Source organism: Conger conger, chromosome 5 (assembly GCF_963514075.1).
Source record: "Conger conger chromosome 5, fConCon1.1, whole genome shotgun sequence".
Classification (NCBI taxonomy): Eukaryota; Metazoa; Chordata; class Actinopteri; order Anguilliformes; family Congridae; genus Conger; species Conger conger.
This window is the reverse complement of record NC_083764.1, coordinates 41,106,081-41,372,396: the sequence shown is the minus strand read 5'-3', so window position 1 is coordinate 41,372,396 and position 266,316 is coordinate 41,106,081. Positions and strand designations below refer to the sequence as shown.

At 40.8% G+C, this 266,316-nt stretch overlaps 4 protein-coding genes and 1 long non-coding RNA gene across 25 annotated transcripts; 3 read left to right on the top strand and 2 right to left on the bottom strand.

Annotated features, from left to right (window-relative positions):
* The first annotated feature begins 14,299 nt into the window (after positions 1 to 14,299).
* Positions 14,300 to 19,919, top strand: LOC133129662 (C-type natriuretic peptide 4-like). Its single transcript, XM_061243898.1, has 3 exons — positions 14,300 to 14,500; positions 16,524 to 16,812; positions 19,077 to 19,919. Exons 1-2 carry the CDS (start codon positions 14,408 to 14,410, stop codon positions 16,791 to 16,793), a joined length of 363 nt encoding a protein of 120 aa, XP_061099882.1. The 5' UTR covers positions 14,300 to 14,407; the 3' UTR covers positions 16,794 to 16,812; positions 19,077 to 19,919.
* An 11,170-nt stretch (positions 19,920 to 31,089) lies between these two features.
* On the bottom strand, positions 31,090 to 32,331 carry LOC133129739 (UDP-GlcNAc:betaGal beta-1,3-N-acetylglucosaminyltransferase 7-like). The gene has a single exon (XM_061244010.1). The coding sequence runs from the start codon at positions 32,305 to 32,307 to the stop codon at positions 31,090 to 31,092; it is 1,218 nt and encodes a 405-aa protein (XP_061099994.1). The 5' UTR covers positions 32,308 to 32,331.
* Positions 32,332 to 104,768: 72,437 nt separating this feature from the next.
* LOC133129250 (prothymosin alpha-A-like) lies at positions 104,769 to 108,523 on the top strand. The gene is made up of 5 exons (XM_061243209.1): positions 104,769 to 104,925; positions 107,341 to 107,406; positions 107,605 to 107,680; positions 107,785 to 107,858; positions 107,945 to 108,523. The coding sequence occupies exons 1-5, from the start codon at positions 104,881 to 104,883 to the stop codon at positions 107,987 to 107,989; spliced, it is 306 nt and encodes a 101-aa protein (XP_061099193.1). The 5' UTR covers positions 104,769 to 104,880; the 3' UTR covers positions 107,990 to 108,523.
* An 11,723-nt stretch (positions 108,524 to 120,246) lies between these two features.
* Positions 120,247 to 264,947, top strand: dlg1b (discs large MAGUK scaffold protein 1b). Of its 21 annotated transcripts, none has more exons than XM_061242014.1 (27): positions 120,247 to 121,000; positions 121,508 to 121,639; positions 135,922 to 136,085; positions 140,549 to 140,617; positions 177,672 to 177,836; positions 186,263 to 186,370; positions 217,536 to 217,634; positions 218,140 to 218,193; positions 230,272 to 230,322; positions 231,716 to 231,840; positions 232,410 to 232,579; positions 233,425 to 233,561; positions 234,251 to 234,395; positions 238,590 to 238,716; positions 242,480 to 242,636; positions 243,916 to 244,018; positions 248,771 to 248,885; positions 252,184 to 252,360; positions 253,745 to 253,811; positions 257,220 to 257,253; positions 258,690 to 258,731; positions 260,235 to 260,285; positions 260,572 to 260,673; positions 261,175 to 261,347; positions 261,718 to 261,827; positions 262,219 to 262,310; positions 263,210 to 264,947. In XM_061242014.1, exons 1-27 carry the CDS (start codon positions 120,982 to 120,984, stop codon positions 263,314 to 263,316), a joined length of 2,895 nt encoding a protein of 964 aa, XP_061097998.1. In that variant the 5' UTR covers positions 120,247 to 120,981; the 3' UTR covers positions 263,317 to 264,947. The 21 variants fall into 21 exon arrangements, 20 of the variants coding, with proteins under 20 accessions (XP_061097998.1, XP_061097997.1, XP_061097999.1 ...); XM_061242013.1 differs by lacking the exon at positions 257,220 to 257,253 and adding an exon at positions 256,785 to 256,881; XM_061242015.1 differs by lacking the exons at positions 140,549 to 140,617; positions 257,220 to 257,253 and adding an exon at positions 256,785 to 256,881.
* On the bottom strand, positions 158,171 to 169,983 carry LOC133128471 (uncharacterized). Its single transcript, XR_009708755.1, has 3 exons — positions 169,913 to 169,983; positions 162,343 to 162,429; positions 158,171 to 159,606 (listed from the first exon to the last, which is right to left on the bottom strand). It is a non-coding gene; the product is annotated as an uncharacterized LOC133128471 (long non-coding RNA).
* Positions 264,948 to 266,316: the final 1,369 nt, after the last annotated feature.

Below are 266,316 nucleotides of genomic sequence, written 5' to 3'. Positions count from 1 at the left end.
ACAACAAAGATAAGGACCAGGGCCTATTTGAATTTTTTATTTATTTTTTTTTTTTTAACAAACAAATAAAAAAACAAACAACAAAGCAAAAGTGACCAAACTTAACTATCCAAACACTGCTTACCTAGCCAACTAAAAATACCGATACACAAAAAAGTAAATCACAGAAAGACAACAATTAAGGTTCACAGGGAGGTAGGGAGGGACGGGGAGAGGTGCTGCTTGAAAAGGTGCGTCTTTAGTTTGCGCTTGAAGGTGGGGAGAGATTCTACAGTTCTGACCTCAACCTGGAGTTCATTCCACCACCGTGGAGCCAAAACAGACAGTAGTCGTGAGCGTGAGGTGGAGGTTCGGGAAGGGGCTGAACGAAGAGGTCTGGCAGGGGTGTAGGGTCTGATGATTTTTTGGAGGTAAGCTGGGGAAGACCCCTTAACTGCTTGGAAGGCTAGCACCAGTGTTTTGAATTTGATGCGAGCCATGACAGGCAGCCAGTGGAGGGAAGTAAGCAGGGGGGTGACGTGTGAGTATTTGGGAAGGTTGAAGACCAGACGAGCTGCTGCATTCTGGATAAGTTGGAGGGGTCTGATGGCGGACACTGGGAGGCCAGCCAAGAGGGAATTGCAGTAGTCCAGGCGGGACAGAACCATCGCTTGGACCAGGAGCTGGGTCAAGTAGGGGGTGAGAAAGGGGCGGATTCTCCGTATGTTGTCTAGGAAGAACCTGCATGACCGGGTCACCGCCGCAATGTTCTCGGAGAGGGACAGTCTGCACTGGGTGATGGCGTGAGTGTGGTATCCCCGAGGGAAATGGAGAGATCCAGATGGGGAGAGGTATTAGCAGGGATGAGTATCATTTCAGTCTTACCTGGGTTGAGCTTTAGATGGTGGTTGTCCATCCAGCTCTGGATGTCACTCAGGCAAGCAGAGATACGGGCTGAAACCTGTGTATCAGATGGTGGGAACGAGATGAAGAGTTGGGTATCGTCCGCATAGCAGTGGTAGGATAGCCCATGTGCAGTGATCACAGGGCCAAGGGAACGAGTGTAAAGAGAAAAAAGAAGCGGGCCTAGGACTGAGCCCTGGGGAACTCCTGTGGCAAGGGGCCGAGGTGTCGATACCGTACCAGCCCAGGCAACCTGGAAAGAGCTATCAGAGAGGTAGGACTCAATCCAGTCCAGGGCTGTGCCACAGATGCCTGTTGCTGACAGGGCGGACAGGAGGATGGAGTGATCCACAGTGTCGAAGGCAGCAGTGAGATCTAGAAGAATGAGGACAGAGGAGAGGGAGGCTGCTTGTGTGACATGGAGTGATTCACTGATGGAGAGGAGCGCGGTCTCTGTCGAGTGGCCCGATCTGAAGCCAGACTGATCGGGGTCTAGCAGGTTGTTGTTAGAAAAGAAAGAAGAAAGTTGAGTAGAAGCGGCTCGTTCTATGGTTTTAGAAAGAAAAGGAAGAAGAGATACCGGGCGGTAGTTCTGGATGATGGAGGGATCCAGAGTAGGCTTTTTTTCAGCGGAGTGATGTGGGCCCTCTTGGAGGATGCTGGAAAACAGGCAGAAGACAGGGAGCAGTTGACAAGGCAGGTGACAAACTATTCTACCTTTAAGAAATTGCTATTACGTGTTTTAAAGGAGCACTGTCACTCTTTTTTGACTTGAGCTTACTTGGATTAAATGCTTGAATTATGTGTGTAGGCATTTCTAAAATCATCGTCAGTGTAGCTGTTTCCTAGATATGGGGCAAAACTAATAAAAAAAAAACGAATTGACTCTCCAGCCTGTGTTTCCCAGAAGGTTACGAGTGCTCAAACTCCACCATTGAATGCAGAGACTGGTTTATATTCGCCCACCCATCCAGAGACTGCTTTTCGTACCCTAAGTTATGTTCATTGTCATTTGAAGGACAACAGAGTTTTGCGCCCAAAGTTTATTAATGCTAGTACATACAGCACAATATGTATTGGGAATCTAATTTGCAACATTAGTTCTGACCTGATACAAGTAACTTTATATTCACTGCCTTCATACCCTTGTCTGTAGAATAGGAATCAACAGCAAACTGCTTCGTATATATATATACAATATTCAATATAAAACCAATGTTCTTCATCATACAGTGCAGCTCTGCTGATTCCAAGTTGATATTTTATCGGCGGTAGCCAGCATATGAATTTAGACCGGTGATCATACTGATAGCCTAGCAACATTTGCTGACGTAACAGCCTATTGCCTTGATTCAAAGATCAGAGTCTTCTATCATCTTCTGTACAAGCATACAAATGTCACAGAACCTAATTTTGCTAGCCTGAGCGATATGACGGACAGCTCTGACTTCACTGAGTTAGAGGATGCTGGGGGAACAAATCCATTACAACAGCTAGGCTATATTGGGGGCGACAAGGCTCAGGCAGTAAGAGCAGTCATCTGGCAGTTGGAGGGTTGCCGGTTCGATCCCCTGCCTGGGCTGTGTCGAAGTGTCCCTGAGCAAGACACCTAACCGCTAAATGCTCCTGACCAGCAGGTTGGTGCCTTGTATGGCAGCCAATTGCTGTTGGTGTGTGAGTGTGTGTATGAATCGGTGAATGAGAAGCATCAATTGTACAGTGCTTTGGATAAAGGTGCTATATAAATGCCAACCATTTCCCATTTATATTGCCAAGCTTTAGTCTTCCCCAACTCTGACAATTCACTGCTTACACTAACAGCAAGGTCAATTCCTTTGTTTTTGGTCTACACTGAAGACAATTAAGTTTGAGGTGAAAAGATGTACATGAGATAACAGATCCGAATTTCAGCTTTTACTTCCTGGTATTTTTTTATCTAACCCTGTGTCTACTTGTGTTTGATAGACACAGCTTTAGATAAGAATTTGTTAGTTCCACTTCCAGTCACATATTTGCAATATATTGATATTTTAATTGTTGAAGGCCCATTGTTGTTTTTCTTAGCTCACTTGTATTCTAAGTTTGTATTGCAAATTATTCGATACAGCCATATTTATAGAACCAAATCTGGTTATGAAGCTATGACTGTTTCCTGACTAACAATTCAGTTTATTTCGTAATCCATTAATCCATTTGAGAAAACTATGTTTTTGCTGGGACAATACCTAAAATAATGCCTCTTGAACTCCTACTTATTGTTGCGTAATGCATTGCTAGGTCATTTCAGTACCAAACGAATGTAAAACATGCCATGCTTCTTGTACGGGGTTACCTGCTCTAATGTGTCATATTCAGGAGAATATTGTTGCATTCGCAGAGCAGAATGAATATGTGCGTAATTACAAGATTTGGACTTTCAATAGATGTTAACCTGTAATTATCCTGGCTAATCTAACTTTGAAATAAAGTTCCATTTTAAATATAATGCAGATTTGTTAGAAAGAGTTAGGTTGAGTAATACTTTTTGGAGCGCTTTTTGAACACTTTGGGCATGCTTTATAAAAGCATACTCTCATATGTGTATCAGGCACGTAGAACACCAGACCCAGATGCGAGACCCAGGCGCAGCTTTTCAAGAGTCTTTATTCAAAATAAAAGCAGGTCAGACAGGCGGGGTTCAGTAGACAGCAAACAGGGATAGCTGGGAATAAGCAATTCGTAAATAATAGTCCAGGTAATGGGTAAAATCTCCAGCAAACAGGTATCCAAATTGCAGATAGTCCTGCATGGTCACAGGCGAAGGGTCGAAAACAAACAGGCAAATCAGACACAGTCGGAATCCAGAGGCAGAAGTCAAAAAACAAAAACTACGGATCAATACTATACAGGAGGAATGCGCTAAAGACAGAAGTCGAAAACAAAACAGGTTGTACCGGGAATCAGTCAGGAATGAACACTGGCAGGTATAGATCTAACACATAAGAATTTAGCAACGAAACATACAAACAGAGGGGTTTAAGACAGGTAACAAGAGGGAATGGCAATCAGGTGTGGGAAACAATCAGGAAGTGAAAATGCAGGTGAAACAAATAACAATGAATGAACTAACTGACAGGGTGACTACGGTGTGCACAGAGGGTACCAAAACACAGAAGTGCAAAGCACATAGACAGTGAAAATACGGAACCTGACATACATGTAAATAAAACACATGTGAAGGTTAATTTTATTTACATTTTGTATTAAAAAAAAAAAGAAAAATAATAATAATTTTCTGATCATTCATGTATCTGGGCAAAAAGATATGCAGATGTTTTTTGTATTTGGAGAGATTTTGTCACGTTTCATGTTTGTCATGTCATGTTTTATGTTTAGTTATTGTCTTGGTTATTGTAGGTGCCAGGTATAGTTTGTTATTTGTGTTATTGTCCGTTATTTATTGTTGGTCACATATGGGGATTTGGGTCACGTGGGTTTGGTGGTTATGTCAGCAGTAGTAGGGGATTTCAGCTGTTCACCTGGCGGGATTTGTAAAAGCATGAATGAATGGAGAGGGGGTGAGCCAGGGGGAAGTCTTACTTTTTGCTGACCGCTTTTAACACCGCTGTACTCGAGTCGCTGTTCTGTGATGCCGTTTTCAATGTTTGTTTTACGTCCAATAAATCAACAAAATGCAGTACGTCACAGCAGTGAGTCATTGACAGCCAGCGCGTCCGGCAGGTGTACGTTTCCCCACCTTAGCCTCTCGGCGACTAAGTTTTGTTTTTGATAGTCGCCTATAGTTATGTTATTGTCATGTCATGTATTATGTTAGTCTAGTATCACCACGTTTTTAGGTTTTAGGTTATGTTTCATGTTTAGTTATTCTTACGATTGAATTGTTAGTATTGCCATGTCATGTTATATAGTTTATTGTCATTGTTTTGCAAACTTGTTGTGTCACAATTTATGTTCCATGTTATGTTGTACTGTTCATTGATTTATCATACACTTTTTCGTGTCTTTCTGCAAACCTTGCATTCCTGCTTTCTCTCTCTCTCTCTTTCTGTCACTCACACCCTAATTGTTTCAATTTCCCTTGTCTATTTACTAAATCTACTAATGCTAGATCAGGATTGGGTAATACTAACATACTAACTAGCCAGCCTGAGTGAGGCACTCCAGGACGAGTTGGCGTGTCTTGAACCCATCACTCAGTTCGACCCACCATCCGTTTGGACAACCGTGCCAGACAACGCCGGACTGAGAGACAGGTCCTACCCGGCCAGTCGTACCCCAGGCGAGGGTCAAGTCCCCGACCAGAGGAGAAGCAAGCCGATGGACTCAAACCCATGGACCTTTCCCGTGCCGGTATGAAGATCTCAACTGAGGAACGGACACGTCGGAGAGCAACCGGTTCCTGCTTCTATTGTGGGAAGCTGGAACACACCCAAGTTCGGTGCACCCTCCGGTCCAAGAGATCTGCCTCATCTGTTGAGGTAAGAGTGCTCAACAGATATGAAGGGTCTGCCAGGAACGACCATCGCCCCACGCTTACTGCCATGTTGATGCTTCCCGACAGAGCTATCCAGGTTAACACATTGGTGGATTCCGGAGCTGACGCGAACCTCATAGACGAAGTGATGGTCATGGAACTGAACATTCCCACCCTCCCACTACCCCACCCTGAGAATGCTCAGTCGTTGGACAGAAAGACGTTCTGCCGCATGACCCACATCGCCGAACCCCATTCAGCTGATCATTTCTGGGAACCACCATGAGATGATTCAGTTCCGTGTCATCCGGTCCCCTAATGACCAGCTCATTTTGGGATTACCCTGGCTCCAGAGACACAACCCCACCATTGACTGGAGTTCATGCCAGATTCAAGCCTGGAGTCGTGAGTGTCACCAATTCTGCCTGCGATCCTCTCCTGCACCAGCTGAGGGTGTACCCAACCCAAGTCCCCAAGCCCTCTCTGGAGAAGGTGCCCACCCCTTACCACGACCTAGGCACAGTCTTCTCCAAGACACAAGCACAGACACTTCCTCCTCATCGACCTTACGACTGCGCCATCAAGCTGCTACCCAGATCCACACTCCCCTCAAGCCGTCTCTACAACGTCTCCAGACCTGAAAGGGAGGCCATGGAGAAATACATCCGGGACTGCCTAGCCAATGGACTGATTCGCCCATCCTCCTCACCCGTGGGCGTTGGATTCTTCTTTGTACAGAAGAAGGATGGTTCATTGCGTCCCTGCATCGACTTCAGGGAGCTTAACAACATCACTGTCAAGAACAAATACCCTCTGCCATTGATGGACTCCGCTTTTCATCCTCTACACGATGCTACTATCTTCACCAAGTTAGACCTACGCAACGCCTACCACCTGGTCCGTATTCGAGAGGGTGACGAGTGGAAGACCGGCTTCAATACCTCTCTCGGACACTTTGAGTACCTTTGAGTACACGCCTCTACGTCCCCTCAGCTGCTCGGACACAGGTGCTTCAATGAGCCAATTCGTCTCCCCTGTCCTGCCATCCCGGCTTTACCCGCACATTGGCGGTGCTTAAGTAAAAGTTCTGGTGGAGTACCATGATCCCCGACACCAGACACTTCATCAAGGCATGCACCACCTGCGCCAGAAGCTAGGCCTCCCACCAAGCCCCTGCTGGTCTGCTCCAACCTCTGCCCATGCCCAGCCGACCCTGGAGACACATTGGGCTGGACTTCGTTACCGGACTTCCCCCTTCCGAAGGTAACACCACCATCCTCACCGTGGTGGATCGATTTAGTAAGGCAGCCCACTTCATCCCCCTACCTGGATTACCCACCTCCCAAGAGACTGCGGACGTTCTAATAAAGGAAGTGTTCCGCATCCATGGAATTCCCTCAGACATTGTATCTGACCAGGGTCCACAATTCATTTCACAAGTGTGGAAAGCTTTCTGTCTGGCCCTCGGTGCCACAGCCAGCCTCTCATCTGGCTACCACCCTCAATCCAATGGGCAAACCGAGAGGGCCAACCAGGATTTGGGAGCCGAGCTACGTTGTGTCTCTGCCAAGAATCCGGCCTCATGGAGCAAGATTCTCACATGGGTTGAGTATGCGCACAACACCCTGCCCTGCGCTGCCACTGGAAAGTCTCCCTTCGAGATCTCTCTAGGCTACCAACCTCCATTGTTTCCCGACCAAGAAGCTGAGATCGCTGTTCCCTCCCTCGCCACCCACATGAAACGATGTGCCAAGATTTGGAGGGACACCAAGGCCATGCTCTTACGCACGGCAGACCGTCATCGGCGCTTCGCTGATCGCCACCGCACACCAGCCCCAGCCTACAAACCAGGTGACTCCATCTGGCTGTCCACTAAGGACATTCCCCTCTAAGCCACCTCTCACAAACTGCAACCCCATTTCATTGGCCCCTTTAAGATCCACAGCATTTTTAACCCATCCTCTGTTAAACTGTCACTCCCTGTTTCACTTAAGATTCACCCCACATTCCACGTTTCATGTATTAAGCCTGTATCCTCTCACCCCCTATGTCCCCCCGATCCCCCACCCCCTCCCCCCCGCATCATTGATAACCACCCTGCATTCACTGTGAAAAAACTTTTGAACATTCGTAAGAGGGGCCGTGATGTGCAATATCTGATTGACTGGGAGGGCTATAGCCCTGAGGAGCGTTCCTGGGTAGCTCCCAGTCTCATCCTAGATAAGACTTTGATCACAGACTTCCATCGTGACCACCCTGACGAACTCATAGGACCGCCAGGAGTCGGTCGTTAAGGGGGGGGGGGGGGGGTCCTGTCACGTTTCATGTTTGTCATGTCATGTTTTATGTTTAGTTATTGTCTTGGTTATGTTATTGTCATGTCACGTATTATGTTATTCTAGTCTCGCCATGTTTTTATGTTTTATTTCTTGTTATGTTTCATCAGAACCAGAATCTCTTTATTCGCCATGTAGTTTTACGTACAAGGAATTTGCTGTGGTTTGTGGGTGCATGCAAACAACATAAAGAATGATACCAAAAAAATTGGAACATAGATATATAATAAGGTGGAATGTGATCTAGGTAAAAATAAGTAAATATATACAATACAACATAATGCTGAAGCGGGGTATATGAAGTATTGTTAAAGTGCAAAATATAAAATATATAAAATATAAAATATAAAGTTTATGAAGTTTATGGGGGAGGGATAAAAGTCTGTGACAATGGGGACCCTAGGGCCTTGTTGATGAGGCCAGCTGCCGATGGGTAGAAGCTGTTTCTGTGGCTAGAGGTTTTGGTCCTGATGGACCGCAGCCTCCTGCCAGAGGGGAGTGTTTCCAATAGTCTGTGTCCGGGGTGAGAGGGGTCGGCCACAATCCTTCCTGCACGCCTCAGGGTTCTGGAGGTGTACAGGTCCTGAAGAGATGGCAGATTGCAGCCAATCACCTTCTCTGCAGAGCGGATGATACGCTGCAGTCTGCCCTTGTCCTTGGCAGTGGCAGCAGCATACCAGATGGTGATGGAGGAGGTGAGGATGGACTCAATAATGGCGGTGTAGAAGTGCACCATCATTGTCTTTGGCAGGTTGAACTTCTTCAATTGCCGCAGGAAGAACATCCTCTGCTGGGCTTTTTTGATGAGGGAGCAGATGTTCAGCTCCCACTCAAGGTCCTGGGAGATGATGGTTCCCAGAAAGCGGCAGGACTCCACAATGTTGACAGGGGAGTCTCTCAAGGTGATGGGGTCAGGTGGGGGTGGGTTCTTTCTGAAATCTACAACTATCTCCACTGTCTTCACAGCGTTGAACTTCAAGTTGTTCTGACTGCACCAGGTCACCAGATGGTCTCCCATCTGTAGGCGGACTCATCCCCACCAGAGATGAGTCCAATCAGGGTGGTGTCATCCGCAAACTTCAGGAGCTTGACAGATTGGTGACTGGAAGTGCAGCTGTTGGTGTACAGGGAGAAGAGCAGAGGGGAAAGAATGCAGCCTTGGGGGGAACCGGTGCTGATGGTCCGGGAGTTAGAGACATGTTTTCCCAGCTTCACATGCTGCCTCCTGTCAGACAGGAAGTCTGTGATCCACCTGCAGGTTGAATCAGGCACGTTCAGCTGGGAGAGCTTGTCTTGTAGCATAGTTGGCATTATTGTATTGAAGGCAGAGCTGAAATCCACAAACAGGATCCTGGCGTAGGTTCCTGCGGAGTCCTGGTGCTGTAGGATGAAGTGTAGAGCCATGTTTACGGCATCATCTACAGACCTGTTGGCTCTGTAGGCAAACTGCAGGGGGTCCAGGAGGGGGTCTGTGATGGATTTGAGGTGGGACAGCACAAGGCGCTCAAAAGACTTCATCACCACAGAGGTCAGGGCGACGGGTCTGTAATCATTCAGTCCTGTGATCCTTGGCTTTTTGGGGACAGGGATGATGGTGGAGGCCTTGAAGCAATCTAGTACATGGCAAGTCTCCAGTGAGGTGTTAAAAATGTCTGTGAACACCGGAGATAGCTGATCAGCACAGTGCTTCAGGGTGGATGGAGAGACAGAGTCTGGCCCGACTGCTTTGCGGGGGTTCTGCCTCTTGAAGATCCTATTGACATCTCTTTCCAGTAAGGACAGAGGTGTCTCTGAGGTGAGTAGCTGTGAAGTGGCCCAGGCTCCTGCTGTGATAGAGGAGGTGGGGGAGGAGGGGGGCTGGAGCTGGTGGCTTTTGTCCTGGGGGATGGTGTCAGGACTGTCCCATTGACCTTCAAAGCGACAGTAGAATTCAGGTCGTTGGCCAGGCGTGAATTGTTCATGGAGTGGGGGGTTTTTGTTTTGTAATTAGTGATCTGTCTGAACCCTTTCCCAGTCATTGGCTGAGAACTGGTGTTGCAGCTTCTCTGAGTACAGTCGTTTAGCGTCTCGCACCTCCTTGCTAAACTTGTACTTGGCCACTTTAAACATGACTCTGTCCCCATTCCTAAACGCATCTTCCTTCTCTGAGTTTTGCTGTGAACCAAGGTTTGTCATTGTTGTAACTCACCCTGGTGCGTGATGGTACACAGCTGTCCTCACAGAAGCTGATGTAGGAAGTCACCGCCTCTGTGTACTCATCCAGATTGTTGGTAGCAGTCCTGAAAACATCCCAGTCAGTGCAGTCCAAACATGCCTGAAGATCCTTCACAGCTTCACTGGTCCACTTCTTTGATATCCTCACAACAGGTTTAGAGAGCTTTAATTTCTGCCTGTATGCAGGAATCAGGTGGACCATGACATGGTCAGAGTGTCCCAGTGCAGCTCGGGGGACGGCATGATACGCACTGCTAGCTGTGGTGTAACAGTGATCCAAAATGTTCTTCTCTCTGGTCGGACATTTAATAAACTGTCTGTATTTGGGGAGTTCATGGCTGAGGTTTCCTTTGTTAAAGTCGCCGAGGACAATAACTAAAGAGTCCGGGTTTTTCCGCTCCACACACAGTATCTGGTCGGCGAGCATGCGCTGTGCCTCCTGCATGTTAGCATGCAGTGGAATGTAAACACCAACTAGTATGAATGAAACAAACTCACGGGGGGAGTAGAAGGGTTTGCAGTTTATGAGAAAAGATTCCAGATCAGAAGAACAGTGTTGTTGGATGTCGTTACACCAACCACTGTTAATGTAAAAGCACAAACCTCCGCCTTTCGTTTTGCCGGAGAGTTCTGTGTCGCGATCCGCTCTGAAGAGTTGGAAGCCTGGCAGCTGCAGCGCAGAATCCGGAATCGATCCACACAACCACGTCTCCGTGAAGCACAAAACAGAAGATGAAGAAAAGTCCACGTCCACGACCTGTCCACGTCGGAGGAGACGTATGAGCACACCAGCGCGTTGAAGCGAAGAGGCGACTCCGCCTCAAATGTCGTGTCTAGGAAACGACAGCGTCTTCCTCTCCTCCGGCGTCTCACCGTATGTACAAAGGTGAGCGCACCTTTGACCACAATGTTCAATAGTTCCACAGATGTGGCAATGAATGTGGGAAATAAATCCGTAGGGGTTGTAGCCCTGATGTTCATGAGCTCTTCTCTGGTGTATGAGCTCCCCGAATTGTCGCAAAACACTGAACTGACAAACAAAACAAGACAATGAAACGTGCACCGACACACCGAGGCGACCGTCCAATGGCGCCATCCAGCCATTGTCTTGTCATGTTATGTTTCATGTTCAGTTCTTGTTACCATTTATTTCTTAGTCTTGCCATGTCATTTTAAATAGTTTATTGTCATAATTTCGCAAACTTATGTCATGATTTATGTTTGTTTCATGTTATGTGGTTCTGTTCATTGTTTAGCATACACTTTTTCGTGTCTTTCTGCAAACCTTGCATTCCTGCTTTCTCTCTCTCTCTTTCTGTCACTCACACCCTAATTGTTTCAATTTCCCTTGTCTTCTTACTAATCTACTAACTTTAGATCAGGATTGGGTAATACTAACATTCTAACCATGTGCTCAAGTTACCTTACGTTTCTTGTGCATGTCATTTACTAATTTACTAACGCTAGGGCAGGATAGGTTTATTACTAACGATGACTAATTACCTTGTTAACTTGTCAATCCTCCACACCTGATTTCCATTCTCATGCTGCTCTCAAGCTAATTGTCTGCACCTGTCGACGCCTACATATAAGCTCAGTTCCATGTCTTGTCTTTGATAAATTGTTGCCCCCTGTTCATCAGTGCACTTTTGAGTGGTTTTGGCAAGCCATTGTCTATCTGTTACGATCCAAGCCTGTTTATTGACCAAAGATTATTGACTTCTGTTTTGTTGACTGCCCGTACCACGACTTTGCCTGCTGTCTTTGTGCTTTTGCCCCATGGAGCAGACTTCGGTCTTGACTCTTGCGCCGTCAAGAGCCTGAGCCTGCCTACCATCCGCCCGTACTTCTGCCCCGCTGACAGCTTTCCTGGCTACTGGACTTTTTTGCATGGTGTACCGATTACGAGACTGCCTTCTCCCTCGGTACTGTACTTTGGTTTTGGCTGGATTTAACGTGTTTGAACATTACCTGTTTTTTTACTATGTTCACTGGACATTCCCTGAATAAAGCCCTGATGGGACTTTATTACACCTCTGTTTCTCTGAGTCGTGCATTTTGGGTCCAACCCCCCACGCACCCGTCTCAGGCGGCATCCAATTGGAGCATAAAATTCTATCCCTAGCCATCAACAAATAATGTATACCTTTTTTGTATGGAAAACCTATTAATATGTGCCCGAAGAGAACATTACTGTACTTTCAGGGTACATTTGGGAAATTTCCTTGATGAACAAGAAAAGTACCTCCACTGTCACTTTGTCTGAGAGTACATGACCAACACTCCTGGTTTTTTATAACTTCTGAAAGTGATGGTACATCGCAACCAAATATACGGAGCTTCAGAGCAACATTTCAACAAGAACCATAAAAATGAAAAGGCTGCAGCGCCATGAGTGGTAGGGATGGATTTCTCCAGAGCTGAGCTGCCAAATGTAGAGATATACACAGATCTGCAGTAGGAAACCATTTCTCTTCTGTTTCTCAGTGTGTGTCAGTAATGATGCCATCCTATCAGTTCCACGGGTCTGGTACCTGACACACCGCAACAGCAGACAAATAGCTACAAGCCTCATCTTCTTTTCAACTGGCAGGCAATTAACGGCCCTCATGGGAAACTAATTGCATAGTAGAAGCAAGCTGTGGAGGATCAGTAGTTGTTGGCCTTTGTTAACCCAGCTGTTGCGTACTGGAAATGCCAAGAGAGTCTGCATAATAAAGTCTGTTCTGGTGATTAAGCACAGAGTCATCCATGTCAATGAAAAACTTCTGCTGTTCAAATTCTCTTTCTCTCAGATAAATCATGCATACAGGATAGATGATTTGAAATTCTTGGGACACGGGTGTCCTGAAAAGGAATTGTTTTTCCATTTTAAGATTTCCTGTAGCATCTAAAAGTGTGAAAACAATAGATGCTACACATCCATTAAAAAGTCAGCTGAAAAATTGATTGCACCACACCACAATTGTCATGTTTTTTTATTCACTCATGGACATAATTTATATTGTCAATAAATTATTAACTAATATGTAATGGTTTTTCCAGATATTAGGATATACAGTGAATGAATCAAATAACCTACTGCTTAATACTGCCACTATGCGTTTCAAAAGGTTATTGTTGAGAAAGTTGGCCCAGACAATTAATCTTTCCTTGACAATTTTTATGAATGTACAAGCAAAAGCCTTTAGAGATTAAATAAAATATCGGAGCATTTTTTCATGCATTGCTGATTCATGTTTTTGTACATGAAAAATATTGACAACCTATAGGTCATTTACATCAAGTACTTTGGATGATTTTGTTTGGTTAGACTTCAAACCACTACTGAAATTGTCTTCAGTATTACAAAATTTATGTATTTATTTCTTTCTTTCAGAGAAACAGAAATACTCATTAACTAGTCGACAGAGATTTACTACACAGCAGGCAACATTTTGAGGCAATGAAAATAGGCAATTTTGCCCATAAATATGACGGATAACATTTTTCCACCATACTTTGATTTATATCTCAATCACTATGTCATCCTCACGGATGCTTACTTATCTCCATCCTTTGCCGGCAATATTGCCCATCCACATTATTGCCAGTGTATTATGGACATTTCCCCCCAATTTTATATTTGGCCTTTCTATTTGTGTTTTGCCTTTAATACCCAAAAAGTTGTGGGCAGGGGTAGTCTAAAGATAATGTTCTTTGTACATTCTGTGTTCGGTGAGAAACGAATGATTCTCGAAGTTTAATTATACGATGCTTAAGATTTGGGCAAAGCACATCAAACAACTTAATGTAAACGGGCTGTTTTCACAAGTTGGTGATTCTGCCCTTCAATTTTTAATACAATATAGCCATGATATTAACGTAAACAGCAATGAATCGTGAATAACGTGAGTTAATATAGCCTGACAAAACAACGTATGTATCCTACGTCAGGATAATTCGTCCATTGCGATCAATCATCGCAAATCGATTGATACCATAATTAGCGAACAATAAACATATTTGAAACTAAGATACCGTGCACAATAACTATTCCGTTTTTCTTGTTTGATTTATGTCGTTTTCTGCATAACAATTTCAGTGGTGGCTGTATTTCAAACATACATTTTGTATTTTTGTTATATAATTTATTGTAAAATAGTTTCCAGCAGGAAAATGATCCTAGTCAATTCAATCAAATAATTGTTAAATGAACGTAACGTTGTTCATGGAAATGTTTCGTCATAACTGGCAAATGTATAGGCTACATTTCATATGCAAATATGACAAGTTCGTAATGCAGGTAGCAGAGATTAAGGGGAAAACACGCACGAAGATGGCTATGACATCACCAGTGGTGATGTTATATAAAGCGTGTGCGGTGTATTACGGACAGAATAGCAGAATTTGAACATCTTGGGAGTCAGCGAACTGGAAGATATCAAACTGACTTCGAGCAATAAGCGATCATAAGACGTAGCCTAACTTTACGCACAGGGAAACAACTTCAGCATCCAAAATGAATGTCTCGCAATTGATGGTCTGTGGACTATTAATGGCCCTGTTTTCATTCAGCACAGAAGAAAAGTCATTAATCCCTGCGCAAGAAAAGGTGAGGTTTACATATTACAAAAGTGTATTTCTGTTTTCGTGGAATACAACGTGTTTGCATTAATTGAACGGGTAGGCAAAAACATGTGCTACATTTTGTGAATATAACATGATTTTATGCAGCAGCACTTCAAACGATTGTATATTATTGTTACCATTATTTTTACTACATACTGAAGTAAAGGGGGTAGGCAAGTGTTTGGATAACGAAGTGATACAACAGGTGAAATGGCCTATTTACGCTATAGGGGAGACCGGGGCACAAACCAACATGCAGCATGTTGAAACATGGGGATTTCGCATAGTTGCATTTGCGCTAGAATGAAACCCTCTTCTCGTGTGTGAGTGACAGGGCAATTTGAACCAAATTTGTTTTAGCACCCTGAAAGTAATGTTTTTTCACCAACGTGTTTTTTAATTAACTAGTGATGTGTGGACTCCACATACTCCAAATATGCGTTATTTAAATCACCATATTGTGGGCTATAAGGCAGTATAGTTTTTGGCACATTTAACAAGCAAACAGAAAATGTGAGCCATGCAGGAGTTTGAACGCTGTGTTCCAACATGCCCCCACCTATTATAAATGCATCAGCCACAATGTATGGCCATTTCTTCCCATGCATTCATTACATATTAATGTTGCCATATCTACAGGACAATTATCAGATGAAAACGGAAAACGACAAGAAATGCTCGATTCACATACCTTTGAACTGTATTAAAACAAAGCATTTTCCAGTCAGTTTTTCGACTTTTCGGACGCTGTTTAACTTCCCTCGTGGCCGGCGCATTGTTGGCACAATTTCACTCCCGCTACTTTCGACTGAACTGTAATCGCCAAGAATGTCCTAGAACTGTACCGATGATCTGTAGTCATAGCAAATACACGTATCTTTTTTCTGTATGAAAAATATTTGCTCTAATATGTGTATATATTTTTTAATTAGGCGAAAACCTAAAAGTGTTTGGTTGTTCCCCGGTCTACCCTACAGTTAACTTGGTAGATTCGATTGTTGTAAAATAACTTTTGCTTGGTAAATAGTAGGCATGCACAGTATATAACAGGCTTACATTATATGTATGTAATTCCCGGCATCCTGGCTGCCTACTAGCCTACTTCTCGCCTCACGCTCCGACCACATAAGCAGAAATGTTTGTAAGTAGAGAGCAAAGTGTCAAATCACGAGAGCGAATATTGCCAATGAATTTTCTGAATATGTAGGCCTATTTGAAAACTCTAAGCAGCACGTATATCGATCAATTATTTCAAGAGAAGATATTCGCTGGCCATTTCATTATGGTGCTGAACAAAACGCCCTGGATCGTGGGACCTCGCGCGTTGCTGTGCGCAATATTGGGAGCAACTCACTCTCTACCAGACCTCGACCAGAAACGACCAGACAGTCCCACGAGTAGGCTACCTTCAGATTTCATGCTCTCGTGTTCTTCATTTTACGTTTTTTGAAGAACCAATGGTGAAATGCTCGTGCACTGCTGACGACACAAACACCTGTTGTTTGTTGGAAGCCCGTTATGCAATCCTATGGGATTTCACCGTTTTTCACCGGCAAAAACATATTATTGAAAGGCCATCCAATACAATAACATGATTTATCCGGTTTCTTTTCTCCAGGTTTTCATAAAAAAATGTTTTTATAGTGCGCGCTATGGCTTTCATTAATTGCGTCTGAACAAGTTGCCTAGTTAGAAAATACAATCTCATTAAATAGCGTTTTTTGGCTTGTCTATAATTCTTAATCATGTGCGTCAGAACGCTAGATTGGCTTGGGTTTTTCTATGGAATCACCTAGTCCCCTTTGAAACATTTTTTTCCAAGTGTAGGCCTACATTGTTGTTCGTGATAAGTTCACAGTGAATGGCTCCAGCGAAAGAGTCTACTTTCCCTCGTGCAATGCCCGTATTGTGAATCCTGGCACGCGATTGGAGTGGAGAGAACGTGTACGCGTATTCTGACAAGTGATCTCTGGTCTTAACGCTATTTCGTCGTTTATCCGTTACAGGCCCTTAGAAATATGCTAGGAGAAGAGCTTTCCGAATACCTGGCCTCTGGGGAGCGAGAGAGGAGTCTAGAGAGCGCGAGATCGCGTCTGTTGCGGGACCTGCAGGTGAACACTCGAGCCAGGGGCATGTGGTCCCGCATCATGAACGACCAGCCTGCTTCTCGGAAACAGAAGACGGGAGTCAAGAAAGGAGCGTCCACACCAGTCCGCGGTGGCTGCTTCGGACACAAACTGGACAGGATTAGCACCCTAAGTGGGATGGGCTGTTAGGAACACACCAGCACAACAGGTATGAGTCGACTAGTGAGCAACGAGCTACCTGTTAACAGTAAATACCCACTGTGTAATATATTCAGGGCTGAAATAGTAACAAAAGCTAAGATAACCTTGCCACAGATGCCACTTTTTCTTTTCTTTTTCCAGAAACCAATGGTTCAATTCCCATGCTAGATTAATGCAGACGGAGTTGGTGCTTAGGTCTGTGGCATTCCATCAATGATAACTATCCCTGTATTAGCACAATGACCCTGAACAGAACTACCCTCCTCAATATCATGTCTGCAGGGAGAATAAACCAAGTCAGTGCCCAAGATTGTCCTCTCCTCTCTCGCTTCCTCAAAACCCATCTCCTTCTTGGATTGATTTCACTATTTAGTGACCACATACAAGTTCAACAATAAGCAATTCCAGTTTTGGACAATAGCATTTTGTCTGTCTCTGATCTAAAGCATTGAGCTAAAATTTAAATTTTCAACCTGATCAAGTCTGTGCAGATTATTTTCTACAGTTCGGAATAGATTGGTGATAGCAGTACTTCAACTTTTAGCCCACCCATGTGACTCATACATCCATAGGCCCATCCATAGTCATTGAAGTGCAAGACATCATTGTGATAGCTCATCCCAGAAATGATTAGCCAAAACTGTTATTTTGTCATTCCCATCACTGATTTGTTTGTGATGGTAATAACCGGATGCGGTAGAAATGACTAGGCTTTTATCTCACCAATTTCACCCCTATTTAAAACTTGCAAATGCAGAAAAATCATTTATATTGATGCAGAGCATGGTGCTCTATATTCAAGAACTTAAGCTCCGTTGGCCAATGAGAGATGACCCCTATCCTGAACCCCATCCAGTGAAACTCATGCCAGTGTTTTATTAATTCTCTTTGAATGCTGCACCTGACACTACGTTTGTTTTTCAGTGAATGTTAAAAAATGCAGTTAATGCAGTTAACATGGTTGCAAATAAAATGTTTCCATAAGTCATTAGCACATATAGTCATTTCCAGCAGACACTGTCATTACCAACACACAATTTAATTTCTGCCACAGACCAGACTGGTGTTTCAATGGGCTTCATTTTTTAAAAGTTTGCATGGCCAATTGTTCCTGTTATTGCAGAATCACCCATAAACAGGTTATTCCTCAATCCTCCCTGATTCCTCAATCCACTGACCTAATCCTAAAGTAAGGGGAAGGGGAACCGGAGGCTGGAACAAAACAGAGACTAAGCATAACAGCAGGTACTAAGCAGACAAACTAGCAAAGAACAGAACAAACAGGCAGGTTAAAATACACTGACAAATGAACTAAACCATGAACAGGTATGAGTGCTGGGGAGATGATGAGACACAGGTGAAAAGAATGAATGAACGAATGACAGAACTACGGACAGAGAATTGGGACATAAGGCACAGAAACTTAGCTTTAGTGATCAGTTGGTGATTCAGCATACACCCCACCTGTCCATTTCTCAATTAATCCATTTAATTCTAACCTCTTTCTGAAGGAATTATTTGCTGTTTAACACACATAAGGAAATTAATGCACAACAACTATCTGTGAATTTACCTGACTGAATAACAAAGTCCTTATGTTAATATGGGGTGCTTATTCTTTGTAACACACATATAAATGTGTCACACGAAATGTCCTTAATTAAGAGGGAAATTTATCCCTTATTAGACATCAAATACATTCCAAGCATCAGACAGTTGCTGTCACACCTGGCTTTGCACCCCCACTCAACAATTCTGTAACCAAGCTATTAATAATATAACTAACTATGTGGACCCCATTTATCAACACGCTAAAACATAACAAATTTGCTTGCTTGCTAACACCATGAAGGCCACGCCCACAACACGCACAGTCTATCTATAGTATGTCTATTACTCTCCTAACACCTCAACAAGCAATGTCGAAAAACGAGTTTGCAGCTTTGCCAGAGCCAACCTATAGGATTGGATTTCAGCTGTCCACAAAGTGTATTCCAGTCAAGCAGTGTACTCCAGTCAATTGAAGACTGGAACCAGCTCAGAGTGGATGGTGATTTGGGCCTACAACTGTACTTTCAAAAGCATAAAATGGACCGCAAAATCCAAAAACATACCAAAAAAATAGATATTATATTTATTGCCTAAAATAAAATGAAAAAAAAGGAACATGGATGCAATAACAGCAGTGAAATGTATATTTATACACTGTACTCTGTATCTTTAGTAACTGTATTAACTTTGAAATTCTGAGCTTTTCGTTTTCTGTTACAGATCATATGAAGATGAAAGGACAACTTTGCTTTTATTGGTCTACATCTGAAGAAGAATGGCATCTTTATTCAAGAAACATGTTTTTAGGAAAATCATCATCAGCATTATGGAGGCCTAAAGCAGAGACAAACACATACATAAAGTGAAACCATTACAAGCCAGACGGCAGAGTGTAGGAACTACAGCGACAAAGCTGGATTGTCTCTGCTGTACATTAATAACACCTGCATATGTGTGCTGTATTTATGTTATAAAAACTATTTATATGTTTATAAAGGATATATTTATAAATATTACTTTAATTTATGTAACATTTTGAAAAGGATGCAACCTGCAAGTCAATTATGTTTGTGTCTTTTTATCTTAGATGGCTGTAAATGTTTGAAAAATATTCAAAAGAGAGAAAAAGAAACATATGTATGATTGAGTCTCTAAGTAGGATAGATATATTGATTGGATTTCAGTCTATCCTCAGAGTAATTTGACTTCATTTATTATGACCCATTATGTCTTATGTCTACTGGAGCCATACTGGCTCTCCAGCACACTATCCTTATATTTCATCATAATATACATTAACAATCAACTTTGTGTTTAGATTGAATCCCAAACATAGTTACACTAACATATATAACATTTTGCTTGAAATGTATGCTTATTCCTTTGCTATACTGTTGGATGTGAATTTGTGCAATTTCTGCTTGACATACTTGTAAACAGGACAGTATGAGTTTTTGCCAGTCACTTTGAGAAGTGTTGAGGCATGAATAAACATACATGAACAAATAATATTAATAGTTATAACTACGGTAAAAATTAAAGAAATTGATTTTGGTCATTTAATGCTGACTTGTGTCTGTTTTGCTGTGGGTAGATGCTCTACAAGAAGCATTATCCTGAACCAAAAACTTTTTTGAGAAATACATTATACAAAGCATCCTTGTATAAACATATAAACATAATTTCTGGATACTCTTATGCTCTTAAAGATTTGTCATCTTATGTAGGACCTATCAGTTCCTGAAGAAATTAGTACCTTTGCTCTTCCAGTTAAATGGGGATGTACAATGTAGATTCTTACATAAAGCTGAAACTTCTTTTGACTACTCAACATTATTTAATGTAAGATACACTCACTTTATTAGGAACACATGTACACCTACTTATTCATGCAATTATCTAATCAGCCAATTGTGTGGCAGCAGTGCAATGCATACAGTAATGCAGACATGGGTCAGGAGCTTCAGTTAATATTCACATCAACCATCTGAAAGGGGAAAATTGATATAAGTGACCATGGAATGATTGTTGATGCCAGACAGGATGGTGTGAGTATCTCAGAAACTGCTCATCTCCTGGGATTCTCATGCTCTAGAGTTTGCAGAGAATGGTGCAAAAAACTAAAAACATCCAGTGAGCAGTAGTTCTACAGGCAGAAATGCCTTGTTAATGAGAGCTGACTATACAATACAAAAAAGTGGTTGCACTTAGCCCTGCCTGTCACCCTTTTTGTCAGATACCCAACCCCAATATACAAGTCACATTCCATCATTTCACATGCTATTTATTATTCAAAAGCAGGCTGGCTCCTTATTTATAAGCTTACTGAATAATAATATTTTGATAATGTATTTAGATGCTAACCAATATAAAATGGGGTCAGCTCACTAAAAATGCCCTCTATTGTGGAGTCAATAGTGTTTTCACTGTCTTCCTCAGGAGTAATCACTTAGACGAGAGATTTCTCTAAAGGAAGTCTTCTATTTAGACGTAGGTACCGCAAGATATTTTTTCTGTTGTAAAACATCAACATTTCTTGGCATAAAATCTCAAGAACTCAAGAAAATCTCACATTACGCAAGTGAAAAAATGCTGTGTAGTTTTGAAAAACCTAAAAAACCATGCACCGTTGGAAACGTAATGTCATTAGCTAAAATACTAGTCAGTGTAGCTCGTGAGCTCACAGTGTTCCAGAGCACCTATAGAAAATCGTAAAATAATGGCATTCCTATGTATTTTGTAGAAGTATACAACAGTGAAACAGACAATAATGATAATTCCTCCGGAGAGATCCCACAATGAACATTCTATAAATGTTTCTCCAAGACCATGACCTTTTAAGAATTGGAAAATATTATGCATTTGGTTCGCTGTCGCGAAAAGAACACTGACATTATGGTATTTCTTGTAGTACATGGATTTCCAATGTGTAGAGAAGGAGAGGTCCCCACACACTTGTTTTGCCACCCACATGTTACAAAATAAGGCACTGTTGTTGCTAAAGCAAACATGGGTTACATAGATGGAACCATGAGTTTTAACATTTTCAAATGGTATATCCTGTTACCATAGTGAAAGAAAATTGCACAGTGAAAAAAGGTAAAAAAATAAAAAAATAAATAAAAAAACCCCTAAAGGGGTTCTAAGGGGAGACTTAAAGGTTTAAGCATATCCCGGGGTCTTTTGACCAGATTTGGCCATAAATTGTGCCAATGCCAAAACCCACAACAACATTGAAATGTATAAACTTGAAATTATCCTGAAAATGTCTGTACCTTTACACCCAAACTATTTATTGTAGCTGTTCAGCTGTATTGCAGGCATGAGATATAAGCTCATGATATTCTCCATCTGTCAACACGAGAGATATCTGAAGAACATAAATGTCTAGCCTATGAACTGGGCAGTGTAAACAGTGCTAATCAGTTTGGTTGTTTAAATATGGACAAAATGCCAACAAAAACGTCATCTTCATGCGCTAGTTTGTATTGACATCATATGAACCTGATATTGCACAACAATTAAAAGGAAGCTCTTGAAACAAAGGCATTCATGTTGACAACTGAGTCGAGACATTACAATATTGTGTTAAAGCAACAGAAAAAAAAAGCTAAACGTGAATAGCTACACGACACCATAGCTACACTATTCACATTTAGAAACGTGTTTGAGACAGTGGCGGGCAGAAATCTCAAAGTGAGTGGACTGATTAAAGGCTTATTCTTTCTATACCGCATATTCTATCGTAAATAAATTATGTACCCCTTTTCCCTATGTGACCAATTTATACAAGTCCATAGCCTCTAATAAAAGTAACTGCACAATTAATTTAAAAATTGTCATAGATTTGCTTTTGCGCAATTCATAATTCTTATGGATGCTCATGGAGAATCACGCAAATGATCCAGAAATGTCATACAGCGTTTCACACTGTAGCGACATTACTTTTGTTGACGCTTGTTACAGGCGCATATAATAGAGAAAATAACTTACTTGATTGCTACGCGATGGCACTAGCTACAAGAACTAGCTTTGCTGTTGTTAAATATTACAATATTAACTAATTATAGACATAACTATAATAAGAATAAAAAACATGTGTGAGCTATTCACATTCAAATCTTCGCTATAGCACCGTTGGAAGACTTCGCGAAAAGAGCGATACACCATCCATGCGTTTTTGGGGACCAGACAGATTTCCTTGCACGTGAGGACGATTCTACGCCATTACCCAGAGCCAACCTGTCAAAGCTTGTCAAGTAGTAGTACAATACTATTGATACTACAGTACAGTAGTACTAGTAGTACAATACTATTTATGGGACCAAACAAAAGTTGTGCTTCATTGTCGCATTCAGAAATTTTGTTTTTTTTTAGCCCCCAAATGATAATTCACTGAGTAGAGTAGTAAAGCGCGTTCTCGTCCGCACACTTTTACGGATATTTGTGATTCATATATAAAAGGTGTGTATTTGTGATTTACAAAATTATTTTAATCCGTATGCACATTTAATGAATCATGTGTATGCACTTTTTAGTAACTGGTCGGACGGTAGAATGTAGATGAAATCCACGCCAATAATTTGCGTGGCCCCCGGAACAGCGAGGTGAGTATTACTGAACAATACTGTCCTCTGGTGGATACTTTATTTTCAGGTCTCACAATTTTGTATTTTCAAGTGCACCTATCTGTACCCATAATTTGCTGCAGGAACAATCCATCAAGTGCATAGGTTGCAGCAAGCGTGAAATACAAACCATATTATTACTTGTTATGCTTTTAACTGACTTTTTGTTGCGACACAAATGATGGGAATATGGTCCAAGGAAAAATAATAGTATGGGTCTCACAGTACTCTTTCTGCTGTACAACTTTTCCTGGCTCTGATCACTTAATTGGCATTAGTGCCTTGTTAAAAGTCTGAGCACTGTAGTCAGAAATGTTTGAAAATAATATCATCACATAATTTGTCCGATATCCATGATGAAGAGAACACTGAAAAGTTTCCGTCATTACAACAATGTAATGTCAAATGTCTGAAAGAAATACAATTTATGGTCTGATAATTACAAGCAATAGAACAAGTGATAGGGAGAGATTTAACATGTTTCTTTCCTCTTTGAGGCCTATTTAGACTAGAAACCCATGTGCAACTTAATTCTAGAACTGCACCTCTGAAATTTAAATAAATTCAGGCTGCTTAAAGAGTGCATGAGTGATTGGAACCTAGAAACACACATTGGGTGGAGTTTGAGATTGTGTCTCATGTTAGAAGATAATCACTTCAGCATATTTTTTTCCATGCACATTTAACAAAAAAGGTGGAATGTTCTGTAGCTAAAAGCTGGTTCAATAAATTGTTTTTCATTTCAGGGAATTGCTCTAATCAGTGATATATCAGAACTGATCACCGATACTACTGCCTCCACAATATTGCAGACACTGTCCAAGAAAAAAGAATGAACAGAAAAGCTCCAATTGTAGAAAAACTTGCCTGAGAGACTTTGTAGCATAGGGGTGGTTACAACAGCATCATATATTCATGTTTACAAACCAGTCCATGAAGTGAAATTGTTCCAGCTTCCCACTGAAGGTTCTGGTAATCTTGGTGGCAAAGTTACTCATATATTCCACAAGATGGCAGATTTGGCAACGTTACTGGTTATTGGTAATTGTGATGTTGGGCAGGGATTCAGAGGGCTCTGTTATTGTGAAATGATGGTTTTTTGAAAAAAAATCTATTTCTTAATAAATAGTTGCTTGCTCTAAATGCTGGCTTTTGTTGCACTTAATTAATATATTAAAGCAGTTAATTAGACAGTTAACTCACTTCACCTGCTTCCTTGGGTCTGAACTGATTGCGGATATTAAAGTGAAAACAAAACCAGCAGATCCTGTGCCTCTCCAGGACCAGGAGTGAGAACCACTGGTCTGGGCATATACTGTATATGAGCATTCAGAACAGTAACTGCTTGCGTAATTTCCACCCCAACATCAAAACATCAACCATTAAGTTATCCTGGCATTGTTAAATTGGCATTTTAATTTTTGTGTCATTGGCTTCACATAGGAGCATAGGATGTTCTGTAGTCTTTTACGATATCTTAAAATTCTGAGAGCAAATTGTGTAAGTATGGAAACTGCGATGTGCGAAGGAAGGTCCAAATGAATTTTAATGTTAAAATGAACCCTTGCCAAAATGGTGGGTAAAGCTACCTGAGTTCATTGCAAAGCCTTTTGTGTGTGTATAGCAACAACAACCAGAGTTGGGCACCACTGGTATAGCTAATTAACTGCTTTATTGACTGTAGCAAAATTATTGTTCTCCGCAAAAGTTCCTATCACATTACCTGTATGTCATACTGTTTTTTGTTTGTTTGTTTGTTAGACTTTACATTTGGATTTATTTTCCTAATCCCAATCTGAAACTGGTTTGAGTGGTACCTGGATACTGTTGACCTGGCAGTCGCAGTGAAGTAGTAGAGGTCTGTATTGCAATATCAATGTGTGCTGCAGTGTTAGCGTGTCGTCTTCTGCACTGGGTCCTGAACATAGTGCGCATTGCTCAAACAGCTTAGCTGGAGACACTCTTTAAGGGCAGGGTGTGTTCCACTGGACCCTGAATGGAGCTATTTATGGATCAAATCTCCCTTTGCTGGTCATGCTGTCCACGTGCTGTTTTTCCCTTCACTGCAATACACACATCCAATGCATGTATTCTCGTTTGGTTTTAAATGACACTGTTCAAAATAGAAACAACATTGCTGCTCATTCAGCTTTTTTTTACACATTGTAGAGTCAGCCATATCAAGAGGTATAAAATACCTTTGTGCTTTTAGTTGTAACCAACTCTCTCATGAGCAATTATGATGAACCACAGCTAACAGCTACTGCCAAAATCACAGTAGTTTTTACATATAGGAGCTTTCATTCTTTGTGTGATTTCATGTTTCTGATATCTAATTGTAATCTAATGCAGAAAAACAGAGGTGAGAAAGGAAGCCGTCTATAGCACCTGTAATTGGATGGTTCTAAGTCACACTCTTCAGCTCTTTGAAAAGACCAGTGTTCAATGTGTAAGAGTCATTTTCTTAATTGATTCTTAATTGATAATGTGTGTTAACATCAATCATGTGATTAAAAATAATCTTTTATTTTAATCTTTATTACATTAGACCATGTATCCTGAATTAAGTGCTTAGGAAATATGCTCTAAGAATCTTCCTCTGTCTCGCTCTCTAACAGACAGACAGCCTGTGAGATTAATGTCTGCTTTCCACATTCCAGTCTTACAAGGAGTTTGTCTGGAGACAAAATAATAATAATCCTAGGTTGTCAGCATCATGTCTTCCTTGTTTTTGTCTCCGCCCTTGTGGAAAAGTGTGTATAAGAGTCTTATTATGTCTGATTCAAATTAGAGGACTTCTGTTATTTCTTTGCATATAAAGTTAAACTCAAGTATATTGTTGTTTTACTGTGGATCTGTTTCATCAGACGATGCTCACCTGTGATATGTAAAAAGGGCAATTTCCCTGACAAATGAAATGTTCCATTCTTTTGCGTCAGAGACAGGCTCCACGTGGCCAATAGATTTGCATATTATCAACATCTGACAAATTCAGTCGCAATCTTGCTCAGGTTTTAAACCAACATATTGTTGCCCCTGGTCAAACGTTTATAGAGAATGGTTCGAAGAAAGAAAGAAGAAAAAAAAAGACAGAGTGAGTGGCAGTTCTGTGGTTGGAAATGCCTTGTTAATGAGAGGTCAGAGAAGAATGGCCAGACTGGTTCAGGCTGACAGGAAGGCAAAAGTAACTAATAACCACACGTTACAACAGTGGTATACAGAAGATATCTGAACACACGACACATTGATCTTTGATGACGATGGGCTACAGCAGCAGAAGACCAATAAGTCTAATAAATAAGTGCAACATTTGCACATTTGGTCATGTGATGTCTTTTTCTGTATTTTTATTGTGTGAACTTGCAGTTGTGCAAAAAGAAACATACAGTATGAGAAGTATCCCAGTATGAAATGTGTCTGGCATGGTTGAAAAGACTGAGTGATGTAACAGCCAAAGGTACTGTTAGGTGGACCAGTTGAAAAAAGCAAAATATAAATATCCCTGTGGAGCCAAATGATTCCTAGAAGAAAATTGAAACATGAGGCAAATGTAGCTAACCCTGTGTACCTGCAGTGAGTGATTTGGTTGAGCAACAGCATGAGCGACTGGGCAACTGGGCAACTGAGCAACGAAAATGCCTCTGACCAGGTGCCTGCATCACCCATCAGATTTCTGCACTTCCTATTTTTCCAACCAATTTCACCCTACTTTGTGAATAATTGTTCTGCTCGGCTTCACTCATTACAATGGAGAAGCAGCTAAAAATGTAAGAATAGGCAGCAGACTGGCAAATATGTAGCTTGCTCTACCAAAAAAACTCCAAACCACATTGAGTTTTAATGAAAGAGATAGAGAGATCTAGGTAGCTAGAGACCAAGAGAGAGATAAGTTATTACTAGCTACAGTAGTGAGACACAATTTTAAAAAATTAAAAATGGATATAATCATCATGACATAACTATAGAAATTTGAAAAAAAAATACTACACTCTATATAATACTCTTTAATACACTGTATCCCATTATTTCTCTATTTAAAAATGTAGATGCACAAGATCACTATGGTAAGCTCTTAGCACGGGTAAGACAGCCTAGCACACTTGAATGACCCATCAACCAAGTCGCTTACTGTGAGAACACAAGGTAAGGGTCATCCTGGAGGGTTCAGAGAGAACGAAAGAGGAACAAGATACAGTAGGTAGAGTAACCTTGCTGGATAGTGTGGAATTCCCTTGAGGACAGTACTGTGTGTTGATGGTTGTAATGGCATCCAGGAGAAAGGCTTTTTAAGGGCAGACAATAGGATAAGGCACCCTCGGGGAACTCCAATGTAAAGAATGCCTTAAAGATCCAGGGCCTTATAAGGCCATTGAGAAAGCGATAAGAAGGATAACTTTAGAATATGTACAGATGGAAAGGACACTGTGTTCTGTTCTGAGTGGCGAGGGAATGGAGAAAGTGTGATGAACAACTGTGATAGGTTACAGTAAGGGAATGAGAACAGTAAAATCTTTGCATCTGATTTTGCAAAGTAGTACAACAGGATTCAATATCCCATGGGAAATTGTCAATTTTTTAAACCAAGTACCTGTATTGGTAAAATTAAACATACAGTGCAGCCAATAAGTATTTGAACAGTGTTGCACCTGTTTCAACGACTTCTGTTCTTTTGGCTCTGCACTCCAGCACATTAGATTTCAAAAGAGGGGATGAATCAGTTGTACTCATTCGCTTCCTTGGTGCAGGTATAAGAAAGCTTTCAGTATCTAGTCTTGATTCTAGGCTTTTGAAAGAGACATAGGCCAAAAATAGGTTGAACAAAATAAACAGTTTGAATTATTATTAAGAAGAAAGAGAGCACTGGTTACGTCAGTAATTGCAGGGAAGGAAGACCTCTACATCTACAGAGGCTACACTGCTAGAAGAGCCAAAAAGTGCCTGGAGAGTTCTGGAAAAAGGTCTTGTGAACAGAAGAGACCAAGATTGACTTGTATTAGAGTGATGACTAAATAACATCTGTAAATGTGGTGATGGGGGTGTTATAGTTGTATAGGCATGTATGACTGCCACCACAGATGCTGGCTCACTTGCCTTCATTGATAATGTAACTGCTGATACCAGTAGCAGAGTAAATTCTGAAGTGTACAGAAGCATCTTGCTTCAAACAAATACCTACAAACCCATTGGATGGTGCTTCATCCCACAGCAATGATCCCAAACATACACCAGTGTTCTCTTTCTTCTTAATCATGTTTCAAACAGTTTGTTTCAGTAAGCCTATTGTTGGGCCTATGTCTCAGCCTTTTTTTTTTATGCCTCTCACTGTATTTTTTCTCAGCCTCAGAATGGCTTCCTTGACTCACAAGTGCAATAGCAGACTCCAAAGCTTTCTTATACTTTTACATTACATTACATTACATTACATGGCATTTAGCAGACGCTCTTATCCAGAGCGACGTACAACGAAGTGCAAATCAAACACAAGTATAAGTGTGACGAGGACCTGAGAGGACAGTACAGTTCCGAGTCCTAGTGTAAACATACAGATAATCAGAACCCTTGAAGAGTACAATCAACTTCCAAACTAGCATACCACAGTTGGCAGCTAGAATACCCTGAGTAGAACAATACAACAGCCAATAAAAAACAACAATATCTATACAAGTAACAATATCTATACAATCTATACATAAGTGCCATTACAGTCTAAGGCTAATCATGGTGGTGAGTTAGGGAGGGAAAGGTGTAGCCTGAAGAGTCTTCAGTCTGCGCTTGAAGGTCTGAGACTCTGCTGTTCTGATATCCACCGGGAGGTCATTCCACCACCGTGGGACCAGGACTGACAGCAGTCGTGAGCGTGAAGTGCAGGTGTGGCGAGGGGGAGGTGCCAGATGGCACAAAGTGGCAGAACGGAGGGGTCTTGTTTGTGTATAGGTCTTGATAAAGGATTGAATATACCTGCACTAAGGAAGCCACTGAACACACTTAACAAATCAGAAAGACCTCAAATCAAACGTGACAGTTTTACCTCATATTCGCTGTTTCATTTCTAATCAAAAGTGCTGTACAGAGCCAAAAGAACTGTCCAAATACTTACAGACTGCACTGTATGTATAAATAGACCGGTCAAAATGTAAAGACAAAGACAGCCTAAAGCCAAATGTCGAAGCACATAATTTCTCTTCAATGAAAGTATGAAATTCCTCTGGAATACTTTCAAGTGAATAATCTCAGATTAAATGTAATTCAGTAAAGTACATTTACAACAATATAAGGTACTATACTGAATGAACGTAACGGGCATGATTCCAAGGAACTGCTTTGGCATGGATCCCACCTTTGGCAAACTCAGTGGCTTGGATTACCCAGTGGCGATAGGACAGAGTGACTGAAACCCTTCCCCATGCTACTGTTAGTGGGGAGGGGGGAGAGAGGGGTGAAATATCAGTGAGGCATGGGTGGTTTCCTGAAAGAGCAATCTTCCACCAGCCTTCTGTGTTCCTAAATTTTATTTGACTTCCCTTCTGGAATTATGTACAGTGAATATCATGTTACTGTATAGCTGCTCATTTACAAATGATTTGAATAGGAAATGGAGTGTGATATTTTATTTTGTTTGTTTGTGTAGTCTATTAGAATTCACGGAGTGATAAAACATTGGGTTGACATTGAAATAATTCCCCATAATGTAATTAAAACTCCAAATATACAGCATTAAATATACAGTGGGATTCAGAATTATTTGTGAAAAGAACAATGGAGGATCCATTCCTCCATGCACAACTTTCCAGAATCATTGATATCCTTGAGATATCCCCCTCTTCATCCACTTACACCACTATCCACATCTACACAATTTCATTTGTATCAATGCAAAAACAAGCATCAGAAGGATAAAAACAATACACATTAATTGTAATTGTTTATTTAAACAGATATTTCATTATCCCATTTTACATATGTTTTACAATTATTTACATCTATGTATAGTCCCCCACCGCTTTTGATTAGTTTTAACATCTTTATTCATAATTATTCTACATAGAAATCCTACCCAGTCTCATGGCATATATTTACCTCTGAACACTTATTTGCAGAAGCCCAATTACGTTCTCACATGTTCACTTTACTGCAGTTTCAAAATGCAAAGCCACCACATGACGGTAGTCTACCAAACATGTTGCTCTAGAGGATTTAAAAAATGCTCATAGTGTTACATTCCTCAAAATCTGAGCCTCTTTATTGCACCTAGTAGATATTTCATTTTAAAACTGCAGCAAAATGTAACTGTGAGAAAGTAATCATGGATCTGCGAATAATGCTCAGGCATCCAGACTTTTCCATGACACTGGGCTGAAAAAACTGGGCTTTATTGATGAAAACCAAGGAACCTGTACATGTACCAGCAGAAAATTACTTCTACGTTCACAGTTACATATTTAAATTAGTAGATGTAAACCTTCTCCCTTGTGTAATAAATAATGACTATTTCTGTACATTTTAAGCAATTCCAAAATAAATATACCCATCAAATCCTGATTAGAAATCAGGATTTTCTTATTGCACTGTGGCTAATGTGTTTACTTTCTTGACCCTAAACATAAATGTAAGATAGAAAGCACATGCACACAAGCAAAATTTATGACCCTCTAACAAAACTGAGGTAGCTAGAAACTAATCATCACAGTCCATTGTTCACTAGTCAATTCTATGCATTATTTGCTATACATTTATATAGTATACCTTCATAACCCAATGTATCCATACATAAACCTGCAATTTCCTGGGCAGATGTTTGTGTTGCCCCCTCCAAATAACATTAACTTCAATGACTTACCACAGTCATAAAAACAGGAATTCAAAACTCAGTGATATTGACTTTTTTGGAATCCTAAATAAGTTCAATCGCAAGCCTTCATAGCCACTGGTGAAGGCATTGCCTCTTTTGAAACATATAGCACAATAAGTACACACAGTATTCCTTCCAAAGCAAAGGAAAACTTGTTTTTGAGTTGGCTTAAAATAACAGCTTTCCTTTTTTTTTTTGCCATGCACAGTGTAGTTCACAGAAGCTGTGCATGAGCTCCCTGGCTCAGTGTCTGAAGCTATAGAAGTATTGCCTTCTGTGAGCAGATGAGGTCACTGTTGACTAGCCGCCACATGTTGAGGAGATCAGCAGGGAGAAGCTTGTGCACCACAATCATGCTCTTGAAGAAGCATGGCTCTCTGTTCAGCCTGCTGCTCTTGCTCTTTACCAGCCCAAAGGTCTTGAAGGCATTGTGCTTGATAGGGGAGATCCGGAGCACCTCCAGACACATGCCCAGAAAGACATCGTCGATGGGAAACAGGTCCAAGGTTTCAGAGGCTCTATTGAGTTTCCTGGCCAGGGTGCCATCCATCAGGAACCCACCACCCCCCGCATATGGTGGGTAGTGTGTCTTATTGTACAACGCCTGGGGAATATAGTACTTGTTCTCCTTCCTTCGGATAGGCTTGGCTTTGAAAAGTACATCTCCCACTAACAGGTTATCTGCAGAAGTCCCCTCCAGGTATTCAAATATGTTGTGGATGCTAACAAACACATCATCATCCCCCTTGAAGATGTAGGACACCCTACCACAGTATGTGGCAAACCACTTGAGGAAGTGGGTCTCCTTGAGGGTGAGATTGAAGAAGCTGTCCAAGAAGTCCCATTGCAGGATGTCTCCATAGATGTAGTCCTCATACTCCAGCAGCTTCTGGTGATGGGCTTTCTCCAGCTCATTCGATGACTTTCCCAGGAGAAACAGGGTCTTTACCCTCTTCCCATCTACCTCCTGCTCCCTCCCCCAGGTCTTTCGGATTATATCCCTGCGGTCGTGCTGGGTTATGGTGGACTTGATAACTATAAGCAGATAGGTCTCCCCACTGCACTTCTCTGGGTGGTTGATGATCATGGGGAAATACCGACAGTGCCTGTAGAGAAGAAACTGCTTAAAATTGGCCTCCAGACCAACAAACCAACCCATGTTGTTGAAGTTGGGGTTGGCAGTGCAGTTAGTGGAGGCGACATCCCAGGTCCTGGATCCTCCATACTCTGTCTCTCCCTGCTTCTCTGTGATGGCCTCTATACTTGTGTTCCAGACATTTCTGCTCTCCTGGAAGTGGTCCTTTTTCAGGAGGGCTCTTTTGGAGATGGTGGGCTCTTTCTCTGCTTCCCTCTCCAGCTGAAACGGCACTCCTGTGTTGATATTGCCCCTCTGGACAACAGTCAGAGTCACCACAGCCAGGAAGAACATCATACTCACTCTCTTATACATCCTCCATCTGTCTCTGGCTGTCATCCTATAAAAAATAACACATCACCATTGGAGATTGAAGGTAGGAGGGCAAATGAATAATCCGTAAAAAAGTGACATATAATTTTTTCAATATTCAGAATGTTTTCGACCATATACCATAACTTGCTTCTCCGATAATCTGTAATTTAATAAATTAATAAGGACCATACTCTGTAAGAGTATGAACATTTTGATGAACATTTTACTGCGTGCTGGTTACATACTGGAGTAAATAAATGGATACTCTTGTATGTGTACAACAAGCTGCTCATCAAAATGGACCTACAGTAGGCTGATTCATTAGGGGCCGGCCCTCACAACTCTGCTTTCACATAGTTACATTTTCACGTCGAATTAAAATATCATTCTTAACCTTTTGAAGAGTAGTTTTTTTATGTTAAATAATTCAGTGTTCTAGAACTCCATTGCTTTATATTCCCAGTAGTGATTGTTACATTAACATCAGAATGTTTAGTTAATAACATTTTAACGAGCGTAAATAAATCAAAACGGTAATTTATGGGCACGTTATTATTGTAAGAATCCTTCTATATAAAGCTAATAACTACTCACATCCAAGCTTTAAGCACTCCAGCGATCTAAACAAAGAAACAACGAATTAAATCAAGAATAACTTAAGATAAATAAAGAATAAAGGAATACGTTCAGATTAAGTTTGGAAATAATGTAAATGTTGGAGGGAACTTTCAGAATACAAATGACAGATAAATCTCTATCATAGCCTTCAGCAAATTGCGTTTCTATATCTATGCAGAACATCATATAACAAACAAACAAACAAACAAAAATAGCTTTAAGCTTTTTTCTTGTTTTAGCTTTTTAGCTAAAACATAGGCTGAAAGCGAATACTTACATTTTAATCGCTGCAAGTAGGCTACAGGATCTGTCCTTTGGCAGTGGTTGCCTTGCGAAGTGCTACCAATCTCAAAGACTCCGCATTGTCTGCTCGAAATTGACATCTCATTATAGCTCCTCCCTGATCTATGCTTCGCCCGTTTACAGCCCAGCTCAACTCTTGCTGCTCGGCATAAACCAACATTCATAACCAGACATGTCCTATAATGAATATAACGAACAAATGAGAAGTTTAGAGTTGTTATTTCTTCACGATTTCGCGGGCACAACTTGTAACATGCTGCTGCAATAATAATAACATTATTATTATTATTATTATTATTAATTATTATTATTATTAATAATAATAATAATAATAATAAAAGAAGAAGAAGAAGAAGAAGAAGAAGAAGAAGAAGAAGAATGGTCATAATAATGTTATTATTATTCTTATTATTATTATTATTAATATTCATTTCAAAGGTAATTTGTAGGCAGGCATATGGCATGATATTCTTAATCCTAAAATTACAGATCAGTACTGAATGATGAGGGTGAACATGGTGATAGATCAGTACTGAATGATGAGGGTGAACATGCTGATAGATCAGTACTGAATGATGAGGGTGAACATGCTGATAGATCAGTACTGAATGATGAAGGTGAACATGCTGATAGATCAGTGGTGAATGATGAGTGTAAACATGGTGAAAGATCAGTACTGAATGATGAGGGTGAACATGCTGATAGATCAGTGGTGAATGATAAGTGTAAACATGGTGAAAGATCAGTACTGAATGATGAGTGTTGTAAGGGTAATTTTCTTAATTGATTCTTAATTGACAATGTGTGTTAACATAAAGACAATCACATTATTACAAATAACCTTTTTGTGATAATCCTTATTACTATTAGACCACTTTCTGAATTAAGTGCTTACTATGAGTCTTCCTCTGTCTCTCTCCAGCAGACAGACAGCCTTTGACCTTAATGTCTCTGCCTCTCAGCTAGCACATTCTGGTCTTACAGCAAGGTCAACAAGGGGTATTCAGAAGACAAAATACTGATAAATGTTCGTGGCCAGCTTCATGTCTTTTTGTTTTGGTAAAGCCCCCCCTTCAGGAAAAGTGTGTATAAGAGTCTTACTGTGTCTGATTAAAATCAGAAAGCCGGTAAGCTTTCTCACTTTCTGTCATTTCTTTGCAAATAAATACGAAAGTTAAAGAGAAGATTAGCTATTGTTGTGTACTGGATCTGTTTCATCAGCCGATGCTCACCTGTGAAATGTTAAAAAGGGCATTTTTCCCTAACAGTGTGAACATGCTGATAGAGCAGTACTGAATGATGAGGGTGAACATGCTGAGGATTACTTCACGATGACCCCTCATATCCTGTGGTAGCTCTAGCGTATACAGTAATATCTTCAATAAAAGCCATTGATATTTTCATGTCAGGTCTACAGATATACATTAACATTTAGGAAAAAAATATGTACTTTTAAATATATAATCTAATTAGCACATACAGTGCAGTCTGTAAGTATTTGGACAGCAACTCATTTTTAGCTGTTTTTTGTTTTGTTCATTTGCAATTAAATATTGAATAGAATTACTTTATTTCGGTTTGTGTAAATTTGTCCAATTACTTTTGGCCCCCTAAAATTGATGGGACTGTGTATACAAATGGCTATAATTCCTCAATGGTTCACCCAATATGGATAGAAAAACCCTCAAATTAAAGCTGTAAGTCTGCACTTTAATCACATAGTGATTGTTTTATTTGAACTGCTTGCTTGCTGGAGTGAAAACAACAAAAGATATGTCACTGTCCAAATACTTGCAGATTGCACGGTATTGAGCAAGTGCCAGGTCGACTAATATAACGTCATATTAAAATATTCTCTCGAATTTTTGCTTTTCCAGTAAATGTATATGCTTTTGTAAATTACATGCATAATTGTGACCCAGTGTAAATATATTGCTTACATTGGGTTCCACAATTTGTCACCTATTTGCGCAATCGAAGTGTGCGTGTTTTGCAGTGCTTGGCCATACAGTGCAGCTCTTTATCTGGCCAGTACAGAGAACACAGGTCCAGTCATTGCACCCTCTGTGTGGAGTCCAAGGGGTGAGCACCACACAGCCTCCCATTCCCCACACCAGGCCAGGGGGCGCAGAACTTGAGCTCCACATGTTTGCCTACATTTACCAGCCTTTGCGCCATCATTTTATTTTCTCTCTGGATCCAGACCTGGTTCTCTTTGTGCCCGACTACCTGTAGGCAGAGAGAGCTCTGTGTACTTGTCACCAGGAAGAGAGCTGAATAGAGCATTACATTATTACATGGCATTTAGCAGATGCTGTTATCCAGAGCGACGTACAACAAAGTGCAAATCAAACACAAGTATAAGTGCGAAGAGGACCTGAGAGGACAGTACAGTTCCGAGTCCTAGTGTAAACATACAGATAATCAGAACCCTTGAATACTACAATCAACTTCCAAACTAGCATACCACAGTTGGCAGCTAGAATACCCTGAGTACAACAATACAACAGCCAATATCTATACAAGTAACAATATCTATACAATCTATACATAAGTGCCATTACAGGCTAATCATGGTGGTGAGTTAGGGAGGGAAAGGTGTAGCCTGTTTTTCTGACACCTGCTGTGGGTTACTTGAGTTCAAGTTACAGGTTTTTAAAGTTAGTGGTTATAAAATGGATAAAAAATGGGCTCAGCAACCTATTAAGCATAACCAGATGTGACTCTACCTTGGACCTATTACATTGCAATACATTAATTTATTTAGCATACATTCATATCCAGAGCAAAAAAAACTACATTTGGAAGAAGATGCTTGAATCAACCAAAATTATCTGCCAGAACATTTTAGAAGAAAATGAAGAAAAAATATATAGTTATAAAAATGATCCTAGAGTCTTAGAATGAATTTAAAACATTTTCATTCACTCAACTTTGTCTTTGAGAAGTAATGGAAAAAGTAATATTCCCACTCTTGAGGTTAGTGGGAATACATTTCACTTTACAATATCAAAAACAGTTTATTAAGCAGGATATTCCTAAAATAAAGATGTCTTGATTGTTTTTCTTTCAGAGCGGCGAACATCAAAAGTCTGCTGTTCTAGTGAAAAAGTTATTTCATGGAACAATTTATTTTGTCTACGTAATTTAGCTGAAACATATTTTCTGAAAGCTAGCTGAATAATCTTACGCGCACGATTCTAGGCCAATTTATCTAAAAATAAAATAAATAAGATCTATTGTTTATTTTCAAGATTTTTTGGCTTGTGAAGATTTCATTTTTCGCAATGGAAGCCAGTCACAGAGCAAGTGGTAGAATTACAGTTCTGCAAACAAGCATTCTTCAATACAATAATCACTTTTTCAAAACTCTTCATACAACACTCTGCAACATGCAGCTTTCATGCCCAAAATGCACCACAACTACCAAAACACCACGAATATGTCTAAAAATAAAATCTTTCAACAAAACATCAGCACTAGTTTTCTTCCAACAAGAATAACTTGTCAATCATAACAAATTACAAATTACAGTAGATGTATTATTCCCTGTCAGTCTTTGAAGTAACTCTTTTTCTTTTGTTTTTGTAATTACTTTGTTCTTTCATTCCAAAGCACAATGGCACATCTTTACTGTCTGGAATGTACCACAGTATATGTCATAGAAATGCTGGAGTGAAGGTTTTATTGTCACACAGTCATTACAAATTAAAACTAGCAACCAAAATTCCAATACTCTAACTCTAATACAATAAAATGGTTGTAGTTTACAGTGAACAAGATTCTTGAACTCATAGGCACAGTAATGCTGGTTTTTATCTGTCACGGCAGGAGGAACAGAGGAACCAATAGCAGATACTGGGGTGTTGAAAAATGGCAGGTTTAATAGCAGGAGGATAAGGAGCAGACAGAGCGTAATCAAAAACAGGCAGAATTTAAAAACCGGGAGGTTGATCCAAACAAGGCAGAGGTACAGATATCCACAAAACAAGAGAAGAGTCCAGATAAGCAGGCAGGGGTCAAAAACGAGAATCCAAAAAACAAAAACTTACAGGACAGAATGCCACTAGGGCAAGGGCTCGGGAACAAGGAGGCCAGAACTGGGGGAAGGAATTCAGGGCTCGGGACTCAAAAACAGGACAAGGCGAACTAGCAAGGTACAACTGAAAAGGACAGGTATAAATACACAGAGGAATGAGACCAACTAGGCGGGGCATGGGAGTGAGGGCGGTCTAACAAATAAACATCAGGTGAGACACGTGAAAGGGTAATAATACAATAACGAGGGGGAAACGAAAATGCGGACTGGATTCACAAACACACATATGTAATACAAATGGCTCCGGACTAGGGAGTAGACAATTGCACAGAATTAAGAAACATAGTGATAGGGGAGAGCAGGTGTGAACATTTTGCTGAATCGAGGCAAGCAATTTAGGGATAGAACAAGGAGGTGGAGTTATAGAGCAGTATTGAAGTAGAGGTCGAGTTAGTCTGATTGAATTAAATTAAACCAAAACTAGTTAAGGTTAGTTTCTTAGTTAGATGAACATATCAGTGTGTTACTATAATTAACACTGTAAAAATTCTATGTTAGTTGGGATTAGTATATTACTGCTATCTACAAACATGAAATGGAGAGAAAGCAGGAAGTAAGAAAAGCGAGATAGAAGGAATCGTGGGAAACCTGAAAAATTCCGAAACCACCCGAATAGTGTAGCACGCAGACAGGGGAGTGACTTGGGATTCAGACACAGACATCACAGGGGAAGACGAGTGCAAAGACTAATGCTAGTGTGGAGCTTTGTCAATGGCAGCCAGTTTATGAATTGAGCGATCCATAGGGACCAAGATTGTGTCAGAAACAGGTTTCTTGCTGACAATTTAAAGCATTTTTGAATGTTTTGGACTATATGGACTTGGTCATGACATAGTGTTATGCTCCCTTGCATTGGAGTCTTTGCGTGTCTGTGGCTGGCTCCGACGGGTGCTGCTGGGTTCACCTGGCCAAAGTATAAAGGCAGAAGCCTTTGCAATGGAGAGTAGATTCGATTATGTCACAGCCATGCCATTCTGCCTGTTGTTTTTTCCCTTGTTCCTTTCCCTTCCCCTGGCGCCATCCCGTCCTGTCCCGTTCCATTTCTCTCTCTCTCTCTCTCTCTCTCTCTCTCTCTCTCTCCTCTCTCTCCCTCCATGTTTTCTCTCTGTTTTGGCGTTTTCTGTTTCTTGTCTTGTGTCTTTTGTCCCACTTCATTGTCGCGGTCTATTTCCTTAGCGTTTGACATTTTTTGTCCCATTTCACGTTCTTTTAGTCTGTTCTGCCTTTCATTCCTTTCACCTGTTCTGTATTTAGTGTCTCTGCCTCCCACTCCTTATATGTATTTCCTTCCTGTCATTCTCATGTCTCTGAACTGCTTCTCGTTGTCTGTTGTTCATTTTGTATTTAAGCCCACCTGTTTGCTCCTTTTGTTTTTCTGTGCTTTGGTTTTTCGGATTCTGTGGTTTTGATCTTTGCCTGGTTTTGGACGCTCTGCTTGCTCTGTATGTACCCGTCTGCCTGGATTATGACCATTGCCTGCTTCTGGATTACATTTTGGATCGTCCCTCTGTTAAGAGCCTGCGTTCTGCATGTCATTCCTGCAAATTTCAAGAGCAAAGTCCTCTGACTGTCTGAGAGGTCATTTGGGGCAGGAGAAAACACTTTGGGGCAGGAGAAAACACTCCAGACATGGCTCAGTCAGTAAGAGCAGTCGTCTGGCAGTCGAGTTGCCGGTTCGATCCCCCGCCGGGCTGTGTCGAAGTGTCCCTGAGCAAGACACCTAACCCCCCAAATGCTCCTGACGTGCTGGTCGGCACCTTGCATGGCAGCCAATCACCGTTGGTGTGTGTATGTGTGTATGAATGGGTGAATGAGAAGCATCAATTGTACAGCGCTTTGGATAAAGGCGCTATATAAATTCCAACCATTTACCAATTGTATAATGCTCCGATTTTATTGGCCAGGTATAGGGGAAGACATTCCTTGGTGGTGTATGAAAAAAATAGATCATACAGCCATTCCAAAATCACCTTTGCATCCATTACCCTTAATAGAGGTCCCCTTTGAAAGCATTGGCATGGACCTCATTGGACCATTAGAGTGGAGCACAAAAGGATATCGCCTAGTATTAGTCCATGTAGACTAAACTCTGTATACAACTGTTCAGTTGAATTAGTTTTTGGGAAAAAAACAAAAACATTTGGGCAAGTTTAAATTAATTGGCTCATCGCTTCATGCTTCGTTACCTCAATTAAATATACACTCTTGTAAATAATAAAAAACGGCCATCTTTTTTTCTCATAATTTATTGAAAATTGGAGTTACAGTGAGTTGTTACAGTGGGACAAAGTTTCAAATAACAGCATATGTCAGTTGACCATTATAATTTAGAAAACTTGGTGATGATGACATGGGTTTTTTTTCCGGCTGTTGCAAAAAAGTAGTCCCAAAACGTCAATGCAAATGATGTCACTCCGTGATGGCGTATATGGGGGCGTGATCATGCAACCACAGTCAGCACCAGTAAGATTTGGGCCGTTCTGCCGCCAATGCCTCTACAAAATACACTCAGTGAGCACTTTATTAGGTATTTATTAGACTTCATTTTTAGACTTTTTGGTCTTCTGCTGCTGTAGCCTGTGTAGCAGGCCCTTCTCCTATCACGTCTCTCATTAACAACTCATTTCTGCCTGCACATCTTCTGCTCACTGGATGATTTTTGTTTTTCGCACCATTCTCTGCAAACTCTAGAGACTGTTGCGTGTGAAAATCCCAGGAGATCCGCAGTTTCTGAGACACTCAAACCACACTGTCCACGGTCAAAGCCACTTAGATCACATTTCTTCCCCATTTTGACATTTGGTCTGAAGAACAGCTGAACCTTTTATGCATTTACTTGCTACCACATGATTGGCTGATTAAATATTTGCATTAACAAGCTGGTGTACAGGTCTACTGAATAAAGTTATCTCTGAGTGTATGTGCAATGCTGAAAATGCAAAAGGCACAAGTCTACTCATAAGAAAAGATATTCATAATAGTGTTTTCATTGTGCAAATTAGTGTCCAATTGGTTCTCAGTAGGTTTTATTCATATATTTACATTACATTACATTAATGGCATTTGGCAGACGCTCTTATCCAGAGTGACGTACAACAAAGTGCATACCCATAACCAGGGATAAGTGCTCTGAAAGACCCCAGAGGGAAGTACAATTTCAACTGCTACCTTACAACAAAGATAAGGACCAGGGCCAATTTGTATTTTACTTTATTTTTTAAACAAACAAACAAACAAACAAACAAACAAACAAACAAAAATGCAAAAGTATGACCAAACCCCTTAATTAGCCAAACACTGCTTACCTAGCCAAACTAAAAATACTGATACACAAAAAAGTAAATCACAGAAAGACAACAATTAAGGTTCACAGGGAGGTAGGGAGGGACGGGGAGAGGTGCTGACCTCAACGGGGAGTTTGTTCCACCACCATGGAGCCAGAACAGACAGTAGTTGTGAGCGTGAGGTGGAAGTTCGGAGAGGGGGAGGTGCCAAGCGGCCTGTGGAGGCTGAACGAAGAGGTAGGGTTTGATGATTTTTTGTAGGTAAGCTGGGGAAGACCCCTTAACTGCTTGGAAAGCTAGCACCAATGTTTTGAATTTGATGCGAGCCATGACAGGCAGCCAGTGGAGGGAAGTCAGCAGGGGTGTGATGTGAGTATTTGGGAAGGTTGAAGACCAGACAAGCAGCTGCATTCTGGATAAGCTGGAGGGGTCTGATGGCGGACGCTGGGAGGCCAGCCAAGAGGGAATTGCAGAAGTCCAGGCGGGACAGAACCATCGCTTGGACCAGGAGCTGGGTCGAGTAGGGGGTGAGAAAGGGGCGGATTCTCCGTATGCTGTATATGAAGAACCTGCATGACCGGGTCACCGCTGCAATGTTCTCGGAGAGAGACAGTCTGCTGTCCATCACCACGCCGAGGTTCCTTGCACTGGGTGATGGTGTAAGTTTGGTATCCCCTAGGGAAATGGAGAGATCCAGATGGGGAGAGGTAATGGCAGGGATGAATATCATTTCAGTCTTACCTGGGTTGAGCTTTAGATGGTGGTTGTCCATCCAGCTCTGGATGTCACTCAGACAAGCAGAGATACAGGCTGAAACCAGTGTATCAGATGGTGGGAATGAGATGAACCACCGACCTATGATGCATGTGTGTATATTTTTGACATAAAAACATGATTTTGACAAAGGAGGTAATATGGTTTTGACAGAAATGTTACATTTTGCCAGAGATTTGTGGTGTATTTCCAGCATGTTTAATGGTATTGTGGTTTTTGTTTAGAGATTTGAGAACATGAGGTATGTATAACTGAAAAAGAAAACTCATCTGTTTTGAGAGTGTAGCCCCAATTTCAGCACTCCATCACGTTTGGGACAAATGTATCTCTTGATTGCCTTTAAATTGTCTGTTATTAGCATTTGTCTACCTAAGGACCAGAGTTGTGCCAATGAAAGTCAAAACTATACACTTTCTATCTGTACATTTCCCAGAAAGTCTATAGATTCCCAGCAGCCCCCATTCAGTAACTGTGGGGTTGTGCTTTGTTTGAACCTATGGAAATATAACATAACACAATGAAGGCTATTATGAGTTCATTGCTAACCACAGTACGCCTACTATATACGCTTCTGTTACTTTCCTGCTCTACATGCAAAACTAGTATAATTATTACAGTCCAGGAACTGAGCAGAGCAGAGCAAGCAACATGCATAGCATATGAGAGCATAGCATATCAAACAACACACTGGAGACATACCAGCAATCAAAATCTGAGAATAAAATTCTTCATTGTCAATATCTCTAGTTATAATGTCACCTGCTTTTTATTCTTTGGTGAAATTTCAATGTGGCACAGAAGAAAAAGACTGAATGAATTTCAGCAAAGTTGCCTACAGGCTTGACAGTAAAAGGTGCAGAGTACACTACTGAATGATGACTTTTATTTACATTCTATTTCTATTTATTTCATATGTAATGTTAATGTGCACACACACACCACCTTTGGTGTTGCAGTAAAGTGATGAAATGGAAAAATCTCTGTGACATTTCATATACAGGTGCATCTAAAAAAAATTACAATATTGTGTATTTCTTTCCATAATTTAATTCAAAAAGTGAAACTTTCATGTATTCTAGATTCATTACACATGATGTGAAATTTAAAGCCTATTCTTTCGTTTTAAACTTGATGATTACAGCTTACAGCTGATGAAAATCAAAAATCCAGTATCTCAAAATATTGAAGACCAATCAAAAAAAGGATTTATAATACAGAAATGTTGACCTTCTGAAAAGTATGTTCATTTATGCACTCAATACTTGGTTGGGGCTCCTTTTGCACAAATTACTGCATCAATGTGTCGTGGCACTGCTGAGGTGTTATGGAAGCCCAGGTTGCTTTGATAGCGACCTTCAGCTCGTCTGTATTCTTGGGTCTGGAATCTCTCATCTTCCCCTTGATGATTCTCTATGGGGTTCAGGTCAGGCGAGTAGACTGGCCAATCAAGCACAGTAATACCATGGTCAGCAAACCAGTTACTAGTAGTTCTGGCACTGTGGGCAGGTGCCAAGTCCTGCTGGGACTCAAGCAACTAGGATTCTGTGCCTCTGCACTCTTCCTCCAGACTAATTAATCTCATTCATTTCATCTGAAAAGAGGACTTTGGACCACTGAGCAATGGTCCAGTTCTTTTTGTCCTTAGCCCAGGTTCTTGAATCGGCCTTGTTTGACAATCCTCTTCCCCATGATTGCCCGACCAAGTATTGAGTGCATAAATTAACAAACTTTTCAGAAGGACGACATTTCTGTATTTTAAATCCTTTTTTTGATTGGTCTCATGTAATATTCTAATATTTTGAGATATTAGATTTTGTAAGCTGTAATCATCAAGATGAAAACAAAAAAAGGCTTGAAATATTTCACTTTATGTGTCATGAATCTAGAATATATGAAAGTTCACTTTTTGAATTAAATTACAGAAAAAATGAACTTTTCCAGGATATTCCAATTTTTGAGATGCACCGGTAATGTGAAATTACATTAACCAAAAACATGCCCTACATCACTTTTGTAACTACTAAAAAGATGAATGGTGATGATAATGTTTTTCTGGCCTAATCCTCTTTGCTTTTTTTGGCATCTGGAGACTGAGCAGTGAGTCTGTTGCCACCCAACAGCTGAAAGATGAAACCAGCTTTCATGAAACACACAGCTGCCTCTGCTTGAATGAAGGAGAATGCCATGGAGTGTGGGTGCGGCACAGCACACGACATCACTGCTCTGACACGCATGTCAGTTTTATGTGCAGGCAAACACAATGGCAGCTCTGTGAACTTTAACCACGCATTGAAGCCATTGTTCTTTCTATTAATGAGGGAACAAAAACCAACTTTGAAAAATACACTATGCTGCAGCAGACAAGTGGCTACTATGAGTTCTGGTGAAAGAAAAAGATTGTTTTAGCTAAACAATCACCAACGTCTTTACACTTATTTACAGTATCTATTGATGATTTTGATTGATATCACTTCCTTTAGTACTGATTCCAGGACAAAAGTTTTGATGTTTTATCAGTCTTTTTTTCAATTGTTTACACACATTTTCTGAAACCATACCTCATCTTTTCAGAACTACACAAGAAACACAGTATCATTATCCATGCTGGGCAAACTCCACAAATCTCTGCCTAAATGAAAGCTCTTCTCAAAATAATATTTTTCTGTCAAAATGATACACACATGCATCATATGAATAAACTTTACCAATTGGACACTGATTTGCTCAATGAAAAACACTATTATGAGTATATTTACTTATCAGTAGGCTTATACCAATAACAAAATATTTGTTATTTTTCTAAACTAATGTAAACATTTCAGCACATGCTGTTGATATTCAATGTGTCCTCTATAGACGAGAGTAATACAAATACTGTATACAGTAGACTAAAGTATAAATATCAAAATGAACTGCCTCTGATGTGGATGTCGTTCTGTCTGGGCACAGATCCACATGACAGGCAGCGTTTTCCCTGGCCAAGCAGTGGATATCTCTCGGCATGATGTATAACTCTGGAGCGCATCTATAGGAATATCACCCCGTGCCTCCTCCATTGCCTGTTGAAGGGGCATCTGTGTGGATTCCAGTCGTAAACTTTCCATCACCATGCAGAGAAAAGTTATTTAATTAGATTCAGAAATGGTGAATATTGTGGGAGACAAATGTTGGAAAAGGAATCAGTTGTGGACCAGAGCAGCCCGGTGGAAACTAATGTTGTCCAAGATGATAACATACTTGGTTTGTGCTGGTGGAATCATGATGTTGTGGAGGGTGTTGGTGTTATAAATGGTAAAAGAGTCGAGCTTCATTTAAGCATTTTTCAAGTCTCTGTGATCTTCATCTCTAGAGTTTGAAGTAGAACACTAAAAAATGGGTGAGGGTTGCCAGATCTTGAAGGTTGCGCAAAGTAGTAGTGCTTTCCACATGAATACAAGGAATTACATTCATGAGAATTGTGCCAAAAATAAAGAACTGTGTGTAAAGTTTTGAAAAAGAGAATTCTGATCTGTGTGGAAAGTAGATAATTGGCTTGTAATTTTGCAGAAATGGTACAGGGGTTTGGTACATGAGGGTAAGGTTTTGGGCATTGTCAAAACAGTATCTGTCTTAGTGCGTAAACATTTGAAAAAAACTGTACTGTAATTTCAAACCTAGAATAGCTGTTTTTATGGTAAAACAAATTTGTAGACATATACATAAATATATATGATATTTGATACTTTTTTATGAAACATTCTAACTGCTCAAAAGTGTAGAGTAAGAATATAAAAAAACTGACTTCATTGTCCCAATAATTAAAAATGGGTACTGTTTGTATATGTGACTTTCTTTGTAGGATATTGGTTTCATCCTTATTACTGTGAAGCCAGTCTTTTGTTCAGTGATATTAATCAGACAGCGCCAATATAATAAAACCTGACTGACTGTCTACTTGTAAATGCATTACCGGAAACCTTATCCTGGACAGCAATTTTTTTTGTTCCAGTTCCCCACAGTATCTGCTCAGTTGCACATGCCTGTCAAGTATCTGTGTCAGACGTTTTCAAGGAAATCTTTTAATCCGGGAAAAGGAGGCCAACATATACAGTATGTCACGTTTGCCCTTCTGCTTTAAAAAGCTTTTAGGCAGAGGAAATGTGTGGTCCCAGCCAAGAAGACTGCGCTGTTGTTTACACTCCATGAGTCACACAAAATAAGACCGGATACAGTAGAGCTGCAAATACATTAATTATATTACCTGGTATATTCAGCTTTTCCACTGAAAATTCCTGGAACATTATTATTATGATACATAAACCATTTTAGTGATATAATTTCAGGTGATTTCTCTAATTTCAGTATACTAACCCCAGTGTAAGGTACCAGTATATCACAAATGACACTGATTGATCACTTCAGTGCTACCCCACTTTTAACTGTATGGCAATCTAGTGTCCTGTCCATCATCCAATGGCATATTTTCCTGGATGCAAAAAACGGATTTTTCATCACCTGAGTGTCAAACCTCTGTTACTTCCTGTAACTCATCCGCAGGTCTTATCAGGGTCATGCAATGGAGATGTTTTGCAGGGCTGGGGTGGGGGGGATAATGCTTTGCATTGTGGTTGGACAGGCTCCTTTCAGTCCCAGCATTGAACACTTCTGTAATGTGACTCCCCCGGCAATGAACAAGGTTGGCATGGTGTTGGAGAACTCCTACCCCTCCTCCATCTCTTACTCTTACTCTGTCTCTCACTGTAGCATTAGCATCCATTGTTCACCAATACAGGAGAGCATATGTATCTGTGGCCCTTTTATTCATGTGCAAGTTGTGATTGAATAGTAGTGAATAGTAGTGCTTTCCATGTGTATACAATACATTTATGAGAATTGTGCCAAAAGTAGAGAATTGTGTGTAAAGTTTTGCAAAAAAGTGTGATTTAGAATTGTGATCTGAGTGGAAACAGAGAATGTACTTATATTTTTGCAGCAATGGTAAAGGGGTTTGATACATGAATGTAAGGTTTTGGTAATTGTGTTGGAAGTCCCTGTGTTATAGTGAAAACATTTGAAAAAACTGTAACAGTGAAAGGTGAAAAAAAATGGTGAAAACTTGACAATGCGCTGCATGCTCAGTCCTTCACAGTGCCTGTCTCCTCTGAAGGTCATGCCACTCTGTGAAGCAGATGCAGTCTGGCACACAGCAGAGAGGGGCATCACAAAAATGACACCGTTGCCACCTCCTCATCTTCCCCCTGCTAATGAACAAACCTAGTGACAGTAACAAATTCAAAATCCAAAAGCATAACATACCTTGGTACACACACCAAAATATGTAATCATGCACCTCGGTACATCAATCAAACACCACTTTTGTTCTGTTTTGTTCTTTTGTTGCGTGCCCTGGGATTACATTCCTCTGCCATATACACTCACTGAGCATATTAGGAACAGCTGTACACCTACTTATTCATGTGATTATCTAATCAGTCAATCATGTGGCAGCAGTGCAATGCATAAAATTATGCAGATACATGTCACTACAGGTTAATGTTCACCTCAACCATCAAAGGGGGAAAAATGTGATCTCAGTGATTTCGATCATGGCATTGATGGTGCCAGACGGGCTGGTTTGAGTATTTCTGTAACTGGGATCTTCATGCACAACAGTCTCCAGACTCACTCAGAATGGTGCAAAAAACAAAAAACATCCAGTGAGCGGCATCTTCTAATGGCTACTTCCAGCATGATAACATGACAAATTATATAAATTATTTAAACAATTGAATGACAACAGTTACAACCAGTATGAATGTGCAGCTGATAAATCTGCAGAAATTGCATGATGCAGGCATGTCAACATGAAACAGAATCTCAAAGGAATGTTTTCAACATCTTGTGGAATCCATGCCACAAAGAATTGAAGCCGTTTTGAGAGCAAAGGGAGGCCCTACCAAATGTTCCTAATAAAGTGCTCAGTGAGTGTATAATCAGTCCACGGGAAATGATATATTAGTAGCACATAATCAGCTACATAGCTGGTAGCTAGTTGACCAATTCAGACCATCTCTCAGCTCACCATGGTTTAGCTAGTTCACCAGTTCAGAGTCAAACCAGACCAGCTAATGCGATGTAAGAAAATACATAACATCAACATCAATCAGAAGCTCTAAATGTTAGCTAAACATTCAAGCTAACATATAGTAGCTCAGGTCAGGGAACAAAAGTCACATTTCATAGGTAGAAGAACTGTACTGTAGCTACATATTCTCAGTTTAGTTAGAAAAGGTTATCACTTGTTGATAAATGTGGCAAAGGCAAAGCAGAGCTAGCTATAATTCAAATAGTGCAAAAAATAACATTAACACTTTATTGCTGAGTTTGCGGCATTGTAAAAATGGAGGCTTGTCCAGCTTAAAAGTGCTTCTCTTCTCAATTCTCTTTTCTGATTCACTCTACAATTCAATTTGTTAGGCAAGGATATGCCTTCACCATGCCGGGACATTTTCAAACATCTATATTTTGTTGCTATAGAAGATGAGAAACAGCAATTACAACCGTATGTCCTTTTGTTTCCAGCCAAGAATGCGCAAAGCTCACACAACAAAAATTAACTCATGTTTACGCTAGCTTCTAAAAAGCTGTACGGAAGCTGAAATGGGACACATAATATAGTAGTCCCAAAAATATCTTAACGGGTGGTAGAGATTTCTCATACAGAGCCCCAAGGGAGTCAGAAACAGTCTTGATTAAATCAAGATAAAAACACACCTTTACAATCAGGCTTATGATCAGTTATAGCTTAGTGGGGTGGTCCTGGAGATGAGATGTGCTAGATGAGGCTAGTGGTTACTTAAAAATCTACTTGTGACCGGTGGCATTGAGTCAGCCTTAACAGTGCCAGTGGGGTTAGCTACAACATTGGTCACCAGGTAGGTATGTGTGGTACACACGTTCTAATCTTCTAATCTTTAAAATGTATTCTAATCGAATACATTTTAGGGCCTAACATCCTTCTTTGCTTCTCTTTCCTGCCACTCTTTCCCAACCCCCCGGAGCTCTTGGATCACTCAAATCAACCCCCTGGACCCCACTCTAAGGTCGTGGACTGCGACAGCCCTGCTCCTCCCTGGTCCAGCTCATACTTCAACACAACCTGGAGCAGCAAACTCATCCCCCTACACTCTGAAGGAGTGAAGGATGAGCATGCCCCTATAACTGGGTTCCTCTTCAATTCTCTTCTCTTGAAGTGTCTTTGTGACAATCTTCTGTGAAATGTGCCAGTGGCGGTCATATAGGCGGTGCAGCAGGTGTGGCGGCACCAGGCCCCTGGATTGGGAGAGCCCATGTCTCTCCGTGTCTTATACCAGTACGTCCATTTTTTTAATAGTCTTTACATTTTAACCACTCACAATAACACGACTACATATTCTTTAACAGTGGTGTGTGTTTATATATCCTTAAATAAGCAAACTCGGTCATGGTTATTACACTTTCTTTGTACAATCAGGCTATATGCGTTATATATGACGCACAATGCGTTATATATCATTGTACGTCGCTCTGGATAAGAGCGTCTGCTAAATGCCTTGTAATGTAATGTAATATGCGCGTGTCAATTTTACAGAAAAAAAGGCGATAATGTATAAACTATTCAATTAAATAACTTGTGGCGGGCTAATTCATTTGGTGTTGGTGTTATTTTCTGACATTCCAAGAGTGCTGCCGGGAAATATGTTCGCTGTTTTCCAATATGAACTGTCTTGATCATATGTTGATCATATGTGTAAAATATTGAGTGCCATTTAGTTGCCTAGTGTGAAAATGCCCTTGAAGTACAAAAGAGGGTTGCAGAAATTAAATGAAAAGTTAAAGTTTTCAACTAGGGCGTAGCCATGCTATATCCAGGTAAACCCTGAGCTGTAGTGGGGTGAACCTTGTCCATCTACTGTATATGTCAAAACGTCTCTCAACCTATATTTCCACCCCCCAGATGTCTAGATTCCAGTTTTGCTCAACGCAGTAATGTTAATATGAGTTAACTTAACTCTTACATTGCTCAATCTTGTAATTATTAATTAACATTAGTCAAAGGCTGTAAATGTACTTCATTCGCATTGCATTCAAATTAGCCAAGGAGTCAACCAAATAGGTCTGTTTAGTTTTAGCAACTGGAGGACTTGCGTCTATAATAAGAATACGCACCTGCAATAAATAGAAATATATTGTGAAGTTTTTAAATGATAATGACAAGTTGAAAGATAAAACAAAAGCTAACAAAGTAACTGATTTTCATATATTAATTCATATTTCATTGTAAAAAAATGCATTCAGTTTGGGCACTGCATGTGCATGTTTGTGTCTGTGTGGGTATTTGATACCTATAGATGTGTGACACTTTAGCCTCATGGTATAGTGAAACGTTTAAGGCCTCTGCAGTTGAATTGGGCTAGTATCATGTTGCATCACGCAGAGCTCTGGGGAGATGTCCTGACCTACTGGTCTTGATTCTGGATGGAACTGGACACTGTGGGAGTATCTATACAGCATAAGGTCTGCTGCTTCTCTGTTTTTATTATTTTTGCCTATAGTTTGGCCCTCAAGCTTCCATCCTGGAAATGGGAGTATGTTTTGATAGGGAAATCAGCACAGCTGTGACTTTGCTTAGTAGTTAAAGAGTATAGGTAGGCAGTAGACACACTTATCCACAGTGTACTGCATATGGGCGTCTGTGTTTCCATAATTGTCCTGTCCACAAATGGTTGGTAAAAATGGACAATAGCATGATAGTGACCCATGATCAAAATCTGTAGCCGACTGGTCCACTGTGAAACCACATTGTAGCCCGTGTTACTGTGAGTCAGCAGCTTGTGCATTCAGTTTACAGATGGATCTTCTTCTTCTTCTTTCGTGTAACATCAGAGGTCCAACTCGATGTCGTGCAGCCATGCCCTTGTCTCTGGTCCTACGTCAAAGAGGCTGGCTTCCGAGGGTGGTCTGTATAGGGGGCAGGTGGTAATTATGTGTTCGGCAGTCTGCTCAGGCTCGCCGCACTCGCAAGCAGCGCTGTCTGCCAGGCCCCACTTCTTCATAGATGATTTAATGCGACCGACCCCAGTTCGTAGACGGTTCAATAAGGTCCATTGCCGGCGTGGTAGGTCATCTCCTCCTATGGCACCACCTCCCGGGTCCCAGATGTAGCGGTGGATGCGGGTGGGCCCGGCCATCTCCCACTCCTGCTTCCAAGCTGCCACCAGCCATGCATTTCTGGACAGGTCCTGAGGGACAGAGTGAAGCATCTCTTGTGCCGCCTTGTTGTGGGGGTGGCGGGACTTGAGTCTACTTGGAGGCGCTGCTGTCTTTGTGGTGCTATGCAGGATGTGCCAGTCGTGTTTCTGTGCCTTTCTTGCCAGTGCGAGGGTGGCAGCCTCCCGCCGGAGACCGGCCGGAGCGATTCCCGCAAGGACTGGCAAGAGGAAGAAGGTAGGTTTCAGGCATCCAGTTTTGATCCACCTTTCTCGCATGCGGGCTCCTGCTCCAAGCTGGGGCGCAGTATTCCGCTGCAGAAAAGACCAGGGCCTGGGTAGATATACGTAGCGTCTTAGCGGAGGCTCCCCAGGTCGTGCTGGCGAGGCGACGGATCAGCGAGACCCTTGAAGTTACCTTGGCCTTAACTTCTTCAAGATGTTGTTTGAAGGACAGTGTCCGATCCAGACGCACGCCGAGGTACTTCGGGGCTTGCTGAAACTCCAGGCGTTTGTTGTCGATGCGCACCTCCAGTTCCCTCTTAGCTTCCCTGTTGCTGAGATGGTATGCTGCTGTTACTGTCTTACCGATGCTGAGCTGTAGACGCCACCTCCGAAGGTAGGCTACCAGGGTACCCATGTCTTGGTTAAGGCCATCCTCCATCGCCTTCCATGTTGGTCGTCTTAGCATGATGGCAAGGTTGTCTGCGTAGCCATACTTTCTAGATGCTATATCCGGTAGATCATGGATGTAAATGTTAAACATCGGCGAGAGAACCGACCCCTGCGGAACACCATTCCTCAGTCTTCTGAGCCTGCTGCGCTGGCCATCGCTGGTCTGTAGGACGAAGCTGCGGTTTCTCCATGATGAACTTCACCATATGCCGATCCGGGATTGTCCTCAATAGCTTCAGGTGTAATCCACGGTGCCAGACGGTGTCGTATGCGGCAGTCAGATCCAGGTATACTACCCCAGCTTTCTCAGTGTCCTGGAAGCTGTCTTCGATGTCTTGTGAAAGTAGTGTTACCTGGACCACTGTTGACCTACCACGGTGGAAACCGGCTTGTTTCCGTGGGAGCTGTGGCTCCACCACTGGGTCGATGCGGCTATGGATCATTCTCTCCAAGATCTTAAATGGGACACAGAGTAGCGAGATGGGTCTATAGGCCTTGGGGTCTTCTGCAGGTTTATTCGGCTTCGGCAGGGCTATGACGGAGGCACGACGCCAGGTCTTTGGGAGCTTGCACCTCCGGTAGCATGACGAGAGGAATGCACAGAGCCAGCCAGATGTTGTTGTGCTCTGGTGGGTGATGAACTCTGGGTGGATATTGTCACGGCCCGGAGATTTGCCCGGCTTGAGCTTACTTGTGGCCTCACTGAGTTCGTCCGCTGTAAAATCTCCTGAGAGGTTGGTATCGGCACTGGCCGCCCTAGACAGGGAAGACACCTCACGCGATGTCAGGCGGGCAAAGTCTTTGTCTGCATCAGATGGATAGTTCTCTCCTATGAAAACTCCCCAGGCCCAGGAAACAAGACTGACTTGGGAGCCACTTAGTGTGCATCACTGACATGTTGGCTCTTTTAGCATGTGCCAGGATAGCAGGGTAACTGTAGAAGAACATTCCATTGAATATAGGGGAGGACTGTCTCCTACTTAGTCGAATCAACTGTACGTCGCTCTGGTCAAGAGCATCTGCCAAAATGACATTAATGCAACTGTCTCAAACAAGAATTAAATTCACCATTGATATCAGTTGGCAATATAATCATCCAATCTGATTATATGTAGTTGTGTCTGTCTCTGTGGGGTGAGTTCAACTCCAGTTCTGGGTCAACTCCACCCCTAATGCTTACTCATGGCAGTATCCATACAGTATAATGTAATGTGCATTGCCTCACAGGGCTCCCACACATGGTCAGCACAAGCACTGGGGCGATTATGGGGCATAATTACCAATAGCATTACCGAGAAAAGCAGGGTTTCAAATCAGTAGCAACTTTTTCTGCATATTTATGTGGTCTCTTCCAAATTGATCATAGTTCACACTGGGAATTTCAAAAGTTCTGTCCCTATTCCAGGTCTCAATAGCCAGGACACTAGCAATTGCCCATCAGCTAGCAATGTTGAGTATTGCGTTTATGCAACATTTTACATTACATTGAAATCATGTAGCGCATGCTTTTATCCAGAGCGACGTACAATAAAATAGGCAAATCAGATTCAGGGACAAGTGCATTGAAGACCCTAGAGGAAGGTACAGTTCCAAGTCCTAGAGTGATCACATGGATAAAACCCTTGAGAAATACATAAACTTTCCAAATAGCATACCACGGTTGGCAGCTAGAATACCCCAATGTATAGGGTCTGGATCCCTGGAATGCGAGCAGGGAATGTCAGCCTGGAATGTTTTAAATTTGATGCGAGCCATAACAGGCAGCCAGTGGAGGTCAGTGAGCAGGGGGTGACGTGACAGTGTCTGGGGACGTTGAATACCAGACGAGCCGTGACGTTCTGGATCAATTGTATCGGTTTGATGGCGGATTGCAGTCATCTAGGACCATTGCTTGAACAAGGAGCTGAGTTGAGTAGGTGGTGAAGAAGGGACACCACCTACACCCTGCATGCCCGGGTCACCGCCGCGATGTTCTCAGAGAGGGACAGCCTGTTCTCCATCACCAACAGGTTCCTTGCATTGAGGGATGAGGTCACTGTGCTGTTTCCTTGTGAAAGCAGCTATTTCCTAGTGAAAAAATCAGAAAAGGAAGAGATTAGAGCAGGGATGAAGATTAGCTCCATTTTATCTGGTTGAGCTTTAGGTGGTGGTTGTCCATCCAGCTCTGGATGTCCCTCAGGCAGCTGGAGATGAGTAGAGACCTGTGTGTCAGATAGTGGAAAGGAGAGAATGAGTTGGGTGGCATCAGCATAACAGCGGTATGACATACCATGAACAGAGATAACAGGGCCATGGGATCTAGCGTAGATGGAGAAGAGGAGGGGCCTTGGGGAACTCCTGTAACAAGGGGACAAGGGGTTGATGTCTGAGATCACCCAGTCACAAATGACTGTCAAATTGCTGTAGGGCAGAGGTGCAACACAATTACAGTACTACACTTTCTTATCATGGAGGAACCTGCTCAGGCAAACATCCAAGAGCAAGAGAAAGAGGAGTAGGGATGCCTGGTGGTATGGTTAGGAGAAGACCACAAAACAGAGAAAGAGGCAGAAGAGGACAAATGCACATGGTTGTCTCTGATGAAATCAACCATGTTACATATACTTCAGTTTAAATTAAATGCATTTTTGAATACATTCACGACCAACCTCAGGCCAGTCTTTACCCCGTGTTCCAGTGAACAACCCCTGGCTGACGTCTCCACACCAGAAACCATGCAGGTCAATTGCACCAGCTTATCCACAGTGGAGAGACAGAAACAGTTGGTCGAGCAGCTGTGCTTGCACTGAAATACAACTGTGCAACATAAGGGCAAAAAACAATTATTTATCACATTGACCACAAAGAACTGTTATTACCATTTATTTTTCAGATGCAGTAAATGATAATTTGCTTGTCGAAGCACAGGGATGAACCAGGAATTTGACAGAGGAATAGAGAATAGATCTCATGATAAATAAGTACCTCTGATCACTTTTCGCAGAGCAACGATTATGTTCTCACAGGTACACTTCAAAATGAAATGTCCACTGTCCAATGTCTAATGTCTAACTGAGGAGAGAGGCATGTTTGCTCAGGAGACGGGGCTGAGAATCCACTGGTTTAGCGTAGTGGAATTGTCCGTTTGCACTACCAGTTGAAAAAACACATTTATACAATAACATCAGAGTACTTGTCATTAACACAATGAACTATACTAAATCTAAACTAATGGGTTTGGGTTAAAGGCAATCTTCATTTCTTTTTTTTCCATCATTAATCTTAGGTTATGTGGTTAAATTCACACAGTGACCAAATTATGCTAGTCTACCTAATATGCAAATATGAGCCGTTCCGGAGGATTTCAAAATACCTAGTGGACATTTTGTTTTAAAACCGCAGCAAAGTGTACCTGTGAGAATGTAATCCTCCTCCTGCAAAAAATTGCTTAGAGGTACATATAAGCCATTAGACTGGCCTGGATTTCAGTGTACATAGAGGACATGAGTGAAGCTGTTAAGGATCTTTTATTCAGTAGAAAAGCTGGCACTTATTGGTCAACACAAAAGCAGGTGTACAGCAACAATGCCCAAACTCTGCCGCATTTCTCCTTTAATGTGCTCTGCAGTTTCAGAGAGTCAAACGGGGAACAATGTGCCATGAAAACATGAGCCAAAGGAAAACAGAATGGGGACAAGTGATCCATGCATGGCCACTGACTTATTGTTTGCAATGAGGGCAGCCCATCTTACCTGGATGTGGCATTGTGTTGTCCTTCGCTGAGTATCTGACGTGCTAACACGCATGAGTAAGCTTATGCAAGCAGTGATAGTAAGTCAAGTGGTAAAAATGCAGTGCACATGTGAACTCAAAAACCTTTGTTTTTAAAGGAAGACACCAACATTTTGGGAAATATACCTTTTTTTCCCCCCCAACTTACCCAGACTGAGAAGAGATGTTCAATTTAATTTTCATTTTTGTGCATTCACTGGCTCAGTGTCGATAATAGCATTACATGTTAGATTAGTATAAAGATTTGAAACCTATAGGACCTCCTTCAAAAATACATCTCCAAAACGGTCACGGACTAACGCCGCGACGAGACTAACACTGTTACAGACATGCAACACAAACACCGCAACACAACACGCTTTACATTTTAAACTGAGTGGGAGTAAACAATGCACAGCGGGTGCTTTTAAAAATGTTTTACCGCATAAAGCAAAAGGTTTACCTGGGTCTGTTCAATCCTGGTCTCACAACCAAATGGGAAGTGAAGGGAACCAGGTGATATTTATGAAGGGTGATTAGCGGGAACTACCACCTGTTTAATTTAGACAAGGGGGGAATTTGAATAGTGCATGAATGATTGTTTTAATTTCTGCTTAGTACCCCCTTGTTATTCTTGTGTGTTTGCTGTTTGCTATTCTTGTTATGGCCATGTGTGTTATGTTCTGTTTGATCATTTTTTGTTTTATTTTGTTAATTGATTATATTAATTTTTTGTGCATGGAAGGTGCCAGGTGGGAGGGGCTATGCCCATTTATAGCTCCAGGAGAGAGCTGAGCTCTCTTTTTTTGGTTTGAGACATGAAGTGGGTGTGCTGTGTAATGGGTCTACTTTTTGAGGCATAGCCAAAGTACACACCATTTTCATTACCATTTTCTTTTGTTTGTTGTAAAATCTTCCTTCTTAGTTTATTATTATTATTATTATTATTATTATTATTATTTTGGTCATCACTGTAAATAAAATACACCTTCAGCACCTCATCATCGCAGTCCCTCGTCCTTCGTGTCTTCCACCCTCGGTGCACCCTAACAGGTCTTATTTACAGAAGGTATCAAGAGTATTTTAAACGAGAGACATTTTTGGAGAAGGTGCTTGGATCATTGTGCTCAACCAGCGGAAGACAGTAGAGGATAGATATGTGTTCAGCGGTTATAGTTCCAACCGTCTAACATCATCAAAAACAACTCGTTCCCCCCCCCTCCCCCCCCCAGCATTTCCAATACACGATACCCTGTGTAAATAAGCTTTGGAGTTGCTGTAAAGTGTATTTCCTCACTTTGAAAGAGGTACGATACTGACTCTTGTCAGCCACCAGAAAACTGAACCCAAGAGCGAGACCAAAGATGTTAATGTTAGAGACTTTATTAACTTCACAACAGATCAAATAGGTAAGGTTGATTTCCAGCAAACGGTGGTATCAGAGATCAGGCAGAAAACGGGCAAACGGGTACAACCAGGATAATCCAGAGAGTAGTCGATAAAACAGGCAAAGGGTCAAAAACACACAGGCAGTCCAAGCGGAAACAGAATCCAAAATCAAAATCCGAGTAGCCAAAGGGGGTCCAAATACAGTGGGTCAAAGCGGAACAAGAGGACAATCCAAAACACGAGAGTTGAAAACAAAACGGGTCGTACCAGGAAGCTGACAGAAAATAATGCTTGAAAGTTTGGTCAGGACATATAACAATCTAGCAACGAACAACAGAAACAAAGGGGTTTAAATACACAAACACTCACAAAACGAGAAACAGGTGGCATCAATGACAGGAGACAGGAAGGAAGTACATAAAAGGAGTGGAGAGGTGGAGACAAAATGAGACACAGGCAAAACAAATCAATGAATGAAAACAAACAGGTAACAGACCACGGGGAGCAGATCCAGTTTTGTGAAGTATTGGCACTTCTGAAGTTAGGAGAAAGCGGAGGAGATGAGTGGGATAGGGTAACGATTCTTTATGGTGATATCGTTCAACTTTGGGTAGTCGATGCAGGGTCTGAGTGACTTGTCTTTTTTCTCCAGGAAGAAGAATCCTGCCCCGGCTGGAGAACCTGAGGGACCGATCAGCCCGGCAGCCAGGGATTCCCCAATGTACTTCTTAATGGCGAAAGTCTCTGGGACGGAGAGGGAGAAGAGCCAACCTCTCAGTGGAGTGGTGCCAGGGTGCAGTTAATGGCACAGTCGTCTGACGGGTGTGGAGGCAGGGAGCAGGCTTGGGACTTGCTAAATACTCATCCGATGTTGTGGTAGATGGGCGGGACTGAGGACAGGTCAGGAGGAGTTTCTGGGATGACAGGACAGGATTCAGGCTGGCTGGAGGTGGACAGGAGACAGGATTGGTGGCAGTTGGGGCTCCAGCCCGTGATGGTACACCGGACCCAGTCAACCTAGGGGTTGTGTTGGAGTAGCCAGAGTCAGCCCTACACCACCAGGACCAGGGGAGACTCCATGACGTAGAATGTGAGCTCCTTCTGGTGGTTGCCTGAGATCTGTAGCCGAATTGGAGAGATGACAGTATCAACTGCAGCCAGGGGAGTGCCAGTGATGGCCTTAGTACGGAGGATCTAGGAGAGGGTGGAGGTTGGGATTCCCAGGCAACGGACCAGAGTGGGGCAGATCAGACTGGCATCGGCTCAGGAGTCGATCAGAACTCGCACTTGGTGGCAAGCCCCCTCCCAGGAGATGTATGCCATTATAGTAGACCTTGAGGTTGAGGGGGAAGTGTTCATTGTGGCGCCCGTCAGGAACCCCTCCTTCACTGACGCCAGGGTCCGGAACTCGATGGAATAGTTCGGCACCGAACGGGATCCCTCCAAAGCAGGGGTCGGGCTCGCTGGATCCATTCTGGCCAGATTGTTCTATCAGGCACAGGAATTTCTTTGTAATAAAAGTCTTTATTTTCTGGTCGCAGGTTAAACAGGCGAGGGTCAAAAGCTAGCAAACAGATCAGACAGTTCGTAATTGAAAGTGCAGTCAATAGTTTGGAATTCCAGCAAACGGATGTATCAGAGGTAATCAAGGTCACAGGTGGAGGGTCGAAAACAAACAGGCTAATCAGACAAAGACAAAATGGTTCAAAAGTGGGATAAACAAAACTCAGTGTTCAGGGGCGAAATACAGTCAGGTCCATAAATATTGAGACATCGACACAATTCTCATCTTTTTGGCTCTATACACCACCACAACGGATTTGAAATGAAATGTGCTTTAACTGCAGACTTTCAGCTTTAATTTGAGGGCATTTACATCCAAAAGTAATGGGACAAACTAACAATCATAAATCAAACTTTAATTTTAAACTTTAACTTTAATACTTGCTTGCAAATCCTTTGCAGTCAATTACAGCCTGAAGTCTGGAACGCATAGACATTACATTACATTACATTACACTATTGGCATTTGGCAGACGCTCTTATCCAGAGCGACGTACAGTTGATTAGACTAAGCAGGAGACAATCCTCCCCTGGAGCAATGCAGGATTAAGGTCCTTGCTCAAGGGCCCAACGGCTGTGTGGATCTTATTGTGGCTGCACCGGGATTAGAACCACCAACCTTGCGTGTCCCAGTCATTTACCTTAACCACTACGCTACAGGCCGCCCTTAGACATCACCAGACGCTGGGTTTCATCCCTGGTGATGCTCTGCCAGGCCTCTACTGCAACTGTCTTCAGTTCCTGCTTGTTCTTGGGGCATTTCCCCTTCAGTTTTGTCTTCAGCAAGTGAAATGCATGTTCAATCGGATTCAGGTCAGATGATTGACTTGGCCATTGCATAACATTCCACTTCTTTGCCTTAAAAAACTCTTTGGTTGCTTTCGCAGTATGCTTCGGGTCATTGTCCATCTGCACTGTGAAGCGCCATCCAATGAGTTCTGAAGCATTTGGCTGAATATGAGCAGATAATATTGCCCGAAACACTTCAGAATTCATCCTGCTGCTTTTGTCAGCAGTCACATCATCAATATATACGAGGGAACCAGTTCCATTGGCAGCCATACATGCCCACGCCATGACACTACCACCACCATGCTTCACTTATATCTTAGCAGCTGAGCAGCCAATTGTCCCATTAGTTTTGGTCCCTTAAAAAGTGGGAGGCACATATAGAAACTGTTGTAATTCCTACACCGTTCACCTGATTTGGATGTAAATACCCTCAAATTAAAGCTGAAAGTCTGCAGTTAAAGCATATCCTGTTCGTTTAATTTCAAATCCATTGTGGTGGTGTATAGAGCCAAAAAGAGGAGAATTGTGTCGATGTCCCAATATTTATGGACCTGACTGTAGGTCATAACAGGTATTAATCCGGAAACGCTGGAAGGAATGGTACAAATGCACATAAAACACGAATCCTAACAGCAGCAACTCACAATATAGTACAGGGGACTGTTTACCCTGTACTACATTGTACAGGGTAAACACCACTTCTGGGTTACGTCACGTCCACTTCCAGGTAACGTCACACCCACTTTTGAGTACAAGTAACGGATATGGACACAAGTAATTGAATTGGTTTAACAGATACAGAAATTAATATGAGTAATGCACTACTCGCTCACCCCTAGCTAAGAGTTATAGGCATTTACATTTATTTGCTTCTTATAGGGCCATTATTGGCCGAGAGGTGCCAGAATTGGCATGTGTCCACAGAATCATAGACTACTTATGAGGGCGGAGTTTGTGTTCCGAATTCATGCTTGGACTCCTCATAATAATAATAATAATACACAATGCATAGCTTTTCTCACACTCAAAGTACTTTAAAGTGAACTCTTGCAAAGCAAAATATAAAAATAACAACAGATAAAATGATTAAAAAGAATCTGTACAATTTGTAAAACACTCCTATACCAGCCAGTGTAAATCTCTGGTTGTCACTTGTGCCAATTGAAAGAATACACTAAAACCAAACAGGATATTTTGAAAACACACAAAGTGAACTATCCCTTTAAGCAACTACAGTTTGTGAATGTCTGTTCATGATGCATTACTGAAAAAAAGAGACAAATGTGTTCATATTTATATCATACAAAAAACTGTGACGTAATAAAAATGGAGATGCCAGATTGTTAGAAAGAGAGAGAAGCAGCTTAGATTCTTTATTTGCAAAGCAGGGCAATAAAATAACACCCTCACCCACGCCATGCACCCTGACCTGGCCACAGACTCAAGACAATAAATGGCATGTTCTAACAATCCTTGATACCATCTCTCTACATCAAATGTCATGTTCCAAGAAAATAACAAAAATACACAATTGAGAATTGGCATAAATAAACACATTGGGCCTCATTTTCATAATTTATTCGTAAGGCTGTATGTAAATATATGTGTGATCGAAACAAACTAACTAGCCTACACGTGATCCAATTTTTAAAAATCATTAGATGACTATGTGCTACAGCTACTTTGTAACTTGTCTTTGTGAACATCCATCCATCCATCCATTATCTTAACCCGCTTATCCTGAACAGGGTGGGCTGGAGCCTATCCCAGCATATATTGGGCGAAAGGCAGGAATACACCCTGGACAGGTCGCCAGTCCATCGCAGGGCACGCACACCATTCACTCACACACTCATACCTATGGGCAATTTAGACTCTCCAATGAGCCTGACCTGCATGTCTTTGGACTGTGGGAGGAAACCAGAGCACCCGGAGGAAACCCACGCAGACACGGGGAGAACATGCAAACTCCGCACAGAGGCGCCCTGTCCGACCGGGGTTCGAACCCAGGACCTCCTTGCTGTGAGGCGGCAGTGCTAAAGGTACAATAGGTAGTTTCGGACTCCTAACGGTCAAGAGAGGAATTTCAGCAACAAACACCCTCAAACCACAACATTGACTTTCCACATTCAGTGTCCTCATTCAGTGTACTGAAGTGCATTAAGAGAAATACCTAGACATTCACAATCAAGAGGGATTACCGTAGATTGTATGTGCTGATGGTTGAAATTGGGCCAGCACAAGGCAATGGAGGTTGTGCTAAAAATACTGAACCCAGGTCCTTTCTGGTATCACTACTCTCCCACATCTTAAAACACCTGCAGACAATTCAACTCAGCTGGATGCAGGGGCTAACCAATTGGCTTTGTCAGGCCTGTTTAATACACATGACTACATGATTAACTGCTTGGGATTAAAGTATTGTAACAATATCAACTATGGGAGAAGAACATGTAAACACAAGTAAAATTGATTTATTAAAGTGATCCCATGGGTTATCCACCCATCTTAACCCACTTGTCTTTTAAAAGTTTTGTCAGTAATCCGATTACTGATTAATACCTGATATGCAACACTTGTTTACAAGAAAACAAAGTCAACAAACAATTTTCAATGTCTATATCCTAGTTTTTGTTATGATAAAATTATTCTATGTATTCTATTATTTTGCTTTTTACCTTTTTCCCCAAATGGGGTTTTGAATGAAAATGGTTATTGATATAGATTTTTGTCTTACAAATAAATTTTGAGGAACCGTTTCTCGAGAGAATAATTACTCTTCATAAAACTTCCATTTCAATAATTTTATTATGGTGGTGAGGTTTCCTGATTATCTCTGTGCCCAGCTTTGAAAAACAGCCTCACAACTCCTGAAATAAATTGACAAAGACCACAAATACAAAACATTTGTTTTGTTCTGTGCCTCATCCACTGGATGGCAGCAAATACAAACCTTAGAGACTGTCGAATGACCGTATTACTCTGCCTTTTAGACATACGTACAGGATGTGCTGGTTTTCACACTGAGCACTGATTAAGGAAAACAGTTGATTACACACTTAACTTGGGCCATTCCAACAAGTTGATTTTCTTTCTCTGAAACCAATTGCGAGTTTCCTTTGTTGTATGCTTTGGATCATTGTCCTGCTGGAAGGTCCACCCACGTCTCATCCTCAGCATCCTGGTGGATGCCAGCAGGTTCATCTCAAGAATCTCTCTGTACATGGCTCCATTCATTGTTCCTTCAATGATATGAAGTCTGCCAGTACCACAAGAAGAGAAACAGCCCCACACCATGATACTTCCACCTCCAAACTTCACTGTTGGTCTAGTGTTATTCGGGTGATGTGCAGTGCCATTTCCCCTCCAAACATGGTGTGTTGTGTGACAGCCAAAAAGTTCAATTTTGGTCTCATCTGACCAGAGTACATACTCCCAGTAGTTCACTGGCTTGTCCAAATGTTGTTTGGCAAACTTTAAACGAGCTTCAACATGTTTTTTTTCAGTATTGGAGTCTTGCGGGCTGAGCGTGCACAGAGGCCATGGCGGTGGAGTGCATTGCCTATTGTCCTTTCTGTCATAGTTGTACCTGCTGCCTCCAAGTCTTTCTGGAGCTCTTTCCTCATGGTCCTTGGCTCTTTGGCTACTCTTCTAAGTATCCTTCTGACTCCCTGATCAGAAATCTTGCGAGGAGCTCCTGTGCGTGGCCGGTTGATGGTGGAGTGATGTTGCTTCCACTTACAGATAATGCCCCCAATGGTGTTTACTGGAAGATTCAGAAGTTGTGAAATACGTCTGTAGCCAATTCCATTTTCATGTTTTGCAACAATCTGGTTGCGACGGTCTCAAGAGAGCTCTTTACTTTTACCCATCATTAGATGTTTCTTGTGTGGCACTTTGGTAACAAAAAAAAACATTTACTGGACAAAATGTTGATGTGTTCAATACTTATTTCCCCCATTGTATGTGCATCCGGCGAAGCTGGGGTGGTTGCTAGGTCTAAATAACCTCACGCTCATCAGCATTCTGGTGGGTGGAGTTAATGGTATGACTGTGAATGCATACCGAATGAATGAGGATCAATGGTTCCCTGCTTCCCCCAGCACCTTCAAATACAGTATGACTGCAACCGTTATAGTTTAAGAGCAGCATTTTAGCCCTGCCCCTGGTACTACTTTTGTATGTTGTGTGTTTACAGAACTTTTTTATCACACAAAAACAAAATGTTATTTTTACAATCAGAAATTATCGGAAAAGACCCAAGTATTAAACCAGGGGTGCCAATAATTGTGAAACCTGTTTCTCACACACCTCCGGTCAAAAGTTAGGAATTCACCTTGAAGTTTTCTGACTTAAATTTTATTTTTTCTGTTTGTAATCAAGAAAATTCACACATGGTCAAAGTGCAGGCTCAAATATTTTTTTAAAGGGTATTTTTATTCAGCTTGGGTTCACCATGCAGTAATTGGAGCACTTCTTAAATGCAGTCCTTAATTTAAGTGTTTTAAACAAATTTACATAATGTCAAATGAAAGAGTCATGCTTTGTATTTGGTTACATATCATTTGCATGCAATGAATTCCTGATGTCTGTGACCTATGAATATCTTTAGAGCCTGGATGTTTTATTTTCATGTTGTTCTATAAGCGACAAACGCATTTTGATTTATTTCTTTTGGGACTAGATTCAGCTGTAAATTACACTGATACAGTATGGAACACCTTTTTTGGCTAAATGGGTCCAAGGTATTAAATCAGCATCAAATCATCAGATATGCAGTAGATACAAAAATAATAATTTCTCCTGACCAATTTTCCTGTTGAACTCAATGTAAAAAATATTCTGGAGAGATTAACCTTGATGTATGTACTGTATATCTAGTGGCTGGTTTGGTACCTTGGACCCTTGATGACTTGACTAAAGTCACTTAGCCAAAAAATGTGTTCTATACTGTATCAGTTGAAAAGAAAAGAGTTTTAGTATCACCTATAGGAAAACCTGAACATAAGATGACATCAGGAAGTCATGGCATGCAAAGGATATTCAGCCAAATACAAAGCATGAGTCTTTATGTTACATTATGTTAATAATCTCAAACACTGCAATGGAGGATTACATATAAAACTGTAATTACTACATGGTGAAACCAAAATTTATAAAAAATATATTTAATAAATTACTTCAGAGCTTTACTTTAAATTAAAGCTCTGCGTTTTGACCACATGTGAATTGTTTGATTACGAATAGAGAAAATAAAATATTAAATCAGAAAAGGGCAAGGTGATTCCTAACTTTTGACCAGGGGTGTATGTGAAACAGGTTTCACAATTATTGGCACCCCTGGCTTAATACTTGAGTGAAACAAAAATGTATAAAAATACCTTTTAAAGTATTTTATTTAATGTATTTTGTGTGAATTGTTTGATTATGAACAGAGAAAATAAAATATTAAATCAGAAAAGGGCAAGGTGATTCCAAACTTTTGACTGAGGGTGTACATTTCTTATTTGAAAAGTAACTATTATCTTTTAGTTTATTATACATTTTGGCTGGATTTAAATGGTTCAAAAGGGGAAGTTTGGTGCAGTTGTAAATATAGAGGCTCTCTGACATGCTCCTTTCATGCCCCCTACCGCAGTGCATAAACAAGACAAGATTATAACTCAGCCAGTGTGTTGCCATGGAAACACTGATCTCATGCTGTGACAGGCACTCTGGGTTGGTTTCCATGGTGATGACATCAAACCTGAGCTGCAGTTGCCATGGCACCACACCTACTGGCTTAGCAGGTATTTCTGAATAGTTCTTAGAGCAAATTCTAGGATTCCCGTCCTCTCCTTAATGTGAGTATTTTCAGTAAAATATGTATTGATGGCAATTTGCACTGTTTAATTTAGGCTTTCAACAATGTGGAAACCAGAGCTTCCTTGCAACTGTCTGCTAGCAGGAAGCTGAAGATGGGGCATGAGCATTAGCCTAAAGTCATAAATCAGTCACAAATGCAACTTCAGGTAAAAAACAGTAAATTGAGAAAGGGATGGTCATTTTGTGTGTGCATGTATGCATGAATGTGTGTGTGAGAGAGAGGGGTGGGTTCTTATACATTTATGCATGTGTCTGTCTGTCCATGCATATTTGTGTATGCAAGCATTTGTATGCATATGTCTGTTGTGTGTGTATGTGTGTGGAGATAGAGAGTTTGAGCATGCATGTGTCTGCTTGTCTCTGTCAGAAAGAGGAAATAAATAATTCACTTTGACCCTCCAAGGACAGCAGAATGATGATGAGCAATGCAGTGTGTGTGTGTGTGTGTGTGTGTGTGTGTGTTTAAGCTAGAGAGGGCGCTGTAGGGTGAGCTCCTCTGCCTTGCAGTTTATCATATAGGTCTAATAAATGAATTGCATCCACATAATATATTTCTGTGACAGATAGAAGGCAGGATCTCCCAACAGTAAAAATAATGTCCCTTTTAAATATCATGCATACTACCATGGTTTTAAAAAAATCTAATTTTGTATTTCTGGTGCAGATGTTATAACAATGAGATAGACACACATACAGTAAGACAAAAAGGTTTTTTTGTTAAACATAAAGAAAAACGTGAGCTGTAACTGATGCTCTACAGAAGGGTTGTGCTTCCCTCTAATCACACGCTCCCACTCCCATCTGCTGCCTTGTGCGTGCACCATCTACACATGTACACATTTAGGAACACTTCCTTCATAGAAAATTGATATTTGAAAGGCATTCTAATCTTCTTTTGTGTTACTTATTCTAGTAACTGGAGATATTCAACCACTGATTTGCATTATTGCTGGTCTTACAAATTTGCAGGGGCCGATTAATGAACTTGCTTTTTTTGGCATAGTCATTAAAATGTTAAATGAGATTTGAGAATTGTTGGCTAGTTAGGCTATTGTCTTTATTCAGTATATTCTGCATACGCTAGTTGTGGTCAGGTCATTGGATTCAGATCCAGCCCTCTCTGTGTTAAAAAGCCTTGTTTTGGTGTCAATAAACAGTGATCATCTTCACAATAAAAAAAATCTATGAGGCATTCCAGCATCACCTTGATATTGAAACACCTCTTTTCTTTTCAATCCCTTCAGCGGCACATACTGTAAATTTTTAAAAAGAGATTTTATATTTTAAAGTGAAAAATATGGAATATTTGGTCAACATCTTTTGCCAAGAATGCAGCAAATATCTTTAATGTCATGTCAGAAATGTTCAACAGACAAACAAATATTGTTTTATAACTATTGGTTAGGCAGTTTATGAAAATGTTTATCCATTTAAAGGATAAATCATCAAGTACTGTGGTTTGTTTTGAATAAGATATACACAAAAGCACTTTTCCTCCAAAGTTGCATCATGGCATTTGGAACACAGTTTATCCAACCATCCATTTTTTAACCTCCAGGTCAGGGTTGCGGTGACAACAGGGCAAGCAGAGCAGCCCAGACATCCCTCACCCCAGCGACTTCCAACTCATCCCGGGGGATCTAAAGGCAATCCCAGGCCAAATATAATGAGAGATATAATCCTTCCAATGTGTCCTGGGTCTGCCCCTGGGTCTCCTCTCAGGTGGACATGCCTAGAACACCTCCAACGAGAGGCACCCAAGGGGCATCATTATCAGAGACCTGAACCACCATTGCTGAATATGTGGAGGAACAGCTGCTCTACGTTGAGGTCCCCCCAAATATCTGATCTCCTCAACTTATCAAGGAGATTTAGCCCTGCCACCCTGCGGAGGAATCCCATTTTGCTAATTTATATTCATGATCTCACTCTTTGGTTCCCTACCCATTGCTCATAAGATGAGGGTAGGGATGAAAATCAACCGGTCAATGAAGTGCTTTGTCATTTGGCTCAACTCCTTCATCGTCACCAACATCCGGTACAGCACCTATATTTCTGCGACAGCAGCACCTACAGTACATGGCGGTCTCTCTATCCCTTTTTCCCTCACTCATGAATAAGACCCCAAGATACTTGAACTGCTCCACCTGGGGCAGTTGCTGCCCCCTCACTTGAAGGGCACAAGCCATCTTTTTTCGGGTGAGAACCATGGCCACAGACTTGGAGGTCCTGATCCTCATCCCAGCCACATCACACTCTACTGCAAACCATTCTAGTGTGTGTCAAAGGTCACAGTATGATGAGACCAAAAGGATGACATCATCTGCAGACAGCAGACATGCCACCCCTATGTCCCCAAACTAAACAAACTCCATACCTCGGCTATGCCTTGAAATCCTGTCCATTAATACCAGGATACCTCAATGAACAGTTTAAAGATGGGAACCACCACCCTGTTCTGCCACTGCAAAAGTACTGTCAGATTCCTCAAAGGATCCACCTACTGACAACATCCTCAGTTGAGGAGTTTCCCCATCCTTTCTGAGAACTGTCCCGCTTTCCCCCCTTTTTTTCCATAACCACTTTGGGGCCTACCGAAAGTCCTTCTCCAAGGCCTCTCCAAACTCCTCCCATGCCTCAGCTTTTGCTTCTGCAACCATAGCAGCTACAGCCTTTTTCGCCTGCCGGTACTTGGTGCCTGAATCAGGAGTCCACCATGCTCAGTTCATGCTTAAGTTCAGTTCAGAGAGGAGGTTCCTTCCAATCACACCCCTCCCAGTCAGTATGAACATTGAAGTCCCCCAGTCATACCACAGAGTCAGTATGTGGGGCCTTTTCCAGTACCCCTCCCACTTTTTCATTACATTACATTAATGGCATTTGGCAGACGTTCTTATCCAGAGCAATGTACAAGTGCAAAGTGCATACCCATAACCAGGGATAAGTGCGCTGAAAGTCCCTAGAGGGGGAGGCGCCAAGCAGCCTGTAGTGGCCAAACAAAGACGTCTGGCAGGGGTGTAGGGTCTGATGATTTTTTGGAGGTAAGCTGGGGCTGATCCCTCAACTGCTTGGAAGGCTAGTACCAACATTTTGAATTTGATGCGAGCCATGACAGGCAGCCAGTGGAGGGAAGTACATTTTACATTTACATTTTAGTCATTTGGCAGACGCTTTTAATCCAAAGCGACTTACAAGTGCATAGGTTCTACCATAAGTCAAAGCATCACATCCAGAAACTAGCAAAATACACATGAAATGCTGTTCTAAACATAGTTGGTTTTTTTTGAGGGGGGGGGGGTTAGACAAGGATAGGGATATCAGATAGGAGGGGCAGGGGAAATCAGGAGGGAGGACTAAGGTAGAGTTTGAAAAGGTGGGTTTTGAGTCTGCGTCGAAATAGGGGGAGGGATTCTGCTGTTCTGACAGTGGTAGGCAAGTCATTCCACCACTGAGGAACCAGAACGGAAAACAGGCGTGAACGTGCAGCTCGACCGCCAGGTGCACGTAGAGAGGGAACCATAAGGCGACCAGAGCTGGCAGACCGGAGTGGTCTAGCTGGGGAGTAGGGAGTGATCAGGGATTGTATGTAAGGTGGGGCAGTCCCCTTAGCAGCCTGAAATGCCAACACTAGGGCCTTGAAACGGATGCGTGCGGCAATAGGAAGCCAGTGGAGGCCAATGAGAAGCGGGGTGACATGAGCCGACCTGGGCTGACTGGTGATCAGGCGGGCTGCAGCATTCTGGACCAGTTGGAGGGGCTTGATGGCACACGCTGGGAGACCGGCTAGGAGGGAGTTGCAGTAATCCAGGCGGGAAATGACGAGCGCCTGGACTAAGAGCTGGGTGGCTTTCTCAGTCAGGAGATGACAGATACAACGTATATTATACAGAAAGAACCTGCAGGTTCTGGCAGTGGAGGATACTTGTGGAGCCAGGGTGAGGCAGTTATCAAGAGTCACCCCAAGATTCTTTGCCGTACGGGAGGAGGAAACTACAAAGTCCTCAACAGTCAATGAGAGGTCGATTGACGGAGAGGACTTAGCAGGGATGTAGAGAAGTTCAGTTTAGATTTTTTTTGTGTTGGACAAGATGGCATCACACAGAGATATAGCTGAAAAAGACAAAACACATGTCTGAAGATAAAATGTACAACTTCTCATCTGACTCTGAGGTATGAGACAATGTACTACAATGCATGGTGTGAAAACCTTAGTTGCAGACTTGAAAATGATGTTGAACTCTCTGACACCTTCCCAATTGAGAAATAAGATCATGTACTTTGAGAACTTGTGGTGTTCTGGCAGAATAATGAGTCAAAGGTGGTGTTGGTTTAAGGACACTACAGGTGCATCTCAAAAAATGTGAATATCATGGAATAGTTCGTTTTTTCCAGTTTTATTCAAAAAGTGAAGGTTTCATATATTCTAGATTCATTACACATAAAGTTAAACAGGAACAGGGAAAACGGAGGTTAGGTACACAAGGCACAGTACAAGACGATTTTGCCTAGAACAAAGAAACAGGGAGGCTTATATACTAACACTAATAATGAGAGAACGAGAAATAGGTGACGATTACAGGAAGAGGTGGACTTTGGAGTTTGAGTTATTCTAATGAGTACCTGAAGCCATTCTGTGTTTAATGAAGACTCATCTTTGCTAAATATTGATCTATCCACAGTGTAGGAGACAACACCGCCAATAAGATTAATATTTTCTTTGTCTCTTCTCTTTGCTAGCTAGTTGTTGGAACACTGAAGCTAATGTCAGAGTAGTAACATGTATTTCTGTCAACAAAATGGCGGTAGTTGACTACTTCTGGGTTTTACGAATCTATACACAATAATATGTCACTGTCCAATGAATTATGGTGTTCACTGTATGTTTGAGGAGACTGATACAACTTGAGATGATATGCATGTTTTTATATTTCATTTACATACAGTAGTTTCATTCACAACAGCAGATATAGTACATTTTTACTAGGGCTGGGCAAAAAAATCGATACACCGATACATCGCGATTATAATTTTCCCGATTGTGAATCGATTCGGCAAATCCTAATATCGATACCTTGTTTTGGCATATTTTGCAGCCAAAAATAGCACATTAGTTAGGACTCCGCTCCTCTAGATGGCGCCAGAGTCATCTGACATGCGGCAGTCACGCAGCCTCTGGGACTGTGTCAGTGGCTGCGTGACTGCCTCTGAGGCACACGCTGTCTGGTAGCAGCAGAATGCCGTTTGTTATCAGTCCAGCGCCTTCAACACTCAAAGCCGATGTTTGGGCTCATTTCGGGTTTAAAAAAAAAGAGGGGCAAGAAGAGCTTGATAAAAGCAACGTTGTTTGCAAGCTTTGCCATTCGGTATTGAAATACAGTGGTAACACCACAAATCTGCGCAGTCACCTCGCGAGACACCACGCGGATGTTCCACAGGCTAACGTTAGCGTTAAACAAAAACATCTCGCGCCGAACCAGTTAACAATGGATTCAGCCTTCGTCTGCAAGCTGCCTTCTTCCTCGGCGCGCTCAAAAAAAATTACTGAGTCGGTGGCAGTTTTCATCTGTAAGGACATACGCCCCTACAGTGTTGTGGAGAACGATGGTTTCAGGCACATGCTCCACACACTGGAGCCGCGCTACATCATCCCAACCCGCAAACACATCACCGAAATCGCGGTCCCGAAGCTGTATGAAGAGGTGAAGGAATCGGTAACATCTATTGGGTCTGCTGTGAGAGTGGCCCTTACATGTGATGGCTGGACATCTAGAGCTACAGACTCGTATGTAACCATCACATGCCATCACATCTCTGACGAGTGCGAATTAATGTCCCATGTCCTACAGACAAGGGCCATGTACTCCAGCCATACGGGAACCAACCTAGCTCAATTACTGGTGGCAGCAGCAAATGAATGAATGGAGAAGGATCCAGCAATTGTCTCTGATAATGCTGCGAACATGCTCCTTGCTGTGGAGTTGATGGGGATGTTGCATGTTGGCTGTTTTGCACACACATTGAATTTGGCTTCACAGGCTGCTTTGAAGCTCCCTACTGTTTCTCGCCTATTTGCCAGAGTGAGACGCATCTCTTCTTTCTTTCACCGAAGCACTACAGCAAGCCATGTGCTCAAGAAAAAGCAGGAGCTACTGGGCCTCCCATGCCACAAGTTAATCACTGATGTAGTGACCAGGTGGAACAGTGGATTGGATATGTTAGAGAGATTCTTAGAGCAGCAGCCAGCGATCTCAGCCACTCTCCTCACTCCTGAAGTCAGAAAGCGTGAGAAGGATCTTTGCACGTTGACTGAAGCAGACATCACCTCAGCGGAGCAGATTGTGCAGGCTCTGAAACATATGAAAGCAGCTACACTGGTCATGTCAGAGGAGAGCAGCCCAACCCACTCCATTGTAGCGCCTCTCCAAGCACGCCTCCTACATGAGATGCAACAGGTCCCTGGCGATGCAGCAATGGTGAAAGACATCAAATCTGCTATACACAGTGACCTGAAGACAAGGTATGTAAGCCTCTTCCTCTTGTGTGGATTGTAGGGTCCAGCAATATTGTTTAGTTCAATATCAATATATTGAAATATTGCTGAACCCTAGTGGAATGTTTTTTTGTTGTATTATGTACAACCTATTTTCTGGCTGTTGTCAAACTTCATTAATCTAATCCAAGATAATTCAATTTAAGGTACACTGGGGCAGGACTAAGGGAGAAACTCTACATGACCTCCGCTCTCGACCCTCGTTTCAAGGCTCTACCTTTCCTGACAGAGGATGAGTGCCAGGAGACCTACACCAGAGTCATAACTGAAGCTGCCCTCAGGGGTGAAGATCAAATGGGGGAATCTGATGTAAGTTATTATTAGAATATAAATAAGGTGTGTGAATGAATGTGCATTGTGCAATTAATCATTTCATGTAGCCTATTCTGAGTCTGATTGCTTTTATGTGTAACATTGATTAGATTACTTTTACATTGATAAGATATTAATGATAAGAATTTAGCATTATGATATGTGATGTATTGTCTTTTTTCAGCAGGCACAGAGAGAGAGCAGAAATGACGATAAAGAAATGGGCAAAGAGGCAGTTGTGGTGGCACCAGCGCAGCAGGAGGAGAGTAGCGCTGAGGACGACATTCCTGCCTCCCCATCAAAAAGATCAAGGCACTCCTGTGCACTGGCAGATCTCCTTGGAGGGGCATATGGTCCACCAGTACCTGGAACAGAACCCAAAACAGCACTTGATTTGGCAGAATAGGAGATGGCAAGGTACAAGGAGGAAGCACCAGTGCCCCTCTCGGCAAACCCACTGAAATGGTGGAGGGAGAATGAGAGAGAATATCCTCTTTTGTCATACCAAGCAAAGCGACACCTCTGTATCCCAGGTACAAGTGTTTCTGCTGAGAGAGTTTTCTCAACTGCCGGTGACATTGTCACTGCGCAGAGAAGTGCTCTTAAACCAGAGCATGTTGACCAGCTCCTCTTCTTAAAATCCAGAAGAAGTAAGCGTGGAGGAGCTCTGTTAAGCAAAGTTGCCATTTTGAATGTATGTTGTAACCCTCTATATTCATTATTTAATGTTGTTATTATCATTTTTATGAGAGTTGACATTTCATTTCATTTCTAATAAAGAGAAATTGGAATATTAAAGTGCATTCTGTATTTATTTTTATTTGACTCAATTTGTACCCTAAAGTACATCAGTAATGCACATTGTCATATCAGAATAATCAGATGATACACTGTTTGTATACATTTTCATCATATAATATAGCAATATATCGATATCGAATCGCCCCATACAAGTATCGAATCGTATCGGTATCGAATCGTATCGAATCGTATCGTATCGTGACCCATTGTATCGATATGGAATCGTATCGTGAGATCCTTGCCGATACCCAGCCCTAATTTTTACCATATCTGCTGTTGGAATGGGAGTGACAGTCCCACTCAGATACACACAGACAGCTTTCACAAGTTTTTCAGCAAGCAGTTGAAAGAATGTGCCCGCACCATAAGGCACACATCTCCTGTGTGTACATACAAATAAATATGCTACTCTGACTACTCTGCATGTCTTGACTCTTCTATTCGAGCCTACATTGTATAGAAAACCTGCTGCTATCGAAAGGGGTATTGTGAACATTTATTAAGTTCCAGCTAATTATGTAAGAGGAACTGAATAGAATGTAAGTCTTAATATGACCACATGGATTATAACCATCATCCAACTAACCCTGGGCCCAATCCAGATGGATAACTACAATGAGTGCGCTGCAATACATTAATTAAATGCCTGTCCAATGTATTATGAACAAATGGAAGAATTTAATTTCAAGGCATGTTTTTTATCATATGAGAATGATTTGCCTAGAATCTAAACTTCAAGCATATTTGTAATTCCTTGCAGATAATGAACAAAGCAGACACTCACTGGATGAAGCATATTTCCATGTTGGGCTTTGTTGGAAAGCAGAATCATTTTGTTGGAGAAGTGAACGTAATCATGAATAATTACTCTGAAATGCAAGTACCATTGAGAACAAAAGTAAAAGCTTTTGTTTAAACTGCCAGAATTTTCAGCTGACATAGAGGGTAATGTTAAAATGATATATTGGGTGTACAATAAGCAATCCAATAAATAAAGTATGTATGAGGTTCTTTTCACCAACCAATGCAAATTTCAGAAGTAATTTCATTCAGATTCAAATACTTTTCAATGACCAAAGAGAAAAACTTAATGGACACACCAGAGTAATGAAGGGAAATGTGGGACTTTTTCTCTGCTTCAAATCAACTTCTGTGCTTCATTTTCAATGTGCTTGTGAACTGACTGGCTTAGATCATGGGCAAACTGTGCAGCTCTATAAGGTGAGGAAGTGTGCAGGAAGCCAGAATGTTCCTTTGGACCCAGTTAAAATGCGCATTTGCACAAATGTATGCACACACACGAAGCGTCAAGCCTGTTTTCTTCAAAAACAAGCCCAACCAACTAAGCAATCAAAGATTAATCCCAAGCATGTATTTGAATGTGTAAAACACACACCAGGTTAATGGTTAAATAGTTCCATAGCTGATTTATAAATGTTTGGTATATTCTTTTTCTTAAAATACCCACCAAAGGTTTTAAAGTAGTTTTATACACTATATTTTCAAAATGAGGGAGCTTCCTAACTTCTAGCTTCTAGCTCTTATAAGGAACATGTAATGGGTTGGAATTTCCTTAAAGATATTTGATCGATTTTCAGGTCACGCAAAGAACAAAGATATAGGAAGTGAATAGGAAGTGAAAAATAAGCAATTGGAAACAGCCCACTGCGCTCATTACAATCGTTTATTTTTCACTTCTGATATCCTTCTTCTTTACCTGACCCGGAAATCAATTGAGGGCCGCTATCTTTATGGACTCCATTAAATGTTCCCTCTAGAACTGACGTTTGAAGGAGCAAGGACATTCCACTCACCTTCCTCGATTTCCCCATCTTCCCCGTTTCTCAATACTTTTTCTAGCCTCTCTTGATGAGTGGAGCTAGGAGTAGGACAAAGCAGTTAGGTTCAGCCATTGGAAAGAGCCCTCTGCCTCATTTGCTCCACCTACGCTCTCTTCCCATGCAGCAGTCAATTTGATAATGATAAGCTGTTGGGTATGATCTGACCACTACATACTCAGGGAACTTTGTTTTAACCAAGGTCTACAATTAGTCTCAAGTCATTCACATTTCAGCGTTTATCACTTTGGCATCCCCCCACTCTCTTCCTCCCTTCTGAAGGCTATCTTCAGAAGGCTTCCTTCCCCTCCTTTAATGTTCTCCAGTATTGCTGCTTTTGATTGTAGTAATTAGTGGTGGGGCCTCCGATGTACCCTTTCTCCCAAAAACTTTCATGCACTGAGACAACAAAAAAGCCTGTGCTTCTAGATTCATCCTCTCTGATCTCCCACCATGTGTGCCGTCTACATAGGCACACCGTTCGGGCCTCATGTGCTTCCTTACCCATGACCTGGGCCTACCTCCTCCATTTGTGTCACCAAACCCCACAGCTTGAGCTTGCATCTCCTCCATTGCTACCACCCTCATTGCCCTTTTGTGCTGGTCAGCTGTTGTTCTGCTTTCGGACCCATAACTGGCCAAATCCAGTTTGGCCAGTTTGTAATGAAGTCCTGTACATAGTATATTTGACCAGAATAAATGGACATCAGCTAATTCTGTGCCTACTCATATAGGTTGCTCAGAGGCCATTACAGCTCACACCTGAAATCACAGCACTCACTGATGTCAGTGCCAGTCAGACAAATACCAAAGTTTTTTTGGATTCAAATACATTTCTGTGCTTGATTGATCTTGCCTGGTACAATTGATGACCAAGATGACCAGAAGGCAGACTTTTTGAGAGTATTGCATAGGTTCCAATACACAAGCTCAGTCAGGCAAAGAAAATAATTAGAATCCAAAACAATTACACATTTGACATACGTCTGGTGGCAGTGCAACCCTGCATGTACACAAATTAGCCTTTCTACTGCAGTCAATGGATATTACACAGTAACAACAGATAGTTTAATCTTCACTCCCCTCCATGTTAATATATCAAGGTTATAAGTTCCCTGCCCCCTCTATCACTCTAACCAACTCTATCAAAACAGGGTTGCTAACTTTGGTCAACTGGCTACAGTGGGCTCCAGAATTCTGTCCAGAACACCCTTGATAAAAAATTAAGTAGCAAGACTATATTTGGCGAACAACACAGATACTAATCTATACATTATGTTCAAACACATAGGAAAACTATATACTTTTACTTCAATACATTTACTCTCATGTTTCAATGTTTTCATGTGTCCAAAATTAAAGCCAAAATTAAAGCCAAAATTATCGGCACCCCTAGTTCAATACTTTGAGCAAAACCACTGGGAAAGATGACAGCCATCAGTATTTTCCTGGATTTTTGGATTTTTGACCATTCCTCCTTGAATAACTTTTCAGAATAATTTATATCCCTGGATTTGCACTTATAAACCCCCCTCTTCAGTTCAGAGCATGGATTTTTGATGGGATTTAAGTCTGGCCATTGCAGAACATAGATATTGTTTTTACAACCATTTCTGTGTGGATTTTGATGTATATTTGGAATCATTGTCCTGCTGGACAATCTACTTACGACTTCCTAGCAGAGACATTAACATTAATCAGAGAGATAAAGTAACTTGTATTGCCAATTTCACTTTGTTTGAATTTATTTACAGTATTTTTTGCGGGTGGCAATTTGGCTCAGAAACAATAGATGACTTCAATAAAATCATTGAAATATGAGACTAAATGTATTGAAATAAAATACATATAGCTTTCCCATGTTTCCCACTCCAGCCAGCTGACCAAAGTTGGCATCCCTGCATATAAAGTGTGTACATTAACTTGAAAATGAAAGTGCAAAGGGAATGTCTGTTTTTTACAAGCATGTAATGAAAATGGAAAGTAATTGCCGATTTGTATTTTCATTTTCATTTTGATGCGGTTATGCTTCCATTACTAGCTAGCTAATGTTTGAGGATGTTCGCAGTCCTCAAACACTCAAAAGCAACATTTTCTGCTGATCCGTCTTCTCTAGAGATTCTATTTTGATTTCCTTTGATAGCTCACTTCTCTGCTGTAGCCATCTTCCTCACCACCAAAACGAGCTAATTACATAATCTGCATCATCACATTATTAAAAATAGACACTTGACATTGGACATCAGCATGTTTCCCAACAATCTTTGAATATCAGAAAAAAGGGCAATAGAACCACACAGCCGAAAGATCTATCGCACTGGGGCAGTGCCCTCTCAATATAGGCTGAAATATTACATTTTTTGTGCAGTATTTGAAAGTCGGGAAATAAAGGTGATTACAGTTTGCCTTTAATATATCTGTAATTTGAAGAAGGGGAACCACTGCACATGACTTGAACTCACTTGAACTCACTTCTGTGGTCTCACTGCTGGGCCCATTGTTCTGGAACCAGTATGGACCCAGCGACCCTGACCCTGGAGGCTTTAAGACTGCAAGGACACCTCCAGAGCACTACAACCCCACTACTGCTCCTCGTTCCGGTCCCAGTGTTTGCTCATCTTTGAACTCCAGCCAGTTACCTTCCCCACCGAATGTTCCAGGGTGGCATACGTCATCACTCACCTGTCTGGCTGAGCCTGTGAGAGGGGAACTGCCTTCTGGGACTGTTGTTCCCGATTCCTACAACTTCGCCCTCTTCTCCTCAGCTATGAAGAGTGTGTTCGACCGAGCAATCTCTGGACCTGTCACCTCACATCAACTGAACATGTATCCGCCTGGGTTCACCCTTCATCTCTAACTATTGTATTGATTTCTGGACCCTGGCAGCATGGACAGGTTGGGGGTGACACTTCCAGAATGGGCTATCAGAACAGATCCTCAACCAGCTGACCACCTTCAGGCTGCCAACCTCCCTCGATGCCCTCATTGACTTGGCCATCCCAGTGGACACTCGCCTGAGGGAACGGCAAGCTACCAGTCGTGCCCAGGAATCTGACCACCTCCAGCCTCCCCAAGTCCCTCGTTACAATTGTCCACCCTCCAGATTCCCTCCTGAACCGGAATCCGAGCCCCTGCAGGTGGGGTGAACCTGATTCTTGCTACAAGAGGCGGATGCTGGAGCGCCTCTGTCTGTACTGTGGTGGACCTGGTCACTGCATCAATACCTGTCCAGTAAAAGACAACACCCATCAGTGAAGGAGGGGGTCCTGACAGGCACTACCATCGATCAATCCCCCTCAACCTCAAGATCCACACTACTAGCCTACATCTCTTGGGAGGGGACTTGCCACCAAGTGTGAGTTCTGATAGACTCCAAAGCCGATGCCTACCTGATCTGCCCTGCTCGTTGGCTCGGAATCCCCACCTCCACACTCTCTCAAGCCTTCCACACCAATGCGCTCACTGGCACCCCCTTGGCCGCAGTCGACACCCTCACCTCTCCTGGTTGGCTGCAGATCTCCGGTAACCACCAGGAGGAGATTGCCTTCTACATTATGAAGTCTCCCATGGTTCCTTTGGTTTTGGGCAGACCCTGGTTCCTCCAGCACAATCCCCAAGTGGACTGGGTCCACGGAACCATCACAGGCTGGAGCCCCAACTGTCATCAATCCTGTCTCCTGTCTGCCTCCAATCAGTCTGATTCCTGTCCTGCTGTTCCTGAAACCCCTCCTGACCTGTCCTCCATCCTGCCTGTCTACCACAACGTTGGAACAGGCATTCAGTAAAACCCGGGCCTGCTCTCTGCCCCCTCATTGATGACTGTGCCATTGAACTGCATCCCGGCACCACTCCCTCTAGAGGTTGTCTCTTTTCCCTGTAGATTGGTGACTCCCTGGATGCCGGTCTGATCCATCCCTCCTCTTCTCCAGCCGGAGCTGGGTTCTTCTTCGTTGAGAAGAAAGACAGATCCCTACACCCCTGCATTGATTATCAGGGGCTCAACGGTGAATAATCAATACCCCATCCCACTCATCTCCTCTACCTTCTCCTCCCGGCATGAGTGCCTGTACTTCACCAAGCTCAATCTCCGCAATGCTTACCACCTGGTCCGCAAGGAGATGAGTGGAAGACAGCCTTCAATACCCCTAGTGGCCACTATGAGTACCTTGTCATGCCTTTCAGACTCACTAATGCCTCCCCTGTCTTCCAGAACTTGATCAACGACATCCTTCGGGACATGAGGAACGACATCTAGGTTTGTTTTTGTATACCTTAACAACATGCTCATCTTCGCTGCCACCCTGGAGGAACATGTCACTCACGTCCACCAAGTACTCCGCCACCTCCTGGAGAACTGATAAAGAAATGTGAGTTCCACCAATCCTCCATCCATGTCATCTCCCGGGGCAAATTGAAATGGACCTGCAAAAGACCTCCCCGGTAGCAAATTGGCCCCCACCCACCAACTTTAGGGAGCTTCAATGCTTCTTAGGCTTCACCAATTTCTACTGTAGAAAATAGAAATAGAACTGTAGTTCTATTACTACTCCCCTGTCTGCCCTGACCTCCAGCAAAGTCACCTTTTGCTGGACCCCTTCCGCCAACGCCGCCTTTCTGGAACTCAAGAGGCGATTCTCCTCTGCTCCTGTCCTGACCATGCCCAACCCTGAGAAACAGTTCACCCTCAAGGTGGACTCCTCCGACACTGGGGTCGGAACCGTGTTGTCGCAAAGATCCCTTGACAATAAGGTCCATCCCTGTGCCTTCTTCTCTCGTCACCTCTTACCCACAGAGAGGAATTACTGCATTGGTGTAACTAGCAGTTTAGTTGGCTTTCAAAGAATGGCGCCATCTGCTGGAGGGGGCTGCCATTCCTTTTGTCATACCCTGGTCGTCGCCACGCAGTTCGACATCATTGGCAAGGTGGAGGCCCTCCTGGTGGCCATCTGTTAAGCCTGATATGGCCAACTTCGTCACCGCCTGTCCTGAGTGCTCCCGGGAACTCCAGCCTCTGTCTGTTCTCCGTGTCCCTTGGTCCCACGTGGTACTGGGCTTCATTACCTGTCGCTAAGGGAATGTCTGTTGTCCTGACTGTGGTAGACTGGTTCTCCAAGTTTGTGCACTTCGTCACCCTGCCCAAGCTCCCATCCTCGAAAGAAACTGCTGAACTTCTGTTCTCACTTCTGTGGTCTCGCTACTTGTTCTATTATTCTAGAACCTGACACAAAATGTGTTTTGTGGTCAATACGACTGATTTTGAAAGAGCAGGTCACACATGTACCCTATCTTCATAATTTAAGCCAAAGACTTCACATACTCCTTTAGAAGAAGAATGGTTCAATTTACAATGATTACATGTTTAAAATGGTTGAATCTGTGTACTGCGAAGCATTGTCATAGCAGTATAATCGCATGGTGAGAAATTCTGTACAATATTTGGTGTTGTGTATAATGTCATGTTCCTTCATTTAAATAACATATCAACTTTCAGCCTAAAAAGAGGGATGCATGACTGACATATATTTTATTAGTATTTCTATGAGTAAAACATTTGGAATATAGTATATTTTAAAAAACAGTCAGGGACATAAAAAACATGTTGACAAACACCATTAACAGACTCCAGAGGTAATCAAAAGCCTAAAAGTCTACTGAAAGCTTTTATTATACCTGCGCTTGGGAAGCGAATGAGTCCACCTGACCAATCAGAAACAGCTGAGAATCCAGCTAAAGAGAGTCCCCTAAAATAGGGAGACTATGTATAAAGGGGGATGTAATTCCTACACAGATTACCTGATATGGATGTAAATACCCTCATTCAAATCTACAGTGCAAAAATAAATTGGTCCAAATACTTACAGAATGCACTGTATGTTTTCAATTAAAAAGTTTTGGTTTCCAGGCTAAGGGCACTGATAACAAATAAACCTGCAACAATAATTTAAATGAAACTAAACACATCTGTTGTGACTTTCAGGAGGTCCTGCAAAATAATTCAATACTAAAGCAGAGATAAATTGCAATTATGTCATTCATAATTCATTAATTATGGCTCAAATATACTTTTGCCTGTCTCCACATTTTAAAGTTTAATGAGGATATGATCTATGTAAAGAATATCTCACTGAATGAAAACAGCTTGCAATTATGTAAAGATTTGTGTTCTGCTGTGTTTATTGTTATTCTTTATTATTATTATTTTATTATACTCTAAATGAAAGGTACTTTGAAAGGTTTGTCATTTCTCATTATTATATTTTAATAGAACACTGTTTAAGATAACTAATAATATTGTTGTTGTTAAATATTGTTTAATTTGTCATTTCCAATTTCATTTGTAATGCAGCAGCTCATCTGGTCTTCAACCTTGCCAAATACTTACATGTCACCCCACTGCTTACTTCCCTCCACTGCCTGTCATGGCTCGCATCAAATTCAAAACATTGGTGCTAGCCTTCCAAGCAGTTAAGGGGTCTTCCCCAGCTTACCTACAAAAAATCATCAAACCCTACACCCCTGCCAGACCTCTTCGGTCAGCCTCCACAGGCTGCTTGGCACCTCCCCCTCTCCGAACTTCCACCTCACACTCACGACTACTGTCTGGTCTGGCTCCACGGTGGCGGAATGAACTCCCCGTTGAGGTCAGAACTGTAGAATCTCTCCCGACATTCAAGCGCAAACTGAAGACGTACCTCTTCAAGCAGCACCTCTCCCCGTCCCTCCCTACCTCCCTGTGAACCTTAATTGTTGTCTTTCTGTGATTTACTTTGTGTATCGGTATTTTTAGTTGGCTAGGTAAGCAGTGTTTGGCTAGTTAAGTTTGGTCACTTTTGCTTTGTTGTTTGTTTGTTTATTTGTTTGTTTAAAAAAAAAAAAAAAATTAGCATATTATATTCAAATATGCCCTGGTCCTTATCGTTGTTGTACAGGTAGAAGTTGAAATTGTACTTCGCTCTAGGGTCTTTCAGCGCACTTATCCCTGGTTATGGGTATGGACTTTGTTGTACGTCGCTCTGGATAAGAGCATCTGCCAAATGCCATTAATGTAATGTAATGTAATGTAATTTGTGCATCCAATATATTCCAAATCGAACGAGATCATGCAATGAACACAAACTGATCTGCATACATTTATTCAGTCCAGATCACTGTAAAAACACTCCATTCAATTAAAGTAAATGTGTATACAAACATGTATGAGAACATGCTTCTCAGACATTGCAAAAAGCAAGCTTCTCAGACATTGCACTGTAAAAATGTGAGGAAACAAAGCCATTGATGATTGGACAAATGCTCTGCAACTGTAGCAGTATTAAAATGAATCTGGAAAGAGTATGTTTCATTGGGTAGGCAATTCCATCCTTCATGCTGGCATTCCTTCATGCAGAGATTTCACATTGTTGTAAGTTGCTCTCTGTATTATCAAGTCAGTGCCCAAGTCCAGGTAAATACTGATCATCTCTCTGTAAAAATCTAGGTGTCAGATTCAGTGTAGACTGAGGTATAGCTTTTTTACTTCATAGCTGTATAGCCTGCCAATCATGTTACAGGAATCCTTACAGGTCTGCAAGGTGCAATGTCCCACAGTCCAAAGGGAGCAGACCCATTTTCCTTTGGTGAAATGTCACATGGAAAAAGTGTTCATGAATGCAGTAGGATTTCCACTTTTCAAGTTATTGAGACATTGTTCTCAGATAGAATTTTCAATCTGGCTATTTTCTGCCTCACAGACAGTCTTGGTAGGTCGAACCATGTTTCCATGGTCAAGTATAATGACACTGATTATCCAATTTTATGGATGCATTCATCACTTTTATCGGGACAAACTGAGGCCACTACTAGTATTCAAGAACTGTACAATCTACTAATGTGAGCCAGCCCCAGTGTCCTGGCTGAGATGAAAGTGATTGGATTGGGAAGCAGACAGCGGTGCAAGGCCAGGTAATATAAACCCTACTCATCATCTATCATTGCAGGTAATGCAAGGCCTCTGAACTGTGAGCTACTGTGAGATGCAAGAACGTTTGTCTACCTTATGAACAGGTTGCAGGACTGTGACAAGACAGGGTGGCAGGTCTCTTCTGGATGTGATGGATGTTAAATATTTCTGGTGCCATTCTGGTCATGTGATGATTAAAGAGAAAATGTATGCACCCCATGCACAGCTGCTAGCCTTTCAGACCTCACTATTTGCCCAGGTTGTCACGTTTCATGTTTGTCATATCATGTTTTATGTTTAGTTATTGTCTTGGTTATGTTATTGTCATGTCATGTATTATGTTAGTCTAGTATCACCACGTTTTTATGTGTCATGTTATGTTATGTTTCATGTTTAGTTGTTGTTATGATTTAATTGTTAGTCTTGCCATGTCATGATATTTAGTTTATTGTCATATTTCGCAAACTTGTTATGTCACAATTTATGTTTCATGTTACGTTGTACTTGCCATTGATGAGCATACACTTTTTCATGTCTTTCTGCAAGTCTTGCATTCCTGCTTTCTCTCTCTCCCTTTCTGTCACTCACGCCCTAATTGTTTCAATTTCCCTTGTCTACTTACCAATCTACTAATGCTAGATCAGGATTGGGTAATGCTAACATTGTAATCATGTGTTCATGTTACCTTACGTTTCTTGTGCATGTCATTTACTAATTTACTAATGCTAGGGCAGGATAGGTTTATTACTAACGATTACTAATTACCTCGTTAACTGGTCAATCCTCCACACCTGATTTCCATTCTCTTGCTGCTCTCAAGCTAATTGTCTACACCTGTCTACACCAGCATATAAAGCTCAGTTTCATGTCATGTCTTTGCGAAATTGTTTGCCTCCTGTTCGTCAGTGCGTCTTTTGAGCATTTTTGTCATTTGTCGCAAACATTGAAATGGGGTACTACATATAAAACATGCTATAATTACTATATGGTGAAACCAAAATGTATAAAAAATACCATTTAATAAAAGTTCTGAGTCTGCGCTTTGACCACTTATGAATTGTTTGATTACAAACAGAGAAAATTAAATATTAAATCAGAAAAAGACAAGGTAAGCTCAAACTTTGGAATGGTAGTGTAATATATTTGAAAATCGACCTATCCTTCCAAAAGCACCCTTTTCACCTGTGGTACCTCCCCTTGTGGCCAAGCAGTATTTTGCATCTTGCAGCGTAACCTCTGTATTTTTGTTCAAGAAGGATTTTTCTATTATGGATAGAACTCCTCCCTTCCTTGTCCCTTTGTGATTAATAATCTCACCAGTGCTTTCTTTGTATTGATTATGTTTCTCAGTCTCATAATGGCTTTTTTCACTTTCATTGGCACAACTTTGGTTCTCATGTTGATGAACAGCAATAATAGTTTCCAAAGATGATCGAAAAACTAGAGAAAAGACTAGGTGCTGAGAGCTATTATGATGCCCTGAAATGGGGGGACTATGTACAGTCAGGTCCATAAATATTGGGACATCGATACAATTCTCGTCTTTTTGGCTCAATACACCACCACAATGGATTTGAAATTAAACAAACAAGATATGCTTTAACTGCAGACTTTCAACTTTAATTTGAGGGTATTTACAAATCAGGTGAACGGTGTAGGAATTACAACAGTTTCTATATGTGCCTCCCACTTTTTAAGGGACCAAAAGTAATGGGACAATTGGCTGCTCAGCTGTTCCATGGCCAGGTGTGTGTTATTCCCTCATTATCTCATTCACAAGGAGCAGATAAAAGGTCTAGACATCATTTCAAGTGTGCTATTTGCATTTGGAATCTGTTGCTGTCAACTCTCAATATCAGATCCAAAGAGCTGTCACTATCAGTGAAGCAAGCCATCATTAGGCTGAAAAATCTAAAGAGATAGCAAAAACATTAGGTATGGCCAAATCAACTGTTTGGAACATTCTTAAAAAGAAAGAACGCACCGGTGAGCTCAGCAACACCAAAAGACCTGGAAGACCACGGAAAACAACTGTGGTGGATGACAGAAGAACTCTTTCCCTGGTGAAGAAAAACCCCTTCATCAGTGAAGCATGGTGGTGGTCATGGCGTGGGCATGTATGGCTGCCAATGGAACTGGTTCCCTTGTATTTATTGATGATGTGACTGCTGACAAAAGTAGCCGGATGAATTCTCAAGTGTTTCGGGCAATATTATCTGCTCATATTCAGCCAAATGCTTCAGAACTCATTGGATGGCACTTCACAGTGCAGATGGACAATGACCCGAAGCATACTGCGAAAGCAACCAAAGGCAAAGAAGTGGAATGTTATGCAATGGCCAAGTCAATCACCTGACCTGAATCCGATTGAACATGCATTTCACTTGCTGAAGACGAAACTGAAGGGGAAATGCCCCAAGAACAAGCAGGAACTGAAGAAAGTTGCAGTAGAGGCCTGGCAGAGCATCACCAGGGATGAAACCCAGCGTCTGGTGATGTCTATGCGTTCCAGACTTCAGGCTGTAATTGACTGCAAAGGATTTGCAAGCAAGTATTAAAAAGTGAAAGTTTGATTTATGATTGTTAGTTTGTCCCATTACTTTTGGTCCCTTAAAAAGTGGGAGGCACATATACAAACTGTTGTAATTCCTACAACGTTCACCTGATTTGGATATAAATACCCTCAAATTAAAGCTGAAAGTCTGCAGTTAAAGCACATATTGTTCATTTCATTTCAAATCCATTGTGGTGGTGTATAGAGTCAAAAAGATGAGAATTCTGTCGATGTCCCAATATTCATGGACCTGACTGTATAAACATTGCTGTAATTTCTACATGGTGAAAACAAAATGTATACAAATACCCTTTTAAAAAAATCAGAGAATGTGCACTTTATGTTAATTATGTGATTCCAAATCAAATTTAATCTAAGTGACTTTGACCGTGGAATAGTTAGTGACAGACAGGGTGGTTTGAGTATCTCAGAAATTGCTGATCTCCTGGGATTTCCATGTGCTATTACAAAATGCTGAAAATACACATTTGAGTCATTTCTATTATCCAGGAGGAACAAATATTTTGTGGCTGGTCAGTCAGTGAGAAATCACTGATGTGATGTTTTCTTGGATTATATATCCTTTCCTAGTATGACATTTGTCTGTCTTGCCTAAAATATTTCCTTTTTTCTCTTGGCGTCTGTAAAATTCTATGAATAACTATTTAATTCTTAGCATCCAGGACAGGCCTGGGTGCATACTGGTTGTGCCACTAGAGGGTGTCAGAGTGTTGAGTATGTGAGCTGCAGAACAGTATGGCAGAACACTCTCCAGCATTGCATGCACATTGACCCAGATCCAGTGGAAAAACAGTTTAATTACTTTCAAAAAATGTTTAAGACATAATACAAGTGTTGGATGACAAAAACTTGCAATGAAAACATTTTCAAATATACACTCACAAGCACTTTATTAGGAACATTTTTACTTTATTACACCTACTTATTCATGTGATTATCTAATCAGCCAATTGTCAGCAGTGCAATGCATACAATCATGTAAATACTAGTCAGGAGATTCAGTTCACATCAACCATCAGAATGGGGGGAAAATGTGATCTCAGTGACTTTAACCATGGAATTGTTGGTGGCAGACAGGGTGGTTTGAGTATCTCAGAAACTACTAATCTCCTGGGATTTTCACGCACACTAGTCTCAAAAGTTTGTAAAGAATGGTGCAAAAAACAAAACAAAAAAAATCCAGTGAGCAGCAGTTCTGCAGACAGAAACGCCTTGTTAATGAGAGACGTCAGAGGAGAATGGCCAAACTGGTCAAAGCTGATAGGAAGGTGATAGTAACGCAAATAACCGCACATTACAACAGTGATATGCAGAAGAGCATCTCTGAACGCATCATAACTCTAAGTGGATAGGTTACAGCACTAGAAGTCTGATAAATAAGTCAAATAAATACCTAATAAAGTGCTCACTGAGTGTGTGTGTGTGTGTATATATATATATATATATATATATATATATATATATATATTATTATTATTATTATTGCTATTATTTTAATTGAATGTCCATTATGTTAAGAGGAATACTGTAACTGAAATACCAAAAATGCTCAATTTAACAAAATGTCGCTTGTTAATAAAATATCATTTTTATTTGAAAAAAGAGCTTGCTCGTATGTGTACTAAATCTGCATTATGAAACACCTTTTGAAAGGACTAGGACTGATACAACAGTGGCATTGCTGTTCTAGTTGGTGTTGGTTGGTGTAACACCATTGAGAAAACTAGCCCATTTAGCTCGGTCTCGCATTTAAAGAGTGTTTTCATTCAGGGTGTAGGCCACTGATTTGTTACCTCGCCTTTTACTTATTTACTTTACCAGGAAAGGGGCCCAGTTTAGAAACTCTTGTGTCACTGTTTCTCTCAACCTGGTGAAAAACAAGGTAAGGCCGTGATGTACAATCAATTCCATTTAGATGGGACTCAAGGTGAAGGAGTTCCTTGTTTCCTACCTGTGTATGATACATGGCCTCCAGATACTATGCCCCAGTTCACCTAAGGCCACCACATTTAAAACCCCACGAGGCTTGACTCCATAGGTAAACTGACCCACTTCAATACAAAAGTTGTTTCATTCACTCTGTTTCATCAACCCCTAGTTCTAGGAACAGGCTTAGCAATCCACTAGAAGGACTGTCCACGAAGACTGGACTGTTCATGTAGAAGACTATAAATAAATACCACCTCTACATGTATAGAAATGCCTTCAGTTCTGACATGCTGCTTCTCAAACATCATCAGCAGCTCCAGGAGGAATTCTCAAGCTTCATATACCAGTGTTAAATCATTCTTAATACCATGAAGTAATAGTTAACAGTTATTAGCCTTACCTAAGGGCACCCCACACCAGTATAGAACAACACTGTTGTGTTTCCATTTTTTTCTTTTATCAGTAGACTCACAAAGTAAATTATGTTGTTAATTCATGTCAGCAGTATTTACTTATAGTCATGCTCACATTTTTGATAATGAACTGTCAACATTGTACAGCCTGTCAAAGAATATCAAGTTACTGGACATAGTTGGTGGATGGTGAGTCTAATCATAAAACCCATTACGTATCAACAGGGGTAGCTTCTGTACAGCTGAAAGGAAGTGGTGGAAACCCAGGGACCCATCAGACCTCTCAATGTACCTCTCAACTGCCATGACTTCACAGTTTTCTTCAATGAGAAGATCGCAGACATCCGCAGCTGTCCGCAACCACCAACCCCTCTCTGTGCCGGCCCCTTCTTTCTCCACATTCTCTCCCCTTACAGACTCCAATGTTTCCCAACTCCTACCCTCCCACCTACTCTCTTCTCTCCTCCAGGCAATCACATTGACATCCGCCGATTTGTCATATCCCTTGTGAACTCTTCCCTGTCTTCTGGCTGTTTCCCATCATCCTTCAAGAGGGCTCACATCATTCTGCTGCTGAAAAAGCCTACTCTAGACGACTATTATCCAGAACTACCGTCCGGTATCTCTTCTTTCTTTTTAATCCAAAACAATTGAATGAGCTAATTCTGTTTTTCTTTTTTTTCCCTGTTTTCTCCCAATTCAGTAGCTAATTGTGCCCGTGTGTAAGCCGCAGATACACCGCCGACACCCCATCCCATGGCGGCCCGGATGGATCAGGTGACCCTGAGAACGACACACTTTCCCCAAGCTGCATTGTCCCACCAGCAACTGTGACTCCAAGGCGCCCAGGGTACTGTTGTAAGCGGAAATCTCAATTATCCTCCCCCCACCCTCAGAGTGGTGAGAAAATTATGCCGCTCCATGTTAGCCGGCCAAACTCAGCTTTGGCAGGTGAACGAAACAACTCTCTTCTTTCTTGTCCCAGAACAACCTGCCATACCCCCACCAGTCTGGTGTCAGACCTGGCCACTCGCCCAAATCTGCACTGCTGCATGAGCAGCCTCCCTGAACTGGAATGAATCCTACCTCTCTAGTCACACCTTCCAGGTTGCCTATGCTGGTACAGTATTGGCACCTCATCCCATCACCACAGGAGTTCCCCAGGGCTCTGTCCTTGGCCTGCCTCTTTTTCCTTTACACTAAAGCCCTGTTATTACTGCTCATGGTTTGTCATACCACTGCTCTGCTGATGACACCTAATTTTTTTTCTCCTCACCATCTGACACACAGATTTCAGCCCATATCTCTGCTTGCCTGAGTGACATCCATGGCTGGTTGGACAACCACCATGAAAAGCTCGACCCAGCCGAGACTGAAATGATCTTCATTCCTGCTCAAACCTTTCCCCTTCTTGATTTCTCCATTTCCCTAGGGAACACCTCAGTGACGCCAACACCCTGTGCAAGGAACCTTGGTGTGGTGATGGACAACACTGTCCCCCTCCAAGAACATTGTGGCGGTGACCAGGGCATACAGATTCTTCCTATACAACATCTGGAGAATCCGCCCCTTTCTCACCCCCTACGTGACCAAGTGATGGTTTTGTCCGGCCTGGACTACTGCAACTACTGCCTTTCCAGCATCTGCCATCAGACCCCTCCAACTCATCCAGAATATAGCAGCTTGTCTGGTCTTCAACCTTCCCAGACTGTAATGTTTCTGAGTTTGTTCTGTTTGTTTTCCTGTTTATTCAATTCTTGTTATTTATACATATCATGCATATCTGGTAATTGTTTCGATTGCAGTTATTGCATTTGTGATCCCCTGTGATGTCTGTTTCTGAGTCACTCCCTGTCAGCATGCTTCACTATTCGGGTGGTTTTGGTAGTTTCCGGGGTTTCAATATTTCTTCCAGCCTCGCATTCCTTACTTTCGGCTTCTCTCTATAGTTAAATATTGTAAAGCACTATTCTTACTAACTACTACTAATTTAGATATTGTACAGTACTAATCCGATGAATACACTTACTGTCCGTCTAACTAACAAACTAACAGTCTAACAAAATTAACCGTGGGTAGTTTAGATTTAATCACTTAACAAATTCACCAACGTAATCTCCTAGTTTTCCACACTGTTCTATAACTCCTCCTTCCTATGCTATCCCTGATTACTTTTAGTTTCAGCGAAGTGTTTGCACCTGTCTCTTACTATCACTACGTCTCCAACTCTATGCAAACATCCACTCCATAAACCGGAGCCGTATGTCTTATATGTGTCTATGTGCATCCAGTCCGCGTTTTCGTATCATTACCCAATTATGTTTCCCACCTGTTGTCTATTTGTTTAGCCCACCTTTCTCCCGAGCCCCGCCTAGATTGTCACCTTCCCTCATGTATTTAAACCTTAGTCTCCGCAGTGTTGTTTGTCAGAACGTTGATCGTATTCAGTGCTGAGAGCCAAGTACGCCTGTTTATTGACCCCTTTGATTTGATTTCTGAGCTTGCCTTGCCCTCCTGTTTTGGTTGCCCATCTGTTTATTTGGTTTTTATTATTTTGCTACGTCTTCGACTTGGATTTTTGCCTCAGCCCTTTTTGTACCTCTATTTTTCTGACCTCCTGGATTTCAACCTTTGCTTGTTTTTTCGACCATTCTTTTTCTTTTTGATTTGGGTACTGTCAAGTTGTGTTGTTTTTTCTGTGCTTTCCCCTAACTTGAAAGGGCTTGACTGGGCTTGACCAGAGTTACACTGGGACTTTACTCTTTACTCCAATGAACAGACAGAAAATTTCTTTCTCCTTTTATTTTGGATTTGAGTCACTTTCATTGATTGAAGTAGCAGTAACAGTAGCTGCAGCAGTAGCAGCAGCAGTAGGTAAAAAACCTTTGGAATGGTGGCAAACACAAGATGGGCAGTTATGAAAGAATACATATACACTATTGTACAAACATTGTATAAAAGTAAAGAATAGATTTTTTAAGTATGTACTGCCCCTTTAAGCACTTGGCTTCTTCACCATAAGAATGAATTGGATGTCAAACATTTAAATGAAATCCATCAAACAATTTGAATCAAACAATCAATTGCCTTAAACTGACTTGGATATTTCAAACAAATAATTGCACCAAACAATAAATAAGGAAGTCCATTCTCACCGTCAGTCACTCTGGTCTTTGCACAGTTGATTTAGCACCACTGTTCTTTGCAGGTCTTTCCTTCACCAGTGTGTTTGTTGAACTAATTTCTCTCTGTGGAACTGCAGACCAAAATGGGTGCTGAGTGTTTCAGGTGAGGGGCTGGGTGATTAGTGAATTTCCTTCAGCTGTTTAGGCAATTGACTTTGCTAATATATTTTTCTCCACTGGGGGGAGCGAACCCATGTTGAGATGGCTGAGCTCCTCTCTAGAGGCATTCTTCTTTTTCCTTTTTTATCTATTTATTCATTTATTTTTGTGCAGGATTTGTTCTGTGGAGTTTGCCAAGACAGGTACTGTCTGTTGATCTCTTGACTCTGAACTTGGACTGAATAAACTACATTTTTGGATTATCCGTTGGTCTGCTTTTGGGTCCTCAGTACCATACATAACACAGACAGTCCCACATTACCCCCTGCTCACTTCTTTCCGCTGTCATGGCTTGCATCAAATTCAAAACATTAGTGCTAGCTTTCCAAGTAGTTAATGGGTCTGCCCCAGCTTACCTCCAAAAGATCATCAGACCTCTTCGTTCAGCCACTGCAGGATGCCTGGCGCCTCCCCCAATTCACAATTCCACCTCCCTACTGTATGTTCTGGCTCCATAGTGGTGGAACGACCTCCTCTTAGAGGTCAGAAAAGCAGAGACTCTGACCACCTTCAAGACAGACTGAAGACACACCTCTTCAAGCTGCACCTCTCTCCACCCCTCCCTACCTCCATGTAGTCTTTAATTGATTGGTAGTTGACATTTTTCAGTTCTCTCAATAGTGTGTCATTACTTGTGTAATAAAGATGTCCGCTAGGATGGTGTTTTCGCTACGTTAGTTCTATCGCATTGTGCTGTAAAAGAAATGGTTTTATTAAAAATTGTTTTGATTTGACCAATAGCAATGCTGATATATATTATCCAGTCACAGGTAATGTGTCCCTGATCTAAATTCCTGGAAGAGTAGCATGATGCTGTCCCTTGTTCAGATCTTGCCATGACTCTGCCCATTTGATTTCGGTTGTTAGGCTCAGTGTTAAGCTTTCCTTTGTTGTTCCAGTTTGCTCAAGACAAACAGGGGTGCGGTGGGCCTCAGATGAGAGATGGGCCATTTCAATGGAAACTGTGTGGGACTGGTAAAAATGGATTCCTCTGTAGCATCACCTCCTGTCTTTATGCTTCTCCTTCTGGATATTTCACAGATATTGGGCCAAGCTTTGAAGTGAGACCCCACCTGTGCGTTTCTTCAGCTACAGAATTAGTGGGCTGCAGTAATAAGAAGTGCAATTTGACAATCAGAAAAGACAACCTTATTTGCCTCAATTATCATTACTGATATGACTGAATTACTGAATATTGTACAACCATAGGAACTTTTGTGTCAGGTTAATTAATGGTTGAGCTTTGGTGCTTATTCCTTATGATCATGGACTGTATTAAGAGATTCTGGTTAATTTGAACAGCTCAAACACCATCAAAATCAGTTTGTTTTGTTCTACCTGTGAACTTACCTGCCCCTAATAAAACTAAGACAAAAACCCATGCCACCACTGTTTGATCTCAACCCCACTGGTATAAAGGTGAATATACACTCAGTAAGCACTTTATTAGGTGTTTAGACTTTTAAATATATAACTAGAAAAAATTCCAGGGAAATTTTAAGTGTGCCGCTGCTGGTGCCCATCCCTCACACAAACACAGATGTAACCCACAATTTGGTCCTCACAAAAATGGAGAACCTCATCTATACACTTGTGTGTGTGTGTGTGTGTACTTGCCCTTATGATAAGTTCATAGGCCACACACACACACACACACACACACACACACACTGATCTAAAACAAAATTTGGTCCTCACAAAAATAGACATCCTCATGTTCTGGGCAGTTGCTAGGGTGTTCTGGGCGGTTGCTAAGGTGTTCTGGGCGGTTGCTAGGGTGTTCTGGGTGGTGGCTAGGGTGGTCTGGGCAGTATAAGGGTACAATTCCCAAGGTGGTGTTGTCTGGCTAAGTATGGGTTGCTCAACCACACCCACCCTCCTGTTACAGTTAGCACAACCATTAAGACATGGACATAGAAATAAAACAGTTAAAAACCTCGGTATTTTCATATAATGTGGACAGGATGGAGTCAGTCAGCTAGCTAGTTAGTTAGTCAGTCAGCTAACTAGCTAGTTAGTTAGCCAGTCAGCTAACTAGTTAGCCAGTCAGCTAGTTAGTTAGTTAGTTAGTCAGTCAGCTAACTAGTTAGCCAGTCAGCTAGCTAGTTAGTTAGTCAGCCAGTTAGCTAACTAGTTAGTTAGCCAGTCAGCTAACTAGTTAGTTAGTCAGTCAGCTAACTAGCTAGTTAGTTAGTTAGCCAGTCAGCTAATTAGTTAGCCAGTCAGCTAGTTAGTTAGTTAGTTAGTCAGTCAGCTAACTAGTTAGCCAGTCAGCTAGCTAGCTAGTTAGTCTGTCAGTAAGTCAGCTAACTAGCTAGTTAGTTAGTTAGCCAGTCAGCTAGCTAGTTAGCCAGTCAGCTAGTTAGCCAGTCAGCTAGCTAGTTAGTTAGTCAGTTAGTAACAGTCACTTAATCAGTTAGTCAGACCGTCAGTTAGTTAGTTAAGCTAGCAAGCGCCGAAGCTAATGTTAACTAGCGCGACGAAGCTAACGCAAGCTAGCGCCGAAGCTAACGCAAGCTAGCGCAACGAAGCTAACGAAAGCTAGCACCGAAGCTAACGTCAAACAAATCGCTGTATCTTGAAAACTATAACTCACATTTTAAGTGAACCGAGACTTCAGTGGCGAGATCGATCTATGAGATGTGTCGGTAGGATTTAGAATGCAGGAGTTGTGGCAGTTTAAAAATCGCCATATTTTATTTATTTTACTCTGCAGTTTACCACTCAGATAACATGGGAAGCTAGCCAAGGCTAGCGCTAGCTTCGGCTACTTCCGGTTCTATTCCGGTCACAGGCTGTGAATGCTGTGGTTAAAATGAGTGATACTACATGTATTGTGCTTATTTGTGTCAGTTTTAGACTTCATATTTATGTTGTGGTGGGGGGGGGGGTTGAGTGAGCTGAGTGTGCAACCAGGGGCTCATGCATGTTCTGTGTGTGTGAGAGTCTCTGTCTGTTAGAGATCTAGGAACTCACTTTTTTTTCTGACATGCTCGGGTTTAAACGCTTCTCTTTCCAAAACTATACGTCATATCTCTTTGAATGTGAGTGACAGGGTGAAAATATGAACAGTTTGATATATAATATGTCAAGGTACTGTGAAAATTGAAGGAGTAACGGCAGTTTGTACAACTCTGTGTAAATGTTTAACTGCTTACGGCTTGAATGCTAGTGGTGAAGCTAACTGGCGCTGGTGCCGAACAAATCCATGTATCTTCAAAAGTATGAGTCAGATCTAATTTATTTTTGTATTTTGAGCGACCCAAGACTTCAATGGGTCGGTGACAGTTTATAACCTACTTTACGCGGCAGTTGACGCTTCAGATAACATTGGAGTCAATGAGAGCTGGATCCGGCACTCTCTGCACTTTTGGGCGATTTATTAAAAAACCGTGAGTCCTATCTCAATGGAAGTGACATTGAATGAGAGAGGACAAGTTTCTCTACATTTTGATGTATAAATTGTTGTTGTAGAGTAGAAGCTGTGGGAGTAAGATGAGAATGTCTTGAATATTTTTGATAAAATTTAGAAGGGCTGAATGCTAGAGTGGGTGATGTCACCGCACTCTAAAGCCACGCAATACACACCCATAATAAAATCTGAAAATCTCAAAAATTTCATAAAACATAAACTGTGATTTTGTAAAAACCGTAGAAGATATCAAAAAGTGTCTTTAGACCAACACAGTTCAAAGTCTTGTGACCCGTTTAAACCTTTAATCACGTTTCTGCGGCAAAGTATGACGAAGTGGTGTGGCTCCAAAGAGGGGTGGGTTTGATCAATTTGTGAGAAAAGTCTTTCCCATCGATTCCCATCTATTCCGGTCGTTTTGATATATATCTTGCCTGGGATTTCTCAAAGCTGTGGGAGGAGTAGCATGCCGAACTTTTGAAGGAAGAAAATTTAATAAATAAAATTATGAAGTATGGCTGAGAATATTAAGGTGTGTGCTTTTGCACTACAAAGCTCTGCTTTGTATTGCAATGCGCAGCACACAATTATTGTTCTTCTGCTGCTGTAGCCTATCCAGGTTTGAAGCGTTGTGGGTTCAGAGATGCTCTTCTGCATACCACTGTTGTAATGTGTGGTTATTTGCATTACTGTCAACTTCCTGCAAACTTTGACCAGTCTGGCCCTTCTCCTTTGACCTCTCTCATTAACAACATGTTTTTCAGAACTGCTTCTCACTGGGGTTTTTTTTGCACCATTCTCTGCAAACTCCGAGACTGTTATGCATGAAAATCACAGGAGATCAGCAGTTCCTGAGATACTCAAACCACCCTGTCTGGCACCAAGAATCATTTCACAGTCACTTAGATCAAATTTCTTCCCCATTTTGACATTTGGTCTGAAAAACAGCTGAACCTCTTGACCACGTCTGCATGCCTTTATGTGTTGAGTTGCTGCCCATGTTTGGCTATTAAATATCTGCATTAACAAGCTGGTGTACAGGTCTACATGTGCAGACTGAGTGTATTATGTTCATAGTGCTGATCACAGTCAGGTCAGGACTGCAGTTAGCAGAGTTGAATTTTGCCAATAAACTTTGCACTACTCTAAGATTATGAATTATTTCAGAGGTTTGAATCTTAAACAATCTGCCCAGTGATGAGCACATGTTGTTTGACGTATATATGATACATCTTGATGGAGCATTAGGGCTGATCAGTTTCATTTCCTGTCTTTTGAGGCTTTCAGCAAATGTAAACATTTCACTAAAAACATTGTTTTTTGTGATTAATTTCCTTCGTTTTTACACCTGGAGGTTAAATTCATACGTGATAGGTCATTAAAAATATGCATTAAAAGTAAAACCCTTGGCTGAGAACTTGGCTTAAAGAATCTATTCGGCCCACTAACTTACTGTGTCAGTTATAATATATATCAGCGATAATTGTGCAGTCTACAATGCATTTCTGTCTGTCATCAACACAGTATTGTTCTCTCATGTGTAATGAGAAATATCCCGTATCAGCCAGTCAGCTAGCTAGCTAGCAAGGTATAACTACTTTAAAAAGCCTATCTATAGGCTAGCTAGCTAGTTAACTAGCTGACATTAACACTGTCACTGCCATTTTATCTTGTAACTAGTGTTCGCTGGCTAACCTAGTGAACACACTTTTTGGTGTTTATGACTAGCCTAGTAAACTAACATAGCTGGCAATTTAGCTGTAGTTTTCTGTTTATGTAGGCCGACCTAGCTGGTCTCTTTTTGGCCGCCCTTGCTTTACTTATTTCAAGTGACTTATTGTGGGGAAAAAAAATTCTTAACACAGAAATGGCGCAATGTACCAATACCAAAATCAGTAGTTGGCGAGCCCGTTTCCATTGTTGTAGACCTGTGAAATGGTATTGAGATTGGTTTTGAAACAGGTGAAATATTGAGTTTCAGAATTTGCTATTTTTAATGGAAGTGCCAAAAAGAAATAGAGCCATTCTCACTATAATATGTTTAAGTGTTTATTGTTCATTTTGAAAATATTGCACTCGGAAAACAAAATTTACATCACACCATCAACCCAATTATCAAATGTAGCATTCTCTAAAAAATGAGTCGAGTGTAAATACAGGCCTCTCTATTAATGTTGCTGGGCTGTGGCACGTGAGAGGGTGACACATAAGCAGAGTATGTATAAATGTCAAGTTCCATCATTGTATATCAGAGCACTGGAATGAGCTTCCTAAAGCAGTCAGAAAACTGCGTGACTGACACATTTGCCATCTTTGAACGTAGACTGAAGCTCCACTTCTTCAGACCGTACCTCAGCTCCTCCATACTCAACAGCATTTGTATCTAGCCCTAACAGCTGATCAGGTGTAACTTCCTTTTTTGTTTATTCGTTTTCAGAGCCTTTGTTTCTTTTATGATTGAATTCATGATTTAATGCTCATTGGAGTAGTTTTGTTCTTGTTTGTATGACTTTCAGTAAGCTAGCTGACATGGTGTCAATCAAGTCTGCACTGGCTGCATATCTTGGGACTGTACTGTCTCCCACAAGGAAATTTCTGTACTTCTTTCCCTGATCCCTTGCACTTGTGTTTGCATTCTTAGTCGCCCTAGATAACAGTGCCTGCTAAGTGCCATGACTCCCCTATACTAATTCCCTTGACAGAGGCTGGGGGCTGAAGGTCTCCAATGAAAAATGTTGCATTAACAATGCCATTCTGGAACATTCCCTCCCAACGTATTTGTGTTATGAAAGAGCTGGAGAGTATACAGTGCAGTTTGGAAGGACAGTTTTTTTGCGTCTTACATCCATATTGGGTGAACAGTATAGGAATTGTATACATATCCCTCCCAATTTTAGGACCAAAAGTAATTGGACAATTAGCTGCTCAAATATTTATTGGACAAGTATGTGAAGTTTCATCATTAGTTCATAAATAAGAGCGAGCAATAGGTCCACAGACAGAGTCAATACTGGCAGTCGATTTGATTTAAAAATACAAACAACAAACTAAATAGGCTATAATAATGGGTTTCTGATGGCCAGTAAGTGCCATTTATAGAAGTGGTTACACAATGATTCTCTCTGTGCATTTACTTTCTTTTAAAATGTATTTTAAAGGTAGGCTACATATTCTAGTGAGATTAGGTGCAGCTACGCTACCCAAGGCTACAATCTGAGGAAGTCGGTGATACAAAACAGGATTTTAAACAAAATAAAATCGTTTTTGAAGTTATATTTCTGTTTTTTTTTATTCATGCTTCTTTCCGTGCTGCTCGGCTTATGTGGAACCGTATCTTATGTTGTCTCATGTGATATTTAAAAAATCAAATGGGTGATTGATGGACAAAACATTAACCATTAAACCATCAAAATGTAAGTTTCCAAATCCAATCGCGCAGACTGGAAAGTTCAGAATTGTGTATTTGTAGTTATATTTTAGGGTGGGTGCAGTTCCACAGGTGTCTCTCATTAACTCTGTGGGGTCGGTGGTGTGTGAGCGGGGGGAGGGGTTGGTGCTTTGTGGGGTCAGGAGATTGATAGAGGAAGGGCCTCTTCTGGGTTACCTTGTGCAAGGCACAAGCAGCATTTATGGGAACCTCAGGAAAGGTTCAATGTATCATATCGAGAAATATGATACATTGATGAAATAGATCTTAATCCATAAAGGGCAGAGCAACACAGTGAGTAGTTTTACAGTACTCTATCCCTATTTCATTTTGTATTTCCAGCTAACTGCCCCCTCCTCCATGTTAGACCCAGTGATGCATGCTATTCTCTGTGAAGAAACACCAAAGCAGATTTTATCCAAGCAAATTTGTTGTTGAAATGTTCACCTCATGGTACAATAAATAGCCTTCCATTATTCGTTTTTTGGAGCATCAAGCCAGTGTGTAAGTCTTTTTCTTTTTGTCCTTGTGAGCATGAGCGTGTGAGCATTGTCTTTTTGTGATTACATTTTTCACATTTCTGTAAGGAATACTGTAAGGTACTGTCATGCTCCGTGTCTGTTCTGTTTTGGCACTTTCCGTTTTCGTGTCTCATGTCATGTTTTTTGTCTACTCTCGTTTTCCGTAGTTTTCATTCATTCATTAATTCCACCTCTGTCTCATTACCTGTTCCCCGCACTTGCACCTGTTTATCATTTCAGTTCATTTACCCGTATGCTTTCGCCAGTTCTTTGCCAGATTGTTATGTGTTTCGACTATTCTCTCCAGCGTTTGTTTTGACTGCCTCGACCCGTTTTGTGTACCCCTACTTTCTTTCCTGGATTTTGATTCTGTCCTTGTTTTGATTTGCTGTTGTAAAATTCTGACTGGACTTTTGGATTATGATTTCTGGATTTCCTTGTGTACCTTTGCCTTATCGGGTTGCCTTTTAGTGTTTGAACTATTGCCTGTGACATCAACCCTGCTTTCAGAGAACCCAGCCAGTGAGGATACACATTCAAAATAAATGCTTTCAAAATAAAACTTTCACAAAACAATTTAATGTAATGTAAATGTTCATTTCAAGCTATGGAAAACAGTGGGTATGGATGGCTAAACCATTACTGGAAAGTGTACATTTCCATAGAAGTTAACAAAGCAAAGAAGAATGGGTGCAGGAAGGGCTAATGAAGCCAAAATCAATGAAGTGAATAAAAGTGCAATAAATGCAAAACTGACTTCTTCTACAGTGAGTTTAGTGGGAAGACAAAACAATATTAGCTTTTTTCAAAGTTTTTTCAATCTGTGAGAATATGAATAGACGAATGCCTAGTGCACAGATATGTGTAATTACTAATTACACACACAAAAACAGGCATTCTCTAAAATATAATAGAATCTATTTAATTTTCCTTGTGCCTCAATTATATGCTTGAGTCAGTAAACTGCCAGTGGATACATTTATTATAAATTATGGACTGTTAAAGCTAAAACTAAATAATTAAGTTTCCAATAAAATGTATTCCAACTGGCAACTAGTCTATTCTCTTTCTAGATAAAGTGTGCCTACATTGCATAAACATGTATATTAGGTGAAAATGTTAGTCTTATAAGTTCCTTTTAATGCCAGCAATTAATGACAATTGAAAATACACAATGTATTCACTTTTCTGTGTAATGAGCATATATATAGCATAAAATTCCAACGCAACTAATTTACTTATATTGGCATTGTCAAATGATTAGTCATAGAACATTCAACAAGCCGACAAGGCATCCAGAGAGAGGGAAATGTTATATGCACATTGTCCCACTAGAGGGAGGACATATGTTATTTTGATGGTGAGGGAGTACAGAAGCAAATCAGCTTTAATGGAGATATAGGAGTATGTCTGCAGACATTTTTGTCTGTCCCTTATTTACAAGCACAAAAAGGTAAATAAAATGTAGCATCATGCATTACCAAAGGTCCCTATTTGGTATGACTATGAGCAGACTACTGCTGTGCACTGCTGGTGTTTTACAAGTCAAGCAATCAAAGAGCTTGAAGTGAGATACATCCACTAAAGATTCAATTCCTAAACCTATGGTTATAACTTGTATGCCTTTAGGTGATATTTTGGTGGGTATACATGTGATTATGTTATACATTTTCAATGTATATTTGTAATGTTATTTTACTTTAATCCTAATTGCATGCGCCAAACCATTAACAATTTGTGTCATAAGAGACATGTGACAGCACACTTCAAGTGATGTTGCATTTTCTGTAGGATCACACTCCAGTGGATTACAGTAGATTACAGTGCATTACAGATTGCAACAGAAAAAAATAGGTGTTGTTTTCTGAAATTTAACATTCTTCTGTAAAAAATTTTTTTTTTAAAGAATAGTAAGGAATGGGTTTGTCTTTTCTATTTGGTCAGATTTGGTATGCATTATAACACAATGCATTATAATACTGCATTAGATCATGTGCAGTAAAGCCTAGCTATCCACCACAGATTCAGTGGGTCTGGATTTGGAATTTCTGCATGACAATATAAATATAAAATACAATGCCGTTTTTAAATAGTTCACAGTAAATAAAAAACTAAATGAGTTGTGCTTTGGCAAAAATTGGCTAGGTCATGGGGAGAAAATATCAAGCTTTGTTCTTGGGTTCAAGTTTGGATTGGAAGCAGTTCTCAAAATAGGAAATACAATTAAATTAAATAAGACAAACTTTAAAACTGTACCACCTTTACAGTTGTGCAAAACCAACCAATTATGGACCTTATAGGCACTTCAATACAACTGATTTTTGTTTTGTTTGTGCATGGAACATATTTTATGGAAACTTTATTAGCAGTGAAGGTGAAGATCCCTGCTGATACTGGGAAATTATTTCAGCACTGTTAAAGTAAAGTAAAGTGCAGGCAAATCCCAAAGAGGGATTTTAACCTGCAGTTCTGGAGAGATGCAGTGTAGGTCTTTCTGGTTTCCTATCCATCAGCAGATAACTTGAGCCTTGGAAACAAGGAGTGTGGACCATTTAGTTGATCACTTCAATCACAGTGCTGAAACATTCTAAAAAACCAGCAAACACTGCTGCCCTTCAGGACATGACTGTTTCTCAACATGATAAGCTTTTTGAGGGTTGTCAGATCAAGCACAATTGGCACCAGAGATAATGTTCAGCTTAGGCCTTCATTTCCATTTCCCGTGCGCAATACAAGAATATTTAAATACATTACAGAATTTATAATCACAAAGCAGGGTCAAGACACAGTGCACTGCTGAATAAGGTGATTAGCTAGGTTTGCGTCTACTTAGTTGAAAGTATTTGTTTTAAATGTGAAATACTTAACCTTCTATAACCAACAATGAGTCATGAACTCTCTAATTTCTTAGTATCACTTAGTCAGCTGCATAACCAACCAGACATTGGTTGGGATATTCTATTACTTTATCATACACTCAGTGGCCACTTTATTAGGTATTTAAAATATTTTACTTCTGCTGCTGTAGCCCATTCACTTCAAGGTTTGATGTGTTGTGTCTTCAGAGATGCTCTTCTGCATACCACTGTTGTAATGTGTGGTAATCTTGTCAGCTTGAACCAGTTTGGTCATTCCCCTCTAACTGGTTAACTAAGCTGTTTAGTTTACCATTTGGCTACTCACCATTTTATTGTTTGTATCGGAACCAGGCAGGCTTATATGGTAGTGTTCAGACCATCATGCTCAGTCTATAGAAAATAGCCCTCAGTTGAAGGAAAACATCCCTCGATCTATGGAAAAAGTCCCTTGGTCTATGGAAAATGTCCTTTGATGTACTTTGTTAGCTGTAGCATGCTAAATGTTGAAAATAACAAAATTCACTGAATTTAACCAGCCGGTGACTACAACAGTAGCCGTGTTGGCAAGCTACCTGGCTAATGTTAGCCACGTTAACATTATTGTAGCAGTGGCTATTGTGTGCACGTTCAATAGTATACAGTGGTGTGAAAGTGTTTGCCCCCTTCCTGATTTATTATTTATTTATTTTTTTTTGCATGTTTGTCACACTTCAATGTTTCAGATCAAACTAATTTAAATATTAGTCAAAGACAACACAAGTAAACACAAAATGTAGTTTTTAAATGAAGGTTTTTATTATTAAGGGAGAAAAAAGAAAATCCAAACCTACATGGCCCTGTGTGAAAAAGTGATTGCCCCCTAAACCTAATAACTGGTTGGGCCACCCTTAGCAGCAACAACTGCAATCAAGCGTTTGCGATAACTTGCAATGAGTCTCTTACAGCGCTGTGGAGGAATTTTGGCCCACTCATCTTTGCAGAATTGTTGCAATTCAGCCACATTGGAGGGTTTGAGCATGAACCGCCTTTTTAAGGTCATGCCACAGCATCTCAATAGGATTCAGGTCAGGACTTTGACTAGGACACTCCAAAGTCTTCATTTTGTTTTTCTTCAGCCATTCAGAGGTGGACTTGCTGGTGTGTTTTGGATCATTGTCCTGCTGCAGAACCCAAGTTCGTTTCAGCTTGAGGTCACGAACAGATGGCCGGACATTCTCCTTCAGGATTTTTTGGAAGACAGCAGAATTCATGGTTCCATTATCATTATCTTCCAGGTCCTGAAGCAGCAAAACAGCCCCAGACCATCACACTACCACCACCATATTTTACTGTTGGTATGATGTTCTTTTTCTGAAATGCGGTGTTACTTTTACGCCAGATGTAATGGGACACACACCTTCCAAAAAGTTCAACTTTTGTCTCGTCAGACCAGAGTATTTTCCTAAAAGTCTTGGGGATCATCAAGATGTTTTCTGGCAAAATTGAGACGAGCCTTAATGTTCTTTTTGCTCAGCAGTGGTTTTCGTCTTGGAACTCTGCCATGCAGGCCATTTTTGCCCAGTCTCTTTCTTATGGTGGAGTCATGAACACTGACCTTAACTGAGGCAAGTGAGGCCTGCAGTTCTTTGGATGTTGTTGTGGGGTCTTTTGTGACCTCTTGGATGAGTCGTCGCTGCGCTCTTGGGGTAATTTTGGCCGGCCGGCCACTCCTGGGAAGGTTCACCACTGTTCCATGTTTTCACCATTTGTGGATAATGGCTCTCACTGTGGTTCACTGGAGTCCCAAAGCTTTAGAAATGGCTTTATAACCTTTTCCAGACTGATAGATCTCAATTACTTTCTTTCTCATTTGTTCCTGAATTTCTTTAGATATCAGCATGATGTCTAGCTTTTGAGGATCATTTTGCCTACTTCACTTTGTCAGACAGGTCCTGTTTAAGTGATTTCTTGATTGAGAACAGGTATGGCAGTAATCAGGCCTGGGTGTGGCTAGAGAAATTGAACTCAGGTTTGATAAACCACAGTTAAGTTATGTTTTAACAGGGGGGGGCAATCACTTTTTCACACAGGGCCATGTAGATTTGGATTTTTTTTTCTCCCTTAATAATAAAAACCATCATTTAAAAACTGCATTTTGTGTTTACTTGTGTTGTCTTTGACTAATATTTAAATTTGTTTGATGATCTGAAACATTTAAGTGTGACAATCATGCAAAAAAAAAAAAAAAAGAAATCAGGAAGGGGGCAAACACTTTTTCACACCACTGTATTTCCTATTGGTATTTCTTTTTCTATTGCCATTTCGTGGCTAGTTAGCGACCCACCCTTATCTTCGTGGGCACCGCCATTTACAATTCAGAGACATTCCCTCAAGCGTGACCTGGAACCGGAAGTAACCAACAATTTAAAGTAATGATACATTCAGTAAACATGGATAATCCTGAGATAGGTATGCTTTTGTTGAATATGCTACATTAATGTTGCACTTTTTGGTAGCACAAAATTCAGCTTTTTTTGGGTTGAGTTGAGACATTTGAGCACCCTGTTGAAAAAAAAAAAGCTAGTAGCTGTTTCAAAACATAGCTTGAGCTGGTCATACCATGTCAAGCTGGGAGCTGGTTTGAACTGGTCAATCAGTTAAACCACGTTGAGCTGGAAGCTGGTCTGAACTTTTCATCCAGCAAAACCACGTTGACTCCACGTGAATATTTATAGGTTTACATGTAAGAAAATAATATTCTCATGAATCAAGCAATTTCCCAGCAACCATATTTCCCAGCAAAATATTGCATTATTTGCAGCCAGTTCAGCTGTAGACAAGAAGTTAATGGTGCTATTTTGTATATCTTTCATAGAGTCAGTCCTGAACTCTTCATTGGTTTCGTGGTACAGAAATTAGAATGTGCAAAACTAAAATAGACTGTGATATCGCCATTGCTAGATAAAGCGAGCAGGCTAGTCAACCAAGAAGTGTCCGACTTTTTGACCCCTCCCCCGAATGCAATCGGCTACTCTCGCCAGTTTTCGAGCCGGGAGGAAAGTCATCTAAACAAGTCTAATGTCTTCCAATCTCAAACCAAATGACTGGTCTTGACTTGATTAGCTAGTTGTATGTTAGAGTCTACTTGGTAACTTAGGGCAAGTCACAGCATCGTTCTCCTCGAGACTGTATCTGAAACTCCCTTACAGTAACATTAATTTCAAATCCTCTAAGAACGCAATTTCAATTTTTTTTACGAACGATTTATATTGTGACGTGCTTCAGAGTCCAAATCACTTATAGTGAATGTATACGTCAGAGAGTTTTAGAGTGGGTAATACGACATAAAAAATAACGTTATGCGTTTTTCCTTTTTTGTGGAGCCGACCTTCAGTCACCCTAGCCACCAATCTCAGATTTATTACTGAGGCTAAAGTTACTATCCACTTGGGACTCCAGCAATTGGTGCGGTGAAGTCACTTTTCATTCTGAATAAATGTTGCTATTCCATTGAATAAGCACAATAGTCCTTACTTCACTTTGTGTGAGTAGGGCCAAGAGAACTAGATCTAGCTAACATAGCTATGATTAAAGAGAAAATGTCTTATTTTGCCATCTCTACTCACATTTGGAAACAGTTAACGTTAGTTACCTAGCTCCGTGAGCGAACTCAACGAAACCAGGCGTTCTTTGAATCCATTCAAAAGCGAGACGAATAGGCTGTGCGTACTATAAATGTAGAAAAAAAACATTCGTGTGCAAATGTAAGTGGTCCATAAATTGACATTAGCTCGTGGAACGCCATTCGAATTCTGACCAGCTAATTTCAAGTTAACGTATGTAACGTTACAGCTATCATCATAGTGCCTTTAAGCTACCCAAGTAACGTAGCTATTGCCAGGTTAGCTAGCTATATGTTGTTATATGCGTTTCACAAAAGCTAAGAGCTATTGAATGTGGGTGATTTATCTGATGTTGTCGTGCCATGTTCAGAAAAATACGTCCCTTTTTGTCTCGAATAAAGAAAGCACCAGTTCGTGTATGGGTGAGGTCGGAAGATGGGGGCTGCCAATCCGCCATAGCATTACGGACAACAACGGAGGTTAACAGAGGGGTGTGTCATCTTGGTTCAGAAATACAAGCCATTGTTCACTCCAACGAATCGCAAACACATATTTCTGGAATCATCGGCCAACCATGTAGTACTGACCGTCCCTTGTCTCCGCCCATAACTGTATATTAGAAGCTCTCACCGCCTAAATTTGTCGCTGGCAGTGAAAAGACTGTGTTTATGATACAGCAACAATCAGACTGATCTAAATAAATATACCTGCATAAAATACCAACCATAAAACAGAATATGGCAGACGCAAAAGTTGATGCCGGTTCTGAGATTTCAGCCAAGGTAAGGCATTTGCATGTTGGGTTGTGTTAACTATTGTAATAGTTATTTTAAGAAATGTGGTTTTACAGACCTGTGAAGAATATTATTTATCTTGTGTTCAATTATTAAATCGCTCGTTCTCATCATCTTAGTCGATCGGCTCTAGTAAATGATATGTAAAGCGTGGGTTTGGGTTTGCCTTTGCTCTAATGAATGTAGGTTATTTCCGACCTTAGCCTTATTGTTAAGAGAGTAACAGTCTGCGCGGGTTCTTTGTTAATATCGGTTCCTCTTTGAACACCTGCGGCGTAAGCCGGAGCTGTGATTGCATTATCATAACGTACGTGTTTATGGTGTTCTAATCCTGCACATAGCCTACTATTTGTAATGTATAGAAAGCATCAATTCACCGTTGCATTTTTTTTTTTCTTCAAAAAGTCGGAACATTCATTTGTAGTTGTTGGGAAACGCTAGCTATCAGTTATCATCAACGATACTTTCAGTTTCCTCTTTGAGGATAGAATTACGGCTCGCATTGATCCTTTTAAGAAGTTTGCATCTTGAATGTTTATAAATCTGATGTTGACTAGCAGCTGGAGGAGTTAAAGTAATTTGTAAGGGAAATTGCAAAGGCAGTAGCCTAATTTTATATTTCGTATCGTACTGTTTTTTTGGGGGTTTTTTTATGTATGGATTGGCCTACTTTTGAGGTTAAATGTAGAGGTTATGACTTTTCTGTACATCATAATTTTATTTTTTAGGGTTTGTTGAATTTGTTCTGCTGATTCGTGCATGTTAGCTACCACATCGTCTTGTACTGCCCGGTAACCTGTCCGTGACCTCTAACGTTACCGCACTGATTTAGTGTTGGTCACCGTCGGAACCTGTCTGTGTTCGTCTGCAGTGGTTAACGTTAGCGGGCTAAATCGTTGAATGAAGCTCGACTCCGGTCATTTGCGTTAGAAGCTAGGTTCGGAAGAACCTTTCCAGAAGCTCAGTCCGCCTTTTATTCTCGTTCTCCCCCTGATTCCAAACGGAATCCAAGTGGTCCGCAATGGATGCTTTTGCTTTAATTTAATTGATTGTGTTTTTACACTGTGGTAATCGGGATTCTGCTCTGGCGAAATTGCGGCGTAGCGTTGATTTCTGCACTTTTGAGGCATCTTATTAGCCGAGGTGTTAACCGCGAATAGACGAGTGTGTTTCCGAAACAAGATTTACAACTAACGGTAGCTTAATTGAATAGGCTACTTAAATTCGCACTTGACCGTCATTGTCCTTATCAGTCGTTGGTGCCTTGTACATCCGTAGCCTACTTTTATCAAGGACACCGACGGTAGGCTAGCCAAACCTCACCCGCTCATCGAACGTTATGTTCTAGCTGCAAGTGCTTTAATAGTGCTTTAAAGTTACGATCGGATCGTAAGTGGATAGCGCCAGTTTACGTAGTTCGATTTAAATGGAACACCAGTCGTCGATTTCCTTTGTCTGAGTAGATGGTTGGTTTGTGCATACAGGGGCTATTCATAGAATGTAACTGCTAACTTGGCTATTCCGTTGAATAGTCGAACTAGTAATCAGTAAATAATCAGGATATGAACGTTACGATAATGCTGTGTGAGGAGGTACTGGCGTGGTGTCCCCGGTAAACTGCTTAAAGGCTAACTATTACGTTAACTAATATAAACGATTTACCTCAGTCATAATACATAATGCATACCCTACTTGGTCTTCTTAAATGAAGTTGAATTTTGTAAAGATGATTATATGTATCATTGCTAGCTTGCTGATGAAATGGCACTTGTCCATTCAGCGCTACCTTCAAAGTATTGGGTACCACGTAAATAGCCAGGTGAGATTGGAGAACATCAATTGTCCTTTTGAGTTAATGGTGTCTGCAACGCTGTAATTTTCGTCATTCCAAGATTTATAAATGGATCGATTTCGCGGGAAATTATTCACCCTTGTCCCCTTCAACGGTAGGAAATTTACCCAGCCTCTTTCTCGTTTTCATTTGTAGGTATTTGTCGTGTTTAAATATTGTGGCAGTGCATTCTGGGAGTTGGTGTTGCCTGGCATATCGACAAGGCATCTTACGCCATTGAACTACAATACGCGCCACGTCTCCACAACATCAAAGTATCACATTACAACACTTCGGACGATTCAAATGTGGGGGAATCAGGCAGGAACTGCAGCCAATGGCATGCTCAACTAAAACCTTACGTTTGAAGCAATGCATTTTCATATCGGGCGGTTTGTAGGCCTATATTTACTTGGATTTACTGAAAGAAGCTGAAACAAACTTCCCCTAGCCAAATTACATTCTTGTAGTGGCAAGTCTTAGAATTCTAAACAAATTGTACGTGAATTTTGAAGGTTGTCCTTAATGCTGATAGAATCTGCCTTTTTAGTAATTTACAATTTCCTGTTTAGGACCTCAAAAAGAAGCTTTCAGAGGAGACCAAGAATGGAAAGGATGCTCCTGCTAATGGAAAAGCAGTAAGTACACGATCTGATGCTCGAATAAAATTGGCAATATTGACAATAAACAATGTTATTTGCCTTATTTTATTTAAAAAAATGTCCCCCCCTCTCAGCAATTGGAGGAATTCTTTCATTCTGAATACTTGGGCAGAAAAGGGTCAGTCAAATTTTGTTCCCTAGACCTGTATCCAAAGTTTTCCTTGTTACCCATAGGAGAATGAAGAGAACGGGGAGCCAGAAATAGAAGATGAAGATGATGAAGTTGACGAGGACGACGATGATGGAGAAGGTTGGTGGGGGTCTGCAGTCCTGGGCCGTGTTACCACTCTTGCATCACATTTTAAACAAACTTCACACCTCGCAGAACTCTTGAGCACAGTTTTCACTTTGTAGATGATGATGACGATGAAGACGAAACTGAGGGTGGCACCAAAAGAGCTGCTGAGGATGATGACGACGATGATGAGGTACAGTCATAACCGTTGCTTTAGAGAGCACGCTGCAAATTGTTCAGCAGTGAAACATAATCTTGATGTTTGTTCTCCTTTTTTAGGATGACATTGAAACGAAGAAACAAAAAACCAACAATGACAATTAAGACATTTTCATCTTGGCGTTCCTTTTAAACCTTTCCCCTGCCAGAATCCTCTCAGCAGTGGAGGGATGCTTGGTCATCATCCAGTACAGTTCAACACTGTGCTCACACACACCCAACTGCACATTTTTAAAGACTCAAACAAGATTTCAAGGCTATACCCTCTCAACAAAATACTGTAAAAGGAGTTTATAGGAGGAATTTGTTCGTATTTTTATTTACATTTTATATTTTTGTACATATTGTTTGGAGGTCAACTGTTTTTGACTGATCTCTGTTGACCAAATGGTGCTTTGGAGTTGATGCTTCTCTATAAAATGGATTTACTTGTTTGACCATGTCACATTATCTCTACAGAAACCTTGTATAAAATGTGTATGTACTTACACTAGTTGTACCATATGTAGTTGGTTTGTATGGGATGGCAAGGCCAAAGAAAAGGGTTTGCTTTTTGTCTACAAAATTGTTTATTGTGGCCTGTTTATATGTGAAGTTTGTTGTCCAACAATAAACTGGAATTTTATTTTGTGACTTACATTTTCTTGCATCATGTTAAAATGTATGAACAAGTTTTAATAAAACAAACTCTAGTAGAAATTGGAAGAGGCCTTTTTCGGTAGCTCTTGTCCACATTAGGATAGTGGTAGATGTAACTATAGGCTATTTACTACTTTAGTATGGAACACATCTGTTGGCTAAATGCCTTTAAGTCATCCAAGGTATCAAATGAGCCTGTTGCTGCCAGATAGGCACTCTACGAAAATACTGAATATTTCAACAGAAACTTTTGTCAGGCGAAACCATTCTTTTTGTATCATATTCATAAGGATATGCAACAAAATACAAAACATGACTACTTTCATTTACATAACACTGCTGTGTCCTGAAAATGATGGTGCCCTGAAATGGGGGACTGTCTGAACACTGCTGTAATTTCTTCATAGTGAAACCAAAATGGATAAAAATGCCATTTAGTAAAATCTGACTGCACTTTAGCCACATTTGAATTTTTTTATATATATATTTTTTATTACAAAGCTAAAATTGTGGAGTACAGAGGCAAATAAATGATGTGTCTTTGTCCCAAACATTATGGAGGGCACTATATGCAGCAGAAGATTTTCCAGCACAATTTTCACCAAAGAACCCATTTAACCTTTTACATTGATGGTGGAAATGACATATTTGTGTGTTTGTATGACGATGGAGTTTATGTAGCCGTTATGTAGCCGTTAGCCACTAACTTTTGAAGCTCAGAACTAAGCTACAGTGCACATAAGTTGCCTAGCAATGAAGAGCTATCTCAAAGCTAATGGTACTGGTGTGTGGGAATTTGTGCTATCTACAGCAGTGATACACAGATGGTTGAGTAACAAGTAGCAGCATTGCAAGGATGAATGTGTAAGTCCTCTAATCGTATACTAAACTCTGGCATATACTAAACTGGATTAAACCAAGGGCCAATTTTTTAGACCGAGACAAAATAACATTTTGAATAGAGATTCTACAAACCCAAATTTAGTCTGTGTCTGGGAAACTGGCCCCAATAGTTATAACTCTTGGTTAAATTCAACTTGGCCATGACCTGAGCTATAGGACACATTGGTTTAGTTAATAATCTTGATGTAATACTCAAGATGGTTCCCAAATTTATATATGGGAGGGATTGAGAAATGTTTTCCGTTACTTCCAATAACTCCATTTTATTTACTTAATGTAATAAACTGAGTTCCTCTAAATAGTTGTCCAAGGATTTCAGAATGAAGTGCAAAATGGAAGATAAATGGAACAGCTGAAGTCAAGGTAAGGTTTGGAAGACCAGATAGAATGGCCTGAGACCTGGTGAGAAATGCTCAGAAGAACCCACACATCACTGCAATACAGCTGCAATAAAAGAGTGGTGACATACTGCAAAGAGGAGTAGCAGACACAAGTCTAACTGTTCACAGGACAACAATACAACATAAGTTAAATGATAAAGACCTACATGGCAGAGTTGCCAGAAAGAATTACCTCAACACAAAATAGAGTCTCTGAAGTATGCCTTGCCAACTGTGAAGCATGAAGGTGGATCCATTATGCTGTAGGTTGTGTGGCAGCTGAGGGCACAGGAAATTTTGTGCTGGTGGAAGGAAGAAAGGGACGGGTGAAGGTTTTGCAATGGCCACCACAGCCCCCAGACTTGAATATTATTGAAAATCGGTGGAGAGAGATCTCAAACAAGAAATGTGTCATATTTAACATTGTATCATTTAGAGGTCAGGTTCGCTTCTGTTCACTTAAATATTAATTGCAAAAGGCTTTTTGACCAGGGGTGCCCAGATTTTTGCACACTACTGTATACCAAGCATTTATAAAAAATTATATTAACTCAAATTTGATGCATGAGTTGTGAATAGCTGTATGAAAATATACTTCAAATTAAATGATTCCCTTAGAAGAGAATGCTTGATGAAATGCTAAATACTGGTTTCACATTTTATAATGTTTTTATCCACATGTTGTCTATCCTGCTATTTTACCTCACTACCCTATCTCCAGGTGTCCCATGGGAATGTGGGCCAGCATGAGCATGCTTCGGAATGCCTATGTGATATCCACCAGCATGTGCCGTACACATATCAAACACAAAGTACTGAATACAATCATACTTTCTAGACATATTCATCATAGACAGCTCCTCTCCACACCAATGCTCATTGTTTTGCCTGTGTGGAACAGACCTGGGTCATACAAATTGAGGTTTCTACTACAAGTGAAGAAAATATAATCTGCAGGAAGTTCAGTTAAAACACTCAAGTATTTCAAATAATGATGTAGTCTCATATGGAATGCTTTGAACCCTTTGCACTAACATTAAAAGATTGGTCCTGAAATAATATGCTGTGTCATGAATCTAGACTGATCATTAAACCAATCCATACACAGCATGCAAATAAACAATGTAGATGTGTGTAGATTGAATCACTTCCTGTGTTGCTGTTTCTTTTGCAATGGGACTTCAAAGTGGATGATGTATTCCACAATGCAACTCTATCACATCCCGGCTGCATTTAGTCAGAAGGCAACAGGTATTTCTCCTTGAGGTATATTAGTAAGATTTATGCATTTTCAATGGTTGAATGTACAATTATATTGGTTACTCTCAAGATTGGTTTCTCTCAAGCCGTGGTGGCGCAACAGGCTAAGATGCAGCGGACTTGCAGTTGCAGTTCATTGAAGTTGTGGATCGGCGCCTACAACAGCACCCCAGGCGCCTCGGAATCACGATCACGTGCATGAGACGAGATGGCTTGAAGAAGGCGTGTTGTTCCCTTCAGGCCGCTGAGGGACGGGGTGTGGACACACTATCCCCAGCTAACACTAATTGGATTAAAGAGGTTAATTGGCTCCCAAATTGGGAGAAAAATAGGCAAGTAAAAATAGTAAATATAAAAATAAAAAAGAAAGATGCTAGATTTAGCCAAGCGCAAAAAACATAGTCTTGGCTTATTCATTCTTGGCTTGGTCATTTTAACACCTACCATGTACGATAATTTTATTGAGTGAGTGATGGGAGTGGTTTCTTCCAGGATGACAAAATGTCCCATACACAGGGCATGAGGGGTTACTGACTGGTTCGATGAGTATGAAAACTATGTGAATCATATGCAGTGGCCTTAGCAGCCACCAGATCTCAACACTTTACTAAGACATTATATGTTGGTTTTTCCTTTAATTTGCTGCCTGTCTATATGTTATCATAGGTTACATTACATTATTGGCATTTGGCAGAAGCTCTTATCCAGAGCGACGTACAATTGATTAGACTAAGCAGGAGACAATCCTCCCCTGGAGCAATGCAGGGTTAAGGGCCTTGCTCAAGGGCCCAACGGCTGTGCGGATCTTATTGTGGCTACACCGGGATTAGACCGTCAGCCTTGCATGTTCCAGTCATTTACCTTAACTACAGGCTGCCCTGTCCAGGTTCCAGGTATCTAGAAATACTAGACTTTGCTTTATTGTATTTCACATTTTTGGCCACAGGAGGGCAGAATTGGCATGCAAGTCAGGGACTATTTGTGTCAGCTCAGACTCTTGTGGGAGTTTACTTTTACTGCTGTTAATACATTATTGTCAGAGAGAGAGACAAGAGCCGACATGGCCTTAACTGACCCAGTGGCTCAGATACTTTACTAAGGAGGGACAGTAGAGAGGGAATACTGCGCAACACTTTTGGTCATTCCAGGTTTTCCTGCTGGACGATTTAATGAAGCCACCACCACACTGTTGACTAGCCCACTGGAGCCATTTTATTTTTGCAGGAAAGGGAATTGTGCACACTGTATATTGAAAACCTAAGTCAGCATTTTTGTTGGTGATTAAATTCTGCATCTGGTTATGCAGGAAGATATCAGCCAGGCCTTGTTGGTACAGAGTAGGAATCAAAATTATTCACCTTTGACCCTGTATCATGAGCCCTGCTCCAGCCCCTACACTTGAGGCATCAGCAACTGTACGCACACACAGACACATACAGACCATTAGATTCTGTTAACTGCACATATATGTAACTATAAAGATATATACAATCAGGTAAAGCCAATCTTATGCTGATAATGATCTACCTCATGCTAATAATGGCCTGTTTTTTTTACTTTATTCCTTTACCTTTACCTTTACCTTTATTCAGTGATTATATTTATTGGGTATTTTAGGAATACAGAAATAACAAATGTCATTGTTTACCACTTTTTTCTAATACATATGTGTGTCTAATACATTTTATGTTATAATGAACAGGAAAATCACAAAGCTAGGATAGGAAGAATAATAGAACTTACAATGCTGTACGTATGAGCAAGACAAATATGTGGTTCCAAATATGTCGGGTTAGACCACCCTGGTGGGTTGTCTGAGGAGTTGCAAAGGATTGTGGGGGTAACTTTTCATGTATAATTGATATGTACACCAGTTAAAGAAAAATTCAACCAAACACAAAATACTATTTACAGACAATACTCCAGCACATCCTCACAATTTGAGGGTATGTACAGTATGCCCATATTGGAAGATAGCCCTTTTTATGTCATATGTACACTCACCGAGCACTTTATTAGGAACATGTTTTACTTTATTACACCTACTTATTCATGTGATTATCTAATCAGCTAATTGTGTGGCAGCAGTGCAAGGCACACAATCATGTAGATACGAGTCAGGAGCTTCAGTTACTGTTCACATCAACCATCAGAATGGGGAAAAAATGTGATCTAAGTGACTTTGACCGTGGAATGATAGTTGGTGGCAGGGTGGTTTGAGTATCTCAGAAACTGCTGATCTCCTGGGATTTTCACGCTCACTAGTCTTTAGAGTTTGCAAAGAATGATGTTTTTTTTAATTTTTTATCCATTGAGCAGTTCTGCAGACAGAAACGCCAGTGTCAGACTGGTCAAAGCTGACAGGAAGGTGACAGTAATGCAAATAACCACACATTACAACAGTGGTATGCAGCATCTCTGAACACACAACACATCATAAATCCAAGTGGATAGGCTACAGCAGTAGAAGACCAATAAGTAAAAAAAAATAAGTGTAATAAATACCTAATCAAGTGCTCACTGAGTGTATATTAGATTTACTATACATATTAGACATATACAGTGCAGTCCGTAAATATTTGGACAGTGTTACAATTTATCTACTTTTGGCTCTGTACTCCATTGGACATTGAATTTGAAATGAAACAATGCATATGAGGTTAAAGTGCAGACTTATTGGGTGATCTGTGTAGGAATTACATCCATTTTTTATATAGCTCCCCCAGTTTAGGTGACTAAATGGACTTGTACTTCTCAGCTGTTTCTGATTAGTCAGGTGTATTCAACTGCTTCCTTAATGCAGGTATAAGAAAGCTTTCAGTATCTAGCCTTGATTCTAGGCTTTGGATTGCCTTTGAAGTGCATTATTGACAGTTGTTAACATAAGGACCAGAGTTGTGCCAATGACAGTCAAAGCAGCCTTTATGAGGCTGAGGAACAAGACACTATTCTGACATGTACAGAATCATCTTATCTGCTCACATTATATCAAATGCCTCCAATTGGGCGGTGCTTTATCCCAAGCAAGACAATGATCCAAAACATGCACCAGTGCTCTTTTTCTTCTTTATGATGTTTCTTTTCGATAATCCTATTGTTTGGCCTATGTCTCTTACTGTTTTTTTCTCTTGTTTCTCAGCCTCATGGCTTCCTTGACAACACTGGACCACATGTTGACAAATGCCACTAATAGACTCCAACGGAAATGAACAGCTAGAATTGAGACAAGATACGGAAAGCTTTCTTATACCTGTAATAAGGAAGCGATTGAATGTCAGAATAACTTGCTGGGCCCCCACCAGTCCGGCTTCAGACCTGGCCACTCGACGGAGACTGCCCTCCTCTCTGTCAATGAGTCCCTTCAGGCTGCACGAGCAACCTCTCTCTCCTCTGTCCTGATCCTTCTTGATCTCTCTGCGGCGTTCGACACGGTCAACCACTCCATCCTCTAGGCCTCCCTGGCATCTACAGGGATCTGTGGCACAGCCTTAGAGTGGATCAAATCTTATCTCTCTGGCCGGTCCTCCCAGGTGTCCTGTGTTACAGGAGTCCCCCAGGGCTCAGTCCTCGCACCCCTCCTCTTCTCTACACAAGATCCCTTGGCCCTGTTATCTCTGCTCATGGCATCTCCTATCATTGTTATGCCAATGACACCCAACTCTTTCTCTCATTCCCCCCATCAGACACACAGGTCTCTACCCGTATCTCCGCCTGCCTGAGAGACATCCAGAGCTGGATGGGCAACCACCATCTAAAGCTCAACCCAGGTAAAACGGAGGTCATCTTCATCCCTGCTTTAACCTCTCCCTTCTCCGATTTCTCCATCTCACTAGGGGATACCACAGTCACCTTATCCCCTAGTGCAAGAAACCTTGGAGTGGCGATGGACAACAGGCTATCCTTCTCTGAGAACATCGCTACGGTGACCCGGGCGTGCAGGTTCTTCCTGTACAACATCCGGAGAATCCGACCCTTTCTCACCACCTACTCCACTCAGCTCCTTGTTCAACCAATGGTCCTGTCTCGCCTGGACTATTGCAATTCTCTGCTGGCTGGCCTTCCAGCATCTGCCATCAGACCCCTACAACTCATCCAGAATGCTGCAGCCCGTCTGGTATTCAATGTTCCCAGACATTCACATGTCACCCCCCTGCTCCGCAACCTCCACTGGCTGCCTGTTACGGCTCGCATCAAATTTAAAACTTTGGTGCTCGCATACCAGGCAGTTAAACGATCAGCCCCTGTATATATTCAATCCCTTATCAAGACTAATACACCAACAAGACCCCTCCGTTCTGCCACTTCGTGCCGTCTGGCGCCTCCTCCTCGCCACACCTGCACCTCACGCTCACGCCTGCTGTCTGTCCTGGTCCCATGGTGGTGGAATGACCCCCCGGTGGATGTCAGAACGGTAGAGTCTCTGACCTCCTTCAAGCACAGACTGAAGACTCATCTCTTCAGGCTACACCTTTCCCTCCCCAATTCACCACCATGATTAGCCTTAGACTGTAATGGCACTTATGTATAGATTGTATAGATATTGTTACTTGTATAGGTATTGTTATTTTTTGTATTCTAGCTGCAATTGTGGTATGCTAGTCTGAAAGTTGATTGTACTCTTAAAGGGTTCTGATTTATCTCGGAACTATACTGTCCTCTCAGGTCCTCTTTGCACTTGTTCTTGTGTTTAATTTGCACTTTGTTGTACGTCGCTCTGGATAAGAGCGTCTGCTAAATGCCATGTAATGTAATGTAATGTAAAAATGAATGCACCTAACTAATCAGAAACCGCTGAGAAGCCAACTGTCCAATTACATTTGGTCCAAAAAAATGGGGGGATTATGTATAAAAAGATGTCATTCCTACATGGATCACCCAATATGGATGAAAATATCCTCCAATGAAAGCATATTTGTTCATTTAAAATCCAATGTGCTGGAGTAAAGAGCCAAAAGAGCCAAAAGAACAGAAATTGTACCACTGACCATATATTTTGACTTCACTGCAAATGTGCTATTCTTCTCTGATGCAATGTTGTTTTAACTGACAGCAATCTAACATATAAGCACATTTATGTGTTTAGAGCATTTGTGAGCGGTGGAACTTCTCAAATCAGGAATGTTGGGTCGCAGTTCTGTCTACACAGCTGAATCAATGTCTAATAAAAGGGTACGACAAGCAATGAAAGAGAGATTGTGTTAATTATATTATATTTGATTAACCTGCATGCTGCCACTCAGCAGTTGGCATACCGAGCATTGCTGCTGCAATATCTTTCCTGTCATCATGGCTTCCCCGACAAAAGCGAGAGTTTGAAATGCCCTTCAGAAACCCTTACATTGGATCACATCTCTTTGGCACTGTTATGCGAGACAGGTTTAGTACACTCAGTGATTTATCTGAAAATCCAAGCTGTCCTGGGCAGGCCAGAAAAAATTGCAGTGAATGGTCCAGCCCAAGGTATTTCACAAAGATGCATTTCAGGCAGGCATATGAAGAAGACAGACAGTAAAGACAGTAAAGCTGGTGATCAATCTTAATGCGACCATGTTACCATGGAATGCTTTATTTCTCCAACAGTATCAGTTAGATTCGAAATGCGAAATGTGGATTTGTTATATATTTGGTGTTAGGCTGTGCTGCAAGCAGCCAATGAGTCTTACAGGAAAGCAGGCGGGAGTTTGTTCCAGATGGCTAAGTTAGCACAATCAGGATCGGAGCTCAAACTTTAAATCTACTTCTAGCTTGCAGAAGGAACACCTTAGGCAGTTAGAATGTCCTTAAAGATGGCGGACCTCGGTCAATTTCCATGTCAGGAGCAAGGAAAGGAAAAGAGTGGCCAAAAATAAGCAATTGGAATGAGCCCAGAGGTCTTTGCTTAACCATATTTAGTTTTTAAGGAGTACCCAATCATGCATTTTAATGTCTTATTTGAACCCTGCCTCTCTGAGGCGGGTTACTACTTTTTGTCAAAGCCAAAATATTTCAACAATAAATTAACCCTTTTAGTGTCAGGGCTGGGGAGTCCACAAATTACAAGAAATAAGGTAATGTCAGTATCATTTTCAAGGCAGGGTCCAGCGAACCAAATGCATAATAGCTTATAATTCTAAAAACACGCTAACTCTGAGAAATGTAGATATGCCGTTGTCATTGATGTCGAATGTCATTGATTATTTACTTAGAATTTCTCTGGAGGAATTATCATTGTTGTCCGTTTCACTGTTGCATACTTCTACAAAAGTACTTGTACATGGAAATGCTTTTATCCATGTTTTGTATATGCGCCCTGGAATACCGTGAGTTCACGTACAAACTTCTCTGACCAGTAACCGTAATGCACTTGCTGGGCGGCCTGTAGCGTAGTGGCTAAGGTAAATGACTGGGACACGCAAGGTCGGTGGTTCTAATCCCGGTGTAGCCACAATAAGATCCGCACAGCCATTGGGCCCTTGAGCAAGGCCCTTAACCCTGCATTGCACCAGGGGAGGATTGTCTCCTGCTTAGTCTAATCAACAGTACGTCGCTCTGGATAAGAGCGTCTGCCAAATGCCAATAATGTAATGTAATGTAAACTTGCTAAGTATAGGCATTCTCCCCATCCGTGCGCAATAAACTACAGTATAACTTCTGTCTGGAAAATAACTGACTATGTGCATGTTATTGAAGGAATGACTGAAAAGCATTTTTGCTAATGACATGATGTTTCCAGTGGTATATAGTTCGTTAGGTTTGCATAAGACAACATGGCATTTTTTTCCCCGCGTAACGGAACTGTAGCATTTTCAAGATGCACATGGAGACTGTTGCACTTTGGCTTCCAAGGAATCTCTAGCCTGAGTGAATTTTTCAGAGGAAGACCATGAAAACACCTTTGATTCCACAATAGAGGGCATTTTCATTGATGTGAACCTATTTTATATAGGGCTAGCATCTAAATACATTCTCAAAATAGTTTATTATTATTCAGTAAGCTTATAAATAAGGAGGCTGCTTTTGAATAAAAAATAGAAGGAAATTGTGGAATGTGTTTGACTTGTTGATGGGGTATTTGACAAAAACGTCAATCAATGGACCTCAATGAATATATTAGTATACAATATGTTATTATTGTCATTATTGTACTTATTTGTTATGATCTTCTTGACCTTTTGCCATTTGAGGAGAGCTGCAAGGAGAGAGAGGTTGCGACAGAGATAGGGGGAGAGTGTCAGGCAGGGGGAAGTACAAACACTTTCTTGGGGAAATACAAACACTTTCTTTCAGGATAAAAAGTGTTACATAGTTTAGAAAGAAAAATGCAATATTTTACACCTCATAAGACCCATAATATCATTTAGTTTCCACGTGTCCTTTTGGAGTCTCCAAATGTCCTTTTTGGAAAACGTCCTAGACACTGCTTAGAAAAAACTATGAAGAATGCTCATTTTTGGTAATATTATAGTATCCATTCAAAACAGGAAATCTTTTTAGTGAGACTAAAAGCTTCCTCTTTCACTGTGTTTAGGCTTCTGTAACTCAGAAAGGTTCAAGAATAGTAACCATTGTAAGCTCAAGTTGCATTTTACATCGGCATAATCACAAGTATGAGTAAATAATTTTTTTGGGAAATTAAAATCAGAGGTTGAAAGGCTGTAAGTGTTAATGTATTGCCCAACAGTTCTTACTGTTTATGTAAATTGGGGTCCTGTTTGAACTGAAGACATTACAGTATCAACTAAATTTTTTTGACATATGTGGGCCTATTATACCTTTTGAAGAACATAAATTTTAATTTTGATTGGAAACTTTCTACCTTACCATAGATACTTGTTGAATATCTAACACTTTTTGGTTATTTCCTGGCCAGGCCCAATTTTGGCATTGTAAAATAAAAAATAAAAATGATATCCAAAATATCTACTAGTTTTAGAATTTTGGAAGTCAAAGATCAAGTGGTGCTGACGTAGTAAGCCATCAAATATTGAATTACCAATTAATTCCTAAATTACCTAAATTACCAAGCCACACAATTTAGCATTTTTGAATGACCAGAACTAGTTCATAATCTGAAAAAAGACAGAATTATGTCAGTACACATTTTCAGGTTTTCCCTACTTTATTGCCAAAGATATGACACTTCAAAATATAAAGAACCAAATCCATGAGGCTAATGTTTTGACTGTTCTCTATTAAATATATAAAAAACTATTCCACAAAGTTTGAGCAAAATTGGAGTGGTCACCCCCTACACTTCTGGTTGGTTTTTCACTGAATGACATTAGAGATGACACTTCTCAATGGTTTTCCAGTGTGTTTAAAATAGGAATAATAACAGTTATCAAAGAAAATACCCAATGTCAAATGAATACTGAACAGTTTGGGGAAATTCCAAATGTTTACTGCATTGTTATCATAAATTATTAACTGTACGCTACTAGACATGATGATGAACTAAGTCCTGAGTCCTGAGTGTTGCATTACTAGTGCACCTGCATTGCATCAGTAAAAATAGCCAGCTTTGTACATGGATTATGCAAATATTATAAAGAGGTGTAATCCTAGGAAAAAAAGAATGTTTTCCACATAGACATACTAATATGAGGGCTACAGCTGTGTGTAACAGTTTGATTTTTCATCAGAATACTGTAATCAGGTGAGATTAAAAGTAATTCAAATAATCTTTCCATTCATTGCCCACCATGCAGACGCTAATCTAGCAAAACACTATGATTACACCACTGAAAATCTCTTTTATCCCTTGAGATTACTAGATCACTGTTGTTGCTGTTGTTTAACCAAATGTGGGAAAATGGTATGCTTTGCTAGTTATCATTTCACAATATTTAGGGCAAACTTCGCAGACACAGATTAAGCCTAGTCCAAGACTAAACTAAATTTTGAATGGAAAGTCTCCATACCATACAATTATCCCAGGACCTAAAGCTTAATCTGTGTCTACACACATTGAGATATGCATCCCGTAACATTACGTGCACAAAAGGTTTCCAGCGGTTTACCAACATTGGGAAAGGAACAGTTCAGTACTCCATCATGGTTTACTTCAAGAACTCACAAATCTCACCTTTCTCTTCATTCCTTGATTAAAAGGTAGCTCAGGACGATATCCTACTCCTGATTGGACAACACAGAGCAGAGACCGTGGTCATGTGACTTTGTTTCCAGCGCCAGGACGCCATTTTGGTGGAAAGTTTGGAATTTCTAATACACGGGAAAAGGAGGGGGCGAGTGCATGAGAAGTTTGACTCAAGGAAAAATCAGTCGTAAAGGGGAATTGCGAGGGAAAACTTGGCGGAAGTAACGGAATGCACAAATGCACAGATTTAATTTTGGATTATTAACCCCAAACAGGATTTGCTATTTTGGTGGTCTTACATTTACACCACTAGAGTTAACGGCAGTTTCCAGACCTATGCGTTGGCATATGTTGGCTTCTAGGCATGTAGTACTCAGCCCTGATTCTTGCTGGTTGAGCAGATAGTTTGCAACAGTTTCGTATGGAATTTGAGGTCTCCGAACACTAACTGCGTATCTCCTTTGATTGCAAAATCGAATATCGCATGTGTCTGGTCTAGCGGTGTGTCCTGTTCGCCGCTGTCACGTCTATGCAGTGCTGATACTAGCTAGCTGGCTGTTTGTGGAAGGAGTGGTGGTATGTAGTTGTAGGGGCGAGGTGGACGCCGGGATTCAGGTCAGTGTTTTCTTCACATCAAAGTAACGGACGTGATCTGTTGTCAAGAGAAAGCAATATCCGACCCGCATACAGAAGGTAACAGAAACTTCCCTTAAGGACGTCTGAAAACCGAGGGGAGTTTGAGATTTAACACTACCAATTCAGCTAATAAGGTAGTGATAAACAACAAACAACTGTTTGCTTACTTGTCAGCTAGCTACACCTGGAGAGCTAGCCTAAACATGCCAGTAAGGAAGAAAGGTGAGTGCCGCGTACACACTTATTAGTCGAAATGGGTTATTGGTTTAACGCATGTTAGCTAGTTTGCACGAAGGCTAACGTGAGGTTACAGTGGATCAGTCGTTGCCATCTAAGTTAATACCCTGTCCAGCTTGTTCAGTGCCAGTGGTTGTTGCAACTAAATTATCTCTCTAGCAAGCTAGCTATATTTAATAGGATATTCTCAGATCGGACTAGTTCGCTGATCAATAAATTGGTGACGGGACATCTTGTTAACGCCAGTTAACAAATGTAGCTATGTTTAAAAAATAAAGTAATTTACAGATGACTACACACATGCATATCTGAATAATGAAGTACAGGTAACTGTCTGGCTAGGGAATGGTAGACAGCGGAGCGAATTACTATACTATATCGCATGGCTACCCCCCCCCCCACACACACAGAGTTAAAAAAATACTTTACTATTACTTTGTTGTGACCGAATGTTACGAGTTGGCTTATGATGACGTACTTAATGTCTCTTAGATGCTCAGCGGGCACTGATTATCCTGGAGGAATATCGAACGAAACTCGGTCAAACGGAGGACGGACAACTCAGACATTCGATTGAGAGGGTCATCGACATCTTCCAGAGCAACCTCTTCCAGTCACTAATAGGTAACTTATATTCTTGGCAGTGCGACCTTTCCCATTTCTTATTACGGTTCCATTGGTTGGCTTATGAACACTTGTAAACAACTGACAAGTGCTTTGGTTAAAGAGCCATCACTTCCAGTGCTGAATTGTCCAGGTCATACTTTTTGGTGATTAGGCTTATATGCAGTTCACGTGTCCAGGTTAACATCAGTGGGCTTTAACTTTATGGCAATTTGAACTAGAAGATATATTTGATGCATCATTTTGTGTGCAGTATTACTATTGCTCAGTATTATCTTATAAATCACACACAGTTTTATAACTTTATAATTAAGCAGTTTTTCTTTCTACTTCCCCTCCTACCTGTGGTGGATTACACACTTGCTCAACTGGCTTTTGAACTTGTACCCAGATAATGCTTTTGGCTATTTACACATTGTTCAAATAATGTTAAAGTCTCTGAGAAATTCTCTTTGCCCCCAGTGAAGCGGTGCTTGTATCTTTGTGGTGTATCTTTGTAGACCATGAACAATCAAATGGTCAGTTGACTTTGTCATTGAGAACTAGGTTGGCTAATTAATTCTGACCTAGTTTTCACCTGATGGTTTGTTCTTGCCTCTCACATGTTAGCTCATTCACTGTTGGTGAGGAAGGTAATGAGCTAAAGGAGCTGTAATAGAGATGATAAAAGTAAACCTATGAGTCCTGAATGAAGATTTGCCTGTCTTTCAGTCAGCAATAAAAGAGGCAAGCTGATGCTCAGGAGGTGTGCCCACAGGGAGTTTTAAAATACTCTGTGGGCCTCTTTGTGGCTTTGTTTCCCTTTTTGGTATTTGGAGACCAACGCTACATTTGTCAGTGCTTCTGCCAGACTTTCTAGACATGTTCAGGGGAAGCATTCGTCTGTAGTGCAGTCATCTGGTCCACGGTCTGGATTTGTATCCTAACGGCGTGTTGGTGTCCTGCAGATTGATGCATTAGTTGTGCCGTGCCATGTCTCTAGGATTTCTCTGGGAAATACCAAGTTTCTAGTAGCTGAGGAGTGTCCACCCCGTAAGGCATTAGCCAACCTGACATGCTAGACATGGGAAAAGGAGCAGCAGGAATGTGGAACATCTCGTTTTTGGTTTTCATATCACTTAGTTGCTTTAGTTCTGTAGTTTCCTGAACCACAGCTGTGCTTAATTCTATAAACCTCAACCTCTAAAAAATGTTTCATCCAGTGGTATGTTTCAAACCAACAAGTTCATTTTTTTCAATCAGTATGTATGTTATTGGTTTTTGATGGTGGCACTTGTTCAAACTCGCTGCCAACTTGCCTTTTAGAAAGAAAAACAAGATGTCTAATCCAGTAATTGTCTTGTATTATGTACTTGAATCTTTACCTCGTAAAATGTCAGTGTTTTTTTTCCTATGTGTGTTGAGTCTAGTGCACACTACACAACTTTCTAAAATTGGCAGTGGTGACATGTAATGACATGTAATACTGCAGAATTGTAGGAGCCAGTGACACCACACAAGTTGTAAATAATGGAACCTCCACTCCCAATTCCCCTTTGGATAGAACAGCATAAATGGAGAAACATTCCTGCTTAGAATATAATCATTTTCCGGGTGTCCTTCAGTTTACTTGTCTCTTCAGGTGAGGTGCTTGCAGTGTGCTTCAAAAATTTTCAAAAGAATGTGGGACAACCTGTTGAATGCTCCCCCCCCCACTTCATAGTGTCATAATCATTTATGTTTTTCCTTTTTCTTACTTGTCAACAACATTTATTTGTGCAATGTCATTAATATATGTGTAGTTAGAATACAAAAATGACTACAAAAAAGTTTTAGATCAGATTAAAAAAAAAGCATTGCAAACACTGGAGGGCAACTGTGAAGTACCTACCTGGGGCTAAGTGTCCTCTATAATGTTATATTACAGTAGGAATGGCACCACCCAGAGTGTTTGGTTTAGGCAATATCAGTGGCCAAAGAATGCTGCGTTTTTGGAAAGCAAAACATTAAAAAATCTGCCCTTTTCAGTCATTCACTTGCGTTCTGTTAAAAGCAGCTTTTTTGCGATGATGGCAGAATACAGTGATGAAAGAGGGCTCTGGATACACTGATTACCACTTTTCTCGGATCAAAAGGCATCAACGACAAGATTTGTATCAATCTAATATTTTTAAATTGCTGAATCATTCCTATTATTTATTTCAATGATAAATAAATTGAATTGGTTTTAATTTGTTGTTAATTGCCACCAATCAGGTGGGTGCAAATCACCCCATTCAAGATAATACCACCTTTTGAATGATTACACCATGTGTATGGTGAAATGAGTATAATTATTTACAATTTCTGCCTTTGGAGTCGATTTTTTCAACCTGATTTTGGACGATATTACAGGACTGAACCATTTTTCTCAGTGCATAATCATTCATAATGAAACTTTTTGTTTGGAGACAATTGTTTTCTTGTTATAAGCTGACTATTGGGTACTGGTGATAAAAAAAAAAAATGGCTCCAAACAATCTTCAGACATGTCTTATTTAGAATTTGAAATAAGTATAATGATAATTATAACAAATTAGAAATTTCAGCCATCTTGAATAAAGTATACCTCATGATAATTGAAGTCTGTACCTCTGAAATGATCTGGAAGACCATAGATGTGTTTTTGGTGGAACTGGAACATAACCTTAACATACCCGGGTTTCTTTGCGTAACCTGGCTTCACAAAAATGCAATCGGGCTTTCCCGGTATCAGAAAGGTGGTTATCAAACCGTATTTGGTTGCTAAGCAATGGTATTGCAAACGTCAGCTAGCAATAATGTATCCCCACTCCACTATCGAAGCAACGGTACAAAGGTTAGCTAACGTTAGTAGGAATGTATCCCAACTGCACTAACCTCAGCTAAGCAACGCTATTGCAATAATGTATCCCTACTGCATTAACGTCAGCTAGCTTGCTAGTTTACGTTACACCAGACGACACTGACACACACAACTCATTTGTTTTTGTAGTAGGCATTTATAGGGACACTGCCAGATAACGTGCACTTATTGAAATAACTTGTTATGAGTCATAATTTGCTTCACCGGGGTTTGGTGGTCTTGCTGGCATTTCGATCTGAGGATGTTGCCTAAGTTGTATTTTTTTAGTTCCTTTTCAACTCAAAGAACACTTTGAACTCACTCATTTTATTTGACTTTGGTAGGCTACTTGCGTCGAGATGATGATAACAATATTAAGTTGTGCTCATTTTGATTACAAAGTAGATAACGGTGATCTACAGATGCACAATAATTTTAAAAGATGTGTGAACTTTACATTTAGCTGTGCATATATCGTGGATATTGGCATGGCTGGAATGCAAACTGTCCAATAGAGACAATGGACCAGACCTATCCGTTGTGTAAAACTGTGCTTTTAGCAGTGAGAGGTGGTCCGTATTTTGTTTACCCAGTAGAGACATTTTTTTCATCCGATGTTTATCCATGTATTTTAATACGGTTGCAATGCAGAGGTATTTGCCTCAGAGGGTAAGCCGGGGCAGCGTAAAGCGGCAAGTCATGATATTCACATGGTATAGCCTACACCTGACCTGCTGGAAACATTGCATTACATTACAGTTATTTAGTTGACCCTTTTATCCGAAGTGACTTAATTAGACTAAGCAGGGGACAGTCCCCCCTGGAGCAATGTGAGGTTAAGGGCCTTGCTCAGGGGCCCAACAGCTGCATGGATATTATCTTGGCTACACCGGGGCTTGAACCACCAACCTTCCTGGTCTGAGTCATGTACCTTGGCCGCTAGGTTACAGGCTGAATGAATATTACATACATATAGTGGCTTCAGAAAATATTCAGACCCCTTCACTTTTTGGGGGGTGCGGCTAGGGTTAAGTCATCATGGGTCCAAGGTATGAAATGAGCCTCAAACCATCATGCTGCTGCCAGATATGCAGTAGATACTACAAGAATTGTTTCTCCTGATGAATGTTCCTGTTGAAGTCAGTGGAAAAAATAAATTGAAAAGAATCCATGACTAAGGCCCTTCTTGCCTGGTTACTCAGTTTGGCCAAACGCCAACTCTACAAAGAGTCCTGGGGGTTCCAAACCTCTTCCATTTCACAATTATGGAGGTCACTGTGCTCCTGGGAATACTCAAAGGTTTAGAAATGGTTTTATACCCTTGCCCTGATCTATGCCTCGCTAAACCTTTATCGCTGAGGTGTGCAGAGAGTTTGTTTGACTTTATGACTTGGTTTTTGGCCTGACATGCAGTGTGAATTGTGGGATATTATATACATGGGTGTGTGCCTTTCTACACTCTGTCCAATCAATTCAATTTGCCACAGGTGGATGGGGTCTGAATACTTTATGAAGCCACTGTAAATGGAGATCTGAGTCTGAGGTTTATTGATTTTCTCTGATGTTTGTGGAAGTGCTTGTGAATTCAGCGGAGGCCCAGCATCTCCACTATACCTGGCAGGAACCAGGAGGTTGACTATAAATATAGTTCAGTTTGTAAAATTAATTACTTTCAATACACGTATGAGACAGGAAAGCTTGGTAATCGGAAAGAAGATAGACATGTAATAAGTAGAATGGGGGAAAAAATATAACACGAGTAAAGATAAGAGCAAAACATAAGAAAAGACAAATGTGAATGGGCCAAATATATTCAAATAAACTTTTTAGTCAGAAATGGATGAAGGTGCTCAAAAAACCCCCCAAAAAAACAATCGCTTCTAAAATGCTCACGAGCCATTGTAGTCCAGCAATACCCCTAATACCCCAGGACCAGCTGTGGTAATGCCGGAAAGTCTTCAGAAATGTTTGCTGATATATAAATTATCCTGAAATATATTAGCCAATTGAATGCTTTCACTAAAACCTGTAAAAATATCCAAGGACCCTCCAAACTGAACTATTCCTTTAAAATGAATCTTTTTTTTATTTTTGTGAACAGCTCACTTCTTTGATTTTATGGGCGATACATCAGCCAGCACCATCGCAAGGGTGCAATAATTCTCAGCACTTCCAAAATATTGTATTGAGACCTTATGTTTTATGCGGATGCCTGTGGTGCGGCTCCATAGCTTCCGTGCCTCTCTGCTCCTTTTGCTTTAAACAAACTCATTTTGAAATTTGGGAAAATATTAAGCTTTTCAGACTTTTCTGTGTGGAGAAATCTATTTTTCAGCTCTCTTAACCAGGGTTTTTGGTACCTCCATTGTTATGTTGATAGTACATTAATTTGTATTGCTGCCTTTAGTCCACAGTCTGAGATTTGAATCCAATCACTGCATAGTCACTGCAAATGTTTCAAGTTTTTAACTGTACTGTTCAGATACTGTCCATAGCAGCATTTCTTCCTGTTTGTGCAGTTTGCTTGTGTGTGTAACACATACAGTGGGCTACAGAATTATTGGCACCCTTGATAAATAGGCATGAAAAATGCTTTAAACTAAAAAACTTAATAGTTATTGACATAAGCTTTATTTTCCAACATATGTAAAGCAGTGTGCTTTATTAATGATTCAATGGTATCAACCAAAATCTAATATTTTTCAAATACAAAATGTATGTATGGCACCCCTGGTTAAATACTTTGTGCAAACATCCCTGGGTCTTCACAGCTGTGAGTCTTCTCCTATAATTTGTGATAAGGTTAGAGTACACAATTTGAGAAATTTTTGACCATTCCTTGATGCAGAACTTTTCAGAATCATGGATATCCTTGGGATACGCGCTCTTCAGTTCAGACCACAGGTTTTTCATTTGCTTTAAGTCTGGAGTCTGAGATGACCATTGCAGAACATGGTTGCTCTTTTTATTTAACCATTTCTGTGTAGATTTTGATGTATATTTGAAGTCATCTACATACGACCTAGTCTTGTTGAATTAATTGTGCCGTTGTTCTTAACTAGTGGCACTGGCAGCAAAACATCTCCAAAACATCAATGCCCCACCGCCATATTTAACAGTAGGTATCAGGTACTTTTCTTTGTACACATTCCATTTTCGCACCAAGCATGTCAGTGGTATGTATGGCCAAAAAATTCTAATTTGGTCTCATCTGACTATAGCACTCTCTTCCAGTCATAATTCCAATTTATCCACAAGATGCTCGGTTTTGTTTATTGTGCTTAGTAAGGGCTGTCTTTGTGCCACTCTTCTAAAGAGTTTGTTCTTATGGAGGTGCCATTTTATGTTTTTGTTTTAGACTTGTTGATCCCTGACACAACCAATCTCTGCAATTCTTAGACTGTGACCCTTGGGTTACTTATGGCCTCCCTCACTGTCCCTGGTGATATTATACACTTGTGTCCTCTTCCTGGCAAATTTGCAACCATACCATATGTTTTACACCTTTTTATTATTGCCCACTTTATAGTGTTAAGTGGTATGTTTAACTGTTTATGTATTTTCAGTTTTCGTCATTAATAGCATGTCTTTTATGATGTGGTTAGAATTATTCCTTGGTTACTCACAGTCAGTATCAGCTCTGTATTGGCTGTCCTTTAGCCTAGTTTTTTTGGTCAATAGTCTATAGTTACTCTGTAATTGACACAAATGCTTTCTTTTGGATATTTCATGCATTGATGTGCCCCATGATCCCGGATTGAATCCTGACTGTGCCAGTGCTGTCTGTGGCCAGTAGCCCCTCAGGGCCACACATAATTGGCAGCAGCCTTGCTCAGGGTTAGGGAGGGTTCGCTCGGCCAGGACCCATGTTTCATTGCTCTCCAGCAACTCCTGCCAGTCGGACGCCTGCAGTTTGCTTGCTAACGCTGCATGTAAAGTGTCCTCCTCCTGTCTGTGCAACCGTGACCTGCAGGCCCTGGTGTGAAAAGAAGCAGCTGGAGACTCTGTGTGATCTGGAGGTGTGCATGCTTGTCTTCATTCTCCTGCATCAGCCGTTGGGATTGCAGCATGAGCACTGACACAAGGACAATTGGGCATTGATGATATATTTTGTTTTTAAGAATTCATGACCAGTAGCCTTCAAGATATCTGAGATTATGTAAAAGTGCAATTGGCCAGTTCAGAGCTACTGAATAGCAAGTAAAAAATGGTTATTTGCTGAATAGCAGGTAAAAAAATATCCTCAAGCAGACTTTCTAGAGACCTGAAATGCATGATCTCAACAAACCTCCAGTAATATAATAAAGTAGTGCTCCTGAAGTGCTTATGTCTCCCTATTATATAGTTACTGTGCAATGAGGTAACCTTTCTCTCTGCTCATTGGCTGAGCTTATTGAAGTTGGTCTGATAATTTGGCCTTGCTTGACTTCAGACTGATGCATGCATTACACTGCTGAATTAAACCCTTCTGCATGCCCTATATGCCAGCAACATTGGTTGCAGGTTGTCATCGATAGGCCACTGATTACACAAATGTTTCGTGTTTGTAATCAAGTTTATAAGTTAGAATCATGCCAGTGAGGTCAGATTTTTAAAAATCGCACGAGTCGGAACTATGAAAGGGAAAGCATTATGGGAGGCTGAGTTTTAACCTATCTCGGCGATCTAAAAACGCAGAACATGCATTTTTATGAACTGAAATCCACTGTATTCACTATATAGCTATGTATTTAAACAATGAAACACATACTCTGACTTCGACATTGTGTAGTTTGCTTATATTTAGCTTTCACAGCTATATAATATGGGGCAGTATACCGATAGTATTGTTTTTGATACATCCGTTTTACGTCCCTATTGGCAATTTATAGTCTTTTGTGCAACCATAATTTATATTTATTATTAATGTTGTTGTTTTTTTTTGGCCATCCCAAGGTTTTTCCTGAACTGACACCCCTGTTGTCCTGTAGCATATCTAATGTGTTTATACAGAATTTTATTGTTCTGGCTGTGGTCTAGCCAACTGAAGTATGCACAGCCAATTACCGGGGTTCTAAAAGTATTTTTTTATTTTTTTTTATCGATTAAATTTTGCCAGTTAACCGAAACATGAAAATACTGAAAATGCCCATTCCTAGTAGTTTCAGTGTGAATGGTCAAGAAACCCATCTGTGTGCCTCGGTCACTGTTGCTTTAGGAAAAATGCTTCCCCAGGCTCTGCTCTTTGCTCTACTTCTTTCTTAATATCAGCTCAGCTATATATAGGAAATCTTGGATGGTGCAACGTGAAAATATCTCTCAACTGCTATTGGGGTCCGGTGGTCTCAACTGTGCCTCTTTAATATGGAAAGAACATGTGTAACCATAAAGCACAGGTCCTGACAAGTGTCTGGTGCCTGAAATGGTATATTATTAAGATTGACGTGATGTTATCTATTTGACAATAGTTGCACTCTCGGTGTGATATGAGGGAGCATCAGATATGCAAGGGTCAGATAAAGCATTGGTCATAAACAATGCATGAGTGAATATGTGGATTCTGCCACAATATGAAATATTTTTTATACAAAATGATTCCAAAAGCTGTTGAATACACAAATGTGATTAGTACATTTGAAAAATCCCAAGAATTTTCAAAATGGGAATATTCTATGGGAATTCTGTTTTTTTAAAATATTTTTATCTCTATGACTTTAATTAAATGAGATATAGAGTGACCCTTCAAAACTGTTCACTGATTAGCCAAGTTTGATTGAAAATGCACAAAACCCTGTTGTAATAAGTTCAGTAAAATGTCAAGAAATACCATTCAGTCGACTATTACTATTTATACATTTAGTTGAAGTCCAATTAGTGTGAAACACTGTTGGAAAATGTCCTGCAACATTTGTTTTATACCTTGGGCGACAATGACATTGTCGGCTGACAATAGAACATTCATGAATGTTGTGTGATTTCATTTGAGAGACTATAAACTGGCCTTCAGACTTTCCAGTAATTGGCAAGCCAGTTACAGTCGCCTCCAAAAGTTTTGGGCAGCAAGGCCAATACCTTTGTTTTTGCAATACACCAAATACATTTGGGGTTGAGATAAAAAGAAGAACACAAGGCATTTCAGATTTGTTTCCTGGTATTTACACCCAGACGTGTTAAACTACTTAGAACACAGCACATTTGGTATCAGACCACCCAATTGTTATGTGAGAAAATGGATTGGAACAGAGATTATTTAAGAAAATGAAAGTAAATGACACTTAATATTTTATTTCCCTTGTCTTCAGGTTGGTTTATCTGTTCTAACACAAATACAGTCTTCACAGGCAAAATCCAAGGTTAAAACCAAGAGTAGACATTCAGAACTATTTATTGTTTAACCAATAACCAATGGCCGACAAGAAACACCTGTCAGGCACATGTTCCAATACTTTTGCTAACCTTAAAATTGCGAGGTCTGGTACAAAATCTGTCATACATGTACATCTTTTGATGTACATTGTCTTCAATGTATAGCAAAAACAAAGGAATTGACCTGTTCCAATAAGTTCTTAGGGGACTATGTAATTATTCTGAAGACTTGCAGGAAATTGGCTATATGAACTGCTTGAAAAAATATATATATATATATTAAAAAAAAAAAAAATTCTTCATTGCTTACACGTAACAGATTTGCCCATGTCACTGAGTGACTTGACTTTGCTCGTGAAACATTTTTAAAGATCCAAAAATTAGGGTTCAAGGTTCACCCTATATTTGAAAGGTGGTCCTGATCCAAATTGAGAATACGGTGTGCTTGTGTTTGCAGGATTAAAAAAGGGAAGTCCAAAAGCTGCCTAGGCAAAATTCCTGTGGAAAATTTCAATAGAAAATGTTGAAATTTACTGGTAGCTTCCCTGCCTTTGCAAGCCCAGTACTAAGATTACTTTTCATTGTGGCAGCGACAGCATAACGGCAGCAGTTCTGTTTGGGAAAGGGGAAGACACAAGTTTGTTTTTAAGGGAGTGTAGTCATTCAAGCATTCTGGTATTGTGTTTTAAAAACACAATTGAAACACGTAAAACATTCACAATAGTTTGAAGTCTATAGTAACAGCTATTCTACAAACAGTGATACATTGTGCCTTTCGATCTTATAATTATCGATCTTAAAAATTTCGATCTTGTAATTATATGAAACGTTAAACATGCGTGTGCACACACCACACACACACACACACACACACACACACACACACACACACACACACACACACACACAAATCAACTTGATGGATCTGCAGTGACAGTCTGCCCCCTTAACAAGGATGCACCTCCTGGGGACTTAGGGGCCCCCTGGTGTAAATGACAGGTTTTTTTTAGGTTCGAGTCTGGTTTATGAGAGACTCCACATGAAGCTAGTGACAGCAGACTTATCTGTGCTGTTGATTGCATGCAGAATAGGTGCCCCTTTGGTTCACATCAGTTAATTTAGCCAATTAGAGGGCACTGCTGAGACAAAAGAGGAAGTAGCTTTCTTTTTGACATCAAAATGGATTATTGGGATCCTTGACTTCCTGGTGACCAGTAAAGTTACATTTACAATTTTGAAATCAGGATAAACCCAGTCAAATAAGACATACAATTACCATTTAACAATACGTTTACATATAGTGGCTCCTGTCAGGCTTTGAGAAAGTCCTTGGCTATCACTGGCAAGTTTTTATTTTTGTGTGTGTGTTTATAAAAAAAGATATTTTTGCCATGTATAGGAAAGCAATACGAGAAGCTGTCGTAATGTAGAGTCATACTTACTTAAGCCCTGTTTACAACATAGCCTCCTGTTTGCTTCAGTCATGACCTCATCTGATACTGGGCAGATTTTCTCTGAAGACGAGATTACAAATCTAAAGCTGCTTCACTCTGTTATTGCATTCTCTAGCACACACCAGCTCCATTTCAAGCATATCTAAAAATGTTCTGGATGAAGAAAGGGAAAAGCATTATTAATATATGTGACTGACTGTGTGTGGGAGTTATTCTGGGATGGAATAGTTTGGATTTGTAGATATACTCTGAAACAACTGGCTAAAGAAATTATATGATCAACTGATTACTTTAGATGTAGTTGTTTTGTGGACTTCCTGCTGCTTCCTGCTCAACTGCAGACTGAAACTACAGTCTCCCACAGCCCTGTTACTTCTCTGTCTGTTCTTTCCCGCACTAAAATCATGCATTGAAATGTGGGAAAATGACGCAGTGCTATGTAAAGTTGAACTTTGATGGGGTCATTATGATTTAAGTGCCTTCATACTTTTAGGATAGGACCATACGTTTGTGCCATGATGGTGTACAGCAATTGAGCTGTCCAAACCTGCTGCAGAGAAACTCTTTGCTGGCCTGAAGGGAAGTGATGTAACTTGATATGCTTTTTTCAACAATACCTTTCAATGTTTTTTCTGCTATTGATAACTTGTCATACCTGGAACTGCTTATTTGCCATTTTTATACTCTTTCTCATACAGTTGGACCTGCGAACAAATTGGGAGTGGTGGTAGTTGCTGGATTTTATTTGAAATGTTTGTAACTTTGAAAGTAGTGCCTATATATCTTCTTTTATTTCTGAGTTTCACTTTATTGGTTGGAATCATTACTCTCATTGCGGTATCTTATAAATAAATAGTAATCTATAATAAACCTGTGGTAATCAGAATCTCATCAGGCCATTCCGTGGTGTCTGATGAATGTCATTGACTTGCTGGTTTTGGCTCTTTTTCAGCTGTCCCTTTTACCTGAATTTCTGTGCACTTTCCCAATGTGTTCTTATGCAGTTGTGCCTAGACATGCCACAATATTTTAGATCAATTATTTCTATCATTGGATTTATAGCTCTTATCCCCTCAACAGCTTTCTTGACCTCCTTCATATGTAGATGTTTTCAAAAGAAGAGCACAAATTATTTAACCACAATTTGGTCCTAACTTGGCAAACTTGTTCACATTAATTGTTGCTGCTCCAAATGCCTGCAATTCATACTGAATTAGGGAAATCCGGCTTTCTAAAACCCTGCTTTCCTGGGCAACTCTGGGCTTTTGGCAATGGCAGTCTGTATTTGATCTGGGCCACATCAGTGCACTGAAATTTGTAGTGCCTTTACTGGATATACCAACTGGGAACCTTCACGCCCAGACGTTTTTATACAATTAAATGTGTTCCTAACTAAGAAGGAACACAGTTCCTCCTAAATGTCAGCTTAATGCACATCCACTGGTCGTACTTCATTTGGTTGCATGAAGACATTCACTGGACTCATGGCGCAAAGTGTATGGTCCCGGTCTGAATTTAGATTGAATTTAGAATGGTAGCCTGTTTTATCAGGTACCATATTAGGGGATGAGAGTACGGCAGGCAGTTCCTGCCCCATAGAGAAACTGGAGCTGAGGGAATCTCCCCGCCCTGTCTGTATTATAAAAATATTTACTCTGATTACAGTCATGCCTCCATGTGGTCCAAGTCTTATTTTAAGTTCTGCAACCCAACCCATGTCATACAAGGAATAATTCATTTCTACTTCTGTAGGCAGTATCAAAGCATAGCGAAACCGCTGTGTAGAAGAATTGATGTCCATTTGAATATATCCTCTTTCTTATATAGTAATGTTCTGTTCATTAATTTCCTCTACCCTGAACGTTAACACATTCATTTGTTATTGTCTATATCGGAAGATAATTTATTTTGATCGCTACACTGCATCAGTGGAAACATGTTGGTCAGAAAGCATGTAGGCAGAGCTTTCTAAGGGGAAAGGATATCTGCTATGAAGATAATTGCTATTTTAGTATTTTAATAAATAATTATAATTATAATAATGTCGGCAAGCGGATTTAATTTTATAGGCTAATGCTGTTAGCTGTCGTTAGCCATGGGCTTCTTGCCATTTAAAAGTGCAAATAAACCCTCTGTGTGGTAAGCCTTCTGATATTTAGCAAATAGCTATGATTTTAATATACCTCTACATTTTGTGCTCATAGAAAGACCTCTAACTGACCGCTTTATTTGTCACACTCTAGTAAGTTAAGCTTTCTCACCATGTGTAAATGAAAACGGAAATCGTTCCGTGGGGTTGTTTCTTTATATTATTAGCCTGTGTGGCAAGAATTCCTTTTGTTTAGAATGGCAGAACTTTAGCCTATTTGTATCTTACATCCCAATATTTCATTCTGCTTCTGTTAGCTACAAGCTAACATAATGTGCATACCACTGTGTCCGTGACCACTGCGTCCTTTCTCTTCCGAAACATGCTTTTCAATTGCTTATCTATAAGTAACATTGCAGCCTTGTCTTCATTCATTTTTTTTACATTACATTACATTACATATTATTTAGCCAACACTTTTGTCCAAAGGGCCTTGCTCAAGGGCCCAACGGCTGTGCGGTACTTATTGTGAGCCTGAGACTTGTGGATAAGCAACAAAGCTATTTCCGGGGGGGGTTATGCTTATTTGCAGTCAGGTGGTATGCCGTCATTACAGGATGCAGAGGCATTTACCTGCTGATCATTCTGCAAGTTTCATTTTCTGAATGTTTATTTTTGAGTGTGACGATCCTTTTATATCAGCAAAGTTTCATATATAGCACCGCGTTGCCTGTTTGGTCAAGTGTGAACATCTGATACTTGAGTGATTGTAACCTGATGAACTTCTCCAAGCTAAAAATGACCTTCAAAGACCCCTGGACCTCCCATAGCAATGGTACTTACACAAGATGGTACAGGGGCGACATTAGCTCAGGAAGTAAGAGTGTTTGTCTGACTGTCTCATGGTTGCGGGTTCCCCCGCCCTGCACATGTCAAAGTGTCCCTGAGCAAGACGCCAAACCCCAAATTGCTGCCAACAAGCTGATTGGTACCTTGCATGGCAGCCTTTCCCTGTTGGCATGTGAGTGTGTGTGAATGAGAGGCATTAATTGTAAACCACTTCGGATAAAAGCACTATATAAATGCAGTCAATTTACCACAACACATTTCTGGTCTTTATAGACATTGTTCAGTATCTCTAGTTAAACAATGTGTACATTAAAGCAGATGTTTGTGTCTGAAATGTATCCTTAAAGAAATTAATAAAATGTGTTGTTACTCTGTAAACCTTTCAAAAGTGCTATACAAATAAAATTGAATTGAATATAAGATATGTATATAAAACAAAACTCTCCCTATATCTTTAGTATGCCTTCTTTAACCATACATTTGTATGTAATATTGTATATGTAATATTGTATTTGTAACGCAAATGTAATTGGGGTGACATTGCTGCTCTGTCCCGTTGCATTTTCAGAAGTTTGCCTGTTTAAAATACCAGCAGGACCCAAGTCTGCTGCACGTACAGCAGTGACTGTTCTGGCCAGTAAGGTAAATATAAACATGCTTCTCCGTCTACAGTCATTGAGTAACTTCCCAATCTCTTCTCTAGATATCCAGGAATTTTACGAAGTGACCTTATTGGACAGTGGGAAATGTGCAGAGTCTCCAGAGCTGCCCGAACCCTTGCCCCCAGTCAACTTGTGGGATCTGTCCAGCCTCCCGACCACAACTGTGACTTCGCAAACCCTGCCCAGCCTTAGTACCAGTGTAGAGGTAAGAAGGCGTCGGTTTGTTGTAGTGGATAACTGCTTCTCGGCAGTGTGTCTGCTTTTCTTATTTTAACCCTATTTTCTCCTAATATGGAACGGCCACTTTGCCAACGCTGGAATCTTCTCTGTCAGTTTGGGAGAGCGCAATAAAGGGGGCGCTGTTTTCGGACACATGGCCACTGCTTCTTCTTACTGTTGGTTTGCGCGTTAAGATTGGTACAAGGACAATTAATTTGCAGCTTGTGCAGGCCGACATCGGCCAGAGGGGGGCGTTGCTGTGCAATGAGGCATGGTCCCCGCTACTCAGATTCGTCCCTCCCCACAAAGAGCCATGTCCCATCATAGGCTGATCTTCAGGTTTGCCAGCCACATCCCACTCTGACGGAACCCTTTTTTTAATGATGCTGTCTAAGAATAACGGAGGCGTCACCAGCTGTTGTTCTAGTAAAGAGAAGCACATTGCTTTATATACATAGCCCCTTTGGAAGGACATTACCTATCAATTTTGGAAATGTTCCACACTATATTTGTGTACCAGAAATATGTCATGGTATGGTGGTGAGATACATGTTTTTGTCCGGCATGTCTGTTTATATTCAGGCAACAATTATTGCGCTTTCACTGTCACCAATCTGTTTAACGGTGCATGATCAAGCCTAGACTATGCCAGTGCCTACTCTGGCATGGAAGTCGTATGAGGCAATGTGTAATTGGCCCAGCTTTGTACATGTTAGGGCGTTGTTATTTGGTAGAGTATTTTTGGCCGTATTTTTTAACACATACTGACTAGGATTGAGTCTGTTTATTGAATCTGTCCTGTTTTTTTTAAGCATGGCTACCTTAGTTTGCTCCACTTACTAGTGTAAACCAAAGTTTGTTTAACAGAATGCTTTTGTCAGAGACTAAATATAAGGGAGAAAAAAAAAGCAGGAGCCCTTATCAATTTTATGCCTGCATTGAAAAGGCTGTGAAATGCATAATGCCTCATACACAATTGATGGATACCTGTTTCGTTAGCTCCACTGGAAGTCATTCCAGTAAATGTAGGACCTCTGTAATGGAATGAAATCTCAACGCCCACTGGGGGATGATGGCTCGGTTAACAACGAGAAAATCCAAACGTTGTGTTGGTAACGGACCAGTCACAATCCATTTTCACAGGATTTAGTAAAACCATTAAAGAAGATGAAAATATGCCTGGTTTGCTCTGTGGGCTTGCTTTCCACGAAAGGATCAACTACATTGGAAACATGCTTAACAAACATATTGAATGATGTGCCTTTTTCTTGAAAATGATATTGATGATTCAAATATGACATTTATTTTAGATGAAAATGTTCTCCCTTCATGTTTATTATTGATAATAATCTGTCGGCAGCATCATTCCTGCCATACTTCATAAGTATTTACTAACCTTGCGAGAGGGCAGGTTAGAGAGTACAAGTCACAGGCTAGCTTGCTTTAAATCAGACCAATGTCTTTAGTTTTAGAACATGCTAGAGCTTACTATCGACAAGCGAGCGCTTGCTTGCTACCCCAACTTCCTGGTTGTTGCTTGCTCGAAATTCTTAAAACTGCATTTTTACTAAGTTTGCCATTTGTAGCCAAGCTGCATCATGCAAACTTTGGTTGTGATGGCAAGGAGTCACAATTGAAACGCTAAACGTAATAAGTAATAATTTACATCTCGTCAAAGCTATATTTCAAGATACATGGCACTGCTACGTACAGTTTTTCAGTGGGATTGCGTCTAGAAATTCAAACGTTCATTTGACTAATTAATTGTGTACGAGGCATTATGGTTTGCAAATTAGTCAAGTTACACTATAGACTGGAATGGCATGACTGACTTCTGTTGTTATTTTTCTTTAATGTCCACACTTGCATGTTGTACTTGCATCAGCATAATGTACAGTTTACTGCTTTTCATAGTTTTGTTTGCATATTTTATGTAGATGCAATGTTCCTAGACTCATGCCAATCAGGTGCCTGGAATTTGCCTGTGCCAGCTGTAGCAGTTGGTCAGTCCAGTGCAGCAACCATGCAACCATTCAAATGATGTTTTTGTTGGATTGTGCTGCTAGATGAAGCGCATTGCAGCAGTGAATTTGGACAGTCCAGATTCAAGAGGAAATTGGGGGGCAGGGGTAAATATATTTTGAAATACAGAAATCAGTCTAGTAAAAGAAAAAGGAGCTCTGTTATAATTTGTTTGCTCCTGGTTTAACGCGTTATGCCTTTTTGGTTAAGAATGCCATTTAGAGAATAATTTGCCACATAATTTCCAATTATAAACAGAGGAATTATTTCCCCCCCTGAATGCTATTTACTCGCTTGGGATCGTAAGACTATTACATAATTTCTGCCTGTGTATTCCATTGAGAAAACGTCATTCTATCTTCCCCAAGGTAATCTGTGTGTAAGTGCTCACCATTGCAGAGTTGGAACAGATTAACAGCGTGATTTGTTGTAGCATTGCACAGGATTAATTCTTTGTCGACAGCCAGACCCATTTGTGAGAAGCATGGCGCTCATGGCCACGCAGGAACATGGCAGCAAGGCCACACTTGCGCTTTCACTTCTAGAACGGAAATGAATTATTTGATGAAACATGATAAAACCCGGTTACGTTTCCCTCATCTCTCCCTCATTCTTAAACCAAAACTGCTGACTTGAATTGTCGCCAGCTTATAGAACGCATTTATGAAATGCAGTTCTGCTGTAAATGGAAAAATTGAATTATTCTGCCGACTTGTTGGGAGATTTAAGCATATTGCTGACAGAATGTAATTTCACTGCAATACTGCTTATTTCAACGGTGTATCAGAAACAGTGGCTGCAATGGCTCGAGGAAAATTCGGCCTTTCTGAAAACATGCTCTTCATTTTATCAGTAGGGTGAACAGCAGTAATATCAAAGTTATTGACAAACATTGATATTACTGGAGCTTATGATTTTTCTTATTTGTTCCACCCTTAGGCTTCCAATGAACCGTGCACAATGTGGACGAGTGATTAACCATCTCATTTAATTAGTAGTGGAAGACTTTTGGAGATAGATTTTTTTTTCATGGCTTTTATGGCTCTCCTTATCTGGTTATCATAAAGAATAACATAATGTACCACACTTTACTGGCTTTGTCATTCCCCAAAGCAGTCTGGAAATCAAACTACTGGGTCTTCCAAGCTCATTATTAAAAGCTTGCTTCTATCTATAGATAGAAGTGTCGCACACCACCCTCATTGCTGCACGGAAAATATGTTTTTCTTGTTTCTGGGGAAATCTACAGATACTGAGAATGGCTGCAACATCACTGTGAGATGGCACTGATTGGTACAATCATGAAATGTAAGGGAGTAATGTAAAACAGACTGTGCCGTACGTTCTTGGAATTACATAGCACACTTTTATTTTTGGCAAAAAAATTGGTTAATATTTCATTTTCCTCTCAGTGGATAAGTACATTTACTGATTCATGTGTGACTGTCCTGAAAACATTTTGGTGCCTGTGCTCCTTTTATACAACCTGTGTTTTTCAGCCGATTATTCAAGCTGATATCATGAAATCACTTATTTTATTATTCTTTATTTCAGTGGACTGGCCATCTCAGTCTTTGGTCATTTTTAGGTGAAGAGCGACTGGTGACAGGTTCACAAGTGAGAGGGGGAACTATTTAGATGAGAATAAACTCTATTCGACTCTATATCGCAGGGTCACACCCTCCCACTGTAGGTTTATGGCGCCCTGTGTCACCTCTTCCCTGTGCTCTAGTGGAGGGATGCAAAGCACTCTTGGACTTTCCCCTTATTTGCTTTCTTCACAAGTGCACACATACCCATTCATTTGAAAGTACACCTGTCTGCAGTAAAGTACCAGTGCTTTCCCAGGGGTCGTTTGAATGCCGCACTATATTCCATCTCTGAGCAACTCTCACTCTTGGGAACTGGCGCTGTTGTTGTCTGTTTGCCCCCCACCACCCTTTTTTGGACCTCGATTAATCTGCTGAAGAATGTTCTGAATAAAGGCCAGAAGTACATTTACGCTGGGGAACCATGCATGAGATTTTAACACGGCACTCGTTAGTAGGAGAAGGATTCTTAGTTCTGTGTCAGCTCTCTCGCAATCATGTCATTGAGTGCGTCAAGTAAGTGATTCGTTCAATATGTTCATGTTTGAAAATCCCTGTTTTGCCTCTTTTAACCATTAAATTCACCTTTGAAGTGTTTTTGGTTGATGAAGTCCGTATTCATAATTGTTCAGTTTTAACCCTGCAATGCAGTATTCACCATCATCCCACAGAGCTGGGGATATTTTTACCAGTTAATGATAGAATCATGATTATGAATTTCATATGGAATTGTTTGTGAATGAGCAGGGGTGAATGATGAGTGTGGGTATGGAATGTGCTAATCCCTCAGAATTGAATGTCTGTTTTTCTTCCCTCTTTTATTACACTGCCTCTTCAGGAGTCTCCCCTACTAAACGAAATACTACATGTGCTAGGAAAGCAATCATTATCTACCTTGGACGGGCAAGTAAGTACTGCGCTAAGTAAGTCAGCTGGGCATCTTCCATTGTCGCATGCCTTGGTGATGTCATCTTCCTCCGCGTCATTGGTGTGCCATTGCGGGTTCCACCTCCGGGCCCGCCCCCTCGGTTGGACTCCGTCAAAGCTGGATCACGTGTCACGAATGGGTCCATTCATCTGCAGATGCTAGTTTCTGCTCAGGGTTGCACATCTCCCGTCTAGCTGGTCAGCACTCACTTCAAATATTGTTCACATGAGGATGGTACGGTCATGGGGCAAACCAATTTATGTGCAGGCCGCTAAAATATTCATGCACTCTTACGGACTGCACTACCCAGTAGCCCCCTGATTGTCCAAGTAGTTCCTTAGGAGCGGAAGCCAGCAAACATGTAGACTGCAGTTGTGCTTCTCTGACGGGGTGGTGGATGTTATTGGAGGCTTGAGCTTTTTAAAGGGTTGGTGGTGGTTGATGTTGTGGAGCAGTTGTGCATGTAGGCCTTGTCCCAAAAGTCCCTTTAGGACTTTGGCTAAAACAAGTCCTTTGTGTAGCTGTTATTGCAGTGTTCACCTACAGTATAGAGCACTTGCAGTGGCCTGCAAACACGCCAGGCTGCCAAGCTCTCAAGACCTCATGCACCACTGCTTCGGCTCTTGATAAGTTACTCATCTGAGACAGTAGGTTTCTCCTGGTTTTCAGGGACATGTTGTAACCGACTGAACTGGCAGGATTCCGATTTTGAGGATTCTCTGCACGCATAGCTTGAACTACCTGAATCCTAGGAAAAACAAAAACATCCTTTTTTTTTTTTTTTTTTTTGGTTCTGCTGGTCTGAAAATGCTGACACAGAATGTCTTGTAGCATTTGTTTACATTTCTTCTGCAAGATACACAGGCGGCAGGGGCAGAAGGATTCCCTTTGAAGTGGAATGTTAGTCACAGAACCTTGGACACATAAAATATTTATCGGTGTAGTTTGTGCCACACTCTGTGGGTCACGTGATGTTTGCACTGGCTGCTCCATCTCCCGTCTCTTACTGTCTGCTGCTATGCAGTCTTGACATGCTGAGATGATGGGGAGGGAGGGCCCATGTAAGGTGCTTTACAACGGTTTCAATCACATGTTCCTACCCCTACCTTGAGCTGTTAAATTAAGTATTATAATGTCTATGGAAAGATGATGTACACTATTGTGCAATACATGCTTTTACCCCCTTTTCTCTCCCAAATCTGGAATGTCCGATCGTACTTGTGCTGCAGTGCTTATTGCAACCTCTTTTGTGGATTCTTTGCTTTCTCTGAAAGTATTCAATTCGATTCGATTCAGTTTTATTGGTTTAGCGCTTTTTACAGAGACACTCTCACAGATGCTTTATGGTGAAAAACCGGAAACCTGAACCCCCCCCCACCCCCCACCCCCCCATGTCCCATTGGAAAGAAAAACGGTGAGGAAAAACTCTCCAATGGAAAGAAAATATCAGGTGGAAAAGAACAACAAACCTGAGCATTTGCATGCAGTGACAGGGCAACCGCTCAGCTAAAGAGGCATTGACTAAAGGGGTGAGTTTTGGACCAACGCTTAAAGGCAGTGAATGCTCTGCTCTGCCTTGATGAGACATAATCATGACCGTCCTCCCTCCCTGGGAAAGGTTAGAGCCAGTTATGCATGTGCTGCTACCACCCAGTCAGTCTTGATACGGTCTGGATCTGTTACCAGATGGTGGAGCTCATCCACACTCTTGAACATTGCCTTAACAGGACAAGCCATCCAGTAGTCCCACGACCTACAATCTTAAGCCACAATGCGTTAGGACTATGAAAATAGAGGCCAAGTCTATATACATTTAGGGCGTGGTTAGATTTTCTAGTTTTTCTTTCAGTTTCTAGTTTTCACAGCTGATAATTCAAATGCAAAATAAGTCGCAAAGTAAGTTGCCGCCGCCTTGCGCTGAGTCCAAGATGGGGTCTATTGGTACACAAATTGCTATGTAGGCCAAGAAAAATAATGTCCCATATTCATATCCCAGAACTTCAACTAGTTGATGTTTGTAGACTGACCGGTGAAGTATGTGGACCCTTATTTTAAGGGGTAAAAAAATAAATGAAAGAACCTATACAGTTTCAGCATCCTTAATTGATCAGGTGCTTGGACAGGATACTGAGTATAGACTATGCATAATGGAAAGGATGAATCTGCGCTGCTATGATCATGGCACTTGCTTATCAAAGTGAAGTCATGGGGGCTCAGCACAAACTGCGGGGTGTCCATGCTCACCCTCTGACTCTCCAGCAGCTGTAACAAGACTGCATCACAGCGGGTACAAAATGGAGGCTCGCAGAACATCTGTTCCACGTCTGAAATGTACAGCAGCACGACACAAGTGCCTTTTCTCCTCCGTAATTACCATACTGCTTTCCAAATGAATGCTTAAATGTAATGCTGTACATTTTATTTTAATCTGGATAGAAGCTAATAATGCTAATTAAGAAAGATCAGGCGCAGAAAAGAAACTACAATTTATTTGTGAGCTCCACCTGTATATACCTCAGAGCTTTATTCTGAGGGGTCCACGAAGAATAAACATCTAGCACAGGGCGCTGCTTGTTGTGCAATAGCTGGCAATGGCATCTGTGTCATATTAATGACTGTTTCCCTAGGGCATTGAAGCAAATCAAATAACCGCCCTATCACACCCACATATTTAGCAAGCTCACTAATAAGTCTTGCTGTGAAATATGATGTTTAGGCCATTAGATCAGCCTTTGTGAGATATTTTTTGGGGAAGTGCCATATCAGATTTCATATTGTATACTCCGCTGCATACGTTTGCATTAAAATTGTTGCCTTGTATCACATCTAAGCTGTTATTTTTAAACTAAAAAGAAGTCTATCTCCAAACATAATGCAAAAGACTAGTTTTTGCTTACACTTGTTTTTGAAGTTGAGCAAGCACTGTATTCAGTGTTAGTTATTCTAGTATGCTTGTATTGACAAACTATGATTCACTCATGCACAACTAATATGTTAGTGATTCACAGATTGCATGGCTTTTAATTAAGCTGTTTCAAGACTTCTTAAAAATGTGGTTATTTGCCATCATTTTTTGAATCAGGTATGCTCTCTTGAGTTCCATTTTCATAAAAACTCATCATTTTGGTGCTGAAATGTACTCTGAATTCTTTTTTCTTTCTGTGAATAGCTCAATGCCTATTAGCTTTTCCTTGTTTGCTCGGTCCACTGTCTCCTCTGTAAATTGGTGTTAAAGGCAACATTCACCTTATTGCTGTACATGCTCTGGAAATATTGTTACATTTCTAAACTTCATAAAGGGAACAGTGCCAACTTTTGAGTGTAGTCATAAATTATATATGGGGAGTGTTTGAATCGTAAATGAAGCCATTTTTAAACCAGTTTTCATATCCTTTTTTCCATTTGGCTGTCAGCACTGTTTGTTGCTAATCACTGTATGGTGAGTGGAGAGGCATCCTATGGCTGTTTCACAGGGCTCTTTTCCCTATGTGTTTTGAATTAGCAATACTGCAACATTTCAGTATGATTATGCTTTAAGATCAAAACAGAATGTTGAGTGAATTAATTTTATTGTATTCCTCACAACAGCCAATTTGCATACATTAGAAGAATCTGAGAATGTGAAAAAAGAGTCAATCCAGGAAGTTACACCGGTGTTAATGGGAAAGTGGTAATGAACACGGGGTAACTGCGGGTCCCATTGCTTGAAATGAACACCGTTTTGGACATTTGACAATTTTCCACCTCGTGATATAGTTACAACACAGCATGAACTCGTACTCTTGGCTGTGCTATTCAATAGCACACACTGGTGTTACTACAATATTGTAATATTTACCAGAAAGAAGTGCCTTTTCATTCTGTGTATGTAAAATGGCATTTCTGTTTCTATGTTTTAATTAGAAAGTGATCAAGTTAACTGGACTTTGATGTTTTTTCTTTTTCTTTTCTTTACTTGGAGTGTGAAAGGTGCTGTCTGAATGGCTGAATGTGGCTTGTTACACAGGGTTATTGCATCTTGGAAGTAAATCTTAATTTGTGTGCATTGATATGTCTTCAGAAAACTCCTCTAATTAATGGCACTGAATTAACCATTATTGTTCATTAGTAGAATTGTTTTAATTTGAAATGTTTATTCCAAATAGTTTTGCAAATATAGTTTGAAATGCCTGCCAAATGCTGACCTCTGAGAAAACAGTTGTATGTCTATCTACAGAGTTTTAGGAGGGATACTACAAGGAAAAGGAAAAACCTATGGAAACAATAGCCTGCCAGCCCTATTGGATCATGTGTTCCAACCACTTTGATGCAGCTTATCAACAGGAAATTATATTTTTTGGGGTTTTCTATGCTTTGGATCTTCATAGTGAAGTAATGCCATGGTATTATTCATTATCCAAGTAAGAGAAGTCGCAATGAAGGGTATTGTCAAAGAATACTGGTAAAAACATTAGGCTTCCAGCTATAAAAACCTCCATTCCATTATTCAGGCTGCTTTCTCATGCATGCAGTTTTACAGGTCCCTGAACTTCTTGATTTTTGTTTCATATGAAAGTAGTTAATTATGCAGATCTATTCCTTAATGAAGTCAGGGATCATTGAACACCTGTATGACCTATTCGACTTAAACTATTTCTCTTCTCTGGCATTTTACGGGACCATAGGTTCCATGAAAGGAATTGAGAATAAATTTGCTTGAGGGTTTGCTTTACCATGTGGAGGCAATCTAATAGGTTATCTTTGCATTGTAGTAAAAATTACTCAATGTTGGCAAATTCATGTTTCTCCATAGACCATAAAAACATATGGTCTGAAGTATCACCCAAAGATTAAGTGTGGCTTATGAACTACTGCTATTATTAAAGTTAACATATATTTTGTTATAAGATGGTCACTGTAAGGCTCGTCAACATTTAAAGTTCAAGAAAAGTAGAATTAATAAATGTATTATTAAATTTTTGTTCTCAAAAAATGAACATTTGGATTTTGGTGTTCAAAAAATGTGACCATTTGACATGGAAATGCTATTTATTCTCTTTGTGGGGGAATCGTATAGCTCACAGCAGGCCACCCTACAGACTACGCCACATGTCTCATGCTGCTTAATATTTTTATTGAGGCACTTTCAGTATCTATGCTTGCCATGTTACATTAGAAATTATGGTGGTTGCCAGGAGGAATTAATACACATACCAAAATGCACAATCCAATACTTTTATCTGACGATTCAAATTTCCAATATAAATAAATTACATGTTTTTTGTAAATTATTCTGTTATGTGAAATTATTGGTGTCATTTTAAAAATAGGGAGAAAGCTACCTATTTAATAAAACTGAGCTGTTGGTGGAGAACTGAATTCAAAGGAAAAGTATCATCTGGTGACGTTGTAAACAATGTACTTAAAATACCCATATAACATTTTGCAGCACTGAGCTTTCAGGGTGAAACAAAAAATCAGAATTCGAATTCTTTGATTCCTTAGAATTTAACTATTCAAAATTTTTATTCTGACTTTAAGCAAAACCAACCAATTATATTTAATATTCCATTATTTTGCTATGCCTTTCTTCCTTCTCCAACTCGCATGAACTTCAGCTTTCGGTTTTCAAATACTGTCAAATCCAAGAAATTAAAAGTGTGCACAAATATAAATAGGTAGCCTAATTGTTAAATGAAATGCATGTAGAAAATACCTAATTTGTCTACTTTGTTCCTATAATGTTGAAAATGATGGCGTTAACATGCGTGTAGCAATTTAGACGTTTACATTTTTTCTCTTTTTCTGCTTGGAAGCATACATTGAACTAAGTGCCGCACAGACTCAACGGAGTTCTCCCGAGTGTCGTTCATGTCAAATACCTAGACCAATACGGGTTTGGTATGTTTCTCAGGCCTCCGATATCGAAAATGCCGCCAATTTCAGAGGGGAAATGTAGGTTGCGTTGCAGGGGAATTGCAAACATTGAACAGCGCAATAGTTTAAGCTTGCAACTGCACAGATGCAAACTGACATTATTTTGAGTAGCCTACTCTCAAAGGTGAATGAGACAAATTGCTTTTCTTGATCCAGAATTTTCGCGACTGATAGTAAACCAAAGTGAAAACAGATTTTCTGCAGCTAGCCAGTGCCTAGAGGGTTAATGAATCCGCATAAACACAGCTGCACGTGTCACTGAACATCAGAACTGGCATGGTTCTGAGCGACTGGATCTGAGCGTGTAACCGCCCAAGCTGCGTGTTACAATCATAGGGAAATCTGTAATTCACGAGATATCCCTGCCATTCTTACAATAGTTCCCACAAACGGAGAAAGTATAAGATGTGGACTTTTTCACCTTTCGAGTTTATTGCAGAAGGACCATCACTAAATCGCGGACTGTCAGATACTGGTTCAGCACATTTTTGTTGGGCAGCTTTGCTTTTCTAAGCATATGGGAAACCTATAAAATGAGATGCTGAGAATCACAGGGTGTTGCCTTGCTCGAAAAGATGGACTGTCTGTGCATTGTTAGTACAAAGGTAAGCCTATTACACTCCCAAACAAATTATGAACCCTGGTCGGTGTAAAACGGGAAGGTTTTTTTTATTTATTTATTTTTATATGCTGGCTCAGCAGTAACTGTTATTTTATTGTAATTATGGGCAAATTTGTTTACATGTTACTGTGTTTTTGTCGTATTTATTCCAAAGTAAAAAATTGTAAAAATAGATATATTCTAAGTATTGAGTAATTTGTCGGAAGATGCAAAACGTCATAACATGCGTTTGTTATAATTTAAACGAGAGAACCATTTTAAACAGAATGGCTCTATTCCACTTTCTGTGCTTTTTTTTGTTAGTCTCCTGGAGTAGTAATCCATGGTAACATGCTAAAAATTGGTATTTCTGCTCTGGTTTATTCGTGGACTTGCTGATAATGGCTAATATGCTAATTAAAATTCTACATTGCAGACAGTTGCCAGTAGTTTGAAATGTATGGTGGCCAAGTAAAAGCAAGTGGCGGAAGTCACTAAAGGCGGGCCATGCAGTGAGGGCAGGCAGTTACAGAGAACACCCCCCAATTCTGCCCCTGTGTTTTGAGACTGGTTTATTGGATAATAGGAATACCCTCTCAATTGGTTGACGGAGGGCCCCCTGAATACTACAACCATTCCCTGTCTGAAAAAGCATAGAAATTTCAGTTATACTTCAGGATTCTCTCACATCTTCTCAGTATGAGGTGGAAGATGAGATGATATTTAAATGTGGATTTTTTTTTTCTTGAGTAAATTGTTGTTCATATGAACTGTACTGTATGTGTACCTAGTGTTGCGATCTGGTGATATCCATTTTCTGTGTGACTGGGGAGGACCGTTTCATCTGATTCACCCAAAAATATGTTTGTAGACATGTTCTGTGCATTATATTGTATGGACTTATATAACACATGCTGCTTATACTGTGGCACTCAATGGCACTCTCTTTAAATCACACTTATCACACTTATCCCTATAATAGTTTGCAATACAAGTGTGTTGTTTTGCCTAAATGAAGGATTGGTTTGTGGAGAAATGCTACATTGTGTCTTGCATTGGAGACAACTTCAGAGGCTGTCTGAAGTGTGCAGTAACTTTATTTGATGTTCCAGAGTTTGGAATTGCTACAATACAAAGATGATGCATCCTGAAAACAAATCAAATGCATTAGCCTATCGTAAAAAATTAAACAATAGAGCGTGACTTCATTCAAATCATCCAGTTTGGTGCAGGTCATATTTTAAATAAATGCAGGCTGTATTTTAAAGCTCTCTTTTTAAGTGTTTTCCGAAACATTCAAATGGTGTAAAACGCACAACTGCAAATGTTATGGGTCACCATTCTTAACACCTGCACTTTTTCAGATGTGTACACCAGTCTGGCTTTTACCATTTGTTTATTTTTATCTGTGCCCTGACCTGGTGGATTGGCTATATGTACTGTATCGTTTCAGGTAACAGCAGTTTGAGTACTTCTGCGGCATTTGTGACATTTTTGCCTCATGGTGCACTACAAGAAAACACAATTTTGCAGCCCTTTCCATAGAGTAGTCCTCTTTGGTAGTTGTGGGCTGCTGTCAGTGAAGAGCCTTGGGCTGCCTTCATGTCAAGGCTTACTGAGCGCTTCACGCTCGCTTGAGTAATCCCTAATGAAAATATACCTTGGTGCAGCCAGTCATTGAAAAAGACATTTATAATCCTGTTACCGTACAGATGGCTTAAATATAATTTAGTTGAGCGCAAATTTCAACGATAGGGAAGCACGGTCCCTGACGGTGTCGGTTTGTGAATTAGCTTTGCGTAACAGTCTTGTAGATTCAACATTTTAATGTGGTGGAAGAAATTGAGAGGTGAGATGCTTCTGGGTATTCCGGTTTCATCTACTTTTTATGGTGAAATTTTGAGAGCACTAATTTGTAACACTAATTTATTGCCCAAATGTAATTTCAATTTTATATACGAGTACCACATCTTCCTGGTAATTGAAATGTTAAAATAAATTTGCCCAACTTGAGAAAATGTATGCTTTAATTTTCCACTATTAATCACACAATATTTATATTCATATTCAATCTGATATTCAAATCTGTTTAAAACAAATCACACAAAGCAATTTGTCCCAGGTTTGGTAACACCCCCTTAATTTACTTTGTTGAGGCTAAGCAGTAGCCTACTGCAGTAGGGTTGTATGACCCCATGGGGGTGGGGTTTGAAGTGCTTGTAATAATAAGGTTCATAAGCAAATATTCCTGTAGACTGGATACCACATTTCGTTTTTCTTGTATTACATGAATACAATGAATGCAATGTGCAAAAAAAAAAAAAAAACACTGCGCGAGAACATTCAGATAACGGTAGTCGTAGAATTTCAAATGTGCACATATTTAACTTGGCTGTTCACGTTTAAGCGCAGACTTAAGAAGAAATGGATTATGGGTGTTTTGTGGAAATGCGTTCGTATATGAAGCTCAGCATGCGTCATAGCCGCATCCATGGTTGATGCTTTCTCTTCATTTTTTTATTTGTGGTGATGAGGTGTCTGGGCTCCTGCATATTATAGTACTGCCATATCTGCTGCAGCATGCTTATTCTGACTGATAAATACATTTGCACTGACTGGGTGCTATGATTGTAATTAGCACTATGTATTTTTGCATATATGGATTATGCTGCTGTTGGAGGTATTACATTAGTACCCATATCTGAGCATGTTATTTAAAGCATTGCGTATCCTTCCCAGCTTGCTCATATGACAAAAATGGCTTTGTGTGAGTATGTGTATCCTGTGTTCGCCTGTCATGCATGCGGAGGACATGATCACAGCTGATGTAGGTTCATTCTCCAGCTTTAGTGTGAATTGTTCAAGCTTTGCAAGATTATCATTGCATTTTATTTATACTTGGCAACGTAGCCAACTCGATGTACTCATTTTCATTTTTCAATACATATTTTCAGATTTCTTGCAAATGATTTGTGCTACAGGTAGCCACTTGAACTAACTGGAAGCACAGTAGGCCCTGTATATGTGTGTTTCTGTTAGCACAGTAGGCCCTGTATATGTGTGTTTCTGTTTCCACAGAAGGCCCTGTTCATGTGTGCTTCTTTTAGCACAGTAGGCCCTGCACATGTGGGCTTGTGTTAGCCACGTAGCTTTTGCAAGGTTAGCATCATCAGGAAAAGCTGCAGTGAATGGGCATGGTGTCCGTGTGGACTCCTCAGAGAGGGGAGGCATCTCTGCTCCCTGTGGCACAGCACAGCAGTCCCGTAAAACGAGAATTTAATGGAATTCCAGGCACCTTACCAACAAGCCTCTGACCAAGCACTGTTTCATGAGACGTGAATCCAGTTAATTTGTTTTGCAATAAAGGATGCAAGATTAAGACTGTAATGACTCTCGCTTTATCGATTCCCTGTCCCTGCGATGTGGCCGTTGCATGGGACTCTAGGAATATGCCGTGAATGCAAGCTGGACACTGTCCATGGTCTGATGTACGTGGCTAAACTCTTGTGATGAATTGTAGGGGTCCTGCAAATGAACGGATGGAAAGAAGCCAGTTAAGACAGCGAGTCTTGGCTCAGAAGTGTAGCTCTTGATTGGTGGAAAATTCTGGTTTTATCAAGGTATGGCTTAAAATGACATTTGCCATCTTTATAATAATGATTCAGTAGGTGGTCTTTTACCCGTTTTCTTCATGGGCCGTATATACCAAAACTCATATGCTTTGGATATCTGGAAATGTGACCACTTCAACACAATGAGGAGTGTGCACTTCTGGGGGCCATGATCTTGGAATTGTCTTTCATGCTGTGTTGGACACACACTACTGTACCTACCCACCTATACAGAATCTTCCACTTCATCTAGAGCAGTGGTTCCCAACCTCAGTTCTGGGGACCCCTCGTGTATTCTGGTTTTTGTTCCAGCCAAAGTAAAAAATTATGAATGAACTGAAACACATTTGTCGAACAGCCAAAGTGGGAGCCTCATGATTGACTTAATTTGATCAATTAAAATTTTTTATATATACAAATCACACTGAGAAAGATTCTTAATATTGAAAGTTCAATAAAAAATGTAATTGATCAAATTAAGTGAAGCACAGTAGACTTAGTTTCTGCACAGTACTGTGTGTGTGTGTGTATATATATATATAGTACTGTACTGTACTGTGTGTGTATACACATATATATACACACACACGCACACAGTACTGTGCGGAAGTCTTAGGCACCCTAGACTTTAGTATATATATATATGTTTATTGTTTTGTGGATATTTAATTTAATTATATATTATATATATATATATAATAAAATTAAATATCCCTTGTGTAGGGTATGGCATAGTATGGTTATTGAGATTAACCCGAGACTTGTGTCCCTTACAGGGTACAAAAATGAATTGACATGTGTTGGGAGGATATGTTACTTCTCCAGAGTTTCTATTAATCACATTTGATGTAATTTTAGCAACAGCATACCGCCATCTACTGTGAAACGGATGCATGCTGAGTGCATCTGAATCCCCTTCCAATGCAGCAGAGGCCATTTCTGTGTTCTCTGTAGCTTCAGTACCAGGACAATCTCTCTTCTGCCAGGATCAGGTGTCCAATGCCAGGGTTTAGCATTTCCCTGCTCATTCACATCCTCATCCATTAGCAGCAGTGACCACTGAATCCTGATCAGAGATCAAATTTCCTGGATGTGAAATGATGGGCTGGAGGGAAAATGCAGACACCTGCCAGTTTTCTTTCTTTCTGTTTCAGGAAAGGTAGATAAAAATCAAAGGAACACATTTTACATTTATTAAATGTTCTGCTGTACCGAGAATTGTGCTTAATTCCATTTTAATTCAGTCAGTTCAGTTCAGTTCAGTCAGAAATGGTTTGAAGTTCAATGCCCAGATGTTCTTGAGGAATTTAAATGCATCGAATTACAATTCCAGTTTACAGTTTTTTGTTTCAAGCAGAAATATTACCCTTCATGCGTGAGTGAACATATTAAACTACTTTCATCTCGGTGACATTGATGGTTTCAACCCAGATGGAGAGTAATCATTGCTTTAATTTCCCCACTTACCTTCATCTTCACAAAAACAAGCATTTTCTTACATTTTTGTTTAGAAATAAATGCAGTTTAAGTAGCCTGAAGGAGTTTTAAGTACTTCTTCTTCTTCACTAGTTCTTTCCTCTCATTTCTACAAGAAAATATTCTGTGGTACTTCAACGAAGATAAGCACAAAGGACAACATGCAAACCAAAATATTCCTAAACTTGTCTTAATTTGAATGTGTACCAGATGAAACTGAGATTTCATGCTCTCTGCGTGATGACCCCACTCCGATCTTTATGATGCACATCCTGCCCGATCCACAGGGTGGTGTCCCTGCTTTGCAGGCCGATAGCAATAGCAGACACATTTCCTATGACACAAAAGCAGAGCAAATTCCTGTCAGTACTATTGGCTTGCAGTACAGTTGTGACTCCAGTACGCAGCTCCGTTGTGGGGCCTGTCGTAGCAATAGTGAGGTCAGCACCCGCATGGTATTGTGCCCGTCTCCATGTTGGGCTTCATCCTGCTGCTGACTGGAGCGGGTGTTGAGGGTGGGCCTGAAGCATACAGTGCAATCCGTAAGTATTTGGACAGTGGTACATTTTCCGTTCTGCTCTGTACTCCAGCACGTCGGATTTGAAATTAAATGATTAATATGTTCCTTGACTGTCATTAGCACAACTCTGGCCCTCATGTTGACAAAGACCAATAACAGACTCCATAGGCAATCAAAAGCCCAGAATCTAGTCTAGATACTGGAAGCTTTCTTATACCTTCACTAAGCAAGCAATTGAATACACCTGATTAATCAAAAACAGCTGAGAAGCCAACTGTCCAATTACTTTTGGTCCCCTTAAATGGGGGACTATGTATTAAAGGAGATTCCTACACTGATCACGCAATATGGATATAAATACTCTCAAATGTCTGTACTTTAGCCTCATGTTCATTGTTTCATTTCAAATCCAATGTGCTGGAACACAGAGCCCAATGAACAGAAATTGAACCATTGTCCAAATTCTCTCAGACTGCACTGAACATGTAAATGTGCTGACCACACGGATAACTTTTTTTATACTGTATGCTCTTTAATGCTGGGACAAAAATATTTTTTCCTGATTTGGCATCTTGCAGTGCAGCCTCTGTATTTCCGTTTGTGAAGTCTTCTGCAGACAGTGGTCACTGACACATCCACGCCTGCATGTTGAAGATCGTTTCTGATCTGTTGCACATGTGCTCGGGGTTATTTTTAGTTTTTTCTTCCATGCATGTGAGAATTGAATGTCATCAACTGTCCTGGCTGGGCCCTTTGTGATAACTGAGCTGACCACTACTTAATTATGTTCCAAGCCATTGATTTTAGTAAGTCTAAGCTTTGACCCATGAGCTCATTCCAATCGCTTGTTTTTCTCCATTTTTATCATTTACTTGCTCCTGACCCGGAAATTGATTGAGGTCCGCCATCTTTAAGGATATTCCAACCTGTTAAATGTTCCTTCAAGGAGCTAGAAGTAGAAGTTAAGAGCGCCCAAACTTTCCTTTGTTGTGAGGAAACAGGACCACATCCTTTGCAGAAGTATTCTTTCCTAAAGTGTGACATATTAGTGATGGACCTGTGGATCTCTCCCCTTCTGCCAAGCATCTGCCACGGCTGGAACTGAAATGGTTTTTACAGGGAGAGTGCACACTGAAACATTTCTGTAAATGTGCCAGTTTGGCAAACCTGTCTCTTGCTCAGATTTTGATGTTGAATTTGTGTGGTTCAGCTGAGCAGTGGTAGCAACAGCAATGTGGTCTGTAGAGATTGGTGCAGCTCCTCGTGTTCATACACTGAAAGCTGGCCTGTAGAGGCCCCTTCAGCTCAACTGCCAGCAAGGAAATTCCTGCTGCTGTCACTCACAGTGGGTAACGAACTTGGTGCATCCCCAGCCAATTGTCTCCTTTCACAACATCTCACCAAGGGACTTGATCACATGTCACACACTAATGCAGTAGAGCTAATTCCACCATTTCCCAGCATGCCCCACAGTGATGAGTAAGAAAGAGGGGGAGGGCGTGGATAGCCTGGGTGTGTAAGATTAATTGCTTTTCTTCAGGGATTAACAGCCCTGTACCAAGGCCCATATATAGATTCCTGCACATCATACCTCAGGCTCCCTCCCAGCACATCTCAGACCTACTCCCAAGAGCTTTTTTTTGGTTGTTGTTTTTGTTGTAGGAATTCTCCATAGAGCGTCTGTGCATGGTATTTGCTGTTTTATGACCATGTGTTCAGTGCCTGGACCCATTTTGGGGAAATCTGAAAATCACTGGCGTTGTTTTGTAGCTTGGTCATTAGCTGCCCGTTCAAAGGCGTTGGGAGTGTGTAGCAGCGGATGCTGGAGTGAAAGCGCTTTGGGGAGGAGAGCGAGTGGGCGGGGGGGTGTGTGTGGGAGAAACCGTGTTTGTGGTGGGGGGATCTCTCTTCCAGCAGATAAAAAGGATCACTCCACTCTTTGAATCGTCAGAGAGGTGGGCGCAGTGAGCCGAACAGCACTAGGCCTGGTGGACACTAGCTGTTTAGACAGAGGGTAGTCATGGATGCGCTGGCTTTTTACAGCTGTTTGCATGTAGGCTAATGCGGCACGTGACCTTCAGCCCTGCTATCTGAAGGACACGGTTTTCTGCCTGTGCCCTGCATTTTTCTTCTGGCCTATGGCCAGCTTATTGCGGAGCCTATCCCTTTAATAATGAGGGCGGGCTGTTAAGGCACAGGGGTCAAGTGAACTGATTTGCCCCATATTCTGGTATAAAATAAAACTGACTGTGTGTCCACCATTTCAGCCTCGCTAACCGATTCGGTGGATGGGTACTGCCTACTGTGAAATATATACAGTTACATATTTACCTACATTACACAGCATGAATGCTCTTCATATTTTTTTCAAGGTTGAAATTCCAAAGAAGCAAATTCAAATACATTTTTAGAACAAAAAAAACACCACCACATTCTGGCACTATTTCAAGGATGAATATAATTGCCCTATAGATATTGTGTGGATTAATATCTAAAAGATAGTTCTTTAAAAATATTCAGTTCTTCTGTGAGAGGTTATATTTGGTTGTGATAGGCTGGGGATCTGACATTTTATTTCTGTGGGCTATTTATTTATTGTATGGTTGGGTGCATTTATTGTGTGTTGACATGCAATGCACAGGCAGTTATTTTCCAAAAGGGATAAAGGTATGACCTAACCTAGTGGTGGAGGAAAAATTGTGTTGAGTGGGAGCCAGGGAGAAGGAACCAGGATTATGCGTCTTGCAGACCTGGGTCAAATACATAATTGTTTTCGATTCAAATACCTTTCTGATCTTGCCTGGTGCAACTGAGCCAACCAAGAAGACCAGAAGGCGGAGTTTTTTATATGCTCCAATACACCAGACAAGCTCAGTACTGTGTAGAAAAGTAATTGAATCCAAAGCAATTTCTTATTTGACCCAGGTCTGGCATCTTGGTAGCAGTTTGATTTCTTTGTCTTTTACAGTTTTATGAAGGGTAGATATTTTAACTGGAGTGAATCTTGGTGGTTGTTTACAGATAATGAGGGATTTTATTTTTAAAACGGAAATGTTGAAGTTTAGTCTGAAGAGGTGCATTTTTAGACATTTGTGGACAACAGCCTGTGAACCTGCCTTCCTGTATGATTGTGGGGTGTTGTTCCACTATTGGGGGACAAGGGCAGAGAAGAGCCTGGCCCGCAAAGGGGTGGATACCAGCTGTAGGAAGAGATGTGACAGCCAGCTGGCATGAGGATGCTGAACAGAGAGGTCTGGTTGGAGTGTTGTCTGAAGATGGGGGGAGGGGGGGGCGTTTCCGTTCACAGCTTGGCAGCTTGGTATGCCAATGTGAGTCATTTAATTGAATGCGGACAGCCACTGGAAGCTGGTGAAGGGCGTTCAAAAGTGGCGTGGCGTGTGATTTTAGGCAGATAAACCGTCGTTACGAAAGTCCAAACAAAAACATTGCCATGGCAGTGGACAAGTGGCTCCGTGGTCTTTTGTGTGAAGAAGAGGATCTGATGTCTGCTGCAGTGTAGCACAAGGAGCTTGACTATTCATCCTGGGTTAAACTTGGGTTAGAAGATTCTTGGCCAAGGAGCTAGATATCTCTATTTCTGTGATCAAAAACTGGAATCCTCTCTTATTTTAGTGCTCAAAGAAAAAATTTGTTTCACAAGTATTCTTTTCCCAAAATTATAAAATCTATGCCACAATTGTACAAATGGGTATATAAATTAGTTAATGTAACTGCAATCCAACTTGCTTCCAAGAAGCAAGACAAAAGGTTGTTGACAAATAAGTGAAAAACTAAAGATGCCACTTTCCACAATTACTGTAGGTCAGTAATTAAGGGGGTTTAAACCACTGGAACAGCTATAAACCTGCCTGGTAGAGGACATCTTACTCCCACATACTGTGAGGCAGATGGTTTGGAAGCCAAATAAATATTTAAGGGTCACAGTTAGAGAGGAAAACTTGGTTGCAACTTAGGGACACAACGTCTCAAAATCTACCATCAGATTCCACTTCCATGCTAATTGGCCTTTTGGAAGGGATGCCAGAAAAAAAGCAATTACTGTGGGAAATAAACAAAAACATTTATTGTGACGGTTATATTTTGAGAAAAGTTTGATGTTGGTTGAATCATTTGTCACATTTAGACATAAAGCTCAGTACTTGTATTATGTAATTGACTCAGTTTTTTTGTCAAGAGTGTAAATAATTCTAGATGGCACTCTGCTGCGAGGTGGCAACTTGCAGAAGTGCTTGCACTGTTCAGACTAATAAATAAAAAATGACAGATACCAGCCCTGGATCTCGACTGCTCTGATTGGGAGGGGGCATTCGCAGATTTTAGGGGATCAACTTTTTAGTCAGGGATCAATGGGTTTTGACTGTGTACTCCAGCACATTGGATTTTAAACAAACCAATGAATATGAGGTTACAGTTGGCTCTGATTGAAAGGTATTTACATCCATATTGCGTGATCCGTGTAGGAATTCCATTATTTTAGGTTATATGGCAAACAAGTGTATGCCACCGATTGTTAGGGAATAACGTTAGCGAAGTCACCTTGCAGGTCTATGCAAGACAATGGCTTTACATGCAACACCACTGTGGTGATTTATGAGAGGTAAACAAGGCAATAACTTAATCTTATGGAAAAGCACTTTGTTAGCTTTATACAGTTTGTATAATTTAACGTTACAGATTTCCTGACCACTGGGCTATGAGTTCGCTAGCCAGTCCATTGCAAAAGCCAAAAACTGCACAAAGTTTAATCATAGGCTACTAGCTAGCTAATAATAATCTTGCAATAAGATCCACCTATTATCGGCTTGATGTTCGTGGTCCTCAAACACTCAAAAACTACAGGGAACACACAGGAAATATTCCCCAATCTAACATGCAAGTCTTCGCCCAGCATGACAAAATACATATAATCTTCAAGATTACTCCCTATAATGTGAGGATCAATGTAACCTAACCATACAATCCATTTCTTATCATGCCTGAGTACTTTTCAAGATCAGAAAGATTTCTTTTACTCAACATACCCTCACCCACCTTATTGGCTAGTTTTGCTTAAGTTTGTTGACTGTTTGTAGAGGTGCGTTGAACCATTCTGGGTCTGGAAGTTGAGCATAGATGTTATTTTCTATACAGCTGGAACCTGCTGTAGTTTGAGTGAAGCTTTGTTGTTGATTGGCGACTGCATAAAAAAAGTCTTCCGACAACTTCGCTACATTTTCTGCTGGTCTGTTGTCTCTAAAATTTCTAATTTGATTTCCTTTGATAGCTCACTTCTCTGCTGTAGCCATCTTCCTCCATAACTAGCTGATGTTCAAACACCACCAAACCTAGCTAATTAATGACATAATCTGCTTCCATTATTAAAAAAAGCACACTTTGGACAAGGCATGTTTCCCAGCAATATTTGCATCCCAGAAAAGAGGACAATTCTAATTTCAAAGGCAGTAACCTACCACAATAGGCTACAGTCTCTGCACATTTTACATATACGTAGGCTATTCTCCATTCCTTTAAAAGCTGATGAAGCCGAAAGATTTGTTGTATTGATAGTAGACAACTTCCCAACACATTCTTTGATATAGAATTATTTTGTGCCGTGTTCACATTTGAAAGTTGGGTAATGAAAGTGACTACAGTTTACCTTTAATCTTTATGTAATTTGGAAAAGGGTTTGTTGTGGTTTCCCTTTCATGGACTGTCTGATCGATTTGAGCAATCACTGCTTTGTTGTTTCCATCTTGTTCCTTCTAGCCAGATTTCTTTTGATTGAAGTGCTGTCAATCAACTCACTGTCAGACATGCTCATTATCCTGGACGCATTCTGTTCCTGTGTGTTCATTAGAGGCTGTGAGCAATACGACACCTGCTGAGCTCCTTCATAAAGGATGACAGCGGTAACCAGAGAAAAAAAAAATTCTTACAGCCAACCGCTCACAACCCTGCATGTGCTCTCCTAAACAACGGGAATGATCGGGGTGCACTACTGGTCAGCACACACAATTAACTTGGTCAGGGTTGGCTGGTCAACACTGCTGGTTAGCATTATCAGCCAGGGCTGACAGAGAGCACGTTTTATCAGCTCAGTCAGTCGGGGGTTCATGGTTAGTGCCATCTCTCAAGGCTGTGACACTGGATTTGGAGAAGCTAGTGGATCGGAGCATTTCTGAGAAAGAGGAAGCAGAAATGCATGGCTCAGGAGAGAAGATAACATTAGCATAGCAATAGCAGGTCTCATCTCATTTACCAATGTGCCCGTGGTAATGGTGATTTAACATTGAGGCTACAGCATTATAAGCACAGCAGACTTATACGTGTACACATAATTTTGTGTAGCTGGAACGCTGTCTCGGTTAGTTACAGGGACAAATTGCCGTGCACTTTCTGTGTTCTACACTGTCTGTCAGCGTGTGTGCTCTGAGCTCTTTGCCAGGGTTTCCCCTTGCTGACTGCTCACATTATGGTAATGAAGACAGGCTCGTGAACGGAGGGTAATTCGGGTCAGGCCATGTTCTTTTGGGAACGCGACCGAGGCGAACCGCTGAGGTGCGAGCCTGGCATGCGCTGTCCCCGGGGGGGTGGGGGGGAGCCGTCGTGGGGGGTGGCGCACGTCGCCGGGGCGACAGGGCCGCCCACACGTGCCATCCCTGCAGGAGCCCCGTGTCCCTCTGCACTCAGGCGGCTGAGCATGCCGATGATGTAACCGCTCCTCTGGCTCCGATGATTTACAGTGGCAGGGAGAGGAGGGGAGGGGGGGGCTGGGACGGGTTGGGACGTCGCATAGCTCCTCCTCGAGGGCCAGGCAGCCGATTCAGAAAACTGAGAAAACCTTCGAAAAAACCATAAAGCCAGAATGTTTTAATCTGGGGAAGAAAAAAAAAATCCATGAATTCCCTGTGTTCTGAAAACGTCTCTATGGGTCTTTGAGGTTTGTATGTGGTTTGCAGTTCTTTGTAATAGATTTTTCACCAACACAGATAAAATGGGGAGGTGGTTTTCTTTCGGTTCTAATTGCTGCAGAATGAAACTCCAACAGTCAGTCTGATTACCGTTTCTTATGCAAAAGAGTGCCTAACAAAAAGTCACTCTCCCTCTAGCAAATTCATGTGGAACTTTCCGCAACCGCCCCCCGCCCCCTCTGACCCTCCACTGGCTTTTAAACCGATGAAAAACTACACGCTCAGGCCCACTGCTGTGTTTCCTCAGTCCACTGCTGCATGCTATGCTAAAGCTTTCAGTCATCTGTCTGCCAGAGCACACTCAGGAGCTTGTCCATTCCCCTTCACATCCCTTCTCATATGTCGGCGAATGAAGTAGTGAAGTGTTCATTCCCTCCGACCCCTACCTGATCATCCCCAGATGAAGGGGTTGCAGTGGTCACATCAGTCGTTTGGGCATTCTGTGTCAACCCTCATCTGACCCCGCCCCCCCTGCCAACACCCCTTACCTTCTATCTCCCTTGGTAAACATGCTGCAAAAGTGAGGAAAATGCACTCTGCTTTCCTCCTCCATCTTTGTTGTTATCTGCATTACACTCCTACATTAGTCTGCCTTATGTCCTTCATCCATACTGCATCTGTCTTTTCCACTCTGCTGCATTCTGCCCTTGCATCTGGATTCCAGCTGGCCTCTCTTTATTCCACCATGAATTATCCCCCTGCATCTCTGTATCACACCCTGTATTATCCCCCTACATCTCTACTCCACTCTACATTATCCCCCTGCATCTCTGTATTCCACTCCACATCATCTCTCTGCATCTCCCTAGTCTACCCTGCAGCATCGCCCCATGTCTCAATACCCTGAGTGCTCTGTAGTTTTTTTTTCTTTTCTTTTTTTTTTGTCCCCTGTGATGCGGAGTTCCCTCGCAGGGAAAACGTTCAGTCGATCTCTTGCGGTCCATGTGATCAGCCCCACGCTGAAACACAGTAGCTCCTCCCCCCTCAGCTCCCCATGAGACCAACCCCCCCACCACCCGCCCCATTCCCATTCCCATTCCCATTCCCATTCCCAGCTTTCGCTCTTGCCGGCCATTCCGGAGTGTTCCCCCTCGACAGTCGCTATGGCTGCGCCTCCTCCGCAGACGGAGCAGCAGTGACGGACCGGTATCGCTCCCGAGTCCGGCCAGAGGTGCGATCTCTGCCCTCTCCCCCCCCCCCCCCCCCCGACGCGAGGGGCCGCTCCGTCCCCCCCCCTGCATCCACCGGCATGGCAGCTCCCCAGCTTCCCCGGAGACGCCTCTCCGTCTGCCGCTGATCCTCCCCCTGCTCGCGAGGAGGAGGTGCCGGAGGTCTCCTCCGACCAGAGAGGGGACCGGAGCGCCGGATGAAGGCAGCGCGCTCCGCCGCTCGTTCGCCCCCCCCTTCCCCCCCGCCGCGCTCTGAGCCGGGGAATGAGGGTGGATGCCGAGAGCAGGCGGCAGGCGGAATCGTTCCTCCTCCGGAGGCTCGCTCGCTGAACGTCTGAGGTGCCCGCGCTCCGAGACCATGTCTCCCAGCATCAAGAACTCGGATTGCTTCTCGCCGATGCTGTGCCACTGCAAAGTAGCCTGCACAAACAGCACCATCTCTCTCATGTTCGGATGCAAGGTGGGTGAGAGTGCATTTCGTCCCCCCACTCCCCACTCCCCACTGCCTCTCTCTCGAATAATCTGCTGAAGGGAAGCCACAGATGCAGGTCTAGTGTTTACTGTTCTGTTCCAGGGAACCCGGACAGGTCTGTGCTGACTGAGAACTTTTTTTTCCCAGCTAAAGGTAGCTAATTGTTGGCTGAGAGATACTGTCGGTGCAAGTACTTGTTTATATAAGACAGCTGTCATGTTCTCAGTAATGCATGATAAATCCGGAGGACGTGTTTGGTGCACGCAAGATTTAAAGCACTGCCGTTCTTGATTAATTAATGTCCGAGATGTGCTGCTGATTCTTCAGCTGAGAAGTTTCTCAGGTTTAAATCCTGACGTATTGCCAGAATTAACAGGACTTTATAGCCGCTTTGCTTCAGCCACTGATTTAGTCTTTCACTTGAATTCTCCTCCTGGGTTTATGCATTATTATTGTATTTTAAATTTCTTTCAAAAAACTGTTATCATTAATCTTTTGAAATATGGCTCTGTCTGTTGTGCAGCTATTTGTTTCAGACCTTATATGCCAAGAAAAGCAAGTCATTCCAGCTGATCCATTTTGTCCTCAAAAGTTGGCAGTATCCTGGTTTTAATCACTGATTCTTATTGCCTGTGAGAGCCTTGATTTAATTGCAGAGTAAATTAGTATAATTGAGTGTAAAATTAATGACAAGTTGTTAGTAAGTTATGTAATAGAGGGTGGGGTTGGTATCCGTATTCCTATACAGACCATATTATTTGGACATGAATATGGTCACTCTGCAATTAGTCAGTATTACCCACAGTGTATATTACCTTAACCATCTGTGAATTTGAACATCATTTTTTGCTATTTGCATTCAAAAAGCTGAGGCCTTTGCAAAAAAAATGGAACAGTGCACTTGTCCGATTTCTGCCTCCAGCATCAAATCTTCTGAAGGGGTGTTGATTGTTCTCTGTACGTACCCATGGTGTAAACCCGTAGTTTATGGCTGTTCTTGTACTGCACTGCGGTCCCGTGATACTGTATTCCATTCTTTTTCTTACACCCATCTGTAGTGAGAAGGATGACAAAAAATACAACTTGAACAATCGTTTCATCTTAAGTTTTAAGTGACTGTCGTTAAGATCGTAGCTCATTTAACATCATCTGCTTTTGGCGGTCAGCTTGAGGTGCCATAGATCCACAGATTCATAGATTCTCGAGGGCTGTCACTTTTTTGTTTGATAGTTTTTTGTTTGATCTCAGGAAAATTAAACATTTTAATATTGTTGCCTAGGTAAAATAAGAACCCCAGTTGTGCTCTGTGCTCTGTGCTCTGTGCTCTTCCGCCTAGCATTGGATATCAAAGACACCAGTAAACAACAAGCCATGTTATTGTTTTGTCTGGAGGGTATATTGTTGGGCAGCTTGACCCACACATGAACTTTGTTTTTAGGCTGCCTCCTGTGTAGCCTGTAGCGTGTATATTCAAAATGGGGGAGCCAAGAAAAATCGTAACTCTGGCACACATTTGGAAATATGCAACTGCCCTACTTACCCTCTAAACCGTTTTTTTCCCCATCTAAATGAGATCAGTCAGTTCAAGTTTAGTTTAAGTCAGCGATGCCATTGTTGTGAATTAATGATGGTCTTGTGCCTTTTTTCCCCGTTTGAGCAACAGTTGATCGACCAAGTCATTTGATTGCTGTAAAATGACATCATTAGCATTGTTATGATCTTTCCTGACTTTTAGTTCAATGAAATTGCAAGAGTGCCGACTTTTCATTATTTCTTCTTAGCGCATAACGCATCTAACCTATTTTGCTACTGGTTTTATTAGGAAACTAACACTGGCCCATAACAATTGCTGTCAGGTCCATAAATATTGGGACATCGACACAATTATCCTCTTTTTGGCTCTATACACCACCACAATGGATTTGAAATGAAACGAACAAGATATGCTTTAACTGCAGACTTTCAGCTTTAATTTATTAAATCAGGTGAACGGTGTAGGAATTATAACAGTTTGTATATGTGCCTCCCACTTTTTAAGGGACCAAAAGTAATGGGACAAACTAACAATCATTAATATATTTAACTGATTATTGATGTTTTTTTTCAAACAAATACAAGTGTATCCGTGTCTTCCATTGTAGTGGTCGACAGCAAAAAGTGGCAGTACGCAGGGGCGCAGAGCACATGGGTCTCAAAGGGAATAAAAAGTGCTCATTTAATTGGCTATCACTGAATCCAGCTGGAACACAACCACTGATAATATATTCAGCCTAATCCAGCCATTTTCCACCTGAGCCACATGCTGTGAGCTGTCCACCATTGATTCTAGAAAGTAGATGCCTTTTGTTTCCCCAACATTTAAAATTTGATGGGCATAAGTTAAGTCAAGAAAAGATATACCAATTGAGCGAAGGCACTGTTTATCTGTACAAAAATGCATGCGTCTCTGGTGACATTGGTGACTGATGCTGCGGAAGTGTTGCTAAAAAAGGAGCTTCTATAGACACTGTACCCTTTAGGGCTGGCTTCATAAGAGTGCCTGTGTCCCTTTAAATGAATAAATAAATAAATAAAAAACATTTCTAGGAATTGACCTGTCCAGGGTGTATTCCTGCCTTTCGCCCAATTTATGCTGGGATAGGCTCCAGCCCCCCTGTTCCGGATAAGCGGGTTAAGATAATGGATGGATGGATAGCATTTCTAGGAATGTCATCATTGGATACTGTGTTTTAAAGATGAAAGCAATTCCTTATTAAAAAGCTACCAAATATGGTGATTGTCTAATATGTATTTTCCTTTATGCCATTTTAACTCATAGAACTGGTTTTATTACTTAATTTGACATAAAGCTTATCTTGACATAAAATTTCATGGAGTCATTTTAATTTTAGTATGGTATCCCTTGTCTTCGACTTGGAAAGAAACCCATTTGCCCTGTTTATAACACACCTTTGTACAGTCAGTTGATGTGGAGATGGATATGGGTAAGTCTCAAGCCAAGATTCATGTGGACACACCTTCTATTCAATGAGTCTAAGTGGTAAATCGAGCCAGGATTGGGCAGCACCATTCAGATTCAGATCTGATCACTCATTAGTGTTAAAAAACTGAGTTTGTAACCGATGCAACACCGGATGATCGGTATGTGAAATTGATAGGAATTGATAGGAAATTGATGGCTTTGAGCCCAGTTGGATTAAGGGCATGCAGGTGGTGTCACAGGAGCAGTGCTCCCTCGATCAGAGTCCTCGCTTATACTTCTCTGTCGATGTTTATCATCATAAGTTGAAGACTGGACTTCTGATTTATCAGTACCATTTTTTATGGTAACTGGTCGATGCTGCGCATTCCACTGTGATGCGTTTGTGCATGTGCTGTGTGTCTGCCTGCAGCTCCGTGCTTAATTCAGCGGGATTTAAAGGATCTTAATGGCAAGCGTGTCAGAGATCGAGTCTGTGATTGCAGTGTGATTAATCATGCTCTAACAGTGCCTGTTAATCTGTTTGACCAGGAGAAACTTTGCTTAAACCATGGTCAGACAGTCTCAATTTAATTTTCATTTGCTTTATTGGCAGGACAACTACACTTATATTGCCAAAGCAATACAATATAATCCTGTACATAGAAACACGCGGAAATATGGAAATCAAATATATAACATGCATGAACACTTACAACACAAGCTTGAACACTTAAACTGAAAACATATTTTAAGTATCTTTAATATTAATAAGATATCTCATATTAAGATATATCTTTCTCTCTCTCTCTCTCTCTCTGCATCTTTCTGTCTGTTTTGTGTGTGTATGTGTGTATGTGGGAGAATCCTGCTCATATTGCTTCCTGGTGTGCATCAGAATTAGTCAATGTGTGAATCACACTGTGAATGCATGAACTAGGAGCATGAAGAGGTGCTGGAGGAAGAATTCAAGCTGAATCTAAATGTCAATAAAATGATATTGAATCGGAATTATACATCATGTTCAAATCAAAGTTCTAGAAGATGATAACCTTCTTTATTGAATAATAATTATAGAAATTGCATGCATTTAAAGCATTAAACTGATTCTACCTAAATGAAGAAACACTCCAGCACCACTTTGGCGTATATTGCCTAATATTGCCACTAAACGTGTTTACCATGACAAGATATGTGCCAGTGTCAGACACTGTGCTAGTTTTCATTTTGTATGAAGAAAATAGTTTGTGAATGGGAATTTGAGTCTACCAGCTGTCCCAAGATTTGTTGTGAATTGGATCATTTTGGTTCTTGGCTTCAAGCAAAATAACTCAAGTGTTTACAGAAACATTTCACGGAAAGTGAGAAACATTTATATTTTATGTCTCTGACCAATTTATTTTATTCACACGCTTCTAAATTTTTATATACAGTATACACTCTGTGAGCACTTTATTAGGTTTTTTTATACTTATTTTTTAGACTTCTAGTGCTGTAACCTATCCACTTAGTTATGATCCGTTGTGTGTTCAGAGATGCTCTTCTGCATACCAATGTTGTAATGTGTGGTTATTTGCATTACTCTCGCCTTCCTGTCAGCTTTTGTCAGCAGTTTCTGAGATACTCAAACCACCAACAATCATTCCACAGTCAAAGTCATTTAGATCACATTTTTTCCCCATTCAGATGGTTGATGTGATCATTAACTGAAGCTCCTGACCTGTATCTACAAATTGCATAATGTGTAGCCCAAGACTAGTTTGGTGTTTAAAAATGTTGGCGTGAAATTGCGAACAGGTAGTTTCAACAGCAGTTTTTAAAAAATGGTATTACAACCAGAAATTACGGATAAGAAGTTGCAAATAAGAAACCGTGTTTTAAGCCGTGTTTAAAACCTTGAATTTTTAACCAAGATAAAAAACGCACTCCGCAGAGGCAACCACCCTCGGTGGTTCTTCGCCTCTGCATTGTGCATCAAAACCATGTAATGACCACCTCGTCGTGGATTATTCCTTACTTTTAATAGCTACATTACTTAATGCAAATTAATTAACCTTATTGCAAAGTGTGACCGGGTCATCAGTTAATACTATATTCAACAGTCAAACGGCAGAAAAGCAGAAAGCAGAAAGCAGAAACACAAGGCGTAACAAAAATGTATCCACCAGCTTGTTGTCTCCAGTTTCACCTTCTAGTCCAATGGCAAACTGAAGCGGGATTCATTGGTTTGCATGTGTCCCAGGAACGCACCTCTTCATACTGCCTGTACCCAGCAGGGCCTGGCGAGAGGTTGGTGACTCACTTTTAGGACTTGCAGCAGAGGGGAGTCAAACACGTAATAGTTTTGGATTAAAATCCTTTTCTATGCTTCACTGAGCTTGTTTGGTCTTTGTCTGGCCTGGTCTATTGGAACCTATGAAAGTGCAAACCCCTCCTTCTGGTCCTCTTGGTCAGTTCAATTTCACCAGGCAAGCTCAATTGAGCACAGAAAAGTATTTGAATCCAAAATAATTTTGTATATGACCCAGGTCTGACTTGCAGCTAGAGCTCAGAGTGCATTGGGGCAGACTTTAGGTACTCCCCAGCAACAAGGGTATGGAGACAGGAGAAGAGGTGGGCGAACCGAATGAAGGCTTCCAGCAGGTGTTGATGACACGGCTTTGCTGGTGTTCTATGATTGCTGTAGCAAATCCACTAAGCTCCTTGTGCACAATTTTGTGAGGGCAGATTAACTTTTAACAGATGGAGAACTGAGTGACTAGAATGAGTGTGGCCTTGAACAGTGGGTTTCAGGTCACAACAACAGGCCTTGGACACAAGAGTTCAGGTCATACAGGCCATGGACATGATGGTACAGCTCTCAACAGGGTGGAAGACACAGGACTTAAAGAAACCCACTTTGGCTGATACTTCAGGCTGTGATAATCGAGAGCAACAGCTTTACTTGAATATTTGGATTCTGTCTGGATTGTGAGTCTCAAGCTGAATAAACAAGACTTAATTTGATAGCCTTGCACAATAGATGATAATTTAAACAGTCCATTGTGATTTACAGCCGAGAATAACTAATCAGCTCAAATTTCTCAATGTTTTGTTTGGAGAGCACAAAGAGAATCTACCCCAGGCCACTATTAGGAGGCAGTAAACATCTTGCATAATTAGACAAAACATTTTTTTTTTTATATTTTAAAATTAACTAAAAAATAAAAAAAGTGCTGACTAAAATGTTTATGCACAGCCAAATGTTTCATTTGCACCAACACATAATTTTGTGCTTTTCAGAAATCTCCCTCTGTGCTTCTGGAAAGTGGGAAGCAAATGTAGTCAGGCAAAGGCTGATGTGTTTGGTCGTGAATCTGCCTGGTGGGTAAGGGGGTTAAAGTAAATGAGTAGATTTCATGGCCATTGTTTTCACTGGTTACGTGTAGCCAGTGCAGCTTGTTTACTGCAGGCCTCCCCTCCCCCACCACAGCTTCTCGTTGGGAAATTGATTTGATGACAGATGTAAAATGGGGGGTGGGAGACACATTTGGCGCTCTTTGCATTTTAATGCATCCAAAAAGCTATATAGGATGTGTAAAGAAAATGTGCTTCGGAAGGAGTGCACCCTTGTCAAATGAAGAGTGAGGCAAAGAACTCTGGCCGCTCGGGGTGTGACCTCTGTTTTATATCAGATTGCAGCATTTCTTCTTGCCATTATTAAATCAGTGTATCATCCCTGAAGAGTAGCGGACATTCTGAGGTGTCAACTGATGGTTTTAGATTAGTAATTAAACAATCCACATATGGTTAATGTGTTCAGAATTTATTAAAGGGTATGTTTTTATATTTTTTTTGTAGAAATTACAAACACTTTTTAGATATAGTGCCCCCATTTCAGGACCAGGGTTGTGCCAAACCTTAGACCCAACAGTTTGGAAGCAAGTAAGAGCACTGGTGAGCTCAGTAATCACAAAAGCCTGGTAAGCTAAGCCTGGAAGACCCCTACATTTGATGACCGAAGAATTCTCACCATGATAAAGAAAAACCTCCAAACCTCCAACTCCAATCCAAACAAAGGATTTTAATCCAAAACTATTACGTTTTTGACTCCCCTCTGCTGCAAGTCCTAAAAGTGAGTCACCAACCTCTCGCCAGGCCCTGCTGGGTACAGGCAGTATGAAGAGGTGTGTTCCTGGGACACCATTTTTTAAAAACTGCTGTTGAAACTACCTGTTCGCAATTTCACGCCAACATTTTTAAACACCAAACTCATCTTGGGCTACACATTATGCAATTAACTAACTTAGTCAGCTTCTCCATTTTGTGCTGGTGATAGCCAAAAAAAGAAAAGATAGCTCATTGAGAGTTGTCTGTTTACGAACAACCATTTACGGACATCACTTATATATCTACAATAGTAACAATAGCAATCTACCAAAACATTAGAGAGCTTACGGCTATTAGCTCCTATCTTGATGTAACATTACTGTACTTCACAAAACCATTCACAGTTATATCAGATGCCATTTCACAATTTTTAAATTCAAATCACTTTACTGGTATGACAAAGTCATGGTTTATAAAAAAGTAAATAAAAAGAATGCCTGTTTAACTCGTATCACACTGCTGGCTTTTTGTCTCTTCTTGGCAAACTGCAGGCAGTGTATTAATTGAGAATGGTGATTAGGCTTTACCGGGACTACCTGCCAAAGATTGAATGATTATACAAAAATAATCACCACCTAGCCTCCAATTATAATCGAGTATTCACCAAGACTGATGTATAACATGAATTAATGATGGCAAAATACATTAATTCAGCATGAAATTTACCTTTCATTAGTTGATGCATTTGACTAAAATATTTGTTACATGATATTTAAACATTAGCAAACCACAGGATGAGCTTCTACTTAGTTAGTCGTTAACAAATACATTAGCTGACTTTTTCATTACAAAATGAATTTGCAATAACTAATTGGTAGTCATAGTTGTTAACATTATTAATTATGTACAATTACCTTAACAGAGCTGTACAGATTCCCAACAACTCCCATTAGTTCATGCCAATTCAAAGAGCCTTGCTGTAAAGTGTTACTGATGACCCTACATCATAAAATCCTCTAATACATTACTTTTGTGTTTCTTGGGAAACCACACTGTTAATACAACAATGTCTGGAGGAGTTTACCATTTTGAAATCTACCAACAGCTGTAGACACAATGATGCCAGTCTGGTAAAATGTTTTGTCATTTAGTTGTGGTCTCTTAAAGACAGACACTGTTTGAGAACCAGCCCAGTAATGGGCATGAAGAATGTAAACCTTTTGGTCTTGACCTCTTTTTAAACCCCTGTCTACAGCTTGGTTGTGAAGCCACTGGATAAAAGAAAACTTGTTCAGTAGGACTGCATATAGCGTTCATAACCGGAGGTTATACTTAAAATGCGAGTGGCAGGCCACAGGCCTGCGGCATACTGCCTGGTGAGGTCTCTCATGTGACATTTGGTTATATAAAGGTTTACATTTTTTCAACTCTGTGTTTTCCTATAAAGAAACAGTAATTACTTGCTTTTAAATGTAATTGTTGCTCACTGTGCAAGCCTGTCGGTCTCTTGTTCTTTGCTGCAGTCCCTCCCTTGCTTGACTGTGTGCGTAGTTGCGGGCACATGGAGGTGACTCCGCTGTATGAATGCTACAGGACCTATCCCCCCCTTCCCCCCGGCACCGCCCATCCACGCGGCTCTCATGTGACTCCCAACGGCCACATGTGCCAATGCGTTCATTCGGTGAAATGGAAATGGACTCATTGCCAAAGCATAAGTGGTGACGTGGATCTGAGTTTGCGCACATGCCACATGCCTCAACCCGGCGATGACCCACGCGTGTGTAGGCGGTGTGAGTGCATATTTCACTTCATGCCGTGACGAGTGCTGAGGCCGCATGTCTTGGGTGCCGTGAGTTAAAGCACAGACAAAGAATATCGCTAATCCTAATTTGCACACGTTCCTGATGTCAAATGCTTTGCATTTTGAGAGTTGAGTCTGAGCATCAAGTCTGGGCTTTAATGCCCCACAAGGGTTTCTGGCCTGGCGTGTTGGTCCATGTATTCCCAATTTCAGTGTGAAATGCCTCCTTTCTGAACCTGAAGAGACTATGTCTTTCTGCCTGACTTATTGTAGTGTCATATGTGAATGTAATATTTTTCTACCATTGTCTTTTTCAAGATCATGTGTGAAAATGAGGATGAGCAGAAATTGAAAACTGATCCCTCCAAATACAAGCTATTGTATAAATATCATGTAACAAATAGGTTAGTTGATCACAAATTAACTAATGCAAAGTTGATTTCATGCTTAATGTGTTTGTCCATTATTAATTCATATTAACAACTACAACATTAGTTTATGCCAATTCATAAACCTTATTGTAAAGTGTGACTCTTTTTATAATATGTGGCGCTGTGCAAATTAGGTATTTGTGAGGTGAGAACCAACATATTGTGTGTGAATTAGCTGTGGGTCCCCTTTAAGAGTTCACAATAAATTGTTTTCTGCTCACCTATCATTTTAGGATTAGGAATGGAACATTTAAAAGATAAAGTGAATAGACTGTAATTTCCTGTGTGAGTCCATTCACAGCCTTCCCTACAAATCCTTTATTCTTTTCTTTAACAACATCTCAGTAGTGCACCTACTGTTGCATGACAAATTGACTGCAAATCGGAGAACCCTCTCGCTGCCTACATAGACATGGGCTGGCATGTGGCCAGCACTTGAGACAGGGTTTGATAGTTTGTTGATGGTTTCAAAAAGGAAACTTCCTTAGTTGAGTAAATTTAAGAATTACCAGCACATTGTGTTTTTTCTCACAGCATGAGCAAAATAAATTCCTTTTGATGTGCAGAGCTGGCAGGACACATTCAATGTTTGTTTGTTGATAAAGTGAGTTAATACATTAGTTTACATTAGTACAACACAGTTTTAAAAAACAATTTCAAAGTCCATAGTTAGCCATATGGGATAACAACCTGGTTGCTGGCTGGTGTGGCAGACTTGGGTCGGGAATGATTTTCTTTATTTCAGATGTTTTAAGTGATACCAATTCCAGGACTTTTACCAGAAAATCTCATCCCTAACCCATCCAGTCCTGGTCATTGAGAGCTACAGGGTCTGCTGCTTTTTGCTGTTACTCTGCACTTAATCAATTCGAGCAGTTGATTACACATGAACTCACCTCACCTTGTTACTTGGGTCTCAACAGGGTGCTGATTTTAAGGTGAGAATGAAAACCAGCAGACACAGTACCTCTCCTGGACCAGGGTTGGAAACCACTGCCCTAAGCCATTGGAATGATCCCGACTTTGTGGCTCTTGTGTTATATCACTCTTCCTTAGCTTTGTTGCGTCTTTTAGAGGTGTGTTTTCTAACATGCAAGTTTGACAGGGCCGTACAGGTCCATGAATTTTGTTAATGTTTTTGAAAGACTGATGCAATGAACAGCTCCCCCCTTCTCTGTGGCTCTTGCCTTTAAGCCGAGATAAAAATTGAATTCTTATGTAACATGACTGAAAAACTTGTTTCAGTTTCAGGACCATTAATATATCCTGCTCTGGAAGAATAAAAATGAGCAGCCGACAGAAAAAGTTTGATTCGATTTTGTGTTTTTTTTTCTTGTCACTGAAGGTTTCTGTTCATAATGGGCTAATAAAACGAATAAAGAAAAGTGGTATTCATGAAGGTGAAGCTGCCATGGTCCCAATTAATTCTGAAAAGGAGGTTCTTTAAGGGCATATCTTCCTCAAACATCACTATCTGTTGGGAGTGGGAGAGTGTGAAAGGGTGATAGAGCTGAGAATGAGATGAAGTGCTCTAGCATACAGTCTGCTCCAGAATTATTGCTGCCTTGAATAAAAATAGAGAAAAAGGCTGCAGTTGCTAATGATCTACATATTATGATCATATATTTTATGTTCAAACATACTGGTTAGCTACAATATACTTTTATTTTAATGCATTTACTTTCATGTTTTTTTTTCTTTTAGTAATCTCCTTTTTTCCTGAAAACCCCCGGTGTCAAAATTATTGCCACCCCTAAAATAAAATCAAACAAAGTGAAATTGGCACAATTCTACTTTCATTGAATTAATCTCATTCTAAAGGAACTGTATTCTTATTCCATCACTTCCATTTTCACTTGAGTATAAAAATGAGGTAACAAGCATGCAAAATCCCTTTGTCAACAATCAGCATGGGAAAAGCTGAAGAACTGGCAATTCAGAAGACACCGATGGTAATTGACCATCACAAGTTGGGTAATGGGTACCAAAAAAAAAAAATACATAAACAGTTAAACATACCACTTTGCATGGTAAGGGCAATAATAAAAATGTGAAAAACATGGAATGCAAGTCCATATTACTCTTAAGGAAGGAAGATGGTGAGAGCGGCCATCATTACCCAAGAATTGCAGTTTAGGAATTGCAAAGACTAGTTGTGTCTTGGGTCTTTGGAAGGGTGGTACACGACACACGACTTACTGAGCACAATAGACAAAACCAAGCATCTTGAGTTTGCCAAACCTCATTGAAAAAAATGTAATGCATACCAGCACCTCATACCTACTGTCACCTCATACCTACTGAGGTGGGTCATTGATGTTTTTGAGATGGTTTGCTGCCAGTAGTCCAGGGGCACCATTTAAGATCAATGGCGCAATTAATTCAACAAAGTACCAGGAAACCTTGGAAGAAAATGTGCCTCTGCTGGTCATAGGTACATTGTTCAGCAGGACAGTGACTCCAAGCATACATCAAGATCCACACAAAAATCTTCTGAAAGGTTCTGCATCGAGGGTAAAATTAAATTCTTCCAATTGTGTTATCCATTCATGGATTTTATTTATCTCAACATATTTTATTCTGAAAGGGCTAATCTCTTTCCAGTGTTTCTGAGCCAGGGTTCATGAAGGCTGGTCCTAAAGACCCACTGTGACCGATCTGTGATCAGTGTGACTGACTGGAGCATGGTGTGAGACTATAGGGAATGGTCTCCATGGCTGATCGGAGACTGTTGTGAAAGACTGGAGTAGAGTGTGAGCCTGAAGCGGGATGGTTCCTGGCTGATCTGAGATCAGTGGGAAAGACTGGAGAAGGATGTGTGAATCCCAGTGGGACCGAGTTGCTTTTCTCTGCTTAATCACACCAGCGATTCATTATTGTAGCAGGAGACACAAGGGAAGTGGATGATTCACATCCATCTGCAATTCACTGAGTCAGAAGGACATGCAGTGTTTGTGAGCTCAGTTGAATTCACCCTGCCAGTGGGGGTCGGCTCTCTTAAAATTTTTTATTTGAAGGCCCTCTTTGCAAATAAATACAATCTGAAGGTGGAGTAACCCACTTTATTGTTGAGCAGTGCTTCCAATGGGCCTGCAGTCCAGGTTTCATCAGCCACCGGGCCCCATTTCACATTGAGATTCCAGGCTGCTTTATTTCTTGGTGGATTTACATCCATTTTGTGTTGTGTTCCACCTGAGGGGAGCTGTTATTAATCAAATGTACAGCGAGTCTCATTTCTGTTCTTGCAGCCTGGACCTGTATTTATTGGTATCTGGGCGGTAGAACAACAAACAGGCAACATTTTGACAAGACCATCAGTCTTTTTAAATGTAAAGTTTACAGCACAGTCAACTGTGGGTGATAGGACAGTGGATTATTCATTGAGTGATGCATTATTAACTGTAGGTTAAAGGTTAAGGAATTGCAAAGACGTATCCCCTCATGCAGAAAATGCAGTACACCTTTCAGAGGCCAACACTGGAAACGCTGCGTTTCTCTGCCCTTTCCCTCAATGACAGCTGTTATCGTTTTCTGTCCAGCCTCATTCATTAATTATGTCTGCAGTGAATGGACTATGTAAAGCGTTTTTGCATTGATTCAGCCAATCTCTACACTTGTTGTGAATGAGCCAGCTGCGCTTTGTCATAATGTGAAGTCCGTATGGGGAGGGGGGAAGGGAGTAGTGGAACCTTCCGGCATTATGTGAGCCAGTCAACGCACGATACAGTAATACAGCAAACAGGCTTACTTTGTGCATGTTCGTGCCAGGTGGGCACGCTAGTACCCAGTCTCATCTACCATGTTCTACTCTCTGCGTGACCCTGCCGTGACTCCGTGGCACCGGTGAAGAGAACTTGTGATAAGACTCTGGAAGACGGCATGGGTACTTGTGTGCCACCCTCATAGGCTTAACCTTCAACGCTTTCAATGATGGCTGAATTTGATTACCAATTTCCACTTTGCTGTGCTGCAATAGACATCATTGGTATTTCTTTTGTCACCGGCTAGTCGCTTTAATGTGTTGCTGCTATTGTTTTCTTATCTGTGGTCCTGGGCTGGCCATTTATTTACAGGCTGGTCTGTCTAACGGGGAGTGTGCACAAACCCATGTTATCTCCAAAGAACCAATCTTCTCACTTTCCTTATCTCCTTCAGTGTTATTGAATAAATTAGTCTGTCAGCATGTCCAGAAAAAAAACGTATTTCTAAAACCAATGGAGAGCATGGTCTTGATAACCAATGTGACCTTCTTGTATGTGCGGTTTGCCTATGTGTACATGTCTGTGTGTTTGTGTGCGTTTGTTGGTTTTTGTTGACAGAGCATGTATAATGCTGAAAGGAATTCAGAACCTCATGCCTACCAAACTCGGTGTTGATCGCATTATATGGTTTCACTGAGTGAATTAAGATTATGCCTTTCTTGACTGCTCTGTTTTATTATCAGAAGTTAAATGCTTCAGATTTTTATACTTTAAATCCTTGTAAGATTAATGTTGATTTTGCCATTCAGAGTTTCATTATTTTAGAATAATTTCAGAATAGAATCAGCTGTGGGAGAGAGGCGTTGATGCATTGCACAAAGTAGTAGACACTATTGATTGCGTCTAGTAGTATAGACTACTGTAGAGAGTGTGCAATGTTGGCTATATGAATAATGAATGTTGGCAGGTTACTTGAGCTTGTCGTGTTGGTTGTTGCCAAGAAGTTCTCCCTTGGCATACACACTGCACAGAGATCTCCAAATCTTTCTGTTTGCATCCAACAACTGCATAGGGAGTCAGGCAGCAGCTAATAAAGCACTTGCGTGGGGACTTTCTGCCGTAGTGCTATTGCTTCATCACACTAAATGTGTGATATTTACTCCGGCGATAAAGGTAAAGCCCTGTACCAAAGGACACTGAGCCGGTGCCCTACTGTGTTGTTCCAGCTAACGGGCACTTTTCATTCGCCACTATGTGCCCATTAGCTAGAACAACACCAAAACACAAGAGCAAAGAGATAAGACTGTATACACAGTCCCTGGAATTTTGAGCAACCTGCAGAGCACAAGGCAGAATGAACAATATGGTTCCTAATAGAAGACGACAAGGAAGGAGCATTGGGATCTTGCTTGGACCTTTCTGCGTCTGAGGCAGCACTCTCGGATGTACCCTGATGATGAGGCATGAACTTTACCTGAACTTCTCCTGAACACAGCCAGCTTTATAAACAGTGCTCTGTGTATGAAAGTGTTATACTATAGGAAAAGGTGTCCCGTGTGAGATTGATCTCACTGGATTGTGTTGTCATTGACTGTGATAAGCATTTCAATAGAATCCTTATCCCCTCCCCCTGTTGTACTGTAAGTGGTCAGATCATAGTACAAATTAAATGTGGGTGATTCAACTTGATACCAGTCTTGGCGAAGTGAATGTTATATAGCAATGTAACTCTCCTATTGGGTAAGGTACATGACTGGGGTCTGAAATGTTGGTGATTCAATCCTCCCGGGGTAGCCACAAGAAGTTCCACACAGCTGTTGGGCCCTTGAGCAAGACTGGGCTGTTGGCTCAGCTTGCCGCACACAAGCCCAGCTCCAGCGTGAAGGAGAAATGTCCTCCTAAAACCCATGAATACAATTAGTCTCCTCTAGGGGGGCATGAGTATCTGGTCTCTATCCCAAAAACAATATATTCTATTACACTAAAAGAGACATTCAATGAAAATATACATTCAATGGTGTAATGGTGTGGTCTGTTGGTCCTTGTTCAGGAGGAACAGGCCAATCACATTCGAGAAAGAGGCCTTTTGAAAGACGTAGATAGCATCTGCACCTTCCTAACTTTTTGATCTTAGTAGACCGATTGATTCATTGCTTTTTAAGAAGTACAGTTGGCTGTACAACATGTGGTTGAAGCTTCTTTGTTTACATATCGGCTTACTGCTGAAGCAAGCTGGTCCATTGTACTGAGGTACTGTGGGTAATTCAGGGCAGGCCTGGAATTGGATTTAATAATCACCTGGACATCTTGCCCAGGAATCTGAATATTTCCTTTCCCTAATGCTTGTGGAAGATGTCTCGGATGACTGGGGAACAAACAGTATGGATCCAGTTGGCAACAAGTCATCGGCATGTTGGTGGATCCTTGCTAGGGGAAAAAGCAAACCTGCGTCTGCCATTGTTCTGAATTGGGAGTCACAGTAGATAATATTTTAATAAATAATACCAGGAGAGGTATTTTAGCTAAATAAACCGAACGGGTCTCTAGTGCTGTCTTTATGCGTTACAGAGAGGACAGATGATCCAAATCGCCTGAGGGTATCATTCCCTGACATCTTCCATCTTATCAACTTCATTATGGTTCATAACCATTCAAAATAGACTAACTAGCTTGACTAATTAGACTATTTAGTTGATCATAATAATTTGGTTTCACTTTTAACATCCCATTGCAGAAGGGTTGTTAGCGACATTTTATGGGCTTTTGCAAATTCTGTTTGCCACTGGTTTCTTGGCAATTAAATAAAAGTGCAAAAACAGGGTTTTACATCTGTTCTCTGTGCAATAAGCCACAGAGTAGCTTTCTGGTATTTAGAAAATCGCTAATTGTTCATTTCTTATGGAAACTCCTCCAAACTTTCCCTTTCCCCCTTGCGGGGTGAGCCTGGAGAGATTATGACACTCTTGCTGGTATACTCTGACATTCCATAAGATGGAAGACATTGACATTCCTTCATGATGATATACATGGACATTCCGCGTTTTGGTATACACTGACATTCCATGCTGGAGTACATCAACATTCCATATGCTGGTATACACAGATATTCTTTATGCTGGTAAATATGTAGGCTGACATCCTAACATGCTGGTATACACTGCCATTCCTGAGTTCATTCTGCTTGTCCACTCTCCCAACTCCTTTTATGTTCAATTTTGGTCGAGGGGCAACACATTTTAAGTGGAAAAATCTTTTACTGTTCTAAGTTACCTAGGGTAATTTATGTTCGAACAACATCTCTCTTCTCTCTCAGAAATACAGACAGCAAGATGAGGACACGTCACCCCAAGAAAACAGTTCCCCTCAGCTCACCAGTGAGATCCAAGGGCCTGAGCTGGTGCAGGTTTCGGAGAAGAACCTGTCCCAGATCGAGAATGTACACGGCTTCGTCGCACACTCGCATATCTCCCCCATGAAGGTAAGCCCCTCCTCATTGCCCTGTGGCCTATATGTGCATCTCATCTCCAATGTGTTCCCCTGTCAAAACAAACACACTTGTCCACACCCACAGATGGGAATCTGCACCCACAGATGGAAATCTCATGCAGGGTGTGAGTTGGAAGGAGTGCGCTGATATAAACGAGTGCGCTGATATAAACGGGTGCGCTGATATAAACGAGTGCGCTGATATAAACGAGTGCGCTGATATAAACGGAAACGCTGATGCGGCTACAGTCGTCTGCCTCCATCATCCACATTGTTCTGTAGAGGAAAAATAAATATCCTTCTTGAAAGCAACCTAGGAGCAGTTTCCTAACAGGTGGGTTCTGTTTATAAACAACCGTTGACTGTCACTGTGTGCAGCTGAGAGATTGTACATATAGGCGATTTTGACTCTTAAGCAAAATGGAAAAGCTTCCGATATGTAAGCTCATCCGACAACATGAATTCTGGTTTCAGGCGAAGACACAGAGGAGGGTTTGATACGGAATTGCAGTGTCTCTTCTCTGCAGTGAGCAGTTGGGGGACTTATAGTGTTGGAGAAGTCAATGTGCAGTTAAAGTAATTAGAGCTGCGTTGGTGGTTGCCTTCTTCGCTAACCTACCTCTAACTCAGGCTAGTGTCCCCACAGTGTCTTGCTTCTCATTTCTGGTCCTCAGCATGATGGTATTTCTCGTGTTGCATGGAGCTTTTCCCAAACTGACAGAAGGCCTGGACACTACCTTTGTGGCTGGTGGGCTCCTTTATTGATCTACACGGTGGTAACTGTCTGTGAGAAATTGGGTGTTCTTCCTCCTCACCACAGCTGCTTAAGAATCACACTCCCCATTATCTTCTCAGAGTTTTGAGGAGGCTTATCTTCTCGGTTTCATGCACACTTTACCTTGTGGGTTAAACAAGCCCTCAGGCTTTGTTTCAGTCAGAGGAAGACCTTTCATATGTGGCTTTAGCTTGCAGTCCACGTGCACCTATCCAACCTTCGGGGGTAAAAATGCGGCCCCATAAACGGACTTAACCCTCACATACCACGGGGGACGCAAACGGCAATGCTGCATCGCTTTCTGAAGCTGGCCAGTCGGCACTGGCACTGTCTGGGTTCGATTCAAGCGGTGAGGCTCATCCATGTGCCACAGCGTGGTGCCTTAAACTGGAAACATACTTGATTTAAATTACACAAACACATACGTAAGATGGCTGTCACACGTAGAGTATCATGTGGTTATTCAGAGTGTTCTTATTTGTGTGCATCTTCAAAAATTAACGCTACGCCTCCACAAGGTGCAATACCCGTATGAACAGCAGCGGCAGCGTATGTTTTATGCCTAGTGACACGACAGATGCTAGGAAGCCAGGAAGGATGGCAGAATTCCTTGAAGAGAAGCCCTGGTCTGCCGCCTAATGCGTATACCTTTTAAACCTCCGGTCAGACAGAAAGTAAGCGCACGTAAGCATACGTGGTGTTGTTGTTGTCATGTTTCCAGCCTTAACTGAATGAATGAGCCATCCGGCAGCCTCAGAACCCCCAATGTTCTGGGGAAGATTTAGCACCCAGCTTAGAGAAACATCCCTTGAAATGCAGTGATTCAACTGAGTAACCTGTCTCTTTCACAAAGACTAGGAGCAGAGACATAATTTCAGTCCACTGCACAGTGCAGGGTTTCCCTGCTGGATTACAATGACAGCAGCCACAGTTTTTACATGCATGAGCCACGTCGGCAAAGGTATACCGTCTACAGCCATGATAATGCCTGCAAAGCTCCACCCACCCCCCCCTCTGCCCACCTGAGATTTACACCCTCGTTAGCGTCTGCTGCCCGGCAACAGAACCATGCCTTACAAATCATGCCTGTCCTCGCATGTGACCTGCAATACTGAGTTAGCGCTTTTGCCAAACCCAATGCTGTGGGCTGCCAGTATGCTTCTGTCGCTGGTGTTTTACAACACTGCCTGTACACGGTTTCCCTAAATCAGCCCAGGCTTAGTGGTGCCGTCTCTTTCTGGATTCTGGCCTGCTATGAGGGGGTGTGGGGTTGGCTGCCTGTCTTTAAGTATGTCTGCTTTTTATGCCTTTTGGAGTAGAGGCTGTCGCCCATTGAATCTTTGCTGTTATGATCGTCATTTATTCAAGCCCCTGTTGGTCATCCAAACCAAAGGAACCACGACAAATGTCAGAGGCTCCTGCCAGCTTCTGTTTGTTTTTTTGCTTCTGATTGTCCTTTTGTGGAAATTCTTACTCACTGAATTAACCAACATTTTTGCAAATATTTTTACTTCATTTCACAGCCAAGCAATAGTAAGACTGTTTGAACAAGTAAAAAAAAAATTCTGAATAAGCATAACAGCTCAGTCATTTGGAGGTAGATCACTTTTGCCACCCAGTGGTTGACTGATATCAGTGCACATATATTCTGCAGGTACTGTTGAATGGAATGCTACTAAAATTCTATTTTGTTACTTTCATTTTAATACCTGATGGAAATATGACACAGTTTTACATCTTTGGATTGTTTTTCCCCTGCTGACCTTGCTTTGATTGCCAGCGAAATGGGTTGGCATCATTATACGCTTTGCCAGGGACCAGCAGACATTTTAGTGCTTGAGTTCATGTAAACTTGCATGGTTTTTCAAAATCACAATTTATACCAAGATCATATTGTAACTTACAATTGTCTTAGTTCAGCAACGGGTCCCAGGGTAGCAGTTCAATACAGCTGTCCTGACTTGTGATATTGAGTTTTTGGGGAAATTGAACGCTCACAATCTTTCCTCCATAGTAGGAGAAGACGATATATATTCACTGCCTCCTGCTGTATTGAAGCATTGATATAAGACAAAGATATTCTGTCTCCTATATTACATTAATTACATTAATAGCATTTGGCAGACGCTCTTATCCAGAGTGATGTACTGTTGATTAGACTAAGCAGGAGACGATCCTCCCCTGGAGCAATGCAGGGTTAAGGGCCTTGATCAAGGGCCCAACGGCTGTGCGAAACTTATTGTGGCTACACCGGGGATCGAACCACCGACCTTGCGGGTCCCAGTCATGTACCTTAACCACTACGCTACAGGCCGCCACATAATATGTGAATATAATTCTGAGCAGGTTTTCAAACTTTATCCTCTCCTACCACCATTAAGTATCTTTCTTGTTGGAAGAGTCCTACACACAGGGAGGCAGTGTGAAGTGAGTAGTATTCTTAACTTTGGCTAGTTCATACAGTGCCTGACCAGACAAAGATGTTCACAGACTGACTTCAAAGTGGAGACTGTCTGCAATTGGTCTAAAATATGACGTCTGATCACATCTGTCCACCCATTCCTTCCCTCAGTGAAGCCTGGTAGGCAGCAGGTTCAGCTCAGCCAGCCACAGATTATGTGTACATATTACTTCGCAGGTTGCTTTTCTTTTTAATGTATTTCCATGAAATGTTAGGGATGGGCATGTTTAATTGATTAACCGGTTAACTTAAATGGACATTAACCCGTTATCATTTTTAAAATGATTAAATCCTGCATTGTAGCAGTTGCTATTTTATATATATATATATATATATATATATATATATATAATTTCTTTTTTGTATTTTGATTGGAGTTGGGTAGCCTACAGCAGTGGGGTCATAGAATTTCAAGAGTAGCCAAATTAACATGATTGCGGCACCACTGACTTGAAAACACAGCGGAGTTGGCTAGGCTGTAACAAGCAACATTTTGAAGAGGATAGCAACAACTTCAGTGTAAAGTGTTGCATCAAACATATGTTCAACAACTGCGTGATATAATGCTCAACAAAGGCACCACCACAAATCTCCACTATTCATGTGATTATCTAATCAGCCAATTGTGTGGCAGCAGTGCAATGTATACAATCATTTAGACACGAGTCAGGAGCTTCAGTTAATGTTCACATTAACCATCAGAATCAGTAGAAGTATAATAAATACCTAATGATTGCTCACTGAGTGTAGCTGCCATTGCGCACGATCATTGCCGTGCAGGTTGAGAAGTAACAGACTACAGTGAAGTCAGGAAGATAAAATCCGACCTTCCTGCTGTCTGTACCTGTACTTTTCCGTTACTTGCTCATCTTAGATATGATTACAATCAGAAATGTAAGTTGTATATTTCTTACTGTTAAAATGAAATGAAACGAAAAACAGCATGAGGTTTTATGGGAAAAATGACAATGAGAAATGACACTTATCAAAGTTCAGTTTGACAAGTGGTATTGCCAGCTTTCAAGCCCAACTGGATAGGATTTTGCGATTTCGGACCATGGCTGGGAGTAGAATAGATACCTAATCAATTCTAAACTTAAAGCACAAGCTGTTGTCCTTGAACAATAGTAGACTAGCCATAAATGTGGAAAAACTGGTTGCCTGTTACATTTCCATGCAAAAAGAGCAACCACATTTCTTAAAAACATCTGAAAACTGGACTTTGTTCTGTGCCATTCCTCAGGTAGTGTATTATAGTTACGATATCTGTTGTTCAGCCAGTAGCCTATTGCTTGGTATTGATGTTTTGATTTGCCATTTTCATGCAATCACCCCTTGTCAGTGTCATGCCTTTGAAATATTTTGAAATATTACTGGTGACACACTGCTATAGACATGTTGTCTTTTGTGCAACCATACATTTATTAGCAAGTCATTTGCCCACGTCTTTTTCCTAAAATAATGCCCCTGTTGTGCAGTAAGATATCTAATGTGCTAATACTGACTTTAATTGTTTGGTCTGTAATGGGAGATCTAATAATTGATTTTTAATCAGTAGATAGATTAAATGTTGCCAGTTAACTGGAATATGAAAATACTGAAAATGCCCATCCCTAGTATCTGTATCTATGTTACTGAGCTAGCTAGTTTGCTAAACCTGCTGCAATTAGTTTTCTAGTTCTACAAGCTGCTGCCTTCCAGGCTTCACTGAGGGAAGGAAAGTACATTGCGCTGATCTGTCCTCAGTGTTTACCTTAGGCCTGTTAAAATTGCTGGCTTCACTGCTGCTCCGTGCAAAAAGGGCTCCCCTTATGAGGAGCTTTACCTGCTTAGAGCTTATGTCTTGCTCTGTTCATGCATGTTCATTCGCATGTGTGTGAAGTAGAGCAGGCCGGATTTGCCTACACATATGGTCAGTTTAAATAGATACAGCCTCACTTGTCAGGCACGCAGCACCATGCTTCTCTGAGCTTCATGCTAGCCTGGCCACTTTCCTGGGATATTCTTTGCTAATAAACCAATGTTCTATTACTACTGCTTCTGGCAAGTCATGGTCTTGTGTATATGGGGTTACAGCTCCGATCTGAGGCAAAGTTTTGAGCCAGCACAGCCATTGGCCTATAACACACTGTTGGTTTGCAGGGACCAATCAGTTTAATGTAAACAGATCTCAAAAACTGTCAATTCCCTTTCCCTTTTCCTTTCATGGGTGTCTGGAAGAGTATGAACAACAGAAAGGCGAAATTACAGTTTGCAAAAAAAAAAAAAAAAAAAGCACCTAAAAGGGCCTCAAGTTCTGGAACCAAGTCTGGACCGATGAGGCAAAGATGAAAATATACCAGAGTGAAGGAAAGCGGAACGTATGGAGGAAAAAAAGGAAATGCCCATGATCCAAAGCATACTGTACCACCTCATCTGTGAAACATGGTGGAAGAGAGTATTGTAGTGTGTAGACATGTCTGCAGTCAAGAGCAATCAGACCCAAATCTGTATTTCTATTTATTATTTTTATTTATTTTTTATCTCTAAATGCATAATCATGTTGCTTTCTGCCATGAGCAGAACTTCCTCTCTCAATTACTTTTGAAATGTGTTTAATATGGTCAGGTGTTCAAACATGAGTAGCAGAGTTGCTCTGTTCGTGTCTGTACTGTCTGTAAGCGCCTCAGGAGTCCTGCTTGTATTACACTTGTATCGCCATGCAGTTTCTGGCAATGTTACAGTTACCATAGGTTGTCCGTCGTTTCAGTCCAGTGTGAATTGTTAATTAATTTTTTTATGTAATTCCAGAAAGTTACAAAAAGAAACTCTCTCAACTCCTTGTCAATGTATCTGGGTACTGGACCAACAAAAAGTATAAAGTCAGTGATGTAAACAAGCGCGATACTGTGAAAAGATTTTAGTTATTTATTCGCACAAACATTCTTATGCTGCAGAAGGGCATCTTTTCAAAAACGTTTGTGTGAATAAATAATTACATATTTTTCATGGTAGTGCGGTCCTTTACTTCACTGACCTTATCCAGCACAGAAAACCCACTGTTTATTTGCTGAAATTCATCCTGATGATGTTTCATTAAATTCAAACCTTGTTTACTCAGAAATTTACATTAACATCAATACTTGAAATAGACTAGAAATTTTGTTTTAAATGATAAAACGCCAAATGAAGGCACCCTATTTACTGTAGGTCAGATATTTCCTTGTGAAGAAAACATATGGTTTTGCAATTCAGGAATTTCCGCTTTATGCTAGTTACAGTCAGCACCATAATTCATTTGACAGTGACACATATTTTGTTATTTTGGTTCTGTACTCTAGCACTTTGAGTTTGAAAGGATACACAATGAAGTTGAAGTACAGACTGTTTGCTTTCATTTGAGGGTATTTTTATCCATATCAGATGAACGTTTTGAAATGATAGAACCTTTTGAATGTAGTCCCCTGCATTTCCAGGCATCAAAAAATATTGGACAGTTTAACATAATGTAGTAATAATAAAGTAATAATTTTTAATACTTGGTTTCATATATTTTGCATGCAATGACTACTTGAAATCTGCAATGCATAGACATCACCAGATGCTGGGTTATCTTCCCTAGTGATGCTCTGCCAGGCCTGTACCCCAGCCATCTTCAGTTACTGCTTGTTTTGGGGACTTCAGTCTCCTCTTCCGCATGTAAAATGCATGTTCAATTTTTATTCAGATCCAATGACCTGAAAGGATTTTCTCTATTTTTGGCTGTCAAAAACCCATTCGTTGCTCTCCCAGTGTATTCCGGGTCCTTGCCTTGTTGCATGATGAAGCGCTGTCCAATAAGTTTGGAGGCATTTTGTTTTATCTGAGAAGATAAAATATTTCTGTAGACTTCAGAATTCATTGTTCTACTTCTGTCTGCAGTTCCATCATCGAAAACAAGTGAGCCCATTCCATTGGCAGCCATACAGTCCCGAGCCATAATACCCCCTCCACCATGTTTCACAGATGAGGGGGTATGCTTTGGATCATGAGATTTTCCTTTTTCTCCCTCTTTGTTACATGTTAATCTTTGTCTCATCTGTCCACAAGACTTTGTTCCAGAACTCTTGAGGCTCTTCTAGGTGCTTTTTAGCAAATTGTAATCTTGCCTGTCTGTTCTTCAAGCTTATCAGTGGTTTACATCTTGTGTTCCCTCTCATGGACCCCTGCATCCAGGTGAGTGTTTTTGGTCTGTTGGGCTGTTGCCAGGGGAATTTTCTTCACCATAGAGGGCATTCTCCGGTCATCCACTACAGTGGTCTTCCTCAGTCTACCGGGTCTTTTGACATAATTCACCAGTTGTTTTTTCTTGTCAATAATGAACCAATCTGTTGACTTGGGCATGTTCAGGGTTTATGCTATATTCCTGATTGATTGATTTTCATTTCATTTTCATCACGGCCAGCTTATTTTGCATCGACATTGCTGTATGTTGTCATACCCCAACAACAATCTCCAAAGGCAATTGCAAGGTCTAGAATCAAGACATCAGCAGCTCTCTTCTGCATTCACGAACGACAAATTAATACACCTGCCTAACTAAACACATCTGTAAAGCCAATAAAACTAATTCTTGTGGTACCTTAAACTGGGGGGACCATGTACAAAAGGTACTGTCATTTCTAAACGGTTTTATCTGATATGGATAGAAATACCCTCAAATTAAAGCTGACAGTCTGCACTTCAACCTCACTGTATTAAATAAAATAACAAAAAACCTGTCACTGCCCAATGAATTATGGTGCTCACACTGGCTTTATGCCGTATAAAATCTGTTCGGAAAATAGAAATTCCAATGCACTGTCATAGCACTACCAAGTGTCTGATTTTCAGTCTATGCTTTACAGTTTTGAGTATAAGAGTAACAGAAGAACCGTTGAGGCATCTGGATAGAAAACAGCAGTTTATAAAAATATAAATTAAAATCATCTTGGATCAACTTTAGTTCATCTTAGTTGACCACATAATTAATAGCTTATTTTTATAGCTGAATATGATTAGTACTTAAGCTGTCTGGACACTTTCTCTCCCTCCTTCTCTATTTTTCTCTGTCTTTATCTTCCCCCCTTTGTTTTTTCATGTCTTGCTTCTTTCTGCCTCTTTAGCTCTTATCCCTGCAATTTGGCAGTGTTGTGACCGGTTCAGTTCCGTGCCCCCTTTGTAGGTAGAGTCCCTGGAGTGCATCTTCGACGGGCCACCCCCTATGGGACACGAAGAGGTCCCCGCCCCTGCCTTCTCCACCTTGTACCCTCAGAGCAGTACGCTGTTGCAGGTAACGCCTGTTGTCACCCTGTCCGATGGTCCATGGTTGCCGTCTCGTGCGCCGCCGGCCTGCGCCGGCCACACCTCCCCTGGTCTGCGGACCTTTGCAAAATGATTGCCGTCCGACTGCACTGTCCATCATTTTCCGGCGAGCTGTGTGGGATTTCTTTCTTTACGCCATGCAGTATGCCATGCAAGCACTAGATGGCAGCCTTGCCAGCGTGCATGAAAGCTTGCCGGCCGTTTAGTTATCAGTTACCCCTCTTTATGTTGTTTATGTTGTCTTCAGAACTTAAGATGTGTGTAAGGTATTTCTTGTGTGGTCTGGTTTGAAAGCAAGCCCATTTGAATGCGCAAGTAGTTGCTTTTTTTAATTTGGCAAATGTATCGAATGTTCAAATGCGGCACACCCCCTCTGTTGGAGGGGATTTGAACATCGCTGAATAGCATGTGGGCTTGCATGGGCATTGCCCTCGCCGTCAAGGTGCATGTTTGACCTGTGGCTGTCCGTGTGTCTTCTGGAACGTTCCAGTGATATGTCTGCAAGGGCTGACAAGAAACACTTGATACAATACCTGATAGAGCTCTGCCTGACACAGAGACTGACTGCTAAAGCTGTGTGTTCTGAATGCAGCCCTTGGATGCTTTGAAATGTGATTAAACATGTGGAATGGTTTTACTCCTTTCTCTTCCTGTCCAAAGCCATGATATATATCTGTATGCAAGGGTAAGAATTGTAAGGGTGTAATTATTGTCTCTCTCTGGCTGGTCAGTGTGGTCAGTAATAAATACTGAGTTTTTTTATTTAAATTTCATATTTTTAAGTTGTGGGTCGTGAGTGATAGTGGGAACCGAGACCCGTAGCATCTCATTCTACCTTTGAAAAGTGCCCTTTGCTAGAACCGGTAGGACTGATTGGATTTACCTGACTATCGCCCGATTGTGATTTGTCCAAGCAATTAGACAAATAATGGCTTCTAGTCTCGATAATGGAATTTCACAAATTAACTCTGGTATAAAAATGTGGAATTTCTTATAGTTTTGATTCATGGCTGGTGTACTGTTCTGAATATCGCGCCAGTTCCTCATGTTGCTGATATTTCCTAGTTTCCTAGTGCTGATAGTTGCCTATTAAGATGCCTTCATCTAGAAATGCTACGAGCTAATTTTGGATAAATTAATAGAGTTGGATATACACTAATAAATGAATAAATACTATAGTGTAATCTATCTAATAGGGGTGGAAATCTGTCTAAACCCTGATGCAATATAAGGCTGAATGTTTGATCAGATAAAATTGAGATTTGATGAACTGCAAAGCACTGCTATTTTGGCTGATTTTGGACACTCAGTCAATAAATTGTAAAATAAAAAAGGTAGGAGGATATAGTTAATTTCAAATAAAATGCCCCCTAATCATTTTGAGTTTGATCTTTGTGACAAAATTATCTTGGCCTTTGTTAACAAGCAAGGGATATTGTTTAGGAGTTTGGGTCTTGATTGGTTTATATTCAGAATCAGTAGGCTCCAGAATCACTGGCACCCTTGTGTAAAGCAGTGTGCTTCATTAAGGATTCATTTAAATCAAAACAAAGTCTTCGATTTTTCAAATAAAACATTTATTTCCCTGAAAAACAGGTTTCACAATTACTGGTTTACTACGTTGTGCAAAGGTGACAGCCTTTGAGTCTTTTCCTGTAATTTGTGATAAGGTTAGAGACCATTCCTCCATGCAGAACTTTTCAGAATTATTGATATCCTTGGGATACCCCCTCTTCAGTTCAGACCACATGTTTTTCATGGAATTTAAGTCCGGGGACTGATGTGGCCATTGCAGAACATAGTTGTTGCTTTTATTTAAGCATTTTTGTATGCTTGGAGTCATTGTTCTGCTGGACAAGTCTCAGCTTCCTGGCAGAGGCTTGCCCAGATTTCCTGGTACTATGTTGAATTTATTGTGTCAGATCTTAAATCGTGTCCCTAGACCACTGCCAGCAAAACATCTCTAAAACATCAATGACTCCTTGCTGTATTTGTCAGTAGGTCTCCTTGTATGCATACAATTTTTTTTTCCAAACATGTCGATGTCTATGGCTGAAACTTTCCATTTTGGTCTCATCTGTCCATAGCACTCTCTTCCTGTCATAATTAAAATGAGGTTTGGTAAACTTAAGATGCGTGGTTTTGTTAATTGTGCTCAGTGAGGACTGTGTTTGTTGGTATGGAGGTGTCTTTTTATGTTTTTGTTTGAGACTTGGTGACCCCAAGACACAACCAACCTCTGTAATTCTTAAACTGTGATCCTTGGGTTACTTATGGCCTCCCTCACCATCTTTCTTACTGTCTGTGGGGATAATATGCACTTGTGTCCTCATCTTGGCAAGTTTGCAACCATTCTTATGATTGCTCTTACAGTGCTAAGTGGTATGTTTAGCCGTGTATGTATTTCTTTTTACCCATGGTCCGACTTGTGATGGTCAATTACCATCTGTGTCTGGTTCTTTGGATTTCATGATGATGGTTGACAAAGGGATTTTGCATGCTTGTTACCTAAATTTTATAGTCTAGTGAAACAGGTAGTGATGGAATGACGCAATGTATTTCCTTTAACATGATCCTGGTTGAAACCTGCTCTTCTCTTGCATGCATTCCATTGGTTTAACATTTTGTCCTCGTCAAACTTTGGTGGTAGAATAAATAAAACTTTCCTTTTGGAAGGAAACCGTTGCTTACACATCACAGATGCCAGAAATAAAACCGAAATGGCTCTTATTTTATCTTTTTATTTTGACCCTATTTTCTCATACTGCGGTCAACATCATTGGTGTTGATGACAGCCCTGGTCCTCTTAAGAAATATTTACAGCTCCTGAAATAGTACATTAGGCTTCTTTTTCTGTCTTTTCCTGTCAAATCAATTTTTCTTTGGCCTTTTCCCTCAAACTACTATTCATTTATGATTATGATGGAAATTCTAACACGATAATTAACTTTACAGCTACTGAGATAACATCTCATTTCAGGGGCGACCTGTAGCGTAGTGTATCGCTGCAGAGACAGAATTCGGCAGACCTCGGCAGTTTGAGTGGTCACCTACAGCTTGGCTACAGTAGTTTGTGCCCACCGGGGTAGTCGCTGAACTGGGAAGAAAAGAGAAGCTAATCTGAGATTAATGAAACTGAGGGGTGTGGAATAGAGGAAGGCAGTGAGGGGCCCCTCTTTCTAACCATGACTCCGTCACACTCTCATCCATGTGCACAGTTGAATAGCAGCGTGCATAAAGAAATTGCACAGGGCCCAAGGACAGGGTTTCTAAGGAGAATATAAAGATGTTGAATGTGCTGGGGAATGAAAGAAGAAAGGCTGACTGAAGAGGAAGAGCTTTGGTTAGCTGGCCTCATGCTGGACCCTTCTGAGTAATCCAACCCCTCACCCTCCCCCTGTGGGTTGAGCCAGACCACACAGCCCCAGCGGGCATTTACTCTTCCGGAGAGGGGTATGAAAACACCCCTGACTCACCACTGCGCCGGGCTTACAGTCTCCCCCAGCTGTTCAGCCCACTGTGGTTCTCCTGCTGCTGCTCGAGAGGGGGACAGAGAGAGGGGGAGAAATAGAAGAGAGAAGGGGGAAAGAGAGAGAGAGCAAGAGAAGAGGGGAAGAGAGGGAGGGAGAGAGAAGGGGAGAGCGAGAGAGGGGTGAAGTGAGAGGGAGGGACAGAGAGTGGGTGAGAGAGGGGGAGAGGTAGAGAGCGGAGGCGGGGGAGAGGGGAGTAGAAGAGAAGCAGCGAGGTAGGAGAGAGAGAGGTAGAGAACAAGAGAATGGGGGGGTGGAAGAAAACAGAGGGAAAATAAAAGCTCCCAGGGACCTGCTGCCCCCCCTCCCTCCTTGTTACAGCTGTATCGGTGAATCAGACGGTGACGCTGTCACATCTCCGGTCTGTCAGCCGGAAAAACCGCGGCCGGCGGGCAGGCTGCGTTCAGAGGCGCTGAGGGCAACGGAGGAGCAGGTAAAAGTTTTGACCCGTGGAACGCATCCGTAGTCGTTGCGTGCCGAAACTTCCCCGCCGAACCCCCCACCCACAGCTAGGGAAAGTGCCGGAACGGCGAGACATGCTGACCACGGCGTGGCAAAGCAAGAACATGGGCCGGCGCTTCATGAGGACCATCAGAAGGAGCAAGAGACTGTGGCTGCACTTGTTGGTAGGTGATGGAGGGGAAAGCCGCTCTGGGGTGGGGGGGTGGGGGGGGGAGGAGCGTTCCCTGCCGCTCACATCGAAGGAGCCAGAGAGACGCAGTCCCATCAGCGACGCTAATGCTAACACTCGCTGTGTGACCGATCGGTTTTGTGTGGTGCGGTGCTCTCGTCCCCGTCCCTGTTGTTGTTAAAACAGTCGTGCAGATTATTTTTCCGTGAACGCGTACCGTATCGGCTTCCGCACGGCAATCAATGCCGATGCATGTGGATGGTGATAATGTCCCTGACTTCTCTTTTGTTTGTTTGTTTGTTTTGTAGGGATGAGAAATTCTCATGCAAGTCTGTGTGGAAGTCTAGGAGGCAGAGTAGAGTAGTGAGCATGTGGGTATTGAAAGGCTGATAAATACTGCAGTTCTTAGCCGGTTATGACTGTTCTAGAAGGACTGTCTGTAGCAAGCTCCCAGGAAGCGTTCACTGCCTTTACATGGACACTAAATTAGTCTTTACTGGAGTGGAGGGATGGTGACTGGCTTGTAGAACGGTTGCTGTATCTGGTGTAATTCTGCACCCAATACTATTGTGTTTGAATTTGTGAAGCATAAGTTTTTTTGCAGTGAATTTTTGCACTTTTAAAGACCAGTTCAAACCTTCATTACCTAAAAACTTTGAATTTCAAGTTGAGATTATAGTTGTGAAGCAATGGGAATATTGCCACATTTTGGTTATAAATTTCTAGACACAAAATTCTTAATCCAAAAGCAGAAAAAATATTACAGTTAGCTTGCTATATGTTAAACTTTTTTTTTTTTAAACCAAAATATTTACACAATGCTGTCTTGTCACAGCTGTCGGAAATAAGAAATGAGGTTTTCTTCGTTGTTAATGATTTGCAGAACTGATATATAGTACTCTTTAATGCCTTTCTTTTTTCTCCACAATGCTCAATCGTATGTCTCGGCTGTCACCGTCACAACCTCTACTATCGGTGCGGAAGGGCACAGAACAGGATGTGATGTACAGTACAGACACTCGTTTGTAATACATTTGAGAGACTGGGATTTATCTAGGGTTTTCCCTGGCTTTTTGGAGGGTTTAGGTGCTGTGGCGCTGGGAAAGGTGTATATTTGTGGGGAAAAAGGATGATTTATTTAAATTAGTTGTATGTATAATATGAACAAAATTATTGCCTTCTTTTGAGCATTTGACCCTTCTGTTTCTGTCTGTGTCAAACCTCCTGACTAGCGCTGAGGTCTGCATAAGCATATTTAAGCCTGGGTCGATTTAGCCTCTAGGTTGGACTTCTCTACTGTTACACTTTGGCTGTAAACAGTGGTTAAAGGTACAATAAGTAAGATTTTTGTGTTAAAACTTTGTTACAAGACCATTGTAAATCCCTTCATTGAAAAAGGCTCACTGACATGTTGACTCTGGCTGTGTTTATAGTCCTTAAAATGTTTCAATATGTACATTTGTCGGGCCGTCACTCTGTATCAAAACAATTCAAGAGTTAATTGGTTGAAAATTGGTTCTAACTGCCACAGCCAATGGCATGGGGGCTTGTTTGGTTTTTTGTGTAGCTGCCCAAATTGCACTCCGGACAAGTGATAACTGAAACTCTGTATAGTATTGCTTATTATCCAAGCAAAGACTACATATCTAGTAATAAAACAATACCAGTTTGTTATCGGTAGCAACAAGCAAATTAGCTATAGTTAGCTTGATGAATTTACAAATATCCAAAAATAATTTCAAAATATAAAATATACGCAATACGAACATAGTAGTGATTGCACAAGCGTTGTGCTTCAGGTTTGTACATTTGGGAAACTGACTAGTAATAGCTCATTTTCTTGTTGTTACTGATAGCAAACTGTGTTGTTTTCTAACTAGAGTTTGAGACAAATAAAATTTTAGCTGAACACGCATAATTGAACATGTAAAGAGATAAAAGGAATGCATAGCTGCCCAAATTGCAGTCCAGACAAGCCATCACTAAAACTCTGTATAGTATTGGTTATAATCCAAGCAAAGAATACATATCTAGTTATAAAACGTGTTGTGGTTTGAGGTTGATTGTTGCTGCATTTCCCTCCCTTGACCGTTACGAGCCCGAAATTACCTATTATTATTTAAATAATATTATTATTATTATTTAATATTATTTAAATAATTTTCAGTGGCTGTGATGACATTCATTTATACTAAACTAAAAATAGTTTTTTTTACTCTATTGGCGCATTTTCATTATAGGATATGTATTTATGCAAGAAAATAAACATGACAAGATGTGTATTTGAGTTTGGTTTATTTAGTGTCTTTTTTAAATAGCTGGCAGGTGGTGTTTTTTATCCCCCATTATTGTTATTTAGCTAGTTTTTGGCTAGACTAACAAAGCTAGCTAGTTAGTAAGGAGTGCTTTGAGCCTTGTCCACAATTTCTCACTTTGTGATCAGAAACTCGGCAGACACGGGTCTGAATAATACCCATTTAACGTTAGCGAAAGTTAGCTGACTAAAAGTATGTGGATCACATGATTTATGAAAAGAAAGCGTTGATGCCACCTTTTTTATGGATCCCAGTAGTCACCAAACAAAACTATCCAAACACAGGTGGCTCACAGAGACGAAAGATGCACAGCTGTCCAGATGGTGATTATTTACACATAACACTAACTAGTCAAAAATGGCACTCTGGCTCAACTCCATACGCAAAAACTATACGCAAATTTTATCTTATAATGGCAGGGAAAACCCTGGATTTATCAACCTCGGCTTCCCTCAGGAGAACATGGATGATTTCTCCTTTCGGAATCCAGTCATGTTCTGAGACCATTGGTTGGTCTGTCTATACAGGCTGTGGAAATAATGGTTGTTGGATTTGCTATGAAGTAAGAGTCTGCAGAATTCTGGAAAAAGGTCAGATGACAGATAAGACCCAGATTGATTCAGAGTGATGGCAACAGGAAAGTGTGTAGGCCAATTGGGACTGCCAAAGATCCAAAGCACGCCCCTTGCTTTGAGGGTTTTATGGATCACAAACCATGTGACCGTGACCTGTGGAGGACAACTTTCCCATAGAACTTTTATTTTTCCACCGAAAGTTTTTTTTGTGACAAAGGATGAAAATACAGTGATAACAGATTAATTACGGTTAATTTCTGTGCAGTTTGTGGTTGCACAAATCAAGCTGATTGTGAGAGAGACAAGCCGTTTTTTAGTTTGCCAATGATTATTACCCACCATGGATAAGAAAAGTGAAGGTTGTCAACAGAAAGAAGGTCATAGTGGATTTTCAATTTAAGTAGGCAAGATCTTACACCAGAAAAATGGGACACATACGAGTTTGTTCGGATCACTTTATCACTGGTAAGCTTACTTTTAATATATATAATATCTTCTACCATATAACTCAGTGATATAACTAACCGGTGGGCTGAAAAATCCCAAGGACCAGTTTTACCAAGTGTAAAGTCCAAACTAACTACGAGGTACTTTACAACAAAATCAGGTAATAAATTTTGTGGCACCATGATTACTACATGATTATATCTCCGAGCTAACTGGGTATATCGTAGCTCTTTTGGACGTAAAGTAATTTAGAACACAAGTGGATAATCAATGATGGAAACTTCCAGTTGCCATAGGTAGCTAGTTTGCTAGCTAGATTGCTACTGAAATATCATATCCATAAATGAAACGTCTACTTGATTACTGCGTTGCAAAATGCCGTGGTGTTACGTAAAAATTATACTGTCTGCAGAACATTTTACCGTGAGTGACTGTGTGACTGAGTGACTTATGTTGTTCGCTTGTTTCCATTGTGTTTTTCTGATAGGAATGCATAAATCATGAGTATTAGCAGGATTTAAAGTTATAGCTAACTTGGTTGCGTTTGAACTGAGTTGTTGCAACCCAGTTCTACAGAGGACACCTTGAGGGTTGCAGCAAAAGTTCCCCACCCCTTAGATCTTTGTTTTCTTCTGTTACAGGTCAACCATCCAAACTTTATATGAAAACTGATATTGACTGGGCACCATCATAATGTTTTTTTAATGGATGCCATGTCATCTAGGCCTAGTTTAACCCCTGTGTTTTACCCCAAAAATAAATGGGTTGCTTTGGCCTCTTATCCTCCAAGACATCATTGTCAAGGAAATTGTCTCGTGATTAAGAATGATCCATAGTTTGGACCTGTATGGCTTCCGGTGCTGGCTCACTTGCCTTTATTGATAATGCAAATGCTGATAGCAGTAGTAGAATGAATTCTGAAGAGTAAAGAAACATCTTATCTGCTCAAGTTCAAATTCCTCCAAATTCACTGGATGGTGTCTCATCCCTCAGCAAAGGAATGATTCCAAACATACAACCAGTGTTCTCTTTCTGCTCAATGATCTTCCAAATAGTTTGTTTCAGTAGGCCTACTGTTTGGCCTCTGTCTCTGACTGTTTTTTCTAATTTCTCAGCCTCATATAATGGCTTCCTTGGCTGGGGAAATTATTAATATATCTGACTGATCAGACACAACCAAGAAGCCAACTGTCCAATTACATTTGGTCCTCTATAATGGGGGACTATGTATAAAAATGGATGTAATTGCAAAATGGATCCCCCGATATGGATGTAAATCACCTCAGATATAGGGCCATATTTTCCGGCGGAATGGCTTTTCAGTGAAGGGATTTGAAAGGTGAGCAGCGGTCTGTGAATGCAACGGCAGCTTCCGACAACCCAGCTCAACTCAAACTGCTCCTTGTGCTGTTAATTAGTCCATTTGTGAATGTGCGTTAAAATTGTGTTTATTTTGTGCGTAAGTAAGAAACTTTCATTGTGCTGTTTCTTCGGAACTAGCTGATTCTAGAAGGTCCCAGCATGCAGTTATTGTCTGAGACATGCATTCCACTCATCATTGTAAAATGTAGCTTGTTTCAGACTATTAACCAATTTCTTGTGCCAATCGTTTGTGGGATGTCCACAACCTACCAATGAATTAAAAAAGAGAAGCATTCTTGATATCATTGGTCGAAAAAATCTGTATGCAATTAAGTGTCTGTCAATTTCGAAATAGTATATTTTGCCTGTATATACCCCTACTCTCTTACATATACTACTACTACCAGTGTTATTAGCTCTATGATTGTGCTAAAGCTGTTCAGGATATGTTTTCCTCTTTTGATGGTGGTACTGCAATGTGTATTTGTGTATTTCATAGCATTTAAAATATATAATGACCAAAATTTCCAGTTACTTTGAAAGCTAAGCATTTCAGGTAAATACAAATTCCATAAAATGCCATGCACTCATAGCTAATTTGAAATCAGTTTAACTTATTAACACAATTGTTTTTCAAAATGATGCCTACCAATCTCTGCCGAGTTGGATCTTTTGCTCAGAAAGCTTGCCAGTGTCAGATAAATACAGCCAAATAGTGATTATTCAGAATTAAAATATAAGGCGTCTAATTATTCAGTAGATTTGACATTAGCTGGAGAGGGTTACCAGGGCACACTCATTTCCCTTTGTCTTTGTGGAAAATGTGGGATGACAGAAACCTCATTGGGATGCATTAACAGCATCTGTTCCAGCAGATCGGTCCCCTGGCAGATTGTAAATCCTTGCATGGGATTTGTGTTTTTACGCAATTGAATTTGGTGTGAGCCTATCCTGGTTATTGACTGAAAGATAATTATTGTTGAGTTAACGTCCTCAAAAGAGATTTTTTTATTATATGTATTTAATTTATTACAGCCATTATGGTTGCTATCATCCATATTGACCTCAAGATTCTTTGTGTATTTCAGGCAGGTGTTTTGAATAGAAAACCAAGGTGGCAGTTAAGCAGTCAGTCCTGTTTTTATATGCCGATTATATTTAGTATGTTGAAAAAAATGGCAGGCCCGAGTCTTGGTAGGGATTCCTGCTCGCCGTATTTGATGTGAGACCAGTTGCCATGGATTTGGTCCTGGGGGAGTCGGAGGCATAGGCTGTGACAATATCCGCTAACTCATTTGACACCTGTGGCACACCTGTGTGCACGACGTTCATCAAAAAGGGTGCATCTTTGCCACAAATTTACTGAATATCAGGAGCACCATGGAAACCAAAAGGCGTGCTTAATGATTTTTCACGAGCATGTGTGGAGATATTTTTTATGTTTCTCTCGCTCTCTCCCTCTCTCTTTTTTTTTTTTTTTTAAACCCAAACGGCACAGCCTGTTGTTTTCCCACTCTGCATTGGCAGTGTGTGGGTGATAGAAATGCTGCAGTGTCTGAAAAAGCGAATGCATAGCAGGAGAAACGCTGCAGCACGATGGGGCCATCTTTCACCTGGATTTAAAGCCCTATAGCAGGATCCCTGTCCTTTCGAATGCGAGGAGCTGGTTTGCATTTTGTTTGGTGATGGATTCTGTGTATTTGTGAGGCTGGGAGACCTCCTTTTCAAAGGGAGCAAGGGCCTAAGCAGCATCTATAGTCTATCTATAGTTTAAAGCAAGGCTAGTTGTTTTCTACCAACGCTGGAAGGAAAGAGGGACGACCAGTGATCTGGAAGTCCCTGTAGAGAAGCTTTTCTGCCTCGACCGGACATTTATATTTAATGTGTGCGATGATCTTCCTTCCGGTTTTTAAGGAGGAGCAGTGATTGAAGCGCAGTAATTTGCATTCTTAGTTTACTTCCCCATTAGATTAGTAAGCCCTGGAGAACCCCGCCTATCCAATAGCTGAAGCGTCCTAGGAGATAATTTAAGATCACTTCCTGTCTCTCAAGCTCCCGAGTTGTTGTTTTTCTTCTTATTGCGGTGCTGGGGAGTGGTGGCTTGTGGAAGAAGCTCTCTCTGGCACAGATGAAGTCTCTGTAGAACAGTTTGTAGCCATGCCGTTGTTCGTGTATCCTCAGCACTGAGGAGAAGGGACTGTTCGCGTCATTCCCCTCCCGTGGTTTTTTTGGTACTTGCCTTCTGCCTTCTGGAGACGTGAAATCTGCGAGAAGATGGTGTGACCCGCTCCCCGTTGCCCCCGTTACTCTCCGGACGCCGTAGCGCCGTCTCAGTTACCAGAGGGAAGAAGGAAGATGAATTACATATTTGGCAACAGCACCTTGTACCCCAGGAGCCGCGGCAATGCTAGCTCCGGCCAGGGCCTAGCCTCCACAGGGCCCAAGCTGAAGCACTGGCCCAAACGGAGCTCCACAGAGGAGCCGCCTTCCCGCTGGCAGCAGCTGCTCATGTTCTTCACCCGCCGCAACGCCTTCACCGACTGCATTGGGGCCAGCCAGGTATTTTAAATTTCTCGAATTAATTGAAACGTAATTCACGCAACATAATTGCGCACCTCTGCAAAGATCCGGCAGCAGTGTGAACCGCCCAAGCCCCGCCCCCTTCAGTGTTGGAATAGATTTTTTTAACGTAAGTTGGATCCACTTGTGATTTTTGGATTTCAGGGTGATGTGTACATCTTTTACTATTGGTGGATTTCAGGGATCATTGTCATTTGATGATAGCAAGCCTTTTATCTTGAATCCATTTTCCATAGTTTAGTCGGGGGCGTCTTGGTAATACTGTTAGCAATTGGTAATACTTGTGCTTGGTAATACTTTTATACTTTTTTAATTGCTGTGTTCGTTGAAAAATAAATAGCCAATTTCTTTTTTTGTAGTAACAGATGAAAAATTAATTCCATCTTACATTGAAGAGATGGCAAAGAAAAAAAAAAGCTATTATATACCTGATAAACTTTCAGCTTTTAGGATTTCTGAGGATATGTTAACACCATGTTAATATCTAATATAAAGTTGTTACCTTAGGTAATTGAACTATGCTTGAAATTGTTGCCTCGGTGAGGTCAGAGCACATGCCACCCGACTGCTTTATTAGTTAATTCATAGCTGAGATGCACGTTTGACTGCAACTTTGTGTTCAAACATGCGTGTGATTAGTGGCCTCCAATATGTTGAAGATAAAGGAAGCAGTGGTGTGCAGTGATGTCCTCGGAAATTAAATCATAAAACTTTGGAATGAAGGCCAAGTGAAAGTGCCCCTCAATGCTCTTGTCAGGTTTTATGCTCTTTAATTCATTTGCATGTTTAAACGTCTGAACTGAGACAGACATCGCCTTACTTTCTCTGGATACTCAAAACTGATGTCATTGACCATATGCCTGGATGCTTGAGTCTGTAAACTCAGGGACTAAATATATATAAATTATTCAGTCTTTTTTTTTTTTTTTTTCTAAGCTGCTTGGCACATTCTCCCCATGTGCTCAGCTCCAAATGGAATAAGCGGCAATGAGAACTCTTATGCTATATCCCAGTCCCAGGCTGACACAACCCCTTTTTCCTCCAGATTGGTTTGTAATTTCTGCAGTTTACTCTTTAGTGAGCTTTAAGTGACTCTGCAAACAATGCCTTGCCCTCCCTGTTATTTTTCAGGTCATGCTTTGATGCTTTATACAGTACAGTGATTATATTTTTATGATTGTTTTTTTAGTCACGCAAACCATTTGACAAATGATTTGTGAAAATCTGTACATCCCCTTGCAATTCATCTGCTGTCTGCTGTGAGCATTGAGAAGAAGATTCCACCCCCTTTGCAAGTATAGATTTTGTGGCCCCAAAATACAGAAAGAAATATTATTCTTTGTTACTGTGGTTGTTGGCAGATTTAATTTTGCTATGCAGTTATGGAATGATATTGCCAATGCATTCCATTTGTATAGCCACTGGCACACTTTTTCAACCGAAGCTGTTTTCATTGTTCTCGCTGGTCGTGCGTGAAGTTGGGAGGTATCCTAGATACCGTCCATTGAGGGGGCAGCTTGTAAAAGAAAACTCATTTTGAAATGCACAGCAATTGCGTTGGCTTGTTCGTGTTATGTCACACTTGGAAGATTTCATAGTTGGTAAATTATATTTATTATGAAGAAATCATAGTTTCCAGTCCTGTTTTCCTCGAATGCCAGGGTGTTCTGATTTCTGGTTCCTGGCATTAAATGCTATATGGCCCATTAAAATTAGTCACGTCTGAAGCCATCAAAATCTCCTTTTAGGGACAGCTACAGCTGTGATGCCAGTGGTCTTTTATATAGGGCTGCTTTCCCCAGGTGGTAAATTAATCTGCAATTACACCAGGCTTTGATAAATTACATGCAGTATTTCATATGCATTTTACGACATTACTGTCACTTTGAATTTGCATTACTGTTTCAGAATACAAAGATACAATGCAGCCAAATCGGCACGGAAAGCCCATTTCTAATTAAGTGTAATGTTTGCAGATCAACTCAACAGTTATTATCATAAACAAAAGTAGGCCTAAATACTTTTACAAAGCTAACCTGTCATTCTGTGGAAAAATCATCCGTGTGCGGGGTGACCACTCCAATTTTACTCAAACTTTGTGTAAATGTTCTTTATATACTCAGTAGAGAACATGCTATACATAAGCCTCATTGGATTTGTCGCACCCAAATAGTCACTTGCGAGTGAGTTTGCGTCATATCTTGGCTATTAAGCAGGGAAAAACCTGAAAATCTTCAATTTATGGAAAAATCTCATACTAAATACACAAATGCCAAAAAAAAAAAAATGTGATCATTGTTTTGAACCAAAGACTATCATTTAGCTACATTTTGTATGTTACTTACATGTAAATCTTTCTGTTAATTGAGGTCCTGTGTCAACTGATCAAAATGTATCAACTACATTTTTTGTACATAAGTAGACCTATTATACCTTAGTAGTTTCATAGTAGTTTGCCATAGTTTCATTCTGATAGGAAACTTTCTTTTGGTCATTTTCTGTCTGGACCCAACTTTTTGTCTTTATTTTCCTTGTGGCTGTTCTTAACCAAAATAGCTACTAGTCTTAGAAGTTTGGAAGTCATACACCAAGTGGTGCTGATGTAGTAAGCCATCAGATATTAAAAGGAAAAAACTGCCCACATGCATACTTTTCGTTTTTTTGAGCTTTTCATATCATCCTGGAGCTTTTGAGGATTCAAGTAAATCAAGTGCAATTTAATTATCAGATGACGTTGCTACATGTTAAAACAGAGAGCTGACCACAGGAGGGGGAGGGGGAATTGGACTCTGGGGGCAGGCATAGGGACTTAAAAAAAAAACCTGCTCTTTGCAAATGTTTCGTGGGCGTTTTAGATACTAAAGCCAGGAAGAGAACGCTGATGCATTTGGGCCTTTAAGGGATATCCATAGAGAGGTTATGAGGTCTCAAAATGCCCCTCCTCCCCTCTGCACCTGGAATGAGTGACCTAAAAATCTATTTTTAAAAAAAACATGTAAATGTTATGCTATTGTTAGAATGTTTTGAGCAGAACTATGATTCTTTCCAGGAAAGACAACAATCATTTAATATTCTAAGATGGTATGTCCACATGTTTCAATGAAAAGTAATGGGATTCATATTCTACAATATACACTCACTGAACACTTTATTTGGTATTTATTACTTCTTCTTTTTTTTTTACTTATACTGTTGTAGCCTATCCACTGAAGAGTTATGATGCACTGTCTGTTCAGGGATGCTCTTCTGCATACCACTGTTGTAATGTGTGGTTATTTGCGTTACTGTCACCTTCCTGTCAGCTTTGAGCAGTCATCGGACGTCTCTCATTAACAAGGCGTTTCTGTCTGCTGTCTTTTTATGCACCATTCTTTTGCTTGAAAATCCCAGGAGATCAGCAGTTTATATTATATTCTGCTGATCACATGAATGTAAGACATAATACAGGGCTGTTATGTGATGTTTTTCATAATATGACCTCATGTATGTTGACAGGGCAGCTACAAATGCTCACTATTTTCTAAAGTTAGTAATCGTCTTAATTATTTTTTAACCCCCCCTCCCCACCACCATGCATGGTTCCTGCACAGGTCTTTTCTTAAATACAGCAGTTCAGAAGCTGGTGGCGTGTGGTACTGTAATTAGGGAAGTGTCCAGTGAATATGCTTCTCTGTGGCTTCCTGGCGCTACCTCAGAACAAACTGTGCTTATGTAGCTTTGTCTGAAGCCATCAGAGGTGTTTATCCTCAGATACATTCAAACAAGTATTTTCAGAGAAAAAGGATCAGTACAGGCCAGGGCTTCAGCCAAACGGTTTGGATGGTGTCCTTCCTTCCTGTAGCAAAGCAACAACACAGAAAAACAGAACGCAGCAGGAAAATGAATCTCTCTCTTTCAAATGGTGTAGTCATCTCTCTGGTCTAATCCTACCCACATATCAAAGAACAGCCTCTGAACTGACAGTTTTGCACAAAAACATGCCAAATGAAGACATTTTTGCCAATTGTACATGTAAAGATGCATTTAAAACTAAGACCTAATGGATGGATTTAGCTCTGTTGTTTTTTATTTTTTAAGCTTTTTTATAATATCAGCTCAGTATGGTAATGATCTGAAGCATCTAAACATGTTTGTCATTGTCTTTTGACCTCTTCATTTGTAGATGTGTATGCATTTACCCTTGTTGTATATAGACAGCGTACTGTATGAGCGCTAGCCTACAGTACGTTGACGCAGCTATGAAAATCGGAAGAAGGCAGTAATATTCCAGTGAATTGTTTGAAATAAATGTTATTTTAGGTAGGGCTCAGCATTGAATTAAATACATACAGATATAAAGTGTGTATATAATGCGGGAGTGCTACTTCTGGAGTGATACTGTGGTGTACTTCAAGTTCTACAGCTTTTCCCTGGACAAAAAGTCAAGAGCTGATTTTCAAAACCATTTTGCTACATTAATTTAGCAGATGCTCTTATCCTGAGTGACTTGCAATGTTGATGCAAAAGATGGTGCCTTTTATACATTTTGTTTATTATTTTGCAGTCAGGCCTTTTGTTATTATTTTATGTTTGGGAATAAACTTATGTTTGAGTCTATATGCTGTATTCGGATTAAAATGAAACTCAAAGCAGCATATTACTGGGCTATTCCAGTGACTTATCTATCTGCTCATAAAATGTGCTGATGACCCAGTCTGTGAATGTGTCAGTGAAAATGGCCTGTCACCTACTACCCAAATAAAATGACATAACCAGTCTGACCACTAAGACTTATGCATGTCCTTATGTATGAATGCTGCTATATGTTAGATTTGTCTACAAACTAGATTCTTTATGTAGAGGGATTGCTATGCATGTTACTGTTGATTATTTTGAATGAGACTTGGTCAGTTGTCTGCTCCATAATGAGTGACCCACAGGAACAATAAGATATTGATTGATGATAGTTTCAGAAAACACTAACAGAAGTTAGTTGTTGCATTACATTATCGGCATTATGCAATAATTGAGAGCTAAAAGCCTCTTAGACCCTACATTGGATCATCACTCTCGATCTTCAACTGTATACTTATTTATATTATTTGTTGAACTTGACAGAACAAGTAATTACTAGTGTTATGTCTGATGTGTACTTAAATGTCATGGGGCTGCGACATGACTCAACTTTGCTGTACAAGCTACTTTGGAGTTTCTTGAAGTGTATATTTTTGCTTTATAATAGAGGCAGGACAAATCTTGCAATTGGATTGGTTAATAGCGGTGATAAAATAATGATATACAACTACTATGACTTATAATAATTGTTTACAGTTATATTGAAATTATATTCCAAATAAATAAACATACAAATAAACATCAAAAAGGCATAAACTCTTGTTTGCTCGCTCATGGTAGCTTGAAAAAACACTTTTATTTGGACTGTGTTTATAATATCTATATCTTTATACTTGGAAACCGTTTTATAAAAGCAATAACTCACCCCAGGACAGGTTATATTGTAATTTTATCACAGCTAAGGGGTGTTTTCCACCCTTTTATTGCTTAATTAAACCACAAACACTTTGCTGCCTCTACGCTAGTTATTGTTTATCAAGCCAGCAGCTCATCAAATACTTCTGTATCTAAGATATTCTCTGTCACACACAAAATAAATATCTGGGCCAATCAAAAACATGCTAAACCCGAAATAATATTGAGAAGAAAACTAAATAAATTAACTTAATGACTGATGAGGCAGTCTGCTTGTCTTTTTTGCCTCTAAGGCCCCCCGTATCCATAGTAATATTCCAGGCCCCCAACAGGAGACATGATGACCTGTCTGCTGGTTGTCATCAGCACACAATCACACAAGTAGCTTGCATTTTCAAGCAGGGGAGGGGTTCATTCGGCTGGGGTGATAGCAACTACATTGCATTACATTAATGGCACTTGGCAGACACTCTTATCCAGAGCGACATACAGTTGATTAGACCAAGCAGGTGACAGTCCTCCCCTGGAGCAATGCAGGGTTAAGGGCCTTGCTCAAGGGCCCGATGGCTGTGCAGATCTTATTGTGGCTACATCAGGGATCGAACCACTGACCTTGCGGGTCCCAGTCATGTACCTTAACCACTACAGGCCGCTCCTAATTTAAGTGTCTGCAAAGACGACTTGCGAACTACAGTCTCATAAGAAGCAGCAATTGACTATGCCTGGTCTGTCCCAGATCAATGGCAGAAATTCATGCATACAAATACAAATACACATAAATACAGCGCTCACTATATGTTTGCGTTGGTTGGCACTTCCATTCAAAACAGCAAATTTTGAACCTCAATATTTCACCTGTTTCAAAACCAATCTCAATGCAATTTCACAGGACTACTACAATGGCAATGGGCTCCTCAACTACTGATTTTGGTATTGCTACGTTGTGGCATTTCTGTGTTATGGATAACCTTAAAACATTTGCATAAAATATTAAGCCTTTTTTACAAATAACTCAATTTAAATCCAACGGATCCCGACACAAGACCACTCATTCTGTGGGTAATTCAGAATTTTTTCTAATTTCATGAATGTACATTTTATTAAATTTGAATTAGACCTCAATTTTCTTCATTTTGATGATTAATCAACAATACACTTTACAGTGCACTACTGTAAGATTATGAATTGTTTGAGAGGTTTGAATCTTAAACAGTCTGCCCAGTGATGAGCACATGTTGTTTAATGTACAGTAGACATTATACATGGCTGTAGCAGTGGTCAGAGATCTCCAAATGCAAACATTTCACTTAAAACATACAGTGGGGTCCAAAAGTCTGGAACATTGTCAAATAATGCTGGGATAACATGGACAAATTTGTGGAGTCCAAGACAATTTGTTGAAATACCAAATTCCAAGAAATTCTAAAAAAATATTTTTTTTTTCACAGACCAAATAATGTGGTAATACAGTAGGTCACTTTCAGACATTTTTCTGCTTCCCCAGGCAACTTGCCAGTTTGCGCACTGTTACACGCTTACTTGTAGTTTGAATCTGAATGTGGGAGCCTTTTCAGGAAACTCATTTGCAAATGCAAATTACACTCTTTATCAGCAACATTTGGTAGGAAGAGAGAATACTGAGGTGCAGAAGGAAGGAAACTGATACTATATTTACCCTGCAGGTAATTATTACCATTTTATCTGCTATCCACACTCATTTTCATATGTGACCCATATTCCATTTGCGTGTTTTGACCAGGGTTGCATTCTGACCAGGTATATGCAGGCACACCTGCACTATATATCAACAGGCCGACAACAAACTGACAAACGAACCTCAAACATTTCGACTTGGCCTTCAGGTTTTTAATTATTTTCTGCCACTGAATGCAGAACCTCAGATAGCCACACTCCATCACGCTGATTGCATGCTCCTCAAATTTATTCATTTCGGCATTTATCATTTCTTTAACCAGGACGTCTCATTGTTAAAATAAATTCTACGTAGACCTGGCCAAGATGGCAGTAATACATCATACTGTTTCGCAATTCTGTCTGTGCAGAAATAGCCTTCCACATAGTCCATGTTTCCATGCTTGGGCTATTGTCATTTATCTGTGACAAAATCTAATCCAGGCATACAGACACAAGCTGCACACTAGCTGAAATGGATAAATATCAGAAGCTTACACGAGACATGCCATATTGATGCTGAGCAGCAAAATTAATCTGTATAGGATGTCAAAAATGTAATTAAGGTTATTTGAAACGACCACAGTAAACGGATCATAAGTAAGATTTAAGGCATTACTGGTTCACTGTCTTTCAACAAAAGTCTGAAATTCAATGAAAAAAGATGAAATGCAGTATGTGATGTGTATCATTTTCACTCACAGCAAACTCCATGGTGATGTTCCTGAGTTTTGTAATGTCTAACTGTTCTGAAGCAATGTAGATTTATTTACATTAGTTAAAGGTACGATAGGTAATTTTGGACTTCTAAAGGTCAAGAGAGGAATTGCAGCAACAAACACGCTCAAACCACAACACTGTTTATCCCACCCCTTCTCTGTGAACGGGCTGACATTGAAACACCATTGGCTGCGGCAGTTAGAACCAATTCCAACCAATGTGCTTGGATTTTTGTCCAGCTATACAATGTTTTGCTACAGAGTGCCGGCCCATCAACTGCATATTGTGAAACCCGAATTTAAGGACACAGGCAGAGGTTGTAACAATGTTTTAACACAAATATCTTACCTATTGTACCTTTAATAAAGCGCCCATTACCTTCTAGCAAACATGATGTCACTGGACATGTTTGCCCTTAGAAGTTTTGCACCATATTTAGGAAGCGGCTATACTGATGCTGATTTTAAGCGTGACAGTGCTCCTTTAACTCATCCTGACCACACCAAAGAATGTATTCTTAACAGTGACAACTTCTCTCTTCCTCTTTTCCATGTCAACACCCTGGTGAAATTGTGAAATTGCTATGTACTGTATCTAGGGAGGCGGCACGGATGGTGCAGTGGGTAGCACTGCCGCCTCACAGCAAGGAGGTCCTGGGTTCGAATCCCAGTCGGCCGGGGCCTCTCTGTGCAGAGTTTGCATGTTCTCCCCGTGTTTTCGAGGGTTTCCTCTGGGTACTCCGGTTTCCTCCCACAGTCCAAAGACATGCATGTTAGGCGGATTGGAGAGTCTAAATTGCCCGTAGGTATGAGTGTGTGAGTGAATGGTGTGTGTGCCCTGCGATGGACTGGCGACCTGTCCAGGGTGTATTCCTGCCTTTCGCCCAATGTATGCTGGGATAGGCTCCAGCCCCCCTGCGACCCTGTTCAGGATAAGCGGGGTCAGATAATGGATGGATGGATGGATGTATCTAGGGACACACATTGATGACAAGCTAAACTTTACAGGTAACACTGACTGCATTTCAAAGAAGAATGCCCTGAGTTTGTTTTCAGTAAGGAAGTTGAATGGGTTTGGTGTCAAGCAGGTCATTTCAGAGATTGTCTATATCAGCCTCGTTGAGAGGACCCTAGAGCTTAATATGTGGTTTGGGAATCTGAAAACGAGTGGCCCGGGTCCGTTGCCCAGCTTGCAATATGATAGGTCGGCAGCAGAAGCAGCAGCATATCCCATATGATTTTGCTGTAAGCAGGAAGAATCTGGTCAGAGTCCATGACCCCAGCCACCCTCTTCCACTAGCGATGCATTTTTTTTTTTTGCACAATAGCAAAGATAGACAACAAAAAAGAGATCATCACAGTTTAAAATGTGCAAGGTGAGACATGAAACCCTACTGGGTGTATATGGGAGCCTCACCCAAGAGACACAATGGTCAGAAACCATTGCATACAAATTATAGAAAAAGTTAAAAGGAAAGTTTAAAAAAGAAAAGAGAACTACAAAATTAACTATTATTTAAAGCAATCAAAGATAATTATAACTGAGAACAATAACTCAATATACAATATTTATACAGAATATAAAATGAAGAAAGAGATAGAGAAAAAGAAAGAAAATGCGATGCATTTTTTAATACCCATGCCTTAAAGAAGCCTACATAAGAGACCCTTTCGATATCGACCTTCTCGTGAAGGATAACTATGTATGTAAGGTGAACTGGATGAACTGTACTTGTGCCAAAGTGTGTTACTGGATAGTGATTATGTGTTATTGCGTGTTTTTATTGTGTGGCTGAAGACCATTTTCCAACCAGGGTTGGACATAAAGATTGCATTGTGTTGTAGTTGTATGTTAGAAGACGCTGAGCTTATGATAAGTGTTGCTGTGGTAACCGTTCCTTTGCAGTAGGATGCCAGTCAACAAGTCGTGCACAAGGGGCATACAACAAAAACTTTTTTCAAGGCATGTCCCATTGTTACACTCTGCATCACACAACACACTGCGCATTAAATACGACCCTTACTTCAAACCCTCTATTTAATTAGCTACTTAAAACACTGTGTTCACAGTCTCCCTCTTGTACCTAGTATGACAGTTAACTTATGACTGTTTGATGTAATGGCTGCAACTATCATTTGTGACATTGACAACTTAGTAGTTGCTGTGGATATGGGTGTCTACCAAATGCCTGAACGTATGTGTACTACTAAAGTGTGCTCAGCCCAAATCGCTCTGTGATTAAGTAACCAGAGTGTGTCCCTCAGAGAAACGAATTCACCCTGAGATGGATAGGCCTCTGATTCTCGTCTTTGTATCTGCTTCTATCCACTTTTCGGATTGGCACTTAAGATGGAAATAGGTCAGGCTTACACAATGAGCTAAAGCTGTCCTCTCCGGAGCTTATCTCAAAGAAAATGCCTTGTTTCCATAGCTTTTCCTCTCAGGCAGATTTGATGGCCACAGTGTGACTTTGAATACTGGGTTTTCTTGTGAATTCATTATCAATCCTACAGGCAACAGGGTGGCTCATACTATTAAGATTCTGTTCTAGCATGTGAATCCTACTGTTACTTTGACTAACAGCCTCCTCAGCAGACAGTTTATAATTTGCTCTAGTGTCACTCAGGGAGGGATGCTTCTCAATTGGTGGCATTTTTTGTATCATTGTCCAACAGTGGCCGTTGTGGTCATTTTGGCACCCGCAGTCTGTCTGCTCTAGCTGCGAGCAGAATGTCCTCTGATGCAGTGAAGAGTGAAATTGGAGAGAAACCGTGTGATTTTTCATTTTTGGTGCATTTAATGACGTCTGTGGTTACTGGTAACCACAAAACGTAGTTTTCACACTCCAAATCCAAGTTCCGTTCAAATGAAGTTATTTAATAGGAGCAGATCAAGTAGATTATTTCTCTTAGTAGATAATCGAGTGGTAGCGTATTTGAAGAAAGAAGACTGCCTAGCGAACCAACAATGTCATCTGGCACTGTAAAAAAAAGAAAAAGAAAAAACTTTTGATTTTAGACGCTTGCTCTTTACAAATACAAAATAATTAAATCTGCAGTTTTTATATGAAAAGAATTACGGATTGACACTAATTCACTAATTACAACTGAATCTCCATTTTTCTGCATGCCCCAAACAGAGAAGGCACCCAGAGAATAGACAGAGCTATTTTCTACGGTACTAAAGGGGAGACATCCTGCTGAAATGCCACAATCACGTCACAGGGAACTGTATTCAATCTTCATTAACTTGTGTGACAGTGCTACATGTTGTGAATATAAAACATGAAATATCTGGGAGCTTGTTATGATGGTGCAAAAAGCTTGGCATATACAGTTGTAGCACAGATTGGCATTTTGGAGCGTAAAATTGCATTTCCACAGAGGTGAGTGTATATCAGTGTTTCTCAGTGCTTACCCACAGTGGGTGGAGGAGGGCAGGTTCATTTGTTTGGGGGTGTGAATTGGCTTCATGCTGATTTAAAGGCCCTCAACAATCCACTCCTAAAAACTGAATCTTTGAGCAAATACAATTGTAAGTGAAGAAGGCAATCGCACATGAATACCACTACATTTATTATAGTAGCAATGACATATTTATTATCCATCATAGCAAAGTAAGCAAGCAAATAGTCAACCTGTTCCCCCACCCCTATGTACTGTCGCCGCCTCTGGATTCTTTGGTGGGGGATGAGTCTACTTGATGCCTGATATTGGTAGTGTGAATACAGTTAAGTTTTTAATAGATAAACTGCATACTAACCTGAAGTTGCTACTTTGCTAGACACCAATCCAAAAAACAGCTCAATTTGCTGTTGAGGAATGTCACGTCGGAGATCGCAAATCCTGGCAAAGTAATCTTGCAGCTTGGGAACTACAATCCAATTTCAAAAAACGAGAATATCTCAAGGGCCTACTTGCTGTAGTTGCCCATCAGAGTGACTTGTAATGGAATTAGTTGCAAACACATGATACTACAGCAGAACAAACAAACTTAAAATAGAGGCTTTTGTTGGTCGTACACCTGTGGTAATGCTGCTTTATAAGGTTGCCATCAGCACACAATGCCATTTCATTGATAAGGGCAATATGGCAAAACATTTGATTATTTAAGTCTCATATTTACTAAAAATGATGAATATGGGTAAAATATTTTTAGAATTGCATGGAGAGAAGTGTGCATTTGAATTCTTTTCACATTTGAAGCAAATATTGGCCAGTGGCAAGAATTATGTGAGCATTTCTGATGTAGGCATAATCAGCAGGAAAATTAAGATGAAGCAGAAGAATAAGAATTGTAAGAATATCAAAAGTTTGTGTATTTGAATTCTGTTTGCAGAAGGTCAGTGGTCAGAAGTGAATGTTTGTAAGCAATGAGTGTCTGTGGTCATTGCAGTTATTTATTTGAGAAGCCCTGAGAGGTGCTCGATGCTGTATGCCCGACCAATCCATAGCTAGATAATATATTAATCGATATATGTTAGCTAATTCCATGTGAGCAGAACAGGTGCTTTCTGGTCATTACGTTCTCGTGTTGTCACACAATTGCAACACATTTATTTGTCTCCTGGATCACAAAGCATGGTGTCAGGACAGTGAGAACGGTTTAAAACTTGGATTTGAAATTCACATTTCTGTAATCTTCTTCAAGCTGTGAATGCCCTGACATCGTGCACAATCTTGCGGCTTCAGAGAACGGTAAGACGCTGTTACCATGGCGATGGTAAAACAAGGCACCACAGCGGTATTATTCCGTAGGTTTGTTTGTGTTCACCTCATTTGCAGGGTTTAGCATTTTGTTGGGTCGGGGGGGGGACTGAAAGGGCACTGAAAGCACATTGTCCGCAGCTGAGCTTTCCCAGCAAGGCTCGATTTGCAGGGGCGATCGATAAAATGGCCAAAATAAAGAAAGATGGAGGGGGGGGGGAGCGTTAGCGTCGTGTCGTTTTACTGCTCTCTTGGCCCCTGCTGTGTCGAAGTGGATTAAAATTCTTTCCTTGGCAAACATCCGTAGTATTGCATCACTCTCTCTGCCGAAGGGGGCGGGGCTGGAGAGCACTATCTGCTGTGTGGGATGGAGTCTGTTGGATGAATCACTACAGAAGCCTGCATCGCTCTCCACACCAGCGTGGAGTCTAACACGACGGCCACCTGCGCTTAAATCATACGCCGTGTCCTGAGGCCCACATCATCGCAACTGATACTTCTTAATTATGGGTATTATTATTATTAATAATAATTATAATGATAATAATTCATATTTATTTAATCGGTCTCAACAAATAAGTGGTGAGAGTTGCTCTAATATTATAACCCTCATGTTCATAAAAGATCACAGAATAGCTCCCACGGTCTATCCATCTGAACTACCGCCAGGCAACAGGAGTCAAATCCTGTAGCAAAGCTGTTCTTTGTATGCTGGTAGAATAGTTTTTACATTATTCAAACGGCCGATGATATGGGGAGGGTGTGGGAGAAGCAGAGAGGACTGTTCCCGTGCTTCTGTTCAAGCTCCCTGATCTCACCCAAGGCCTGGCAGTCCTTCAGTGCTCTGGACAGCATCGCCTACAGCTACACACGGCCTAAATCAACCCAGGAATTGGGTGTTAACCTCACCAGTCCTGTTAGAGGCACAGCGTACTGCTCCTTTGGGAGAAGAGACTTTCATGGGCAGAGATGCTTTTACGGTGCTTGAGTCTCTGCTCCAACACTCTCTCCTTATTGTTAGATTACTCAGCCTGTGACACACTTTCAGCTAATTTCATTCTTCATTTGTGTGCTGCTTATCAAATCACCAATTACCGCACTGACCCATGGAATACATTTTGTAGATTACTGCTTGATGTCAAGCTGCTATGACTAAAGTGGGTTTTTTTGTATTCCTGCTGTGTGGAATATTTTGCTCTGCTTGGTGTACTCAACAAGAGCTCTGTTGAGTAGCTTTGTTGAGCGTCCAACATCCATTGTCTTTTTCCCCAATGGAATAGCACAAGAGTACAATCTGCTCTGGCAACGACAGACTGCAGCCTGTAGATGGCAGTGTCAATATGCAGCGTATAATACAAAACCCTATCGCTTATCTTCCAAATCAGTGTTAAATTCCTGATTCTGTCATTGAAGATGAGATGCATGTCTCTTATTTCTATCATATATATCTAAGATGATGCTGTGGATTCCACTTTATGTCTAACAGTGAATGCTTTAGTTTAGTTTGAGTTAATGAATCCAATTTGATTTTCATGAAATATGCACTTTTCGACCGCTTAACAATTTAGGCCTCACAAATTTTCCACATTATATTTGTTAGTACACATTAAAGTAGTTCCACCTGATAATGCATTTTCACATAACTTGTTGAAAACATATGGCTTTATTAACGAAAAACAAAGCATTCAATATTTTTGCTACTATACTATAAACAAGTGTTATTGAAGGTCAAATAACCTCACAACAGTGAGGTAGTTTGTTAGATCAGTTTAATGGTCCAGAAAAGTCATTGGTTTTGTGCTTAGTATGGGCACTGCACCAGTGTGTGTGTGTGTGTGTGTGTGTGTGTGTGTGTGTGTGTGTGTGTGTGTGTGTGTGTGTGTGTGTGTGTGTGTGTGTGTGTGTGTGTGTGTGTGTGTGTGTGTGTGTGTGTGTGTGTGTTAATATGATGTAGCATATGTCGCCTATGCAATGTATCCTACTGGGTTGCAGGGGACTGTATTGCTAATGCAGTGATAATGATTTTAAATGCCTGACCTTTATATCCATAGAAAGGACTCGGTTTCTGAGTATGCACCACTTCACTGTACACTAAAAACGCTACCTTCCTGTAAAATGTTGGAAGGGCTCCCTCATTGCTCAGCCCTCTAACGAACAGAAGAGTTTTCTTTTGTGTTAAACATTTTGTGGCACACTGTCTAAGCAAATTAATCTCAGTAATAAAGAATTAGCTATTCATGTAATTTCATATATTCATTTAGTTAGATCCTGAAACATAATAACAAGAACTTCTCAGCACAATAGAATGTAAGTGACTCCTGTTTAGCATAATATGGAAAAGCGTTTAGGTTTTCCAGTCTGGAGTAAGGTGGGAGGGGGATTATCAGACTAAGCGGGAATGCATGTAATTGTCACAACCCACTGCTTCAATACGATGGCGGCCTTAAGATATTTCTCATGCTGCCACTTTCTCTTGGGTGCGCAGTATGACTCCGCGATTGAGGTGGTGTTGGTCTCCTACGGTGAAGGAAATCTTCAGACAGGAGCGGTGCAGTGCTGCGGCCGTTTAGCACTCAGCACTGGACTCTCCATCGCTCCTGCAGAAGATTGGACTGGAGCAATAACATAACATAGGGTAATGACGAGGCCAGTAGTGCTTGCCTTTTCCTAAGTGTACCTACTGCCTAGTTTGCTTAAAAGCTAAATGGAATCTAACACCGTATCAAGCCTGGTCTTGAAAACCCCCAGTGTTTCTGCCTCCACTACATGTACTGGCAAGCTATTCCACACATCAACCAGTCAATGCGTGAAAAAAATACTAAAATACTAAACTAATATCTGTACGGAATTTCTCCTTTGCCAATTTCCATCTCTGCCCTCTCCTTCTGCAATGGCACCGCGCAGTAGCTGACAGGCTTTCACTTCTCTGTTATGACATCCATCCCCACCCTCTTCCGCAGTCTTCTGTCACTGCTGTTCTGACACTCAGTCTCACGGTTTGAACTGGCATCTATTCTTTCCTCTTGACTGGCTGCCAGAAGCAGGTTTGTCACCAGTCTGTTTAGAAAAATTTAGAAAAATCTTCTTTGTGAATCCCACCCGGCCATTGAAGAGGACATTAGTAGCATCCTCACTGGTATGATGCTCATATGCCAGTATTTAATGCACCGTATTGATTATTCAATGCACCGTATTGATTATTCATGCCTGGGAAGAATGTCTGTGTGCTGTTATGTACTGTGCCCAATGAAGCTCATTGAGAGAACAGAGGGAGATGAGAGAGAGAGAGAGGGAGGAGGGGCTTCAAGCCAGAGAATAGGATTGGATTTGTCACTGGTCACTGTAGTGACACCTTGTGCGGAAAAGGCCACCTCAGAAAAAACGGGGTGAAAAGAGGAAGGCGGGAGCTGCCCCCTCCCCCCCCCCCCCTCTGTCCTGAATGGCGGTGTACCACCCCAAGTGTGAGTGTCGCTGCGCGCCCTCAGGAGAGAGCTCCAGCCCCGGGACTGAGCCCAGGCTCCCGCCCTCGACCCTGGGCTCCCACGCCTCCTGCACCCTGCCCGCCTCCTCCAAGGCTCGCGGCAAGTTTGTCAACCTCCGCGACAGCGTCAAGAAGAGCCCCACCAAGAGCGTGGCCAAAGCCACCGCCACCGGCATCTGGAAGTGGGGCTCGTGCGCCACTCTGTCTCTCGATCAGGTGCGTTCCCACCGTTAGCGTGGAGGCTAGCTGCTCTTGGTTGAAGAATGTGGTGCGTTCTCACCGTTAGCATGGAGGCTAGCTGCTCTCGGTTAAAGAATGTGGTGCGTTCACACCATTAGCATGGAGGCTAGCTGCTCTCGGTTAAAGAATGTGGTGCGTTCACACCGTTAGCACGGAGGCTAACTGCTCTCGGTTAAAGACTGGTTTGTAAGTATTTCATCAGTGCTCAATAGTTTGGACATAGTTTCACAAATTTAAGTGGTAGTGGTGACCATCTTGGCGTAATTAGCTGGAATTACACAAGAAAAGCTAAAAAGTCCGCTCGTGATTTGAATGAATGTGGCTCTTTAATGAATGAATGAATTAATGTGTATTATTGGATAGCACAAAGTTGTCAAAAAGATGGATTTTACCCATAAGCATTTGTATTGGGATTTTATCTGGTAGTTGTGGTCAATATAATAATAATAATAATAATAATAATAATAATACATTTTATTTGAAGTGGCGCCTTTCTAGACACTCAAGGTCACCTTACATTGGGCAAAATACAAAATAAACATGGTAAAAACATGCAACATATCCAATTAAAAATAATTTACAATGAACATACAATTCATATCTAACAAGCAGACAGAGATAGACACAAGAACATGTAAGGGAAGGAAACAGTCAGGGGTATGCAAAAAAAAAAGTTTTTTGAAAGATGACAATCACTCTGTATGGCGGATGTGTATGGGTAGAGAGTTCCAGAGCCTGGGTGCTGTAGAGCTGAATGCTCGAGCACCCATAGTAGAGAGTCGGGTGGTGGGGATAGACAGGAGGCCAGCTGAGGAGGAACGGAGAGTGCGAGTTGGCGTGTAGTCGTGAAGAAGGTCAGAGAGATAGGGGGGTGCATGGGTGTTCAAAGCCTTGTATGTGAGAAGGAGGATCTTGAAATCAATGCGCTGTTGAACTGGTAACCAGTGTAGCTGAGTGAGGATGGGTGTGATGTGGTCATGAGATTTTGTGCGGGTGAGGATTCGGGCAGCAGAATTTTGTATAATTTGAAGTTTGTTGGTGAGTTTGGTGGGGAGTCCTGAGAGGATGCTGTTATATGCTGTTATATGCTTGTAAACACGTGTCTGAAAATGTCTTGCATTATATTTGCTCATTATTTTGTCAGCTTCAGATAACTACAATTTGTCTATAATGAGTATTCATGGAAAGTTTAGAAATTGTCTAATCAGAATTCTTACTTCCTAATGTAATGCTTTTTTTTTCATTTTCATTATTTTTTAATTAAATCTGCATATACAGAATTCAAACAGCACTCTGAAACTGGAACTGTGATCAATGCTACGTATAGATCTGGTCTAATTTTAGCTCTCCCATTCAATGGCTCCATGCCTGGCTTCAGAGAATGACTGCACTTATGCCGGTTTGTCCAAACATGAAGTGTGGCTTCACTAAAACCACTGTGGATTATGGGTCCCAGTTTGTGAGCTGATGGTAATGTTTTAGTTGTGTGTCCTGGGTGTGTTTGGCCTGGGTGGGTGTCTCTAGTTGGGTGTGTTTGGTTAATATGTAACTCTGTGTACACGTTTTTGGTCTGGGTGTAACTCTAGCTGGGTGTGACTAGCTACAGTGGGTGTGTTCATTCTGGAAAAACTCTAGCTGGGATTATTTGGTCTGGTGTAACTGGGTTTTGGTGCCATGTTGAAGCTCCTTCTGTAGACGAAATACTGGCTATGACACAACCAAGAAATAAAAGCACTTACAATTATTATTATTATTATTATTATTATTATTATTATTATTAAAGTTCAAAGTTCAATTGTGATAAACACAATAATTACATTCACAGGCATTCACACTTCACATTCACAATTACATAGTGGCATTCACAGGCATATCCCCCATTGGCTTACACCGTCTGCTTGCATGTTCTTCTGTGTTTCCATTAATGTAATCATAGATGGACAGACGTACACTCACAAAGAAGGACACAAAAACAGGCGAGGCACTGAACATAATAACAGTGGGTAACCTGCTTGGACTGCTGTGGCTGCTGCTGCACATGTATTGTATGTTGGTTCCAAAGTTAAATATTTCATTTTGTCCAAAGTATGTATTTGAGAATGTTTCATTGTCGCGACGTGGTGAGAAGTCTTGGTCTTTGGTACAGCCCAGGCATGGTGTCTTCATCACCGTACACAATGCTAAATAACCCCCCCCCCCCCCCCCAGCCTACACTGAAGAAACAGGTGGGGGACATCTCCAGCACAGTGCAAGCTCTCCAGTTTAACAGAGATTCGCCACACTGAAGAGGCTTGTATACAAACACGCAAGACCCCCTGTCTGTGTCCTGTGTCGTTTGGGCAACCAGATGCGCTTTTGTGTTGGAGCTACTCAGAGAGACTGTGAAACTGCGCCAGACTCATTTCTGTGTTTGTGCATAACCTCTCATGGTGGTACGTAACTGTTAGATCGCATTTGACAGAACTGCGTTCACGTTCACACGTGGGAAATTACTATTGCAGACGAATAGACATGGTTTCAGAATTGCTTCAGTTACATAAAGTGTGTGGTGTGTGCTTTGATTGTGCTACTAAATCTCTTTTCTCACTGTGCTCTGCCATTAGCATTTACATGCAGGGTAGTGCACTGGATTTACGGCTCGTAATCTCACATGGAGGTTTACTATCATCTTTCAATTGTCCTTGTTTGCATTTGTAAAAAACTTTGATTTGTCTTTCATGGGAAACTCATGTTAAGTGGGAATATCAATCACAACAGAGAAAATTAGCTTGGAGTTGCCTGGTTGAGTAGAGAAGTGAAAAGAGAAACAAAAGGTATTTGCTCCTACAGTGCGCTACACCACCTGATTCCACAAATTATTTTACCTGCTTGGTTCAGAAAATAAGCAAATGACTGCAGACACTGCAGTTGAGTAGTGCTGGTTTAAATACACGAAGCAAGGCAAGTATGTGTAGGCATCGTGAACAGCAGTTGAGATGAGACGAACCCCATGTGGGCTGCTACTCTATGTAAGTGTAGGCACATATTGGCATGAGGTGGATGGTCCCCGCCCACTCGGTAACAAGCTGCTGCCCAGCAGGGTACCGTCACGCCATCTCCGAAGACCGAATTTCTGCCCTTAGCTTTAGCTTAGTTTTTTAACACTTTTAAAAATCCATTTGCAAGTAATGCATGTTTGTGCTTTGTGTTTTTTCTTTGCATCCCATTTTAAAAAGAGTGAGTCTTTAACCCTTGACACAATATTCTGTGCCCCATCCCCCCCTGCCTCCCGTCCCCCATCCCCCGCCGCTTCATATGCCCTCAACTGTCGATGATGCTTCATGTCCTCTGTGTTGTCGTGTTTGTGTTGTGCGTCCTGACCTTTGACCCCCATGCCATTGTTTAGCAGACAGATGCTGCTCCTCCCTCCGCTCCCATAATCCCTGTGATTCCCATCTCGCTGGTCCCGGCCGAGACCACTGTCATCCCTTCACCCACATCACAGGTCTTTTTTTATTATTATTTTTTCCTCCTCCTGTTGCTTTTTTTTTTAAGCCCCTCCCATTTCACAGCTGTTTTGATGGGGTTAGAGATTAGAGGGAACGTAAGGCTATTTCCATTGCTGAAAATCTGCGTACAAGGCAGAAGAAGCGTGGATTCCAAACGCAAGCCCTACGGAATTAGTTTCCTTTGTTTGGACACATAATAGCATTCATGCTCCAGCACTGCATGTTCTGCAGTATAAAATGCCATGTATGTAGGCCTTCTGCCCTGGTAATCTCTTGCAAATGCGAGTGTAGTTCTTGTTTTGAAACATGCATAGAGTAAGTGAAAATTTTGACTTGCATAGATTTAGAAGAATCATCTGCTTTTCCCTCAGATTATCGTAGCACTGATTTGAGCTCATGGAGCGGCACAGTTCATCGAAAAGGCAATTGCGGGATTTCTCTGCTTTCTGGGATAAACAAGTCCATGCTAACTAAAAGTTTTTTTTCCCCTTTGTTTTCAAGGCAAACCCTCCTCCTGTCGTGGTGAATACAGATAATCTGGATGCACCTCCATATGTAAGTACACATATTTTTAAATATTTTTAGTAAATGTAAAAAATGTTTTGCCTGAGTGATTGCCGTTAAAATGTTTGTACCTCGTCTCACTACTCAACTGTACCTTGTTAGGACTTTACATACTTTACCATATGAAGCATCTTGAATCTGAGCATAGTGTCCTGATTGCTTATTGTGCCAAACAAAGATGAACGTTTTATGTTCAAGACAATTATTCATTCTATAGGTTAGCTATGAGAAGGTTTGTCCCTGCCACACAAGTAGCGTAGGTCTCTGTGTGTAGTGTAACCAAATTAAACCGATTGCTTTGTGAATTGGTAGCAGAAGACGTTCTCTACACCAGAACCGATCGCAGAGCAGAACCGGTGCGGCCTGCCACAGTAAATCGCACTATTATATCATTGCAGCTCACTCCCTATTCTGTTTTTCTACCAGTGGAAAGCGGTAAATATTTTAATCAGGAACTGAGATACCGAAGAAGCAGCCAGAATATAAATATAATGAAATCCTCAGGAGGGGAAAGGGAGTCTCTAAAAACGGGTGTACAAAAATGATTATATAACAGAAATGCTGATGAGATGTTTTTTGAGAGATGGTTTCTTGTTGTTTGCTCCAACATAAGATGATGCACACTGCATTAAAGCAGCAGGTCCTCGTTGATGAAAATGCACCAATTTCGTGAATTAAGTACACTTGCCATTCAAAGCTTGAGATGTTACTAAGGTGGTTTATCCCTTCAAGGTAAAAGGTTAATATTCTTGATGTATAAATTCTTTGTACTAACATCAGACTCTGTATGCAAGTTGTGCAATTAAAATGATTAGATAACACTACTGTAAGAAGAAAATGCTAATTTCCAGTGGATATGTTCTGACGATGCGTTATTCACAAATATTCACAAGCAGCTGAGCTGTGGCTGTGGTTATTCAAGGGATTTCTCAAAGAATTGCCTAATAAGAATAATTGCCTAATAAGTTCAGAGTGATAGCTATTTTATCACACAAATGCACAATATAAACATGTGAAAACTATTAACTTCAGGTGAGGTGAAAGAAAATGGCCTAAAAAATGGCTGTATTGTATTGACATGTTTTTGAAGTTCTGTATTACTAGGGCTGTATTGTATTGACATTAGTTTACAGTTGCACAATTTTACATGTAGACTAGAAAATGACAATTCAATTATATATTATACTTGTTGATAAAAATATAATATTGACAATATTGATAATAATATTCATCATGAGCCATGAAGTTTATTTATGCTCGTAAATGCTGTGTGGGCGAGTCACATACATGCTATTGACTCATAGCTACTTTATTATCTTGAAATAATATAACACCTACCAGTTACAATTACATTGTTTTTCATTATATTCAATTTATCTATGCCTGTGGCTACATTCTGAAAAACATTAATGAGATTATCTGATGGAGAGGCTGCGCTATGATTACAGATTACTTGCGGATGGTTGTATTGTGTTCGTCTGTGCACTACGCAGTGTGCACAAGGATACTCGTTTATTAGGCTACATGTTTATTTTTGTGAGTAGCGTCGTGGTTAAGGTAAATGACTGGGACCCACATGGTCGGTGGTTCAATTCCCGGTGTAGCCACATTCCACGTTAATTATAACAGCGGCTGATGTTGTCTTTTGTTTGCCTTACAAAATGCTTGATCGCTGATGCCATTAATGGAATGTAAAACCGTGGTCAAAGTTATGCAGAGTTACACAGTAGCCTAATATTGCTACCAGTATGCATAATGTTAAGTGGCTGGAGCCGTCATAACTCGGCAGTCGAAATAGGGTTTTGTAACGATAGTGTAAATGTTGACAACATTACAAAGCTACATATACATAACAATTCCCACACTTTGGAGGCTCTGGGTTTTGGGATGAAGTCTCTCCCGCACTCTCACCTGGGTTTGCCGCCATCATGTTCAAAACAGTACGACGCGTCGGTCATGAAAATGGCAATCGACGAAATGTCAGGGTCGACGTCATCGCCGCCTAATCGTTGCAGCCCTACTAAATATAAACTACTATATTTAGGTTATTTTTTAAATGGTAGTCTTGCATCTTGTAATTTTGGGAGATTTTCAAATATAAATATAGATAACATCAATAATAAATGTGCTATTTATTTCAGAATGTATGAACACTGAGGATGTTTAACTTATAACTGAAGCACAATTCTGTGATGATAAATGTAGCATACTGGAAAACCCACTGGAGATGTACAAGAGAAACGACACAAACGGAACCAGAATACAGTATAAAGACAAGGTGCCAAGCTGTGCCATGTTAGTTCTCAACTTTTTATTTAATTGCTGTTTTCCTGAGATTAGACGAGATCTTGTCCTGGGTATCTTGGGGAAGACTGCATCTAAATGGGTCCCATCAAAGGCTTGAGGTACAATTGCTGTTCTTTTTTACGGTGGAGATTATGAATATTGGCATTGTGTAAGAGTGGGGTGGCCCTGTCACGTTTACAGGAGAGGAGCATTGATTGCCCACCCACATGAATGAGCCTTAGCAGTCCTCTGTTGGGCTCTTGGCCCACATTGATGAGGCCTTTTTTTGTCTGTGGGTTCTGTATTTGTAATTGTTTTCGGATTCAAATGCTTTTCCATAATTTACTGAGACAGTTTCCACTCTTGGTTGGCTCAGTTGTATCAGGAAAGAGCAATCGAGCACAGAAATTATTTAAATCTGAAACAATTGTGTATTGACCCAGATCTGGACTGAATGGTAGGTGTGTGAGGTAGACGGGTTGCTGCACACAAGGGTTTGAAGGGTGATGCTGAGATAGGACTTTGCTGTCCATGATTCTGAAAAACAGATTCTGAAAAACAGATTCTGAAAAACAGATTCTGAAAAACAGATTCTGAAAAACAGAGGTCTGTCAAACCTATTCTTTTAATATGTTTAACATGCCTCATCTCTCAGAGCTGTCCCTAGAAAAAGTCGATGGAGTTGTGGCAGACAGTAGGTTAGAGAGATGGATCATGGCTGGCTGACAAGTTTTAGTTTGCATCAAACTCTTCTTCTCACTGCTGTGAAGCATTAATACAGTGTTGTCTCCGGAGAAGAAACGCATGACTGTAGTGCCATTTCCTCATTCACCCTTCACATACTGTATTACAGGGGTGAATTACTGGAAAGAAACGGTTGCAATTTTGTTTTGGGGGCTCTTCCTTGAGTAAGTAATCATCTTCTGTCGAATCTTTGCTTCTGTTGCAGCAGAATGCATATGTCAATGCATATATTTTCAGGACACATCTCTGAAAACACCTCCCCCCATCTCTAAACCAGCAGTGTCCAGTAATCCTTTATCCTTCTCTAAGCCAGGCCTACAGAGGCCACTGCTGTCACACCCCACCAAAGGGTATACTGCTTCATACCGTGAGCACTTCCATCAACCCTCCCTGGAGTACGGTTGCTCCAGTAACAGGCCTTTAACCAGTCGCTCCCAAGCTGCTAATGTCAGCCTTGGATAAATGCACAATTGTCACAGAGCAATCGGTTTGAATGTCTTTTTATTTTCTGATTGTATGGAATGTTCACATTTGAATACCTCTACTAGTCACTCTGTCTCTGTCATGTGATCTGCGACCGGTCAATTCACAAAGGACTGGACTGGGTATCTGCCTTTTTTGGTTTTGTTTTTAAATATATCTGTTTTAGTTTGTTTAATTCATTGTCTCTGTGGAGACAGTCCTTTCTGTTGTGATCTTTGGCACGTTTACTGTTTTAGTTTGGAATTGCACGTGGTTTATCAACTACCTTAATTAAATCTGAAAGGCAGATGGAATTGCTGCTCTATCTGCATTGGAAGCCAACATGGGACATATTAACTACTGTCAACAGAACCTGTCTTTGTCTCTGTGGGATTAGTCTACTGTAAGCAAGGAACATGTGCATAGAACTGGCAGAGGAAAATGTAAAATGCCTAACTGTAATATATGCAGTGGGCTCCAGAATTATTGCTGCTATTGATAAAAATAATGTTGTGACAATGTTCAAACATATTAGAAAACAGTTTCTTTTTATTTCAATATATTCCGCTATTGATAAAAATAACGTTGTGACAACGTTCAAACATATTAGAAAACTGTTTAAAGGAGTCTAAAGGAGCTATATTTTGTCATTGCGCCACTAGGGTATAATAATGACGTATCACACATGCAAAATCCCTTTGTCATCCATCAGCATCGGAACAGCCAAAGAATAGTCAATTAAATTCAAAAGAGACTGATGGCCATTTACAGGTCAGAAGTCTGGTAATGGGTACAAAAATACATGAAAGGTTAAACATACCACTTAGCACTGTAAGGGGAATTATTCTGTTTTTGAAAAAAACACATGAAATGGTTGTAAACTTGCCAGAAAGAGGATGGAAGTATACATTGTTCCTGTGGATGGTGAGGAAGATCGTAGGGGAGGCAATAAGAAACCAAAGGATCACAGTTCAGGAATTGCAGACATTACTTGCATCTTGGGGTCACCAAGTCTCAAAAACAACCATAAGACGCCACCTCCAGATAAACAAACTCTTTGGAAGGGCTCCATGAAGAAAGAAACAAATCCAAGCATCTGGAGTTTGCCACATGGAATTATGACTGGATGACAATATTATGGTCAGATGAGACCAAAATTGGCTGAAAAATGTGGTGGTCATTGGTGGACTTTCCAGCAAGACAGTGACCTGAAACATACGTACATCAAGATGGTCATCTTGACTTCCATCAAAATTCCATCGAAAACCTGTGGTCTGAACTGTAGTGGAAAATCCATGAGCGCAAGCCCAAGGATATCAACGAGCTTCAGAAGTTTTGCATGGAGGAGCAATTCCACATGTTGGACAATAAGATTATGTCAATAACAGCATTATTTTTTAGTTTACCTCATTTTTTTGTGCATATTTATCAAGCGTGCCAATACTTCTGTATCTGACTCTTATTTTTTACCATAGGCATCCACCTAAGACAGAAAAAACTCGATTGACCTGACATTGTATGTCCTCTCCAGAACAGCAAATTCATGTGGGAAATGATGTGAATATTACTGAAATATTAGGTCTGCTATCTTCTGTTTCCTTCTGTCACAATGCAAAGCGCTTGGAGCTGTAAAACTACAGGCTTTAATTTATTGGCTCTCTCAATGTTGTCATATTGTTAAATAAATGTATCAATTCATATGTTCTGACACCTCCAGTGATGGCATACAGAAAAATGCAGCTCTCACTTTATGAAGACGTGCACCTGCCTGTGGCTAGAGAATGTACATTACAAGCACTTCATTGAATTCTATAGTACATCCCGCTCCTGCCCATCACACTTACAAAGGTGTACGTTTTCATAAACTAAATGAAATGCTTACATTTTTCATTAATCTTGACATATTGTATATCAGAACAGTAAACCAAATGAATTGATATACTGTGTAGTCTGTAAATATTTGGAAATGTAGCAAGCAACCAGTTTTTCCACATTCATGGCGTCTACTATTATTCAAGGGTACAAGCTTCTGTTTTAATTTTACAATTGATATAGGTATTCAACTCCTGGACACAGTACACAATGGCAAAATCCTATCCAGTTGTTTGGGCTTGTTTTGACGGCGAGTCTCCTTATTTGTGTCGAGAATTGTCGAACTTGAAGTGTCATTTCTCATTCTTCCTTAAAATCTCATGCTGTTTTTTGCTTAAAAGCTAATACAAATACAGGTTTCTGAATCTAATGAGATCTAAGATGAGAAGCAGTGTTTTTGGCCGTGTGCCTCTCTTCTATGCTGTGAGCTTGCAGCACAGCTGTTTTAATTTCCCATCCATAAACATGTTACAGTCACATAGCCTATGCCGCCATTGTAAGGGAGTTCAGCTGTAGGTGGAAAAAGTAACATTACAGAGAGCAAGAACATCGGATTTTATCTTCTCAAATGTGTCTTTGCTGTCGTCTGTTCCTTCCAACCTGCACTGTAATGATCTTGCGCGCTGGTTTATTCTGGCTCACCTTGATGGAGAGCAGGCTGATATTAGCGTTAGGGCTGATCAATATAATTTCCTGTCTTTTGAGGCTTTCAGCAAATGCAAACATTTCACTTAAATATAGGTTTTAGTGATTAATACATTTTCAATCAAGAATCTGTTAATCACCAATGTTTTTTTTCTTTTAATCTTTCGTGGGATAAGAAATTAATTAGCAGAAGCCCTTCAAAGGTCCTTTATCATACTGAGACCATAATGAACAGTGTGACAGAGGGAATGTGTTGCAGTTAAACACAAAATAAATGAAGAAATAGGACACAGAACTTCAGATCATTACACAAGGAGAGCCATCGGCCATTTGACTTCAGATGTGCTGCCTTTCTTAAAATGCCTGAAGGTATTCACATCAATGGTGAATGGTCTGCATTTTTATCATGCCTTTATCCAAAGGCGCTGTACAGTTGATGCTTCTCATTCGCCCATTCACACACTCGCACTCACACACCAACACCGATTGGCTTCCATGCAAGGCACCAACCAGCTCGTCAGGAGCAATTGCGGGTTAGGTGTGCCACCGAGTTGCTCTAGTAATACGGTGTTTTTTTTTGTTCAATTATGAGCTGTGCTCTCTAGGTAACTGCAGGAAATAGTGCTGTGTACTATATACAACCCCTGAGCAGAAAATAAATCAGATGAGTTGTTGTGGGGCTGGGTTGCTAAAAGCTCACTATTGAACAGTGGCAGTATCGATGGGGCCAAGCTGCTTCCATTGTACTCTTGGCCTTCATCCCTCTCTGCCCACAAAATGTCACAAGTGGATGATTATTTGCCTGCATAATGTTGTTTTGTGTCATAAAACATATTTGGGCATTAGACAGCCCATTTCCTGCTTGAATTTGCCCTCTTTTTTGGGCACTTCAGGTCCATCCCTCATGAGTTTGTGTGGTCCTGCTGAAAGAAGCAGCAGAGGGGAATGTAGAAGGTAATGGAACTGAATGGAAGTCATGTGGAAAAGCAATGGAAAGTGCTCATATATTCCACTGTCCTTGAAAAGTCTAGGATAATCATCCAATTTGGAAAAAACCTTTACAGCAAGTGGTTTCATTCTGACTCGTGATAGTCAGTTCAGTTACCTTCAGATGTCTTCGAAGTGTGCTGTATGCTAACTTGATAACTGCCTGATTGAACATTAATTCTACAACCAAAGCTCACCCTAAAGTGAAGTATGTAGCTTTGTAGTTGCACAATATTAATATTCATATTGTAAAGTTGGCCTGGCTCATATCATCCAACTTCCTCCAACTAATCAGCTGGGGTTGTTTCCCCTCAAACCCAACTGAAGCTAATCATAACATGAATTATAATTCTGCCCTCTTGGGTGTCACAATACACAGGATTAAAATAATAAGCTTTTATTGAAACGTCTTTAGGCTGCTGGGCTGTGCCCTTGCCATGGGCCATGCCCTTTCTGGTGGTTGCATTTTCATATTAAGCAGCAATTTCTAATTAAAATTCCCTTGAAATCTATTTGCGATCTCCTGAACTCAGACTGGAACATAATTTTTCTGCTTGTTTACAGTACACAGCTCTTCAGTCAGCACCAATCATGCTTCAATCACACACACCCTTCTGGCTGCCGAAAAGATTTGTTGTTCCGTCCAATTTCTTGCATCTTCAGCAGCGCCTTCAATTTTTAAGTTCCCTGGAGATAGAAACGTAAATGCAGTGGCTAGTGAAGAAATGTAATTAAGGTGGATTTGGAGGTTGCTAATGGTTCCGTTGTTGTACCCCCCTGCAGCCAGCTCAATTTTTCTCACCGATGTTTGTTTCAAGTTGCTGCAATAGCGAAATGCTAATACTATTATGCCATTGATTTCCATCCAATTTAAATCTAATTTTACTAAAACCCACTCTTAAGCAAATCAGATTTCAATGCAGCAACCTCCCAAAAATTCAGTCAGGCTGAATTTCGGTTTTGTTGCTCTGTGTGAAAGGCTGCAAGCTGTGAAAGAACTGCTCATTTGTGGTTCATGTAGCATGAGAGAGCAGCGGGTGTATTTGAGGACGCTGAAGCAGCGGGAGAGGAAGCTAATTGGCTGTGAGGGCTGTAGACATCTCTGAAGCTCTGGTCGGGAGCAGTGAACACAAAGGACTCCCGCTGTCATCCATGTGCCAAACGTCACCGTCGGAACCAGATTCCTGCGGTGCACACATATAATGGCCCCTGGCTTCCAGGAAGACAGCAACACAGCATCAGAAAAGCCTGTTTCTCTTCACTGATCCTCTAAAAAATATCAAGGAAGTGTCCTTTACTGCAGGTTTCTTTTTTTTTATAATGCCAATGTTTCACTAGCAGGTGTTTTCATCGCAGCATCTTATGAGCTTGTTTTCAACCCTGGTTTTATTTTCTCCCAGGTAATTACAGTAACTGAACAATTATAGCTACTCTTTGAGACTGCCAGACTGTCTTCACCTCTGACTCCCAGGTAAAGGGCGGGTGGAAAGTGAGCTGTTATTAGCCCTCAAGGACTGCAATTTGATCAACTATTGCAATTTGTTCACCTTGGTTTATTGATGTGTTGAAGGTATTATGTGCACCTCTGCCTTGAATGCAGTAATGGTTTAATGAAGGCACTTTTATGAGTACAGCACAAAAGTATTTGGGTGATTTATCTTTTCCTTTATAACAGTCTACAATCTTTATACTGAGGAAATACGACCGTAAGAAACAAATTATTTTTTATACTGTAGTGAAACAGGAAATGATGGAATAACTCCATATATTCCTTTCGACTGAGTAAATGAAAATTGTATTGCCAATTTCACTTTGTTTTTATTTACAATAATTGTTAGGGGTGCCAATAATTTTGGCACCTGTGCTTTTCAGAAAAAAAAGCCTTGGTTTTATTATAAAACTCCCCCCTGTTGTCATTTGTCTGGTTTGGCTGGAGAGTAAACTGGATACTATTTAGCCAAGACTGGAACGCTTCAGGCCATGTCCGACCATGAGCTTAGTTAGTGGGAGCAAGTTTGTAGGCATTTCCCTCTGCATTACCATTGTTCTCTCCAGACAACACCAGCAGGAGAAGTATGAAATGGTTTTTAGGAACACGAAATGATCGTCTTGCTGAGCTCACGAAATGCAGAGAAAGTGGCTGCATCGTGCTGACGAGCTGCATCACACCCAGGAAAGCTCTGACGCTCGTCCTTGAAATGTCATTTTTGTCGAAGTCGGTCCTCTTTACACATTACATCATTTATTTTTTGTGCTGCTGTGATTGCAAGTGGGACTTCTCTCGAGGGTGTCAGGGGGTGTCTGCGTGCTTCCTGTGCGCAACCAGCTTCCAGAAGCGACTGTTGTTCTGTCTGGGGGAGGGGCTACTTTAACCCAGGGGCCAGGGAGGCCTATATATGGCCTTGCTGCTACACTGAAGAAATGCTGTTTCAATACAACAGGAGAACTATGAAACAGGGCCTTTGTATGTTGTACATGTAGCTACACAGAGAATCTAACCCCTGCTATTTGTACGTGGTCCCCAACCCTGCTCCTGAAGATTTGTCCTATGCTTTGTTAGGGTTGGAGTGAAAGCCTACAGAATGGTAGAGAACCACTGTGGTAGGCTTTAGCGTAAGGGTGGTAGTCCAGTTAAGGAAAAGGGATTGCAGATTGGAATTTTTTGGTGGTGGGAATACCATTTTCCGTGAAAAGTGCATAGCCGATCATATTTGGTCACAATCTGAGCTTCTCCCTTATTCTGCAGCAGACAGGCTGAATGTCTTGATTAGAAAAGATGCAAAGAGGATGCAGTGGCATCAGTTATGGATGCAGCATGGATTGCCAACCATTGCATTTATAGACTCAGAAATCTCCTTTTTTACAAAGGTTTTCCAGATGCCGTATCAGAAATTGAGCATTGGAATTCAGAATTGGCCCAATCTACAGTCCCCTCCAAAAGAGCTCAGAATTTAAGCTTTTATTTCCTACACCTAGATGTGTTAAACTATTTGGAACACCTTTGGTATCAGACCCCACCCAATTTTTAGGTGATCAAAATTATTTAACCCCTTAAGTATCGGCCCTTTTCTTGACACAAGCTTAAAAATGACATGCCCAAAGTAAAATGGTGACTATTCTTGAACCCTTTTAACTACAGGCATAATCCTGGTGTCTTCTGAAAGGTAACCCTTTGGGGTTTGTTTTCCAAGAGTCAGAATTACTCCAGATAGTGCAGAAAAATATTACAAAGTTACAGAAGCTCAAACACAGTGAAAGTGGAAGCTTTTTTTTCTTACTGAAAAGATTTTCTGTTTTTGACTGGATACAGATTATTGTAGCTGGTGAGCTTAGAAACATAATGGAGCCAAGTCACTACACTGAACAAATCCCCTTTCAAATGTGAGGACAATATCACCCGAAATGAGGATTCTGCATTGTTTTTTCTAATCTATGTCTGGGCAGTTTTCCAAAAAGGACATTTATAGACTCCAAAAGGACACATGGAAACTAAATGATCTTATGGGTCTTATAATGTGTAAAATACTGTGTTTTGCTTACTAAACTATACAACACACCTATACACCTTTTATCCTGAAAAAAAGGATTTGCACTTCCCTCTGCCTGTCACCCTGCTCTGTCCAAAACGCCCTCTCATTGCAGCTATCCAGCAACAGTTTGAGAAGATCAGAAAAAATATGTACAATAGTCGCAATAATAAAATCTTGTATACTATATTCATTCAGGTCCATTGATTGAAGTATTTGTCAAATACCCAACCCCCATCAACAAGTCAAACACATTCCATAATATCACATGCTATTTATTATTCAAAAGTAGGCTGGCTCCTTATTTTTAAGCATACTGAATAATTATAAAATATTTTGAGAATGTATTTAGATGCTCACCAATATAAAATGGGGTCATGTCACTGAAAATGCCCTCTATTGTGTTGTCAACAGTGTTTCCTCTGTTTTCCTCGGAAATATTCTCTCAAACGAGATTATTTGAAACTCCTCCAAAGGAAATCCTCTATTTAGATGTAGGCATCGCAAAATATATTTTTTGTTATAAAACATCAACTTTTTTGGTATAAAATTTCGTTTTTGCCGATGCGTATATTGAAAATGCTGCAGTTTCATTACCCAGGTGAAAAAATGCTGTGTTTTATGCAAGCCTAACAAATTCTACACCATTGGAAACATAATGTCATTAGCTAAAATGCTTTTTCCTCAGGCTTCTTCGAACGGGAGATTGAGATATCTTCACTCCTACCCTGTGGAGATTGTTTGTGATGTCACTGACTGATGTTTTGGGGTTTTTCTTCACAGCTCTCACAATGTTTCTGTCATCAACTGCTGTTGTTTTTCTTGGTCAACTTGTTCGACGTCTGTTGCTCAGTATGCCAGCGGTTTCTTTCTTTTTCAGGACATTCTAAGTTGTTGTACAAGCTATCCTCAATGCTTGTGCAATGGATCTCTCCTTTTTTCTTAGCTTGAAATTGGCTTGCTTTTCTCCCAGAGACAGCTCTCTGGCCAATTTCTTTATCTTTAACACAAATGCAGTCTTCACAGGCAAAACCCAAGGCTAAAACCGAGCTGTTTATTGTTTAACCAATCAATCTAACAGGACACATCTGGGCAACAAGAAATACCTGTCAGTCACATGTTCCAATTCTTTTGCTCACCTAAAAATGGGATGATCTGATACAAAAGGTGATATGTTCTAAGTTGTTTTAACAAATCTAGATAAAAATACCAGGCAATAAAAGCTGAAATTGCTGACCTTGCTGTTCCAATACTTTTTTAGGGGAGCGTTGGCAGTAAATGTGTAACCAGCTTGTTGTTTCTCATATTTTTCAAAGGAGAGTGGACAGACCAGCTATGTTTTTTGGTGCCCTGTATATATGCTTTATCAGCAGAGGAATGCTAGTCTGGATGAAACAATTAATTGCAAACAATTTCACCTCCTGGTTGTTTGTCAGAAAACTGAGTTGCTGCATAGGCTGATGTCATTGCAGAGAACTGTTCATTTAAGACTAGAGCCTAGCTTGCGTCAACTGGTTGCTCATGCCCTTTTTTCGTACTTTTTCAGGTGAACGGTACAGAAGCAGATTTTGAATATGAGGAAATCACACTTGAAAGGGTAAGGTCACTGATTCATTTTGATAAAATGTTTCTGAGGACAGCATGTCTTCTAAGTAAGGAGGCTGATTGTTTCCAATGTTCAAGGGAACCAGGCCATTGTCCTGAAGCTGTAGGACCGAGGTTTGTCAAGGAGGTGGAAACCATACTGTGTGCTTACTATGTGCTTGGTGTCTTCAGTCAAACACTTTCCCTTAGTTTAATTTTCAGAAGTTGTTTGATCTTAATCTTTTTTTAGTTTAGTTAATTCAACCTGTAACTGTAGTTTAACTGCTCTAATTTGTAAGGGATGTAAAACTCAATTGTATTAAATGAAAATACAAACACTCAAATTTGTACGGTTATACCTAGTGAGTCCACTGTCTCCTTTTAGGACTAGAGATTGTGAAATGAGCTAATGTCACAGTGATAAAAACCCCTTGTACTTGCATTCGAATCATAAATGTTTGCAAACGTACAGCAAGCGTATAGGTCACCCCCTTTGCAATCCAAGTACAAGGTAATCTTTTACAGTTGTGGTGACTTCATTTGGCTGAGATTTCACCTGTGTGCATTCTTAACAGTGTGCCTTGATAAAGGGCCTGACTGACTGTAATGTTAACTCCAGTTTAGCCCCTGAGTTTGGACACACTGACTTGCTCACCATGAAACTGAAAGCACTTTATATGTGCGGCAAATTTTTGAGCATGTTCTGTATGCACGGCAGGGTGTATATTGGGTTTGTAAGCAACAATTAGTTATTTGTCCGTGTGGGACGAAGAACTAATTTTAAAACCCACTTGAGTCTGAAGCAATTGCCCAGAGTTCCTCAGTAGCAGACCTTAGTGCACCTTGATCTAAGATCCAAACTTCGATTTACCGGCTTATAGCAGGGAGCTATAAGGTTGTGGACCTAATGGTCCAGTATCTTTTATAAATGATGATTCCTGAAATGAAAGGTTACATTTTAGAAGCAAAGTGTATTTGAATGTAAAAACATAGCAGAGATGAAATCATAATGTGGTCCATTGAGCACTTGGATATGAGCACTTTGTAAATGCTGTTTTACCAAAAATGTGAATAATCTGTAACTTTTTGTGTGGAGTATGGCTATGTTGAAGGATTCTCCTTGCCTAGATTAATTTGTTCTTGTAGCTGAATGCAGTTATCCATGCTGAATGCACCCATAAGGTGCATCATCCACCATCCTGCCAATTTAATTTAAGTTTTTGTTTATGAGTTATGTGTCTGTGTCAGCGTGTATGTTTGCACGCTCCTCAGCATTTGCCCATTTGTGTACACTTTGCAAGTATTTGTTACAGTATGTGTACGAATATGCGTATATTCGCATGTATACATTTGCACGTGCAAGCTTGCCCTAACGGTTGTGTTCTTTCCATTGTGGTGCTGTGCAGGGAAACTCGGGTTTGGGGTTCAGCATTGCGGGCGGCACAGATAACCCCCACATTGGCGAGGACCCCAGCATCTTCATCACAAAGGTCATCCCCGGGGGTGCGGCGGCTCAGGACGGTCGTCTCCGGTGAGTGTGCCAAGATCCAGCATTACCTAGCCCTGCCCTTTAACCCATTATGGACTAAGGCGCCCAATCAAAAACCCATAGAAAGGCCTCAGGATTACAATGCATTCTTTCAGTCATTTGTCGTGAAAAACGGTCATATGATCAAATACAATTCTTATGTCAGAGATAACATCATACTTTGTCGTGCAGTGTTTATTGGACAGGAATGGCCAGATGGAACACCGAAAGTCGCTGTCATGCACCTGCCTTGTTTTCAAAAGACTTAAACAAACTGTCAGGAGTTCAGCTGTCAGAAGTTGTCAAACTGTCAGAAGTTGTCAAACTGTCATGTGAGGTCCTGATTAATTGTGGTCATTAAAGTTCCCATGGCACTCGCGTAAGTGTGTTTACCTTGGAGTCCTGGTCAAATAACCACAAAAATGTATCTTAAAACTGGCTTCACTACATATGATTACCTACACATTTCCTTTGGTTTCATTCCCATTGATTCCCCAGGTCATTACTGAAAATGAAAACCTACTAGGATTCATTATGGTAAAATAAAAACGAATCTTTGCCTTACATTGAAGGGTGAATGACAGCATCCTGAGGGTGAACGATGTGGACGTGAGGGATGTTACCCACAGCAAAGCAGTGGAGGCCCTGAAAGAAGCCGGCTCCATCGTCCGACTATACGTCAGAAGAAGGAAACCGATGACGGAAAAGATCATGGAAATCAAGCTTGTCAAGGGTCCCAAAGGTGGGTTGCTGTGACACCATTACCACAATGTGGTCACTGTGTGCTCACCATTACATTACATTAATGGCATTTGGCAGACGCTCTTATCCAGAGTTTGGAACTCTTTCTCATTTTTGAAATGGCCAATCATATTCACCCACTGTGAATGGCTGCTATTATTTTGGCAGAGCACACATAAGCATGTCTTCCCCTCCAAAATGAAATGGATATTTTTCTCTTATGCTTTTAATCCAAAATTCAATATGTAAAAGGAGCAATTAAGATAAATAAAATGTTTATGGATTATAGAAAAGCTGGTTTCAGACTTTAACTTTGTGTACACTGGGAAATAAGATTTTACAGGTCACTGGCTTAGAGGGAACACTATACTTAATATACTTAACTATACTTTTAATTGTTTTTCTGGCGTGGATTGTTTTTGGAACCACTAAGATCGTGGTACTAAGAAAAGATGATTTCCAAAAATGAGCTGCCCGTTGATAATGCCAACTTTGGTTTCTCAGAATAACGTGGTTAATATCTGTTAAGTTTTTAAAGCTGACTTCTCTCTTTGTCCCCAGGTCATGGCTATCTTTATAAAGGTTTTAAGGAGTTTGCTCTATCTGTTTGACCTGTTCTTGGTTATCTGTGAGGTTTTTAAAGTTGACTACTTTTTCTCTCTTCGTCTCCCAGTCATGGTTATCTCTAAGCGGTTCATAAGACGCACTTTTCTCTGTGTCCTCGGGTTAAGTTCATATTAACAGTCATTTAGCTGATGCTTTTATCCAAAGCCACTTTCAGTTGATTAGAAGCATATTTTATAAATGTAGTCTTTGGTTTTAAGGCTAGGTTGTCTCTGTTCCCAGGTCTTGGTTTCAGCATAGCCGGGGGAGTGGGGAATCAGCACATTCCCGGCGATAACAGCATCTACGTCACGAAAGTCATCGAGGGGGGAGCGGCACACAAAGACGGGAAGCTACAAATAGGAGACAAGCTTTTGGCAGTAAGCCTCCATCTGTTGAATTTCCGATTAACCGTCCTCAATCATTAAGTCCTCTGAGTCTGCAATTATCTTGCTATAACATTAAGTGTCCTTTTCTGGGCTCTGGAAAGGACATAATCCACTGGTAAATAAATGTGTTCATAATTGGGTCTGCAGATGCTGACTGATTCTCTTTACAGCCAATGGACACACAGGAAATATGGAACACAGAATTTTATTTTTTGGCTGATAGTTGGATCAGATGTTCAGTTAGATCAAATCACATGCTTGTTCATGCAACTAGAGAGGGAGCTGTCTATCACTCAGTCTCTACATTGACTGGGTACCCATAATGCGATCATGTTAAGGGAAAAACCATGAAGGGGAGCATTGCTGTTTTTCTTTCTTTTGCGATTTCACATTTTGCCACTCTTGCCTCAGTCCTTCATTTAAATCTGTCCAGTGTACATTGGCTGTACTGTAGAGATAACATGTTATGTGGTTGATCAGATTAAGCTTTCTTAGCAGGCCCAAAACAAGACTAAATTAGTGTGTCATATTTTATTCTGTTACATCTCATATGCATTTCTGGCTGTAATATTAAAATTAAACGTGATGTGTGCATGTTTTGTGTTTTTGCATTTGCGTTTCTTGTGTGTCTGTGTGTATGCAGTATATCGTGTGTATATCTTGTTCTCTGTCTCCCGCAGGTGAACAGTGTTTGCCTTGAGGAGGTGAGTCACGAGGATGCTGTGACGGCCTTGAAAAACACCCCTGACGTGGTGTACCTGAAAGTGGCGAAACCCACCAGTGTCTTCATGAACGACAGCTTTGCACCCCCTGATATCACCAACTGTGAGTCGCCCGCTCATCCTAGGAGTGCCCGTAGATGTTCAGGCCATCTGTCGTATGCTTCCTCCTCCAATGTCGCCGTTGAATGGCATTTCAATGTGTTTCAGTTAGATAACGCCGGTCCAAAATGTCCAAACCTGCTGTCACTGTTTTGTTTTTCTTTTTTACTTGGGGTGGATCGGGAAGTTTGATGAAGGACAACTACATAGTACCCACTTTTTAGAATAAAGTGCCCCACCCAATGCAATGCAATGTGGAAAATGACCCTGTTTGAAGTGGATATTGGGAATGTCTGTCAGTCCAGTGGTGAGGGAGCCCTGCGTACTGTACGCAGAAAGCCTGATATAAGGCTTCTGCTGTGAAAACAGTATATTGAGCTGCAGTGGCTGGCAGGCATTTTAGCAGGAGCACTAATGGCACACAGATCACAGAGGTCTCGGGCTCTAATGATTATGTATCTCTCCTCTCTGTGCATGAAGCCATTAATGCTCATTAAAAACAGAGCAGAGCTCAGTAGGTCACCGCCCATTGGCCAACAGCTGGCCATTGGAAAATGGTTAGATGCCCCCCCCCCCCCACCTCTCTCCATCTCTCGCTCTCTTTCTGTCTCCGTTACTCCCTCCCCCAACAAGATTAATGCTGTCCAATTAATGCTGTTTAGGATATACAGTGCCCTCCATAATGTTTTGGGACAAAGACCCATCATTTATTTATTTTCCCTCTGTAGTCCTCTGTAATTTTAGAGTTGTGATAAAAATAATTTACGTGGTGAAATTGCACACATTTTACAGAAATTACAGGACAGTCTTGTTTAAAATTTTGTTGCATATCCTTTGCATGCTATGACTTCCTGTTGTCTGTGACCTATCAACATCATCAGAGTCTGGATATCTTATTTTTAGGTTGTCCAACAAGCAATACTAAAACTCTGCATTTTAATGGATCTCTATGGTAATTGAGGGGTGTGGCTAGATTCAGCTGTGGCAGGAGGATATGTATACCATATGCATCAGGACTATACTATACTATACTATATTCTTTTTAGTGTATGAGCTGTTTTCTGAGCATTTCCAATATAAAACCTTGGTACTGGTTTGATGAAAATTGGGGAAAAATGGTTTCTGAGTCATAATTGGACAAATAGTTGTTGGCAATGAGCCAAGCCATTAAATGTGTATGACTGATATCCAGAGGTTTCTGGCAGATTTTAGGTGAAGCATCGAGCTTCGCTAGGCTCTGAAGGGCGTGTGGATAGAACGTCAGGACATGTGAGGAGGGTCTGTCAATGCAAACGAAGCGCCTCTATGGCTTTCCTGTTGACATCGCCTTCACAGTTCACTCGAAAGTCATTCATTTTAATCCTCAAAAGCCTTTGGCCTGAGCCAGCCCTGATCACAGCTTTTCAAAGTCAAAGCTAGGACATCGCTCTACCAATCCCTTGGTGGGCACTTTCCAAATGACTCATAAATTCTGCTTTTATCTGTCCACGATACGGTGGCTATAGAAAAGAATGAATAGAGTATCAGCTCTAATAAGCACACACAGTATTTGCATAAGATGGGGTAATTGGCAAAGTAAATCCTCGCCCTGAGAGTGGCTGTGGAAACAACGCACCCGTGTAAGATCATGCCTGACGACACCCAGGTGCATTGACGTACACCTGTACATACAGTTTAATGTGATGCAGCAGGGGCAGCAAAGCCTGTTTGTTTATATACGAGTAGCCCAGTCGACAGCAGTTTCTGCTCTTCAGAGAGCGCCGATTGCTCACTCGTTCCAGAGCGACAGCTGTCAATGATTTAGCACTGCTGCGGCACGTTGGAAGCTCACTGCATACCCGATATTATCACGCATCCTGGGCAAGGCTGCCGTCGCCAGGGTTCAGAGGCGTGAAGGACAAAGGCAGATTGAATCAGCCTCCCTACAAAGTAATCCAGGCTGCGACAGATTAGCTAGTGATGCTAGGAGCCGATCGAATAGACCCTTATGAATTATTGATCGTTTTCTGAAGTGTTCAGTCAGTGTTAACATGAGACTCCATGTCTGATGTTAAGAGCAAAAACGCTCATGCTCAACGTTCACTCTCCTCTCATTTTATTTTAGTGCAGTTATTCATCTTGATAATGACTGAATCCAGTAACAATCAGAGTGTTTCCAGTTACTCTTCTATATTGTATATGGTTATACCATCTACCATTTACAGTATGCTAGAACTTTGAATAACTGGTAGAAGTATAGATATTTTCTTTTGAAAACACTATCCTAGAAAACATGAAATGTTTACTTTTTTTTTACTTACTTTACTTCATTTTGAGGTAAATTGTTTAGCAGAATGTCATCACAAAAAAATTGTCCTATAATTTATGAATTAAATTAAAAGTTTAATGTTTACATATGGGCCCTGATATGAATTTGTGATTTTTTTCAAGATCACACATTTTGTTAATCTTTGTCCCAAACCATGGATGGGATTATTTTATTTCCCAAGGGCATCTGTAGTCTATGGTGAAAATAGCATAAATAAATTGGATATCCTTTTTGCTGGGTCTGATATGAGGTTTTGGAAAAACTGTAACCAATTTAGAACAACCTTTTTGACAATGACAGTACCATTGCATTTGCAAAACACCTGGATCCATAATTATTGTGCATTAGATTATGCATAAAAAAATATCACGGTCAAATATGAAAAAAAGATATGTTGTTGATAACGTTTTCTGTACGATCTCACTGCTGACACCAATAAAGCTATTGTCCATAACCTGTGAAAGCAAAACAAATATATTGTTTCCAGCAGTAGGTGATTTCCCTCCCCTGGTAAGAAGCTGTCCAATCATGCCAGAAGCTTTGAGAGGCTTCTGCGGTTTTATGATGTAATTAAATAATGTTCTTTGACACGCCCCCGAGTGTGGAAGTACTGCTTTGCTGTGATCTACTGTCACATGCATGAAGGCACCTCACAAGGTTAATAATAATTAGCTGTGCATTTGGAACCTTGTACTGTGTGGGTCGTGTTATTGAAATGGTTTGAGATTACCTTGGGAGCCATGAGGCTTTGGGAAATATTGGAAGAGGGTACGATTTGGTGTCAGTCCCTCCTCTTTGTTCTCCATACTGTAATACTACATGCTCTTGGTGAAAACACTTCAAGGAGAGAACTTTGACCTTGAATCTTCAAAGTCATAGCATTCATTCTCTGCCATAGATCACACAACCCTCCTCATTTGCTGGAAGCCATTTTAGGAATGATACAAATAATCATTATTATAAGGATTATCATCTCATACATGTATGTATGAGAACATCTATTTTGTATGCTAGATGGCTGGGACCTGTCTCCATACCCATTCCCCAGAGTTTTACCTGGCCTGGGGCGGGTAGGTATCAGACCGGTTGATCTACAACAGCAGAAGACCATGTCAGGTTCCACTTCTGTCAGCCAAGAACAGGAAGTTTAGCCTAGTCTGATGAATCTTGATTTCTCCTGAGGATGAGCATGGCAATAAGTTCATTGCGTGATGCAATCATGTCAACATGGAACAGAATCTCACAGGAATGTTTTCAACATCTTGTGGAATCTATGCCACAAAGAACTGAGGCTGTTTTAGAGAGAGGCCCTACCCCGTATTAGTATAGTGTTCCGAATAAAGTTCTCAGCGAGTGTATATCTCTGGGGTGTGTCAAAGAACATTACTTACATCATCAAACCACAGACCCATTTAGAAGCTTCTGCCATGATTGGACAGCTTCTTACCAGGGGATGGGAAGTTTCCTTTTGCTGGCTACAGTTCTTTTGTTGTTACATAGCAGCTCCCAGATAATATCTGCTATCTGCTACATTTATTATCTGAATGCCGTAACTCTTTGTGAGTGCCAATTGTGGCCATTTTCTTTGGCTCCTGTTGTCACATTGTTTGCGTTAGCTTTAGCTTTTGCTTTTAGTCATCAGAGACTACAAGAAGTGGACAATCAGCTTTCAGCTCTGTCTCTCACTGGCTGTGTCAGATTGGAGGCCAGTCTTCGTGTCACTAGAAATCAATCAGACACTCCCTCAAAGACAGAATGGTGTTGGTAACCTCCTATTCTGTAAAATCATTAGATTGCCTGTAAAAAAAAAAAAAAAAAAAGCAAAAAAGCAAACCGGGGTCTACTGTATGTTTCATGTGTTCACTTCTCCTCATTATGTTTTTCTTCCAGCTTATTCCCAGCACACGGAGAACCATATCAGCCCACCTACCTTCTTGGGCCAGCCAGCTGCCCCCGCATCCACAGGGCGATACTCCCCCACCCCCAAAGCAATGCTGGGTGATGAAGATGTGACCCGGTAAAAAACGCCTGTCTCATTGCAAAATATACAGTGCCCTCTAAAAGTACAGTAACCGTTGAGTGAACTCGGTTCTTTTTGTAATTTTATTTTTATTTTCAACTAAATAGGCTGCTGTGAAACCTCAGAAAGCAATTTCCAAAGAAAATGCCAAAGGTTTGGTGATGTCAATGTTTTGTAGACTTGATGAATTCATTGCATTCGGTTTTCATAGCAAGGGCTATGACACCTAATATTAGACTTTATTGCTTTGATTTACTTTCACTTTTGTATGACAGTAAAGCATACATGCATGTAAATACCATGAAATCAAAGCTAATTGTCTATACTGTAACTCTTTGTGAGTTACGCTTCTGTCTTATATTTATCTTCCAAATACCTGAAGTCTAGCAAAAATAACATTTTCACTCTACCTTTGCCATACTTTTAGAGGGCACTGTATATTACATTTTCGCTCAATTAAGTTTTTACATAAAGTATATATACAGTATACAGCCAGATGTTTTATTCAAGCTTTTCAGGTTGACTAACTTCCTCAAGCCTACAACGGCAGCAATTTGGGAATTTTTGAGTTATGGGTCAGGTTCCCTTACCATTTTACTACTGCTGCACCACTGTCCTATTGTATTACAGTTAATGATCAGTCTCATCACATTGGCATAATGCATGCTGTGAATTAAAAAATTACAATGATTAAAAATGACCTGCATGTATGCATACAGTGAGACACTGTCAAGTGATGAGCTATTACAACTGTCAGTTTACAGTTTATTACCATTTAGCTATATCGCTGGTTAGCCCTAAAACCCATTCAACCTCGTTCACACTCACATTGAGAACCTGTGACCTGTGAAGAACTGAGAAATATGGCTCATTATTCAAGGAATGACGCACGAAAGCAAACTCTCCGGCACAAACGTGCAATGTATTTCCATTCGAGACATTAGCAAGGCAAACATTATTATTCATCCCAGCACATTTTCAAAACCATTCATGCTTTTTAAATCTCCCTTGTAATTTCACGCTCTTTTGAGCCCCCCCTCTACGCTGTTATACGTGAAAGAGGAAACATGAAGCTAAATGCAGTGTTTTACACTCATTCCCCAGGTCTACAATGGGTATGTAAGGGCAAAGCAGTGGCACAGGGCAAGAGTCTCTACATCCAGCCTCCTCTGCTGTTCTCCCTAATCATATGTATTTATCCCATTCTGTTCAGTTACTCACGATGGGGACGCCACCTCCAACCCAGTTTTTCCATTGCTTAAATGCTTCTTGCATCTGTGGGTCGAAGCCAGTAGCCATCTCTGTGCAAAAATGGACAGAACGATCAAATTGGCAGAATAAATCACAAATTTAGGAAGATGCAGCTTGGAGTGTTTAGCTTTAATTTCCTAAAGGACAGCTTGTGTACAGTGCTGGTGCGTGCACTATTTGTTCAAAGGGCATGTTTTGTCTGGCCAAGGTCATATTTTGTCTGGAGAGTGGGAGTGTGGTCTCGGGTGGCACACAACTTTGCAAGTGCCTTACTGCATTAAATCCTCTTTAATGGAAAGGTGTTATGGTGTTGAAATGCCAAATATTAGATCCTTTGTCTTGTTTAAAAGTAAAAATTCAGTTTGCTAAAAATAGAAACATCTGAATGTTTGTTTTTTAGATATCTATATCCACTATATTCTTTACATGTCATCCCTGTCTTTTAATGTGATAATGCTTTTTTAACATTTATAATGGCTTTATATTTACATTTAGACATTTAACAGCAAAACTAATACATAAAAGGTTTCACAGAAATCAATAAAGCAGACAAAATGGCACTTTCACTAGTATTTCCAGACATTTCAGTTTTTGTAGTTTTGTGGTTTTGTGCCAGCTTATTTGGATGGCAAATTGAATCCCCTGCTATTACAGTCAGCTTTTGGCAGAAAAGCATATTTCCAGCCCGTAGGGTCATGGACCATCAGGCCCAGGAGTCGACCATGTCTCTGCTGTGCACAGATACCGTTGTACCACAGGTGCAGTGCACTGTGTCAGGAAATAAAAACAGGGTTGTACTGCCCTCTGGATCCCACTGGTGTGAACTGCAGAATGCCTTTCTGCAGCGTTTATGAACCGGGGTTTAAGCGACTGCATGAATCACAGAGGGCTTCATTAATGCTTCATTGTTCTTGGATTATTTTGTTAAAGGAGAAACCAAGAATATGTCCCTCTGTGTGCAATGAAGAAGCTTTGCACTGTTGGGAGTGTAAGTTTTCACTGAGTGAGAGACAGGAATTCAGACAGAAAGTGGTCCTCAGATGAACCACAGTATTTTAGACATATGCATACAGAGATTTTAACAGATCGGCAGTGTTTTTTTGGGGTAAGCTAGCACTACATCTCATCTGTATACCAGCTAAAGGGCATGTTAAAACATTCGCACAAAAGATGGATGTTGAAAACATATATATACAAATATAGCACAAATTGTTGTTGAAATGTTCCATTTATTAGCAGAATAAGCCCCATGAGATGGAACATCTCATTTTAGAGGGGGTCCTGTAATACACAAAGCTAAAGTTAAACAGCTAATCAATAATTCAGGTGGTACATTATCAAAAGAGAAAAGAAAAAAGTTATTAAAATAATAAACAAAAGGAGAAAATTAAAACAGCCCCAAAAAATACATGGAACATTTAACATTAAGAACATGAGCAACTGGTTTTCCGATATGTAAATAAACTAGTTTTAAACAAACCAAGTATTCATAGATCTTAAATAAGATCTTATTCCAATCAAATGGCGCCTTCAAAGCAAATTATTTTTTACAACAAAGTGAGTTGGCTCTTTGATTACTTGCGTGGGCTTTGTAATTAGCTGACACCATTGTATACCTCCAAATAGATTTCTGTCCTTAGATGAAGACCTATCAAGCTAGTTTCTATTAAAGTCACCCAATATAATGATTTATTTAGACCAATCAATGGAATTGTTGATTTTATATTATTAGAGGATTCAGCTCAACTAAAGCCAAAGCTTTGAAAATCCATTCACGTCAGTCAACCCATTCACCTGCCTTCATTCATATCCCAAAATATGCGGGTCTCACCTTTCCATTTCACTCCGCTGGATGTTGATCAGAACCTGTATCAGTTTTACTGATTAGCTTTTTTTGATAAGATTTTTTTCAACTGTGCTCAACGATATCTGAACACAACACAACAGTGCTGAAACTAAATTATAAATTATAAAACTGGTCGTTTGCATCAAGAATTATGAATGAATAATTCTGACCAAAAATGTCATTTGTGAATACAAAACATAAAATTATAACGGAAAAAGAAAAGCTATCGTATTAAAAATAGACCTAAGACCAACAGTGACTATCCAGTGGTCACCTTCACTTTTATCCTATTTTAACTCATCAGTGACTGGGATGTTCTCTATCTATCATGTATGAAGGATCATATTACTTTGAAATAGGTGTCCTGAAATGCAGTGAGGCAGACATACAGGGAAATAAAACTTGGAATTACAGTAAAAGGTTCTAACTGTCATTTTTTAATAAAAGAGACTGTCACGTCTGTCTCTCACTGCAGTTCTCACCTTATCCACTTGGGGGAGGGTTTGATCAAACATTCGAGTTGAATGTACACTCTTGTGTGTGCATGTTTCTGTATACATGCATGCAAGTTTGTTTTGTGTGTTTGTGTGCTTCTTGCACGCCTGCATGTGCTGTTTCCTGTATGCCGGTGCTAGTGTGAAAGATGTGTATGTTTTCACACAGGGAGCCCAGGAAGGTGGTGCTGCATCGGGGCTCTACAGGGTTGGGCTTCAACATCGTCGGTGGAGAGGATGGAGAGGGCATCTTCATCTCCTTTATCCTGGCCGGGGGGCCAGCAGACCTGTGTGGAGAACTAAAGAAAGGAGACCGGCTTGTCTCTGTAAGAAACATGTCCGCACCCACCCAACACACCTGGCATGCCAGTCTCATTTCATACGGTCTGCTCATCAAAAGCTGACTAATTTTATTTTGCTTTATGATATTATCCCTTACTATTACTCTTATTGTAGTGGATATATACAAATGAGTATGCCATCCATATGATAACAGTCAAGGCTGTAAATGGTAAATGGTAAATGGCAGGCATTTATATAGCGCCTTTATCCAAAGCGCTGTATAATTGATGTTTCTACATTCACCCATTCATACACACACTCGCACACTGATGGCGATTGGCTGCCATGCAAGGCCCTGACCAGCTCGTCAGGAGCATTTGGGGGTTAGGTGTCTTGCTCAGGGACACTTCGACACAGCCCGGGCGGGGGATCGAACCGGCAACCCTCCGACTGCCAGACAACTGCTCTTACTGCCTGAGCCATGTCGCCCCCTGTACACCAACATTTATTCCAAGAGGCGTATCCACTCCTATGTTGAAAAATGTAGGAGCACATTCATCTACCTAATTAGCAGATGTGCTCCTAAATTAATTTTCCTGTTTGCCCACATTCATTTTCTGAAGCTACTAAAATGGGAACACTGTGGAGCCCTGACAATAATGGGATTTACTCATGCAGTGGATATCATCAGGCTGACTAATTTTTCATTGATTATGAGGCATAACACTTCTGCTCTTCATTCTAGATCATGATTACTTGGACCAAATCTGAATCAGAAACTAAATGATCCAGAAAATACTTACATCACTGGTTATTCAATTTTGAGCCTGTTTGACCTTGTATCTCCTGTGCATTCTGGAGATAGTCTCTGCTCAACCTAATCTGTTGTCATTGTATTGGTTCTGTTTATTTTATTATGACTTTGCTCAAGTTTAATAGATTCAAGCTGCTGAGGATTATTTGTCAAGTGGTATGTCATTCATCATTTATTTGAACGAGAGTGAGTAACCTGTCCTCTACAGCTTGTACCATGACTCTGATTTAAATAAATGTGAACAAATTCTGGATGTGTTCCTGAAAGCACAGTGAGCCATGTATAATGTACTTATTCCCTGAAGTATATAGTATAAAAAGTGCAATTTATGCTGCTGGTGCTGGTAGAGTATGTTTACACACCTATATAGCTAGTTTACCTCTCCATGGATCATGTGTGTGATGAATTGTGTGACCTGTGACTGTGTTCGCTGGGTGTATAGTATGTTTGTTGTGAAAGGGATGAGGTGATTAAGTGCATTACCTGAATTTTTACGCGTCCATTTGCAGGTGAACGGGGTGGACCTCCACAGTTCCACTCACGAACAGGCGGCGGCAGCGTTGAAGAATGCAGGCCAGACGGTGACCATCGTGGCCCAGTACAGGCCAGAGGGTGAGTTGACGCTGTTGGAGAAGGGCTAACCCATGTGGTTCTGTTCAGTTTTGCCAACTGGGCCACTATATTTATTGTTAATTTATGTGTCATAACTCAAAATGCAAATGAACACATGACTTCATAGCAATGAATCAGCAGCTACTTTCACTGTGAAAGAACTTCATCGAATCACATCCACAAATATGTGGTTAGTAACCAAACGCACAAAGAAAACACACTTAATTACTATTAAAAAAAAATTTTTGAGTAATAAATATAGCGGGTAAGTTTAATCTGTAAATAAAGTCACTAAATTCTCTTCATGGTCTAAATAATAATTGATTAAATACGAATCAGTTCATATTTAACACATTTAACTTTATAAAGAAATGTGTTTCTTTTCCAAAAAAGAAAAAGAAAAAACTGCATATGAACCGAAACGTGAGGATACGAAAATGTAGGTTTAAACTGAACCCTAGATTTGCAGAACTCCTACACCCCTGTTATTGTTTTTGGCGTCATTTCATTTTCAATGTAGGAGTGTGTTTTGCAGGCTCTGTTGATGCTTTATGCAGTGATTCACAGTTATAATGGCTTCCGCATGTCAGGGTCAGCAGAGAGCTGTCTGACTTTATCAAATTAGATGCGAGCCAATTGGAGAGCCTAGCATTCACCCTTCAGGGTTAAATATCAGAAAAGATAAGAAAGCCAGAAGCATTATACATGCGTTATTATCTAGTAAGCGGACAGTGTTCTTCTTCCTTTAAAAAACTGATTTTTTTTACTTCAAGCAATATACTGGTGTTGTTTCTTTCCCCCTCCATTTTGTGTTTGGGATACTGAAGGTCACCAGCTGTGTGAGAGGGGACTGAAAGGTGGATTAGTCTGTGTGGGTGTCATAGCGACAGATAGAAGACGGCACTGGGTTGTGGCAAAGGCTAGGACGAAGTGAACTTCATCCATCATCCACCCTGCTTCATCCAAGGCTCCTTAGCTGGGACATATTGTAACCTTGGAAAAAGTACCATTTTGTCAGCCTGCAATCTGCTGATTATGTAAACTTGTAGATAATTGTACAATTCATTCTTCGTTCCAAAATGTAAATGTCTATTAGTCTGATATTTGCAGGTCAAAGAGTTGCAAAGGTACGTAGGTACGTAGGTTAATTTCAAATAAAATGTGCTGGACTACAGCTAATTTTAACACTGTCAAAATAGGACCTCGGTGTACATGTGATTGAGCGTTCCAGATTGGGGAGAAAAAAAAGATTGACCGTTAAAAAAAGAAAAATGCTGAACCTCTTAAAGCAGTTGAGAAATGCATTTTAGTTCAAAATGTTTCAGGCCACGCTCAACATTTTACAAGCTCTGCTACAGTGTACCCTCTGGTTCAGTATACCCTCCTCATCATCTTCCTCATCCTCAAAGAGTAATCTATGTGAGAGCTGCCAGACAACTACCACTTCACATATGAGCACCATTACTGTCAGCTTCATCACACAGAGTACAATACAGCTCCCAATGGGTACTTTGTCAATTCTGGTAGGGTTATGATGCAGGTGGGTTTATGCCATCATCGTGTTTGCAAGATTAAGTCTCAATCCGTGCGGGGGAGATTGGTTAGAGCCGATGGTGTGACAGAATTGCACATCCCAAGCAAGTTTTAGCGCATTGATCTTTAAAGTGTCAATAAAACAATGCACTTGCTAATCAGTGTTGCTCCTTCATATCAAATTATTTTATATTGTGTATTGGGTGGGTGGATCAATCTACAAAAGTTACGACAAAATCTACACGTTATGCTGTTCTCATATATTGATTTATTTTTATTGTATTGTTTTTTTATGTGGCATAGTCAATGTTGATTTGGTTAACTGAATATTGAAACTTACTAAAGGAATGCATTGGCCCAACCGGTCTCTTTTTTGAAGACCTTGTGTTCTGTCATAAATTATGAAAGAAATTTAGTACAGATTTAAATTGGTTGATCCTTCTGCTCAGATTGGCTTGGTAGCACCATCAGATGATGAAGGCAGCTATTCTTTTCCTCTTCCCTCCGGGTTTCTGTGCTCATCGGCAGGAACTTTGTGTCCTTAATGCTGAAACATTTCCTTAGGCAGTGGAGTCTGTCCTGGGTCACTATCCTTTAGCGTGTAATGTGTGATGTTTAGCATGTCTCTGGTCTGCCCCTGGGTGTATGCTGCTGCCCTTTTTGGGAAAAAGGGTAGATCAGTTTATTTGTCTCTGAGACAGTCGGCCCGTTTATTTAATTTCACAGCCTCCGGGGCCTGTCGCCATCTGATCTGTTCGCCGGACAGACCGCATCTTTCTGCACTTTGTTCTCATTTGTGTGGCACTCAGGCAGGGCCTAGCTCTTGGTGAGTGAAAGAACTGTTACACAAACAAGAGATGTAGACAAAAACATTTAGCAAAAAAAGGTGAACGGGTCATGAAATCTAGAAAAAAAACAAAAAGTTTATTTACAAAAAACTGTGTAGTGTTCAAAACCCTTTATTAAAAGTGGCTAGCACTGGTTCGTTTCATCAGGACTCACCTTCATCTGATTTTTTTTTTTTTCAGCCTGGCGGTTCTAGTGAAAGCAGAGCTGGAGGGTTGGGGTGTCTTTCCCTCCAACCTGTTCAGTCGGGTACTCTGTCATCCTTGTCCCATGACACACGCTTTTACAAACCCGTATTAATGAGAGCGCATTCTACTGTGGGACATAGAAAATAACTCAGAGTGCCCAATACCCAGTGAAAGTGTATGGCTTCCGGGGGAGATCCCAGCACCTATGGCTGCATGTGGTATATGAAAATGAAGCTTCATTTTGGGGCTTTCCCTACACTGAGGGTAGCCTTTACGGCTCTTTACCTAGCTTAAAGTCATACTACGGTAAACGACAGGTTCGTGCTCACGGCCGTGGTTATGGAGAAACAGCTGCACACCTGCTGACGTAATGGTCATCTGCTTTCCAGACGCACCCCAAGCAAGGGAAAAGACATCAGGGGAGCCGCTAGTCTTCATTTGAACCTTTCCAAGCGGATAAAAATGTGATTTAAATTTAATCAAAAACTTGATCTACGTGTTAAATCCTAGACTCATATAAATCCTACAGCGAAAAGCATTTCAATGTTGATTCTAAGCTTTTTGCCCTTTCTGAATATAACAGGTTTACTGTATGTAATTAAGCTTACTTTACTTTAAGCAATTAATTATGCGATACAAAACGGAAAGTACATTGTATATTTGCGAGTTGTTCACCTAGTCAGCCGCGTGAGTTAAAATCAGGCGGCTATGCAGAGCACCGAGGGCCTGTGGTGCACTTCTGTGAATGGAAGGAAGGAGAGAGGAGAGGAGAGCGCATTAGCATCCGCTGCGCTGCTATGCTGAAAGCGCGCTCCGATAAGGGCCACAGACTCGCTGGCTTTCCCCAGTCGCCCCGTGAGCCAATCACACAGGGCAACAGCCAGCGCAGACCCAACCACTGACACACGCATTTCTGAGGAGCCTGACGCTCGAACACGGCCGCGGAGAGCGCACCCGCTCAGTGGATGGACAAACACACACACACACACACACACACGTTTTGGAGAGGAGCAGATGCTCTTAATACAGCCCAGCCTTAGTTATTCTTCTTGCCGCTGATCACAAAGGGAACAGCCTGCTGAGAATGCTCTGTAAGTATCGAAAACTGTTGTGTAGGGATAGGAAAGAAATACAGTCCGTGTGGTAAAAAGGGTTTATCTGTCATTTGTTTATGCAGCTGTGCAGAATTTTTTCTCTGTATCTGGACTGCTTTGTTGCTGACTACTACATTTGGAGGATTTAAACTGTGCTCTGCATCACTTGCTAAATAGTTGTTTTTTGTATTTTATATTATGGTTATTGTATATTATTGTACAACTAATTTAATATATAAATTATCTCAAATTTTAGCGATGTACCTCAAAGCTCTTTAGACAAGTTTTTTTGAAGGAAGTAATCATTTGACTTGTAAACACATGTATTGCTTTAGCGTGGCTATGTTGCAGTCTTGTCAGTGTTGTTTGTTCATTTGATCATGGTCATTAAAAGTAAAGGGGCCATTTCCATGCCAGACAAGGGAGAGAGACGAGGCTGGCACATGAATTCTTTAATGAATGTACCATCATGGTAAAGGCTTGAAGAAGGTTTTTAGACTTGGAAAATAGTGCAGTGGCATTGCTAATGATGGTGTTTTCCGGCCAATTACCACTGGCTTGTTTATAAAGGTTTCTTGTACAAAGGCCGTAAAAAAACGATTGGCCATTTCCACAATGTAGGTCGAACCATTTTAATAATTCATTTGAGTGCTTTTTCCCCCCCCCTTTTGTCTTCCGATAGCCTCTTTTATCAATGGTACTTCCGTATGTCTGGCTCCAGTGTGCAGTCCTACCTCCTGAATATGCCTTGAGCCAGTGAATAGGATCGGTCCTCTGGATTTCTCTTTGGGCTAACTCATTGGTACATGCATTATGCAAAATAAAGGCATGCTGTTCTTGTTTTGTGCTGTCTGGGGTTAATTCATACCTCCCTAAGAGGTATATCAGGTTCCTCTGAGGGTTGGGGGCAGGGGGCTTGCGGCACTATTAAGCATTTCCATGTGAACAGGAGCAGAAGCTGAGGTCGGTGACACATCCGTTTTGGGGCCTACGCATGGAGCGATGATCCTCTCTGGGGGGGTGCTTTTCACTTACCTCCACTGTTGTATTCATGTGTGGTTACGTGTGGCTGTTCTCCTCTGTGTTGTCAGAATACAGCCGGTTTGAAGCCAAAATCCATGACCTACGAGAGCAAATGATGAACAGCAGCATCAGTTCTGGGTCCGGCTCTCTGCGGACCAACCAGAAGAGGTCCCTGTATGTCAGGTAAGTGAGAGACCTGGCCATCAGAAAAGATCTCCTTCGACAGAGAGGGACCAATACATTAGGAAAGATCCTCTTTAACCGAGAGAGACCCATAAATCAGGAAAGATCCCCTTGAATCATTATACTCAAGATGTCATTCTGTTTATTATGCTATCCTACACTGTACACTCTATGCTCTTCTGCCTCTCCTTCCTCTTCTCTACTTTTTTATGTTCATCCCTTTTTTCTGCAGTATCTCCCTTTCCTCCACTCTGTTTCCCTATCAATCCCTTCTTTCAATAGTGACTCATCATCCTCTTTCCTACCTTTGTCCTTACTGCTGTGATCCTCTCTGCAGATGTCCGGTTCACGACTGAACCCACTACATACAGCCTTTGCATACCTCCTTATTGTGCTCACCCTTCTCCATGTGTTATATGTTTAAGTGAAACACGTCTTTTCCTCATGAATAACCACTCTTCACAATCTTTGAGTTTGTTGATTGATCTTTATGCCTCTGTCAGTATCACATTCTGCTGTTAAAGTATAGCCTTTCCAAAAACAAGGTTATTATTATTTTTTTGATTAAAAAAAATAATAATAATTTATTTACATGTTAAAATTCACACACCTATAGCGATTGTCACCCATCATGTTTGATCTGCTCTTTAGCCATCATTTCTCTTAAATGAAACCGATCAATAACATGCTCTTGACCATCATAGCCACCTCATATGGCTCCCATTCCCACAAAGAGTTCTGACTCCATTCAGGTCTTCCTAGACTGATCATAACTGACCTGCTCTTCCAATCTACATTTAATTTGAAAACCCATGTTGGAATTGGAATTACAGGGAACACACACAGCAAGAGGTCACAGCCAGTGATGTACGGTGATTGCTTGTTGAATGTTTTCTTTTTAAATGAGCGGGTGCCATGCATGTTAAAGCCAGCTTTTACGCAGATCACTTCATCAGATTTGGCAGACACAGGGGTTTTAATTTTTAACCTTGCAGTCAATGTGAAAGTCGTAACTTATTCTTTTATTTCAAAATCAAGACCAGGACTAATAAGAGGGTGGCAGCGGTACTGTGAACCCTAAATCCCTTTCAGCTGTGGCCAGAGTGAAGACACCCCATCACAAATCCAAGGCTCAGATTAAGCCATCCTAACCTTTACTGAAATTAAAGGTGCTTTTCTGTGCAAGCATGCTACCCCCAGGATGCCAAAGTCCTTGAATGGCATTGTTTAATTAAAGTGGGCCATGTCCATCTCTGTGGATCATGAGTCACTGCTCTGCCTTCACCCTGCATAGCACAGACACCTTCCACATTTTAAACATGGTTCTACTTCACAATTTGAGCTGAAGTGGTGTCCTGTGAACCTTAATTGTTGTCTCTGTGACTTGTGTATCAGTATTTTAGTTGGCTAGGTAAGCAGTGTTTGGATAGTTAACTTTGGTGACTTTTGCTCTGTTTGTTTGTTTGTTCAAAAAAAAAAAAAAAAAAAAAAAAAAAAATGGCCCTTGTCCTTATCTTTGTTGTACAGGTAGCAGTTGAAATTGTACTTACCTCTAGGGTCTTTCAGCGAACTTATCCCTGGTTATGGGTATGCACTTTGTTGTACGTCGCTCTGGATAAGAGCGTCTGCCAAATGCCAATAATGTAATGTAATGTAATGTAATGTGTCCAGAGTGCTCTTTTGGACTGACTCATCATTGGAAATGAGTTTGCCATGCCTCGGCTTGACTGGGAGATCATTTCCGCACATGGAGTCAGCCACGTTATTAATGCATATAAAAGCATTATTAAAGCATATGCAAAACAAATTGTTGTTGTTTTGTGAAGTTTACCATCCATGAGCTTTTCCTTATGTGTTGTTACTAAACTTAAAGGGCCATAGGTAGGCCCCATGCCCTGATATCTAATCCTGGCCGTGCTAAAACCGACTATGCCTGGCAGCCAGGGAGGGGATTGTTTCAAACCACTGTTATTACAGCATCTCATTATTCGTTTGCGGCCCCACCGGTAAATGGGAAGCCCAAAGATGTACCTGTTGACAGGCTAATGACCCGTGTATGAGCACCTAAACTGCAGTGCAGTACGATGTGGCGATAACATCACATTCTAGTCTACACTCTGCAAATCGATACTAAGAGTTGCAGAAATTAGCGCTGCTTGTATTATTTGGCATTCTAAATTGTGGGAGAAAGAGCGGGGAGTGTTAAATTGTGTCTCGGTCTCATGAGCCTCATTTAATGGGGTACAACCGTTTTGCACAAATGGTGCGGTGGACGGGAGTGATGCCAAAGCTGATCTGAGCTCTTCAGTGAAAGTTCTCCCATCTCACTTTGACACTTTTTTTAAAATCAGGAAGACAGCAGCATTTCCTGAACAGAAAAAAAAAACCATATTTAATGCTTTCAGTCCAGTGCTTTAATGCTTCTCTCTATTATAATTGAGAGTTTAGGAAGCTTGAATACATGTTCTTGAGCTTTAGTGACCTTACATCAAGTGCTGGGTTGAAGTCATGGAATTATTTATTTCATTTTATTTTCCATTACAGCAGCCAATTTCAGTAGAAATGTCCTGAGATGAGAAAAAATATACACTTTTAACATGCCTTCAGTACTACAATGTTCATTCGCAAAATCATAACATCGGCTTTTGGTTGTCTTTATGGCCTGTAGTCCTTGCAAATATGTGTGTGTGCGTGTGCTTGTGCGCATCCTTAAAGATTGAGGAGATCAGGGACAAATTGGGAAATCAAATTGTCACACAAATAGATTATGTCCTTTCAAATCACGGACACAAAATCAGATGAATAAAAATGCAATGCTGTGTATTGATATGATGTGGCAGCAGATGTACAATACTAAAAAATGTACCTTTTAAGCTATAGTATATTTATTGTCTTTTGTGAGAAATGTACATGTTGTGTGGTTTTCTCTCTGGAACATGCTAATGTTTGGCATTGAATTAGATTTCTAAGGGTGTGGATGAGTGCATCCAAACCATGGCAGGAAAGTGTTCCACACACGCTGTTGTTTTTGTTTATTTGTATACAATCATACCTACATGCTTATGTAGGACAACCAAGACAGAGAGAGCAAAGATTTTGACTGATCACATTCTCTCCATTGTATACATACAGTCAAAGGGTTCCTCATTTTGTCTCATTTCATTGGTTTAGCCATTAGTATTTGAAATGCTTATGAAATGTAATGCGCTATATACACTAACTGTGATCATTGTTTTGAGTCAAAATTGATTGTTTTATTAATTCATTGATTCAGCCCATGTTTTTCGGTTGGTTTCAGAGCCCTTTTTGACTATGACAAAGCGAAGGACTCCGGGTTACCCAGCCAGGGCCTGGACTTCAAATTTGGAGACGTCCTGCACGTGGTGAACGCCTCGGACGACGAGTGGTGGCAGGCGAGACAGGTGACGACGGAGGGGGAGGTGGAGGAGATCGGCGTCATTCCCAGCAAGCGGAGGTGATTCCCCTTCCATCCACACTCTCCCGCATATAGCCCCATATATTTCCCTCAAACTACTCATCCCATCTGTTCTTTTGAAAAGTCTCTTATTTTGTAAGCTTTGAATGATAGATGCTTGATTCATTTGTTGATGTTGTTATTACTACAACACCTTACTGAACCTGGCAGCAGTGCTATGACTTTGTAAAGTCTTTTCCTTACTCCCTCAGGACTCGTTTCAGGACTCCCTCAGGACATTTACTGAAATATATACTTGTTTTCTTTATCCTCCTCTTTTCCCATACAATTATTTTTTTGTATTCCATACTACATTTGATGAATTATAAATATTGATTGATAATGAAAAGTTTATTATTAATATAGCATCTTACATTTACCTTTTACAATTATTCGTGTTAATTATTTCAACTCATGTTGTATTTTTTTTATATCCCTCATGTCCCTCAAGTGTTAACATTTATGTGTCCACCAATAGCAGAAAACGGAAGCCACCACTTTTTTTAATGTCAATAAAGTGCCATTTTGCTTTGAAAGTTCATAACCCATGTACGAATGTAACAACTGTAATTTACCATCTTGTTGGCACATTGGTAGTAAGGCCCTGTGTGTTATATTTGTGTCACAATTTACAGCCAGTTTAATGTGTACCTTGATGGAAAGAGCTTTTGGAGGCAGAAAAGTAGATATTTTCCACATAGTGTGAGGGGGAAGCATGTCCTTACATACTCCCCCTGAGACCGTTGGATTGGATTCTGTCAGGAAAAACCTTATACTCCGATGGTTCTGAAATATTTAACGAGGCATCTCGAGTTACAGTTTTTGTGCTGTTGATCAGAATGTGAGCCGCATCTCCCCACGCCGTGCCAGGGTTCTGTTACATTGCTGTCTGAATGCGTTCAATAACAGTTCGTCCCTCTGAAATTACTGGATGTCTTTTTACACCATTAAACAAGCCTGCACCCTGCCAGATTAGCAAAAACAAGGAAACCTCAGGCAGCTTCCTTAAAGTCACTCCAGTCCTTTTCTGAATCTTTTTAAATGTAGAATTTGCAGACAAAAACATTGATTAATTGCCAATTTGACTAGGGATGAATGCAGTGGAACTATTATTTCTATCCCATCTGAAAAACGCAGCATTCATGTACAATTTTTCAGTGTATCAAGAGAATGTCATATTAAACAGATATGTTTTCTGTGTGCTTTATGCTTTTTCAGGTTTTACCTTGTGTTCCACAAGCGCTCACAGTAATATGTGTGTTTAATTTGTATTGCTTTGTCCGCCTGGAGTTGAAACCTCCACTAATATTACCGCATATTATTTTTAAGAGCTGCTTATTGTTAACACAGCACCACTGACTCTGACACTGTTCTCCACTTGCAGGGTGGAGAAGAAAGAGAGAGCCAGATTAAAAACAGTCAAATTCAACCCCAAATCCAGAGAGAAGGGGGTAAGTACCAAAGCACACTTTCGCACTCGTGTTGGAATGGCGAATGCAGAAAAGGGGATGGGGAACACGGTCTTCGACAGGATTTGCCGGATAGTTATGTTGTTCTGCCTCCATCTTGAGTAACATGGACTGAATTATAAATATGTGCTGTGTTGGAGGGATAGCAGTCCAGTGTACTGTAAGATTAAGGCAGACATACAGACCGGTGGCAAATTAAAGGAAAAACCCTGTTTTCAAATGTGCCTGCTCATTATTTTTATGCATGCCACAGAGCATGATAGGATTAGGTTATTCCTTTAATTTGACACCCATCTGTACATTTACGTGAAGTTTATAGTGGGAGCAGTATTATTGCTCATTTTAATGTGTAATATTATGAAGTCCTGTCACGATTTTAATTAATTAAAAACGAATGTGCTGTGTGCATGTCCAAACTAGCTCTTTCATCTATGATAATAATGATATATTATTACAGATTAAAGAAAATGAAAAACAGAACAGTACTTATGTATCTTTGCTACAAAATGAAAGTATTTACTGAGGGGGGACAATTTGAGTATACTCAATGTTCCAAAATTGCCTTTATTAAAACCGTGGTATTTGACTCAGTCCAAAATTGCTGGCCTTGAACAAAGGCTTATTTCACTAGCTGACTTCTTCTATCTTCTCTATGAATATTGTACATTTCACAAGACAATTTGAAATATAGCTTGAAAAGGTGCCCTCTGTTGAATTAAATCATTAGATTATAAAGGTATAGATCGTGTATTCTGCATAAATGTAATTAAGTGTGTAACATGTTTATTGTGGTTGTTGTTGTGGTTTTCAGTAATGGTTAATAAGTGAATGTGTTGTTACACCCTTGACAACCTTTAATGTACTAATCTAAGATCTGGCTGACTAAGATCTGCTTGTCAAAAGCAAGGTAACAGCATGTGTTGAAGACTAGATGCTCTTGTCCGCCGAACATTTCTCCATTAACTGCACACAGACCTGGACTCTGAGCTGTGCACTGCTCGGTGTGTTTTAACACGGCACTAAAGTATGCATGAAATATTTGAGTGGAAAATGAAGGACAACTACGCTTGCCATTGACGCCAGACTGCCGTCGACACTCACCCCTACCTCCTCCTCTGCGCTAACTGGTGCTGTTTCTTTCTTCTTTCCCCCTCCCCCTGTGATTTCTATGCAGCATGCAACAACTACAAATCAGTCCCGTCAGTCAACAAATTAAATTAATGACCGGGTTTAAATTCTATAGGGCTCACAAATCACCACAGTCATTTTCTTTAGTGAAATGTATTATTTGTAAGTTGTACCATGCAGTATTTCACATGATCATGTAAACATGTATTTAAAGTTAAAGGCTGGGTATATAGTTGAACATACTATACCAGGAATACACCATAGTAGATGGTCTTGAGGAGGTTGGCTGTATAAGTTACTGGTACATCCTACGTGACCCTTTTGAGGGCTTATTTAAAGAGAGCAGCATGAAGCTTTCATAGCAGCTCTGGACTTGAGGCTGAAAAGTTTTGACCCTCTATGTATACACTTTAATATACAGTTGTCACATTTTAACCTTATTTGAGCCTATCTATTATTCAGAACAGTACATTGTTCCTGGCTCATTGGTCTAGGAATTATAAATCATCATTGATATTCACATAGTAAAAGGCTTCAATGCCATTTTAGAATATGAATATTTAAAAACTTTTATATTTGCTACATAAAGTACCGTATTGTTGTCTCAGGCTTTGAGAATCCCAGTTTGTGCATTTTGAACCTGGCTTTTTTCACATCATGCATTTTAAATAGGTACAGGCACAACCAAATTAAAATAACCTCAGAACTGCTGTTCTCCTGGACACGGCGATCAAGTTAAAATCACAGAATTAAACAATTTATACATGATACATTTGAGCATGCTGTACACCCTCCCCCATCCATACAGTCCACCTCCTAAAAACAACTGCATGCAAATCATTTGATTTCTGGAAGGGCATGGGCTACCAGTGTTTCACTCTGGCTTTTCTGACCCTAATTACAAGCTCAGTAATTAGTAACCCTTCCATCTCTCTCTGCCTGATTCTGATATGATGCCTCCCATTCTCTTTCCACAACCTTAAGCTTGGTGGTTTTCCATTTGTCATTTCCGTAGCTAAATTCACAAGATTCAGTATTCTTAATTAGAATCAATGTCATATTTCTTTCATTGAACTGATTTTGCAGCCATTCATAACAAAAGAAAAGTTTTTTAGTGAAGTTCTGAAAACATGTAATTCATTGAATGTGTAAGGAATATTTCAGCATGAATGTAGCTGAAGATTTTGACCTTGCGTGCACACATTTTATTGTGGTAGAAACCCTCAACTGAACGGTGTGAACAATAGGTAATGTCAAAGAATACATGAAAATGCTTTCTCAGTAATGCTGCCATGTCTTGGCTAATATGAGAAAACAATAAGACAGACACACATTTGTTCCCTGGCTAATCATGACATTACCATAGTGTAATTCATTTTTAAGCCTGTGTATTAAGGTGTTTTTTAAATTAAGTTTTAATAAGTCTTGTGTTGGTAAAGTATTTCAAAATGAAGTCATTTATTTATCTCTCATCGATGTCCCAGCTGAATTCTGGTTTAATTGGAATAATAGGTCTGTATAGTATCAGATCTCTAATCTGAGTTCATTTTTCCAAATTGTAATTTGAATGTCTAAACAGTCATTTTGGATGTTTAAACCATTTCTATTTGGTGGAATAGTCACTACATTTTAGAAAAAGAAAAAAAAACATAAAAATTTATTTTACCATAGAAAGTACTTTGCTTGTGGAAGGAGCAGTCAGGTGTTTGTGGCAACAGAGTCAGTTCAACAGAAACCCTTCATTTTCGGTGCGCACTTCATTAGACCCTGCCCCCACCCCCTCTTCCTCCCTTTTATCTTTTACCACCCCCTTTTCTTCCTCAACAGTCATTCAATGACAAGCGTAAAAAGAGCCTCTTTTCCCGAAAGTTCCCTTTCCACAAGAACAAGGACCAGAGTGAACAGGAAACAAGTGATGTTGAACGTAAGTAGACTCCGTAAATGGTCGGCAGTCGGTCAGGGCAGCTCACGGGCACATCAGTAGCTTGATACCTCCAGGCACAACTTCCGATGCTGTACCATGGCCAAGGGTGCGGTCCGAGGTCTTGGCCATAGGTGGACCTGAGGTTTTGGGCTTTCCCACCAATATATAGAGTTCTATATGGAGGAGTTTGAAGACCGAAGTCAGAATCCCAGGTCTGTTGCAGTTGGGGGCTTGTGTCTGCTGGTTGGACCCCTCATTATATCCCAGTAACAATTGTTCTTTTTTGGTTGTTTCTTCTGCTTGTGCACTCTCTGTCGACTGCTCCCCTCCCCCAACAGGAGATCCCAGACGACATGGGATCGAAAGGCCTGAGTAAGTCCTTCAGCCCCCTCCCCAAATTCGTCCACGGCCCTGGCCCTGCTCTCTGCCCCCACCTTCACGCTCCTCATCGGGCCTCCAGATTCCATCCAATCCCTGTCCTCCTATCTCTGAAATCCATCCAACTTCCAGATTGCATCCAATCACTGTCCCTCTGTATCTTTGAAATCCAACCGGCCTCGAGATTCCATCCAATCATTATCCCCTCTCTTTCTTTGAGATCCAGAGACTCTACCCGCACAGTGCACTCATTGAATCCAGAAAGAAAGTTCCACAGGTGTCACACTCTCATTTGAATGTGGTACTGCTTCCCTATGTTCTGCTGAAGGGGTGCTCACACTTTCTGAACCAACAACCAGATTGCTTTGGTTATCTGATTGTATTTATTGTGTGTTGCTATTCTATGTATTGTGCTATAATTATAACTTATGAAGAGACTGAGAATAATATTCCCATTTTCATCACAGAATTTTAAAATGTCTTCTGTGATATGCTGAAGCATGTGATCATAGCATTGATTGTAAATTGTGCTATACAAAATACAGATGACTCGATTGATTGGCACATGTTGTTTTTTAATATATCTGGTTATGCACTAGAAAAACTGGATATGCTTCCAGAAAACAGCTGGAAACATACCTGGTAGCTGTTCTGCCTTGGTGACATTGGCTTTCTCTGTAAGGTTTATGGAACAAATCAGCTGTTTCTGATGGAAAAGCACAGCGCAGCACAAAACACAGTATTCTCTTGACATTATGCCGCTCGATACAGGAATGCATTCTGTGCCAGATGTTGCAGAAGAAAGATGGTGTCAGCTATTATCCCGCTATGTGCTCAGCACCAGCACGGTACCTCTGGAGTCATATTTAATGCACCATGGCTTGTGTAGGAAATGAGGAACTGTTACAGGGCCACATTGATTCCTCCAGCGGTTACACTATCCTCTCATCGCTCTGAACTCGCATCTAAATCATATATTCTGCGGGTGTAGTAAGTTGCTTTAGGGCAAAAAAGCTAGAGGGAAACAGTTTGGTGAAGTATAATAAACATGACTGTACATTAAGCAAATGTCACATTTCAGGTAAATATGACACTAATGTATGTTTGGACTAATGTGGATTTCATTAATTGCTTTTAAATAAACCTCCGAGAAGGCAATGAGTACAGTATTATAATTGTATTTTGAACAACTTTGCCTAATACTCCTTTCACTTAACTTCTATTGTGGGCCACAATGTTGAAATTGTAGTGATGTTTATCATCTTCGCTCACTGTAAACTAAAAGCCTTTCAGATGTTAAAATCAGGGCCCCAGACACTGTCACCTACTGGTCGTTGTTGGGACAACAATCCCTTGGTTGAAATTACCACCTGTGCAGTTCTATACGGATGTCTGTGTTGGTGCTTACGTTCCCTTTGTTATGATTGCAGAGCATGTAACCTCTAATGCCAGCGATAGTGAAAGTAGCTACCGTAAGTCTGTGTTCCCTTCCATCAGTCTCTTAATCTCACTTCTTTTTCTTTGCTACTTGAGTTCCCGCCTCCTGCTTTTTTCACTCTTCTGGTCAGCACTAATATTCTAGTGGTTATGTGCGGACATGTGGCTGGCTGGGTCCGTTTACAGTCACCGCTGAGCTCTATTTCACTGTGCTGCACTGTTATGTGCTGTGGGTGCATATTCATCGATTTGCTCTGAATGCAGCTGCTTAAAACTATCCGATGCTCTCAGCCTGTTTCTGAGTACATTCAGAAATGCCTGCCTTTGACTAGTGCTAGCTTGGAGATTTTCTTTGTTGTGTTAATCCAAGAACATTCAGCTGACCATTGCTCATGTCTCAATGACAACACTCCCTGTATGTCATTTTGCTGCAGTGGAGTATTCCCATTTTCCACTTGCATCTGAATGAGTCAGTGGTGCTATTGTTGATTGAAGTAGTCTTTATTTCACTAAATTTAAAACATGGTTACACCAAGCCCCAAACAAGAGGAAATGCTTGTTTAATCTGTGTTATACAGATCTGTGTCACTGGTCTAGAATAATCATTCAGATTTTTATTTTTTTATTGTTCCATTGTCTAAACTACACATTTTGGGTGATTTTATGATGTCCCTCTAGAGTTTGCCATTGTATTTTTCAGACACGATGTCTGAGTCCTGCAGTGTTGATGCAGTACAATTCCCCATTTGAAAACTAGTAGGGTGTGTCACCCCAACACCAATGATTCTGCTCTTGTCCACTTGATTTGAGTGTCTCCTTCACTCACTGTGAACAAAACTTGTATAGTGAGTGATTGCTTTAGTAAGCACCTAAAAGAACAGTCATGGTTTCCTCCGGCATTTCCAATGGATTTTTTTTTTTCTTTCTGAGTACGACTGTGACTAGCTGCCCAAAATAGCTAAAGCATACAGTAGCATCTTCAGTTACTGAAACTGACAGTAACTGACAGAAAATAGAGCATTCTACATTAGCTTCATAGTTGTAGCTTTTTTCATGCTAACATATTAATCAGCTTATTATTATTGAGACATTGAAATCTGTAGGTCCAGCTCAGTTCTGAAGAATGCAGTTGAATAATCTCACGTGCTGCATGATCTTATTCCAGTTTTGTATCTGCAATTTCAGTGAGTTGCGTTTTCCTGAAGCTCCTGCATGTTTAAAAAAATATATAATAACCGGATGCACTCCTCAGCACTTGTGCATGCGTTTAGAAAAATATTACGCAATAAGGTTGCTAAAACTGCAACAGGAAAGTCTCCAGACCATCTAGCAACTCTATCAGCAGCTGATTTAATTGCAGAAAATAACAACTTGCATTTTACACAATTCAGTGCATTTTCTCACATTTCAACTCTAAACATGTTGACAGATAAACTATAGACAATCAGCCTGAGTCTGGACTATTCACTGAATATGAGTATAAATATTCATTTTAATGCTTGCTCTTTGAACACACACTGTGTCCTGTTTGCATTCAGGTGGCCAGGAGGAATATGTGCTGTCTTACGAGCCAGTGAGTCAACAGGAAGGTACGTTTCGACAGACTTCTGTGCTGTGGGATGTGAGCTCATGCAAAGGAATAACTATTGCATAGTCGAATATTTGTTAATTATTTAAATCAACTTTTTTCTTTTTGATCTATTGTACGTAAATCACATGAAAATGTTTGCCGTTTCTATCCCTGATAGAGAAGCATGTGTCAGCTCTTTTTACTGTAGGTAGGGCACTGTATTGATGAGTCAGGCCAGAAAGTTCACCGGAAATGGGATTGATTATTGTTTATTACACTGTTTTTGTCTGATTATATTTTCTCAGTGAGCTACAGCCGTCCAGTAATCATTCTGGGACCCATGAAAGACAGAGTAAACGACGATCTGATTTCAGAATTCCCTGATAAATTTGGATCTTGCGTACCCCGTGAGTGTGATGATATTTTTTAGATTTGTCTCATCGATTGCCAAACCGTTGATCCTAAACCTAGCCAAAATGGAGTAACACCTTTGAGTCTTTCAAGGACATTTGTTCAGATTCTGGCCAGTAATATGCTTGTTTATATAAGTGTCACAGGTGATGGGTATTGAATTTCACTCGCATTTCCACAAATTTCCCCTCGGGAACCTTAAAGTAAAACTTGAGATCTTACCTTACCATTCATGGGTGAATGCATGAATGACTTACTGAACCAGCGATTTACTGCAACAGGTTTTTTTTTTGTTTTGAATTGTTCAGACAATTTGACATTTTCCCAACATGCTATGGTTCCACTCATTATGAGATTCACAAAGCTTTTACTATTCTACCAACAGTGAAAAGATAGCTGTGACCTGGGGCTGCATTGCCCTATCTGGGAGACACACAACTGCATGTAGCATTGCAACCTGTGCTGTTTGTGAGAGACAGCGCACCTTCCTGTTTCAGACACAACCAGACCAAAGCGAGACTATGAAGTCGATGCCAGGGATTACCACTTCGTTGTTTCGCGTGAGCAGATGGAGAAGGACATTCAGGATCACAAGTTCATCGAAGCCGGCCAGTACAACAACCACCTGTACGGGACAAGTGTCCAGTCTGTCCGCGAGGTGGCTGAGAAAGTAAGAAGCGCCATCTTCTGTCACAGAGATATTTAAGTAAATTAATCTGGCTCTTTTACGGCACTATTTACAAATGTTGTCTTGCAACTCATCACAGCCATAAATAAATGCTATTAATTTAATGCGAGTGTTCCTGTTTTCTTCACTAATGCAGTTTGGCAAGTTGAGAAATAACCAAAATAATATTTGTGAAGAAAATTATTTACGCTTCCTTCTGTTTACAAGTCAATGTTCAGGACAAATGTTGATTGATGTTGAAGGATTGTCACCAGGCTGAATCCACACTGGAGCCATATCGGTGGCAGCAGTAGGTCAGAAATGAATTGCCACAGCTCTGCTCAGTATCTGAACCCATGTTGTCTCTCCTCAGGGAAAACACTGCATCCTGGATGTTTCAGGCAATGCTATTAAGAGACTCCAAATCGCACAGTTGTATCCAGTTGCAATTTTCATTAAACCAAAATCCATGGAAAATATAATGTGAGTAAAACATTTTTGTCACTGTTCATTCCCACAGAGAGTCCAGCTTCTGTATCTTGTAGATAGATAAATACAATGCAAGAGCATTCAAGGGATACCCTTGAATCCAAATCCAGCCGGGTTTTCTTTTCTCATGGGTAATTAACTGAAGAATTAGTGCTGCTGGATGGCCAGACTGTTTTCACATCTGACTCCCAGGTAAAGGGAGGGTAGGAAACTGGCCGTTCTCAGCCTTCGAGCACTGTGATTTGATGATCCCTGGTCTAGTATTTAATCAACTGTCAGTTCCTGACATTCAGTAGGGCAACTATAGTCCCCTGATATTGGTGTCATGCAAGGAACAGGATGCCATTTTGAACAGAGCCTGCGCTGTCTTCTCTGTTCCCTCCAGGGAGATGAACAAGCGGCTGACGGAAGAGCAGGCCAGGAAGACCTTTGACAGAGCCCTGAAGCTGGAGCAGGAGTTTACAGAGAACTTCACAGGTAATAGAAAATCTGCCAATCACTGCTGACAAATTATGGACAAAGCATTGTAGATGCCTTCTCCCTTGCCCTGGGGGTTTTGAATTTCGAGATGAGACACTAGCAGTTTAACCAAAGATAAAACAATTATAGCAGTAATGCTATAGCCAGCTGATATCTAGTTAGTTCCTTCCTTTAGTCGCTTAGTTACCTTGTGAGCAATAAATGAAGGTAGATGAGTTGGCTAGATTACGTTATATTACTTCAGTAAATACATTAGCTATTTTATGAAATATCAAGCGACTCCACGCCTGCTATCCATGCTTGCTATCTGGTCTATATGAACACGTTCATCAGTACAAATATTCATGAATGGTCAGGTTGTAAGGCTTGGTTTATTTATTGGTAAGCAAGCATTGGTACAAAAAATGGTAAATGGTTGGCATTTATATAGCGCCTTTATCCAAAGTGCTGTACAATTGATGCTTCTCATTCACCCATTCATACACACACTCACACACCAACGGCGATTGGCTGCCATGCAAGGCACCGAGCAGCTCGTCCGGAGCAAATGGGGGTTAGATGTCTTGCTCAGGGACACTTCGACACAGCCCGGGCGGGGGATCGAACCAGCAACCCTCCGACTGCCAGATGACTGCTCTTACTGCCTGAGCCATGTCGCCCCCTGGAAACTACACTGTAGTTTCCAGAATGTTAAAAACATCTTTCTCTTTGAGTTACTGGCCCAATTGGGCAAGTGACATCACTCAACTGAACCCTTACCAATCTTATACTGGCCCCAGGACAGTGTGCGCTTCTTTTTGTTGAGCCCTGTTATGAACTGTTCCTCTTGTCCAGTGCTGGGAAAGGCCTGTTCATGGCAGTGTAAAACTGATGGATTTGTTTTATCTGTCTTTCAGCTATTGTACAAGGGGACATCTTGGAAGAGATCTACGACCAGGTTAAACAGATCATCGAGGAACAGTCTGGGCCATTTGTATGGGTACCAGCCAAGGAGAAATTATGAAGGCTGAAGATTTTCTTCAACTATTTATTTGTTTTCTTTAACCAACTTAGCCTGCTGCATTTGACTCCTCTACCGAAAGGTTTGGAGTGAAATTGCCCCTCTTCCCTTTGTCATGACCGGAGTCAGGGGTCAGAGGTCACAACCTCCACCAGGCCCCCACACTCTCTCCCACATTTAACATTAGCGGTCTCTTCAGGAGTGATGTTGGATCACCACTGATCAAGGACAGGAGTAATGCCTAACCAGCGACAAAAAGTAGGGTTTTCATGGTACAATTCCTTAATGTTTAAGGGAGGTGAATTTCTGCAAAAAAAGTAAAATTTTAGATGCATTGTGTATATTTATAACTTCTCAACATTTTTTTCATGAAAAAGGAAATGCATTCTCGCGCATTTGGGTCATTTTAAAATCAAAGCAAAACTTTGCACGTTATAGCTTTAACAGCATGTTTTCAACATTTCTTTCTTTGCAGCTTTATTTTTCTCATTCATACAGTTCCTTGTTTTTTCATAGTCTTGTTCTTGTAGAAAATTAGGCGCAGTCTTGTTTTTCAACATATTGTATTCATGTTTATTTTTTACTTGTAACCTCATTGAGTACATGTTAAAATGGCCATTCTTTTTCATCACATTGAACTCAAAAGTGTAAATGCGGTACCTGTTAGGATGTTGGCAAGGTTGGGTTTCTGAAAGTGTTGTATGTATCGTTAAACTTCATTCACGACCACAATCTTTGATAGTTTTAAGTTTAGGTGCTCTGGAGAACTGTTAACACACATGAGAAAAACAAATGGCATTTCAGAAAAGATGTCCAGACGTCTGTAGGGAGGAAAATGCCAATGCAAAATAATTTATTGTACATTGAGATTTTAACAGATGTTTAACCCTCTTCCTATTTTGTTATAATAAAAACTCTATATTGAGCTGTACTTAGAACTACAACTACGGAAATTATTTTCTTTACATTGCTAAAACATAGAAATACGAACAAAGATAAACCTATAAATATGAAAATATTTCCTTTACGTTGCCACCACCTCCTCCATCATTTATTTTCCTTTTTATGCAAATAAATTTCAATGGGGGAATGAACAGTCCTCAGGTCTAGTGGGGCCTGGTGGTAAGGGTAACAGTATTTGGAACAAAGCAGTCAGACATTGAGTAACCAGGGCAGCTAGTTCTCCTCTTTATACCCCTCTGTGTGAATCCCTGTTTGTCCCTTCATGTGACATGCATGGTTTTTAAGCCTAAAACTTTATTTAACAAAATACAACGGACTTCTTTTTCTCATGGTTTTGTGAAATGTCATGACTTGAAATGTGGCTCCACAAGGGATTGTACAGGCTTTGCTCATGCAGGAGATGATGGCTCCGTTTGACCAGAAGATCCAGACCCGCTCTCCAAAACAAGCCTTTAAACCTTCCACCAAAGGAAGCCCTGCCTGGTTTCTCCTGGTTCATAACATTATCATGTTTCTCAGAGATGATTGTTTTCTACAAGACTTATTCTTCACCACTTCACGGAGGATTTATAACTCGCTTCGGGACTGGAAAATGTAAATAACTTACCAATCTGATTCATTCCATTTGTCAAAAGAGGAGAACAGCTAATAAAAAAAACTTTCTCATACAACTGGGTACATTGTCGATCTTCCTCAGAAGATTCAAGTGATGGCTCACTGTAGAAACATATTTTCTCTCATAGTGTTGAGCTTTAATGGTGAAGTTAGTTGTGTGCACATCCACCAGTCTATGTGATTCACAGTGCAGTCCATTAGTATTTGGACAGTGGTACAATTTCTATTCTTTTGGCTCTCTACTCCAGCAACATTGGATTTGAAATGAACCAATTTCAAATCCATCCGTTTTACACAGCCAGTAGGCTCTATGAGGAAGCAAACCTGGTATCAATATTCTGAGTTTAATTGTCCAGTCATGTAACAATTTTTCTCAGGGTATTAAAGTAATCATTCATACAAGTTCTGTAGAAAATTTCAAAGCATCTATGCAAAATCATGACTAAACTACAAGATAAAAGAATGAAAACTAGTAGGATATAAAGCACATTAAACCTTGTGTGCAGACAAACAAAACGTTGTTTGATACTAATAAATTTTGCATTGAGTTTGGATGTGCAGGCTGCACTTTAATTATCACAAATGATTTCCCAAACATTTAAAAATTTTGGGCAGTTATCAGAAGCTCTTGCCTACATACAATTATTTTAATATCCAACCCATTCAGTACAGCTAGAAATGTACTGAAGCAATTCAGGTTAAGTACTTTGCTCAAGGGTCCAATGGCAGTGTCCCACTTGGTAAATGGTTGGCACGTATATAGCGCCTTTATCCAAAGCGTTGTACAATTGATGCTTCTCATTCACCCATTCATACACACACTCACACTCACACTCACACTCACACACCCACCAACGGCGATTGGCTGCCATACAAGGCACCAACCAGCTCGTCAGGAGCATTTGGGGGTTAGGTACCTTGCTCAGGGACACTTCAACACAGCCCGGGCAGGGGATCGAACCGGCAACCCTCCGACTGCCAGATGACTGCTCTTACTGCCTGAGCCATGTCACCCTCAACTAGGAACTGAAACCTGCCACTTTGACCTCCAAGCACAGTGCCTATCCATTATGCGGCATTGTCACCCATCGAATTCAATACTATTAAAAAAGCACTGCCTTCAGTGATGTAGAAATTGTGTTCTATTATTGTAAATGTCAGGTGGCAATCCCCAGTTGAATAAGTGAACAAGTGAATAAGTATATGTTTATCGAGGCATGAGTTTTTCTGGAGAGCACCTGCGTTCCTTCTGTATGCTTAACTGCCTGTAATTATTGATAACAGGTCTGCACATTACAGGGTCACAACCTATAATCTTACAATATAAATTTAGATGACAGTAGGTGCAAGATGGAAATAGAGTAGTAGGGGAGACCAGGGCACAAACTTACACGGGGCATGTAGAAACATGGGGATTTTGGACAG

Bases quoted from the DNA above. Each gene is read 5' to 3' on its own strand.
- LOC133129662 (XM_061243898.1), top strand. From the start codon at position 14,408: ATGAATGTCTCGCAATTGATGGTCTGTGGACTATTAATGGCCCTGTTT. The intron at 14,501-16,523 runs GTGAGGTTTACA...TATCCGTTACAG, and splicing joins TAATCCCTGCGCAAGAAAAG to GCCCTTAGAAATATGCTAGG.
- LOC133129739 (XM_061244010.1), bottom strand. From the start codon at position 32,307: ATGACAGCCAGAGACAGATGGAGGATGTATAAGAGAGTGAGTATGATG.
- LOC133129250 (XM_061243209.1), top strand. From the start codon at position 104,881: ATGGCAGACGCAAAAGTTGATGCCGGTTCTGAGATTTCAGCCAAG. The intron at 104,926-107,340 runs GTAAGGCATTTG...TTTCCTGTTTAG, and splicing joins GTTCTGAGATTTCAGCCAAG to GACCTCAAAAAGAAGCTTTC. The intron at 107,681-107,784 runs GTTGGTGGGGGT...TTCACTTTGTAG, and splicing joins GGACGACGATGATGGAGAAG to ATGATGATGACGATGAAGAC.
- dlg1b (XM_061242013.1), top strand. The intron at 248,886-252,183 runs GTAAGTGAGAGA...GGTTGGTTTCAG, and splicing joins AAGAGGTCCCTGTATGTCAG to AGCCCTTTTTGACTATGACA. The intron at 261,348-261,717 runs GTAAGAAGCGCC...GTCTCTCCTCAG, and splicing joins TCCGCGAGGTGGCTGAGAAA to GGAAAACACTGCATCCTGGA.